The sequence below is a fragment of the Lissotriton helveticus genome, chromosome 5_1 (genome assembly GCF_964261635.1).
Source record: "Lissotriton helveticus chromosome 5_1, aLisHel1.1, whole genome shotgun sequence".
Classification (NCBI taxonomy): Eukaryota; Metazoa; Chordata; class Amphibia; order Caudata; family Salamandridae; genus Lissotriton; species Lissotriton helveticus.
Genome location: NC_136065.1, coordinates 2,019,825,759 through 2,020,094,887, shown reverse-complemented (window position 1 = coordinate 2,020,094,887; position 269,129 = coordinate 2,019,825,759). Strand labels below are relative to the sequence as shown.

The 269,129-nt window shown below is 46.4% G+C and overlaps 1 protein-coding gene across 1 annotated transcript; it reads right to left on the bottom strand.

The window, feature by feature from the left end:
- Positions 1 to 25,574: 25,574 nt before the first annotated feature.
- On the bottom strand, positions 25,575 to 185,577 carry LOC144753953 (E3 ubiquitin-protein ligase TRIM39-like). The gene is made up of 7 exons (XM_078641477.1): positions 185,106 to 185,577; positions 162,075 to 162,170; positions 133,250 to 133,480; positions 130,400 to 130,422; positions 119,293 to 119,408; positions 110,578 to 110,604; positions 25,575 to 26,216 (listed from the first exon to the last, which is right to left on the bottom strand). The coding sequence occupies exons 1-7, from the start codon at positions 185,517 to 185,519 to the stop codon at positions 25,669 to 25,671; spliced, it is 1,455 nt and encodes a 484-aa protein (XP_078497603.1). The 5' UTR covers positions 185,520 to 185,577; the 3' UTR covers positions 25,575 to 25,668.
- Between the last annotated feature and the right edge of the window lie 83,552 nt (positions 185,578 to 269,129).

Below are 269,129 nucleotides of genomic sequence, written 5' to 3'. Positions count from 1 at the left end.
CATAGGTGTTCCATTTTCGTGAGAGGCCACCAGCCATCAGGGGGACGGGGAGCTGACCGGCGACTGTAATGGTGGTATCCACTAGATAGTGGTCGGACCAGACACAGGGGAGTATGTCTGGTGGGGACAGGGCCAGATTACAAGTCCAAATCTGGTCCAGTATGTGTCCCTTGGTGTGAGTGGGTTGGGTGACCTGTTGAATGAGGTTCAAACTGTTGAGAGTCTCGAAGAGCTCAGTAGCATGGGGGCCGGCATTAGTATCGCTGAACCAGTAATTTAGATCACCAAAAATGGCAAAACTGGAAAACAGCGTTAGCAGAGTGGACAATTGTTCACTCAGAGTGGAGGAAAAGGATGGCATAGAGTAGGGAGGTCAGTATAGAAGGAGGAAGGTGAAGGTGCCGGTGTCAGTTTGCACACTGATAAGTAAGTTCTCCACCCCGGGGAGGGGAAGAGAGTAAGAGGAGACAGTGTTCAAACGTTTAGACATAATGGCAGCCACCCCGCCCCCGGGTCGATCACCGGGGCGATCGGCGTGAAGAATATAATAATCAGGGGGGAGGGCCGCCAAGATGTCTGGAAGGGACTCTGTTGTTAGCCAGGTTTCCGTGAGTAGGAGCATGTCTGGGTTATTGTTAGATAACAAAATGAAAATGTCCTCGGAGTGAACTGGTGTTCAGGTACAGCACCCTGATGGACGTGGTGACCCTAGTGGGCATAGCTGGAGGTATGTGACCACATAAAAGGGGTTGATCAGGGCGCGCGAGGCCAGTAGTTAGTATGCGGCGAATAACCGTAGGAGATGGTTTGGTCGCAGAGTATCGTAGGTCTCTGAGTGATTGAGGAGAGTACGTGATGAGATGGTCAGCGTGGCGTGCCCTAGGGCCCGGTCTGGCGCAGACGGGCGCAGACGGGCTTGCCTTAGGCGCTCCCGTTGCGCTCGTCCGCTGCGCGTCCTGAAATGGCACATAATTTATAGAGGAAGGACTGAGTGAGGGAAGGGCGTGGCCTCGCTAGGGGGCGTGGCCTCGGCGAGCGCCGGTGATGGCGACCAAGAGAATCCCGGGTCCGCAGCAGCGCTGGATCTGCTGCGCGGCGTGCTCGGGAGATTAGTTTAGGTAAGAGGAGCTTAGAGGGAGCAGAGTAAGTGGTTTAAAAACAGCAAAAGTGACACTCAAATTACTTTAAAACTAGCACAAAACACGCTCCCGGCTTTCCGCCTCAGGAGGTAAAAACTATCTGCCTGGCGCTAGTAATCAGCGCTTTTAAAGGGGTTTGAAGGGGGCGTGGCCTCGCTAGGGGGCGTGGCCTCGGCGAGCGCCAGTGATGGCGACCAAGAGAATCCCGGGTCCGCAGCAGCGCTGGATCCGCTGCGCGGCGTGCTCGGGAGATGAGTTTAGGTAAGAGGAGCTTAGAGGGAGCAGAGTAAGTGGTTTAAAAACAGCAAAGTGACACTCAAAATACTTTAAAACTAGCACAAAACACGCTCCCGGCTTTCCGCCTCAGGAGGTACAAACTATCTGCCTGGCGCTAGTAATCAGCGCTTTTAAAGGGATTTGAAGGGGGCGTGGCCTCGCTAGGGGGCGTGGCCTCGGCGAGCGCCGGTGATGGCGACCAAGAGATTCCCGGGTCCGCAGCAGCGCTGGATCCGCTGCGCGGCGTGCTCGGGAGATGAGTTTAGGTAAGAGGAGCTTAGAGGGAGCAGAGTAAGTGGTTTAAAAACAGCAAAAGTGACACTCAAATTACTTTAAAACTAGCACAAAACACGCTCCCGGCTTTCCGCCTCAGGAGGTACAAACTATCTGCCTGGCGCTAGTAATCAGCGCTTTTAAAGGGGTTTGAAGGGGGCGTGGCCTCGCAAGGGGGCGTGGCCTTGTCGAGCGCCGGTGATGGCGACCAAGAGAATCCCGGGTCCGCAGCAGCGCTGGATCCGCTGCGCGGCGTGCTCGGGAGATGAGTTTAGGTAAGAGGAGCTTAGAGGGAGCAGAGTAAGTGGTTTAAAAACAGCAAAAGTGACACTCAAATTACTTTAAAACTAGCACAAAACACGCTCCCGGCTTTCCGCCTCAGGAGGTACAAACTATCTGTTGATGGTACTCCAAGTTGATGGTAATTTTCAAATCCTTAGAAAAATGCACAAAATCTAATTTTTCTAAGTGCCATGTGGCACATCCATGCCCTTAGGGCATATGTGTGCGCCAAATGTACACACTTACCTGTTTTGGGGGTGTATCAGGGTAGCCTTAGGCCCCCTAGCACCCTTGTAATTGCATTTGCAATTTGAGATTACCTATTTGGTTATCGTAAATTAATAATGCTTTCCCATTCATTCCTATGGGCCTCTAGGCCTAAAAGCGAATCACAATTTGCAATACTATATTAGGGAATGTGTAGGAATCACTATTATTTTTGCAAAACCTACATGCTTAAGGAAATGCGACTCCTAAATAGCAATTCCTTAAAAATCGCTATTAAAGAATCTCAATTCCTTATCCTGATGCATGTTTCCCATAGACTTTTAGAGAGATATGTTTCTTCCTTCTGAGAATCTTTGCAATATCTTTTATGGGAAAGAAGCAAGGATCTGCAATCGATTTTGATAAATGATTTTTGGGATTTCTAACAAAATTTGCAGTGCAGAAGAAGATTGCTCAGCTCTAGTAGTTCATAGCTACTATCATGGCTGGTGTATTAGGTTCTGTTGGTCTTCATTTGGCTCACAGATCTTAAGTTTCATGACCAGCAACAAATAGTGGTTCTTACTCTCTTTCTTTTTAGGCAATTCATTTTAAATGCACTCCTTGAAAGCAGAAGTAGACATGCTTAAAGCAGCTGGGTGGGGTGTGGGGGATGTATGGGAGGGTTAGAAAGTAGACTTTAGAAAGTACCATTTCATGAATTGTAAGGATCTTTCAGCAGACGAGTGTTCACACATCTTAGCACAGCAACAAAAGACTTAATTTTGCCCATACAGAATAACGTTCATACTACAAAGTGCCAAGAAGAGGTGGTATTTTCTTTACTTGTTTTATTATTATTATTATATAAAATGTATACCGCGCTCAGTTACCCAGGGGCATCCCGGCGCTGTAAGGAACGAGAAGGGAAAGCTCAAACTCAGTCACTACACCGGAAACAGATGAGTCTTCAGGAGTTTCCTAAAGTGCAGAATATTGGGCTCTGAACGAATCTTAAAGGGCAGGGAGTTCCACAGTGCCGCCACTTGCACTGAAAAACGCCAGCCCCCAGAGCGAGCTCTTTTTACTCTGGCTGACTGCAGAAGATGTCTTTGGTCCGAACGCAGAGGGCGTGTGGGCTTTTAGGGGCGTGCCATAATGGACAGGATAGAGGGGCCCCTACCATGCAAGATTTTATGAGCCGTGCATAACGCTTTGAATTTCACCCGCTCTTTAACAGGGAGCCAGTGAAGCGTTTTCAGGGCCGGGGCAGCTGAGTGTCTTCTAGGAACCTCCATCAGCACTCTAGCGGCTGCATTCTGCACCTGTTGAAGGGTTTTAAAAGTCACTTCGGGAGCACCGAGAAACAGCGCATTCCCGTAGTCAAGCCTCGACAAGATTAAACCACGAATCAAGAGCTTCCTAGATGGATTAGGGAGCAGTGGTAGCACCTTGCGAGCTGACCGCAACAGACCAAAACACACCCCCGCGGTCTTCCTGGCGTGCGTCCTGAAGGACAGATCTTCCCTCAACCAAACTCCCAAGCTCTTGATCTCCTTCTTGGGAGATGGTGGGTCACCCAGAGACCGAGGCCAACAGCTAGCGATGAGTGAGGGACTAGATTTGCCCAGCAGCATAAGCTCAGTTTTCTCTCCGTTGAGCTTAAGGGCAGAGTGGGACATCCAACATAGCTGATGATCTTCACTCCTGAAGGGGAGACCACTCTTTCAAGAGGAGTCATATAAATATTAAATAAGGTAGGGCTCAAAGATGAGCCCTGAGGGACTCCACATTGAAGAGGGAACAAGGTCGACTGCTCTGCCCCTTCCCAGACTTGATAGAAGCGGTTGGAGAGGAAGGTTTCGAGCCATTTCAAGGCCATCCCTGTCACACCCACCTCTGACAGACATTGGAGGAGCACCTGGTGACTTACGGTGTCAAAGGCAGCACTCAAGTCCAGGAGGATCACTGCCACTGACCCCCCTGAATCAAGAATGCTCCTTGCTTCCTCCACCACTGCCAATAAGGCTGTGTCCGTCCCCTGACCAGGGCGAAAGCCCGTCTGGGAGTCTACCAGCAGATGATGGGATTCTAGATGATAAGAGAGCTGGCGGTTAACCATCTTTTCTGCGACTTTTGAGAAGTCGGGCAAAAGTGAAATAGGCCTGAAATTGGCCAAATTTGAGGAGTCTAATCCTGTTTTTTTCAGTAGTGCTTTGACAACTGCCTTTTTCCATCTCTGAGGCACCGTGCCCTGGGAGAGTGAAAGGTTAATGAGGTCAGTAAGCGGAGTGGACAGAGTGTTTGCCACTTGTTTGAGATATTTCATAGGCACTGGGTCACTAGGAGACCCACTCTTCATCCCTTTCAGGACTTTTACTTTTATCTGGTTAACTTTGGGATGCAGGATTTCCCAATCATGATATACTTTCTAGCCTTTCTTCAAAGTGCCTGTTATTAAGGAATTATTAAGGAATTCCTAGAAGTTAAGGTTTCCCTCCCATCATTAGACCTCTTCCATGGCAGTTAAACATATTTCTATCAAAGCTTTTGTTTTCACACTTTAAACCTATCCATAGAGCTCCATGCAGCCTTTGACTTTGAAGGCTAGCTTGTTGGTGACTGTGACTTCTACCCCTAGCAGCATGGTAACTGAAGCATTGTGTTCTCAATAGCCTTACATGTTGTTATATAAGAACAAGGTAAATCTGGTAACACAGTCTAGTTTTCCTTTTACTTAAGAAAAATGAGCTAAACTTTTTTATGTAAACCAGACATCCATTATCCTTGCCTATGCGTTCTTATTTCTAAATATTTTGTTTCACGCGAAGTTCTATCTAGACTAAAAAAAAGTAAGGTATAGGCTTTAGCTGCATCAAGTCTATCTCCAACTTCAGAATCACTGTTCAAGAAGACCAGGCATCCTTGTGTAACCACTTTAACCGTTGTCTGTATGATCATACTTTACCACCTCCTTTTTGATGGATTCTGTGTTCCTGATGAAAAAATCTCTTGAAGGAGGGAGGAAAGTTACTTGTAATCATAGTTCTTTTTCAAGGAGATTTCCATAGAAGAAAACAGATCCTGTCCTTCTCCTCCTCAGTAGAAATGTTAGACCAGTAGAGAGGGCAGTTCACAAAATCATTTGTGGTTATGTGTAGCAGTAATCATGGATTCATAAATGCACTTCACAAAGGTACAGGTATAAATCAAGGCAATCCTATCTCATGTGCATAGTTCTCTGGCGAGAGCACGTAGACCTACACATATTTAAGCCTTAGGGAGTAAAGGAGGAATCAAGTAATAGTACATGCAAATACCACAAACACATCTATAAAAGGGTAAGTTAGTTGTCACTTACAAAGATTCTCCCCATATCTAATTAAGTAGTTTTACAGCCTGGACAGGCTCAAATCTACTCTGGCCAAGCTTTGAAGTAAGTCTTATACCACATTGCTACTCACAGGTACTGCAAGGGAATCGCATAGAAGCCAGTGGTAACAAGTATTAAGATCACAACCACTAAGGCAGGCAACAAAAAAAGTATTAACTTTACACATTGCACACATTCATACACATGCACATTGAAATGAAATGAAATGAAATGAAATGAAATGAAATGAAATTTATAACGCGCAACTAAGCCCGTGGGCATCAAGGCGCCTAACAAAGAAAATCAAAAAGGCAGAACCAAAGCTAAGGATAGGCTATGGCAAATAGCCATGTCTTAAGGGCCTTTCTAAAGGCTTGCTTTGAGGGAAGAGTTTTAATATCAGACGGCAGAGAGTTCCACAACCTTGGGGCCAAAGTTGAGAAGGCTCTGCCACCCCACCTAGCTCTACGGACACGGGGGATTGATAGCAAGGCTTTATTGGCCGAGCGCAGGGATCTGGAGGGGGTATAAGGATTTAACAGATCCCTTAGGCCTCCTGACTTGTTCGTGGCCAGGGCCCCATAGATCAGACAGAGGGACTTGAATGAAATCCTGGCCTCAATTGGAAGCCAATGCAATGCTTTCCTGGCAGCCGTAGCAGAGGCCCGCCTAGGAAGATCTAACACAAACTGCGCAGCGGCATTCTGCACCATTTGGAGTCGCATTATAAGACTCTTGTTAATGCCAAGGTATAAGGCGTTGCAATAATCTAGTCTTGAGCCTATTAATGCTACTACTATTTGCTTTCTTGCTTGAGGGGACAGGTAATGTTTTATTTTCCTCAGGATGTTTATTATGCCCCAGCAGGTGGAAATAGTCCTACTTACTTGCTGGCTCAGCCCCAAAAAAGGGTCAATCATGACTCCTAGGTTCCTAGCTAAAACAGTGGGTGTAGGGCACACTCCCAGAGATGAAGTCCACCATTCCGCCGACCAAATATCCTCCTTGCCTCCGAACACCAGAATTTCTGTCTTCTCGCCGTTGAGCTTCAATGAATTGCAAATCATCCATTGAGCCACTGCCTCCATGCAGTGTCTAAAATTGGAGGCAGCCGAGATGACAGGTTGGGCGAGAGACATCAATATCTGCGTGTCGTCGGCATAGGAGACTACCTCCATCCCGTAAGATCTAATAAGCCTGGCAAGTGGGGTCACATAGATGTTAAAAAGGGTCGGACTTAATGCCGACCCCTGAGGGACCCCACACTGCACAGGAAGGGATGGAGATAGGAACTCCCCCAGCTTGACTCTCTGTTCCCTCTGGCCAAGGAAGGAGGATAGCAAACTAAGTGCAGGCCCCTCCACCCCTATCTCCCTCAGGCGAGATGTTAAGACTGAGGGAAACAGGGTATCGAACGCAGCCGTAAGATCTAATAGGATAAGGAGAGTGGTCTGGCCCTTATCCACTCTAGTACAGATGTTATCAAGCACCGTGGTAAGGGCCGACTCCGTACTGTGCTCTCTCCGAAATCCATGCTGCGAGTGATCTAAAAGGCCAGAGGTTTCCAGGAAGGCAGCAAGATGCTGGTTGAGATGAGTTTCCAACATCTTTGCTGGGGCTGGGAGCAGCGAAATGGGGCGGAAGTTTTTGAGAACGCCCGGGTCCAAAGTAGGCTTTTTTAACAGTGGTTTAACCACCGCTCTTTTCCATTGTAGCGGGAAAGACCCATCTCTCATTGCCCTGTTCATGATCTCTAGTAGCAGGGGCAAGAGAGTCTCCTTGCATTGTTTAAGAAGTTTTAGAGGGCACGGGTCTAAAGGAGACCCCGACCTGGTCTTCAAAAGGAGAACTTCAAGTTCCTGCAGGGAGAGGGGTGGGAAGCTGGAAAAACACCCTAACGGTACCACCTCCGAGGATGTTAGTGGAGGGACAGGAACGCTCGGAGAGGAAGATAATGCCGACCTCTGAGATTCTAAGGCCGAATAAATGTCCACAATTTTAGATTGGAAAAATTGTGCAACATCGTCACAGAGCCGCTGTGAACTAACCACAGGGTCCGGCACCTTCAATGAGGTGAGCGTGTCTACGATCTTAAACAGCTCTTTCGGCGAGGAGAGTGAGGAGGTCAACGAGGTGAAGTACTCTTGTTTAATCCTTATCACCTCCGTTTTGTACTCCTTTAAGAGGGATTTGTGACTATCCCTCTCTCGCAAATCCCAGCTAGTCCTCCAAAGACGTTCCTGTCTTCGAACTCCCTGTCTAAGGAGTCTTAATGATTCCGAAAACCACGGTGCCGATGGGCTTTTCCTCGCGGAATAACGGAGTGAGGCAGGGGCCAGGTCAACAATGGCAGTTATGATAGCAGTATCAAATCTGTCTACTGCATTCCCTACGTCCTCCTCAGAGGTAATCAGCCGACTGGGCAGTCTAGGGGCAAGCATATCATTGGTAATGCTTTTGAGGTTACGCCTCAATTCCATTTTACTTGGCTCATTCCCCCTACTCTTGACAGTCGGGATTGATAATTCTAAGGGAATCGCAAAATGATCCGACCAAGAGAGAGGGATGGGAGTCCCGATGGTTAGCCGGGGGTCGTTAGAGAAGACCCCATCAAGCAAATGGCCTGCTTGATGGGTGGGATCATTAACTAGCTGTTTCATCCCACATCCGGAAAAAATATCCAATAGGGAAAGAGTATCCTTTGACTCCAGATTTTCCAAATGGAAATTCATGTCCCCCAGGACAGTAAAATGCTCACAGCCAAAGTGTGGCTCTAAAATGTTGAGCATATGTTGACCAAAGTCTGTCCTGGTCCCCGGTGGCCTATAAATGAGGAGGCCCGTGAACGGAACTGCATAAGGTCCGTTGATAGAAAACTGGAGGGCCTGAAAGGAAATTTGCGGTGTGGAGAGAGGGATGGTGTGGCAGGAAAAGCAGTCTCTGTAAAGGATGCCGAGCCCTCCCCCAACACGTCCCACTCTGTCCTCTCTCACCAGCAAATAACCATCCGGTACTGCCTCAACCAAGTCAGGTCCCGAAGAATCCTTGGCCCACGTTTCTGTAATGAAGACCCAGGCGGGTTGTCTGGACAAAACGAAATCCTTAAATGCGAGATTATTCTTAATCAAGGACCTCGCATTTATGAGAAACCCCTGATCGTTCCTCATCAAGATTCCTGATTTCGGATTTGAAACTACCGGTATGACAACCGCAGATGGAGCCGGCACCGTATAGGTAGGCCGGAAGCAGTGACAGCCTGGGGGGGTCAGAAGCGACTCCGGGGCGTACCTATGATGGCAAGGCAGTACAGGTGGCTTGAGAATCAGCAGTTCCTGCCAGGAATAGCTGATCTCAGTAAATTCACAGTCAGCAAGTCCAGTCTCCCAGCCGTCCAGCCCGTCCTTAGCACGGACGGGCGCAGACGGGCTGGACTCTGGCGTGACTCCGGCGTTACTGCGGCACACACGCCGCGCGCACACGCCGCGCGCTTGCATGACTCGTCTATATAGGGCTCTAGCCAGTCAGCCTGACTGCTAGAGCGCTCCCTGGACTGGCGATCCTACCTACCCCCAAGATGGCGCCTATGATAGTAGAGAGCGCGAAAACTCGCTTGGATAGACCCGCTGAAGCCGCGGTGGATGGCCCAATTATGGTGCAAGTGAGTGGAATGAGTTAAAAGCAGGGGCAAAGTGCTTTAAAATTAAATTAAATAAAGAGACAAAAACGGCAAATTTTAAAATTACAATGCGCCTGAATGCCACAGCGCAGCGCGTAGCAAGGTGAGCCTTAACAGCATTTTTATAGGTTCATAAAAATATACACAACCTATCTGACATTACTCAAAATGTTACACTTGCTCAAAGACACATCATGACACAAAAACAAACAAGCAAGCAACATCATGATAATAATTTTTTCTTCCCTCAATACTTTCAGAAAATAAAAATGAAACAGTGAAACCCCTATAATTACTTGCCAAATATTTCCCATCGCCATACCCAGAATGGCCTCCATTAGTTTTTTTGGGAGAAAGACACCACATAAGTGTAAAAAACATGCACCCACTTTCACGTACGTTCCATAAAATTACACTGCTAACAGAAAACAGTGTTCCAGTGGAACATGAGACCTGCCTGTGATGCCTGGCACCACTAGGGAGCCACACATTATCCCAGACATGTTTCCTTCTTGGAAGACCCTGCCCATTCATCACATAGGTTACATCCTAATATTTGGTGCTGACAGGGGAAGCAGTGGTGAAAGTGAGCCTTACTCCTTGCATCTCTGATACCCCCCCTACGTGTGTGAGTTGGTCACAATCCAAGAGGACATCAACTGGTTAGAGGCTGGGTAATTAACAATTATGCAGGTCCTTCAGAGAGAAATTGGGATGACTGATAAAGGGATTAAGGATCTGTGTGATGCTAAGGCTGTCCACTAGCGGGTGATGATATGCTTGTCTCTTTGACTCTTGCCATGTCGCCTCTCCCAACCATCCATTCACTCCCCACCCAATGTTTTCATCAGTATGTTCAAAAAATCAGGAGGCGTTTGCCCCGCTTGTTCATAGGCCTGCGCCAGAAGAGGTGCTTTGGTCATTCTGACATCTGACCAGGAGGATGAACAGGAACATGTGCCCCCAATTAAGTACACTGATAATAATGAGTTTTGATAACCAGTTTTACAGGTCAGGGATTAGATTTTTATTAGAATTTTTAAACTTCTGTAAGCCTCTGTAACACTTTGATTTGGAACATTTGAACTTCTGTTTGGGCATTTGACTTTGTTTTATTATAGTCTCGCCTTTAGATGTTGTGTTTGGACTTTTCCTTGATATGTCTGTTTATCTTCTTTGTTCGCCCCTTCCAAGTCTAGTTTCCTTGTCTGGACTCAGGAACCATATAGTTGGATATCTTTCCTCCTCGGCATTTGTTTCCCAAGCCCTACAACAGATTACTACATCCTATGCCTGTTAACTGCCCTCCCTTTTCTTACCTAGATAAATATTTTTACACAATCCTATTTGAGTAGGTTTTTATTTTTGTGAGTTTCTATGTGAGTATGCCTACTGAAGGCTGTGTGTTCATGTGATGTATAGTGAGGATATATAACAAAGATTGCTCCACACATTTCATGGCAAATGTTGAATATTCCAAACTATAAGCTTAGATATTTATGAGATGAGGTAGAGCATAATAATACAGGCTGACCTGGATGCCGATATAGTAAGCTCATACATGTGGTGCATTGCTCACCTATATACTGTGAGCCCATGTGGAGCAGGCATAGCAAAACAGGTTTTGGTGGGGCAGGTGACTGTCATCAGGTTCAGGAAGGTCACAGTTAAATGATGTTAATTCACTTTTATAAAGCCATTTCATTGTCACTTATACTTTTTTCCCTTGTGAATGTAATACTCTAAACCAGGGGTACTCATAGTACGGCCCGCGGGCCAGTGGCGGCCCGGCAAGCCTTCCCTGGCGGCCCGCGGACCTTGGAGACATCCTACCAGTGTTATTAAGAAAAATGTAAGAGTGTCCTGTGTCCGCAAACACTGCCGGTTGCAGCAGCGCTCTATGGGGCCGGGCGATTCCAGCAAAGGTCAGAGTGGAGCTGCAGGGGCTCTAAGAAGGGGCTAAGGAACAACAAAGCCTCATTAACAAGTAAGTGGTCTTTTAAAGACCTGTTAAGTACTCGGGTGCGGTGGGAAGCTGTCTCAGCCCCGGCTGACACACACGCACGCCAGGCGAGGTGGCAGAGGGAGGGAGAGGGGGGGAGAGGGAAGGGGGTGAGAGAGGCAGACAGGTGGGAGGGAGACAGAGAGTGACAGAGTGCTTTCCTCCAGTATTTAACTATCGTTTTTTTTCAAACTCGGGGCTCCACTTCTATGCATTTTAATTACTGATTGTGTCCAGAAGGCAAGGTTAGAATGGAGGAAGCAGCATATTAAGTAATAGTGAAGTCTGTGTTTGTGCAACGTCCTGGAAGCGTGGCCACAAAACTGTCACACAGAAGCAGGAATTATAAGTAGCTAGTGAAGTTGGGTGTTTGAATATGTGTCGGGAGCAGCTAAGGAAGACATATATCTAGATTTAAATAAACATGAAAAAGCAGCAGCAGTCTCCTCGGAGGCCCAAAATCATGTGAGGCACTTGAATGATAGAGAGCTCGTTCACTGGAGGAGCCCGAGACCCTCACATGATGAACTGCGCCGAGAACATATCAAGAGGGGGAGGGATCTGAGGTCAAGACAGCCACCCGAGGTGAGCCGGAGAGACCACCCCTGTGGAGGGAGCGGGGGTTCTCGTCACAACCTTAATGGTGAATACAAGTGGGGGGGAGAGGATGGGCAGTGAGGGAAGGGGAGTGAGGGAAGGGGAGTGAGGGAAGGGGAGTGATGGAAGGGGAATGAGGGAAGGGGAGTGATGGAAGGGGAGTGAGGGAAGGGGAGTGATGGAAGGGGAGTGAGGGAAGGGGAGTGAGGGAAGGGGAGTGAGGGAAGGGGAGTGAGGGAAGGGGAGGGAGTGAGGGAAGGGGAGTGATGGAAGGGGAGTGAGGGAAGGGGAGTGATGGAAGGGGAGTGAGGGAAAGGGAGTGAGGGAAAGGGAGTGAGGGATGTTATGGATTTTTTGGTTTTTTTTTGAACCAGGCAGTACTGTGGCATTCATGTGGGAACATATATTGATGATGTCTTTTGCTCAGATGTCTATATATATTTTTTTTAATGTGTACATTTTCTTTTGCAGAACTTATTCTGTTTGCAATAGAGTAAGGATTCAAAGTTGCTGTCTTACCTTTGGTGTCAGTGCAGTGCTTGCTTGGTCATGCTACAACATCTAGTGGCTCTCCTTACAAATAAGCATTAAAGCTATTGGATGCTAAAAGAAAATGTTTTTTTGGCAATTTTATAATCCATTTCCTTAGTGACAGTTTCTAAAATGACATGCATTACTTATTTTTTTATAGGAAATTTTAAAGAAATGTATTAACGATATGTGCAACTTTGATGTACCTTTTTTTCTTAAAAAGAATAATACTGTTGCAAGTGATAAAAAAAAGACAATGTAGTGGTTAATTACGCAGGTAGAGCAGGGCCATGTAGTGATAAGTGATGTAGTTCAAGTGATGTAATCTTAGCTAAATGTCATTGTTGGCTTTTAGACCTGGCATCCTTGCTGTGGTTTCACTGTCGTTTTGCCTTCTGATCTCCTGTTTTGTTGACTTAATTTTTGCTGGCTTTAGGACTCTGGGCACCTTATCACTGCTAACCAGTGCTAAAGTGCATGTGCTCTGTACTTAAGGCACGGTGACATTGGCTTATCCACAATTGGCATGTTTGATTTACTTCTAAGTCCCTAGTAAAATGCACTATATGTACCCACGGCCTGTAAATTAAATGCTACTAGTGGGCCTGCAGCACTGATTGTGCCAACCACTTTAGTAGCCCTTACAACATGGCTCAGTCATGCAACTCCAGAGCCTGTGTGTGCAGTCTTAAACTGTGTTGTCGACCTGGCAAATTAAAACTCTTGCTAGGCCCAAACATTCCTTTTTGATACATATAAGTCACCCCTAAGCTAGGACTTACACAGCTCTAAGAGTAGGGTGCATTGTGTTTGAAATGTTGGACATGTACTTTTAAATTTTACATGTCCAGGTAGTGAAAAACTCCTAAATGTGTTTTTCAATACTGCAAGGTCTATCTTTCCCATAGGTTAACATTGAGATTACCTTATTATATGTTATAAGTGTAATTTCCAACTGGGGAAAGATGAACATTTCAAGTTTGATGTCTCTGGACTCACAATCTAAAACCACAACTTATGGTAAAGTTAGTTTTTAAGTTGCATGTCTGAAAATGCACTTATAGAAAGTTGACATTTTCTTACTCTGTGCTGTCGTTCCAGAAAGCCACACACAAAGGGAGCTTAGGTGTGACTGATGAGCCATCAACATCCAGATGGTTCTTCCTGGGCAGCGTGAGAGGGAGGAGCTGACACTTACACCTGAAGGGATGTGCTCATCCCCACACAAAGAGCTGCACACCCTCCAGTAGTGAGCTTGGAGCCAGTGCAGGAAGGTGAGAGACTTTGTGCCCTTCAAAGGCCTCCGTTTGAAGTCTCCTCCTCTTCAAAGCCACAACTGGGTATAATTTCTGGAGCTCAACACCACCACTTCAGTACACTTCTGGGCCTAAGGCCATTCTGCTAGGAAGAAGGACTACCTTGCTGCTGAAAGGACTGTGACTCTGCTGGACTTTGCTAGAATACCACTTTGTTATGCCTGCTGTGCTGCCTATATTGCCTGGAAGTGAGAAGGGCTGGACCTGCATCTTTGCATCCCCATAACAGAAGCTACTCCAAGGACTTGCTAAAGTCTCAGGGACATCAAAGACTTCCAACAACCCTTGCACAAGTTCTAGACTCTGCCAACTGTGAGTCCTACCCTGCTAAGTAGTGCCAGTCTAGTCCTCAACCCTCACAGGTGTTTTTACACTGTTTTCCTGCAAAATCCATGCATCACAGGCATTACCCATGTTGGAACCGACGCATCACCGCTCAAGGCCGATGCATCGCCACTGCAGTTAAAGATGAGAACATTGCATTACCTTCAGTGGAAAGGGGTCATCAATGACACCTCTCTAACTGCGCAGGTTAGAACGACCCATCACCTATAGCTGAAGGGATCAACACAGACTCCCCTCATTGGGCATTTGACGTTGACGCATCCTCCATCCAAAGATACTTTTTCAGCAGTTAACTGTTGGTCCCTGTATCTGACCTTTGCTCCATCATGGTCGCCCTGACCTTTCTGATTTGACCCATTCAAGTGTGACCAGATAACCCTGGTTTTGTTTCTAAGAACTATATTTTTCTATAAATAGAATATATATTATTCTTAAAAAATCATAACGCTGGTTCTACTCTTTAGATTTTTGTCACTATGGTCTTGTTTTGTTAATTAAGTTAAGCTCTCTAGTTCTAAAATGGTGTGGATGAATATGACTCATTACATAGTGAGTCATTACATTGGGTGGCATCACAACGGGGTCGTCACAACGACCGCTTTGTTACCACCCAATACCATTACTACGCAAGTGATTACATCGACTTGCAGTAGATGGCGGGCTGACATTATAAATGTATAGTTTACTATTCCAACTCCAGCCTATGTAACAGTAGGGAAGGTGTTGGAATAGTAAACGATGCTATTCCTAATATTAGCGTGCCATCTACTGCAAGTCGATGTAAAGACTTACGTAGTAATGGCTTTGTGTGGTAACAATGTGGTAGTTGTAACAACCGCGTTGTAATGGCATTGCGGTGTGATGACCGCGATGTAAAGGTCGTCTCCCGGTGTGGATTATATTTGGTTGATGTTGTACACTGTTTTACTGATTTAAATGTTGCACAAATACTTTACACAATGCCTCTCAAGTTAAGCCTGCCTGCTCTGTGCTAAGCTACCAGGGAGTGAGAATAGGTTAATTTAGGGTGTGTATTTGACCTATCCGGACTAAGATTTTTGTTCCTGCTTGTGCAGGGTGCCAGCCTCTTCCAACCAGAAACCCAATTTCTAACATTGTCTATATTGTAACATACATTCCAAACAATCTCAACATTGATGACAATCCCTTAAATTAATCAGAACTATGGTTTGTGGTCCACAGCTATGACAACTACTCTGTCCGGTGCCATACCCAAAGCACTCAAAATATCAAAGAATTATGAACAAGTATGGAAAATTAGGCCTTCGCATTAGTTAACATTGGGCTTTTAAAATTAAAAGCACTTGAGAATTGTTGGTCGATAACAGCAAGATACCTTTTAACCTTAGAATTAAAGTTCTGCGAGGAGTATTCAGAAATGGAATGGCGCACTACAGGTAGTGGTTGAGTCAAAAAGAATGTTAGTTGTGGTTGGTGCAACTGGGTCAGAGAGAACCCTAAACTCTGAAAACAAGGGTGGAACAATTCCTGCCTTGTGGTTAATTGTAAGCAAAGTCCGATGCACACAACAAGTAAGTGTGATATGATTGATCACATACAAGTAGCAAGGATGGAGTCGCACAAATGTGTTCTTTTTGTGTCATTTTATGGGAATGCATTTAGTTGGAACATGAAACCAGCCGACACGTGTTTCGTCAAGAAGGGTGATAACCCGTGACTCTTCATGGCTGTTGACGGGTCGTGAAGGGAGGGGTCGGGGGACCGGTGATAATTCCAACCCGGTCATGGTTCGGGTTTGTCACAAACAAGTGATCGCACTACAAGGTGCGTTTTGAGTTGACATACAAGTACCCGGCGAAAACCGCTACCGACAATACCGTCATCTTCTACTAACCAAGTTCTACCAACACCGCTGCGTGCAGAGACGGCATTACACCTGCGCAGCCCTTTGGATCATTTTGACTAACTTGTATGTCAACACAAAAAAGAACACAATTGTGCGACTCCATCCTTGCTACTTGTATGTGATCAATCATAATACACACTTACTTGTTGTGTGCATCGGACTTTGCTTACAACCTTTTAACCTTGGTTGCCAAGAATGTTTCCCTGCATTAACTCCTTCCCAAATAATTGCAAAAACAGAATGGTACTAAATGCCTAACCATGGATGTCACTCATTGATAACTTTCAATATTTTTTGTTAGAGTTAAAAATTAGCTATCAATTCTGAAACATGAAATACTCAACAGTTGTGATCAGTCATTCACTGTACAATCAGCATCTAAAAAATAAACACTTTACAGTACACTGAGGTCAGCAAACCGTGTTTCTCTTGAGTTATCTAAACTAAGGCCGAACCTGTGCGATGTGGGTCTATCTTCTTCAAGAACTGATAGGGATGAAAGTTTCTCATGCCAGGAGTCTGAGAATCAATCAATCAATCAATCAGGCTTTATAAAGCACAGCAAATCACCTGTAAGGGTCTAGAGGCGCTGAAGTTGATAGCTGCTTCGCGGTGCTCTGATTATTCAAACAACCAGTGCTGCAGCATTCCTAAGGAGCATGGGAAGGTTTTTGCAGGCTTTGGCCCCCATGTGAGAGAAGGAGCGCTCTCTCCTGTTGGATCGGCGGATACGGGGGTGTCTGAGAGGAAAAGGGAGGTGTATCACTGTTGTCTGGTTGGTTGTTGGAAGGCCATTAATTTTTTGATGTATGCTTGTCCTTCGTCGTACAGGGCTTTGTATGCATGAGACAGCATCTTGAACTAGCATCTCTTCTAGATCGGGAGCCACTGTAGCTTCTTGAGGTGTGCGGTGATGTGAGTCCGTGTGGGGAGGTCAAGGATATGTCTTATTGCTGCCTTTTTTATTGTCTTTTGTATCTTCAGGAGGTGTGCAATAATTCCTACATAAAGAGTGTTACTGTAGTCCTGCCTGCTAGTTAAAAAAGCTTCAGTGACGGTCCTTCTGGTTTCAATTGGGAGTCACCTGAAGATCTTATGGAGTATGCATAGGGTGAGGAAACAGACAGACAAGAATTCGTTTACTTGTTTCTGCATAGATAATTTGCTGTTCAAGATGGTGGTGCTGAGGTTGTGGCCGTGGGCTGTCGGGGTTAGGGGAAAGGCCCAATTTAGCGAGGTACTGTTCCCAAAGATGAGTACTTCCGTCTTGTTTAAGTTGAACATATGACAGTTGTCCTTCATCTAGTCGGTGACGTTCATCATATATCTGTGAATGTTGGTTCTGGTGATGGAGGGGTCTTGTGACAGCTAGAGGATGAGCTGGGTGTCGTCGGCTTAGGACATGATGTTGAGTCAGTGTGATCTGATGATGTTGGCCGGGGATCTTGTACGCCTAGAAGAGGGTGGGGCGGAGGGGCTATCATTTTGGGACACCGCAGATGGTCTCCTAGGGTACCAAGATGAATGGTGGGAGATGGATTCTCTGTGTTTTTCAGCTGAGGTATAAGTCGATTTGAGGGCATCTCCTCAGATTCCGATTTGGTGTTTTCTGTTGATCAAGATACGGTTGGAGATGGTGTCAAAGGCGTATGGCAGGCCCAGGAGGATGAGGGCTACTGATTTGCCACATTCTAGGAGGGCTCTGATGTCGTCCGTGACTGCTATCTGAAATGTTTTGGTGCTGTGGTTGGCTTGGAATCCGGAAGTTGTGGGGTCCAGGACATTGTGGTGTTCCCAGTGTTTGGTAAGTTGCGGTTGAACGCCATTTTGAGAACCTTCACCGGAAAGAGGAGCAGTGAGATGAGCAAGTAATTCTTCAGACTTGCTGGGTGAGTGGGTGGTTTCTTCAGCAGGGGCCTCACTTCAGTGTGGTTCCTGTCCTCAAGGAAGGAAGTCGGGTGATGGAGGTGTTAAGGACTTTCTTGAGCTCATTGCCTATTGTCTAGCTACTGTGGTTGAAGATCTGGTGGGGACATGGGTCTGTTGGTGCTCCCCAGTGTAAGGAGATCATGAGAGAGATTGTGGATCCGCCGCCGCCGCCGCCGCCAGAGCCAACCTACACGAAGGGATGAAAGAGGTAGCCGAGTGGATGACGACCAGCCGCCTGAAACTGAACTCGGACAAGACGGAGGTCCTCATCCTGGGCTCCTCACCCTCCGCCTGGGACGACTCCTGGTGGCCTCCCGCCCTGGGCACCGCACCCAAACCGACAGACCAGGCACGCAACCTGGGCTTCATCCTGGACCCCTCCCTCTCCATGACCAGGCAAGTCAACAACGTCTCCTCGGCGTGCTTCAACATCCTACGCATGCTACGGAAGATCTTCTGGTGGATCCCCACCGAGACCAGGAAGACCGTCACCCAGGCCCTCGTCACCAGCCGACTGGACTACGGCAACGCCCTCTACGCCGGTACCACCGCAAAGCTCCAGAAGAGACTCCAGCGGATCCAGAACGCCTCAGCCAGACTCATCCTCGACATCCCGCGAACCAGCCTCATCTCCGGACATCTGAGAGACCTTCACTGGCTCCCCGTCAACAAAAGAATCACCTTCCGCCTCCTCACCCACGCACACAAAGCCCTACATGACCAAGGCCCGAGCTACCTCAACAGCCGAGTCAACTTCTACGCTCCCAAACGCCACCTCCGATCAGCCAACCACGCCCTCGCCGCCGTCCCCCGCATCCGAAGAGCGACTACAGGAGGAAGGTCCTTCTCCTACCTGGCCGCCAAGACCTGGAACTCCCTCTCGACCGACCTGCGCCTGACCCAAGACCACCTCTCCTTCAGGAAGAAGCTGAAGACCTGGCTGTTCGAGCAGTAGCGCCCCCCCCCCCCCCCCCCCCCCCCCCAGCGCCTTGAGACCCTACGGGTATGTAGCGCGCTTTATAAGTGTCACTGATTGATTGATTGATTGGCTTTAGTTGTGAGGGGCCCCAATGGATGAGCAGGTGTTCAGGGTTTGTGTTTGTGGGTGTGAGTAGGCTGATGCTGTCAGTGGTGGGGGGTTAATGATTAAAGTTCATGGAGATGGCTGAGATCTTGTTGTGGATGAAGTCTGCTAGGGTGTCACACAATCCTTGGGACGGGTGATGTCATTCCTGGTGGCTGTGGGATTGGAGAACTCCTTCACAATGGTGTAGAGCTCCTTACTGTGTTTTGTACTGGCTTCTATGCGGTCTGCTAGAGCGTGCTTTGTTTCTCTCAGGAGGCGGTGGTACTGGTTGAGTGCTGTTTTGAAGGTGGTATGGTCTTCTTTCTTTTAGCTAGTATGCCCTTCATTTCTAGTTGCCGAAAGTCGCGTTTGGAGGATTTCAGCTTGGCAGAGAACCAGCTGGCTCTTCTGGCTGATACTTTGGGTTTGGCTGGCTTGACGGGGACAATTGTGGCAGCGCTCTCTTCTGGTGAGAAATGGCCACCATCAAATAAATTGACATTCTAGAGTCTTCGTTCTTATCGACTTTGAAAATGTGTCTCTCATCGGCTAATCTGCCTGGATGTTTTGCTTTTTGATCACCTGTTTTTTTATGGGAAACCAGTTCAGGGCAGCCTGGGATGGGCTCCAGAGACTGTCCTGCTACTGTGGAGTGCAGCTCGGTGCCTGGGTGGGACTGGGCACCCCAAGACAAAAAAGCCCAGTTTGCAGCCACTTAAGAAAACACAGGAAAAAAGTAAGAGAGGCTCTCCCGAACGCAGCTGGAAAGCCACTGCTAGGGTATGCAATGAAAGTGCAGGAGGAGTGCTATATACTGCCCTGCATGGCCAGCCTGCAATCCATCACAAAAATCACTTGTTTACCCCAGGAAGATGGGGCCACTACCAAATTATTTCTAAAGTGAAGGGGTCGCATCAGGAGCTGTGCAGCCTTGCCCCCAAAAGAAGTACCAGGGTCCCCACCCTACGTTGGGTGGTAACCTGCAATGATGACTCATCAAAGGGTTTTCTAGTGTTTAAGCATTCCTCAGGCTGGAACATATGGTCTACAGCTTGGAGTGCTGCTCCCTCTAGGGAGAAAGACTGTAGCTGCAGTTCTTGTGGTCTAAAGTGGTACAATAGGAGTTTTTATATTGGCAGCCTGTAGGGCTCAAAGGTGGTATTGCACATATGTGTGTTTGCACAAGTGATGTCCTTTAGGGGCTATTTAAAAAGTGCAGTTTTTTATTCTGAATGGGATTCAAAGAATATGTTGCAAACACCCACTAGGGGAGTAAGTCTATAATTGAATATGATGCCATTCAGGGGCTACGTATGAATTGTTGGGGTCCCTCAAACCTTTTGCACCGGTTACATCGCCCAGGAAACAGTCCGAGGGGACTGCAACGCTGCTTCCTGCACTGCCAATCCCCCGCTAAGTTCTCGCTGCCAGTGAGTACTACAGGGCAAAGACTCCAGCTCCCAGTGTCCTTCCTGTGGTGCCAGTCAATGCGTCGCAGGGAAAGCACCAGGAGGCGCTTAAAGACGCTCAAGGTCTCCCGAGGCACTGGAGGCGCCCGGGCGAAGTCAAGGGCGGGCCCGTCCTTGCCCGTCAAGGACCGACCGAGATTGGACTGGGCTACCCCCCTGATAACTGGTCATTGATAGTCTATGTGGTAAGCTGAAATCATTTGTACTGACTGTGTATTTCTCAAGAGGGGTCGAGAACACTTGAGTTAGTGCTCCCTCATTCTTTACGTTGCTTTGAGCTACAGGGAAACATGAGGAAATGCAAGGGCCCTGCTGCCACATTGGATGCTTTTATCATCAGGGTAGAATCTCTATTAAACCATGAGATTCAAATTGCAGAAAGGCGTCTATCTTTAGAACCGGCACATATCCCTATATACAGGCATTTGGGCGCGTCCAAATTTGTTAGATAATCCGCAACCATCTCCCTTAATGCCCACAGTAATGGTTTCAAATGAAGAATCTCTACTATATTGCTCTACTGCTTTCCTACTCCCAGAGTAAGATGAAAAGAGCAGTACAACTATGGACCCAGATTAAGGAAGCAAAACTTGACAGCAGGGAAAAAGGGGGATGACCAGCGAGTAAAAAAGAAAGCCATTCCCGATGCAAGAAAAACCAGGGCTAAGAAAGTAGGGGGGGTAGCCCAAGAATTAAGATCTAATTCCAGCGCAGAAGTACGAATGGTAACGGAAAGAACCGTAAGTACCCAGATAGAGGTCAATCGCGACCAAAATGATTTTGAAATAGGGAATACTACTGGGGTTTTGGAACAAATTGTTAAAATGTCCCTTGAATCAGCCAAGGTGGCTATACTAACACAGATAGTGGAGCGCATGAGTGAGAACTTTAAGGCCTTGGCGGGGAAAATAGAACAACTGTATACTGCTATATGCCTTAAGCAAGATAGCAATAATCGTATTAGTCATACTCTGCAGGAGGCTGGGTCCCAATTAATAGTAGACCATCTACCGATAAAATCTCTAGGCCAAGAAGATGGTCGGATTACATTGGATAAAGATAATGTATGTTGTAAGTGTGACATGCCTAGGGACTTAACTGGCTCACATTTGAACCGTACAGCAAACAATGGGGTGGATATAATTGATGGTGGGACGCGGGCCATTGTTGGGAACTAAGAGAACCCAGTTGGCAATCAACATGTACAAACAGCCAGTGACAGAGAGTGTATCCCAACTGAACAGCAAGTAATGCACAGCCCAAAGGGCACAGACCTAATACCAAACAGTGATGTTTTACGACTACCCCCCGCCTCATGCCCCTATGTGATAATCTTAGCTGAGTCCCAGTTTTAAGGCGAAACCAGAGGGAGTCCTGGCACAATCTAAGGAATAAGACAGTTTACTGGCTAACAAAATTTAAGCATTTTAACTTATTGAGAACTGAAGATATCATAATGGTGCGCAGGGTAGGGTGGGTGGGAGAATCAAGGAAAAAAATAAATGGTGACTGCGTAGTGATAAACTTCGGACGTCCCCAGATGATCAGAGATATATTAGATATCAAAGAGGAAACCTCATATAGGAATAATCAGGTCTGTGCGCTCCCATTGGGGTACTTTTATAGACCGATGATTATGAAAAAACATCAAAGGCACAGATCCTTTGGTTCCACTTTATTATAGATTTGAGGGCCTATCATCTCTTGAGGATCTAGATTGACAACAAAAGTTCTCCTATCATAGAGCTGATGTCTCGGCAATACCCAAGATGAATGATTCTATGGCCCGGCCACTGGTAAAAGAAGTGATTAGAGTGGAAGCTTTGCAATGTGCCCCACCGACGGAGGAGAGCAACGAATCTCAAATCAAGTGAGAGTGGGAATTAAACAGAGTTTGCAAGCTTCTTGTATAGAGGGGAAAATGCAGGTGCCAGTAGGAAGCTACCACTCTAATCCAGTGATTGGGAACACTGGGAAAGGGCTAATTTCGAGTTTAGAGCTGACCAAGCATTCTGAATTATATGCCTCGTTTCATGGAACATAGCAGGATTAAAAAGAAATGTAATTGATGTAATTTGGAATGAATACATAGAGCATAGTGACATTACTCTTTTGCAGGAAACGTGGTTGTTGGAAATACCCCATAGAGTGGGTTTCAAAACATTCAGTGTGGATGCTAGTCCGTCAGTGAAAGGAAGGCCTTCTGGGGGCCTGGTGATATGGTTAAGGATTTCTTTGGAAATTGACATCGTACAACTAAATATACCATCACAAGACATAATGGGTCTAAAATTGATCTCACGGGATGGAGATGTTTTATATGTATTCAACATCTATAATAGGCCTAGTCCTGCTAACAAGGAATCATTAGTAGTAGAGCAGCTTGAATGTCTTTTGGATACATTAGGGCCCAATCCCAGGGTAATAATTGGAGGCGACTTTAATCGCAACTTCGCACCTGTACTGGGCTTTGGTAACCTACTTGAGGCCGAAGACTGGCAAATAATATTCCCACATTAGAAAGCGACAAGGATGTAAAGTGTACCGTAGCAGCGGTTCAAATTTTGAAACTCACAATGGGACATAGTCTGAGAGCATGCAATGGTCGCCTGCCTTCTGACAGACCAAATGCATACACCTTCTGCAGAGGCAGTTCCCGGAGCAATATAGTTTATATATTGGTGACAACAGAGTTTTGGCCCCATGTGCTCGACTTAAAAATTGATCCACGAATGGAGAGTGACCATCGCCCTCTATGGCTGACAATATTGTCAAAGTTCTTTTTCTGCACCCAAGAGGGCAAGAGGGAAATTGGCCTATTGAAGATGAAATATTATTGAGTAACAATCGACGTGCTCTGAAGTGGGCATACATTCTAGGGAACATCCAATCCATGACTAATAATTATACAATTTTTGCAGACACTATCACATTATTTCTAGCTCAACCTGTAGATGAGATTTCGATGGTTGATCTACATGCCACATTGGTTGATGCCTTAAGTTTGGTTCTAGACAATATACCAAAAGAGGGGAATGCAGGAACCAACCATAGAAATAACTTTGGAAACCCTTGGTACGACAAAAACTGTCGGGCAGCAAAGAAAGAGCTCATCCAGGCAGTTAAAAGTAACAATTTAACTGCAATAAGAGAAAAAAAGGTATAATTACAAACAATCCCTGGAAAGGGCAAGGAAATTATGGGATGACGATATTTGGTCGGGTCTAATTAGTGCGGCCAAATCCAAGGACCAAGCAGGGTTTTGGAATCAGATAGCCAAAGGAAATAACACAGGAAGATCCCCAAAAGGTTAATTCCTTGATTTTGAACCTTTTCTAAATGAGGTATGGCCCCAATTAGCAAAATCCCTGTTTTTTAAATTCAGATATGGGATCCTACAGACAAATTCCAATAAATCCAGATGGGGGAGCAATTATGAGGACAAAAGTAGTGAACGGTGCATGTCATGCACAAATGTGGTCAAGGAATATGACCTCCACATATTATTTTTCTTTCCTCCATACAATATCGTTAGGAAAAGATGGATTAAACCTCTCTGCAAGATTTTAAATGTTAGCCATTGCAGAGAGGTGGAACGTATATTGAGGACCGACACGGCTCTATTGGTTGTCTTTATTGTAAGTAGATTTTTGTTTAATGTGAATATCATAAGAGCAAAATTTGGATTGAAACTGTAACACCTGGGACTATATTATTACAGTAAACATTTTCATATATCTTTTCACTTTATCAATATGTGGTAACCCTCTGATGAACTTTGATGTGACAAAAGGTCCACTTGTAGTGATGATACTAATCAAATGTTGATAAGAATTGAATATTAAGGTTGGCGAATGAAGGATTTTAAAAATCGTGGTATTCTTTTTTAAAAAAAAAGCCTAACTTATATATGTTCTTAAATATTTTATTATATTTATTGAAGTTATTTAATTCTCTTAACTTTATATTTGGAATGGATCATGCAGATGTACCAGATTGTCCCACCATGTGCACTAAAATCAATTGGCTGAAAATGAGATAAATGGTAACAAGTTTTAACATGTTTTTTTATGTACCTTTTATGGTTGGAATCGACCGAAAATAAAGTTTGAATTTCAATTTGAATTGTTATTTATGCTGAATACACAAATGACTCCAACATGCATATACATTATTCTTGCAAAGGCTTTATCTAAATAATGAGACTGACTGCCAATCCTGATCAAAGTTTGTCTGCTTTAATGCCAGAATTAAGTGACCTATGCCATGGTTATATGTAGTTATTGCAACTGTTCCTAGGATGAAATGTTTGTTGAGATAATGAGGTTGTCAGTATTAAGTGCTCTTACTCCAAGTTAAGTTTAATTGTCACATTTAGGGAAAAGATCATGTTTTTGATATGTTATTTCGAGATTTAAATCTCCCTTTGTGAGGGACAAGAATGATTACGCAATGTAAGTATTTCCATCAGCTCGTTGTATATTGGTAAATTGCTGCATAGTATTGAGTAGTGTGTGTGTGTGTGTGTAATACATGTACTTTTTCTTTCTCAAAAGAAAAATCACAGACTGGATAAACATTTATTGAGCGTTATTATTGAGCATCTGTGAATGGTGATTACTAGCTCACACCACATCCTTGAGTAAGACTTGGACTGCTCTGCAAAGCTACACTATGAGAGTTAAGCGCTGGAATAGGGTGTTAGGTTCCAAGTGGAGGACAAATGAAGACCCATTACTTGTGCAGGCCACACAACTAATGACTCACTTTCCAAAAGTGATGAAGGATCGGATAAAGAGCAACAGACCTTTTCAAACAAAGGACATTTTTGAATCTTCATTCTTGGTGGCATAGGATGAGCAAATAGTAATAGATATCATCAGACAAAAAAGACATTCTGGAATCCCGATTATCAGAAGCAGTCTGTAATTGAGGATTTTATTCTGACTTCCCTTCTTTGCACCGGTATTTTCTGTATACTACTTGATTTTTGCTAATATCTCATAGCCTTTGACAGAGGAAAAGGAGAAGAAATATTTATTTGTGACTTGAGCAGATATACACCCTAGATATACTACATAAACATCCACACAGATGATCCAAAGTGAGACGAGTAAGAATTGTGAGAATCATGAGTTAGCATCATTCGCACTCATCTGACCTCGGTTTTAATGACCTTCTGAAAGAAACTCACTTAGACAAACATGAGATTTGTCAAACAGACATTTTAATGCTTGATTGCAAGGGAAGATGAGTAGACATTTTTGAGTGGTACAATTGTTCAGGTTGTTGGTTTTGTTCACTCCCATCCGGTCACTGGATTGATTCTCAAGATGCCAGCATTTCTCCCTTTTTCAAAGGAACCAGGATAGAAATATGGTAGAAGAATTTGACTGAAATTGCATCTGAATCTGAACAACAATGACTTTCCATTCACACTATAAAATGAAACTTTCCCCTCCTCATACTCCAGAAAGACACCAATAACCCTAGGCTTTTCTTTGGGAGTAATCTGGATATCTGGGGCACAGCCGGCCCAGTACTGATTATCATCTCTCAGGTAGACCCTCCAGCAGCCTTCCTCAGGCGAGAGGTTGATATCTTTGGCCTTCCTGCTGATGGACTTTTCACAGACCCCTACATCCCATGCTGGCATATCTCCAACATCCACCTCCCAGTAGTGTTTTCCTGTGTTGAAGCCTTCACACCCTAGGATTAGGGGATAATAGATGAATCGTTTCAGACTGTTGTCCAGGTTCCTTCTCTTGTCTCCAATCCTCACGCTCTTCTGGTCTGTGGCAATCACCAGATTAGGATGAGCTGTGTCTGGATCAAGATGGATTTCCACTGGAAGAAAACAAAAAAATTATAATTTGTCAAGTTGATGGGGGAGGAAATTTTTCTTTTTATTACCATTATCAATTGAAAATAAATGGGTCATTTAGAGTGAACAATTTGATGGAAAGGAAAACTAAAAAGTAGGAATGCTGGTATTTGTAGGAGGAATGTATTCTAAATTCTCCCTTAGAGATTTAATATTGGCACAGAATATAGTATATGTGTAGATATATGTAGCCAGCACTCATTTAGAAGCTGGTCTTAGTCTTCTGTAGGAATACTAAAATAATGTATTTGTTTAGGTATAGAAGATGTTGCAGTTTGTCAACCCCTACCTCTGCAATGTCAGGCCTTTTGAGACAGGGAGGCAGACACATTAATGTTCCCAAACATTGTTATATTCCATATAAGTACCCTAATATAGTCTCAGGTAACATCATAACCCTTCACCTATATTCTCCCCTACATTACATACATAATGGTTCTTAGGGAATGACCTTTTACCTAGATACGACACTGTACTCAGAATGCAGGATTTTCCCTGGTAAAAGCCTCATACATTATGCATGAGGATTCTTGGAAGCACAGCAGGACTGCCATCTCCTGTATAATATCTATGTACAAAGTTAATTCCTGACATCATCCTAAGACCGACAAAGTAATACTGCAAGGTAGAACCCCTGCGGAGACCTATGGGTTTATATACATCACATCTTGCTAAGACATCCAGAGGAGACCAGGATTTCCTGACCGACACACTGGCCAAAGACGCTGAAGTTCCTGCATACAGACACTCCAGCTTGCAGTGGCCTAACATTCCTTGCGAGGTGTCCAACCTGAGAACAGGACACACAGTCTCTCAAACCAAGTAATGCGGTTGACTTTACCCTAGAGGGAATCTTGGCTTAATACCTACACATGTGCTAGGTACATTTAGATACATATAGTTAGGGAGGCATCGTAGGAGTACGCACTTTTATTATCATCTATTTTATATACTCATATGTATTCATGATCATTGCAAGGTGGTAGAACTCTAACATCCTTTTACTTTCATAGTGGTTCTAATCATGTATATCTGTTACTGACTAGTAGTGGTTGCAGCTCATATTTTACACTAGAATAACGACTGTTCAATAAATTGTTATTGAAAAAATGTCCAGACCGTTTATTCTGTGTATCTCTCTGAAACAAAGTGAGCACGAGTGACTGAGAGAAAGGTAGTATACTGTTTCCACAGTCCTGAGGGGTTGTCATGTTCGATGGTTGCCAGGAACTATTCTCTCCTTGGTAAGAGGAGATTCTAGTGGCACTGTGAGCTAGCTGATACAGAAGGTCAACATATCCAGCGGGGATGTTCAGAATCAGTCTAACACCAATCCTACAGTGTATGTCGTCCGAACGCGCACATTCTGTATAGGTTTTTATAGGAACTACATGACAACGTTTAAGACAGATAGTACGGCTCATCAATGCAGAACAAGTTGTGCATTACTACTTTCTCTGCAAAATACAGAGAATACTTTGAACAATTAGAATAATGTACTGGTTTACATTATGGAGAAATGTAAAGTACAAGGTAATGTGCATTATTAATCATGCCGGGCAGTTTCATACAGGTATTAGCATGAAAGACATATTTGATCGCACAATTTATATCTTTTAAACAGTTACATGGAGCTTATCCATGCATAGGATACTCGTAAAATACCAACGTATCCAAGCTGCAGTAATAATTATTTCATTGTGTCCCTATAAATCATTCCAAGGGTATTTGACCATACTATTATCTAGAGCCAAGCAGGAATGAATTTGAACTTTTTCAAAAAGGAGAATACTAATAATACTATTTAGGCAATCAGAGTATTTGTTCCTAGATTCAACAAGAAATCTATTCTCTCTAATTAAACTATTTTTTATTTTCAACGCATCAGGATATTTTCTTGTGGTACACAGCAGTGGGCACAGATTTGTCACTGTAAACCTTTACAGTCTGCTATGTTTTTCCATTATATTCTTCTAGCCAGGTTCTTCATATACCTGACTCCTAAACAAGAAGCTGCTGCCTTCTCCACCTTCTTGTCTCTTATCTCAAACATATTTTAAGAAACCTAGAAATCCAACAACAGTTGTTTTTGTTAGATCAAACATTTATTCCGATACCTTTCTGTTTGGCGGTATTAGGAAAAGGTGCCTAGCAGACAGTGCACTGATGTCTTAGTAAGGCTGAGAAGTACAGCATAATTCACAAATACCAGGAGTTGCACTAGTTTCTACTTAAGACCTTTTCAACATGTGAGACATAGGAGGGCATATTGATAAAGTTAACCTTCCCAATATTTGAGTCTTGCAGGAGGATATATTGCAAGAATATGCCTACAAACGTTTCAGACCTATAGCAGGGAAGGCAGCCATCTACAGTATGTGAACAGAGCATAGGACCGACTAAGAGATTGTGAGAAAAATTGACTGATAGACAAAAAGGCTCATTGAAGGAGTTGCCTTCCAATTGCTAAGACTGGTGTAAGGGCCCATCGATATGCTAGCTGGTTGATATTTTCCAGATGGGATGGATGAGACAGATTTGCAACGCATGCTAAGACATCAATGCTTGAAATACACAGGAGGATCTTATCCATCTGCTAGATATGATTATCATAATTTTAAAATTACATTGTGAGCACGCCCATCTCAAATTCAGTAAGGATCACAGCCCTATGCTATTCGGGAACTGGCACTTCCAGTCCTAAAAAACCAACTCATTTATTCACTTTAAAAGCACTCCTAAGACAAACAGTAGGTTCATTATTTGACTTGAAAATTATTAATTCCAGCTGGTCTTTTCCCTTTCTGGCTGAGGATGGACCCATCCTACGGGGAAGAAGTCTACCCTTGAATTCAGTTTCACCTCAAGCTTGCCTCTGTACTTTGTACAACATTTTTTAACAAAAGAGATGCACAAGGGTGCAGCCAACATCCAACAATAAAGGAAGTACTGCCACTGTTGGAACTCTAATTTAGGGGCATATTTACAAGAAAATAGTGTAGTGCAGCAATAAGCCAAAATTGCAAATGCTGCTCTTCGCCATTCTGAAAATGCAGGGATGCACCGTATTTACAAGAATTTGGTGTACCCCTACTTTTCTCCTAGCGCTGGTGCTAAATTTAGCTGCCTAGCACCAACTCAGACACCCTTGCATCATAGTGCAAGGGTGCCTGCCTTGCGGGGAATGATCGTTCATGTGCAGGAAGGTGCCCTTTTCTGCGCATAAACTTTGTAACTCGTCTTTCTTTAATGATTGTTTTTAGGCAGGAAGAGACACCTTTCTGCACATGAACAATAACTTGTGACAATTTGCTGTTTCTATGTGTGCTGCAGGATGCATACGGGTGAACCAATGGTAAGTAGCAGGTGGGAATAAAGTGGTTTTGTTGACTACAACAGGTCTTGCAGACAGAGCATGTGCACTGCCTAGGCTCGACCAAAAAAGAAGGAAGCCAGAACAAACAGGGCAAAACAGAAGAAAGGGAAAGAAAAAGAAAAATAAAGGGTATGGGAAAAGAAGAGATTAAATACAAGTAAGACAAATAAAAAGGATTACGATAACAGAAGAGTACATATAGGAAGCTCAATTTGAAGTTACTAAAAAAAAGTGATGAAAACAGTAGTAAAAAAAGATGAAAAGTAAATAAGTCAAAGCAATTTCACTTAAAAATAATACATTTTAATTAATGAGGTACTTGTTACATGGTCACACTAAATCACAGCAACCCCTTGCCATTCCCTGCCAAGAGCTGTAAATTAATTTGGGTGATTTAATTTTCTTGTGAAACAATAGAGAAGACATTTTAAAGGACAGCATATTTTTCAAGGTACAAGTGACTGATGCCCATTTAAAATATAAACATTAGCATTCCTACAGTGATTTGTGACATAACCAACCCCTTCCTTTTGCCCCCAGAGTAATTCTTTTGTGTAGGGAGTGACCAAACTGAATATGAACTTAATAGTTGATCAAGGTCTTGTGTATACTTACCTCCAAAACTCAAGCAAAACTTAGGGCCTAATACATATCTGGGCAGCATGTACACTCCATTTCAACAAAAATGGAGTATGCATACTACAAGATAATGGTCCAGCCACCTGATGTAGCTGGGGATGAACCACAGCGGAGACTACTCCATCTCTAAAGTGATTATTCTGCTCTGATGGCCATGTGGATTAAGGACCATCAGAGGTAGACTTTACATTTTCTTTTTTTTATTTCCGGTGCAGGGCTGCGTTATGTTGGTGGTTCCTCGCAATGCTTTAGGAAACGACCGTCTGCTTTTCTAAATTTGGTGGATTGTTCCTCCATCAGCGTGTCAGAGTAAAATACTCCATTCTCCTGGCGGAGAAACATGCTATCTGCCAGATTATAAATCTGGCCCTTAGTCGTTATAAAAATGGTGGGCACAAACAGATAGGATGGAGCTTCTGAAAATATATGTAGCACAATGCAACATTTGCCAAAGTGTGTAACTTCCAGCTTATCATATTAGTTGGTAGGGTGGGAAAAACTGCTAAAACATATCTAGAAACCCAGCAACAGCATTAATTTGATGGATAGGGATCTCTAGATTTGCAGAAAAAGATTGTCTTCTCCTACTAAAATTATGTTCACATGTCTTACAATCTGTTTATCTTCCCAAGCAATCGCAGATGACAAACTCTCCCAACACTCTGCAAAGCCTGCATCTGTGAATGTCTATCATCCAAACACAACCTTTCTGACTGCTGAGATTTGTGGGGTAGGGTTTCCAAGGTTGCCAGGAGCTGATCTGCAAAGTCCTTTCATGACTGTGGTAGATTATTAAAATATTGGAAGTGTTCCTGTAAGCTCTGGACAACCGAGGTTACAAGATGGAAGAGCATTTGTGTGGATGCATATGGTTATTGGAAGATAGAGAATTCCAGTAAGCAAGAAGACCTTGAGGTCAAGCCAGCCTAACACATGTTTGTGTACATTTACTTGACCCTCATGGGGAAGAACTTGGCCATAAACATTGTACACAAAGTGATCTCTGTATCTATGCTAACCACAAGAGCATAGACAGCAGACCCTGTTTATACTGCTCTCTGTGCCACCTGGCATCTTTAATGCCCAGCAGCCATGGGTAGGAGGACCATGAAGGAGAGTTACACTCCTTCTACCATTCCGACATGCCATGCGTTGTCTCACTTATACCATTGACATCCACACCTTTCAGCATCTTAACCACCAATCATTTCTGCACTTTACTTTGACATTACCTGAGCCTAAATAAATCTCAAACTGGAAATCCGAACACGGGTACCTCTGTTTTTTCCCCGAGCACCAATTGCATTACACAAGGACACATTCATTTTTGTTAGGCACAGAGAGATTAAGTGATTTGCCCAGAATCACAGGATGTTGACCGACATTGCCGAGACTCAAACCCAGTTCCCCAGATTTGAGGTTGCTGCCCTAGCCGTTAAACCACATCCTCTACCAAATTAATCTTGGACTCCACCTCCAAAGGTGTGGATAGGGTCAAGAAAGAAAATGACGTCACGCAGGGGTGGCACTTACATGCAGATCTATTGTCAGTTCAGGGGAAGAACGAAGGAGATGTGGACTCACACAGTGTGTGGAATCTATTTTGTTTAAATCTTCCAGGTCTAGTATGATGCCTGTGGATACTCTAAAGGTATAGAACCTGCAGTTAGCTACAATAGCAACGAAAAATAGCATTACATAAGGTAAGTAACTTGTTCATCTAAACCAGAAATACCCACACCCACAGATTAAAAGAACTGTTATCCTCTGATAGTTTGTTTCCAGTAATTTGGGGTATCTCCAACAACAAAGCCAGAAGTGAGAAACATGCAAGTGATCTTGTATTCTAGTCTTTGTCTGATTCCTCAATTCAACTAAGTCATAAAAAGTGCCTTTTACATGAATAAGAACCTACAATTATTTTTTCTCATCTACGATTGCAAAAGAAACTTAAGGTGGCAACATGCCTTGGCTGATCAATTATTGACTTTGCAAACAGACTCTTTCAGAGTTTCATTTTCTTTACTGAGAAGTCTACAAAGAATTTAAAATATTATGTAATTCGTGTGTTCAGGTACACATCAGATGTTTCAGATCTTTTTCACGGATACACATATATATATATATGAAGAGACATTGCAGTGGGTGCATATTAAGCCTTATCACCTGTATCCTGGTTGCACCTTTGCCTCCTTGTCATTGCCTTTTATATGTAAGTTAATCTTTCATTTTATATTTACCATTATGTGGTCCTGCAAGCTACCTCTTGTATGTTAATTAGAGTGACGTTTTTTTCATATACTCATAAGTTGACACACTCTTACCCTTCAAAATGCAGTTTGAACCACCTCAGAAGTTCCTGCAAAATAAAGGTGGACCTCCATTAGAATCGAAACAGGGAAAGAAGATTTTTTTTAAATATATAGTCTATTGATGGTGATAAAATGCCAGTGGGAAGAAGAAAGAACATTTGTTTACATTTACTGGGATCAGAAGGGCAAGGAATGTTTAGATAATTTCCCAAAGTCAAAGCACCAGAAGGGGAAGATGACTTTGAAGTGGCTATGATGAGGCTGGAGGAACATTTCAAGATTACAATTAGTAAGACCTTGAGCACTATCATTTTTATACATGTCAACATAGAGAAAATTAGAGCCTCAATGACTTTCTCACTTCTTTGAAAAGTTTATTTAAAAAAACTGTTTTGGAACTACAACTGATTTACTGATCAGAGATGGTCAGTAGTAACAATGCGTGTATTAAATAAACACCTTGGGGATTAGGGGATCCCTCTTTGAAAGATGTAATTAAATCCCCAAATCCAATGGAATAATCCATTCCTTGGATCAAGGAGGTCAAAGATAACAATTTGAAAAGGAGTATGAAGTTTGCTACACTAGTGCCAGACCCAACAAAATTATCTTTTGCAAGTCTTACAGAAATGATTCAAAGTTGAGCTGCTACAGATATGGCAGCAACACTGATTAAGCTAATTACAATGGGTTCCCATCCTTCATTAAAGAATGTGGTTAATTTAAACACCAAAAACATTTCCAAGAGTATGCTGTGAAGACGGCAGGAGTAAGAAAGCAAAAATGGTAAATTGTTAGAGGATGTGACCTCAGAAAGAGGTGATGAAGGACACACAGTCTATTAAGGGATGGTACTGATCGAGCAGGACTCTGATGACACCCATAAGGAGAGGCCCTCTATCCCTCCCATATCCACATTTACACTTTTAAGATTTGACTTGACATTTAACGGTGTACTATGGCTCACCATTTAATATTATATCAATAGAAACCTTTGATTCCTTGTTCTCCACAAAAGTACAGGAGCATCTGGAGCCCAACGTCAGAGCTGAGACTTAAGATGGATATAGGACTAACTTTCTGGGGTACTTTGTAACCCCAGCTAAATTCAAAGCGATGATAGCATAAATAAAGTTTTATGTGGCAAAAAGAAGCATATGCATCCTACAATTGAGAGATCAAAGGCACCTCAAAATGTCCATGAATCTATGTGCTTTGGACCCCAGGATAGAGGTCACAGAAGAGGAGTTGGGTTCTCAGATTATTCACTTGTTTACTGCAGTCTTCAACGCAAAGATTTGCAAATTAAAGGCATTTGCCAACGTATAAAACTCAGGAGGGCTGCCACTCGATGAAGCAGAAATTAGGGAATTTGTCTTTAAGTGTTTGGAAGGACTTATTAAACTTTTTGAAGAAGCTACAAAAATTAGACATTATAGAGGAAACAGAGTTCTCAGATTGGATATTACCAGTAGTATTGATAAAGGAAGCTAATGCAATAAAAGGGACTGTGCGTGAATCTCAGGGCCCTGAACACCATCATCATAGTGGACAGTCACCCTCTACTCAAAATAAAAGTACTGTTATCTATGCTGAATGGAGCCACTGTACTTTCAACTCCTGATCTTCGCAGTGCCTACTATTGAATTGAACTAGTAGAAACTTTTACTGCATTTGTGACTCCATTTGGGGTCTTCAAGCATAAACATATTCTGTTTGGTCTTGCATCCATGTTTCAGCGCGTGATGTTTCAAACGTGAAATGCTTTCATGATGTGTTAGTCTTCACAAGGAGTACAAATGAACAAATACAAATTTTACAGGAAAACTGCACCAAACTGTCAGAAGAAGATCTTGTTTTGAGAGCAGAAAAGTGCAAGCTCTGAAAACCAAGGTCGAGCCTCGGGGTCGCGTCCACATTCTGTGAGTCTGGGCAAATCACTTAATCTCCCTGCGGCTGAAAGTGTCCTTGTGTAACGTAACCGGTGCTCATGTAAAGCGCTTTGGCTTGAGTTTGTGCTATATAAATCGACATTAAATAAAAAATGATGAGGCATGGCTCGCGCATAAGCCTTATTAAAGATGCCCACTTATTGTCATCCAGTTGTGCCATGGTATAAAACACATCATGACTGTGTTATATGATCGCAGTGTAATGGGAATCAATTTACGCAGAATAAAAGGTTTTCTTGGTAAATGGTGAGTTCTTTATCAGTAAAACCTTATTTTTCCTGGAGCACCGACCATCCTCACACTCCATCTACAGACATGTAAATTCTAATCAGACTCACATAGCTGTGAAAGTAAAAGAAAACATTCTTTGGAGTCGAATGGGCAGAATATTTTAGAGAGTAAGTGACTGACCAGGTCCTGGCTAGTGATCCCTGTAAGTTTATTGAAAGATCCTGATTTCCTTATTGCCATTACAAACTTAGAATGTGGTCCCATAGTTTTTTATGTAGCATATGCCTAATGTCACTGCTTAAATTTTTTAACAGTTCTTAGGCTACACGTTTACTTTGAAAAAGTAATTGTATATTAATCAATTGTGAAATTAAATAAGCTACCATGGGAGGCGGAGCTACGCGGGCACCCAAGATGGCCGCGTAGGCCAGTGGCTCCCTCTGACACGCGCCTCGCCCCCCATCATCCTGCTAACATCCTGTGGCGCTTTTAAGTGGCCGACCGGGCGGAGGACAAGCTGTGTGCGGTGGTGTTGCTCCGGGCCCGTGACGTCGCCCTGGGAGGGAGAACCGCGCCAGAGGAACTTGGGCCTCCTCTGCCTTAGAAGCCGGGGACTCGAGTGGTAGAGGCGGCCGGCGCCGAGTCTATCAACATTGGCGGCGCCGACCGAAATTTCCCTGCCACTTTACATCCGGCATTAGAAACTCGACCGGAGACCCCTGGACAGTGGCGGCGGGGCTCCGGTCGGTGTGCGGAAGTCTCGCGAGGGTCAGGCGGCGGCCCGGTGGTGTGGGTCCCCCCCCCCCCCTGCTGGGAACGACTGCTGTGGTGTAATCCGGGGACCCGGGTGATCACAGGTCCCCTCGGCCGTCGCTGTGTCTGCGGAGGGTCTCGGGGCTGGATTTGGCCCCCTGCCTTGCTGTCCGAGAGCCCATGGCCAGACTGTGCTTGCCTGGAGGGCCCTGCTCAGGATTGTACCCGGCTGTCTGAGGCGGTGAGCCATATTGTAAGAGGCACTGGGCTGAACTGTATATTGCCACAGACACTGCCCATATTAACTAACAGAGGGCCCCTTTGCTGCTTTTGCCGCCCATTCGCTTGGCCTGAGGGGTCTGGACTTTCACGGGGGCGCAGCGAATGGGCTGTGGGGACCCGAGTCGCTGATTAAGTACGAGACCTCCCAGAAGACCTGGGGTGCTGGCGGTCACCATCCTGTGGCCTTCCCTGGATTGTGGTTGGTTGGGGACGTATTCTTTGGGTGTCCCTGTTTGGCCTGGTGAAACCGGTGACGGGCTGAGCGCTATGATGTTGGGAGACCCCTCGGGCTGCTGAGCCATCGGTGGACGCTGTCCTTCAGGCAACGTGGGTCTCCATCTCGCGTCCATGGCTCCGGTGCTGCCGCTTGAGGAGGAGACGGTCCTGTGGTTCCGCGCGGTGGCCTGAACAACCTGCAGCGCCCACCTGACGAGGCTGATGAGCAATTCTTGGAGGGGAAGCTGATATCTCCGGTGAGAGGCTGGTGTGCTAGACACTGTGGTCGACGGGGGTGTTTCTGGGCCGACTATCGTTGCACATTTACTGGCCGTGGGTAGGTGATCCCCCGCATATTGACTCCGGATGGCGGCGCGATCAGAGAGCGAAAAGCCGCAGCCCAGGTCAACTAAGGGATCCTGCTCCATCCAATCCAACAACCTGGATCAATATACATTGCCCAAGGGCTCGCCTTCCGGACCGGGGCAGATGTTGGCAGGAAGTAAAGAATCTGCTCATTCAGTGGCGGAACCTACGCTGGAGGATGTGATGGGCTCTATCTCAAGTGTTAAGGCCTCTCTGGGGCAGGAGATGGCGTCATTAGATCATAAGCTGGACACTGTGTCCATTGAAGTCAACCTGTTCCGCGCTGATCTCACCAAAACTAGTGAGAAGGTCAAATCGATCGACATCAAAATTGCAAGCTTGACTGATGATGTGTCAGAGTTACAGCGGGAGGTCCGTGCGCTCAAGGAGGCCAGCGACTCGACGAGCTGCAAGCTGGATGATTATGAAGGGCGAGCTCGGAGGAATAATATGCGGATAATTGGCGTTCCGGAGAAGGCTGAAGGTTTGACCCCCAGATCTCTTTGTTGAAGACATTGTTCTTAAACATCTGCAGCCGAAAGGACTGAGTAACTTTTTTACGATTGAGCGTGCCCATAGAATTCCGGGAGGGCGACCCAAGCCGGGGGCTCCACCACGTCCGATGATCGCGAGGGCGCTCAATTTCAGAGATAGAGACGCTATCCTGCAGGCTTCTAGATCCGGTGGTCCCTTGAATTATGAGAACTCCACCCTCACCTTCTTTCCGGACTTTACTCAGGCGGTCCAGAGGCGGCGACAGAGTTTCATGGGAGTCAAGAAGCGGATCAGAGACAAGGGTTTCAAATATGCCATGTACCCGGCCAAATTACGAGTTGAAGTGGGGGGGAGGCCTGGTTCTTTGATAACCCAGAGATTGCCTCAGATTGGTTGGAGAGTCTCTCCCCTCAAGGGGACTCCCTGGAGGGGGGCGGCGGAGATAGACATGGTGCTCTGGAACAGGAATGATAAGTACCACTGTAGCTGGAGTAGCGTGGGCTGGTGAAGGTGGGTACTGCTTGTTAGTTAACCGCATGCGTGCGGGCGGAATTCCGCTCGTACGCTGACTTTTTCAAAAGCGCACTTTACGTGACGAGCTGGGCTCGTCATGAGCGTGCGAGGAGGCTACCTCATGATGAGCCCAGCTCGTCATCAGCGTCGAAGGGGTTAATCCTGTGTAGTTGTTTCCTTCCGCGGGGTATGGCTCCAGGCGTAAGACATGTTTCCTACGGGCGGGGGCGGTGATGCGGGGCTCGGGCTTCTGCCTCTGATCTATATTTAGATAGTTATTAGTTTAAGTATGGGGCGACAGGCACACTGCGAGTTGGGGGTAGGCAAATGCCGTGAGCAGGGGTGCAGGGTGGGGGGAGGTGGGATGGGTATGTTTTTTTCTGATTGTTGTGTTTCTTTTGGTTTTCTTTTTCCTTTCCCTTTTGCCTCAGGTGACATCAATGTAGAGAGACGTTTTACACGTGGGTTGAATGGGGCAGAGAAGTCGAGGTTCAGGGATGAGAGTTCTGAGCTGGAATGTGAATGGCTTGGGTGACGAGATCAAGAGAGGGATGGTCAGCCAACTTATCAGACTACACTCCCCGGATGTGGTATTACTGCAGGAGACACACTTAGTCGGTAATAGATGCATGGCCCTCCATAAAGGGGGGTATAGGTTGGAGGTGCATGCTGGGTTTACCACTGGCTCTCGGGGAGTCGGTGTACTGGTCAAGAACTTCTTTCCTCTGTCGGTGAAAGCACTTGGGTGGATCAAAGGGGCAGATATGCGGGAGTCTCGGGGCGGGTGGGGGGTAGGACGGTCACCTTTTTGTCTGTATATGTGCCACAGGGCCTCCAGGCCGGGACTTTCCGGGACTTGGCTGCGGTTTTTCCCGCATTGCCAGTTGGTGATCTAGTCTTGGGGGGTGACTTCAATGCGGCCTTAGACGGAGAGATGGACCACAGCCCCCCGCGTGTGCTTAGATCAACAGCGTGTACTTAGATCAACACAAAGGTGGCTCCCAGAATTTCTAGACACGTTGGGGCTGGTTGACAGCTGGCGCTTGCGCAACCCAACATTGACACACTACACCCACGTATCTGCAGCTCACGGTAGTTTATCTAGGATAGATTATGTTTTGTTGCCTGCGGCAATGGCGACTATGATCCAAGAGGTGAAGTTTCTTGGGAGGGGCATTTCTGACCACTCTCCATTATGGGTGTGGCTGGAGGATAACTCCCATTAGCGCCTGGCAGTTGAAAGACCCAGCCATTAAGAGAGAGGTGCTGTAGATGTCAGACCGTTATTTCCTGGAAAATCTGGGGTCTGTTGACTCGCCGCAATCCCTCTGGGAGGCATACAAAACGGTGGCGAGAGGCGAGGTATTGTCCATGGTGTCAGGCAAGAAGAAGAAAAGCCAAGCAGATGTGGCCCAGAAAGAGACGGAGGTCATTCTTTTGGAAGAGAAGGTGACCAAGTCACCTACCCCTGAAGGGCTCCACTTGCTAAGGCTCCGACAGGAGGAATACAAAGATCTTGTTAGGGATAGAGCGGTGGCCTATAATAATGCCGTCCAGAGCCGTATATATGAGCACGGCGATAAAGCCGGTTAACTGATTGCATGGCTTGAGCATGGGGGGAGGGCATGTAGGCTGGTACCCGAATTGGAAGGGCGGGAGTCATGTGAGTTTTCGGAATACTATAGGAAAGTTTATACGACCGGTAATGCTTTTACAGAAGCCGACAATAGCGAAATGATTAGAGATGTCGTAATGCCGAGTTTGTAAGAGGAAGACAGAAGTCATCCCGACTCCGCGTTTTCGGACGACGAAGTTGTGCAAGCCATCAGGCTGATAAAATCCTGCAAAGCGACAGACCCTAACGGGATACCGATAGGGTTGTATAAACTGAATGCTGGTAGACTCGCCCCACACGTTCGAGCCATGTTCTGGGAAAGCAAGGAGAATGGTGAGCTCCCATATGACCAATGAGTGGCCAATATTGTGGTCATACACAAAGCCGGTAAATCCAAGACACAATACTCATCTTATAGGCCCATATCGCTTCTTAACGCAGAACCCAAAATCTTAGCGAATATCCTGTCCACTAGGCTGGTCAAGGTGATCACATCCCTCATCCACCCGGATCAATCCGGTTTCATGCCTCGTCGTAACACGGCACTGAACTTGCGTAGACTGCATGGCGTCCTTGGCGGCTCCCCGAAGATCCACGAGCCGGCAGTGTTAGTATCCTTAGACGCCACAATGGCTTTTGATAGAGTAGAGTGCCAATATTTGTTTGCGGGGTTGGCAAAGTTGGGCTTTGGAAAAGAGTTTATCGGTTGGGTTCGCTTGCTGTACGCAAAACCCCTAGCCAGAGTGGTGGTTAATAATTGCAAGTCTGGTGACTTCTCATTGGGTAGAGGCATGAGACAATGATGTCCGTTGTCTCCTCTGCTTTTTGCACTTGCGATGGAGCCCCTGGCAGCCTGGGTCAGATGGGACAGATCGATACAGGGCTTACGATGGTCGCCTGACTGGGAAGACAAGATCTCGCTTTATGCGGATGATGTCTTGCTTTACCTCACTACCCCTAGAGACTCCTTTCGCAACTTTCTGGACGTGCTTGCCATTTTTGGTAGATACTCCGGACTGGCCATAAACTGGACAAAGTCGGTGCTATTTGTTCTGGTGGGCGGCCCTCCGGTCGCGGACATGTCCTATTCAAATTGGGACCGTTGGATTCAAGTACTTGGGTGTATTTATCACGCTCAATCCATAGTTACGATACACAAATAATCTAGCCTCCCCATTGAATAGGTGTAAGAAACATGTGGAGCGCTGGAAAACCATTTGTTTCACACTCTCCCCTGAGGCGGAAAGCCGGGGGCTCCTTGCTTTACTCTTTGGTGTAATTCTACGCGCTACTGAATAATATTAGCGTTTTTAAAACTTTGCATATATTTTAACCAGCCCGATTTTACTAGCACAGCCCTCACCTCGGTGCGAGATCAGCGTCGCCCCGAGGCTGCAGACAGGCTTCACAGGTCTACAGCGCTCGCTCTCACGCGCTGACACATCACCCCACCCACCTCAGTAGACATCTTGAGTGAGGGAAGGGTGGCGGTGCAGTGCTTGGAAACCTCCCGCCCCCTAGATTACTTAAGGGTCGGAGATTACCCCCGCAGGTAAAATCATTTGTTTCACACTCTCCCCTGAGGCGGAAAGCCGGGGGCTCCTTGCTTTACTCTTTGGTGTAATTCTACGCGCTACTGAATAATATTAGCGTTTTTAAAACTTTGCATATATTTTAACCAGCCCGATTTTACTAGCACAGCCCTCACCTCGGTGCGAGATCAGCGTCGCCCCGAGGCTGCAGACAGGCTTCACAGGTCTACAGCGCTCGCTCTCACGCGCTGACACATCACCCCACCCACCTCAGTAGACATCTTGAGTGAGGGAAGGGTGGCGGTGCAGTGCTTGGAAACCTCCCGCCCCCTAGATTACTTAAGGGTCGGAGATTACCCCCGCAGGTAAAATCATTTGTTTCACACTCTCCCCTGAGGCGGAAAGCCGGGGGCTCCTTGCTTTACTCTTTGGTGTAATTCTACGCGCTACTGAATAATATTAGCGTTTTTAAAACTTTGCATATATTTTAACCAGCCCGATTTTACTAGCACAGCCCTCACCTCGGTGCGAGATCAGCGTCGCCCCGAGGCTGCAGACAGGCTTCACAGGTCTACAGCGCTCGCTCTCACGCGCTGACACATCACCCCACCCACCTCAGTAGACATCTTGAGTGAGGGAAGGGTGGCGGTGCAGTGCTTGGAAAACTCCCGCCCTCCTCTCTCTCCCCATGCATAAATACATCATACCTTCCCGTCCGCGCCGGCGCGCCGGCGGCGCACCGTCCGCGCCGCGACCGGGCCCAGGGCCATAACCCCTGCCCAAAAACTGTCAGGAGCCTATAAAGAGTACTCCAGCCAAAGCCTACTTGCGCTTCGGCCATCTATCATGGCCAATTGCTTAAACATCAAACCCTCAGAGATCCACAAGGATTCCGCCACCTCGTGCTCCCATTGTAATGACACTATTCCACTTATACTCCCTAATATTAGTGGCACTATTACAAAACAGGATGTGGGAGCTGCCATTTCCATAGCCCTTATAAATGCGCGCTCACTTGGTAAGCACAGGCAGGAAATCTTTGATCTTATTACTGATTTTAAATTAGATGTACTGTTTATCACCGAAACTTGGACTGATGATACTTCACAGCCAGACCTAGTCATCGCAGTTCCAGAGGGATTTAAGGCTTACTGTCAGGATAGGCCCAAACAAAGAGGAGGCGGGCTGGCCATAATTGCCAGAGACTCGTATCCCGTAAGAACAAACTCCATTCCATCAACTTCCTGTGAGGCCATGCAATTTGCCATCAACGTTTCCCCTTTGTTTAATTTCAAGGGAATACTAATATATCGCCCTCCAGGATCTAAGACGGCCTTCTTATCAAGCATTAACACCATGATGGAATCCGTAGCCACGGAAAGTACCTTTACGGTTCTAGGTGACCTAAACTTTCACATAGATCTAGGTCACCTTACTGACACTGCTGCCCTCATCTCTGATCTAGAAACCTTAGGGCTAAAACAACTCGTTACGTCCTCCACTCATCAAGCAGGCCACATCCTGGACCCCATCTTTTCTAACCTAGAAGGCCTGCAAATTACCAACATTTTGCCTATGACTTGGACTGACCATTTTGCAATTTTTGCAAATATAGCCATTAATAATCATTGCAGCACCAATCCACCTCCCATGCCCAAACAATCTTTTAAAGACTGGAAAAATATAAATCATGATGATCTGCAACTTATACTGGAACAAACCCGTCCTACGTTCGCCTCAGATCCCAACCTAGCGCTACAGCAATTCCACGACTGGCTGGGCCAGGCTACAAACCAATCAGCCCCTTCCAAGGAACATTCCAGAAATAGATCTAAACCTACTGCCCCCTGGTACAATGAAAAACTAAGGGCACAAAAACAGACTAATCGTAGCAAGGAAAGAATTTGGCGAAAAGACTATGACACAGCCAGTAAAGTAGTCTACAAGGAAGCCCTGGCACTCTACAAAGCCATGATAGCGAAAGCAAAAAAAGAGTACTATAGTGATCAAATTGAGAAAGCTAAGAACTCGAGAAAACAACTATTCCAAATCACTAAAGCACTATCAGGTCATTCCCCCGACCTCACTCCCCCTCCGTCGCAATTTTTGTGTGATTCTCTCGCCTCCTTTTTTTTCACCAAAGTAGACGATATCTACCAGGCTTTCTCCACCAAATCACCTCTAAATACAATCACATCTACTACCTCTTTCCCAGCCAATATGTTCCTCAGCTTCCAACCGGTCACCCCTGACCAAATAAAAAATATACTATCCACTATTAAATCAGGATCACTTCTGGATCCCTGCCCTCTCTCCGTACTCCGACCGGTAATGGATTCTATCCTACCGGCACTCACGCAGGTTTGCAACTCAATTCTCTTGTCAGGCAACTACCCGGATCCCCTCAAAAACACCTTATTAAAACCCTTGTTAAAAAAACCCTCCCTGGATAAAAGTGAGCTAAAAAACTATCGCCCCATCGCTAGCCTCCCCTTCATGGCGAAGGTGACTGAAAAAATCATGAACACCCAGATTTCCGAGTTTATAGAAAAACATCAGCTCCTTGACAACACCCAGTTTGGGTTCAGGAAACACCATGGGACTGAGACAGCCCTGATCAAAGCCACCGATGATATCAGGGTAATCAGGGACCAGGGTGGCACTGCCATCCTGGTTCTGCTACATTTATCGGCGGCCTTCGACACGGTCGACCACAACACCTTGGTCGTGTCCAGGGATTTGGCATTTGTCACACTGCCAAAGACTTAATTGCGTCCTTCCTTGCCAAAAGAACGCAGGCTGTCATTCTAGGACCCTTTCAATCGGCCCAACTCTCTGCTCCTTGTGGAGTTCCTCAAGGCTCATCCCTGAGTCCGACACTTTTCAACATTTATGTGTCGGACCTTGCTAAGACCATCAAAGCACATGGGATGAGCCTAACCTCCTACGCCGACGACACCCAACTAGTGTTGGCAATCAAAGGGGATGGAGGTCAAGTAGCCGAAAAATTTAAGAAAGGGCTCCTAGATATAGGAGAATGGATGGCTACCAACTGCCTAAAGCTAAATTCAGAAAAAACCGAGGTACTCATTTTCGGATCACTCCTACCAGCCTGGCCAACTAGTTGGTGGCCAGAGACCTTCAATACCCCTCCCACTCCTACCACGAAGGTTAGGAACCTCGGAGTCACCTTCGACGATGGTCTAATCTTCATGGACCACGCCAATAAAACAGTGTCTACGGCACACCTGAAATTAAAAATGATCAGGAAAATTCGTCCTTTTCTCCCTGACTCTGCCATCAAGACACTTGTCACTGCCCTTGTCCTTTCATCTTTGGACTATTGCAACGGGCTATTCCTTAATGCTCAAACTAGAGTAATTACAAAACTCCAATCGGTACAAAACGCGGCGGCTCGTCTGCTCTCCGGCAAGACAAAGTTTGAATCCATCTCCAAAAATATAAAGGATTTTCATTTGCTCACTGTACAAAAAAGAATTCACTTCAAATCCCTCTGCATTGTGTTCAAAGCAGTTAACAATCAAGGACCACATTTCCTAATACATCAACTACAACACTACAAACCCACCAGAGCTTTACGATCGGCCACTCTCAATCAACTGGTCGTCCCCCGCACCAAAACAGTCACCTGGGGTGACCGACGCTTTCTGGTGGCGGCCCCCAGACTCTGGAACACCCTGCCTCTTAACATCAGACAAAGTGCCACGCTCCTCCAGTTCCGTAAACTCCTGAAAACTTGGCTGTTCACTCAATAATCATCTCTTCCTTACAGTCCGTTTTAACTAACTGGTTCCTAACCTCACATTTTGTACTTAAATAAATGGTTTATCAGCGCCAAGACGCCGATGGGTAAATGCAGCGCTCTATAAATATTAAAAATAAATAAATAAATAAAATAAAACCCTTCCGCTCTTCTTGCTTGGGAGAGCTACGCTCTTCAAGATGATGGCTTTGCCTGGGTTTTGTATGTTTTACAGAACTCGATGGACCCGGTCCCGGCGGCATATTTAAGGGAAATAGAGACTCTTCAGAGGCAGCTCCTGTGGGACAGTATGGCCCGTATAGCGTTCGGTAAATTGACACTCTCTTGGTATGACGGCGGGATCGGGATTCCAGATCGGTGGAAGTACTATTGGGCATCACAGCTGGCCGCGGTGAATCACATTGTCTACGGACTCCCCGGAGATCCAGGCTATGCTATGGACCGGGGTCAGGCCCCGGGGGGGGGATGATAGAGAGAGCCCTGTATTCCAGGCCCGGGAGGTTTCCATTGACTGGCCCAACCGCACACGCGATCCAGGTGTGGCACGCAGCTAATAAAGGTGTAGTGTGTTTATCTAGGTACCTGAATCAATATTCCTATTCTCTGCCCTTGTCCGGTTATAAATCAATAATATCCCTACAACGGCATAGAAACCCATTTCATAATTCAGTCATAGCGCATGCTGTCACATTAAGCAAGAACTATTCCTCCAGCCCCCTAGAAAGCACACCGAGTTCTTAAACAAATCCAAGCCTCTAGCAACCTGGGAAATCCCCGCCTGCTATTGTTTTGATTTTGTCCGAGAACTCCTGTAAAGCACTGTAAGAACGACCAGTTCTTAGTGACATCTTTATTGACGTCTTATGTCCATCCTTACGTCAAACCCGGCACCTTTCAGGTATAAATATACCAACGCTGCCTTAAGCAAACACACAGTGGTGGTGAATCTGGAGCAGCGACTACTTGCCCGAGAGCCCAGCTGATGCGAGAGCCCACGGATGCTGCCCCTCCCTTTTGACGCGCTGAGAAAGACGCTGTCTTTTCTCTTGCCGAGAAATCCAGCCTCCGGCGTTTCCAGCTTACCCTTGCGGGTGACTGGGATACCGAGTCCTGAGAGAGAGATACCAGCCCTCCTGCCTTCTATTACCCAGGTACTGAACTGACTAAACCCTTACAGAGAATTCTTGAGTCAGATTCTTGGCAAAACAAACCTAACTTAAACTGCTACTTACTTACTACCTCCCACGTATTAGGCTTAGGTCAGGTACACCGGGGTAGGCGTAGTTAGAAGCACCAGTTGAGTACGATTAGTCAATGTATATATGTATGTATCTATTTTATCCATTTTAAAGTATCATATGGCTAAGAAACCATATCAATGCTTTTACAGTATTATTTCATAATCCTGCTTTTACTGTATGCACTTTACTTTACTACAAGTATTGCAATTGTAGCAATTCATTTCTCTTGTATGAGGAAAGAGACTGCTCAATAAATAACATCTTTTATTGAAAACGCCCGTCTCTCTTTTTCTCTGCAATCTGGTGAAACTAAGTACGCACTTACTGACTGAGTGAAATAGCTGCCTTTTGTTTTCACACGACTCTAGAGATACACTCTTATTCAGGGAGAGCAAAGTTGTCATGTTTTATGGTTGTCAGAAACGAAATCCCTTCTTGTCTATCCAGGGAGGTTAAACTCCTCCTCGCTTATTCGAGAAAGGGTCAAGTGAACTCTGAGCTAGCTGGCAAAAACTTAAGTCTAATATAGTCAGTAGAGACCTAGATAACCTCAGTCCTACGTCTACACTACTGAAGATATTATTCCAATGCGCAGAGCCTATTGGGACTATAGGAACTACACTACATGGCGCCCAAACGTTTGGTAAGGCGATAAATCTAACGCAAGACATTAGAGTAACTCAGTCGTGCTTTTTCACACAGACCCTTTCTCTCGTAAATACTCCAAAGACGTCTGGAGTGGGTCAAAGGTTAAAATCCGCCGGAACTTAGTAGGAGGAGACTTCTATGTATAGTTGTTGGTTTATTCAACGTTGAAGGATACAGTGTTCCAAAATATTGTGCACCTAATCTTTGTTTCCTTGAAACTTGATCTGCAACAAAAACACTTCTGTCAGTAAAAATGTCAGAAACTGAAGAAGAGAGGGAGGCAGCTAGAATAGCAGCTCGACTCCTAGAGGATGACAATAGTCTCCTGCAGACCGACCCGGATGCAATACTCATCCCGGTCAACATAAGAAAAACTATAACTCTTGAACTCATAGAAAATGGACATCGAGAGGTGGTACAGTCATATTCGTAATTGAGGCACATGAATATCGGCAGACAGAGGTATTCTATTCATGGATAAACTTTCCAGCAGCAAACGCTGTCACACACAAGTTCCACTAATACAAAATAGAGGAACCTCCGGATGACTACACTCTTTTCGAGGAGGTGGAAATCCCATTAAAATACCAAGCACACCTGCTCTGGTTTAAAGGCGCCCTAAAACATAATAATCACATCACCAGGCTCGGTCCTCTAGGAAGACCAGGAGCAACGTGGCCGGTTCTAGCCAGCTACACACCACATCCAGACATCGAAAAAATGTCAATACCAGAACTTTTAGCACAGTTAAAACAACTGATTAAAATACATAGACAATTAGTCCAATAAGTAATGCGGACTTCAACAGTCCAACCAGCTATTAACATTCCACAGCTGACCCCTCATCAGGGGAACACAAATAAAATTACACCACAGAACATACAGTCATGTCTGGGTAAAGTACCCATAAAACGGGAACAAATTCAATTCTGGTTAGCACAAAAAATCACTCAAATAGAGGCAGTATTTCCAGATACTACCCCTGTTGAGAAACACAGAATTCTGACTATCTGTCTTTCAATGGGGATCGCACCACATGTGGAGGACTGTGACACTTGGGGCACAGTCTTTGCTTCCATTTACACAAAAACACATGGTGTTCCGTCCATGGCGGTAATACCGGATGTACTAAGACAAATTCAAAATGAATACGGTCCAGAACCTGCTTTAACTCTGGGTATGAAATTACTGAAAGACTTCAAGCAGGTCTCAGCTTTATTATTATCCAACATAAAAGGAGAAGCAGTATCTGTGGCGATCCGCCAGAAATTGAAAGAAACAGATATAGCAGAACAACCATTTGAACTTGCCAGAATCATAGAAAAATCCTATGAAGAACTAGGAAGAGATAGTTTGGGTGGGAAACCAGTAAAACCCCAACTAACTGAAAATCCTGAGAAAATATTTATTAAAAATAATTTGAACACTCCAAAAAAGAGCTGGGATGGAAATGAACAATCCACTCCCAAAGAAAAAAGATTCCAGTCCAGAGGAAAGTCTCCTCAGCGGAGAGAAAGATCTCCGGACCAAGGACACAAGTCTCCCCAGAGGGAGCCCTCTGAGAAAAGATACAACCTTAGAAATAGGGATAATCTAAAGAAACCTGATAGATATCAAGATATTGATACACGTCCCTCTCGATCTTTTCAGACTTCCTCGCAGAAATCGGAAAGAAGAGGACAGTCAGAACAAAAGGAAGAGCACGTTAAGTCCAAAGACAAGGAACCTGCTCATCAAAGTAAAAAATTACAATTTCCAAAAAAGAAGGTAGCCAGTACTAAAGTAATCAAACATGCCGAGGATCCTGAGGACATAGCTGAAAAACGGAGAGTGTGCTCAGACAATGCTAGACAGCGCAGCAGAAGTGAGCATAGCTCGCAAGATCCTGATGAATCATCTGGAGACAGTGGACACAAATGAATACATTCAGGTGGAAACTGCAGACACCAGAGTTAGCAAACCTCATAAGATATACGAAATAACATTACGTATAGAGGGAGATAAGACTAGGAAAATAAGGGGTCTATTTTGGGATAACCTCTCCAAAGGCTATGACATCCTTTTAGCTGAAAAAGACTGGCCACCGGAGTTTGTCAGGGAGTGCCCTCATGGCGAAGAAATGATTATGCCTGCCTTCTCAAATCACATTCCAATGCATAAAAAATATACACTTGAAAGAAAGTGGGCAGTAGCCCAAGCTCCTGCATTATATAAAAACCATGTAGGATGGGATGAGGACTCTCCTCCTCACAAAATCCAGTTAAAATCTCAACCAACTGCACAGAGGCAGTACCCAATTAAGCAAGAAGCAAAAAAACAGGTCAGGGAGATCTTAGATCAACTTGAATACCAGGGGGTGATTGAAACATGCACCTCACAAATGAACAATCCTTTGTTTCCTGTCTCTAAACCAGACGAGTCATATCGTCTAGTTTTGGACTACAGACACCTTAACTCATGTTCCAAGACATTTGCAGTACAAAACTCACATAGTGCAGCACAAATGAATAACATCGTGCGCAAAAAATACAAAACAACATTAGACATCTCTAATGGATTCTTTTGTCAAAACATAGCACCTGAAAGCAGGTATTTGACAGCTTTCTCAATAATGGGCTCGCAGAAAAATTCTGTCGACTCCCACAGGGGTTCAAGAACAGCCCAGGATTATTCTCAGCAAGAGTAACGGAGTTACTATAAATGTATGATTATGAGGCATTATCTTATGTCGATGACATCTTTCTAACAGATGATGACTTGGATACTCACTTGAAAAGAGTGAACACCATAATACTTGGGTTCGCAGCAGAGGGTTACAAATTCAACTTTAAAAAGTCTCGAATTGCCCATCTAACCGTCCTGTTTTTAGGATATGAATTATCAAGTGAAGGAAAAAGCCTGGCAGACAATTTCTTAGAGAAATGCGCTGTAATCCAAGCACCAAGAACGCTGAAAAACTTACAATCAATTCTAGGTTTCCTGAATTTTGGAAGAACTTACATTCTAAATTATGCAGAGAGGGTCAAACCTCTCTATGAACTAATAAAACCAGATTTTAAAATAATCAATTGGACTCAAAAACACACAGAAATTTTGAGATCATTGCAAACAGACATGTTAGCTAAAACAAAATTGCAAACCGTGATAACACACGCAGCTTTGTGATCCGAGTCATCCCAGGAAGATGTGGATTCACATACCTAACCTCTAATAAGGGGGAAACGGTACCAATAGCATATTATTATATATTATATTATATTATATTAAAATGGTTTTTATAGAGCGCACGGCTACTCAAAAAGAGTGTCCCGGCGCTTTTATTTGAGGTAGGCTGCAGTAAACTAACATAACACATTAAGAGAAAAAGTGTCATAGACAGAAAGAAAACAACAAACTAAAAAAGACCTACTGGGTAAACAACCAGGTTTTGAGGTCCTTTCTAAAAGCTAGTAGGCTAGTGGCTCCCCGAAGAATAAGAGGCAGAGAGTTCCACAATTGTGGCGCCAGTAGTCCAAAGGAGCGACCTCCCAAGCGCGCTCTCTTCACTCGCGGAGCAGTCGCCAAAAATAAAGATTCTGACCTCAGAGAACGAGCCGGTCGGTAGAAGGCAAGTCTCCTTTGGAGGTACTTTGCTCCCGTCGCGTGGAGGGCCTTGTATGTCAGGGTCAAAGCCTTAAAGGCGATCCGCTTGCGGATTGGGAGCCAGTGCAAGGTCTGGAGCAAGCCCGCAGCACTGGCGCGTCTGTTCAATCCATAAATCGCTCTCGCCGCAGCATTCTGCACAACTTGCATACAAATCACATTTGTATACAGAAGCTGAAAAAACATTCAGTATTAAGGAAAACATTGTACATGCGGTTCAAACAGCTGTAGCAAAAGAAAAAGCCCAAGCTGAAGGCAGACGGATTACTGTTATAACAGCAGAATCAGCCTTTGAGGCATTAACAAGCCCATGTAATTTAACTACCGTGGCATTAAATCCAAAATGGATACAATGGGAAAATTCTCTTGCTACAGACAAAGTGAAATACTATTTTGGTCCAAACTTGAAAAGATTAAAAAATCTAGAATATGAAAGAGAATATCCTCTGCCAATCGACATTCTGCCCATACGACAGTATGCCTGTGTAATATATACAGACGGATATGCACAACCCTCAGTTTGGGGAGAACAAGCCTATAACGCCACATGCGAAATTTTTAAAAACGTGTGGCGCGGAGGTAAATTGAGACCTCTGGTAACAATATCACACTCTGTAGAGAACAATTCAGAGCAACAAACTGAAATATTAGCGTTAAAAATGGCGCTAGATAATGCCGATCGCGAATTCCCAACACTAATAGTGTACGATTCGTATTACTGCGTCAAATCATACAATAACGACTTGCAGAAATGGGTTCAAAACGGTTACAAAGATGACACAGGTGCCACAATAAAGCAAAAATCGCTTTGGGAACAAGTAGTTCTCTCACAGAAAGAACTACCAAAGACTCACGTGATACATTCATTGAGTCATGAACGTGATGGCGTTCACGTTTCAGGGAATTCATTGGCTGAGACAGCCACAGCGGAAGCAACTAAACCGGCTTCCGTAGCTACAAAAAAGCGTTCAGAAAAATACATAGACGGGGAAACAATGCTGGCAGTAAAAACGTCATCAAAAGGCGACTGTGCAGCGCTACCCGTCAACTATCCACTCAATTATACATACATAATCGATGCAAACTCTGTTCCTTTTGGTCAAATCCCTGGAGTGGGGGATAGGGTAATTCCAAACACGAACAGGAGAATCTTCTTAATACAAGAAGCACACATGGGATTAGGTTTAAGGCATCAGATGATCAAAGAATCTCTGAGAGAATTACAATCAAAATACTGGTGGCCGGAAATGAGCGTGGATAATCACAAATTTCAAAAAATTGTGAAAACTGCAACAGAGATCGCAGTGGCGAACCGGCCGAAGTAGTGCCAGAACACATAATAGAAAGCATAAAGTGATCTATTCGCATGATTAAACAGGAAACATGCGTCCCAATGTATATTATTTAAGACTAGATTCACTTAAAATGTAGACCCCAGCCCTCGGCTGACGCCAGAACTGGTATAAAAAGATTTGTGAGTCTATATCAGCACATACGCAATTGGCTTGCTACACTCTGACCAGGGTCCTGCTTTTAGCTCTCGAGCTTATAAGGAAGCCATGAGCAGAATGGGCATTGCATTGCGGTAATCTTGTCACTTCCTTCCTAAGGGAAACGAGATGGTGGAAAGAAAAAACTGAGACATATAGCAATCTATAATGGCAAAGGTATTAGGTTCGGGGGTTGGGTGGGTCAAACATTTAACAAGTGTCCAACGTAGTCTTAATAATCTGCCAAGAAATTCTCTAAAAGGTTTCAGTCCGTACGAACTATTGTTCGGGACTAGAATGCATATCCAGGATCTCGATAGTCAAACTTCAGTGGTAGAAGGGAAATGCTTTGATATCAAAGATCGTTTGGCTATTTTACAGGACTTAAATAAGAAAAGACCTGAGCAACATAAAGTTGAAACAACAGCCAACAGCCACTGAAGAGAAACCACCTGTCCCAGCAATGCCTGTCTGGATTCCAAAAATTGGGGATCTGGTCAGAGAGAAAATCGCGGTGAAGAAGGAATTTGGGCCTTCTTACAGAAAAGCAGTACCTGTCTTAGCTGTCAACGGAACAAGATCAGTTGTACTACCGCCCCTTGCTGGTAAAAAGGGGAACCGAGTTGTATCCATCGACCTGGTTAAACCACAATCATGTGGCCAATAATAAGTAGTAGGCCAAGTGGACTCCCAAGAAATAGCAGAACACCAAAGTTTGCTACAAATCAAGAGGTTCGAACTGAGAGACTAATCACATTTGATAAACCTACAGTGATTCAACAAGGACTATGCAACAAAGCCATGGCACTTATGCCTCTTGAAACCCAAATTACAACAATTCGTCAAGAAACACCTGTCTACAACGATGTAGCCACAGAATATGCTAATGAAACAAAAAAAATTCCAAAAACAAAGAAAAATCCAGAAGCAATTCCAACAATTGACAGAACTGCATCAGGCTACTTCATCAATTTCGATGACTTTTCTGAGGATCCGAGCGAACCTGAAGAACAGCCAACAACAACAACTTTTAAAGACAAAGCTAAAGAACTCTTTCATCAACTACAAGAAACCTATCTGATTTCCCCATGGATTGAATTTTGGGTGGTGCTAGGTGTACTTTTCCTCCTGCTTTGGCTCATCGTGGTACTATGCTTGGGACACTTCATTGAAGGAAAATATGTTACAATGGACACAGCAAGTCAGAATATCAACTTGGTCCTAAAGCCACACAAGTCTTCACACGTCGAGAAAAGAGAACTTTCGTCAGTAAATTTCACAGCCAATCCGATACCCGGTGGGGTAGCTTGGGTCAAAATAGATTACAATATATATGGCCCGGTCGAGCTCTTGAAGTATCCTCACCAATTTAAGGTTTCATTAAGTGACTTTGTAAAACCGAGTTCATTCTCTGATGATTGGGACTTTGAAAGTATTAATGATATGATGTCAGACTTAGTTATGTCAGCAGAATTTAAAGAACATGATTATTTACAGGGTTCATCAAATTATGGACAGATGTATTGCTACAACCATTATGCTAACCATTATTTGCATAAATCTGCTCAACCTAGAAATGTTTTAAATTATAATCAATGGGAACATTGTGCAACCCCGCCAAAAGGTAGTTCAAAAACATTTTATGAGAAATTCCCATACTTCTCAGGGTTTAACACAAGTGATGCAGAAACATTTTATTTCAAAATGTTAAATAAGACAGGATTGAAAACCATGCTGACAAATACAAGATTAATCTATTCAGAATTTTTTTTTGAAAACATGAACACATTTGGTTTTGATTTTTGGAATAAAAACATTGAAACGAAAACGATCTGGGGTACCAGAGACTGGCAGGTCCAAGGTATAGAATCATTATTCAGAGCCTGCATGATCCCAGAACAAATTATATTTTTGAATGACACAATTCAACAAACATCCTGTTTTGGCCTAGCCAAAATTAAAGGCTTAAACAAACCGTCTATTCCAAAGCCAACACCTGACAGTAATAGCACTACAGAGGTTGAGATAGACGTATCCCATATTTTAAACCAAAACAGAACACATCCTGATTGGAAGAAATGGTTGATCTGGCCCACAGACACAAATAACTGTCAAGACAGATTCCTGAACAAAATACAGGGGTTCAAATTGACCAGGCCAGACCCTAGATACTCCCAGAGACAACATACAGGGATAGTAACAACATACAGTGTAGGAAAACTCTGCCTCGAATGGCTACATACATCCACACTGGCAGAAATTAAGCAACACTTGACTTTACTTAAAGAAGGTGCTGACTTGCGTGATTTCATTATGGGACCACGCAAACAGCGTCAAAAACGTTTCGTAGCGGCCTCTATATATGCAGCTTATAACGAAGCTTGGAAAGTAACTCAAATTGAAACAGCAGAGAAAATACGGGAAATTGACCGTATTAATTTGGAAAAATCACTTTCTGTTGTGGACAATGGGTTAATGACTCTGTCTTCCAGAATATATTCACTAGACAGTATTGTATCATCTGCAATCGATATAATAGAGCAGGACTTACGGATGTTACAACATGGTCAGTCCCAATTGCGTTCTATTGTACAGCTTGGCTGGACGTTACAAAATCTACGTTCAGGCTACGTGCCTTGGCGTTTAATCAACACAACGTCAGTATTCTCTATCTTTAACCTTACTGATATACAAATCAGCTTGGCACAAAAAGGAGCAGAATATACAATTCTGAGCATTGAAAAACTTGAGAGATTACCATTGACAATGTCAGAACGACCTCTCATTGAATGGATAATACACGGAATCATAACTATTCCGATAACAACTTTCCAATTTCGATACTGCCAAAAGTATATACAGGCAGGCCAGTATGAAGGGTTGGGTAAAGGATACATTAAGTCATCATGGCAATTACCTTACACACACACACATGTTATAGTGAAAAGGGACAGAATATATTTCTTAGTGGTGATAATTGTGAAAAATCACTAAGTGGTATACTTCTGTGTCAGGGTATAAATTTGCATGGGGCCTGTGAGAGGACTTCAAATAACCTTTCATGTCACCAGCTTGGCACACCTGCAACTCGAATAGAGCCATTCTTTAGACGGCTTTCTAACGGGAGCTACATTCTAATTGTGGACCACAGATGTTGTGGCCTGGTGCCAGGGAAAGCTTATCTCGTAAGCGTTACGTCCATGGTCACTTGTTGTATGCAAGTATTGTATCCGAACGACGCTCCAAACAGGGAGGGTAGAATTTGGCCCAGTCTGAAAATATCTTCCATTCGAATTGATACTTTAAGCAGAATGAAGTCTGTTCTTCTACAGACGCCTGTGCCCTTGACGTCATCGAAAGAAATGTATGATCTCCAAGTTGCAAGGACAACGACAGAGATACATGCATTATTATCAACAAATTACCCCCTACACTTCGCAGAAATGCTAAACAAAATCTTAAACATTTCTGATATGAATGGTATCGCGAGTGTATTTAAGTCAATTTTTTCGGGACTGTTGACACCCTTCAAAGCAGTCCTGGGCATTTTTCCTAACTTTGTCCATTCGATCTTTGGTGGCCTTCCACTCCTGTTAGGTCTCGTAGCAGGCATTTTATTTTTGATTCTCCTGCTTCGTTATGGCAAGCCAAAGCGCAGACAAGACTCCAGCAACAATGGAAGAAACGATCCTAGCTATACGCTATCGGGACCGCATAACTAAAGTCCTTGGATTAGCCCGGCTAAGAGATCTGAATATGAACTGGTTTCTTTCATTCAGACCCATCTGGCAGAATTGTATCTTACCTGTGTTAAGATGTATGCTGTGCGGAGAACAATGCGTGTTAGACGTCTGTCTTACACTACAATCAGAAGTACCAATGGATACAGATACTTTGCTCAGTCCAGTAACGGCTCATGCATCGTGTTGTCCCCAGCGGTTACCCATCCTGATGACGGCATTCGTGGAAACTTCACCACTGCGATTAAAGGGTAGTGAAGTACAAGATGAGAGCAGCATCAACCAGGTACGACCTTTTGTGAGCAATGCTGATCAGTACATCGATGATAGCAATCATTCTCATGACTGCACAGTTGCGGCATTTTCCAACTTGGTCGAACTTTCACCTGAAGCAGTAAACTGCTTTTTTGAAAGTCTGTCTGAAATGATGTTTTCCCCCGAACTAAAAGAATAACTTTAAGCATACGATCACACAGTGTTCCCTGAACTCTGCATTTGGCCTTCAGCTTTGAAAAACAAAAGCTACTGGAAATATTTGGAACTGTTTTTTCTTCTTCCCCTGAAAAACGAATTTTTTTTTTTTCCCAGATTCCAAAATATTTACTTTTTTTTGGCACTCATCCTCTGCATGAAGTAGAACTATTCTTAGAGAACAGAGCTTCTAATTTTAGGAACTCTAGAGACAATATATTACTTCAGCCTCTAGCATACTTACAAACAACTGTTTTTATATGTGATGGAATGATCTCGCACTTTTCTTTTCTGTATTAAGAGACATTTCATGTGTAATTTTCGGAAATCATTCATGCTGATATATATGTGCATCCTTTTAATGAATGATTACACTGCTTGAAAGCATACAGTACCTATACTCATTTTTCGTGTATTTCGCATATGCCATTTCAGATGCAAAAAATGTATTTTGGGGTGGATCGGTATACACATGCTCTGTTAGATATGTTTACTATTGCTTAGTTTAGTAATTATGGACATGAATTTGTTGAGTGGGTGTAGTGTGTTTATCTAGGTACCTGAATCAATATTCCTATTCTCTGCCCTTGTCCGGTTATAAATCAATAATATCCCTACAACGGCATAGAAACCCATTTCATAATTTAGTCATAGCGCATGCTGTCACATTAAGCAAGCACTATTCCTCCAGCCCCCTAGAAAGCACACCGAGTTCTTAAACAAATCCAAGCCTCTAGCAACCTGGGAAATCCCCGCCTGCTATTGTTTTGATTTCGTCCGAGAACTCCTGTAAAGCACTGTAAGAACGACCAGTTCTTAGTGACATCTTTATTGACGTCTTATGTCCATCCTTACGTCAAACCCGGCACCTTTCAGGTATAAATATACCAACACTGCCTTAAGCAAACACACGGTGGTGTTGAATGTGGAGCAGCGACTACTTGCCCGAGAGCCCAGCTGATGCGAGAGCCCACGGACGCTGCCCCTCCCTTTTGACGCGCTGAGAAAGACGCTGTCTTTTCTCTTGCCGAGAAATCCAGCCTCCGGCGTTTCCAGCTTACCCTTGCGGGTGACTGGGATACCGAGTCCTGAGAGAGAGATACCAGCCCTCCTGCCTTCTATTACCCAGGTACTGAACTGACTAAACCCTTACAGAGAATTCTTGAGTCAGATTCTTGGCAAAACAAACTTAACTTAAACTGCTACTTACTTACTCCCTCCCACGTATTAGGCTTAGGTCAGGTACACCGGGGTAGGCGTAGTTAGAAGCACCAGTTGAGTACGATTAGTCAATGTATATATGTATGTATCTATTTTATCCATTTTAAAGTATCATATGGCTAAGAAACCATATCAATGCTTTTACAGTATTATTTCATAATCCTGCTTTTACTGCATGCACTTTACTTTACTACAAGTATTGCAATTGTAGCAATTTATTTCTCTTGTATGAGGAAAGAGACTGCTCAATAAATAACATCTTTTATTGAAAACGCTTGTCTCTCTTTTTCTCTGCAATCTGGTGAAACTAAGTACGCACTTATTGATGGAGTGAAAAAGCTGCCTTTTGTTTTCACACGACTCTAGAGATACACTCTTATTCTGGGAGAGCAAAGTTGTCATGTTTTATGGTTGTCAGAAACTAAATCCCTTCTTGTCTATCCAGGGAGGTTAAACTCCTCCTCGCTTATTCGAGAAAGTTTCTAGTGAACTCTGAGCTAGCTGGCAAAAACTTAAGTCTAATATAGTCAGTAGAGACCTAGATAACCTCAGTCCTACGTCTACACTACTGAAGATATTATTCCAATGCGCAGAGCCTATTGGGACTATAGGAACTACACTACAAAGGTCTGGGGTGGGAAGGCAAATTGACACTAGCCACTCCCCTGCTAAACTCCGAGAAGCTGGGCAGTCTGTGGAAATCGAAGGGGTTCGACAGATGGGATCTTATCGGAATCGCCCAAACAAAAGATGTTTGGGAGAAAGGCATGGTGCACACCTTTGAGTCCCTCAAAAAGCAATATAATTTGCACGATAATGAATATTATCGATATCGACAAGTGAGACATGCCCTCGCCACTCACATCCCTAAAGGCGCGGTGCTCCTGGAGGCATCGCCCCTGGAGGACTGAGTACTGGATGGATTTATCCCCCAAAAAACCATCTCCCTGATATACAGGAAGCGGATCAATAACATGGAGAACCCACTGGTGCGGATTAGAGCCCAATGGAGTGCGGATGGGTTAGAACTAGATGATGAGGACTGGACCGAGGCGGCCTCCTCCCCAAAGGTAGTTGCCATCTAGATGCGGCTTCGACTGGTGCAACTGAAGATACTTCATAGATCCTATATAACTGGACCCCGTTTGGTACGAATTCAGGTCTTTCCAATAGTTAGCTATACATATCCGTAAAATAGTCATTGCAACAAAGATTAATGTGCAGCTGGCTTTCAGGTCGACTTGGCCACATATCCCTAGCAAGATCGTACAAGGTGTAAGTTGAATATCTAGCAAGAGAATCTTGCTCAGACGCTTTTGTACATCTTGGTTTAATGGTTGGAGTTTAGGACAGGTGGCAAACATGTGTACAACGTCCGCACTGTACATAGCACAGCGCGGGCAGTTTGCCCCAGAGCCAGATGTCCATTTAGCAACCCTACTGGGTGTTATATACAAGAAAAATGCGGTTTTATAGAATTGCGCTTGTAATTTCGAGGATAGTAGGTATATTTGTGCTAGGCTTAAAGCAGAGAGGAAAGCATTTGGCGGGGCATTTACCTTAAGTTGCCATTTAAAGTCAATTTTATTCAAGTCATCTGGTCGTTGTTCATTCAGAGTGAAATAGATGCTTCCTACCCTTGGCAAGTTAGGATTTATTAACTTGTCAATGAGTCCGACCGCGATGAAGCCGGAAGATCCGCGTTTTTATGTTTGAGATAGTTTGTAATGGCCTGGTATTGTAAAATCTGGTTATTACCCAGTTTAAAACGGGTTTGCAGGTCTTGAAATGCTCGAATATGGCCGGAGCTAAAGAAATCCCCTGATTTGCTGATCCCTGCTAAGTACCATTGTTGCAGGTATGTGCTTTGAAATATCTGTGGCAGATTATCATTGTTTCTAACCGGGGTGTAGTGGTTTTTGATTTAGAGATTACAAAGATCTTACGGACATTATTAAAGACCTGGCAAGTGCTGAGCAAAGTCTTGAATTGGACTCGTTTGTAGTAGCCGAGTTCCAATTGACGCCATAGGCAGCCCTTTACATTTTCCCCCAGGAGTGAAAAATAAAGAGAGGGCAGCCCTGAAGGACTTAGTGAGCAGTCTTCATGTAATAAGTCGCTGGAATACTGCAGTACTGAGGCCCAATTATATAGTTTTAGATTAGGGAGAACCCAGCCTCCCCTTTCCCTTGGAAGGGAGCGGAAATTGAATGTTCTCCTTGGCTGCGCGTATGCCCAGATAAACCGAGTGAATATTCTTTCAAATATGGCCAATGAGTGGTTGTTGAAATCGAGTGGAATGGTCCGAAAAAAATACAGCAGCTTTGGAAAGAATGTCATCTTTAAAACATTACATCTTCCTACTAAGATTAGGTGCACGTTATCAATTTTCCGAAGAGATTTTTTCATTGTATTAGCAAGAGGAGTCAGGTTTTCGGAAACTACCTTGTCCAAATCAGAGATTATGCAAACTCCTAAATATTTTGCCTTTTCCGTTATCCTACTATCTGCCCAACTTATCTTACTATTTACCACTATCTGTGTTTTTGTTTTATTCAGGGCATAGCCTGAGATTACTCCAAACTCCTGTGCTTCTAGTTCTAATGCCCTAATGGCAGTCTCAGGCTCAGGGGTTATTATAGCAAGGTTGTCTGCATAGGCCATGATTGTTGTGTCCATGCCAAACCTGCTGACTGGTAAGATATTAGGGTTTAGCTCTATTTTTTTTATCAATGGGTCAATATACATTGCGAATAACGGGTGAACAAGGGCACCCCTGTCTTGTCCCTCTTGTAATCTTAATTTGTTCTGTCAACTGACCATTGATAAGGTTTTTAGCAGTAGGATTTAGAGAGCGTGCCTGAACTGCCTGGATTATTCTAGGACCAAAACCGATCCGCCGCATGGCATCCCATAGGAATTACCAGGAGACCCGATCAAATGCCTTTTCTGCATCTAGAAGAATTAGCGAGATCGGGTCCCCTGACACCTCTTCGGTATCGAATAAGGTGATCGTGCGCCGGACGTGCTCAGTGGTGCCTTTTTTGGGTATAAACCCATGTTGCCATTTTGAGACTAAAGACTCGATCTTAGTAGCAAGTCTGGTAGCAATAATTTTTGAAAATATTTTTGAGTCAGTATTGATTAGGGTTATGGGTCGGTATGATGACATTTCTAGCGGTGATTTGTCTTTTTTGGTAAAAATTATTATTTTAGCTGATGACCAGGAATCTGGAGGTTTGGCACCTTATAAGATGGATCTCACCATCTCAGTGAATATTTCTTTTATTTGCTGCGAAAAGATCTTATAAAATTCTACAGGTATATTGTCCATCCCTGCGGCTTTCCCGTCCGGGAGGGAAGAAATTGCTGTTAAGATCTCACTCCATGTTGGAGGTATTTCTATTGCCTCGCATTCGTTCAAGCTAAGTACACTATTGTGGATACTGGCTAGATACTCTTTAATTTTTTCCTGTATATCTAAATTAGTTCTGTCATTTTTTTCCCAATAATGTTCAGCCTAATATCTCTTAAAGGCTTCTTCAATTTTCCTAGGGTGGGATGTTCCTTCATTATCTATATTGATTGTGGTGATAGCATTGGCGGATATCTGTTGTCTGGTAGCGATGGCGAGTTGGTGGCCAGTACACTCTCCCAGCTCGTAGCATTTTTCCTTGGTCGCTGCCCATTTAGTGGCTATTTTCTCCGCCAGCACAGCACCCACCTCTGATTTAGCCACTGAGACCGCTAATTGTGCCTCCTCAGTCCCTGTGCGAATCTGGACTGCAGATATTAATTTTTTCTCCGCTTCTATCATCCGCCCCTGTTCCAGGCTAATTTGAAGCTTCTCTTTTTTGTTCCTCGGGATGGAAAAGCGCAGCGTCTCGCCCCTTATACCCGCCTTAAGAGTATCCCACACTATCATAGAGGAAGCTGACCCATTGTTTATTCTCAAGAATTCCTGTATCCAGTTAACCATATGTTCACGGTAATCGTTATTACACAACAAAGCTTTTTCAAAGGTCCATTGTGAGGCTGGTTCTAGGTTTCCCCACCCTTCTAAAGTTAAAATTAGAGGATTATGGTCAGAAAGAAATCTAGGAGCAACATCGATAGAGCTGTCATGAATTAAGGAGGATGAGACTAAAAAATAATATAATCTGGCAAGTGACAGATGCGGAGCGGAGAAAAAAGTAAAGCCATGCTGATTTGGTTTAGAGTGGGCCCAGTATAAAGAAAAACAATGGTCCTTAACTATTGATCAACGAGAATTCTTTGTCTGGAATTATTTTCTAAATAAAAATGCCATTAACTCTGCATGTTTAGACTCAAACAAGTGGGAGATATATTCAATTTCACACTGGTTTCATACACATTAAATGCAAAACATAAAGTAGTACCCAAAGTTAAAGAAAAGTAGTTACCACACTTCAAATTTTTGTACTTAACCAAATTTACACATTTATTTACAATTTTATAAAAGAGTGGGCCCAGACATCTTTTAGGCCGTGGTTACTCATTAGGTCGACTAGTGCCCGATACACTTTAGGTTTCCTGCCCTGGTAGCCCCATGCCCCGTTGGATCCCAATTACTAGGCAGATTTAGATTCAGATCAACACATAGTATTATCGGAAGCAACCAATGAGCAAGTTCCTCATTTACCTGCTGTATAACCCCCGGATCATCTAGATTACTGGCATAGATAGAGCAGATCGTAAAAATGGATTTAGAGAATAAAGTGCATCTTGCAATAACCCATCTCCCTAATACGTCAACTTTAACTTGATTAGCCACTAGCGGTAGGTTTCACCTAGCCAATATCCCAACCCCTTTCACCCTAGCCCCTTAAGACGTTGCCCCGATGACTATAAACCCAAGGGAGTTTAGTAAAAATCTCTGGGCACCTTCAGTATGTGTTTCCTGAAGACATATTATGTCTGCCCCCATTAAGCGTAGTGTTTGTGCGGTTTTCTGTCGCTTTGATGTATCATTCAGGCCACAAATGTTTAATGACACCACCTTAAGTTTATTTAGCGAACAGCAGATCGCGCTAGTGTGAGTGTTCTCCTTCTTGACCTACATGCCATTCACAACCGCGAGGCTGGGCTGAACAGACCTGAATAGTCTTGATCGCTCCTCACCTTGGATCGGCAGCCTGACGGCTCGGTATATCGCCCTGGGTGAGCTGCTCAGGAGCGGATGACCAGGACCGAGCTACTGGGCAACAACGAGCTACGGCCTCCACGAGCATCAGCATATGCTTGGCGCGGCTGCAGGAATACCGGCATATCCATCTGGATTAAAGCGAGCTGGTGCTCGCAGAAGTACACTGATGTGCCTGCAAAATTTGAATGCTCAACTGTTTCCCTCGGCAACATCCTTTGTAAGACGCTGCGGGAGCTGTGGGATAGTGCAATATGGCAAACATCCTTTACAACGCAACTTTTACCACGCAGTGCCTTTACGACGCAACTTTTACAACGCAAACCATTACAATGCATTGCGCTGGGGGGCGCTCTAGGATAGGGAATACGTTTAATTTACTGTCCAACACCTTCCCTAGTGTCCACGGGGACTGGAGTTGGAATAGTAAATTAAACTATTCACTATCCAGCGCCCCAAAGCACTATGCGTTGTAATGGTATTCGTTGTAAATACCGCGTTGTAAAGGCATGCGATGTAAAAGTGTGCGTTGTAACATCATACATCCGTGCAATATACCCGGATGGAAAGAATGGAAAGAATATTGACAGACCTCCTGAGGCTGAAGCCGGGAGTGCGTGCTATTGCTGCTTTTATCCATTTGTGTACTTCTGTGTTTTAAAATCATTTACTTGCCGCCACTTCCTGATCACTCGCGGAGGCCACGCCCCCTTACGAGGCCACGCCCACCCCGAATTCACTATTTAAAGCGCTGACCACGAGCGCTGGAGTTAATTGACAGACCTCCTGAGGCTGAAGCCGGGAGTGCGTGCTATTGCTGCTTTTATCCATTTGTGTACTTCTGTGTTTTAAAATCATTTACTTGCCGCCACTTCCTGATCTCTCGCGGAGGCCACGCCCCCTTACGAGGCCACGCCCACCCCGAATTCACTATTTAAAGCGCTGACCACGAGCGCTGGAGTTAATTGACAGACCTCCTGAGGCTGAAGCCGGGAGTGCGTGCTATTGCTGCTTTTATCCATTTGTGTACTTCTGTGTTTTAAAATCATTTACTTGCCGCCACTTCCTGATCACTCGCGGATTCAAGCAAGCCGGGCCGAAGACGCCTGAAATGGCAGAAACCGGTCCCCGGAAGCTTGTTTCCTTCCCAGTGTAAGAATTGGCTTTTGTAGTCTGGTCTGCCCTGTTCCCATGATGCACTGGGCCAGGGACAGACTAATTTGCATACAGCCAGGTTCTGAAACTGGGATGGTGCAATGAGCTAAAAAACGGTGTTGGATCTAGCCCTGATCTCTTGACTGGGTGAGAGTACTCTGCTTAATTCAGAGACTCTGTCCATCACCACCCCTTGTTGTAAATTATTTTGTCCACCCTAAGCGTGGAAGGGTATACTCAGATGTGAGTCCCTTGCTCATTGCACCATCAGGATTCAAGCAAGCCGGGCCGAAGACGCCTGAAATGGCAGAAACCGGTCCCCGGAAGCTTGTTTCCTTCCCAGTGTAAGAATTGGCTTTTGTAGTCTGGTCTGCCCTGTTCCCATGATGCACTGGGCCAGGGACAGACTAATTTGCATACAGCCAGGTTCTGAAACTGGGATGGTGCAATGAGCTAAAAAACGGTGTTGGATCTAGCCCTGATCTCTTGACTGGGTGAGAGTACTCTGCTTAATTCAGAGACTCTGTCCATCACCACCCCTTGTTGTAAATTATTTTGTCCACCCTAAGCGTGGAAGGGTATACTCAGATGTGAGTCCCTTGCTCATTGCACCATCAGGATTCAAGCAAGCCGGGCCGAAGACGCCTGAAATGGCAGAAACCGGTCCCCGGAAGCTTGTTTCCTTCCCAGTGTAAGAATTGGCTTTTGTAGTCTGGTCTGCCCTGTTCCCATGATGCACTGGGCCAGGGACAGACTAATTTGCATACAGCCAGGTTCTGAAACTGGGATGGTGCAATGAGCTAAAAAACGGTGTTGGATCTAGCCCTGATCTCTTGACTGGGTGAGAGTACTCTGCTTAATTCAGAGACTCTGTCCATCACCACCCCTTGTTGTAAATTAGTTAATTGACAGACCTCCTGAGGCTGAAGCCGGGAGTGCGTGCTATTGCTGCTTTTATCCATTTGTGTACTTCTGTGTTTTAAAATCATTTACTTGCCGCCACTTCCTGATCACTCGCGGAGGCCACGCCCCCTTACGAGGCCACGCCCACCCCGAATTCACTATTTAAAGCGCTGACCACGAGCGCTGGAGTTAATTGACAGACCTCCTGAGGCTGAAGCCGGGAGTGCGTGCTATTGCTGCTTTTATCCATTTGTGTACTTCTGTGTTTTAAAATCATTTACTTGCCGCCACTTCCTGATCACTCGCGGAGGCCACGCCCCCTTACGAGGCCACGCCCACCCCGAATTCACTATTTAAAGCGCTGACCACGAGCGCTGGAGTTAATTGACAGACCTCCTGAGGCTGAAGCCGGGAGTGCGTGCTATTGCTGCTTTTATCCATTTGTGTACTTCTGTGTTTTAAAATCATTTACTTGCCGCCACTTCCTGATCACTCGCGGAGGCCACGCCCCCTTACGAGGCCACGCCCACCCCGAATTCACTATTTAAAGCGCTGACCACGAGCGCTGGAGTTAATTGACAGACCTCCTGAGGCTGAAGCCGGGAGTGCGTGCTATTGCTGCTTTTATCCATTTGTGTACTTCTGTGTTTTAAAATCATTTACTTGCCGCCACTTCCTGATCACTCGCGGAGGCCACGCCCCCTTACGAGGCCACGCCCACCCCGAATTCACTATTTAAAGCGCTGACCACGAGCGCTGGAGTTAATTGACAGACCTCCTGAGGCTGAAGCCGGGAGTGCGTGCTATTGCTGCTTTTATCCATTTGTGTACTTCTGTGTTTTAAAATCATTTACTTGCCGCCACTTCCTGATCACTCGTGGAGGCCACGCCCCCTTACGAGGCCACGCCCACCCCGAATTCACTATTTAAAGCGCTGACCACGAGCGCTGGAGTTAATTGACAGACCTCCTGAGGCTGAAGCCGGGAGTGCGTGCTATTGCTGCTTTTATCCATTTGTGTACTTCTGTGTTTTAAAATCATTTACTTGCCGCCACTTCCTGATCACTCGCGGAGGCCACGCCCCCTTACGAGGCCACGCCCACCCCGTGGGCCGGTTACCAGTGGTATAAAAATGTGCTTTCCCAGGAAGCGCAGCGGACGAGCGCAGCGGGCGCGACGATTGCGCGCCGAAGGCGCGCTTAAGGCAAGCTCGTCTGCGCTCGTCCGCGACCGGCCGGGGCTAGGGGCTAGTCACTCTGCCCCGCGTATCATCTATTCCCCCGACCAACTTCGCTGCTGCCAGGGCCCCTGGCCCATCTCGGACTCTATCTGCTCTCGCATCTCCTCCCTTGGTCTTTCTTCTGCTTCTTCCTCTTTCTGTCCTTCCCCTACAGTCAACACCCCTTCCGGGTCTCGTAGCACCTCCCCATCAACCCCCAAAGCCTTCACAGCCTTTTATCTCAACACCCGGTCTGCCGTTGCCCATGCACATGAACTTTCAGTCTTACTGGATCTCCATGCTCCAGACCTTCTCTTTTTGACTGAGACATGGTTCTGCGATGACTCCCTCCCTGCCCTACTATCCACCCTACCGGCCACCTACTATGCCCTCAGGGCGGATCGCCCTAAGGGCAGGGCCGGGGGTGGCGTGGCGGTCATCGCACGCACCAGTCTCCCCTTTCAAATGCTATCTTTACCCGACATCGCGACAACAGAATTCCTGGTGATCCGCACGGTTTCCACCTCCCCCCCCCTGACCTGCTTTCTCACCTATCGTCCCCCTCAGTCCCCCTCACAGTTTCTTCCCGACTTCTTGGAGGTCTTGGCCACCATCACAATCAACAACTCTTCCATTCTGCTCCTTGGCGATTTTAATTTCTGGCCCTCCGATCCCACGGAGTGCTCATCCTCCAAGGAATTCTCCGAAACGCTTCACTCCCTCAACTTCACTCCCCACGTCTCCTCCCCCACCCACATCAAAGGTCATATACTCGATCAGATCTGGTCCCTGAACTGCCCTGTGGATTCACTCTCTATTACCCCTTGCTCCTGGTCGGACCACCACCTAATCTCATTCTTTCTTCCTATCCACCCTCCAGCTAAGCCCCCCCGGCCTAAAAACACCTGGGTCCGATCATGGGGTTCGTGTTAACCTGGAGAATCTCTCTTCCCTCCTTACCTTGTCCCTCCCCCCCTTACAGGGTCTTCCCACTCTTTCCCAGGTCGACGCCATAGATCAGTGGCTCTCCAACGGACGTGACGTTTTTGCCCCGCTCAAGCGCATTACCTCCAAACGCGACAAGGACGCCAATCGGTGGTTCACCGAAGAGCTTAAGACCACCAAATTAACAGTTCGCCGCGCGGAGCGGGCATGGAGAAGGAATTACTGCCCCACCCTGAAACTGGTCTACACTAACATCATGAGCCAGTATAAAAAAGACATCTTGGAGGCAAAAACATCTTACTTCTCCTCCAAAATCCTAGCCGCGGAAAACCAGTCCAAGGAGATATTCACCATCGTCCAAAACCTAGCGTTCTCGGACAGAACTACTCTTAAGCCGGCCCCTTCCGAAGCACTCTGTTCTTCCCTCAACAACTATTTCATTCACAAAATCATCACCATCAAGGCTAACATCCCGCCACCCTCCCCCTCTTTTGTCGACCCCCAATGCCCCCCCCCTAAGGGCGAGCTTTTCTCACTCCCCCCTATCACTAGGGAGAGCCTGATCACCTTGGTTCCCCTGGTCAAATCCGGCTCTCCTCTTGACCCTTGTCCCGCTCACATTCTCCGTCATATTTTTGTTTCCTGTCCTGACCCTCCCCTTCATCTTCTTAACAGCTCTCTCGCTCAAGGCATCGTCCCTAAACCCTTGAAATCCGCGGTAATTGTGCCCATTTTAAAAAAACCCGGGGCAGATCCCTCTGTCCCCGCCAATTTCCGGCCTATCTCCCTCCTACCATTCCTGGCCAAGGTGCTCGAGCGCCACGTCACCTGCGCTCTGAGCTCCTTTGTGGAGAATCATGATGCCCTTGCCCCCCGTCAAGCCGGTTTCCGCCCCGCACACTCTACGGAGTCCGTTGTCCTGTCGGTCCTGGACACCCTCAGGGAGGGTATGGACACCAATCAGCACCAGGCTCTTGTGCTCCTCGATCTCTCAGCCGCCTTCGATACGGTCGACCATACCATCCTCCTCTCCCGTATCGGAGCGGCGGGGATCGGGGGGACCGCCCTGGTCTGGTTGTCCTCATTCCTGAGCGACCGCACCCAGGCTGTTCGACTGGGTGACTTCACGGGGGACGTCCGGAAAGTTCAGTGCGGGGTTCCCCAAGGTTCCTCCCTCTCTCCTCTCTTGTTTAACCTGTACATTGCTCCCCTAATCTTCTCTCTTCAACAGATGGAGGTCGGCGTATTTAATTATGCGGACGACCTCCAGCTTGTCTTCAATCTGTCTTCTCCTTCCTCTATTCTAAACTTTCAATCTGTTATGCTTCACATCAGGGACTGGATGAACCACAACCACCTTAAACTCAACCCCAACAAAACCGAGTTGGTGTTGACGGGTGGTTCATCCAGCCCCTGGTCCCCTCTTTTTTGGCCCCCTGCTCTTGGCCCTCCTCCTACCCCTGCTTCCTCAGTTAAAACACTTGGCATAAAACTTAATTCTCAACTCACCCTTCACTCCCAGGTTAGCTCTGTGGTATCTTCTTCCTTTCTTTCACTGCGCACTATACGTAGGGTGTCCCGTTTCTTCACTTTCACTGCCCTAAAGCTCATCATCTTGGCCATGGTGGTATCCCGCCTGGACTACGGCAACGCCCTGTATGCCGGCATCCCCGCCTACAGTCTGCGTCGCCTGCAACAGATCCAAAACCAGGCGGCCCGTCTGGTTCTTAAACTCCCCAAATTTCATCACTCTACTCCGCTTCTGAAATCACTTCACTGGCTCCCTGTGCGAGCCAGAATTGAATTCAAGCTTGCTTCCATCACTTTCCGGGCCCGACACGGACTCGCACCTGAATTCATTTCCTCCGAGATTGTCTCCTACGTCCCCACCAGGGAACTTCGCTCGTCCTCCCAGTCCCTCCTCACCATCCCACGCTACCGGAGAAAGAAGTGGGGAGGCTCTAAATTTGCCACCCTCGCCCCTACCCTCTGGAACTCCCTTCCCCTCGGACTCCGCACCATCTCTCTTTACCCACATTTCCGTAAACAACTTAAGACCTACCTATTCACGAAATCTTTCGAATAATAACTCTCCGGTTCCCCCAGCTTTTTAACTAGGATCCTGTCAGTAATAGCGCCAAGAAACCGCAGGTATATGAGCGCTCTATAAGAAATTTTAAATTCAAATTCAAATTCAAATTCAAATGAATGCCCCTCAGTGAAACAGATTAGCGCGAAGATCAGCGCGAACAAAGGAATTTCATTTTTCAAACGGAATTGCACGAATCGCTGGAGGATGACTATACAAGGACTGGAAACCAGCAAAATTAAAGCAAACTCGAGCCAGGAGTAGCATGGAGAAAGAGACAAAGCTGTGAAGATCACAGAGAAAGCAGACTCTCTTAAAAAAGGTAACAGGAAAGACGGGGGGTAAAGAAAACAAGCAAAACTGGTGGAGTGGGTAACTTAAAAGAAAACCTTGCTGCAAACACCTCTATAGCGGGAAAAACTTTATCAATTGCCAGACACTTTCCCATTGCTGCTAAAAAAAACTACTCTTACCCCTCCTACTGCCATTTCCACTGCCTCCACTCCTACTCTAGCTCCTGATAAGGTAACCAATCTACCTGACGCTGTCCTGACTTTAGGCCACGACTCTACATTACTACCATCGCAATGTGTACAGTCAGCCATGGATGAAGCCAGCGCCAAACTGGCGGCGAATAAAGAAATAACTCCACCAGCCTCAAGTCATGGTGATCAAACCGGCATGGCTGATAATGCTATCCCAGATATAAACTCCTTAGTTTCTATGGTAACTTCAGCAGCCTCTAATGTCATAGGAGACATACATAACAAAGGAGCAGGGAGCATGGAAAGCCTGGAAATAGAAAACCTCACAGACCAAAAGGCAGATGATCCACAGTACCCGGATCTAGCAAATGAAAACGTTTACTCTGTATCAGATGGCTCCCTGACAGGGTCAGATGCCGAGGTAGTAAGCTCCTTTGAAAGTAGCAATTCAGAAGAAGGGCTGAGTGAACAGGCCATGAACACAGTAAAAAAGAAAAAAAAAACGAAGCAGAAAAGGCAGCCAGCTTAAATGGGACCACTCAGACCTACAAGAGACACCATACTCTGAGCCTCCTAGGTCTCAGCAAAGGGCAAGCGAACAGCTAGTCACTACAAACGTTTGTGAGGCCTCTCTGTTTTCAATCCTGGAGTCTATCAACCAATTTCGGGACGAGGCTAAAACAGAAAGCTTAGCGGCAAGAGGGGCTTCTAAAAAGCTGCAAGGTGGCATTCGGAAATTAAACAAAATATGTACGGACATTGGAGACAGACTTGCCATGGTAGAGGGAAGAACAGAGATCCTTGAGACGGAAGTGGTAGAAGTAAAAGAACAATCAGCATCCCACTAGGCACGCATTACGGACATGATGATTAAACTGGAGGAACAAGAAAATCGAATGCGAAGGAACAACCTTAGACTACTAGTTATTCCAGTAGGAGTCGAAGGAGAAGATCCTAGAGCGTTCATTGCGAAACTCCTCCAGGCCGCCTTCCCCTCACAGACCAGCTGGAACTGGGATCAACTGGGATCAAGAGATCCAGGGAGCCCACCGCTTTCCCTTTAACTTGAGGCAAAGGCAAAGGCAAGATGGTATCAACTCTAACAATGATAAACCAAGAGTCTTCCTAGTTTTCATTGGAAATTTTCTGTTGAGGCAATTAGTCTATGACCAGGCCAGGCCTAACTCTCCTAAAGTAATTGACGGGATAAAGTTCTTTTCTAAACCTGACTTTGGGCATGCAACTGTGGAGTGGAGGTGGCGGCTCCGCCAATTGATAACACCACTACAACAGTTAGGGGCTCAAGTATACCTGATGAACCCGGCTAGACTGAAAATCAACTTTGAAGGAACAACCCGGGTATTCCTATATGAGATTAAAGCTGGAGTGTACCTGAAGGAACTAACCAAAAGGAAGAAACCCTAAATTGTAGAAAAAAAATCAGTCTTTAAGATTCTTTTTGGACTTTCTCTTGGACTCTGGCCAAGACTGCCCTATGTGTAGTATGATAAACTTAAGCAAGGGCTAAAGACATGGACAATTGACACTTTTTAGCCGCACATCCTTATGCATTGATCACCCTTCCTTTTTTTTTTTTTTCCCCTTTTCTTTTTTTGATAATAGTATTTTTATGGACCGAATTGTCTGGTTTTTTTAGATATATTTTCTTTAGTACATTGCTGATCAGCTTATTAACTAGAGAAGTCACAAATGGGGTGGAGGTCGGGACCTCACATGTGCTCACCATCATTCAGGTTTTCCCTGACTGTCCAAAGCCGGGGTGGGCTTGGGGGGAGGGTAACTGGGTCCGGGGAACACACAGGGTTAATAGTTAACGGGTCGTACTTGACTGTTTATAAGGTTCAAGGTTTCTTTGCACTGTAATTCAGGAAGGTCATATGAGCGGGCTGCAGGACGGCCTAAGGGACTGGGGGGGAGGAAATGGGGTGGGGGGCGATCGGAGGGTGTGGGAGGACCCTCGGGCGGAGAAGAGCTGGTAGGACACTTCTAAAATTAAAACAAAGGATGCATCCTGTTGGAAGGTGGTTTATTAGTAGGGCTAAGTAGGTACCTACCATTAGTAATAAGGCCACAATCACAATAGAAGGACCATTCGAAGTCTAAATAAATTATTCCCTTGCTCAACCCTTGGTAGCTGGCTGCGAGCAGGCAGACTACAGGTGTGTAAAGCATTTAAGAACACCAATATATTTAATAAGTAAAACTAGGAAATATTTTTATGATTAAAATGACAAAAATCCAATTTAGGAACTGGAGTTCTGAATTTTTAAAGAATAACCACTTTCTAGTGCCTAAAACCAGAAAGCAGGTCAGATACAATGAGCGGTAGGCCCCGGTCAAGTTTTTACCTTCAGACTGTTTTCTCTGGTTGTTGAGCGAAGCTCCTCTTCAGGCAGGGTTTCGAGTCTACATTGGCAGCTTGCCTCTGCACAAGGCCTCCTTGAAGTCCTAGAAGTCTTGAGATCCAGAGCTTTCAACAGGACGAACCTGAAATCCAGATCGGGTTTAAGCATGGGCGTAAAATCCGTTACGCTCGCGGATTTTGCGGATTTTCGGCAAATTCGCAATCCGCGAACTCTCGCGAACTTTCCGAAAATCCGTGAATCCGTGCGAAGCCGATTTTTTGCTTGGTCGCACTTGCCAACTAGAATGCTATATACAATTTCGCGGGAGTAAACACTTGCGAACACGTAGATGCGGCGGGCAGCGACAAGCTCGCAGTTGCGAGATTGCAAAATTTGCAATTTCGCACAGGAAATCCACCAGCAGGCAGCATAAACCTTTAAAATTATGATTTTTATCAGAATACCTCCTCAGGTTGACATTTGCCTGCACTTTTTATTTGCAAGGAGTCCATTTTGGGGGTGGGGTGGGAGGAAGGAAGTGCCCCACAGTCTCCAACTTCCTGATCCTGTCCAGCAGGCTCCTCCCAGTGCTTTCTTCATGTGCTGGTCACTTTGATTTGGATCTTGACCTGGAAGGATTACTTTTTGTGGATGCTGCTGGATATTTGGAATTTTACAAAACTGAAAGCACTCAGCAGGTGCAAAAGTTCAATCTTATCATTAGTAACCATTCCCTGTAGTGCTTCCTGAGGGGCCCCTCCAGAGTTCAGTTGCCTACTTGCAACTATTCTATGACCCTGCTCTGACCCTCACAGCAGGCTCAGAGAATAGCTACAAGTATACAACAAAGGTCCTGTTAAACAAATTATACTGCAACAGAAAGCAATTACAGACAAAACTGAAAGCACTCAGCAGGTGCAAAAGTTCAATCTTATCATTAGTAACCATTCCCTGTAGTGCTTCCTGAGGGGCCCCTTCAGAGTTCAGTTGCCTACTTGCAACTATTCTATGACCCTGCTCTGACCCTCAACAGAAAGCAATTACAGATAAGGAAGCAGGCGCCAGCCTGGCAGTTCAAATTCAGTGACACATTAATCAGCCCCTAATTCATTCATGTCAGTTGAGGCAGGGCAGGTGTGCTTTTCCCCCCATAAACACAGTGATGAACTAGAGGGTGTCATGGGTGAGACCAGTGGGTGGCATGGGTGAGCCAGAGGGTGGCAGTGGTGAAACAGAGGGTGGCAGTGGTAAAACAGAGGGTGCTGTGATGAACCAGACGTAGAAACAACATGGTTGCGACCGTTGCTACCCGACAAGTAAGTTTGCGTTTGCGAACTGGTAAAAAACCCTTGCGAAATGGCAGAAACACTTGCGAACACAAAAAAAAGAGGAATCCGCAAAATTCACGATAGTTTGCGGATTTTGCGGATTGCGAATCCGTAAATACGCAATTTCGCGGATTGCCAATTCGCAAAATCCACCCATGTTAATCGGGTTGTGGTTCGATGTTGGCTGCTTGACTCTTGACAACGGGGCGATCAACTTATGAACCTATTTACCAAAAGTACTCCTATCTTTCTCAAACTTCTGCATCTTGTTCCCGAAGGCCATTTTGAGATTCCGAAGTGCCCATAAACACCAATCCAATAGTCTAGAAGCTCTGAGATGGTCGTTCAGATGTTGGGACTAAGTCCAGCTGGGTTCTTCTTAGTGCAGATGATGCAGGGGGAGCTCTTTTAACCTGTGTTTTCAGGGAGTACACTCCTTCTCTTTTGCAAAGTCCCTAGGACTGTAGCCCCAAAATGAGCAGCAGGTGCATTAATTCAGAGTGCAATAATTTGTGGAACTGGCCAGGGTTCCAGCAGGGCAGTCCTTCTTCTTCTTCTAGTTTGGCAGGGATCTGAGTTGCGGTGCAGCTGTCTCAAATGTATCCAATGGGTACAGGGTGCCAACCTCCGGTCTGACGGCTCCCTCCAAAGTGAGGGATATTCTTGTCCCAGTAAACACTATATCTTTAAAAATCAAAAATTAAGAAACTCTTTCCTGAAGGTTAAGATCTGACTAAGCCAACCCAATGGCGTCATTAAGTTTTCCTAATGCTCCACTTCCAGCCCTTCTGCTAATTCAATAGTGAGCCTGTCTTAGCTGCCATTCCCTCTTTGAAAACCAGTTTCATGACCCACCCCTTTTTCTGCCTTTTATTCTGCAACTTACAGATCTCATCCCACCAGGTGTTCTTTGTCTCTATGAAGGCCAATTCACACCTCTTCAGAGCAGTATGGCTCAGCCTTCCAAATCCAGGCTGTAGGAAAGTAGGATCTCCTTCTTATGGGTACCCACACTTTTTGCTGAATGCAATGCTGTTTTGACTACTCTGAATGGGATCCTGCTAATCAGGACCCCAGTCTATCTGCTTTATCTGTAAACTATTATGTAGGTACTTGGGTACACCCCAGATTGGATACTAGGGTACCCTTGTCAGTCCAAAGTATGTGGTACACATGTACCGAGGGCATAGGAGACCATTCAAAATGGACCTACAGACCTGCCAGTGCAGCTTGTGTAAGTTGGTGCATGCACTACTTACTTAAGATATAGGTTTACCATATCTAAGGGTCACTACACTTAAAACCTATATGTCATCCCAATGGCATGCCTTTATAATACTGAGGGCAGGGTGCTTGGTTCTAAGTGAGAGGGTGTCCCTGTATGAAAAGGACACCCCTGCAGCCTACGGAGTCCAATCTCCCGGGTTGTCGGTGAAGCAGCCATATACTATACATAGAGGGGCATTACGCGACCGCTTGATGACCATCTCGAAATGGCTGCAACCAACCCTATTGTGTTTGATGTCAAACATGTTGGAATCATACCTCCACACTGGTAGCCGGTGTGGAAGGTATGATTCCACCCACCAGGAAGGCCCTTCGTGGGGCCATCGATGTTCCCGGTACCAGACTTCTCGCTCCAGACAGCACAAAATGGTTGCTGTTGAACAGAGACACATTTCTGCCCTCCTGCTGCTGAGCCAAGATCGAGCAGGGGAAGGCCGAACAATAGGCATCCTGTCACAGGGAGGTGTGACCACCTCCCAGACAGGATTTAGTGTATTAGGACTGGGTGGGTGTGCTTGCAAAGCACCTGAAAGTCTGCATGAGGGGCACAGTTGAAGTCCCTCAGCAGAGTCCAGTTCAAATCAGTCCTGGGAACTGTTGGCTCCCACTCTGATGCAAAACTGGACAAAGGGCATGGGAGTACCCTCACCCCTGTCCAGACTCTCCCTCCAGGCAAGATGAAACAATGGCTGGCAGGATGGCCGCCAAGGAACCTTTTACCCCTCCCATGTTGGAAAAGGAAAGAACACCCGGGCCGTGGACAACAACTCCAAAGGATACAATGGTAAGCTCTATTCTGTTAACACCCCTACGGTTGGGGGGGAGGATACATTTGTTTTTTTTGAAAGGTGGACAGAGGGATCACCTAAGACCCTTGGGAGCTGGAGACCGTCAAAGGGTACTACATAGAGTTCTACGGAAATCCAGTTCAAGTAGTCAAACCCCGGCTGTTTGTTTATTCCTCTCAGGAAAAATCTCTCATAGATGTGGAGGTTCAAGACCTTCTAACCAAGGGGGCAATTTGCCATTCAGAGCTGCATCCCAGGGGATTCTTAAGCAACCTGTTTTTAGTGGAAAAGAAGGAAAAAAGCTTTCGCCCGTCATCAACCTCAGATTCTTCAATGAGTGGCTGATGTACCGCCACTTCAAAATGGCTGGCGCATCTTGACTTCAAAGACGCCTATCAGTCTGTCAATTATCTTTATTCGATTATTAAAAATCATAAAAGAGCGAGTAATGATACATAACAACATTTCATTTCATCAAAACACATATTTTGTTTAAAAAACCCTAAAATCCTATTATACAGAATAAATTATACATTAATATTAAAAAGAGTAAAATCGGTACAATATAAAAAGTAAACATTAACCTGGGACAAGGTGCCTGGATTTAGAACGGTGCTTATTTGTACGAGCACCTGCAACCAAAAAGCTAGCAACATGAAATGCTACTTTTAAGTTCGGGAGAAGTTGCAGGAACAAAAAAGCTGGTTTTACCTGTGTAAAACCCAAATTGCACAGTATTGGCAGCAAATATTTTTTCCTATTGACTTGATAATGGCCGCAGAAGAAGATAAAGTGAGTCGTGTCCTGGATGGAAAAATTATCGCAATCGCATGGTTCAGCATTTTCAGGTCTAGACCACTTTTTAAAATTACCCAGAATGTGATGGATCAAACCCAGGCGGAATCTTGTTAAAAGAAAACGATGGTATGGTTTATTTACCAATAAAAGGTATGGTTCCATTCCTAGGACTGTTATTAGCATACAATGTTTCCTGACCGTAGGTTTAATTAGGTCTGTAGCTTCCCTCTCCGAAGTATAGTAATTTGTCAGGAGATTTTTAACTACTTTTAAGTCTTCCTGACTTATCAGATGAGGAGAAGAGAAAAGTTCAGGTCGGCCAACTAATGTCAACTGAGTCTGAACGTATTTTAGCCATGGAATATTGTGTGCTCTATCCAGGGCTAAACAATCTTTAAGGATTGAGTGGTTTAAAGTAAGCTCCTGGTTTAACCAGACTTTCAACCATCCGATAACTGGGGCTAATTTCAAAAGGTCGGTAATATAGCCCAAACTGAGCTCTGAATGTATAATATATGTGGAGGTTGATTGAGGAACAGAAAGCAGAGTTCTCAGAAATTTGTTTTCTACTTTCTGAATTTTATCAAACTCATGATTTGTATACCCCCAAATGACAGAGCCATATTGAGCAACCGACAAACATTTAGCTTTGTAAACCTTTATAATGCTTTCATGGGACGGGCTCCAAGTTTTCTGGCGAAACCAAGCAACCCAGCAGCCGCTCTTGCTACAGCGTTGCTTTTAGCCAAAAGCTGGGGACCCCACGTGCCCTTTTCATCAAATATTACTCCTAAATAGGGAAAGGACGGAACTCTCCTAACCTCTTTCCCAGCACAGAAAAAGGATTTTGTCTTTCTTTTCCTGCCTGCGGCTCCTGCTATCATGACATGGGATTTTTCTACGTTAGTTTTCATGTCCAATGAAGACATAAATTCCCCAAATGATGAAAGGAGTTTGTTTAATGCCACTCCAGAGCGTGCTAAGAGGACAGCATCATCCGGGTACAAGAGGACAGGTATCTTTATCTCTCCTGCACGTGGGATGTCAGTATGGGAGTCTACCAGAACTGCCTCAAGCTCATTTATGTAAAGGGTAAAGAGGAGGGGGGCAAGGATACATCCTTGCCTAACCCCCCTCTCTGACTTAAAGTGACAGGTGCATCTTCCTTCACTCGTCACCCTAACCGAGGTTTTGAGGTCTCTGTGTAGCTCCGCTAAATACCTCACCAGGGGGGCATCAATGCCCATGGACAGAAGGACCCCCCACAGCTTAGCCCTGTTGACCAGGTCGAAAGCTGAGGAGAGGTCCATAAAGGCCATGTACAGAGAGCCCCCCTTAGCAGTAACATATTTATTTAGGATCAGTTCTAGATTTAAACACTGATCTAGAGTTCCTCTTTTGGCTCTAAAGCCATATTGTGCATTTGACAAGGCACCCTTCCCTTCTAAAAGCTGATTCAGTCTTCCTAAAAGGACTCTCCCCAGGATTTTAACACTAGAATCAATAAGGGAGATTGGCCTGTAACAGGCCGGGTCTGTCCTTTGTCCCTTTTTAAAAATCGGTATTATGGTAGACTTAGACCAGCTAGTAGGGAAAATAAAATTTCTTGTAGCATTAAAAATATTAGTGAGGATTTTACTGCTTAGTTCGGGGGCACTCTTAAAAAAATCTGCGGGAACCCCATCGGGGCCCGGTGCCTTTTTCGAGTGTGTGTCACTGATAGCTTTTTTTACCTCATCAGTGCTAAAAGGTGGGATAATAGCTTCTACTTGTGTAGACTGTATTGCACAACCTGAAATATTATCAGGGCAGCTATAGATGTTACTGAAATGTGTAACCCACTGTTCATCGGGTATGGTGCAATCTGCTCTCTTCTTCTCTATACCCACAAAAAAAGGGTGGTTTATTATCGCCCAAAATCTAGAGCTATCCCTCTGTATGTCTGGCGACAATAAATCGTTCCATGCCTCATTTTTTATTTCGGATTTCCTCATCCTGATAGCGTTATTATATTTTTTCCTCAGTGATGCTATCAGTTCTTTTTCTCTTGGTTTGTTTTTTAGAGCTTTTAGGAGGATCGAATGAGCCTTGGAACAATTTGAATCGAACCACTTTGGGCCCCTGTTTGTATTAGGCCTATTTTTTACAGTCAGGTCTAAATTGACCTGATGGCAAATGACACTAAAAGCTTCTAACAAAGTGGTAACAGAGTTATTATTATCCAGACAGATTGCAACCTCCTTCTCTACTTTGGCCAGAGAATCCTGTATGAAGGTAATTGGGGTTACTTGGTCCCATTTCAGTCTGCGATTCTGATCTCCCAGCACTAGGTCAGTCACACATAAAGCTTCAAATTCTCTTTTCTCTAAAACTCCCTGAGATACAATCTCTAAAATTACTGGGTTGTGATAACTAAAAGCTGAGATTTCTACCTTGTAATTAGACACTTCGGGCAAAATACCGGACGATAAAAAAATATAGTCCACAATTGTGCCGGTATTATTACCCACATATGTTGGTAGCTTCAGACATGTGTTGCTACTATGAAATTCATAAAGATTAAAAGTTGCTAAGAGTGATTCCAAGGCCTCTCCACGTGGTGAGTGTTCAAAGTGCGGGATTGGGAGGTAGGGGGGAAAATCCTCATATTCCACGCGGCAATCCATATTACATGGGTGAATATTACAGTCTCCCAAGAGAATGACATCAAAACCATGAACACTGTTCTCACTGTGGGTGGACAAGAAATCCTCTAAAGCTACCAAGGGCTCATTCAAGATTTGACTGACAGGAGAATTATAAAAATTTACAAATAATATAGGCTGTGAGTTTTGTAAGGTTAATTCAACCGCTAAGATATTTGTTGAATTTGTTTTAACCTGTCTTGGTTTCCCTTTTAAATCTAGGGAAATATATATGGCCAAGCCCCCCTTTGCCCTTCCAGAGCTGCTAGGTACCGCGGGTACAAGGAAATGAGAGAAGCCGTCTAAAACAAGTTTGTCGGACCTCTCCCAAGTTTCTTGGAAGGCAAGAACGTCGCTGGTTCTGACCGTCTCCAACCAGTTCTTATCGTCGAATTTAGATCTGATTCCAGCGACGTTCCAACTCAAAATTCTGCAGGCACTGGCAGCTATGGGTTTTGGATCTAAATGCCCAGAGGCATGCAAAAGACTCTCATCGTTTATATCTTTTCTAAGAGAGAGTCAGTCGTTCTGATCCATAAAGGACAATGGGGCATAGCGATTGAATAATTGAAGGGGTTCTACGAAAGCATTTTGCTGTGGTAGAAGGGGGCAATAAACCATAGCATTATGTCTTGAGTCTTGCACCCTTCTAGAATTAAAGTCCCACGATCTATCCCACCCTGGTGCAGGGGTCCTTGGATGAGTGACATTCTGTTGCTCCCCATAAAAGAACTTCAGGGTCAGGGGAACGACAGTACCTTGTCTGCGTTGGGGAGGGAATAAGTTAGCAAGTATGTTAGGCAATGCATCTTGATTTGTGAGGCTCACTGTCACACAGTCCCCTTTAAACTTTTTCGGCCGATTACCCAGCCAGGGGACCCTGGTTGCTGACTGAATTACGTTTGCCAATTGTTGTTTTCCCCCTGGGGCAAACCGCATGTTACTAGTTAGCCAATGCAGAGCCTTACTTGTAAGGGAGGTAGAGCTTTCCACTGTTCCCCCTTCCAAGGGAGGAACATTTGCTAACACAAGGACCACTGGTGTAGCCTCAACTAAAAATTGTAGGGGGTCCGTGGGGTGGGCAGTTCGGGGGGTAAACTTACTGGGGGACTAATGTCTGTTGGGATGTTGATTAAAAGAGAGCCCTCAATAGTAGTGGCTGATGATGTTGAAGGTTGGGGCAATAAATCTTCAACAGGCAATTGAGTCCCTACACCATCATTTACAGTCTCAGTAACCACATTATCCCCTGTATTATTACTAAGATTAGTGATTATGGTGGTAATGTTTTCTACCCCTCCTGCCATCGTAGTGTGGAGACCACCTAATCTTTTGATCTCCGCTTGCAGTTTATCAATTTTAGAAATTAAAGGCTTTACAATGGTATTAATTTTTAACTCAAATAAGTTAGCAATCCTTTCATAAAGTGTGTCCTCCAGAGTATGATTTTGTATAACCTCCACTAAGTTAACTTGCTTTTTCTTTGGAGTGATATCCTTCTTCTTTCTTATCCCTGGGCGTAGTCCACCCTGCTTGGGAAGATTCTTTGTGCATAATCGTCTTGGCCTTATTGTACGCCCTTTAGGTGTCTGCTCATCAGATGTAACTCGAGCATGTCTCTCCTGGCCAGAGTCATTGTCAGAATCACTTTCAGCCTGTGCGTTATGGGCCTCAGAAACTAGGGGTACAATATCAAGTGCACTGTTTAATCCTTGGAAAATAGGGCCACTGATTATGCTGTCCTGATTGGTTTCCTGCAAAATAGTATCGTCAATCAGGATAGATGCAGTCGGGGACAAACAACGAAGGTCTGGAGATTGGCTTAACCCAAGAGAAGTTCTCCTCTGCGTATTTATTTTCTTCACAGTCTGAACAAGGTAGTTGTCAAGAGTATTTTGTGGGGCTTCCTTCGGTTTCGTAGCCATGTTTACAATTAACTCACAGTCTAAATTTTAAATAATACAGAAACTGGTAGGAAGCTCAATAAAGTTTGAGTCTTACTTGCATGTATGTCCAGCAGCGTTTCTGGCCCTGCCCCTGCCTCTTCCTGCCGATGAGGGCCGTAGAGGGCCCGCCCTTTGCCCGGGCTTAGCCCCGGGCGTCCCGCTCGCGTCCCGCGAAGCTGGTCCTGCGGCGCTTTTGTGCGCCTCCCTGGCGCCCTCGCGGTGTCACAACGCGCGCCACCGCGTATGCTGCCGGGATTCGTGGTCCCGGAGCGGCGGCGCGTCCAGTCTGCAATGAAGGTGACTCTCGGCGGTGGCGGCGTGGACTAAAGTGCCTGGTGAGCTGCGGCGTGTAGCGGCGTGTAGCAGGTAAGTTTTCGTCGTTTCCCCCTGCTCCGCCGGTCCTGCGGTGCTTTTGTGCGCCTCCCTGGTGCACTCGCGGTGTCACAACGCGCGCCGCTGCGTAGGCTGCCGGGATTCGTGGTCCCGGAGCGGCGGCGCGTCCAGTCTGCAATGAAGGTGACTCTCGGCGGTGGCGGCGTGGACTAAAGTGCCTGGTGAGCTGCGGCGTGTAGCGGCGTGTAGCAGGTAAGTTTTCGTCGTTTCCCCCTGCTCCGCCGGTCCTGCGGCGCTTTTGTGCGCCTCCCTGGCGCCCTCGTGGTGTCACAACGCGCGCCGCCGCGTAGGCTGCCGGGATTCGTGGTCCCGGAGCGGCGGCGCGTCCAGTCTGCAATGAAGGTGACTCTCGGCGGTGGCGGCGTGGACTAAAGTGCCTGGTGAGCTGCGGCGTGTAGCGGCGTGTAGCAGGTAAGTTTTCGTCGTTTCCCCCTGCTCCGCCGGTCCTGCGGCGCTTTTGTGCGCCTCCCTGGCGCCCTCGCGTTGTCACAACGCGCGCCGCCGCGTAGGCTGCCGGGATTCGTGGTCCCGGAGCGGCGGCGCGTCCAGTCTGCAATGAAGGTGACTCTCGGCGGTGGCGGCGTGGACTAAAGTGCCTGGTGAGCTGCGGCGTGTAGCGGCGTGTAGCAGGTAAGTTTTCGTCGTTTCCGCCTATCTGTCGGTTCCCATTTTGCCCCCACACTGCAGGTTCCTCAAATTCAAGGAGAGGGTGCAGGTCTTCAAATTCCGGAACCTCCCATTCGGCCTCTTGTCAGCACCATGGTGCTTTACCAAGCTCCTCAAACCAGTGGTGGCGCACCTACGGACCATGGGCATCAAACTGATCATTTACCTGGATGACATCCTGTTGATGGATCAGTGCTGAGTACTACTGATCACTCACTTGAAGATCACCATAAATCTACTCCAGAGCCTGAGGTTCACCATCAACCAGCAGAAGTCGGAGCTGGCCCCACAGCAGAGCATGATATTTTTGGGCTTAAGGATAGATTCCATCTAAGCGACTCTGAATCTTCTAGAGCAAAAGATTGTCAAGATCAAGAAAGAACGGAGGAAGGTCCTCAGGCGGGACAGAATCGCCTTGCATCAGCTGGCCAGGATTGAGGTTTGTTATCTTCTTCGATACTAGCCATATTCCCGGGACCGCTACACTACAGAGACTGAAGGCATCCCATCTTCGGAGGGACTCACTTACTCCAAACTAGTCTCTCTGACGCAGGAAGCCAGGATGGATCTCCAGTGGTGGATCAACCACATGGAAGCTTGGAATGGATGTCGATCTTTGGCTCTCAACCGTATCTGGTGATAGAGTCAGACGCAAGTCGCCTGGGCTGGGGAGCCAGATGCGGATCGACCTCCATGGGATGTAGGTGGACGGAAGAGGAGCTTGCACTCCATATAAATTGTCTAGAGCTACCGGCGGGCTCTTATGCTATTTGGTCTTTCACAAAGGACATAGTGTCATGCTGCGTGCTCCTGCAGATGGACAACACGACAGCGGTGCAATACATCAATCGCCTAGGTGGCACCCGATCCAGAGCCCTAACGGAGCTAGCCAAGTACTTTTGACATTACTGCCTCCACTGACAAATCTCAGTGACGGTTGAGTATCTCCCCGGATCACAGAACTCTGTAGCGGACTGGAATTCCAGACACTTCAGAGACACCATCGACTGGAGACTCGACCCATCGGGCTTCCAGGCACTGATGAACAGGTGGTCCTTTTCGTGTCCAGAAGGAACACCCAGCTACCCCAATACTTCAGCTGGAGACCAGACCCTGGCGGAGGCAGTGGATGCCTTCATTTAGGACTGGTCGACGTACCTAGCCTACGCCTTCCTGTCTTTCCTATTCATCCAGAGAGTGGCAGCTCAAGCTCATCGACAGAGAGCCTCAATACTTCTGATCACCCCGATCTGGCGATCGGTGTGGTTCCCTTCTCTCCTAGAGCTGGCTTGGGATGCCCCAAAACGACTTCCCTCATATGAAGGAATCCTGTCGGACCCCCTGGGCCATCCTCATCCTTTGGTTCAGCAGGGCCATCTCCATCTTATGGTGTGGAGGATGTCAGGGGATGTGGAACGGACGTTAAGCTTTTGCAGGGGGCTGAGTTCCTTATCCAGCAGGCATGGTCCCCAGGGACCATCAAAAGGTATAGATCGGCTTGGAGATGATAGGTACGTTGGTGTGTGAAGCAACACCTGGATCCCGTGGGCAACAACGTTGCAGATATAGTCAACTTTCTAGCAGAGATTTTCCAAGAAGGCCTGGTCTATTGTACCATCAACTCCTTCAGGTCAGCCATTTCAGCAGGTCATACCCTGGTGAATAATGTTCCGGTGGGGGAACATCCCTGGGTGAGTAAACTACATAAGGGCATCAGGATCTCTCACCCCCGAGCCTCGGTATGCGGGCCTTTGGGACGTCAACCTGGGCCTCCGCTTGCTGTCATCTTGGCAGGACAATAAGTATCTGTCCAGAAAAGATATATCAGCTAAACTGGCAATGTTGCACTGCCTTATCTTGTGGAACAGATCTTCTGATGTGAGGCCTTGGATATATCTGCCAGGATTTTTATCCTGGAAGGGGTCACGTTCAACATCTCGAGGAGAACGAAAATGAGTACCATGTCGGTATCCTATCCAGCATTTCCTGAATCTCCGAAATTGTGTGTGGTTAGATGCCTAAAAGCCTACGAGGATATGACATTGGAGGTACGGCCTCCAGGTGAACGACAACTGCTGATTGCTATTAAAAAACATTCAAGGTGGTGTCATCCCCGACCATTGCCAATTGGGTGAGATGGCATCGATGCTAGTGAGTTTGGGGCACATTCCACTCGGGTGGCTATGGCTTCCAAGGTTATCCAGGTAGGGCGTAGGTTAGAAGATATTATGAATTCGGCAGATTGGTCTTCTGATTCAACTTTCAAAACGTTTTATATTAAACCAATCAATGATGTAGCCGCAGTGATCATAAGTAAGCTTTAAAAATGCATAATCCTCGCCTCCGGCCCTAACATAGAATGAAAAATTTCCTAATTAACATAAAGTTTCAACGCTATTAAGGACGCAGAGGCAAGGATTATCCCCCCTGGCATTCTTCACCTATGCCTCCCTCCCTCGGAGAGCTGATGAAACGACATTCATGAGACTTCAGTGGACTCAAGTAACGGCGAATACCAGGAAAGTAATGCTTCTTGTTCTCAGGTGGTAAAAAAGGGGGTGGTGATGGACGGAGCATCTGAATCAATCAAACACTCACACCCAGTCAAAAGATCTGGGTTTAATCCATCACCGTTCTTTAGCCCACTCTGCCACCCCAGTTCAGACATGGCTATATGCAAATCAGTCTGACCCTGTGCCTCATGGGAACAGTCCAGCCCGAACTGCCAAGCCATGCCTTCCCTGGACCGGAAACAAGCTTCCGAGGACCGGTTTCTGACATTCCAGCCGTCTTTAGCCCGGCTTGCTTGAATCCAGTGGCAAAGTGAGCAAGGGACTCACGTCTGAGCATACCCTGCCACACTTATGGCGGCCAAAAGCGGTACAAAAGGGGGTGGGGATGGACGGAGCATCTGAATCAATCAAACACTCACACCCAGTCAAAAGATCTTGTTCTCAGGTGACTTATAAATATGACTGTATATCATGTATTGACATTGCTGACTTTGGTTCACAGTTTCTCTGTTATTCTCTAATGTTTACAGTGAGATTGCAGCATTCATTGCACTATAGTGTTATTAAGGACATGTTTATCTTATGATGCTAGTCGTTGATGCGTTTTTACTTTGCTTTGTCTCTGCATTACGCTGATTTAAGGTTAAAGGAGAGTGCTTAATACCTTACTCATATCTTCCTAGGTTCAGATTCTAAAACGGAATAAGATGCAACAGACTTAACTTCCTCCAGCAAAGAAAGAGGAAGTACATCAACAATGGCTTTATTATATGAACTGTCGGAATGTAATATGGTTGGACTGTTGGTGGCCATGATAACTCCTAATGTTCATGGGAGTTGTAGTTCAGCTACATGTTGTTTTTTACTTTATCTTTAAACGTGCAGTTAATAAAGGTGAAGAAAGAAATGCATGATCCTCGCCTCCACGTCCTTAATAGAATTGAAACTTTCCTTTATGTTAACTAGGAAATGTTTTATTTACTGCTGTCACTTCAGTAGGAAATGCTTAAAGTTTTTTACATTGAGTCCATCAAGAAGACATTCAGATGTGTCACACATTTGCCATAAATTCTGAATGTTAGCACTCTAGTTGCTCATTACATTACTGCAGTAAAGCTACTGCTCAAATCAAATGTGAAAGAGAGTACCCTCTGGGCCCAAAGGAACTGGGTAGAGTCAAGAGTTAAAATATTAGGTGTTCCCTGGGTTAGTTTACAGAAGACACAGACGTGTGTTATATCCACACACACTGCTGTCAGTCACACATTCATTCTGAATTCCCCGGGTATGTATTGTCCCATTCAGTAGTAGAACCACAAGGCATTAATGATTATGTATACACAGTGGATTAAAAGTTCCCTAATCTTTTATTCTAAAAAGGAAAAGTTCCATCAATAAAAAGAATCAATTCTTAATACAGTGCCTAGTGCGCAAACACATTGTATTCATAAAGTACACAGTTTTAGACAAAATTAAAAAACATTTATCATAAGGAAAAAACAATTTTCTATTAAAAACAGTGTTTAATGATGTCGACGCGTTTCGGTGGATGTGGCTATATGCCCCACCTTCTTCAGGACAGTTATTGTGACGTGAGTCTGCGTTATATATCAGCAGTATCCTAACAGATGATATGGATACAGCGATCGTCAGATCTCCTCTTGGTTATTAAAAGGTCGAGTTAATCAATTACAACCTGTATTATCATGATGCTTAGTATTAGACCGGTGTGCTGTTCTTCCCTATTATTTTTAGGAAAGTTCCTATTTATTTATGCCTTGCATATGTCGAGATATATATTACTCATGTTGCGACTTCTTTCATCCTATCACTCCCCTTATTGGTGCGATATTTGGTGTTTGTATTACCAGTCGCTTTCAAAGTATATCACAGACCGCACCTTCGTTGTTCAATTCAACTCCGTGGGCGGGATTCTTTTCCTTATCCTCAACCCGATACCCTTATGGTAGTTATGTGCCGTGCTTCCACCGGTCTCGATACAAATAAAAAGCTACTGCTCACCAGAGTAACTGGAAGTCTGCTGCTGTTATTTACATTGCATGTTTCAGTTTGCATGTCAGAATTCTTTTATGAAATAGAAGAGGATTTGAGAAGTCACTCAAAATGTGCCCTAATTTTTCTTCCTGCAGCACTAATCATAATTTCTATGGCAAAATGAACCCCCTCATGTTGTTCCCTTTTAAATTAAATGTTTTAAGTGTTACCAGTTTATTTCAATCAAGATGGCTTCAGGTGTGCCATACTTTTGTAAGACTGTTAGTGCTCTAGCTGTTCTTTAGAGCACTCTGGGAAGCTGCAGTAGAACACAAAGGATTCAACTGACAGTCGCTGCCCTTGTTTGATGTACGTGTTTTACTGAGAATGTCAGAGTTCATTCTCACATGACTGAGAACGATAATGCAAATTTATAGAAACTATGCTCTCATTTTAGCTTCTAGAGCACCTTCCAAACCTCTATGGAAAAAGCATGAGAAAACAGTTTTCTCTCAAACATGATTCCTGATATCCAGCAGAAGGCTTTTCCACATTGTAAAAATCACCTTAGAACACACCACAATTCCTAAAATTAGTATGGTACCATCAACAAATGATTTATAATGTAACTAAAGTCTGTTATCACCCTTAATACGTTCTCCTTTTGGTGACCCTCAAAACCTTACATTCACTGCAATGCATTTTAATGGGGCGCTATCATGTATATTGGTCCCAAGATGGCTGACAACACTTCTTGGATGAAGTGCTGACAGCCAATAAGATCTCACGATGAGATGTGTGGTTAGGCTCTGCCCAGATATATACATTTCTTTTTCCTTTAATATTTAAAAAAACTACTGAGCCGATTTACACCATTTAAAGCAAAGAGTGCATTCTGGACCAAGAGCTACATTTCTGCCACATTTGGTGTTATCCCGTTCAGCAGTTCAAGCTGTAGCTGCGACAAAGATTCCCTATGGAAATTAACATGGAGAAAACATGTTTTGTAACCACCCTTTTTTCTCGGCCCCCGGTTGACAAGTCACCCCGAATCTTTCAAGACAGGAGCTGACCCAAGCCCCCATTAGTTTTGAAGATTTCATGAAGATTCGTCAAACGGCACCAAAGATATTAACAAAAGAAAAAACTTGTATTGAACAGAAAAAAGGTCCTAACTATAACTACCTACTGGTGACCGCCAGTAGGTAATATATATATGGAGGTGGGTGGACCCCAAGCAAACATTTTAAAAACAAAATGACGATCTGTAAATGTGCTTGTGAACAAGGGCTCGTGAAGCCCGAAACGCGTCGTGCATGGGTTTAAGATTTTAAAGAAATAAAACATCTCGCTGGAAAACTGCGGGGTCTGTGTCTCCTTCTTTGCCGCCTGGAGGCTGGAGGTTGCAGGAGTTTAAGTGTATATATATATATATATATATATATATATATATATATATATATATATATATATAACAACACAAATGCCCGAAAGCAGATTTCGAAGGCACTCGCAGCTTGCCAGCCCTCCGGCGTACCTCCATTCGTAACTTGCTCCCAATCCCAGAATTCATTGGGGCCAACGCGTTTCAAAGCTTTTCGCTCCTTCTTCGGGGCCAGACATCACAGGCAACACAGACTCATTGCACGAGTGAAACAACCATTTTTATTCACTCTATGGCCCCCTAGTGGGTGTTACCATATTAAACCCAAGCATTATGGGATGCGTAGTCCTGCAATGAGTTTCAATCTTCCCTAAGTGGGCGTATAGTCTGTGAATAAGTAAGTCAATTATTCTCCTTAAGTAGGACCCAGTCTTGGGGGGCAAGTGTTCATTTTGATGGCTTGCTGTGCTGTAATCGGCTCGACGCAGTTCCAGCCCGTGTGAGCAAGACACAAGTTAGTGTCTAAACGCGTAGCGTTATTTGGGAATAAAGAAACATTCTTGAGCAACCTGCTTCTGAGTGCGTATTGCTTACGATCGCTGGATGAAATTTGGATTTAATTGGAACGGCATTTGGGTTCGCCGTCTTTATGCGCCACCTGACTTGGGAGAGGACCTCAGCAGGACCCTGTGTGATTTGGGAAATATATATATATATATGACAAGAACCCCCTCAACAAAGAAAGGCGGAGGCCACGTTAGGGGAGCACTTCGGAGTCTTTTTATTTCAAAATCGGCACAGAGGGGCGAATGCATTTCGGCTGTGTAGCCTCTTCAGCGCCCAGAATATATCAGGAGGTGAGTCTGTTGCCACGAAATGAATAGTCCTGCCCCACCTAAAGTAAAGGTAGTTCGCAACGCCCCTGATGATGATCTGTATCACCTGCTGCAGTTCCTGGATGGTTAGCGGACTGCATATCCCAGCATGCAGTGATTTGCCGGGATAGGGCTGCCAAGTAGTAGCGCGAACAGCAGGGAGTCATGTCACATTCCACCAATGTCCCGTATTGCCGCCAGAAACATCGAGGCTCCTTGGGTCGCCAGACTGCACCACCTCCGCTTGCAGGTATGTGATCCACGGGGGCAAGTGCGGCATCGCTCCTCGCCCAAGGCAGAGTTCCATGACTCTTGCACCGCTTCCATTCCGCCCGCAAACAGTGGTGGGCCTGGTCCTTCCGAAACCTCGGAAACAAAAGTACTTTCGCCAAAGCAAAATATGCTAGAGACGACCAGGCCACTTATGTGCAGGGGCCTCCGTAGCACGCCGCTGGCTGGCGTGACAAAATGCGACAAGAACCCCCTCAACAAAGAAAGGCGGAGTCCACGTTAGGGGAGCACTTTGGAGTCTTTTTATTTCAAAATCGGCACAGAGAGGTGAATGCATTTCGGCTGTGTAGCCTCTTCAGCGCCCAGAATATTTCAGGAGGTGAGTCTGTTGCCACGAAATGAATAGTCCTGCCCCACCTAAAGTAAAGGTAGTTCGCTCCCCCCTGATGATGATCTGTATCACCTGCTGCAGTTCCTGGATTGTTAGCGGACTGCAGATCGCAGCATGCAGTGATTTGCCGGGATAGGGCCACCAAGTAGTAGCGCGAACAGCAGGGAGTCGGGTCACATTCCACCAATGTCCCCTATTGCTGGCATGTATGTATGTATATATATATATATATATATATATATATATATATATATATATATGTCCGTACACCCAGTCCAGCACCACGAGCTCCCAATCAGCTTGGAGCTCAAACACGGTAAGGAAAGAGGAGCCGACCCAGATTGCAGTGAGCCCGCCAGCATAACGTTTCGGCCTGCCCAGAGGCCTTGGTCACATGACGCCAGCTTGGGTGGGAGTTCTATTTAAAGTGCAAGTGCTCTTAAAGCAGGGATTGCCATAGGTCAATTTACAATTGAAACATCAATGCCACAAAGAGAGGACTATAAAATACATAAATGTATTAAATGTAAAAAACATCCCCGTAATAACAGCCAAAATAATGATTTGCAAAGACATCATGTAAACATAGGAATTGCTACTAAAAAAGGAAAGTCTGTTTGTTTAAAATACAGTCAGATTCCTCAAAATCAATTATGCATACCTGATATTGCCTTACAACAAATATTGAAATGTCTCAATTTATCAAGCTTAAATGCGACTTCAATATTGTGCAAATACTGAGCGTTAATAAAGTGCTAGTGCAAATCGTTTTTTTGTGTACTACCAAGTGCTATGCTGCCAACTAACATTTGGAATAAATCTATAGTACAGATGTACATTGGCTTAACCTTACAGATGGAATAATGCCGCAATAGGCTCGTCTCTTCTGTAAATCCTTTTACAATTACCTTGCCGGTGCAGCAAACGTGTGTAGTGAATGTGATACTTTTAAAAAAGCATATACCATTTTTTTCCCATTTTTTGTTTTTTATATAAAAAGACAGAATTAAATACAGGACTGCGGCAGAACAAAAATGGCAAAAAGTAAACCCCATTGTGGTCAATAGGCCAAAAACCCAACTAACAAACTTGATGTACCACCTGTCTCGACTGCCTGACAGCAGGCAAAGCTGTGTTATTTCATAAAGTCGAGACAATTCCAACCCATATTAGTCATTTAAAGGCAAGTGTAAAAATCTTCTGTAGCATTAAGGCCGACAGGGGTCTTACTATCTAATTTCAAGATGTACTTTGTCTCTGTCGAACGCAGGAGTGCCTCTCTATTACCACCTCTCCTCAACGGGCCAATCGCATCAATTACATAATATCGAAGAAGATCACTCTTGTAATCGTGAACTTCTTTAAAATGTCGTGCGACTGGGTATGAAACATCACTGGAATTAATGGCCCTTATGTGCTGGAGTATCCGCTTGTGAACCTGCAGTTTGGTACTCCCAACATATCGCAGGCCACAGGGACACTCCAGCACATAGATCGCAAACTCGGTCTTACATGTGAGTTGCTTGGTGATTTTGAGAGGGGTCTCAGAGAAAGGAGTAACCACTTCAGTTTTGCTGATTCCATGTCTACAGGCTTTGCAACTTGAGCATTTTCTAAAGCCTCTGCTGGTAGTTAGCCAATTGACAGGGGTGATGATCTCAGGGCTAGACTTCACCAAAGCATCGCTCATTGAGCGAGCTTTCCTAAAGGAGATCTGTGGTTTCATTGGCATATTCTCCCCAATAGTTGGATCATTGCGAATGAGGCTCCAATGTTTGTTAACAATTTTCCTCAGCGTCCCATGTTGTTTGTTAAAAGACCAGATTAATCTGGTTGGCTGATGAGGCTCACCTTGAACCTTAGTCTTGTCCTTTTTGTGAGTAAGCACCTCCTGTCTAGTTAATGCATTGGCCTTACAAATTGCAGTTTGGATGTCTTTTTCTTTATAGCCTCTTGCCAGGAATCTAATCTGACTGGCTTTCTGAGCAGCAGCGCACTCCTGTCCTGTGCTGCAGATACGCCTAATCCACAGCATTTCCCCGTAGGGAATGCTGCGTATGAGGTGTGGTGGGTGGTGGCTCGAGGCGTGCAACAAAGTGTTGCTAGCCGTGGGTTTTCTGTACAGCTTTGTGTGAATCTGGCCATCTACAATCAGGATTTCTACGTCTAGAAAATAAGCTACAGTGCGACTGATGTTTGCCGTAAAAGCCAAATTGTAAGCATTGATGTTGATACTTTCTACAAATGACTCAGCCTCTTCCTGGGAACCCCGCCAGATTAAAAATATATCATCGATATATCGATACCACTGTAAAATGTTATTGCAGCAAATGTCCCGGTAGTCACCACGGAGGACCTGCCTCTCCCAGTAGCCTATGTGCAGACAGGCATAACTGGGAGTGAAGCAGACCCCCATAGCAACCCCCCTGACCTGTTGGTAATATTGCTTATTAAACATAAAAAAGTTGTTCAAACAGTGGTTGATCATGGCTAGTAACATCTTATTGTGAGTGGACATAACAGCCGGTCTGAAATCAAGGAAATGCTGGATCGCTCTTATACCGTCCTGATGGTGAATGCTGGTATATAATGATGTCACGTCCAGCGTTATTAACCAGCACTCAGGGTCCCAGCTTATATATATATATACTCCAACTGTCGCTTTGCTGGTGTGCTTCCTGATCACCAGTGGTGCAAATAAGAGGTGGAAACCTAACACACCTCTAAATATTCAAAAACACCAATCTCCTAATTCAGAGGCAGCTTGGATCCAAGAGGTTATCACTATTTTCTGGCAGCACATGATGGTAGGAACGCGTTTCGGCTGTCCCAGCAGCCTTTGTCAACCTTAAAGTGCACCATTCTCACACTCGTTTAAATATGCTTTAATGGTGAATACTTATTTCATCAACATAGAGAAGTTACTACAATCTATGTGATGTTCCCAATTAGAAGACATTAAATTGTCATACAGCGTCCTGTATTCAAGTGTGGAAGGATCATTTGTATAGAGCTCAGCAGTTAAAATAAAAATGAAATGAAAGACATATAAAGCATGTGGCACTCATTCTTCAATGCAAATTGCTATATATAATACATATTTAAATAACGAAGCAAACCACATTCACTGGATGATGTCATCAGCGATGTCATCTGAGATGTCATCAGTGATGTCACTGACCATGTCATGAATGATGTAATATGTGACATCATCAGCAGTGGATTGCGGGTGCGCGAGATATAGTTAGCACAACTAACTATATCGGAGGAATTTCAATGGTTTTGTATGAGTGAAATGTCCAGCTAACTATAACACCCCTAAAACCTATATTTTTTTCAGTGAATTTCTAAGGTTTTTTAAATGCTAATTCCTAACTATATCAGGCCTGAAACCTATGTTTTTTAGTGAATTTCGAAGGTTTTGTAAATAACAATTTTTTAAATGCATTAATTGTTATTATTTCTTTTATTATTATTATTATTATTATTATTATTAAATGAAATTTGTAGAGCGCACTGACACCATGGGTTTCCTGGCGCTATAGAACAGAGGTGATACACAGGCTGAGGGTTTGCAGAGATTAGCAGGACGGCGGAAAGAGGAAGGTTTTGAGCTGCCTCCTAAAGTGGAGGAGGGAACTGCTGGTTTTAATGGTCAAGGGAATAGAGTTCCAGAACTTCGGAGCCACGAGAGCAAACCTTCGTCCGCCGAATTTGTTGGTTCTGGTTTTGGGTACAACAAGCGAATGAAGATGGGCAGAGCGAAGATTGCGATTTGGGCGGTAGGGGTTGATGAGTGAGGTAAGGAAGGCAGGGATGGTGTAGTGGAGAGCCTTGAACGTGAGGCAGCCCACTTTGAAGGCTACCCTCTGTTCTATAGGCAGCCAGTGCAATTTGTGCAGAAGGGGTTTGGCGGATTGCCATTTGGGAGATTTAAAAATGAGACGGGCTGCCTGATTCTGGACTACCTGGAGGCGGTAAAGAAGAGATTTAAGAAGTCCGTGATAGACAGAGTTGGAGAAATCCAATCGGGAGAGCACAAGAGAAATGATTACTTGAATCAGGGCAGGTGGGGCAAGCAAATAGCTGACCTTCCGGATCTTCCGGAGTTGGAAGGAACAAGATGAGATCACGGAGCTGACTTGGGGTCGGAGGGAGAGTTCAGCGTCGATGGTCACGCCGAGGCTCTTTACAGAATTTGCAGGGGTCGGTGGAAGGCCCAGTTCGGTGGGCCAGAACTGGGTTCCCCAAAAGGAGGGACTGGAACCCGGGAGGAGAAGCTCGGTTTTTCCAGGGTTCAATTTCAGTTGGTTGGAGTTCATCCAGTCCTGGATATGGAGCATGACAGAATGGAAATTGTCTACCGCGTTGGGGGAGTTGAGAGGAAAGATGATCTGCAGATCATCCGCATAATTATAAACTGTAATGTCCCAGTTGCGGAGCGAGTGGAGAAGGGGGCGGAGGTATAGGTTGAACAATAAAGGTGACAGAGAGGAGCCCTGGGGAACTCCACATGACGTGGGGGTTTTAGGTGCAGTGTAGGGACCCAGCCGGACTATTTATCTTTAGATATTTTATTTTTTAAATTACATTACATATTTTTAACATAAATTGAAAAAAATGGTTTTTAAAAATATTGAAATTGTAATATTTGTTTTTTTAAATTGTATATATTTTTAAATTTATATATATTTTATATCGCAGGCAATGATATCCTATGGAAGGAAATTCAAGTTACTGTAACTACGAACATAATTACTTTTCAGGATCAGTAGTGGGCTAAAAGATGCAGCACTGAGGTCTCTCCTGATAACAGGTGAGTAAATCAGAATTCGTAGTTCAGCTGATTTTAGAGGAATTTTTTAAAATTCCAAAACTCCACACTTAAAAGAATTTCCAACTGAAACCAGTCAATGTTAGCCTATAGAAGGAAATTCAAGTTACTGTAAGTATGGTTAGAATTCCTTTTCAGGATCAGTAGGGGGCGGAAAGATGCAGCACCAAGGTCTCTCCTGATAACAGGTGATTAAACCAGAATTCGTAGTTTGGCTGATTTTTGAGGAATTTTTTAAAGTTCCAAAACTCCACACTTAGAAAAATTTCCAAGTGAAACCAGTCAATGTTAGCCTGTGGAAGGAAATTCAAGTTACTGTAAGTATGGTTACATTTACTTTTCAAGGTCCGTACTGGGCTCAAAGATGCAGCACTGACGTCTCTCGTGATAACAGGTGAGTAAATTGGAATTCGTAGTTCGGTTGATTTTAGAGGAATATTTCGCTCAATAGTGAAGGAGGGGGGCGGGGCCTGAGGTGACGTGTGCAAACACGCCCTGTGGCGCGTTTTAGGTTGGGGAATTAATTCCTCTTCAATCCTGAGGTCACGTGTGAGCAACTAGCCCACCAGGTACCTCCAGTATGCGCCAGGGAGCTGCGGTGCAGAGAGGTGTTCAGAGGGCACGACCCCTTTTTACAACAGTCTGCAACGCAGCTCCGTGGTGCTTACTAGAGGTACCTGTTGGACTAGTTGGCCCCTAGGGAACCTCTGGATTGAAGAGGAAACGCACCACAGGGCATGTTTGCACACATATCCCCTCAAGCCCCGCCCCGACCTTCACCACTGTGCAAACATGCCCCGTAGCACGTTCTAAATTGGGGGATTACGTCCCCTTGCATACTGGGGGTCCCTGGGGGCCAACACGCCCACCAGGAACCTCCAGTATGCGCCAGGGGGCTGCGTTGCAGAGAGGTGTAAAAAGGGGCGTGGTCTCATAACACCTCTCTGCAACGCAGCCCCCTGGCGCATACTGAAGGTTCCTGGTGGGCTAGTTGGCCCCCAGGGACCCCCAGTATGCAAGGGGAATTAGTTCCCCCTCTGCAAACGCGCCAGGGGACTGCGTTGCAGAGAGGTGTAAAAAGGGGCGTGGCCTTAGAACACCTCTCTGCAACGCAGACCCCTGGCACGTTTGCAGAGGGGGAACTAATTCCCCTTGCATACTGAGGGTCCCTGGGGTCCAACTAGCCCACCAGGAACCTCCGTTTGCAGAGAGGTGCAGGGAGGGGGCGTGGCCTCCTCCCGATCCCGTTTTTCTTTTAAATCTGCTTTGAAGAAGGGGGACTGTGTAGCCCCCCTATTTTTTGGGGGGGCCCTGGGAACCCCATCCTCCAGGGCTTGCCCCAAAATCTTTTTTTTTCTTTTTTACGGGAAGGGGCCACGTGGTCCCCCTCCCGTGGCCAATTCCGCCCCGGGGACCCCATCCCCCGGGGCATGGCCAACTTTTATATATTTTTTTTTTGTGGAGGGGGCTGCATAGCCCCCCTCCTATGCCCCTTTACGGCCCCGGGACCCCATCCCCCCATGCCCCAAGTTTGGCTGGGGCATGAAAGCACAACGCTCCATAGAAGAGAGATGGGGTTGTATTTTTGCTGAGCAGGTCCATGGTAACTTCCAATGTGGACATTTGAACTGTGCATGCCTGCCTGGCCAGAGCAAAAATACAGGCCAATCTGACATGCACAGCTGGTTCTGCCTCAGCTGCTCATCTCACCCACCTACGGCTTTTGTTAGAGTACCAACCATGCCCCTTAAGCAAGAAAATAAAGAATGAGTCTGGGAGGTAGTGGCTTGCAGCAGTAAGGTTTCAATCCCCCCGCGCCCCTATGAATGAGCCACCGCTGCCTAGATCCCTCTTGTCGGAGTTCAGACAACTAGTTGGAGAACAGGTATCCTCCTTTCCAAAAGCATGGTGCGACATTAATCCAGACTCATGGGGCATACAGCTTGTAGAAAGGGGTTATGCTTTACTAACCCCTTACCCCTATCTTTGTATCCTTACAAAGCACCCGCATACCTTACAACAGGGAGTACATTTCTTACATCAAAAAGGCACAATGGAGTTTGTTCCAGACCAACAACAAAGCCAGGAGCCTGATACTCATGACACTTCTTGGTTGACAAGAAAGATCTGAGACCCCACGATTGAACTGGTTTCTCAAAAATGAAAAAATCTGAATGCTGTCCTTAGCTCAGCTTCTGCTTGCATTGGACGTGGGAGACTGGATAGGGTTTGTTGACCTGTTTGGTCTAACTTCTTCACCTCTCGTCTTCACAAAAGTGATGGTGGTCGTAGCAGCCTATCTCAGATGAGCTGGAATGCCAGTTTTCTCTCACCTGGACGACTGGCTCATCAAAGGCTGTATGTTTTATTGACATCACAAACAGCTTAGGCCTAACACAGCAGGTAACAGGGGGCATGCACTCAGGGGAACACCTGCTTGATGGACTAGTTACAAACAATAAATCCTTGCATTGTCTCCCATCATTACCGCTCTTATGGTCAGATCACAAAGCGGTTATATTTTCAATCTCTGTCCTAAACCCTCATGGGGAGAAATTGAAATACAATCAGGTGAAAAAGGTTCGGCCTTGGAACAAGATTGCAATTGATGACCTTGAAAGCTCCCTGTCCCAGAATCCCCCTAAATCTTTTAGAGAATCTAGGTGAGGCAGCTGTTGCGTTTGAGGATTGGCTTAGGAGCTCTATTGATCAGGTGCTACCGGTCAAATCCGTCATTGGCCATAGGACAAGACATATGGAACGTTGGTATTCTGAACATCTTAGCTTGCAAAAATATGTGTTGAAGCCTGGAAAGGAAGTGGAGATCTTCCTATGAAATTAATAACAGAACGGTATACAAACAAGTGTTACTTGATTATAAAAAATCTGTGTATAAGGAGAAAACCTGTTACTTTACCACAGCTATAATAACTGCAAAAAATTCCTTGAAGGAACTTTTTTCTACAGTGAAAAAATTGGGGAAAGGTCCAGAGGTAACTGATTCACCGATAAATCAGAACTTCTGCAACTCCCTGGCCACGTTCTTTCAAAACAAAGTTAATGCAGTTTATAGCAGTTTTTCCCGTTGTCCTTCTCAAGGGGCATCACCATCTCCAGGGACTTCAGCGATCTCCAGGGTGGAAATTGAAATTTTCTCAGCCACCTCTGACTCTAGCAACCCTCCTGAACTATCTTCCTCTGCAACATTAACTATGGACGAAGTTTTTAAGTTCCTGCTGTCCACCAAATCGGGCTCCCCATTAGATTCTTGTCCCCCTAAAATTGTCCACCTTTTGCCAGAAGTATTTGCTTCACATCTGTCTTCTATTTTTAATCAAATGTTTTTTTCTGGGATATTTCCCACTAATCAGAATTTGGCGTCTGTTCTCCCCCTTCTAAAGAAAGTAAACCTAGATAGGGCAGATCCAAATAACTATCACCCTATCCATAGACTCCCCCCGCCTGCAAAAGTGGTGGGAAAAGCCATGAATAGCACCTTATGGGACTATATTGAAAAGCATGCCTTTCTGGACCTTTCTCAGTTTGGTTTTAGAAAGCAACACAGTACTGAATTGGCTCTAATTACAGCATCAGAACTGATTAGGCAAACAGTTGATGCAGGAGGCAATGCAGCACTTGTGCTGCTTGACCTCTCCGCTACATTTGATACGGTGAATCACTCAAACCTGTTGGAAGTACTGGATGGGATTGGCATTAAGGGTGAAGTGTATGCCTCTCTGCAATCATTCTTGTCTGGCCAAGAACAGTTTGTGGCTCTTGCCGAATTTAAGTCGCCGAACTTCACACTGCCATGCGGGATACCACAGGGTGCTTCATTGGGCCCGACCCTTTTTAAAATCTATGTTGCCCTTCTGGCAAGGTTAATTAGATCCCTGTGTTTCTCTGCTATCTCTTACCCAGATTGTGATTTCAGTGACAGGTTCTCCAGTAGACATGGCAGCACAATTGCAGACCTGTCTCTGCCAGGTCGTCGACTGGATGGCCACCAAATGTCTGAAACAGAACTCCAGTAAGACAGAAGTCTTACTTTTTGGCAGCCATGCAAATTCCTGGACCTCTGCTTTTTGGCCCTTGAAGTTGGGCTTGCTACCTAATCCCACGAACAAGGTAAAGAACTTGGGTGTCATGTTTGACTTCATGCTTTCCTTTGAAGGCCATGTAAATCAGGTCACATCCACTTATTTTTATACACTAAAACTGTTGAGAAGAATTCTTCCATTTATTCTGGCAGATTTGAGGAAGTTCGTGGTTGTGGCTCTTGTCTTTGCTAGAGCCGACTACTGTAACGGTTTATTTTTGAACCTTCACAAGAAATGTTTGATCAAATTGCAGATTGTGCAAAACGCTGCAGCACATCTATTACTGAACATTGCAAAATATAAATCTGCTGCCATGGGGCTTAAGGAATTACACTGGCTACCAGTGAAGAGACGGATAGAGATTAAGGCTCTTTGTATAGCATTTAAACCTATTTATGATACGGGACCAGCTTTTTTCAAACAGAATTTGCAGCCATATGTTCCAGCCTGTCATCTTCGCTCAGCGCACTCTCACAATTTGGTAGTACCCAGGTTCAAGAAATGTTCTCGGGGTGGCAGGAGTTTTCTGGTCGGCACAACCAGACTTTGGAACTCACTTCCGCTGCGGCTTAAGTAAGAAAATTGCTGTTTGCCTTTCAGGAAGACATTAAAGACATGGCTTTTTAATCTCTGAGGCGATCTCAAAAAGGTGTCCGTTATGTCTTGTGCTGAGCTAGCGCCTGGACACCCCAGGGTGAATGTTTCGCGCTTTATACATTTCTTTTTCATTTAATTTCCCAGAGTTGGTGGCATGCTACCTGCAGTAGATGGCCATGGTGCTGTGTGATCTGGGCTTTTACAGCAACAATTCCAAGTTCCCAATGGTGCCCTCTCTGTGAATCCTGTTTATAGGTGATGTATTGGACACTGCATTGAGTAAAAGCTTTCCCCTTAAGAGGGTTTATGACATTCAGGCTATTATTCCACTGTTTTGGTATGCCAGTCCTGCCCGTATTTATGGCTGCTGGGTCTACTAGCCTGCAGTCTGTTGGTCACTCACACATACTGACATACAAGAGCCATCCAATGATCTGTCCACTTACAGTTGTTCTAGCACGATGGAGACTTTTAAAGCTTTATCAGAATCTCCAGAAACACTGCAGCCGATCTCCAATGGTGGTGAATGGAAGACAACATGTCCAAAAGGAAGCTATGTTAACCTCCTCAACCAGTGACAACAGTTATCATGGACGCCTCCATCCTCGGAGACCTTTGAAAAACTCATAGGCCCAGCACAGATGTTTCACATCACTCTGTTGAAATTATGGGTGATTTGGCTGGCTCTCAAAACCTTACTCCCTTACCTTTCTGGCCAATCTGTCCAGCTCTGACGGCAATATGGCACATCAGCAAGCATTGGGGAGTTGGGTTGCATCTTCTCTGACAAGAAGCCCTGCGGATCTTGTTCTGGGCTCAGGACAGTCAGAGCTGGTTGATATCCAATCATCTAGCCCTAGTACTCAATGTTCTAGCAAACAGTCTCAGTCAATGTCATTTTGCCATCACCCAGAGATGGCCCAATACATGTTCTCTCTCTGGCGCACTCCTTCAGTGGACCTCCTTGCCACTTGACCGTTCACTGACCTAAATTATGTGCTCACCAGTATCCTCTGTAGGAAGCACTGGGGAGGTGTTTCACTTGAAGTGGAACTTTCAGCTTCAACACTCGTTTCCTCCCATACCCTTGGTTCCTGGTGTCTTGAGTAACATACACTTCGGCTGGACCCAAGTCATTCTAATAGGTCCATACTGGCCACAAAGGAGGTGGTATACAGACCTCATACACCACTCCCTGTGCCCTCTGTTCTGCCTCCCTAACGGGGTAGACCGCCTCTCCCAATCGCATGGGAAGGCTCTGCACCTCGACCATCAGACCCTCCACCTTCATGCCTGGAGATTGAGTGTGGTAGCCTGAATTTATTTTCCATGTTCTTAATGTGTTCTCTGATTGAGCCATTGAACAGGTTCCCCTTCCAACAGCTCTCTTTTAAAACAGTCTGTTTAACCACTATTATGTCATCTAGACAGTGGCGTAACGAACCTTGAGGGGGCCCCCCTGCAGGGGAAGTGAGCCCCCTGCAGGGTAAGTGAAGGGTCCCCTCCGGACTCAATCTACAGCTCCCCAGCAGAAGTGCGGTGCTGACGAGGCCCCCTGGAGGGTGAGGGCCCCCCGCACCGCGGGGGCTGCAGGGGCCTGTGTTACGCCCCTGCATCTAGATGGGTAAGCGAGTTGCAAGCTTTGAGTGCAAACCCCATTCATCTATTTCTTTTTAGACAAGCTTGTGCTAAGAACGAGGGCTGCCTTCCCGCCGAAGGTGGTTACCCCTTTCCACTTAGACCAATTATTTACCCTACCAACCTTCTTTCCTCCGCCCCTTCTCACGGAGGAGCAATAGAGTATCCACAGACTGGAAACCAAGACAAAATTTAAACAGAAGTCCTCCGTGCTACATCTCATTTTTATAGAACCCTGTTGCCTTTTAATAAGGCCCTTACTGAGACCATTCTTAATGTATGGGAAAATCCATGCCTTCTACTTCTGTCATAGCGTGATAGTGCACAGATTCAGACTGACTGTGGGCAACCCAGCCTCTTTGTCATCACATGTTTCACTAAAGAACCATGTCTAGCCAGGACATTCTGCTCTTCCAGTCTCTTGCTTGGCACTTTTCTTTCCATTTCATCGGATAGACAGTAAAAAAACTATTGAACCATTTCCTTTTTTATTTATTTATTTTTTTAAGTTTTGTAAAGGTTGGCATTTAATAATTGGTCATCAATGAAGTCATGCAATTACAAAGTTAGTAGTAGAAAAGCAACCCAAAAAAAGACACAGGAGCTTCTGTACGTATGCATTTTTAAAAAGGTTCGTGTTTTATACATAAATAAGATATCTGGCACCTGGGACTACTCTGATAAAGGTCTCGAAGAAAAAAAAAATTAACATCTTGAATCATTTGCACGCGGTTTGGTTTAGGCTTTGCAAGACCTTGGATAGGTACAAAAAGTAACCAAAATATTAGCTTCATTTGATTTGTTTTTGCAAAACAAACATTAAGTACTAAATCTAGAATGGGGCGTGGCTTGCGCGCCGCTGCAGCATGGCGTGTCGCGATTGAGCTCCGAGGCGAGAGTGCCCCGTCGGATTATTTCCTCCGCTTCCTGACTGCCCCTTCACGAACAAACAGCATTCTTCTGCGGCGGAACATGCAGGGAGTTGTTTGAAGGCATTTTCAGCGACTTCTGCCAACAGCTGAATGTCTTCTCTGTCAGGCTCCTGTGACGCTCGATTCCTTCGCGGGTGGCCGCCATTTTCCCGCCTCTGACGGAGCTGGCATTTCTCTTCAGAAGTGCCGCCTTGAATACAATATTGCCGGCTATGGTTGATGTCCAGGTTATTTTTTTCTACGGTGCCTGAAGTTGGTAACATTTCTTTCTTTTTTCTGCTATTTTTTTGCTGCTTGGCTAGATATTATGTTGCATACGCTCTGATTTTCTCAGTACAGCTGTCTCTTGCTGCTGGGGCTCTTTTTTTTACGATGTCTTTGCTGTGACTTCCTGCTATATATGAACCTTTATCATTCAATTTGGTGTCTGCCCTGCATATAAGCCTGCCGCTATTATTTACTTGGCGCCCAGTACGCTCAGTGTGCTGTATTTCACTTTTTGGGTGCAGTCTACGCAGTTTTTACTCTCCTCTTTTCCTCAAGGGGCTGTGTATTTTTTCTTGAGGACTGTTCCTTCATGGCTGCAAATATGGGCCGTTCCTCGAATAACAAAGACTCAAAGGATGTTGGCGCTTCGCTTAAGAGACTTAAGTCATTGTCCCCTACGCCGGAGTCCGCTCAGTCAGACACTAAATCCACTCTGGACACAATATTAACACGCCTTAATGAAGTGCATGATATTGCGCAGTCAACAAAAACTAATACAGATTTACTGCAAGTGGAGGTGTCTGCTATTAGAAATGACTTCAAAGCCCTCTCTCTTCGTGTATCGGCCACTGAGTCACGTATCAGTTGTGCAGAGGATGGTATGCAGAAACAATCCAGGTCCCTCAGCCACTTGGAGCGCTCAATGGCGGCATTGCGGAGAGATCTCACTGAGCAGGAGGACCGTAATCGTAGATCTAACCTACGCATTTTTGGTCTTCCGGAGGATGCGGAGAAATCATCTTCGTCTATGATTGAGTTCTTATATCATTGGCTTCCTGACACCTTACAAATCTCATTCCAGAGAGAATTTGAGATAGAAAGAGCACATCGTGTTCCGACGTTTCGTTCTAAAGAGGCAACCCAGCCAAGAGCAATAATTTTTAAGCCACTGCGACATCAACATACAGAACAGATTCTTTCTCATATGCGGAAGGCTAAACATGTCGTCTGGGAAGGTCATCGTATTTCAATCTCTCAGGACTTTGCCAGAGATACGGTCATAAGAAGAAAGGGCTTCCTTAATCTTCGGAAACGTCTTTCTGAGATGAACATTCCCTTTTCGTTTTCTGGTCCGTCGAAGTTCCGCATTACTTACAAAGGACGTTCCAGAATTTTCGATGAGCCGGCTGACTTAGCTACATTCCTGGACAACCAGTTGGAGATAGAAATGGAGATTCAAAGAGCGACATCGCAGGATCCTGGTGCCTCGGGCACTTGAACTGTCTCCTTGTGTCTCCTTGATGATGGTTTTCTGTATGCCTATTTTTTTCTCATCTCTTTACTGTTGATCCTATATTTCGTTATTACTCTCTAACTCCGTTGCTGGCGTTTTTCCGTTCTCCTTATGTCCGCACTGTCCTCTCTTTGTATCCTTTTTCCTTGGATTGCTCCTTTTTAGATTTCTTATCTGTTTCTCTTTCCACTATTGTTGATATTTATTTTTCTATAGGTTTCTTGGTCTTCAATTTCACTCCTCTCCTTAATATGTCTCCTTTCTATATTCTCTTTTTCTTTCAGAGTCATGATGTTTACTCTACTTATCTATTTCATCTTCTCCTCTTGGTATTCTTTCTAATCTATTTCTTTTGCTGGATTTTTAGTCGGCCATTCTTTCAACTTCATTATCTCGTCTTCAGCCCTAGTAGTCTATACTCCATCTCAATACTCATTTCAGGTCAGTTTTTCCTTCCTTGATTCTTATCTATTACTAATAGTTACCTGTTTCTATTCTCCTATTTTCTTCCTTTCTTTTCTTATATGTTTATATGTTCCTGCAGTTTCAATTTCAATTTTAATTTCATATTGTTAACCTTATGCAGTTAAGGATTGCTCATTAATTGAATATTTATTTTTAGGATATACATAATTATCTTTATGTTTATCTATTTCTCATGCTTTACCACATTGCTTTGTTTCATTATCCGATTGTCTGATATTATTACATAGTATAGGTATAACTCTTGCTATTAGATTATTAACTTAGTGTGATTGTACAGATTTACTGATTACAGTGTGCTTATTTATAATATTAGGCTGATATTCGTTGCTAGTTTGATTGTTCACAGTTTCTACGTTGATGCCATCAGTTGGCTATATTCTTTGGGCTATTGATATCAATTACTATTCCTCCTTGTACGGGTCCCTTGCTCGCCTTTCCACGTTCTCCCTAGTATGACTTTGGTCTTTTTTAGGCCTCCCCTACTGGTTCTTCTCTCTCTTCTCTCTTTCCTTCTTTTCTATCTTTTTTTCTATTTCGGATTCCCCACGTGGATACTCCCTTTTCGTTCCTTATGTGTGCTGGTTGGTTCCTTGTCTCTGTGAGATTGGTTGTTTCTCTGTCATCCATGGCGTCTTTTTTCTTTTTTTATGTATTTCCATGCCGGGTTTGAATGAACCATCCGGTGAAGCGGTCAAAAATCTTAGATTATTGTAAATCTCTTTCTTCAGATCTGGTCCTTTTTCAGGAGACCAAGGTCTCTACCAGAGAGGCGTTGTTTTTGAAGAAGGAATGGGTTTCGGATGTTTGCTGCTCTGATGCCTCTGGCAAACGAAATGGAGTCGTTACCTTAATTTCGAAGAATTCAGGGTTATCTATCATTTCTTCTGATCATGATTCTGAGGGTCGTTGGTTGTTAACTAAATTGTCGGATGGACATAATGATCTTTATGTGATGAATATCTATGCTCCTAACATTGACGATTCGACCTTTTGGAAATCGATTACCAAGAAATTAAATGATACCCCGCATTCTGGGAATCTTATTGTTGGCGGCGATTTTAATTTACCGATGGACCCTATTTTGGATAGGAATTCCGCGTTTCAGTTTCGCCCTCCAAAATCCCACAAACAAATGCTTAACATGTGTTCCTTCACTCAGCTTCAAGATATATGGCGTCTTCACAATCCCACTGGTAGTGACTTTTCTTTCTTTTCTTCACCTCATTCTTCCTTTTCTCGTATTGACTATCTCCATTATTAACTTCGTTTCATCCATGCTTCCGGTTAAGTTGTCGGATTCCTTTTTTCATGAAATTGATGTTCTGACATCTAAATTTCTGTGGAATGACAAACGTGCTAGACTTGCATATAAATTCTTGCGACGTCCTTGTGATATGGGAGGTTGCAATTTTCCTGATTGGGAAAAGTACCAAATTGCCTTTTTGGCCTCTCAAGGTGCTTTATGGTTCTCTCCTCCGCCTCTTCATGTTCCTTCTTGGTTACTAATAGAACAAGATTTAGCATCTCCTTTGCCTACTGCCTCTTTTTGCACCACATCTACTTCGCATATCCTGTTTTCTCATTCTATAATTCTTGATACAATTGCTGCGGTCAAGAGAATAGATAAGAAAGTGGCAATCCCATTACATAAAACTAGGTGGTCGTCTATTTGGCGGAATTCTAAAATTAAACTCAACATTACTCCCACCCTCATGTCCTATTGGGCGGCTCAAGGGATTTCTCTTGTTAAACATCTTTATGGTGCTTCTGATGAGCCATTACCCTTTTCCACCTTGGCTCACAAGCATTCTTTATCAAACCTTGATTTTTATACTTTTCTTAAAATTAAAGTGGCCCTTGCTAAGGTACGTCTTCATCCTACCTCTTCTACCATTTCTCTTTTTCATATTTGGGCTAAATATGGTCACGTTGCCTCCAAGATTTATACGTTTTTATCATCTGCCTCACTACCCGAACATACGGTTGCTCAACAAAAATGGTTACACCATTTTGATCATGACGTTACGGATCATATTTCTTCTGATACTTGGCAATTGATTGGTAAACTCTCTCTTCGCAATAAAATCGCACCATCTTTAATGCAGTCTAAATTCTTTTCTGTCAACCTCCTTCATTGGACGCCTGTTCGTCTACATTCGCTCAATCTTAAGGATGACAATTTATGTTGGAGTTGTGGATTGTTGGCGGGTGATTTTCAGCATATGTTTTTTGAATGTTCCCTGTTTCAGCCTTTTTGGAACCTCATTCATAAACATCTCTCTCTCATCTTTGATATTGAGTTCCAACTCTCTTTTCCTTTAATTTTATTGGGTCCATTGGCTGCCCCTACTCCTCTCCCCTTAGATCCAATGGAATTACAATTGATGGATCTCCTTTTGACTGTTGCGGTGAAAGTCATACTTATGGAGTGGAAATCCTTTTCTTCGGTTTCTTATCATACATGGTGGGCTTGGGTCTCCTTTTTGCGCAGCGCTCACACTTCGGTTGATCAAGCTCATCTCTCTCCGTCTATCTCTAGTGGGGCTTGGAAAGCGTTGGATGTTTATATGGATTTGTCGTCAAAAGGGTTGGTTGCTCAGTTTCCTTTTAATCTGTCTGTCTAATTGGAGTCTTATGTTTTTACGTGTTGGGTTCGTCCGGTGGGAATCCTTCTTCTTTTTTCTTCTTCTTTTTTCTCTTTCCTGTCCTCTGTCCCTTTCCTTTTTTCTATCGCTCTTTCTTTCTTTCTTCTTTCTTTTATTCTATTTCCTCCCCTGTCCCCGATTATAAAATTTGATAGTGATACTTTTGTTTATTGCTTTGACAGTAGCCTTACCCTAATTAGTTCCTTTATTTATAACAGGCCATTTTTATTTTTGAATGCATTAACTTTGTTTACACCTCAATTTTAGCCTCTGATTGTATGGTTATGTTCACTTAATTGTGTCACTTTTATTATATTATGTACCTTTTATTCTTTGTCACTTCTTTATTAATAAAATACTTTGAAATCAAAAAAAAAAAGTACTAAATCTAGAATTAATTTTGGGAGAACGTACTTACAAGAACAAAACTTGTGAGCTATAAAAGTGGTTTGTATTAGAATAACATTTGTCAATAGAACAGCCCCACTTCACAGAGCTGGTAAGGGACAGGCAAGAAATAGCCAAGCAAGTCATCCAGTATGGGCTAGACATTGCGGGCTCTGTTGCCCAGGCCATGGGAACATCTCTCTCCCCTCATCGCAATGTGTGGCTGAGGAAGTCAAGATTCTCCCATGCTGTACAGTCGACTCTTAGGGCCTCCCTTTCCATTGTTCACATTTATTTGGAGCAAAGGCTGACACTGCCATCGGCAATTCAGCAAGGCAACAGTAAGAAATATCAGCCTCCAAACTCAACAGAGGGATTGCCACCAATTAGAAATGTATGTTGCTTCACCTGAGTTTAACCTTTTGAGGCAGACAACATCACACTTCTCAATACAACATCAAGAACAGGCAAACCACTTTACCGGTAATACCAAGGCTGGGGAAACATCCTTTACAATGCAACTTTTACCATGCAGTGCCTTTACGACGTAACTTTTACAACGCAAACCATTACAACGCATTGCGCTGGGGGGCGCTCTAGGATAGGGAATAGATTTAATTTACTATCCAACACCTTCCCTACTATCCACGGGGACTGGATTTGGAATAGTGAATTAAACTATTCACTATCCAGCGCCCCAAAGCACTATGCGTTGTAAAGGTATTTGTTGTAAATACCGCGTTGTAAAGGCATGCGTGGTAAAAGCATGCGTTGTAATGTCATACATCCCCAAGGCTGTATCAAAAAATGCTCCCTTAACACTCGTCCTTTTCTTCCTTCCTAGCCATGGCAGGGAGGCAGTCCAAATTCCCTCTTGATGGAACACACTGTGCTATTTGAAGGAAGGGTGTCCTCCTTTTCACAGGCCTGGAATGCCATCTCTTGAGACCAATAGGTCTTTTAAATTGTGGAAAGGGGGTATACCCTAACCTTTCATGAGGACGCGCCACCAACTGACCCCTTCTTCTGCACTTCCAACCGATCATTTTCAGATCCTTCGGGGGTAGGTAGACAACGTTTTGCTTCAGAAAAGGGCGGTGGAGTTTATGCCAGAGCAGGAACGGGGCCAGGTGTACTACCCCCAGTACTTACAGGTCCTGAAGAAAAACAGCGGTCTTAGACACAGATTCATGAAGGTAAAATCCACTCGCAAAGGGGCAGATTCTCAGAATCTGTCCCTTTGCGACCAGTATTTTTGCATTTGGGATGCATCATCCCAAATGCAAAAATCGCAAAATAAGAAATCGCAAATTTGCGATTACTTGCATTTGAGGAATCTCAAATTGAGATTCCTTAAATGCAATGCATTAAAGTTTAAAAAATAGCGATTTCGCTAATAGGGCCCCCAAATTACCATGAAGTTGTACTTCATGGTAATTTGCAAAAACTTTGAAAAATGCACTAAAGTGCATTTTTCAAAGTTTCATGTTGTGCACACACAACATATGTGCACAGATCAGTTTCAGGGGTGCAACAGGGTGTCCTTTGGACACCACTGCACCCTTGAAATCGCATTCTCAATTTGCGATTCCCTAATTGCGATTCGCAAATTGAGAATGTCTTCCCATTCATTCCTATGGGCCTCTAGGCCCATAGGAATGAATGGAGAGGTATTCCTTAATTGCGACTCACAATTTGCGAGTCGCAATTAAGGAATATTAAGACATCGCTATTTTTTAAGCGATTTCTTCTTGCATAGCATTTTGCTATTCCTTATTAGCGATTCCTTATTTTTCGCTAATAAGGAATCGCAAAATGGATGCTTGATGCATCTGGGGGTTAGTTTGATCCCAGATGTCAGGGTTATGAACTGGTCCTGGCTCAGGTGTTGGGAGCGCTGGAAGCCAAGGACTGGATGGTATCCTTCGATCTGCAGGGCGCATATTTTCATATTCTGAGTCTACTGTTACCCAGAAATGTAATGGTAGGATCCACCTACTACCAGTTTGTAGTTTTTCTGTTAGACCAAACTTCAGCACCACGAGTTTTCAAAAAGGTGACGTCAGTGGTCGCAGCACAACTCAGACAATGAGGGATGCCTGCATTCTCTTATTTGGATGACTCCCTCCTCAAGGCCAGCTCTCCAGAGATGGTCACCTGCAAGTCACAGCCACATTGTTGTTTGACCTGAGTTTTTCTATGAAGAAGCCCAAATCCCACCTGCTGCCCTCTCGACGCATACTATTTATAGGAGGAATCCTGGACACCACATCGAGTAGAGCCTGTCCACCTCCTCTGGGTTTTCAGGACATTCAGGCTATGAGTCCAATGTTTGAGAGCAGATCTCAAGCCCTCCAGTCTTGATGGTCTTATCCCGTCTTTATGTTGGTCATTCACAAACGCTGGCACATGAGGGCCCTCCAGTAGTGTCTCTGCAGGCAGCGGTTCCAACATGGTCATTCAGATCTCAAGGAACAAAGCAGCGGATTAGAGGTGATGTAGTGTGGAAAAGAATATGATTCAAGGGAAGCCACTCACACCTTCACTTGGCAGTCACAACAGTCATCACAGATCCTTCCACTCTAGGTTGGGGAACTCACTTGGAGAATCTGGAGATCAGACGTCTCTGGTCTCCCGAAGGGACCTTCCCTTAGTGGTCAGTATTTCCAGATCTTGATGGGCAATACCACTGTGATGTGGCACATAAACAAGCGGGAGTGTAGAGTCACATCTTCTCTCAAGGGAAGATCTGCGGCTCTGGCCATGGGAGCAGGAGCATCACATTTTGTTTGTAGCCAATCACATTGCCGGTGTACTGAATGTTCGAGCAGACAGTCTTGGTGGGACTCATCATGCTGACCATAAGTGGCGTCTTCACCCAGTGGTGGTGCAACATGTCTTCAGCCTATGGGGCACTCCTCTGATAAATACCTTTGCACTCCTTGCACTGCTCCAAATTCTGTTCCCTCCATGATCCACTGCAGGGAACACAGGGGGACGCATTTCACTTGAAGTGGAACTTTAGCTTCACTATGCATACCTCCCACAACCTTGATTCTTTGAGTCCTGAGGAAGATCCACCTCTGCCAGGCCCAGGCTATTGTGATAACCCTTGACTGGCTACAAAGGATTTGGTATGTGGACCTGATGCACCTCTCCCTGTGCCCCCGCCCTGTCTCCCCATCCCTCACAGGGTAGACCTCCTCTTGCTGTTGCAGAGCCTGTCCTTCATGCCTGAAGATTGAGGGGGGTATCCTGGATGTCCGGAAGTGTTGGATGTTATCTTATGTGCCTGAGGATGCTCCACCAAAAAGGTATACTCTAGGAGATGTTATAGGGTTATTTAGAGGTGCACAGCCTACTCAGAAGGCCCCCTGCATACCCACTTATCTGATATCTTTTCGCTCTATCACTAACGGGTGAGCAGTAGATGCAGTCAAGAGCTACTTGTTGGCCTTTCTCTAACTCCCTGAACAACCGTTCCTCTTCAAAACTCCTACAGTTATTTGGTTTTTGAAGGGTCTTACCTACAACTTTTCTCCAATACCATTCATAATGCCACTATGGGACCTGAATCTCATTCTTACATTTTGAATGTGCCCCATGTTAGAGTGTGCACACAGTTGCCACTTGTGACTGCTTACTTTAAAAAAACAGTTTGATATTGCCATCACATTAACAAGCTGTGTGAGCATGAATGGGTTGCAGGCATCAAGTGTTAAGGCTCAATTCATTACTTTATTTCCTGATAAGCTGGTTTTCAGACCCAAGGCTGTGTTCCGGCCTAAGGTGGTTATGTCCTTTCACCTAGTCTAATGCCAGTGGCGAAACAAAACTTGAGGGGTCCCCCCTGCAATGTACATGGAGGCCCCCCCTCAAGTTCAGGACCCAGTCAGGAGCTCTCCGGCCAGAGCCAGGGGGGTCCCCAGGAGCTCAGCAGAACCCCCACACCGCAGGGGGTGCAGGGGCTAAAGTTACGCCACTGGCCAATCCATCACCCTGCCAACCTTATTTCCTCCCTCACATCCTACAATAGATAAGGATAGGCTTCACACAATAGACCCAGCTTCTACATCGACAGAATCAAGGAGTTCTGGATTGATGACCAACTGTTTATCAGGGATGTAGGCAAGAAGAAGGATAAGGAAGTCCTGAAGTGAACTTTATCACAATGGATCATCTTATTTGCTACTCCTTGGCTCATAAGGAACGACTTGGCGGCATTAGGGCTCACTCCACCAGAATGTCATCTTGCACCTCATCCTGGGCAAGGGAAGTCATGCTTGCTGAAATCTGCAAGGTGGTAACCTGGTCCTTTCTACACACTTTTGCAAAGCATTACTTGGACTTGGAAGTGCTAAGGGATTTCTTGGTATAACCACCATGCGCCCAGTTCCCAGATGCCTACTCCTTGTGGGATTTATTTAAAAGTGAGAAATCTGCAGGTAGAAGTATCAATCAGAAGAAAGTTATGTACCTTTGCTAACTACCTTTCTTGTGGAAACTCTATCTACCTGAACGTTCCTCACCGACTCATCCTCCTTTTAGTGTTCATGACTAGTTAAATAAACTCTTTAAGAAGCTGTCAATTCTATAAATGTAACTGCACCTAACTCAACTGATGTAATTACCACCCTGTTCACCTTTAAGCCACTTAAAATCTGGAAGGGAAACCGACATCAGTGTGCCGGTGCCGAAGTGGAACCGGCATCCCCTGCCGGCGTGGAGAGTGTTGAAAAATATCTGGATTCAGTCTGACACATGGGATATGCAAAAGGTGAGTAATCTGCAGGTATCCACCAGAAAAACGTTAGCGAAGATAAGTAACTTTTTCTTTTGGATAGTTTGCTTCCATCCCTGCCTCTCAGACAGTGCTGACTACATATCTGGCCTTTGATCATTTAGTTAATTATATCTCTATAAAACACCTCTAAGGCACTTATTGCCTCACAACGGGTAAGGTACACTACATAAATGTCAATGCATTTCAATACATCCAGTGAATGTTCATAAAGTCTGTTCAACATTTCGAGCAGAGCAATGTACCTCTGTGAAGTCAAGATTGAGACAACGTAGTTACCTGCATATCTTCGCGCATCTTTCCATTCTGGAATAAATTGAGAAAATTGAGATAGTTAGCCTAAAGTAATCAATGAATGAAGTGCTAACAGTCATTTAAACATGTGTCTCAAAGGGATTTACTTTTTCATGTTGTCTATCCTTGAAATGGCAAAACAATGTTAAAAATGTTTTGGGACAGAAAATACAAATTTTGAACATCGCAGTAAAAACAGAACAGAAATAGGAGGAAGACACAGAGATCAAATATGGATACAAGATTTAATAAATTCTGTGTTTTGTGAGTATAGCATTAAAACCCTTTAGCTACTGAGGCTTTTCCAGCCTCAGCGCTGAGCCCTTTTGTGATGTTTGACGCACATCAACAAAAGGCTTGGTATGCTCAGTTCACCACCTTCCCAGCATGAGTGAGCAGGGTTGTAAAAAAAAATATTCCACAGTTGTAAGTGGTGCTCTATTTATTTTTATGTTTTCTACCTAGGTTCAGTTGGTGGTAGAAACAGGTGTGAAACCCAATGTTAAACCCGAAAACTACAAATTTCTGCCCCAACCGTTCTTTAAAAAAAATTATATTTCAAGGGGTTGTCTTGTGGGCCACCTTCTCCCTCAGGGGTGATTCGCGGTAACCCTCAAATCTCTCCCACAGGGCAAACATATTGTTTAGGTAGGCTGACAGGCGGGGTGGGAGAGGGGTTTACTCCTTCCACAGTTGCCTTCCCTGGTGTCTTGTGGGTGGAATCCTGCTTTGAAATCATGACCCTGGTGCCAAACGCCCAACCAGGGATACACTTGGGAGAATGGTGCTGATTGGTTTCTCTTTTCGTTTCACTTTCGCCAGAGTGATGTTACTTGGGAAGCAAGGGGAAACTTTTTTTTTTTTTTAAACTATCCTTGTAGTGCAAGTAAGATATTATGGTGGAGTATGGCCCTGACATTTTGAAAAAACAAGTGTGGGTTGAAAACACACAAAAAACCAACAGGATGAAGACTGCAGCATTAAAGAACATTTCTTTCAACCATAGGTGAAAGTACAGCTATGACAGCAAGTATCAGCAAAAAATACTAAAGAGAGGTATAATTGCTTTAGGGAATGTACACACTATCCTCACACAATTCTGTTTCTTGCACATGAGTTTGAAATCGAGACAAGTCACGAACTGAAATCAAGAACAAATGTGAAGACCAGGAAATGACAACATTGTCAATGGTTGATTTGCCAAATTAAATGCATTTCCAGACTATACTTTGCAAGAACAGAGTGCGCAGGCCTCATTAAAAGCAACTGCACCTGCTTATCCATCATCATTTGCCTACCTTCCTGCATCAAAGTTTCTAAGACTGTGCAGTATGAAAACAAAGGCCTAACTGGTAGTGATATTTGTATAGACTTATGGCAAATTGAAAAAATCATAGAAAAAGACAACAATTGATGAAACTGGAACAATTAAAAAGAAACTATCTGAAGAGTGAGCACTGATTGTAGCAAGTACAAGGATGAGTGCTTTCTATTTACAATGACATGGGATGTTTCAGCCTCAACCAATAAAAGTTTTTTTACTAGACTAAGTTCTCATTTTTAGCCCTACGCGCGCGGCCATCAAAGTCATTAAAGGCCCTCACCTTCCTTTCCCTGACAGAAGGCAACGCACGGGATTTCCTCATGCATTTTGGGGCCATCATTTGGTTTCCCTGCCATGGCCTCATTGTCCTGCTTGTCACCCGTGTGTGTATCCAGGCCAGCGACGTCACTAGGGTTGGTGTCACCCAGTGTTGTAACTCATGGTGACTTGCGGTCCGCACCCCGCACCCCTCTGGTGACGGCACTGATCGCTCTGTTGCAAACAGCACACTTCTCGTTAGGACATGGAATGGTTGCTAGGGAGTTTCGCAATTACCGATCACCGGGACTACTTAACTGATACTTTTCCACATTCCCTCTTGAGGAGTTCCGAGAGCCTGACGTTGTTGTCGTGGTGTTACCTAAGAGCGTGGCTCCGGGTGATTTGCATAACTCTTCGCACGTGTAAACACATTCAGCGCCATTTAATGCATAGCTGCTAACTCTTGTAACTAGTTACTTTACTTATGATTAAAAAAAAAAGGTGCCGAGAGCGCGCGCACTGAAACGTGCCAGTATATCTTATGCAAAGAGGTCAACTGTTGCCTGCCAGCATCTGCCTCTCATGGAGGCACTGAGCACCTGTTGTTCCACTTTGCAGTGCCACCATCCATCTTTGCGCTTTAATGCTCAAATTGGACTAGTCACTGAAGTTTCGGTCACTTAAGCTACTTAAACGCTAATGTATTTTTTACAAAGTAAGGCAGCCTTTTTTCGTTTATTTTTTTCAACATATATGTGCACACCGATCAGGGAAACACCTTTAGTTTTCCAATTTTTTTTGCAGCGGTTAAGATATGTTCACTTTTTGTTAGACATCGCAGTTAGGTGACTATTTATATATGAGTATCTGGAAAATGGCAAAACGCTATGCAGAATCGAACCTCTGTCTTGCAGATCTGCGCTCAGCCACTAGTGACCCTGACACTTGGACACCAGCAGTTCAGCTCGTCAGGCCAGCTCTGGCTGCCGAGTATATACTGTGTCAAACAACAAATGCCTCTACGCGCATGACCCATCCCACTTACGATATGTGCCCTGGCACTGGTGAGGCGTTGAGGAACCACCTTCCTGCGCGCAAGGTGCTGGGAGCCACTGAAACAGGAACATGGCACAACTTCAACGGATAATGGCCCCGCTGGGCTCTTACAGACTATAGCTCAGCTCAGACGTAATTATCAACAGTTTCCCCACGCGCCAAACCAACCTAAGTCCCCATTCCACGACAGGCTGAAGCGTCATTACAATTACCGTCTGAGGTGCTATCGTGCGCGCTGCCCGGAAACCAAAATATTTCAAGGGGCAGGGCAGCGCGAGGGCGGGCGTACAACTTTAGGTTTATTAACTGTTGCGCTACTACGCACTCCCCCGTGGCTGTGCCCTGACCTCCGCACCCCCCTGTACCCTGCCTCTTTAAAAGTCCCCTATGGGTGCCATGCTGTCCCTGCCTGGGCTCCGGGCACGGGGCTCCCCCGTGCTGGCTTGTCGGCGGGCAGGGCTGGGGTCCCATTATTTTGCATTTTGGTGGCGTCACGGTGTCACCCCATGTGATGGTGTCATCCAGTGCCGTCCGCACCCCCCTAGTGACGCCACTGATCCAAATGATGATGTAGGTGCTAGTCAGGGCCAATCAGCATTGTTTTTCCAAGCTAACATGGGTGGGGCGACCATCCCTGTGACTCATCAGTCCAATATCAGTCGGGCCATAGGCATGAGTTTCCACCGGAGGAAATTCAGTGGCTCTCCCACCCAGGGCCGGACTGGGAACCAAAACCGGCCCTGGCAAAGTGCTTGGCCGGCCCCCCCTCCCCCTCCCTAGGGAGTGGGGGGTGGGTGTCCGGGGGTCCGGCTGAGCTCGTTGCCAGGGCCGGTTGTCGGCCGATTTTGTTACAGGGCCGATTTTGCAGCTATGCTGCAATTACGGTCCTGTAACAAAAACTGACCCCAGGGCCCAAAACCGGCCCCCACCCATGCGGCGCACCGGGGGATTGCCTGGTGCCCGCAACGGCCAGTCGGGGCCTGCTCCCACCTCTGCACGGGAGCAGCGAACCCACAGCACCCACCAAACTCTGGATGCATCCCTCATCCGAAATGATAATCTCATACACTGAGGGGTCGATTTACAAATGTTTTGCGCTGGGTTAGTGTCACAGAAGTGAAGCAAACCAGCACACAATATTTCTTTCCTAATTTACTTTCCAGTGCAAAATTTGTTTTGAGCTAGAAAGTACCCTGAAAGTAACACAAAACAGCGCGGAGCACTGCTTTGCGTTACTTAGCGCCAAGGGGGTATTACCTGGCCGTTCGCATGTTACCACCCATTCCTTTTGATGCAAAACACTATCTACAAACAATTGTAGACAGGGTTTAGCGCCAAAATTTAACGCCACTTCAAAGGAGGCGTTAACAGGAGAAATGTTTTGATTTTTCTTTCTTTTCCGACTTTGCATGTGTGCTGCACTGTGCAGCACACTTACAAAGTGGGAAACGTTTTTGATACTTGTCTAGGCAAAGTATTTTGTACAGAAAGGGTACCGTTCCTGTACAAAAACTATGATAGACAGGCACGCACCCTAGCACTATGGCATCAAGGTGTGTGCTTGACACACAGCAACTGAAATCAGCACCAGCATTAGGTGAGATGGGAGGAGAGAGCCATAGCTCTGAGAACATGGCACTCTCCTCTTCCCTCCTTGTCACACGACGAAACGCAGCGCAGGCTCTTTGGGGGCTGCATTGAGTTGTGTGCCTTTTTTGGAAATCTGGCCCTATTACAGCAAAAGTCTGATAGCTCTGCACACAAATAGACACGGGTGAACATTACAAAAAAAAGAAAAATTAGTAGTGTTCGATTGAACAAACTCGACTTGGCGGGTGTTGGAGTACTTAACAAGGCCAACGACCAGGCCACATTGGTAAAAGAAAGATTACATATGATATGGGTGCACACCCGGTAAAATATGAGAAAGAATTTCATTAGGGGAGAAGAGTTGGCCAAACGGCTTAGGCGGTCGACCTCGAATCTGGGGAACAGGGTTCTAATCTCGGCAAGGACAATGAACATCCTGTGATTCTGGGCAAATCACTTAATCTCCCCATGCCTAACAAAAATGAATGTGTCCTCATGTAATGTAACTGGTGCTATGTAAAGCGCTCTGATACTCGATTCGGGTCAAGTTAGCCTATATGAGCAACAAAAAAAAAGAGAACAAATTTCCTGTGTGGCCCATATGTATAATATGAATACTTACATGCTTAGAGAACAAAGTGACAAAACAATAAACACCGTAGTCTAAAATGTATCTGCCTTCAACTACAGAATGCAGATTTTCCAGGATCGAAATTCGTTGGGACCAATACAGAGCATTCAGGTTGTGGAGAAGGGTTAAAAATTACATTTTAATTCTGTTTTAATTGTTTCAGGAGAGGATAATAATATCTTTATAACGAGAGAGGTGGAGTTCCAAAAAGTGAAGACACTTCTGGTTAAGGATATTTTTTTATATCTTTTTCATTTTGAATGAATGGATTTCGAGACGTCGTGAGGCTGCTGTGTGAAGTGTATTGTGGGTAATGCTGACTCATTTATGAAGATATCTTGTTTCAATGATAAGCCACCTCAGAGTAATTAGGGCTGGTGGGATTTGGTAAAACTTGTGTCCAGACTAGCTGTTGCACATAAAGCTGCTTTTGGAATTGCCAATGCACCTCCTGACAGCTTCTTTGCATCAGCGTCTGTAATAAGGCGCGGGCGCAGAGGCAAAGGGATTCTCCCATTTGCATGGTGCCTCGTCCCCTCGCAAATGAGGGAACACCCTCTGAATATGGCCCTAGCGCTTTATGTGCGCCAGCACAATTGGTATTACAGAAGGGGACGAGCAAGCGTCTGCTGGCCCTTCTGTAATACCAAAGTGCCCCGGGGACACGCAAAGCGGCCGCAAACAACCGTTGCACCCCGGGGCACTTCGGTAATACAGCCCAGGAGTAGTTCTGAAGTGCAACATGTAGTGAGTTTCCATAATCCATATTTGATAATACAAAAACTTGTAGCGCTTGTTTAAAACCACGTTTTGGTATGAATGGTTTAATACTTTGTAAGGCTTTGCTGATTTTGTGTCTATATCTAAAGAGCTGACATGTTCTTGGAAGTTCAATTTCTTGTCCAGGTAGAAGTCAAATGATTTGGCACATTCCACTGTTATGGGCAGATTAGAAGGAATTCGATGTTAAGACAATTGAGTTTTAGGTGGTGTATCATCATCCAGGATTGGATGTCAACTAGAACTTCAGCTGCTCTTTCAAGTATGTATGCTAGAAAAGTGAGGGGCATATGTACAACGCCAGTGCAGCACTTTTAAACCACTGGATGGTCGCTTTTGGGATGCTCCGGAGTCGCAGTGTGACGGCCCATATATACAAGGCCACGCAAAGGCACCCTACATGGCTTTCCATGCCTTGTAAATATGGAGCGGTACAAAAGGGGGTGGTGATGGATGGAACATCTGAATCAATCAAACACTCACACCCAGTCAAAAGATCTGGGTTTAATCCATCACCATTCTTTAGCCCACTCTGCCACCCCAGTTCAGAGCTGCTTGAATCTAGTGGCAAAGTGAGCAAGGGACTCACGTCTGAGCATACCCTGCCACACTTGTAAATATGGAGTACGGCAATGCCTTACTTTGGTTGGGTGTTCCCAAGCAACATCCATGGTTTTTGACACTGCCCCGGATTTACACACATACAACGAGGACAACACGTCCTTTGATTGTTTTTGTGCAGGATGGTGTCCCTCCTCCACAAAAAACAATCATGCTGACAACACAGATACCGTTGCACCATGGTGCCTACGTTGGCGCTCAGCTGCAGTTTGTGCGCTGGCGCTTGTAGCAAGGACAGAAATGCACCATATCTTGTAAATGCCCTACACCAAAATATTGCACATATGCCTCTCAATGTCATCAGCATATAATGGTATGTTTGAAGACGGTAGCAGGAAATAGAATAGACCCTTGCAGGTTGGGTTGACCGTTGGACTTGGCCCTTTTATAGAATGCAGGTTGGTTCAAGAGTGAGTTAGATTCATGTGTTGAAAACTGGTTTCAACCTATGAATAGATCCACCTGAGAGCTGTTGCCCTCAACCTCATTCTGTCCTTAAGAACTGAGTGAAGAGTGGAGTGAACCATTGCTGCATCAATTGCTACCCACATGTCCACAAAATATCTAGAGAATACAATTTGGAGTACAATTTGGAGCAAAGCAACAGAATCAGTCCCGGTCGGTGTAGGCATAGCAGGAATAATCAAGAAAAACTGGAGGACACCTTAAATAGTCTGCCCATAGAAATGACGACATCACCAAGACAGAGAGTAGGCTTATCTATCACACTTCACACTCACTGGTGTATCTGAAATCTACCACTTTCCTTATCACCTTTTTCTGTGCTCATCTCACAATGGTTTTGGATCAAGAAAGGTTTCATTTCCGTCAAGCCGTCCGCACGGCTTATCCGGGTTTCCCAGAGGAGCCCACCACTCTACGGGCGTTGCGGGCAATGCTTTAGGGAGAGGGGCACAAAGGCTTAATTACTAAACTCTACAATGCCTCCTTGCATGAAAGGGACCAGGAAAATCATCCCTCTTGTCTGCGCTGGCAAGCAGCGTTGGTTATATCTATTGCTCCGGAGGTGTGGACGGCGCGCTGCCAACTCATTGGTTGGCTCACGGCTAACTGTAATCTTAGAATTATTCATTTTAAATTCTTCATCAAGTATACTACTCCCCCCATCAGCTACACAAGTATGGTCTACGCGAGACTGCTAATTGTGTGAGGTGTGGTGCAGCGGATGCAGACTTTTTACATGTCGCCTGTCTGTGTGTGGGCGTGTTTGCGTTCTGGACCGCTGTGGCGAACATGCATACATATATAGTGTCGAGGCATGTGTGCTGCTCTCCTGAGATATGCTTGCTAGGCTATGTTAAACATCTTAAGTCCTGCAACATGCGCATTGTAGCAGTTTTCACTCTCTTTGCAAAACGGGCAGTTGCGCAATGCTGGGGTGCCAAGACAACGCCCACTGTCAAAAGATGGCTTTGTGACCTGATCTATTGTATCGATCAACTACAGATATATGAGGAAGAGCTCCTTGAGGCGTCCCGCCCTAAGGATTTCTAGGCTCCCCTTACGGGATATTTGTTGTCTCACCCAGACCTATTGTGAATTTCATGTGCTGCACTCCCCCATAATTGTCTTCAGCTCAACAATCATGAGGAGGTCCTTGGCTACTACCCTGGCCTTCGTTACTCTCGAATGATATTCTGCAATTGGTGTGTTCCTTGTTGCCGGCCTAAACTAGTGGACTGCACGAAAAGACTTCTATTTCGCCCTTGTCTTAGTACTGCCTTACATAAGATGCTTTATTGCTGTATCCGAAATGTGCTGAAATTCTACTATTGTTCTGCCTGGGAGGGGGGGACGGACCTATAGGGCTTGTATGGTTCTCTCATTCTGTCCATCTTTATATTCATGTCTGTTTTCATCTTATTGAAATTGATAAATGAACTTTTTAAAAAAAGAAAAAAATAGAAAGGTTTAATTTGGCAAAGTCTGTCCATGGACACCAGTACAATTGCTGTAATAACACTGACAATTTAGATGTCTCACACCAAAAGCAGATCAGCCTTTTGTAAACTTAAATGACAGGTGAACGCTGTGCACAATAATAACTGACTCTGATTTCCATATATTCCATAATATGGACCATAACAAGGTTCTGCTACGATTTCTAACCTCTCTCCATTGTGCTCTGACCTGCAATCCTGTTGCTTGTCACCCTCCTTGCGTTGAGGCTCAAACAAGTGTCGAACCAGTGTAGGAAACCTAAACAGACATATTTGATGACTTGGAAGAACATGCTGTCCATGACCAGCAGCAAGGATCCTGTTAGACCTAACACTAGCTTCAAGGTCCATCAGAAAGTACTCTCTCTTGTCTTTACCTCTACTCTTATGCTCGTATGCTTAGCATAATACAAAAGGCTTACTGTTTTATGATATGGTGTAGATTTTTATAAATGCATGGAATTCACTTGATTTACCCATATAGTCCATCACCAGTTTTTTCAAGTCGACGCGCTGCTCCAGGAGCTGATACATTCTGGCTTCTTGCTGAGAAGAGTCTGCCTCTGGTTTCTGAACATTAACATTTTCACACCTAAGAAGATAATCACTGATGGGTGTTTCATACTATAATGGAGTAAACATTTATTATTTGCATGAATAGAAAACGTTTATTGAGAGCATTTTTCATGCACTGTATTTTTCTAGCTAATCTTGCACAGAGTAATTCAAGGCCAAGTATTGACAGCATCTGGAAAATCATTGTGAGGTGTTCATTAAAAGGGGAAATATATGGTATTCACTCAGACAATCACACAGCTGAGCAAACTGTGGACCCCTTTTAGAGTCATGCTTTCAAGTGGAAAAATCACTGTGGGCTTTTCACCTTGCTCTGCACCAGTTTGTTACTGACTTTTCACATGAGAAGGACATGTATAAGGATTTTAAACGAATGTGCACAGCTCAGTGCACAGTAAGGGCTTGATTACAATGTCAGTTGGAGTTGACTCCGACAGACACAGTCACGGTCTTGGACCGACCCACCCCATGGTACAGTCGCATACTCCCACTCTCAATGGGAGCTTGTGCTGCGGCCGTAAACTGACCATAGCACAAGCTCCCATTGAGAAATGGGATATTCAGTTAATCCCTGCACCGTGTGGCAGGCACCTCAAGGTGCCTGCCACGTGGTGCAGGGATTAACAGGTGCAGTGCCACCTCGGCCCCCAACCGGAGGGCACAGGGAGAAGGGGGTCTTGCTAGCCCTCAAACTCGCTTTCCAACAGGCTTTCCATTTCAGAAAGCCCAGTATGGAAAGACTGTCGGAAACCGAACATCGTAATCCCAACGGCGGAAACACCGTACCTTGGGATTACATTCCGGTCTCCGACTGGCCAACGGGCTCCTTGAGCCCATCGAAAGCCAGCCAGAATGACCGACCGGTTTCAGTTTCGACCAAACGCATTGTAATGCCGTGGTCGAAACAGAAACCGCAATGAGGCTTGGAAAGCCTCTGACCAAAGCTCGGAAAGCCTCCGACCGAGCCTCATCGTAATGAGGCCCTAAGTGAAAATGTCCATTACAGTTATAGTACACTCTTTCTACCTGGCATCACCCACCACAAAACTACCATGTAATGGGGAATATCTGTGAAACAATTGGCTTGAAGCAAGAGGATCCAAGAAAGGCACCTTATTCTTTCTTGAGCTCCTTGCATTCCTTGTTGAGATCCAGATTATCAAGTGCCTTGCCTTCCATTCCGAGCTGGTCACTTACAACAGCTATTATGATTATTGGTTCTTGATTAGAGGACATTCCTTTTCCAGGGTGATACTAAATTCTGGAACTTCTTGTATTTCAAAAGGGGATTATCTGTCTGACATTTAGAAAAGATCATCATGTTTCTTCACATTTTTGTTGCACTGGCTTATTTCGCATGTCTATATCACTGTTAGTAAACCCTTTGGGGTAGCAATGCTTTCGTCAAAAAATATCATAAATAAATGCCTTTACTCATCTATTCTAGCCAACGAGATGTCATTTACCACCGAGCCATGGTATGGGATACTTTAGTGTGCCATGCATCATATTGATAGAAAATGTTAGAAAAGACAAATGACATTTTGAAAAATTATCTTTTCATTTTAATTGAGGCAGTGAAGATAAAGCCAGAATAATTAGATCTCTAAACTGAGCCCTACCAGGCACGCTAGAGCTAATGGGCATGATCCAATGGAAAGAGAATATGGAAATGGAGCGATCCTTGACCCCGTTCTGGGTATGTGCTCCCCATGCCGCACAGCGCCACCTGTGTACTTGTGTCCCCCTGCCTGCCGCTGCTGCAAGCTCGCATTTCTTGTTGGCACTGTTGTTACTGTATTTGCAGTTTCTTCGTGACCTGTAATTGCCTGTTATTTCACTTTCTGCTCCCTCCACTGTATTTTGTGCTTAGCCCCTGTTCTCTCTTGATTATATTTGCTTGGCACCTGTCCTCATTTCCACCGCCTTTTTCCCCATTGTTACCCATTGAGCCGTTTCTGCCGCTGACTCCCCTGCGCCCCCGCCCCCTCCGTGCCCATTCGTTGCTCCACTCCCGCCTCCCAGCTTCTCCTCCCTCCCACCTCCCCTTATATGGTGGGCGTGCCGCAGGCAAGCCCGTCTGCACCCGTTCGTGCCTGGACCGTGCCCAGCGCCAGAACCCCTGGCCCCTCGACCGCTACAATGCCAGAATCCACTACTACACCAACACCTCCACGCACTCAAGAACGGACAACAACACACCTGCTTCCAGGCCGCCCCAAAGCACACCCAAGGACCCTTCACCTGCCGGACCTGCAGCTTCACCAGCATCTGCCCCACCAAACCACCGCCAAGGAATGAACCAAACCACCTCAGATGCATCCTCCTCAACACCCGCTCCACCGGCAAACATGCCGTTGAACTCTGGGACCTACTCGACTCTACCTCTCCAGACGTCGCCTTCCTGACGGAGACCTTGCTGAACCTTACCTCAGCACCCGACATCGCCATAGCCATCCCGGAAGGCTACAAGATCACCTGCAGGGACCGCACCACCAGAGTAGGAGGCGGAATCGTCATCGTCCACAGGAACACCCTCAGACTCTCAACCAACACCGACGACACCCTCAGCACCGCCGAACACCTGCACTTCCTGATCCACACCGACCCCAACACTATGCCTCAGAGGAACCCTCGACTACAGACCCCCCAGGCCCGACCACAGTTCAGCGACTCCATCGCCAACTGCATCAGCACACACACCCTCGCCTCCACAGACTACATCCTCCTTGGGGACCTGAACTTCCACCTCGAGAACAACAACAACACCAACTCCATCAGCCTGATTGACAACCTCACCAACCTCGGACTCAAACAACTCGTCACAACACCCACCCATGGCGCGGGCCACACGCTCGATCCCATCTTCTCCGCAAGTCCCCACTTCTCCTTCAGCCACACCACCGAACACCATTGGACCGACTGTTGCTGCATCCACTTGACCTTCAGGAAGCCCACCACGCACCACTGCACCCAACAGATGCCTCGCCGCGGCTGGAGCAAAGTCACAGATGACCAGCTAGCCACCACCCTCGTCCAGAGCCCACCTACCGACCCCACCGACCCCGACACCGCTGTCGGCAACCTCAGACAATGGATCCACGACTGCGCCAACACCCTCGCCCCGCTCATGAAACCCTCCTATAGTCACACCAGCAAGAAAGCCTGCTTGTTCACCAAAGACCTCCAGGCCTCCAAACGGACATGCCGAAAACTGGAGAAGAATTGGTTCCGCGAACAAACACCGGATAGCTACACAGCCCACAAGAACGCCACCCGCAGACACCATCACCTCATCAGAGCCGCCAAAAGGGCCTCATTCAAAGACAGCCTAGACAACAATGCACACAACAGCAAAGAGCTCTTCAACATTGTGAAGGAACTCTTGAACCCCAGCTCCAACACCAACGACATCCCACCCCCGCAAGACCTGTGCGACTCGTTGGCCACCTTCTCCCACTGCAAGATCGCCGACATCCACAACAGCTTCAATGCCACGAGCACCCCGACAACCACCGAAACCTCCACCCTTCCACCCCTCTACCACCAAACGAACCAACCGCATGCTCTCCTCACCATCAAACCTATGCCCACACCAAATCTTCAGCAAAGCCAGCATAACCATCGCACCCCATCTCTGGAAAGTAATCAACATCTCCTTCGAGACAGCAACAGCTGGAAGCACGCCGAGATCAACGCCTTACTCAAGAAACCCAAGGCGGACCCCAAGAACCTCAAGAACTTCTGACCCATCTCCCTGCTCCCGTTTCCAGCGAAGGTCATCGAGAAAACCGTCAAAAAGCAACTGACCCGCTACCACAAGGAGAACGGTATCCTGGACCCGTCCCAGTCCGGGTTTTGCAGCAACCACAGCACCGAAACCGCCCCCATCGCCGCCACCGATGACATCAGGACCCTGCTGGATAACAGAGAAACAGTGGCCCTCATCCCCCTAGACCTGTCAGCCGCCTTCGACATGGTCTGCCACCGCACACTCCGAACATGCCTCCACGACGCCGGAAACCAAGAGAAGGCCCTGTACTGGACCACCTCCTTCCTCTTTGGCAGAACACAGAGCGTCCGCCTTCCCCCCTACCGAGGCCACCGAGATCATCTGTGGCGTACCCCAGGGCCCTTCCCTCAGCCCAACACTGTTTAACATCTACATGACACCTCTACCCCAAAAAGGGGAAGAAAGAAAAAAAAAAAAGAAAGAGGAGGGAGGAGAGAGGGAAAAGGGGGGGGGGGGGAAGAAGAGAGAAGAAGAAAAAAAAATTTTTTTTTTTTTTTAACACCATGGCTTATCTGAAAATAAGAGATAGATTAGATAGATTACATTACATTTACAATCTTCAAATTACTGATTTCTCCACTTTTCCATACTTCTCTCTATCCTTTTTCTTCTCTATCGCAATCTAATTCATAATCTTCTTCCTTTTCTTCCTTTTCTCTGGCAGCTTCTAGTTTTGTACACTTAAGAATGCATGCTTCACTAGTCCTGATTGGAGCATGCTAAACCATCACTGCAGACTCTGATGGAGTCTCAATGCCTTTTTTGGGTGGTCAAGGGGAGGGGGGGTTGGAGGGGAGAGAGGAGGGAGGGGGGTGGAAACCAGGGTGCACTGGGTGCACGTGGTGTAGGTGGGTGGGGGGGGAAATATAAAATGAGCAAAATTGATATTATTGATGGAACGTTGGCTGATGCATACTGCTCCGAAACTAATACAATCAAATGGGTAGGTTGAAGATAGGATGTTGGAATGTGGCAGGTCTAAACGACAGAGGAAAGAGGGCCCAATTTTGCCAAATAATAGCTCATAGTTCGTGGGATATCATTTGTATACAAGAAACCCATATCCCAATAGGAGAGATTAACCATTTAAAAGTACCAGGATACCATATATTAATCACAACAACTCAAACTACAAGAACTAGGGGAGTCACAATCTTAGCAAGAACAAGATTAGGTAGTCCGGTACGCAAAAAAGCTGACTACCAAGGACGATGGGCCATTGTTCAATTAGATCTGGGTGTTACTATATGTTCCATCTATGGCCCTAATCTTGACGACCCCACACTATATATTGATTTGGAATCGGAATTAGCATCATGGCAAGTACTCTGATTCTCTGTGGCGATTTTAATCTAACATTTAATCAAACCCAGTCCCTCCAGAATCAATATACATACTCCGGGCGGAAGCCCAGAGTGTGTGTTCAGAGCTGTTCTAAATCTAATTCAGACCCATAATCTTCAAGATATATGGTTGTTAAAAAATAGTAAAGATCCAGGATACACTTATTTTTCCTATCCACATAGGAAATATGTTCGTATAGATTACATTTTTGCAACCCCAGATATCGCTCTGAATACCCTGACCTTCAAAGACCCAAAGACAATCTCTGATCACAATTCTATACACACTACATTGGAAGTACCTGGATACAATCGGGTCCACACACAATGGACATTCGACAGGAAATTGTTAGTCAGTCAGGAATATATAACATACATAGCCCAATGGACCAAAGACTTTTTTGATGTAAATCAATATAGTGCATCACGCTTCAGCGTATGGGACAGTTTTAAGGCTGCGTTAAGGGGGGAAACTGCTGCATTTGTCGCCACTCGCAAGAAAGAACGAATGAAAACTCATAATCAGTTGATAAACAAATTAGTACATTTAGAATACAAACATGCCAATCAAATACATCATGGTGAACCGGCTGAGGATACCTTAAGAAAGATCCTTGTACTTAAGGCAGAGATAAATAACGAGTTAGCTGTTAAAGCCGCCGAAACTGTCCAAGCTTACCGAAATAAGTCATACGAGATAGGGGAAAATGTTGGGAGACATCTTGCCTTAAAAACACGACAGACCCAATCCTTTAACACTATACAAAGTATTGACTATGGCGGACACAAATATACCACCCAGGAAGAAATTGCTAACTGCTTCAAGGAATATTACCAAAATTTGTATCAGAACGAAGATGAACAAACATCTGACGAAACTAAGGAGTTCTTAGTTAGCTGGCTTAGTGAGACTAACATGCCACAAACTTTTGACAACAATACAAGGAAAGAACTGGAGAAAGAAATTACTAGAACAGAGGTTGAGCTGGCAATAGCAGAACTAGCCGCAGGGAAAGCAGCAGGACCCGATAGGATACCACTAGACTTATATAAAATATTAGCTAAGATAATAATTCCATTCCTCCATGATCTATTCTTAGGTATCCAATGGCATGGGAAACCTCCAGAGTCATGGAAACAAACAAACATAGCAGTTTTTAAGAAAAAGGAAAAAAAACCCTGAATTAACAACATCATACAGACCGATCTCGCTGATTAATGCAGACTCTAAAACCTATGCAAATATTTTCGCTAACCGGCTTGGCAAGCATATAGAACAACTAGTGTCTCCCTGGCAACACGGGTTTATACCAGGCAAAAGCACCACTGACCATATTCGTCGAGTAATAACGCTCTTTGATATAACGAAAATAGAGAAAGGGCAAATGTCCCTGATTTTATTAGATGCCGAAAAGGCTTTTGACCGGGTCTCCTGGCAGTTTCTCTGGGAGCTACTAGCCCTTAATAACATCGGCCCGGGGTTTATAAAGTCAGTAAAAGCCTTATATGTAGAACCTAAAGCCAAAATATTGACAGGGGGTAGCGAGTCCGAAAGTATAAATATTCAAAGAGGCACAAGACAAGGATGTCCGTGTTCACCACTTTTATTTGCACTATATATTAACCCCTTAATCATCAAATTATTAACATCACCAGCGATAATACCAATAAAAACTAGCATATACAATACTAAAATCCTTGCCTACGCCGATGACGTAGCGATCCTAACAACCAATCCTACTGAGGCCTTAGATGAAATAGAAGTAGTCACTAAAATATTTGGTCGTTATTCAGGCTATTCACTAAATCAAGACAAAACGATGGTAGTATGTACCGACAACACATCATATACAAGCCAATATAGAGTGGAAAACGCGAAATATTTAGGAATTAACATCTCACCTAATACTAATGACATCATCACGCTAAATTATGACCCCTTAATTACAAAAATAAAAAAAGATCTTCTCAGAGTTAATAACCTTCAACTATCTATAATTGGCAGAACCAATTACATAAAAATGACAATATTTCCAAAACTATTATACTTATTTCGTGCAATTCCTATTCTAATTGACAATACTTATATGAAGAAGATAGACCAAGCAATAACATTGTTTATTTGGAGCTATGGGAAGACTAGAAGGGCCATAACTAAGTTAGCATTACCGATAGCCCGAGGGGGACTAGCAGTGCCAAATCTAACCTACTATATGTGGGCTGCTATTCTACAACAAATGTCCTTTTTAATTACACCTAAAGGCCCAGATCAAAATAGATCCCTACATAGTATTCCTTCTATCTACGAACTGACATTAGGAAATACAGCTCGAGGATTATTATTAAGACAAATTGAGCCTTCATTCTACAAAAAGATTAAATTTAAAATAGTTGTAGATGCTTTTAAAATTTGTACTAGGGTCACTAAAATACTATCAATACCAAAATACACAAAATATACACCCCTATGGCATAGTTCGATAATCCCCCAATATCTTAATGATAATATCACTAAACGATGGGAAAACTTAGGCATTATCACTATCGGCGATTTTCTAAAATCAGATTGCAGAATAACCTTCGATGAGCTACGCCTCAAATATCAGATCCACTCCGCAGATTATCTAAAATTCATCCAAATTTCCACAACACTAAGACAATACATTACAGATATCAAGCTACAGTCGATACCACTTCTAGACCTGATGCAAAAATTATCAATCAGAATTAGTGATATATACGGGATCTTCTTAAACAATCACCCGGATGATCTAGAAAAAATAGAAAAAAGTTGGGCTAACAAATTAAACAATTCTAATGTTGATATAGATATGGTGTTACAACTATCTGCTAAAGTCTTACTAGCAAGTAATTTAAAAGCCCAAATCTATAAAACGGTGTGTAATCTATATTATACACCTTTCAAACTATTCTCATGGGGTAAGATTAGTCATGATAACTGCCCTAGATGTGCACTTGGCCCCGCAAATTTAATACACATGTTGTACGACTGCCCCAAACTGGAACAACTAAAGGAAAGCATAGTTAAATACTGAACCGAGATCTTTGGCCGCGAGATCCAAACTTCATCAACATTGTTTTTACTAGGCTTTGATAGCTCCCTAGAACTCAACAACTCAGAAATCTACACAATTTATATATGTACCGCCATATACAGAATTATTTTAGCAGCCCGCTGGAAGGATACAGATGCCCCTACATTTCAGGGATGGATTAATAGACTTTTAGCAACATATAAACAAGAAACAGCTATATATAAAACTAGAGGGAAAAAATCTAGAGCTAAAGGGGATTTGGTTTGGTCTGCAGTGGCTAATTGGTATGAACAGCAAAGGGTCTGAGTATAAAATTATTTAATTAGCTTGAAATAGATGTCACTATTATACATAAGTGTGAAGTGGAAAAATGAGGTTATACTATGTAATGACTGTTCGTTTTGTAGCTATTTCCTTTTTTTTGGTTATCATCATATTTGTCACATTGTAAAAGGAAATTTGTACCAGCATTCGTATTCAATTTTTATCTTCAAATTACATGTGTTCCTACATAATGAAAAAATGTTTTCTTTTTCTTTGTATTATAACATCTATAATATAACATATGATTAATTTTGTACATTTTGAATTTGCTCAATAAAAAAAAAAAAAAAAAAAAAAAGAGACAGCAACAGCTGGAAGCACGCCGAGATCAACGCCTTACTCAAGAAACCCAAGGCGGACCCCAAGAACCTCAAGAACTTCTGACCCATCTCCCTGCTCCCGTTTCCAGCGAAGGTCATCGAGAAAACCGTCAAAAAGCAACTGACCCGCTACCACAAGGAGAACGGTATCCTGGACCCGTCCCAGTCCGGGTTTTGCAGCAACCACAGCACCGAAACCGCCCCCATCGCCGCCACCGATGACATCAGGACCCTGCTGGATAACAGAGAAACAGTGGCCCTCATCCCCCTAGACCTGTCAGCCGCCTTCGACATGGTCTGCCACCGCACACTCCGAACATGCCTCCACGACGCCGGAAACCAAGAGAAGGCCCTGTACTGGACCACCTCCTTCCTCTTTGGCAGAACACAGAGCGTCCGCCTTCCCCCCTACCGAGGCCACCGAGATCATCTGTGGCGTACCCCAGGGCCCTTCCCTCAGCCCAACACTGTTTAACATCTACATGGCACCTCTAGCCCACATCGCCCGACCTCAACATTATCTCCTACGCCGATGACACCCAGCTGATCCTCTCGCTCACCAAAGACCCCCACACCGCCAAAACCAACCTACATGAAGGAATGAAGGCCATCGCTGAATGGATGAGGAACAGCCGGTTGATGCTGAACTCTGACATAAACTTCTTCTGCCTGGGACGACTCCTGGTGGCTGACCGCACTGGGAGCAGCTCCAACACCCACCAACCACGCACACAACTTAGGGGTCATCCTCAACTCCACCCTCTCTTTGACTAAGCAGGTCAACGCCGTCTCCTCCTCCTGCTTCAACACCCTCTGCATGCTCCGCAGGATCTACATGTGGATCCCCACCGTGACAAGAAGAATGGTCACCCAGGCCCACGTCAGCAGCAGGTTGGACTACGAAAACGCACACTACGCAGGAGCCTCGGCTAAACTCCTGAGACGGCTGCAACACATCCAGAACGCCTCCGCATGTCTGATCCTCAACATCCCCCGCTGCAGCCACATCACACCCCACCTGAGAGACCTGCACTGGCTCCCCTTTAACAAGAGGATAACCTTCAAGCTCCTCACCCACGCACACAAAACACTCCACAATACCGGACCAGCGTACCTCAACAGACGACTCAGTTTCTACACCCCCACCTGCCAGCTCCGCTCCGCCGTCCTAGCCCTCGCTGCAGTCCTCTGCATCCAAAGAGCGACCCCCGGCAGCAGATCTTACTCCCACCTCGCCGCCCAGACCTGGAACACCCTCCCCACCCACCTACGGCAGACCCACAACCTGCTGAACTTCAGAAGACTCTCAAGACCTGGCTCTTCGAACAGTAGCAGCACCCCCCACCCCCAGTGCCTTGAGACCCTCACGGGTAAGTAGTGCGCTTTAAAAATGCTATGATTGATTGATTGATTGATAGCGGAGATAAAAGTAAGCCGGAAGAAGCAGAGAGGAGGCAAAGAGGAATAAGCAGGGGTCTTAAAAGCGGGGGCAGACATAGAGAAAAGAGGTAGGAAGCCAGGGTAGACACAGAGACAAAGGAAACAAATATAGGTCAGAGAGGGTAGGTGGAGGCAAAGAGAAAAAATAGATATAGCAAACTGTAGGCAAAGTAGAGGCTAAAAGAGACTGTAAGAAGAAGAGAGGGGGATAGGAGATAGAATAAATAGACAAAAGCAGGAAAATCCATGGAAGAGACAAATAGATGGAGGCTATATGTATACATCCAAGAAAGGAAAGAGGAGACAAATAGAAATAGACAAAGTTGAGACAGTAGGGAAAGGTCACAAAGAAAAAAGGAAAAAGAAATAAGATAAAAATAGGAAAGGGGAAACAAAGAGTGGCTACAGTTTTAATCCAAGGGATACAGAAATGGGAAGGATGTAGACAAAACTGCAATACAAAGTGTCAGACAGCTCATCCCTACGCCCATTTAAAATCTTTCACAGACATTAAACATTCTAACACAAATGTTCTTTGTACATCGTATGTCTTTAATCGTGTTTCACAACGTGACAAAAACTAACTGCATTAATGGAACACCCATTACCCTATCCGTATAGTAGCAGTGCACATCTACTTTAGGTATGTACATTTCCATCATAAGGTATCATAGGCACTTGTTGGCATAGCATAGTACATGATATACCGCAAAATCAGATAAAATTCATACCTTGTCAAGACGCTTTTCACATCCTGTTATGAAGAAAAATATAATTAACGTATTAAAGTCCTATTCATGTTTTATTGGTTGTCATTTTTATTTAAAATAGATGTATCACAGTGATTGCGAGTAAAGATGTATTTAAGTATATGCAATAAAAAATCTCATATGGTCAAATGGAGGTTACTTTTTTTTATACGTAGTTATCATCATTGGGTCTTGCCCTTATATAATCACAATGTTGAGGCAAAACAAAAAACGAAAGTGGTGAGAGAGAAACAAAGCCCGATGCAACAAACAGACTGTATGTATTGTGGGCCTCGTTTATGGGAAATTGGCACAGAGCGGTACCACAAGTCCGGGATGTATGTGTATGTATGTATGTATACTTGTAAAGCGCACTATCACCTTTCAGGCATCCTGGCGCTGTATACCGCTATGGAAGCCTTCCTGGTTTTCCCTGTGAGATGCCCCCTACTGGGCACCCCCAAGGTGAAGCCAGGCATCCCAGGGCTTTCGGGGCCGTTGCCAATGTGAAAGGTCAGGAATGCACTATATTTCTGAAACAGTTTACATTTCTGTCCTTTCTCCTTGCACCAGCGCACAATTTGCTGCCTAGTGCCAACTTAGACACCGTTGCATCATGGTGCAAAGGTCCCCATGTTGCTGGCAGGATTGTTTTTGTGTAAGAAGGAACAAGTGAGGTGTTTTCCTCATTCTCTGTCTGCTGCAGAATGCAGGACATATGGAAAGAGGAAAAAATGAGGAGAAATACAAATATTTCTCCTCATTAAGCCTGCTCTCAGGAGGTGTAACGTTTTGGCACTGCCCCAGGTTTACGTAATTAAGTAAATCTGTGGCAGCAACCAAATTCATGGGTGCTGCGTGGGAAAACTCAACACACTACTCATGGAACGCCTCCTTGACGCAGAGTAAGGCTCTTTGCGCCCTTTTGTCTTGCTCCATATCTATGAGGCCAAGCAAAGCCGCGCAGGGTGACTTTCTGTCGCCTCATAGATATGACTGAGAGGCATGCGCTACCGGAGCGTCGAGACAAGTGATACTCCAGCAGCGCAAGCCTCTCATAAATTAGCCCCCAGTATGCAAGTATTGTATGAAACGATCACAACTGAACACTTATGGCTCGGAGGGGAGTAAGACGGGTTGTTGCCTTGTAAATTAATAACAATGAAGCCACTTGCTATAGAAGATCCTCCCCTTTCTAGCTTCCGGGAGTTGGAAAAGATACTAAATAGAAAATCTTAAGCTGAAACCTCATGCACTAAAAATGATCTCTTTCGATCCTCAGGTACAACGTTTACGTTTACCGAGCGGAGTGATTTTCTTCAGCGTCTCCGCTCCGCTCCCGCTCCCGCTCTGCTCCTCTGCATGACTGCTTCTGGCTCCAGTCCCTCCGAAAAGCTGGACTGGAATCGCATTGTCCTCTCGAAAGGCTGTTTGTCACTGTGCCTAACTGTCCTAAGGCATCCAGTACTTAATTTCCCCAACCCTTCCTCAGGTACAAGAAACAAATCAGTAGGTCCAAATTCCATTATTTATCAAATTAATGTGCATAATTCAAACAAAGGGAGAAAGACTAAGCTCTTTTTCATCTACATATAAAACAATACTTGTGGGGGTAGAGAGGTCACCGTCAGTAGTGGATGGAAGATGTGGTAGGTGGTCAAGCAAAGATCTTCTGGTACGATGGCCCACAGCTAATATTTTAGATATATATGGGACCTGCAATCATCATAAGAAAACAAAATGGCACCTGACCCATCTTTGTGTCCTGTCACAGAACCTTTGCCTCTGCCTTCTGGTGCAGTTAGTAGCACTGGGGCATATTATCAAGGGGGTTTATCTCCGCTTTTTTGGCTTTAAAAGCCAAGAAAGCGGAGATAAAATTATCTCCCTATTACCTAGCTGTCGCTAACACCAGTTAGCGACAGCTAGTAGGAGATAGCGACCATCTTGGGCCCCACTTTGCATGTCAGTGATATTTATCACTAATGACATGAAAAGTGGGCGTGCCAAGATGTTAGCGACTGGAAACAGTCGCTAACATCGCTATCTCCTATTACCAACTTTTGGAGATATTCGCGCTAAGCGCGAATATCTCCAAAAGCTAACACCTGCCCCTGAGCAGTTCTTAGCCATGTTATCCAATGGGAGGTGGATAACATGGCTAAGAGCATTAGCTCGGTAATGCATGAATATCGCTGACTTTTCAGCGATATTCATGCATTGCGGCCGTTGGAAATCAGGAGTATGTTCTACTAAGCAGTTGCAAATGTGGTAACCTGAGTTACCTTCTTGACCCCCCAAGCAAACCTTGTAGACATTGTCCCCACTTGGCTCCTGACAGCAGTCAGTTTAATCGTCATGCCATCAATCTCCTTTCGAAGACTATCCAGTGATGCTGTTGGTGTCCTTTTTACTCTTAGAAAAGCTTAGCGTAGTCACCTTCAGAAGCCTGCTGTAGCCCAAGTGCCTCTCTACTCATGTGAGTTCACGAGTAAAAGAATCTTCCATCAGCATTGGGTAGTTTTATCTACTTGTAGACACAGCCACGTCACCTGAGGAGAACTAAACTCCCCCCATCTTGACCATCAATTTTATTTCAGGAGCACAGTCCTGTAGTTCCCCTCTTTTGTTGGTACTATGGTCACCTTTGTCCCTCGGTCACAGGCGGACAGTAGAGTGAGGGCAGTAGTGGGAGGGAAAAGCACATGCAAGAAAGAAACTAACGGCCAAATTTTTCAAAAAGTGATACAGTGCAGCAAGTAAACTTGCTGCGCAGCGTTACAGGGAAAGGGCAGGTATGTGTTGTAATTATCACACCAAGCCATAACTCACCTGTATCAGCTCCAGGTCCCGCTGCTGGATGGTCCCTTCTAGATCTGTAACGAGGTTTTTCAGGTAGGACATCTGTCCTTCTTGCTGAGTCACACTCCCCTTGATTCTCTTCAGTATTTCATTATGCTCTTTTTCTAGTCTGGTCAGGTGGAGACGTTGTTCTTCTTTCAGGAACTGTTGCAGTTCCTCGAACACACCCACAATCTTCTGCTTTTGGCTCTTGAAGGTATCCTGGACAAAATTTGACAATATAATGAAGGTTAGAAAAACTGAAATAGTGTGTAAGATCTTTGGGAAGACATGACCCACATAATATGTATGGTCCCACTTAGCTTCCACGAGGTCATATCAAGTTCTGACCTCACTTTCCAGTGCCCTACATCACAATGTACCTCTCAGTTTCAGATTATGACACTGTTAGAAATTAATTCCTGGTTGGTGCAGGTATGCAAGCAGGTACTACCTCTCTAGCCAGGGTAAGCAAGATACACATTAAAAGATGACCTGTGCTCATCCTCTGGTAGCTTCGCACAGAGCATCCAGGCTTATCTAAAGAGGCAGGTGTAAAGTTTTTGAGAAACACACACACAGTAACAAAATGAATACACCACAAAAGACTCCAAACATGTTTAGAACACTAGAAAATATTTATCTGTGCAAAATAAGACTCAAACAGCAAAAATTCCAAGCAGTAGAAGTCGAAATATACATTTTTAAAGATCAAATGCAAAAACAGTGCCTAAAAGGCAATAGCGGTCAAAAGGTTACATTAAGTCACAAGGGACCGATGAAATCAAAGTTCAGGCCAACCACAATTGAGGACAGGCCAGGTACAGGACTCACGCAGGGCCCACTTAGAAAACACTTTGGATGGGGCAAAGAGTTGACGCTGAGGGCTTGATGTGTTGATCTTTTCCTTGCAGTCGGGTTGCTGTATTGTCATCGAGCTTCCCTGAAGTGAAGGCAATGTGTTGTTGTTGAGCCGCGCAGAGCACCGCTGTCGTGCCGTTGAGGCTGTGGAACTGCTGTCATCGGAAAGCCTCTGCATTGGTATCAAAGGGCAATGTGTCGGTTCTGACCGGTGCAGTGGTGATGAGGTGTCAGTTTTGTAGAAAATAGCTGCAGAACCCACTTCTGAGGGCCAGAACTTGGAGAGAGCACTTCATAAAAGAGTAGGACTCAGAGAAAGCAGAGTCCAGCAGCACCAGCAGAATTGCAAGAAGACTGTAGTGTCCCTGAGACTTCACAAAACAGGAGGCAAGCCAGCAACCCCTTGGAGATCACTTGGGGCAAAGGCAGAGTCCAGCCCTCCTTCAGCAGAGTCAGGGAGCAGCAGCAGCAGGGCGGCAAGCAGAAAAGTAGTCCTTACAGGAACAAAAGTCTAGATGAGTACTTTAAGCAGCACAGGAGTCCTTCTACCAAAGATTCAGGTCAAGATCCAGAAGTGTCTGATTTTTAGGGGTCAGAGACCCAGTACTTTTACCCCAAAATGCCTTTGAAGTAGGGTGTGACTTCAAAGCAGCTTGCTGAAGTGCAAAAGGATGCCTTTCAAGCCAGTCCTGTCTGCCAGGCTGTCTGTGGGGGGTAAATCAGTCCGATGTGTTTGGAAAGGACACTACCTATTAAAGTGTAAGTGTATCCCATTCCTCCCTGCCCGGGAAAACCCATCAATATGCAGATGAATGCAGATGAGCATCACCGTCCTGTGTTTGTGGTTGTCTAGCGGGAATGCACAAAGTGTAGCTATAGTGAAAAACAAAATAGGCTGTTTGTCAATACCAGGACATGCAAAACATACAAGTACATGCACCAAATTTTACTTATGTGGCTCCCTGCCCTTAAGGTCACTTAGGGCCTAACTCAAAGTTGACTTTTCATGCAATAGATGGGGAGTTTAAGGCCTGGAATTAAGAGGTGCTCCTCCGGGAGTAGTGTATATTTTTGAACAGCAGCTCTCCCACTATGCTGGGAGAGCAACAAAGCTTACTCTTCATGTTTTTTCTTCTTGTTTTATTTATGGGGGGCGGTGCCATTCGGGGAACTGCCATGCCTTCATTCGTTGGGGCCATTTAGGGAGACCACCTCTTGCTTCCCTGCTGGCACCCGCACTGCCCGCACCCCCAAATGTGCCCATGGGATCCGGCAACTTTCATCTCCCTACCTGTTCTTGAGGTAAGGGTACAGTCTTCCACTATGGTCGCCCCGTTCCGCTCAGACATGGGCACAGGGAGCAATGATGCTCCCCCATCCTCCCTTTATCCGAGGAGTGGGCACCATGCATGCCCCCTTCATGAGCAAATCATTAAATAAATCCTGCGCCGACCTCTGGGCCTTGACCCACCCTGGGTGTAAGGTAAGGAATGGCGGCAGAGCCTCATGTGCTTCATCGAAAAGAAAAGGTCAAATGTCACCAAACTTAAAATTACCATCACATGTGCCCCGTTGGGTTGATTTGTATGATCTTGGGCTCCTTCTATTTATGATGGCAAGCTCTAGCCACCCGGGGCATTTGCAGCAGAACTCCTCACCTCCAAAGCAGTGTAATCCTCAGGGAGCTGGCTCTCCTGGCTCTTTGTGCCAGCCTTCCTCCTGGTCTCTGTCTCTGGAATTAGAAGTCCATGTCTTTCCTTCAACTGGTCCTCAGGGAGTGTTAGAAGACCAGCCTCACTGGCCCTTGTGGAGACCCACTGGTCCTGGGTGGTCAAATGGGGCGTCAGGGTTCTTACTTCCAGTTGTCCATGGTGTCCCCAGGATCCAACAGCGAAGCATAGAGAAATCATCAAACAAGAGAGAGTCTCTCTCTTGTGTAAGAGTTTGTAAAGGGGAAAGGAAGGCTCCAGAAGCCAGGTACACCTGACTAATTCTAGGATGCCATGTCACCTCTCCACTCCTGTCCTATCCTTCTTGCACAGTTCAAAATAGCAACATCCAAGAGTCACTTTTCATATATCCTCTGAGGCCTTCTGCTCTGCCACTCACTGACATCACAGGCAGGGCCTTTTCTTCTAAATCTTCAAAGGTAGGACCCTTCCTGTATTGGCTGCCGAGGTTTGGGATCCATCCTTTGTTTAGTGGGCTTGGGGAAGGCTTGGGCAGGTCTGAGAGAGCACAAGTTTGAAAAAAATGTATAAGTACGCCATATTTACAAGCACGTAGTTAGTTTAAACATGTTTTGCACACGAGTGTTTTATATCCAGGAGTGAAATATACAGAGTGGTTTATATTCAGTAGTGAAATGTATAGAATGTTAAGTAGAGTAACTATAATTATAACGGTGTGAGATTAAGGTAGAAATGTTGGAATATATGTGAAAACCTCATGTTCTCATGTTAAAAGAATCATGTCCGAATTAAATGTAACTTTGAAAATCCAGTATTATGTGTAGGCCTTAGGGCAATTCACAGCAAACCTGAACGTGCTGCTAAATTAATGTGAGATAAGGTTGACATGGTTCTTCCAAATGTACTATTGAACTTAGGGTTAAAAGTATATGCTTTATAGATGTGTTATTTTAGAAACGTATGCTAGTTAAGAATGTTTGCTGTTTAAATCAAGTTAACGTTTTAAGAGTGCAGGGACCTGCTGCATGTAAATCAAGTAGGCCAGAGCCGATAATGTCATGTAGTTTAAATTGTCATGTGCTCGTTAGGGAAGAGGTCGAGAGGTGTCCAGCACAGAGCTTTGAGAGTGTTTTATGACTAAAGATATGGTGGAGTCTGGAATTTGAGGCCCACTGCAGGATGAGCTGTATGCAGGTGCGAGGGTCCTAATCAGCTCGAATGAAAGGGACTTTGTTCAGTGGCGCCTTGCGCAGGCCTGTAGGAGTTTCCAGGAATTTCAGGGGGTATCAGCGCACTGAAGAAGAAGCCTGGGAACCAAGGTCAACTATAACGAGGGTCTTCAAGAGTACCATCATGGAGTTTACCGCGCAAAGATGTACCACGTGAGGGGCGTCCCAAGGGGCGTTCCTATCAGAAATGTGATTTGGTATTAGGGAAAGAGACCCGGGAGGAGAGCAGAGCAGATGATTTTGGGAGCCTAAGGAAGCGGATGGGTAGGCAGATAGGCTGATCAGGAGAGACCCATTATCAGAGAAGAGACAAAGAGAAGTGCGTGATCTTCTTAGGAAGTCACCACGGCTGACACCTAGAGGGGTAAAGATCTTGCTAAGTAGGGATGTCACTTAGGATAGTGTAGGGACAGACTAACCTTAATTTTCTTTTCTGTAATGACTTTGAGATTGCAACTTATATCTATTTTGACAACCCTTATGGTTTTTGAGCTTGTACTTATTATCTTGTTCTTCAGACTTAGATTATTCAAGAAGTTCATGTTTATAGTGATACCGATTTACCTTCTTAATCTCATTTTGAGAAGTTTGTATCTTCAGTTATCTTTGACTTTATATTAAATCTTTGAAACTTAAAAATTGGTCAGTGGTCATTTAGAGTGGCGTAAGTTCTTAAATTGATTGACTTATTGCGAAATTACCTTTTACTCAAAGACAGGTACCAACGATTCAGTCGACATAGTTTGGGATTTGGTAAAATAATTAGTAACCAGTAATCCCGCGTTAGCAGTTGGTAGCAGAGTGAGGATGGTTATCTTCTTGAGGAAGGTAATCTAGAGAGGTTAGTTTACCCCAAGGCCCGAGACGCCGAGAGACGAGCAGCGGAAGAATCGTGTGCCGAAAGGTGCAGACGGTGCGAGAAAAGCAGCAGTATCGGAGAGTGAGTATAAAAAGGGTCATGCGTGAACAGATTGCAGTGTTTTGTGTTGTATTTGTATTGTAATGTCTTGCGGAGTTGAATGCCTGTAGTGTGAATGAGAGAAGGTTGTGAGCGCGCGCAACCTGGTAAGCTGGTAACCTGGTAAACGGGTGAACTGGTGAAATCTTAAGTTCAGGCCAGAGCTTAAGTGGTTTTGGGTGTATCGAACATCCAGGGTAGTTGTCGACCATAGTACGGAGGTCACGAGGTACCATTGACCGCCGTGGATCCAAGATAGGGGGAGTGTAAGAGTGAATGTATGAGTAACGGACGCTGGTCGAAAGTTACTGCGTGTGAGTAACCTATCGGAGAAGGCGATTGTCTGGAAGTAAACGGAAAGACATCTTGCCAAGTTAAGGTGACAACTACAGAAAGACTGTGGGCGTACAGTCAAAGAAAGGTGATCGCTTGGACGGAAGTAATCATTTTTCAGAGTATGAATGGGACGCGTGCATGACCGAGGAGACGAGCTGAGAAAGCAGGGGAACTGCTGCGAAGGGGGACGGGTGACGTCGGCTAGAGCCGCGCTGTGATTGAGCGGTTGGTGTGACGTTAGCTAGAGCCGCGCTCTGGTTGGGCGGCTAGCGTGACGTCGGAGGAAAGTCGCGTACGGATAGGCCAGTTAGTGAGAACGGCGCTGAGATTGGTGGAGTGTCATCAGGAAGTAAACGAACGCGGAGAAAAGAGAAATCATGAAGTGTTTTAAGTGTTTGAAAGGGATTTTTAAACGTAAACGAAGTGAACATTATTACGGGGAAGAGGCTCCGCCGGAGGGTACGCCAGCTCATTATATGGCAACGAATGTGGGGCTGCATACGATATTGTGGATTGGGGCTTGGAATAAGCTTACGGAAGGGAATGAGGAAATGCAGTTCCCGAGGTACGGGACGTTTAAATTAGAGGTGTTACATCGGCTAAAAGCAACCATGTCCTCATTGAAACCCTCGCCCAGACCAACACAGTTTGAGGCTCTTAATGCATGGATTAAGGCTGCACACGACCGAAATTTGAACAGGCGTCAACAAAGACTGACGCGATCGGTAAGGGCAGTGCGAGATTCCAAATGGGATGAGGAGGAAAAGCGTTGGAGAGTACAGACTATCGAGGTGGAGAAAATGTATCCGATGAGGGAGGTGTCAGGAGGAGGAAACCTCATGGAAGAAGACGAGGAAAGCGAGTCGGAGGACAATCTGATAAACAGATTGTTGATGGATAGACCACCTCCGAGAGTGGGGTTAATAGAAGATAGAGGGCTCGCAAGGGAAGATGGAAATGACATAGAGGGATATACACCACTCCCTATATCGGAATGGACACCTAACAAAGGCGGAGAAACACCTCCAAACAACACTGTACAGAGTGTAGTGGGAAGGTTTGTGGTGCAGAAAACGCCAACCACAGAAAGGGTTGAGTCTGTGGGATTGCCAGACGCTCTTCAAGTGCCTGTTACCATAGGACCCATAGTTTCGATCTATAATTCTGAGAGAGATAGAGGGGAACAACAAAGGCAATTGGATAGGGAAAGGATTGAGATGGAAAGGAGGAATAATGTGACAAATGCATGGAAACAATTGCCAGGTTCGGTAACATGGAACACCCCATTAGACACAACTGTTGGTCCCAATTCAGAACAGGGAGGTCCGAGAGGACCAATGGATCTAAGGGGACCACGGCCAAGATCTTTTTCAGAGTTAAGAGCTGATTTGAGGGAATGGGACGGGTCCGTAGTATCTCCAAGTAACAGGACAAGAACAGAACCAGAGTGGGAAAGCAGGGGTAACGGGACTGTATCTCATTGTGGGGCCAGCGAAAGCAGTCAGGGCCGGGAAGGCCAAAGTCAAGAGAATAGAGGTGATGCATGTCCTACAAATCAGAGAGAACAACCGGAACAAAATACTAGGATTGTAGAATGTGAGGAAATGTCCCGTCTCTGGGGGAAAGGAGGAGATGAGGCGGTACGGGCTTTTCAGAATAGGTTTAGGTGCCTTCATCATACACTTGGGGAAGACGTTCAACATTGGAGAAAGGAGAACAGCGATAGGTCCCGCCACGCCTCGAATAATCAGGAATCACAGGGAAGTAGGGAGGAAAGAGGGAGTAATGGAACATCTTACCCTGCATCCCGTGAAACTAGCCAGGATGGGGAGAGAGAGGCTAGGAGGCATGAAGGAGTGTTTCACCACCCACCCCGAGAAGATGGAAAGGCATGGGATCTAGAGAGATGGGAACAGGGGAGGACTCCCTATAATTCACCAATACCTAAACGTAGATCTCGGAGCTGGGATGGGAGAGATGCGGATGGAGGAGCTAAATTGAGTGTCTTAAAAGCTGAAATTAAGGCAAAAAGGCTTGATGTTACTAGTTTAAAATCAGATGTTGATGAGATAATAGATGGAACATTGCCTTTGGAAAGGATAGAATTGTATGAACAGGATGAGTTATTGTTCATGGCAAAGGATATTACTAGGAAAGCTAGAGCGTTTCATGAGAAATTGACTGATTTGGCAGACAGGTATGCCGTGGATTTGTCTAGGACAAGGGCATTACAGAGTAACCACAGATTACAGTACGCAGACCAAGATCTAGATGAGAAGAGAACTACTGGATTAAAAACACACATAAGAGAGCTGGTAACAGGGATAAGAGTGTGGAGGGAACTGGATAAATGGGAAGAAAGGTGGTCGAAAAAGGGCACAGTTAGGCGAAGTACAAATGTGATGACCCCTGAGGGAAGGGTAATGCAGATGGAGGCATTCCCTTTGCGAGAAATATCAAATGGAAATTATGTACATGTGCCCTGGAGTAGAGGAGATTTAGCTGCATTTACCAACTCATTTCCGAAGTTGCGGGACAATCCAGTCGAATGGTATAAACAGGTAGAGAGGTTTGTCAAAATCTCGAAAGTACTGTGGATAGATTTGAACACGTTGTTTGACATCGTGGTCCCATCTGATTTGTGGACCCCGTGCAAGACTAGTGTTGAATGGCCAAATACTGAACCAGTGAGGGATGCTCGGACTAATGGACCGTCCGAGATTGTCATGCAAAAGTATGAAAGGGTAATAGCATGGCTGAAAGATAAGGTACCACCACAGGACATAGATTGGGTAAAAATAGACCGAACAAGGCAGGAACCCAAGGAGACAGTTCACGAGTTTTATGAAAGGTTATTGAAAACATTCAAGCAATACAGTGGACTGGATGTAATGGATCCCAAAGATATAGGGCAGTTTGTGTCAAAGTTTGTCTTGGGGTTGAGACCTGATATTTGTTTGATGATACAGCAACATTTAATCTGTTGGCAGAACAAACCACTAGATGAGATTTTACGTTATGCGAGGTACTGCAGTGACGAGATAGATTCTAAAGCCAAGAATCTAAAGGAGAAATTGATGGTGGTGCAAATGCAGTCCGCTGGGAAGGGTGGCCAGCAGAAGCAGGGGATGGGACGAAAACCAAACGGTCAGAATAAGGACAATGAGGAAGGGCAGAGACCTAGGATAGACTTTGCCACTTTAAAGAAAACGACAAAGTGTCATCAGTGTCACCAGGTGGGGCATTGGCGACGCGAGTGTCCCTTTAACCCTGAAAATGGAGAGTTGGAAGTAGAAGAGCAGGTCCAAGAAGTCCCAGTGCAAAAGGTGACAGTCCCAAGTAATAAGGTGGCCAAAGGGGGGACTTCGGCTCCACGGGCCCAATTCCCACAGCCACCGAAGATAGCAGCTGGGGGAAAGGTCTTTAAACAGATGCCTCTGTTTATCGAGGAAGAAAAATGTTATTACATTGATCCATTGACAGGACAACGGGTGAGCAGTGAAGAGGACTGTACCCTCGGGGCAGTTCTAGAAGTGGATCAGAGAGGGCCATTTGTTGAGGCAGAAGTGGCAGGGTGTCCCACTACATTCTTAGTGGACACTGGGGCTACTCGTTCGACTCTGAGATCAGCGGTGGTTCCAGACTTGCCAATGTCAGGGGAAACAATTCAGGTGGTAGGAGTCGCAAATAAAAGAATGACTAGTCCCTTGACAGAACCAGTGTCTGTGAAAATTGGAAACCACATGAACGAACATCAGTTTGTGGTTTGTGACTCGAGTCCGGTATGTCTGTTAGGAAGGGATTTGTTGTGCAAATTGAACTGCACCATATACTGCACCCCGCAAGGAGTGGAGGTACAGACTACCGACGAAGATGCTACTTTTAAGGTGGCCAATTCCAAATCTTGTGTAGAACTATATCCTACTCTGACAATAGAAGATCTTCCCCAAGACCTACGAGATGCAGTGGCGTCAGAGGTATGGGATTTCACAGGAGAAGAAATAGGATTGATTAAGGGGGTAGAACCGGTAAAAATATTGGTAAAACCAAATGTTGAGTTTCCAAGAACGCCTCAATACAAATTGTCCCAGGAAACGATTGCGGGAATAAAACCTGTGATCGAGTCAATGATACAGCAGGGAATACTGAAAGAAATCGTGGGTAGTCCTTGTAACTCCCCGATTATGGGTTTGCAGAAACCTAGTGGGAAATTCAGGATAGTACAGGATTTACGAAAGATTAACAACATAGTCGTTTCATGTTGTCCCGTGGTACCGAATCCATCAGTGATATTGTTTCAAATACCATGTCAAGCAGAATGGTTCACAGTGATAGATCTTTGTCAGGCTTTCTTTTCAATCCCATTGGATGAAGAGAGCAGGTATCTTTTTGCTTTTAAAATGGAAGATCGCGTTTTAACATGGTGTCGAATCCCACAAGGATTCACAGATAGCCCATCCATCTTTAATCAGTTGCTGAAGAAGAATCTTGAGAATCTGGTACTGCCACAGAACTCGGTTCTGGTACAGTACATAGATGACCTACTTGTTGCGTCAGAAACAGAGGAAGCTTGTAAAGCAGATTCAATTGCCTTACTGAATCATTTAGCTGAAAATGGACATAAGGTATCTCCGAGCAAGTTGCAGTATTGTTTGACAGAAGTACAGTATCTAGGGCACAGGTTAGAGAAAGGGAAACGTAAGGTGTCCCCGGAGAGGATTGAGGCGATAATGAAAATGAATGCGCCTACAACACAGAGAGAAGTTAGAATGTTCCTAGGAATGGTGGGTTACTGCCGACAGTGGATAGTTAACTTTTCACTGAAAGCAAAGCCCTTACAGAAACTGACGCACAAGGAGGTGAGTGATCCGGTACCATGGGATGAAGAATGTCTGGTGGCGTTTTTACAGCTGAGAGACGATTTATGTCGTGCTCCGGCTCTGGGAATGCCAGATTACGAAAAGTCATTTTCACTCTATTGCTGTGAGAGAGAGGGATGTGCTTTGTCAGTCTTGGCACAGACCCACGGTAATGCCCGTAGACCAGTTGCATACTTTTCGGCTACATTAGATCCAGTAGCCGCAGCGTTGCCCGGATGTCTCAAATCCGTTGCTGCAACGGGTGTCAGCATTGAAAGGAGCGAGAGTATTGTGATGGGACATCCAGTGGTGGTGTATGTACCACATTCAGTTGAATTGCTAATGACCAGGACGAAGACGCAGCATCTGACCAATAGTAGGCTCACGCGCTACGAGCAAGTTATACTTGCCGCAGAGAACGTGACTCTCAGGAGATGCTCTGTCTTGAATCCTGCTACTTTGATGCCATTACCTACGGTAATAGAAGGCGAAGGATGTGAAGACCACGATTGCCTTGATGTGACTGAACTATGCACGAAACCCAGACCAGATATTGTGGATGAGCCATTGTCTGACCCCGATGAAATTTATTTTGTTGATGGCTCATGTTTAAGAGACGATACTGGTCGGTTGAGAGCAGCTTATGCTGTTTGTACCATTACTGGAGTTGTGGAAGCCGCTTGCCTGGAAGGAGTACATTCCGCACAGGTAGCAGAAATTATTGCCCTAACTCGTGCCTGCATAGCAGGAAATGGAAAGAGAGTCACCATCTACACGGACAGCCAATATGGTTTCGGTGTGGTTCATGATTTCGGGCAGTTGTGGTCTCAGAGGGGTTACATGACCTCCTCTGGTTCGCCCATTCGAAATGGAGAATTTGTGCGATTGCTGATAGAAGCATTACAAGGTCCTGTTGACATCGCGGTAGTGAAGTGTGTAGCTCATACTAAGAATACAGATTTTGTGTCACAAGGTAATAGATATGCTGATGAAGTCGCACGCTATTGTGCGGAACAAAGTTATTCTTTCTCAAAGGTGGAAATAGAAGGTGCAGAAGAAAAGACTGAATTAAGTATGATGTTAGAAACTGTAGACACTTGGGAGGATTTAAGAATAATGCAGGAGAACGCACCTGAAACAGAGAAAAAGGCATGGGAAATAGCAGGTTGTGTGCGAAGTGAAATGGATTTTTGGGTTTCAGCAGATGGGAGAGCTGTGTTACCTGAAGAATTAGCTAATCCCATGGCGAGAGAAATACATGGTCCAGTACATCTAGGAAGGGATGCTATGATGAGAGTTTTTAGGCAGACTTGGTATTGCCCGAAATTCAGAATAGCAGCAGAATCAGTATGTAAGCGATGTGTTACCTGCCAACAACTGAACGTAGGCAAACGAACACCAGTCACACTGAGTCACATTGGGAGGTCGGGGGGGCCTTTCAATAGAATGCAACTAGATTTCATCGAAATGCCAAGAGTCAATCGCCTTCGGTATGTGTTGGTGATTGTATGCGTATTTTCCAGATGGGTTGAAGCGTACCCTACACGTAGGTGCGATACACTCACAGTGGCTAAATTGTTGCTCAGGGAGTTGATACCGCGCTTCGGGGTGCCTGCCTCTTTGGAATCTGACAGAGGAAAACATTTTAACAGCGAAATAGTGAAGATGTTGTGCTCCACACTGAATATCGATCAAAAGCTGCATTGTAGTTATCGACCAGAAGCTTCAGGAATTGTGGAACAAGTGAATGGCACTTTGAAGAATAGATTGGCTAAAGTAGTGGCATCCACATCCTTGAGTTGGCCAGATGCTCTTCCTTTAGTGCTCATGAGCATGCGCAGCACACCTGATAGGAGGACAGGTCTCTCTCCCCACGAGATCCTGATGGGGAGGGCCATGAGACTTCCTACAGTTCCAACTACTGCTCTATTGAATATTACAGATGATCTGATCTTGGATTATTGTAAAGGACTGTCTGACGCCATCCATTCTGTGTCCCTTCAGGTGCATGCAGTTGAAGTTCCAGCAGCGAGGAACCTGTGTCATGACCTGAACCCAGGGGACTGGGTCTTAGTTAAAAAACACGTCCGGAAGAACTGCCTAGATGTTCGCTGGCGTGGGCCCTTTCAGGTAATCCTGATAACGAACACCGCGGTGAAGTGCGGGGGGCTGCCAAATTGGATCCATGCTTCCCATACTCGCAGAGTTCCAGCACCTCTAGAAGGAACAGCTCCCATCCCAGACGAAAGCCCGGAAGTGGAAGAAGAGTCGCAAGAAGGGATAGAGGCGGCTGAGGGGGTGTCAGAAGAAGTTGGGAACGCAACGGATTCAGAAGAAGAGCAAAGGCAGGACGGCAGTGAGACAGAAGACGCAACTGAAGGAGAGAGCAGAAGTGAATACGACTCAGACTCAGATCCGTATCGGAGCGACCAAGAACCAAGTGGGAGGACAAGGAATAGGAGAATAAGGCTTGGAGCTGCCACTTGGCCAACTAGGAGAAGAAGGCTAAGTTTGAGGTCGGCCCAGGAAGAAACGCTTACTCCTATATCCGAAGACTCAGATCCAGAAGAAGATATCCAGGATCAAGCCGAGGAGGGTCTTAGAAGATCAAGGAGGGTGCGAGTGCCTAGTAGAAGATACTCTACTCCCGACTGGACCTACCTCGTTGCAGATGTCTGGGAGACACAGAACAGGGAGGATCAGGGAAGTGGAACTGATCAGAACTGACCCGATCATCACAGTGCAAATAAGGTTTCTACTGCCAGGAGCGGAGACCGAAAGGTTGCTGACACTCAACATCGTTCATCCTGCTCTCCTGAGTGGAATAAGAAAATTGATTTTAGAGACAGTTGAGTTTCCAGTTTGCTGTTCACGATATCCAATATTGGAGGGAACTCTTCTTCGTTTGGAAATGCTTGAGCGAGTAGTAGAAATGCTAGGAGCGCTTATTGTTGTGGATTAATACCATATTGTGAATGTCTTCAAAGGGGCGCAGAACTGGAAAGGTGAAGAAAGTGATCTTGATTAGAACGGACCCCTTTGTAATTGTGGATGTAGAACTGATAGTACCAGGAGTGGAAATTGAAAAAACGCTAACTCTCAATTTTGTCCGTCCACTTGTCTTGAGCGAAATAAGGAGAATAATCCTAGAAAAAGTTGACTTTCCATGTTGTGGTACGAACTGTCCAGAACCTGAGGGAATGATACTTCGGATGGACATTTATGAAGACGTAGTGTCACTCCTTGAGTCATACATAACTTCAGACGAAAATAAGACTGTTGAAAAGAAATTGTAAAAACTTGTTGCAAGATAACCTAGCGCCGAGTGGAAGAAGAAAAGTGATAGGGGTTTCATTTTAGTGGATGGGGAAGGGCTAGGGTTGTCTATTTTCTACTGGACTTTGAACTGTTTTGCGGAAACAAATTGTCAAGCTTCCAAGTGTTCAAAGAAAGACATTGCAAGAGAGAAAGACTTTGTTTGAAAAGAAGAGGAAGTGAATGCTGGAAGAAAGTCAAAAACTACACTGTTTGAGAACATGGAGGCTGGCAACCCGAACCGCAGGGAAAAATGTATAGCTGTTACACTTTTAGGAGTAGTGGTTTCTCTTATAATTTTAGTGGTAACTGTTTCATTCCTAGCGGGACACGAAGGGGATGAAACCGCAGTTAAGGAGGATAAGGGAGTATCAACACCGAAAACTACCATTATTAAAGAGAAGGGAAACATCAATGAGAAAGACAAAGCATTGTTAGATGCAGAAATAAAAAGGCTTCACACCGACGAGTCACAGGGAAATTACAAGTCAAATGCTTATGCTAAATTGCTTTATGAATATGTTGATGCCATGGAAGTAAAGGATTGTTACGTTTGTATGCAATTACCAGCTTCAGTGGAGGAGGGTATCAGATACCATCATCTTCCGTTGACATATGGAATAACGTGCAGTTTATTGTTGAGCATGTTTTATGGACGAGAAGGATTCGAGTATTATTTCTCGAATTTCGACTCGACATTGCCAGAGGTTCCGAATTTCAAGCATTTGAACAAATGGGACTACTACAAAAGCGAAGACAGATTACACAAATGGTTTATTCCATGGAAAACGTTAGATACTTCACATGCTCGAAGAAACAATCTGACTTGTCAAATATCAGAGGTTGAGAAAAAGTTTATAGCACAGGTAGATACTAGATACAGGAGGCAGAAGATTTTGAAAGCATCAGGACAATGGGAAACAGATTGGACCAAGGAGGAGAGGGCACATCAAAGAAAGGGTAGTATTGGTCCAATTGCTTTGGATAAGGATAAACGGGGAAAACTGTGCATACACAGGAGTTACTCATATTATGAAAACTTTTATGTAGGTCAAGTCCATTGTGAACATGCCTTTCAATTGGAGTATTACTCTAAGAACTTTTTGAAAGGAATGCAAGCAATACCAAATGTATATTTTGTATGTGGAAGAAGTGCCTATGTGAAGTTACCAGATAATTGGTACGGATCATGCTATCTGGCTGTTGTCTTCCCTAAAATATATCATGTTGAGAATTTAGACACGCCTAAGAAAGAAATATCAACTAGATGGAAGCGAGGGCTGGGTGCAGCAGAAGTAGTTGGAGATGTACTCGGTGCTGCATTCCCTTTCTTAGGATTGATAATGAATGACATTAAGATCAGGAGGTTAGCTACAGTCGTAGATAGGCTATCTGCTAGTACTGCAAGATCATTGATGCTGATAGAAGGTGAGATGCAATCGATTAGGGCAATGGTTCTTCAGAACCGACTTGCTCTAGATGTTCTGTTAGCAAAAGAGGGAGGAGTCTGTAAGGCCTTGAAGGTCCAGGAATGCTGTACTTACATTCCAGACAATTCAAAGCCTCTAGAGAAATATATACAAAACATCACTGCCATACACTACGAAATTGAGGACCTGGCAAAGGTAAATGTGTGGGAAAAAGTAGGCCATGGAATGGGTAAAGTTGGAAGTTGGTTTGCCAACTTAGGAAAGGGTATCGTTTGGTACATACTGAAACCCATCATCATAATAGTGATTTGTGTAATCACTTTGTGGGGATTGGTGCGTTTGTATCAATGTTATAAAGCAAATAGGTTGCAGAGAACTATGAGGAAACAGGAGGAAGAGTTGACAGCAATGCAGGATTCTCAATACAAGAGTCTGAAAGCATTGGAGAGTATGAAAAGAGGTGGCACAACCATGACTTCACTTTGAAGGGTTCTACATTTTTAGTGTCTTGGTGATGATGACCCCTGAAGGTCATCAAAGGGGGGACTGAGAGAGCACAAGTTTGAAAAAAATGTATAAGTACGCCATATTTACAAGCACGTAGTTAGTTTAAACATGTTTTGCACACGAGTGTTTTATATCCAGGAGTGAAATATACAGAGTGGTTTATATTCAGTAGTGAAATGTATAGAATGTTAAGTAGAGTAACTATAATTATAACGGTGTGAGATTAAGGTAGAAATGTTGGAATATATGTGAAAACCTCATGTTCTCATGTTAAAAGAATCATGTCCGAATTAAATGTAACTTTGAAAATCCAGTATTATGTGTAGGCCTTAGGGCAATTCACAGCAAACCTGAACGTGCTGCTAAATTAATGTGAGATAAGGTTGACATGGTTCTTCCAAATGTACTATTGAACTTAGGGTTAAAAGTATATGCTTTATAGATGTGTTATTTTAGAAACGTATGCTAGTTAAGAATGTTTGCTGTTTAAATCAAGTTAACGTTTTAAGAGTGCAGGGACCTGCTGCATGTAAATCAAGTAGGCCAGAGCCGATAATGTCATGTAGTTTAAATTGTCATGTGCTCGTTAGGGAAGAGGTCGAGAGGTGTCCAGCACAGAGCTTTGAGAGTGTTTTATGACTAAAGATATGGTGGAGTCTGGAATTTGAGGCCCACTGCAGGATGAGCTGTATGCAGGTGCGAGGGTCCTAATCAGCTCGAATGAAAGGGACTTTGTTCAGTGGCGCCTTGCGCAGGCCTGTAGGAGTTTCCAGGAATTTCAGGGTGTATCAGCGCACTGAAGAAGAAGCCTGGGAACCAAGGTCAACTATAACGAGGGTCTTCAAGAGTACCATCATGGAGTTTACCGCGCAAAGATGTACCACGTGAGGGGCGTCCCAAGGGGCGTTCCTATCAGAAATGTGATTTGGTATTAGGGAAAGAGACCCGGGAGGAGAGCAGAGCAGATGATTTTGGGAGCCTAAGGAAGCGGATGGGTAGGCAGATAGGCTGATCAGGAGAGACCCATTATCAGAGAAGAGACAAAGAGAAGTGCGTGATCTTCTTAGGAAGTCACCACGGCTGACACCTAGAGGGGTAAAGATCTTGCTAAGTAGGGATGTCACTTAGGATAGTGTAGGGACAGACTAACCTTAATTTTCTTTTCTGTAATGACTTTGAGATTGCAACTTATATCTATTTTGACAACCCTTATGGTTTTTGAGCTTGTACTTATTATCTTGTTCTTCAGACTTAGATTATTCAAGAAGTTCATGTTTATAGTGATACCGATTTACCTTCTTAATCTCATTTTGAGAAGTTTGTATCTTCAGTTATCTTTGACTTTATATTAAATCTTTGAAACTTAAAAATTGGTCAGTGGTCATTTAGAGTGGTGTAAGTTCTTAAATTGATTGACTTATTGCGAAATTACCTTTTACTCAAAGACAGGTACCAACGATTCAGTCGACATAGTTTGGGATTTGGTAAGATAATTAGTAACCAGTAATCCCGCGTTAGCAGGTCCATCCCTGGTACAGAGTGACAGCTGATTGATTGATGCAGATCATTCAGCCCCACTCCTTTCCTCCTCAGGAGCTGGATAAAGCACTGTTAATTGCACCCTTTGTGTGATCAGGCATGTGTTCTTGGGCTGGAGAGAAATTAAATTAACCTGGCACAGGAGGGTGACAAAGGGCCTGGGCTCTGATCCTGAGTTGAGACTGAGAAATCTGAAAATTCCCAGATGACCCATAAATGGTACAGATATCTTGTTGGAGCTTGCAGAATTGATTTTCCCGCACAGGTCACACCCTAATACGATACGTCACAGGTCTCGGTAGGCCAAAGGGAAGTGAAACTGCACTCTATGGCAGTTATCTCCCTATGTGTATAGCAAAGTGTAACCACAGATAAAAATAGTAAAGTACACTAACAGTAGTATCCCACATGCAGCCTATGCATGTGTGCTTACGTGTGTATACAGATGTTCACATGCACCCCGCCAAGTGCGTCTTACTGTTGCTGCATCACAGAGGCCGCATCTTAAAAGGTGGATACTGGTGGAAAACATACTCAGTCCATTGGCCATGTGATTATCGTGGGTGAGACTCATGTAGTGAGACTCACCCACAGTGAAATGTCCTCAACTGACAAGCTGACTGCGAGCGGCGGACCTTAATTTTAATTTTAATCGTATTTTATGATTTGCCCTGATGAGTACTAGCAGCGCTTTTAATCTCCTACCTTGTATTCTGCATTCAGTCCATCCGCTGAGGTGAGACGCTTGCCGGTGCTTCTCAGCGCTCGTGGGCGCCATCTTGGGCAGGGTTGGACGGCGATCCTCTCCACACCCCCTTGTCGTCTCCTCCCTATTTAGGATTCTCCTCCCCTTGCTTTCTGTGATCGCCGGCAGCCCAGTGGCAGTGGGCTTGCAAGCGACTGCTGGAGTAGGACTAAGTTACTTCAGTGGGAAATATCTTTCTTCCTTGCATTACCGCTGATTACTAGCAGTGCTAACCGCTTCCCTGATTGGCCCCGCTGACTGCGAGCGGCGGACCTTAATTTTAATTTTAATCGTATTTTATGATTTGCCCTGCTGAGTACTAGCAGCGCTTTTAATCTCCTACCTTGTATTCTGCATTCAGTCCATCCGCTGAGGTGAGACGCTTGCCGGTGCTTCTCAGCGCTCGTGGGCGCCATCTTGGGCAGGGTTGGACGGCGATCCTCGCCACACCCCCTTGTCGTCTCCTCCCTATTTAAACGGCCATTATGTGTCAGCGCAGCGGACGAGCGCAGCGGGCGCGACGGAGGCGCGCCGGAGTGGTGCCAGAGTCCTGCCCGTCTGCGCCCGTCCGCGGCCGGAAGGGGCCAGGGGCAGGGCCTGCTAGTCATACTGTCTCATTCACCGCTAGGCAGTTGAGACATTATAATTTACCTGGTCTGGTCCCCCACCCCGTCACCATGGGGAGACTCACCACACTTGGTATTCTTTGCAACCCCCATTTTCCATCGGGCCTCCCGGCTCCCCGGTCGGTTCCCGCACTGACTCATACTCCCATGCGGGTTCTACTTTTAAATACCCGTTCAATGGTTAAACACCAGACTGACATTTTTACCCTGCTGTTACAGGAAAGCCCTGACCTCCTTTTGCTCACTGAGTCCTGGCTCACGGAGAATTCTCTCCCTGACATCTTGGCAGCCCTCCCCCCGGATTATTTTATTCTTCACGCTGATCGCATTGCCGATCACCCGGGTGGCGGGGTGGCGGCTATTATTTCGAAACGTTTTCACCTTATCTCTTCTTTTTCCCTGGCACTTCCACAAATAGAGAATTTAGTTGTTAACTTGGAGACGCCAGTTGGGGCTTTTTCTTTTGCCCTTTTATATCGTCCGCCCCGTTCTATGCCAGACTTTGCGGAGAAACTCTGTGAACACCTGACTGCCCTTTTGCCCTCATTATCCAGTTTTGCCCTATTCGGGGATTTCAATTACTGGTTTGATGACGCCAACGCGGGGGCGCATGCCTCAGCATTATCTGAGATTTTGACAAGTTTGAACTTGAGTCAGCAAGTCACCTCACCGACGCATGAAAAAGGCCATATATTAGATCAGATTTGGACCTCGAATGTAACCCTCTCTACCCCCTCTACACTTCCCTGCGTATGGTCAGACCATTTCATAGTCGATACGACCATCACACTTAGCGGGCGAACTAAGGCCCCGCTAATGGCAGGTGGCTCTGCACGTAAATGGAAGAACTATGACTCTAAGGGTTTCATGGACACTCTGGCTTCCACTTGTCCGAACACCCTCTCTTCTGAGGATGTTAATAGGATTGATGCTAATATCTGTAGTTGGTTGAAGGAGGCTAGCGACCAATTTGCCCCAGTAGTTGAGTTCCCCTGCACCAGACACCCGAATGCCAACCGGTGGTTCTCTGACAACCTCAAGAAAATAAAACTTGAGGTACGCCAATCAGAACGCATCTGGAGGCGGGACTATTCCTTGACATCTAGACAGAGATATGTTACCGCTCGGAGGGAATACAAATTGGCTATTCTATTAGCCAAATCGGAGCATATCTCTGATAGAATCTCCTCCGCCCCTAACAAATCCCGTGAGGTGTTCAGGATCATGAATGAACTTACCACGGATGACAGGACCCTCCCAGCTCAAACCCCGTCCAAAGAGACTTGTGATGCCCTCAATCGTTTTTTTATTGAAAAAATCAGCAAAATAAAAAATTCCATTCCCTTTACTCCTTCATCGTCACTATCTTTGGACACTCTTCCCGGCAATCTATGTTTTTTTACTTCTTTTCCTATTCTGGATCCTCCTTCCCTGGTGAAGTTAGCCAATCGCGTAAAATCAGGTTCACCGGAGGACTGCTGCCCGCCCACGGTATTGCGGGAGGTCTGTCTTAAACTACCGGAGTGTATACTTCCCTTCCTGAACGCTTCCCTCATCTCTGGCACGGTCCCTGGAACCTTCAAGGAGGCCATTCTTTTGCCTCTCTTGAAGAAGCCAGGGGCTGACGCGGCCGAACTTTCCAACTATCGCCCAATATCTCTGTTGCCTTACCTGTCAAAACTCCTCGAAGCCCATGTCACCTGGTGCCTCTCCAATTTCATCGAGGGCTCGTGCTTCCTTGAGTCTAACCAGGCCGGCTTTAGGCCGGCCCACTCTACGGAGGCAGTCATCTTGGCAGTTATGGACACCCTGAGAAAGAACGCAGATGCCAGGAGACCACAGGCTCTGGTTCTTTTGGATCTGTCCGCCGCGTTCGACACGGTGGATCATAACATTCTGCTCCGCCGTGTCGAACAGGCTGGCATTCGGGGCACAGCCCTCAAGTGGGTGGAGTCGTTCCTGACGGGAAGATCTCAAGCCGTGCGTCTTGGCCCCTTCACTGCATCTAAATCCCCTATCACCTGTGGTGTTCCCCAGGGTTCGTCACTCTCCCCGTTATTATTTAATCTTTATTTGCGCCCTTTAATTCTTTCCCTTCACAACTGGGACGTCAGCGTTTTTAACTATGCTGACGATCTGCAGCTCGTATTTCCGCTTGATTCTCCTCAGGCAACCAACAACTTTCACGCCGTTCTGACCTATATCCATCATTGGATGAATCAGAATCAATTAAAACTTAATCCCGGAAAGACCGAGCTACTTCTTCCTGGCTCCAGCGCTGCCTCTTGGGGCCCGCAGTTCTGGCCTCCCGATCTGGGTTCCCCCCCAATACCACTCAAGGCCGTTAGGAGTCTGGGGGTGACGATCGACGCTGATTTGTCACTTAAGGCCCAAGTGGGTGCCACGATTTCTTCGTGCATGTTTCAGCTCCGAAAAATCCGGAAGATCAGGCACCTACTTCCACATGCGGCCTTGTGTCAGGTCGTCATGTCCCTGGTCATTTCGCACCTTGATTTTTCTAACTCTCTCTACTATGCACTTCCGCGATTTCTCTCACACCGCCTTCAGGTTGTACAAAATCAGGCAGCCCGCCTCATATACAAGATCCCTAAGTGGCAATCGGCTAGGCCCCTGCTCCGCAGGCTTCATTGGCTACCAGTGAAGGAGAGAGCAGCTTTTAAGATGGGATGTTTGGTATTCAAATCCCTTCACTGCTCCTGCCCTGCCTTTTTGAAATCTTTGATTACTTTGTACCAACCTGTCCGCTCTCTTCGCTCAGCCTCCCAACATCTGATTGTAACCCCCAAGTTTAAACTTCATAAACTTGGCGGCTGGCGTTTTGCTTCCCTTGCCCCCAAATTTTGGAATCCCCTTCCTCTGACTATTAAATCTAGCAAATCTCTTCTTCAGTTTAGAAAACTCCTTAAAACTTTTTTATTTTCCCTCTCTGAATAAACTGTTTTTTTCTGCTCATTAACACGTCCCTCCAGCCAGCGCCATGAAACCTCCGGGTGTTAGAGCGCTTAACAAGATTCATTTAACATAACATAACATAACAACTAGGTGATCCAGAAAGCAACAAAAAATAATCTAGATGTAGTGAATGCGCCTAACTCAGCTGCAACAGTTTTCAATGCAGTGTATAGTTTTAGTACTACATACACTATTTCAGTACTGAATAACAGGTTATCAATGCGGACTGTTTCTTTCAGTGATTAGTCAATGGTTTTCATTTTGATTTATGGACTCCTCTTTGTTGAGAGTATAGTTTTGATGATTAGTACGTGGCCATAACTGTGAAAGCATAGTTTGAGTGCTGAGGTTTCACAGAAAAAGGAGCCCAGATTTTTCAGAAGGTGACTAGATTGTTAAGACTTACATACAAGTCTTTCAGACGGATTGCTAGATTAACCATCAGAGAAACTAAAACTGATGCTACAGCACAAGTATTTCCTATAATCAATCAGAGACCAAAAATGGAGAAGGTTGTGCCCTTTCGAAGCCCCCATTACCCTTGTATTTGCTTATACGAAGCCGATGACGCATTTCGAAGAAAGATAACTACTTGTTCCCTACAGTTCTGACTTTCAGCTGAAGTGGGCGATTTGCACATGACTTGCCTCCATGAATTTACAAATGAACTGAGACAGTGCAATGGAGCTGCCCAGTTCTGCTTCTTACCATTGTCTCTCACTGAGACGGACATTTCCATCATTCACGGTCCTATTTTCTTCACAGCAAACACTTTCAAATGCTTCAAAACCCAGCAACACAACCAGAAAGCATGCTTCTTATCTTGCAAGAGTTGACCTCTCTCGAGTGCCTGCCATAAAGTAATGTCCAAAGTGCAACAGGATCTACGTCATTGGGGACTTAGAATAGCTCCGCGGCTAAGTGTTTTATGAGGCCCATTTGTGGTGAGATGTCCCCGTCATTTGAATGACTAATCTGCACTAATTTAATGGCCTATGAAAAGGGTGAAGCAGGCGAGGACCGAAAGGCCAACTTGATCAGGAAGCAACTGGAACAGAGTCGCAGTGGCATCTTTTCCGGGACTTATGGCACATATGGAGCGCTGGCACTACTGTAGGATTTCTCTTAGACTGCCTCCCATGAGGCAATGATAATGCTGATTTGCTTTACAACGCGGCAACTACCACGCAATGCCTTTAACATGCATCCTCATACAGTGGATTTACCACACAATGCATTTACTGCACATTGCCTTTACCATGCAGGACTTTACCATACATATGTCTTTATTAAGCATGCAAGATTCGTTTGAGCGCCCCTCAGGCATTGGCAGGACTATGCTGTTTCTTATATTTTTTAGATGGATATTCTAGTGAGTTTCCTGACCCCTATGCCAAGGTTGTTGGTGCCACCACCAAGCCCTGTGGGGTGGGGATCCGGTTGCTTTTATCCTGAGATGACAATGTTCCTGTGCCTCTGCTTCCGCATGGGTCAGGCAGTGACTCTCTTTTGTCCCTGGTTTTGATACCTTCTGGGGGCTTTCGCCCCTTCATTGACCTGAATAAAGAGAATATCTTCCTCCCGTGCATTACCTTCAACATGATCACCTTCCACTTGCGGGATGCCCGGCTTGCAAGATGCTTACATTCATGTCCCAGACCACCTGAACAGTCAGTACCTGCTGAGGTTTGGGAGGGGTCCTGCAAATGTCAGTTCCGAATACTGACCTTTCCAACTCAAGTAGACTAGTTTTTGCTACACGTTTTTTTTTTTTAAACAGACTGACACCAAGAAGTTTGCACTCACTTGGAGGGGCAATGTTCTTGTTGAAGCTGTAGAAATTCAGTATAATCTTTGTTCAAGAGAGGCTTTGTTCACAGGGGCAGCTTCTCTGCTATAGCAGAAGAGCATCACCCCACTGCTTTTAAGCATTGCAAAGTAAAGGAAAATAAAATGATAATAACTTTGAGATTCCTGCTGCTTTGCGGGCGGATGGACGGGGCTGCTCTGCTCTCGGAGTAGGGCAGGGGAGGAGTGGATTGCCCACTCCAAAGTGCACATGACTGTCTGACCTGCCCTCTCGGGCCGCCTAAAACAGTCATGCGCACTTTACCTGTTCTCCATGCAGTCTGTAATACAGCCTACGTGGAGAATATGCTCAGGTCCCCATTCTCTGGCTGTGTGTTGAACCAGGACGCTCAGACCAATTGCAATGCTGCATTGCAGCATTATGATTAGCCAGGGGAAGCCTGGTTGTGCTTCCTGTGCCTCAAGTCTGATGGAGAGGCAGGAGCAGAGACACGGGAACCGGCGCAGCTAGATAAGTGTTCAATTGTTTATTTTTTACATCATGCACTGTTTCCCTCCCCTAACCCCCTCACGTCCCCCCACGCATCAACATCCGCCCTGCCACCCACGAGCCAATGCCGGCTGCCACTGCCTTTTCTAAACAGACTTGGGACTATCTTCTTTCTATCAGAAGAGTGGAGACGCAGTCCGCAAGAGAGTCTAATGTTGATGTTTATAGCAGCTTCTGCCTCAGCCAGGGAGTGGCTCTGAATTCAGGGCTTCAAGGTAGCTACCATGTTAATGGGTACCTGGGCTTGGTTTCACCTCAGGCTATTTGTATTACACTTCTCGTCTCGTTACTGGAAACCTTAAAGCCTGGATTAAAAGATCCATGCGTTTGCGGGCTCCCATTTCAAGGTTTGTCTCGGAACGCCTTGCACATAGTCAGAGTTCTTCTGTCGCCTCTTCTACTGGGTGACTATGGCCATCAACATCTAGGGTGGGGGTGTTTCAATGAAGATCTGTTGCAGGGCCATTGGTCAAATGTAACAGCTAATCAATTCTTTTACTTGTGGGATCTTTTAGTCATTCTTTAGTACTTTTGGGTGTTTGCAACTCACTTGCAGGCGCCTACTGATTTTCACTGTGTGACAATCTGTTTGTTTTCCTGATGGACCGCATATGTCCTGGAGCAGATCAACTCTTGGGAGAAGGTTTCAGTTCCCACACATACACCCACTCCCAGGTGGTGCTTCAGGAGCATTCAGCCTACTTTGGCCTTCCATAGATGGATCTTTTGTCATCTACAGACAGTGTCCTCCTTCCCCAGTTTTGCACAGAGAGGTAAGAGAGGTAGGGTCTGAAAAACTGTGGGTGGATGCATTGTCTTTTCCTTGGCTTCCATGCCTTCCCCCTATCTCCCTTCACATTCTCCTCTTCCGAATGCCGCTGGAGAATACTTAGGCTGAGGTAGTGATATTGATTGTCATGGCTTCTTTTTGGCCTCACCACTGCCGGTCCTTTGTGGTCCTCTAACTGGCGTTTGGTGTCCCATTCCTCCTCCCAACTTGGAGTCAGGTAATAAAGGTGGTGATGTTCCAGAGATACTGCAGTCCATTAAGGGTTCTTTCCCTTCATAGAATCGTCCCAAGGTATGTACAAATCCTAAGGGTCCTTATTTTGAGCCACTAGTTTTGCCCCCCTCTGCCTTGCAACGTAGGCAAAGACTGCTTTTCAGTTTGGTGAATTGGAGTTGTTGGTGATTGCAGCCAGAATAAACATGGACTCACTGATAGAACTCCTCACGGTCAGCCACTCTTCTCTTGATAATCAAAGCCTCTAAAATAAAGCCTTTGTAGCTTTTTTGTGTGATGGGACAATATGCAATGACTCTCCTATATCACTGGACCTTCAGTTTTCCTGCAGACAGTGGAACCCCATGACATTATACCTCATCTTATAAGCCATTAAGTTCTAAAATTCAGCATCACCAGGTCACTTGGATGCACCCTGGACACCATACTCACACTCAAGTAACACATTGCCATAAAAATAAAAGACGGCCTCTTACCAAGACTCTTTACTAATAAAAAAGTTTAACTGTTTCTCTCAAAAAGGGAGTTTCGAACTGCGTCTAAGCCCTTTTACCTTCGTATCTGGATGGTGGCAACATCCCACACATGGGTTCCTGGGTGAAACTCTGGCCCTCTGTAGGGGCTTCCAGCATGCTGTAGCATGTTCCATCAGAGTACCTAAAGAATTATGATCACATCACTGCCATTCTGATTCTACTCCAGTGGCTCCCCTTGCCAGTCAGGGCCATCTTCAGAATCAGCTAAATCATTTACACCCATCACAACCTGAACCCCCACCAATCTGCCTGGCAAGTGTGGTGTCTGGTCCCAAACAAACGTGACACAAGCTCACCAAAAAAAGGCAGCAGGCCCTTTCAATCTAGGTACCCAGGATTGGAGCATCCCAGTATTGAGCAGGACCTTCCTAAGTCTCTTCAATCTGATGAAGAGTTGAAGACGCACATGTTAGACCTCGCACCATTGGCGCGGGTCTCCCTTCCATTTTTTGCTGTTGCCTCATGTGTTTTTGCTGGTGTTAGATGCTTTGGGCACTGTGCCACTGCTGTCAATTGCCACAGTGCAAGTGCTCCCTATTGTAAATTGATGTATGAATTTGTGATTCCATAATTGACTGATTTGGTTTACTTGGCAGACCCTAGTATAGTGTACTACGTGTGCCCAGGGCTTGCAAATCCAAATGCTGCTGGTTGGCTTGCAACACTGGTTGTGCCACCCACAGAAGCAGCCTTGTAAAATGTGCCCTTTGCAGAGCCTGTGTACAGTCTGGTACTGTCATGCTGACTGGGCAAGTGCACCCACTTGCCAGTCCCTAAACCTTCCCTTTTCTTCATATCAGACACCCCTATGGTAGGCCCAAGGGCAGGGTGCATTGTAAGTATAAGATAGGACAAGCCCTGATGTGTGTGGCATGTCCTAATAGTGAATTACAGCCATTTTCATTGTTCACTATTGCAAGGCTATCTGTTCTCCATAGGCCAGAATGGGCAGTTAGATTATTACATTTTATAATCCTAACTGACTCAGGGAACACAGTAGAAATTCGAGTTTAGTGTGCCTGAACGTAGAATGATAAAATACATCTTTTAGTGAAGTTGGTTTTAACATTCTGTGTTTGAAAATACCACTTTTAGAAAGTAGGTATTTTCTTGTCTGACTATCCAAAGCCTGCCTCTGCTAGGTTGTGTATTCCTTGTCTGCTGTTTTTGAGTGACAGGGCTGGGGGATTCAAAGAGACAGAACGAGTCAGCCCAGTGGTGGATAGAGAGATCTGCATCTATATGGGTGGGAGGAGTTGCACCTGGGACCTGAATAGGGCTGTGCCTGCCTTCCACAAAGCTGGCGTCACCCCCTGTGGTGCGGCTGATGTCTCTGCCCTGCACTGTGAAAGAAGAGAAGGAATCATGTCAACAAAGTGCTCCAGGGCTGTGCTTTCCCTCCACAATGCTGGCTCACCTCCTGTGGGGTGTCTGATGTTTCTGCCCTGCACTGTGAACGGAAAGAATGAGTCTTTATTGTCAACAGAGTGCTCCAGAACTGGTTTGGACTGGGCAAAGGCCCCTCTGCCCCCAGAGGGCAAAGGATTTTGGGGTATAAATATTGAGACCCTGATCCCAAGAAATTAGATCATTTTTGGACTACAAGAAGAAACCTTTACTGAGGAGAGGAACCTGAAGAAACTAAGGAGAGACTATCCCTTAGCTGAAGGGCTGCTTGGGGGATAGGCCTGCAGTGGTTGTCTGACTGCCAAAGGAAGGAGAAAGGAACTTTGTGTACTTTGCTTTCAACTTGTGAAGGATCTCCAAGGGCTTGGAATAGAGCTTGCCTCCTGCTGAAGTCTCAGGGACAACAGACTTCAACCCCCAGGTCCCCAGAGTTCTTTGGAAGTGCCTGCTGCTGTTTTGGGCCTTCTGAGGGACTGCGTGTCGCAAGGAGCTGGAAGCACGACTCAACGAGGAAGAAGCGTGTCGCCGTCGCTGCTGCTACCGTCGCATCGTGCATGTCGGCGCTGTAGCTGTCGTATTGCACTGCATCGAGAGAAGCATCTCGCAATGAAGAGGAAGCTTGTTGCTGTCGCTGCTGCTGCCGTCGCAATTCTGAAGGAGGGTGTCGCCGCTGTAGCTGTCGTATTGCACCGCATTGAGAGAAGTGTCTCGCAACGAGGAAGAAGCGTGTCGCCGTCGCTGTTGCTGCCGTCGCATCTTGAATGTTGGCGCTGTAGCTGTCGTATTGCACCGCATCGAGGAAAGCGCCTCGTATCCCCCAGACAAGTGTGCCACCGTCAAAGCTGCTGCCGTCGCATCTTGGATGTCGCTGCTGTAGTTGCGCATTGGGTGGAAGCTTCTCCCAAACGCCGAAGAAGAGTGTCGCAGCTGAAGCAGTTGCAGTCGCATCACGGAACAAGGGTGACTTCTCGCATCATCGTAGAAGCGTGCCGCATCTGGGAGATCTTCACATTTTTATTTCTTTGCACCGGAACTTTGCCGCATTGCCATCGCTGCAACATTGCTTGTTGTGGAAGCGCAACACATCGTAAAGTACATTGACGCAAAGTGTTGCATCTTAAGAACTGAACTGAACTAAGCTAAAACTACCATCTTAAGTATAGTATTGTGTATTTTTGTTTTTTATGGTCTTGTGTTAAATCTATATAAAGAATACTTATTTTTAATATACAACTTTGTGGTGTCCATCTGTAGTGTTGTCACTGGGTTACTGTATGTGGTCACAAATGCTTTACACACTGCCTCTGAGATAAGCCTGTCTGCTCGTGCCAAGCTACCAATGGGGTGAGCAGGGGTTATTTTAGGAGTGTACCCCCTCACCCTGACTAGAGGCAAGGCTCCCTATTTGTCACAAGTACCTGCCTGTACCAACTAGAGACCCCCAAATCTAACAGCACCGCTTTAAAGAACACTGCATCTTCATGCAGTAACAGACAACAAACCACCTACCTCTCGAATCACTGGTCAACTGTATCCTTTCCTTTGACCATGTACATCCTTCTGCATTTGGGATAGGTTGTGTTATATAAATACCACATCCATGCAAACATTGTTAGCAGGGGCATCTGGCAATAAATAAAATAACACTTACCTTGCCGCTGCCAGATCCAGCATCTCTGCTCCTGCACTCCTGTGTCTGATTCCAGGTCGGAACAGGAGGCAGGGAGGCAGGTTCCCACCGCTAAGCCAATCACAATGCATCAATGCAGCATTGTGATTGATATGAGCACGGGAGGGGTGGGCATGTTATCCATTCAGGCTGCAATGTAGCCTGCAAGGAGAACAGGGAAGTGCGCATGACTGTTTTTGGCAGCTCGAGAGGGCCGACCAACCAGTCATTGCGCACATAGGAGGGTTGTACTCTCCTCCCCTGCTTTTCAGCTCTTCCCCATCAAGCTGCTGCAGCAGGAAAACAATTATAATAACATTATGTTATTACCATTTTATGTTTTCCTTTCTTTTCCTGCTTGAAGGCAGTGGGGTGTTCCTCCTTAGCGTAGGAGCTGCCACTGATTGTTAGCAAGTTTATATAAGTGTGTTAGTGGATTTGAGTCTAAATGATAGACATGAAAGAATCCAAATGATGAATTGCCACAAGCATTAGGAGATAACATTTGAAAGTATAGGAGGATTAAAGTAGAGGGTTTGAAGCACACATAAAGTCTAACAACACTCATACTGCTTCATAGTAAAATAATTCTGCAAATTGTTGCTTCCATTTTTGTGACTACCCTTTTGAATCAGCTAGTCAATTTCGATTAACCTTATCAACGTTATTACTGTTTTGTCTCTTGCTTTTCAAAAACCATATAAATAGCAAAATCAATGAAAACCACTCTTGCCAAAACAGCAGTCACTTGCCTCCATCCTAGCTGCTTTCTTTCGTTGATTTGATGTAAACAGTTTGAGTTCGTCCAACTCTTTGTCCAAAAATTTTTGCCAGCTCTGCAGGGTTCTCTGTTAGACAAAAAAGATAGCACTTAAGGGTAACGCTTTTTAGGGCTCTCGCTCAGAATACATATTTGTCATTGAGTAACACAACACTTTAAAAACTCAGTGGATATAAAGGTGTTTGCAAATTGAGATGGGTGAAGATAGTTATAGGACATAGTCTGCTTACTGGCAGCAAGACTGGGCATCATTATCCATAGAGGTCTGTGTGCTGGAGGTGGAAGTATGCAGTGATCTCACTGAGCAGATATGGACCATTGTACAGAGCAACAATGGTAAAGTCCACATTTGTAAAGCGCACAATCACCCGTAAGGGTCTCTAGGCGCTGGGGGCCGTCGGGAAGATTAAGCGAGCTATTGCCCAGAGTCACATAGTGCTGGGCTAACCTGCCGCCGGAGCCGGGGATCGAACCGTGGTCCCCAGATTCTGGAGTCAGTCGCCCTGGCCGCGGCGCCACACCTCTTCCAACATCTCATTGTTCCAAGGAGGTCACCTATGGATGAAATGAACAAGGGTTCATGTTCTTTCAGCAATCTCCCATGTTGTCCTGGCTGGTGTACCCACTTGCCAAGCCTGACCCTTCCCATTTATTACACATTGGACACCCCTATGGTGAGCCCATGGGACCCCCCTGAGCAGGGTGCAGTGTATGTGAAAGGTGGGACATGTACTAGTATGGGTTACATGTCCTGATAGTGAAATACTGCCAATTTCGTTTTTCACTATTGAAAGGCCATCTCGCCCATAGAACAGCATGGGGAATGCTGTGTCCCATGTGTACCTGCATATCTACCCATAGGAGCAAGATGGGGAGCTGAAGTCTGGTATCCCTGAAGTCAGAATTCGATAAAGCATCTTTTAGGAAAGATGGTTTTTAAATTCAGTGTTTGAAAATAGCACTTTTAGAAAGTGGCTATTTTCCTGTTCAACCTTTCTGTGTGCCTCTGCCTGTTTGTGTATTGACTGTCTGGTTTGTGAGTGACAGAGGCTGGGGGTGGCTGCAGGAGGCTGGGAGTCAGCACTAGCCAGAATAGACCTATCTGCATTCGGAGTGGTAGGAGGAGTTGCACCTAGGTCTGAATAGGGTTGTGCCTGCCTTTCACAATGCTGTCTCTACCTCCAGCGGCATGTCTGATGGCCCTGGCCTCCCCTCACAAAGAGAGAAGACAAGCTTTGGCAGAGGGCACCTAGAACTGGTTTGGACTGGATCCTGGACCCTTCACACATTTAAGAACAAAGACTCTTGGGGTATAAGTAGCTGTGCTGAAACCCCAGTAAAATTAGACTACGTTTGCCAACAAGAGGAATCCCTGCCAAAGAAGATCAGCTGAAGAGACTGGAAAGGAAGACTGCCCTTGCTGTGTGTTTTGGGACGGACCTACAGTTTGCTGTTACTACTAAGGAAGAGGACAGGGGACTTTGCTGTGTGCTGTGTTCCCCCACCTGCTTAAAAGAAGGACTTTGATGTGTGCTGTGTCCAGGAATAAGTGTCTCCAAGGGCCTGAGAAGAGCTGTCCTCCTGTTATCGGAAACACAGGGACATCAAAGTTTCCAGGATCAACTGCAATGTTGCGTGCTTGTGTCTGTACGCAATCCTACACAATCCTATTTCCTTTCATTATGAGGCAACCAGTACACATGTGTGAATCATAAACAGTAAAGTCATTGGTTACTGTTGACAATATCCACATCCGATAACTTATTTGCGTAGTATGAGTCACCACTATAGGGTCAGAGTAAGTGTAGAATCCCCCTCTCCTTTTTTGCTTCTATTCCATAATAAATAGTTGGGGATCATTGATTTTCTCCCCCTATTTGTAGTCCATAGTAACTAAACCATGGGCCCCCGATCTTGGAGAATATCTTTAGACATCCTCTCACCTTCTAGGTCACCTTTTCTTCTCCCATGTACAGGTCCATCCCAGTTCTCTATTCCGTCACTGTTGGGGAGTTTGGGGCACCTCAGTATTTAGCTATGTCTTTTTTAGCTACCACCTGCCCAAGATTACAAAGCATAAGAGTGTGTCTGGGTACGTCGACCTCTGAGGGTTTGCCCAGCATGGCGTATTTAGCATCTTTTGGGAGCAACATCCCCACTATCTCCTCTAATATTATTCCCCAATACGATCGTATGTGCGGGCATTCCCATAATGTATGTATATATGTTCCCAATGCTACGACACAGCATAGACATTCAAGAGATACCGCCCTTCCGATTTTGAGGAGGTGGGACCTATCGAAGTAGACCATATGCAGGGTCTTGAATCGTATTAATCATAGTCTTAGTTTAATTGCCACCTCTCTTGGGTGCATGAGGGCGGCCTCGAAGTCCACATCCTCTAGTTCTTCCAGGGTTTTTTCCCATTGAGTTCTAAGAACTGTTAAGTTATCAGGGATGTTATTTAAAAGGGTGTTATAGGTCCATGAGACTGTTTTCTCTGGAATTTCTCCCATGAGGAGCCTTGACTTCAGTGGGAATATTCATGTATAGTAGCTGTGTACACCATCTCCACCCTCCACACGTGTTGGAATTGTAAGTATATATAATTTTGGTATTCCGTTTGCAAGGATCTCGGACAGGCGTGTGCCTTCCCATATTGGGGTTTCCCTCGTGAGTTTCTTGTCCCATCCAAGCAAGTATCTATGGCCCTGCCAAGATTCTATCATTCTCTGGGTTGCCTGTAGTAGCTTCCTAATCTCTGCACCCCTGTGGTGGTAAGTGAGTGATTCGAATTGGCCTGTTCCTAAGGCATATATATGTTGGGTGGTCACTAGGAAGGTGCCCCCATTTACTGATTGCGACCAGATGTGACGTACGGTAGTGGATCTAATGTCTGGGAGAGTGATCCCGCCATTATATTGGTTACGTTGAAGTGTCTGGAGTGCCACCCTCAGGTGTTCCCCATCTCATAGTAATGTGTGTACGTCAGTGTCAATTGCCCTAAAGACTTCCTCTGGTATCCTATGGTGTATGTTTTGGCGGTCATATAATAGTTTTGGGAGTGTGATCATTTTGTAATAGGCTCTGCCTGATAGTGTCAAGGGCAACCGTCTCCCTTGTTCTACGTCGCTATGATGCTATTACCCTCTGAATATTATGGGCCACACTCTGAGAGGTATTAGTAGCTACGTAGAGGCCTAGGTATTTTAAGCCTTCATTCTCAGCGAGAAGTTGTTGTGGGAGTTCTCTTGTGTCTATGGGTCCTCCCCGTAAGGTATAGACTGGACTTGCTCAATTAATGTTACATCCTGCGGTTCGTCCGTATTCTTCAAATGCATGTAAGACGGTTGGGAGAGTGATTATGGAATTGGTTAAATATAAAAGGATGTAATCTGCATAAAACAAGATCCTTTCATCTCGACTCGCCGCTCCATCTGCTGCAAACCTTCTTGAGTTTGGATGGGCTCTGACCAGGCACGCTAGTGGTTCCAGTGTGAGTGCAAACATCAATGGGGACAGTGGGCAACCCTGTCTAGTCCCCCTTTCCACTGGGAACTCAGCAGACACTGCTCCATCAACCTGCATCCTTGCCCTCTGTGAGTTGTATAGCAGGTCAATCCATGTCAGAAATACGGGGCCAAATCCACACCTCTTCATCAAATGCCTTCTCAGCATCAAGGGCTAGGAGTATATGTGGGTCGGTTCTGTCTTCGATCCTGTCAAGGCTGTTAGATAATCAGCGAAGGTTAAACCGTGGCAATATTTTCGGCAAGAAACCTGATTGGTCTGCATGGACAAGGGAAGTGATAACTGGTATCAGTCTCATCCCTAGGATAGTGGCCAAGACTTTGGGTTCTATATTTAACAGTTAAATTGGTCGGTGTGATCCACACTCTGTTGTGGGCTTCCCAGCTTTCTGAATGACTACCTCCGTGGCCGTGCAGAGATCAGAGGGAGTGTGCCTCCCATTTTGGCTTCCTGGTACATCCTCATTAGGTATGGGCTTAGCAGGCCGGAGTTCGCTTTGTAGAACTCTGCCGATATTCTGTTGGGTCCGGGGGTCTTCCCTACTGCCTGTCTAGCAATTGCCATTGTGACTTCTTCTAGTTAACTCTGTTTCAAGTGCCTCCCTATCCTCTGGTGACAGTGTGGGGAGATTAATGGCGTGGAGGTAGCTTCGAATCTGTGCATAGGATGCCACAATCATGCAAACAAACTAAAGCAGGACAGCTGATTCTGGAGGAACTGGAACATCTCCACCTAAGAGCAGCCAACGGCAGATGAGCCAAAGATAACCCTCCAGTAACAACTCACAGCTCTTCAAGAATGAGTGCAATATTGGACTACACCTTTGTCTCCCTAGATCTGTTCCATCAAGTTACATCATTCCAGCTGGGTGACAAAAGTGAAAGTGACCATCGGCCCCATGAAATAGAGCTCAGAACAACTGTGTCTATGATTGCACGCTGCCGGGTACTTCAAGGATCAGAACTCCCCATCAATCTTAAAAGAATCAAGTTCAAGGTAGCAGCAGAAAGCAACATGCTGGAAATTGCAACACAAAACTTTGACCTGAGCAGCGGACAAGGAGAAGTCGAGAAATTTGAAAGCTTCACCACAACCATAGAAGCATTCGCAACTAAGATTAAACCATCAAATCAGCAGAGATTCAGTTACGTGAAGCCCATACTACAAACTGCGAAGCAAGAAATCAAGCTCATTAAAATTCCATCTATGGCCTACTGAGACAACTCCGCCACCAGCCCAATGACAAATCACAATTGCAACTACTACAGAAGCAAAAGAGGCAATTGAAAAAACTAAAAAGGGTCCCAATCAGAAATACGGAGAACGACCTTTGGGCAAACTGACATGCCGACATTAAGCACAATAACAGTGCCAGATTCTGGAGCACCATAAATCAATTTATCCACCCCAACCATGACGAAATCTCTTCGAACATCTCAGAGGAAGAATGGGTAAAATAATTGAGGTCCCACTTCCATCAAGACATCGAACAAAGCTCTCATGATCCAGAACTACAAAACATGTTGTCAGACGTCCAAACTACCACCAAGGGCTGAGCTGTAAAAAACCTCATGGCGTCTTGAAAACTAGGAGGAGACTTACCAACAGAGGACCTGCAAACAAACCATACTAACAACATCAAATGGCAAATAGGAAAGGGAAGGAGAGAAGCCACCGCCGCCCAAATGGTATACCTACAGTTCTCTATAAACAAGAGCCAAGTTTTTGGGCAGAAGCACTGGAACCACTATTTGGAGAAATAAGAGAGCTGAACACCCTGCCATCCTCTTGGAGAGGATCAATTATCTCACCAATTCACAAAGCTGGAGAAAAGTCAAAACCACAAAACTATCGATTAGTGGCCTTAATAAATAATGAGGCTAAATTATTTGCTGGAATGCTACTTGAGGAGCTCCAGGCATGGGCCAAAGAAAAATACGTAATCCCATTACATCAGACTGGATTTGCAAAATCAGTTGAGACAACCACAAATATACTCAGTATGGCAATGCTTATGGATAAGGCAGAATCTGCAAGGATGCCCCTTTTCCTATGTTTCATTGATTACAAGGCCGCTTTCGACCATGTCAACCACAACAGACTCTGGCTCAAACTGCAAAGCTGGGGGCTGCCACAGCCTCTACTAATTTTGCTCATAAATCTGCACACCGACACATGGGTACAGATAAAGTTGGGTAATGGGTCTTTCCTGTCAAGACGTATACCGAACTGAAAAAGGTCTGAAACAAGGATGCGTACTGGCACCCACACTTTTCAACCTCTTTATAGTTGACCTAGTCCCGCAATTAATTACTTCCAACTCACATGCCGCAAAATTAGGAGACATACTGCTACCCTGTCTCCTATACACGGACGATATAGTCCTGATCAGCTGTTAAAACCTGTGTCGGGTCGGGGACAATCGATATTTGCCCGGCGGTATTGCCTCTGTGACCCTCTAGTTATTTAATAAATGAAGAGGCAGGCGCTGGAGACTGGAAAGCAGGAAACAAGGTTTTATTCTCTCCGGAGGAGAACACAGCAAAACGGACAGCAGGTATCGTTCTGAGGTGCTCTAACTACATTTCTGAGGCCTGGCCTCTTATACACTGTTTTATGACTTTATTGCAGATTACATATTCATGACAGTGCTTTGATGTACGGAAAGACATTCTCGGAATCTCCCCTTTGGGCCCGTTCCCACACACATTTACAGTTGAAGTCCCCACCCTAGTCACAACAGGTGATGAGTATCGCGCAGCTGGATATTCCGCCGATTCACGGAATGTGGGGGGTTTGATCGGATCTCATGGGGTGGGGGCTTTGATCAACCCGGGGATCCTTTGATGGGGGGAAGCTTCCTACTGTACGGGGAGGGGCAATAAACGGTATCGGCAGAGCTGGGTGTCGGCCTGGGAACGGGGAAGACAGACGGGCACACGGGGAAAAAGGGGGTTTGCATCAAAGGGCCGGGGATCATGAAAGGGAAGAAGGGAGGTGTCGCGCTGGGAACAGGATGAGGGCCTGAGGCAGAGCAGCGCCGAAGAGGGGTTTATGATTCAAGGCAGGTGCAAGCAGGGGGTTGGTCAGCGTGCAGGCTTGGTGAGGGCGAAGGGCTATGTCAGGGGCCAGCGGCATGCAAAGGGTTGGTTCTGTTCAGGGCATCTTAAAATGGCGGGTGCGCACGACAAAAGTGTGGCATCAGGGGAAGAGGCAAGATGGCGCAGATAATGTTCACCAAACAGCACTAATTTTCAACAGTCCTCCCTTTAACATATTCAAGACATCTTGCTGGTTCATTTTCTACTCGGTTCTATTGTGGTGGGCATGAGAAAGAAAGCAGTAGGAACCCTAGATGAAAGAGTTGTAAACAATACATTTTAAGATTTCTAGTTTTAGGAGGCGGACCTATTGATAAACTTTGATAAACTTGTTTAGCAGGAAAGTCATAGAAATGCAATACAAAAACAATTCTGTAGCGAGAGCAGCGAGTACATTTCATAATGTGAACTGATAGGTTATTACATATATCAGATTCGGATTGGAGCATACAATGGCGGCTGGGAGAGAAACGAGACGTGGCAGAAATGATCGGGAATGTTCGAGGTTTAGTAAGCTTTCAGCAATTCTTCGTCTTCCGTTGGCACTGTGGAGCACCGGCGGTGGAGCTACGAGTCCAGCTCTATTCTAAGTTCCGTGTTGCAGGGCACGACCTTTTCCTCGCGTTTCTGGTCAAAAAAAGGTCTTTCTCGCCCGGTGTCCTTTGGGATCAATAGTCAAAAGTTCAGGTGGAAGAAGAGTGTACAAAATAGTCCATAGGGTAGGTCGGAGAAAAAGGGGGATGGAGCAAGGCCAAATCAGGAACAAACTAGGGGAACGAGAGATTTCAGATAGGCGGGCTCATGACCGAGTCTAGAGAGCGGGGACCTTTCGGCACACATTCGAACATGGAACAGGGGCATCAGGTTAGCCCTTTCTTCTCATTTTGTTGGAGACAGTGCCTCGTCCTGTAGCTCTGTTCTGTCGCGGTCTCGCCTTGGCCCATGTCGCAGACGTTCCATAGTCCGTAGTCAGGCCACGTGCTCCCACATCCGGTCCTTCTTTCTTCCGACAGCCGTACCCTTGAAGGAGTTTGAAAAGACAGTCTTTAGAGAATTTGCAGAGGAAGGTAATCACAAAAGTCTATTTCTCTCCCAGCTCCAGACAGAAATGAAAACGTCCGTTATTTTAGGGTTCACAACTAACATATAAATGACCGATGACGGGCCTGTTGGATGTACTATGACTTTCCTTCACAATTATTTATTACAGTTTCGACAGTTTATCTGATGGAGACCCACCTTCGTAAGACGAGCTTGACAAAGATATGCCGTTCTCTAGGGTTTTATATTTACCGAGGGTACTGTGTGCTATCGACATGGTACTAAACAGGTATTTTGCTGAGGGACGAACACAGGCTAAACATTTCTTTTTATCAATGCGTCCTGTTTTTCAACTAAACATTTTTCACTTTCGGCAGGGTTCATTTCAACGATTTCTTCACTTTGGCCTAGTCCTTTAACCTTGTAAAACATCATTCTGGTTCCTACGTAGCTTCCTACGGCCTGATTACTTAATCAGAAAAGACAGGGGTTTTATGGGAAACAACTAGGGACATAGAAAACTTATGGTAAGGGCGTAAATCGACCCATCTCTCACAACCGGGAATGAGGGGTAGTTTCATAACTCCAGTTTGGAGCGGCTGATACGGGGACAGGGGTGATCATTTTTACTGTTTGGGTATTGCGACAATTCGGGGCGGGGAAGGTCGCGTATTCTGAGGCCCTTTATTATAACACAGGAGCCGCTGACTTGTAGTTCCCTTATTGCGGGTCAGATTAGGGAACCTCAGTCGTCTTACCTGTCCTTTCCCTTACGGCCCAACCTCGGTTTCATCGACTTTTAGCAGGAAAGGAGAGGTAATGACATGGTCTCGGGGGGGTGGTACTAAAGACAAGTTTTTGTGCAAATACTGACGGTATTTGGAGCCAATTAGGTGGTGTGCTAGGGGTGGCAGTCTGTCAATTTCGGGGCTAATCGCTCGGAAGAGCGGGAGTGTGAAAGAGAGAGAGAGAGAGAGAGAGAGAGAGAGAGAGAGAGAGAGAGAGAGAGAGAGAGGGTGCAACAGCAGGCTAAATAGTACACGTGCGACAGAGAGTGGCAGTGTATTTACGAAAGGCTATTTAGTGCATTACACAGCAAAAGGACATTCGCGGGTCTGCGTTAGTATCTTGAAATCATGCAGTCCGAGCATTAGACAGGGCAGAGGGGACATGCTTCGAGAAAAAGGAAAAAGAAAAGAGAGGTACCATTTTGTCGCACTTCCTTGCATTCTCGGTCCTTCGACCAGTTGAGTCAATGCCTCAGTCACACACACACATTCTCTCGTAGTTTCGCATCGTACGCGACATGGGTTCATTCGTGCGGTCTGGTTTAAGGGTGATCACTTTTTATCAGGTCATGCTAATTTTTCGGGTTTGTTCGATACGTGAGTAGTTTGTAGGCGTGTTTAGGCACCACCTTGCAGCACTAGTCTGCTTCGTGTATTAGACATGGCAAGGCTTCAGATCTTCGCCATACCTCGGCTGTAATCTCTGATGTAACCTGCAGAGGGAGGAAAAAGGGGGAGGGGAGGGGAACAGCATTCGCGCATATTCAAATACATGGATTCAAGAGTCCTTTACTTACCTCTTACTCGTCTTTCCTCCTCGGGGCAGAGTCCCCGGGGATATGGTTTCTGGAGTCGGGGGGGGCAGTGTGTCCATATAGGTCGTGTGCGGGGAAACGTAAAAAGGAAACCAGAGGTGCCTAGTGCGAGGTATCTAGTCGAAAGATGTATCTCACTATCGGGATCCTTAAACCTCCTTCAACGCTGTGGCGTTCTAAGGTTCCTCGGTTCTTGGGTCAACTCCGTTCCCTAATACCTTGGAACGTCGTACTTTATAACATTTACATCATTTTATTTCACCTTTCTTTTACATTCCCTCATTTACACCGTTCGTTTTACCCATCCTTGGAAGTCGAGGTCTTCCTCCATGCGAGAGTTCATGAGTCAGTCGCGTACTTTGAAGGCAGAGTGTCGTGTTGTCGATCCGATCCGACCTCCAGGGCTGGGCAACCATCTTCTTTCAACCTTAAAGAGAGAGCAGAGTAGGGTGCACAGAAAAGAACTCTCCCACCGATCCCACATTTTTAAAATAAAGCATGCAATACCCGTCCATAGTTTCGAAAACCTTTATTGTGTAAAATCATTTCAGCACGTGGATTATGGGGGTGCGGTCGCATTTGGCCGGACGTGGCAATGGCTAAAGTGCGTACAGTGGGGGGGGTGTCATTTTGCAGCAATAAAAACATTAGAAAGTTTTATTCATTCATTTGTAAGAAACTAAAACGTCTATTAATTGGCTGGGGGTTCGGGGGCATTTATTTCATAATTTAGAAGCATAATCAGAATAGTTGCAATCAGATTTCCTATATGCATACCGTATGTGTGCGTCATAAATGGGGTTATACATCAGCTACAAAAATATAATACACCGCACATTTGTAATCAACATTTTTAACGGGATCCTTTCACAATGTTCGTCGAGTGAGCTCTCCTTGTCTTTTCTAGCCAAGTGTACGAAGGATCATATAAGTCTCAGAACATCAAGTTTGTATTAGTGCGAAGGAACACCACGAGGTGTTCGCAAGTTCCTATTGATACCAGCGCCATTTTGGGCGGGGCCGGCTCAGTCCGGAAGTAGCATCAGGGGGAAATGTTTCCCATAACTGGCAGTTGGACCAGAGTCCTTTTCGGCAGTTCTAGAATTCATGCTAACAGAAGGAGTGGCAATGTCATGTTTATTTCGTTAGTGATCAAGGCAGCCGTCCCTTACCGGAAGCCTGCAGGGGCCGAAGGCTCCGCCGGGGACTTTTGTAGAATCTTCAAGGCTGTGGAGATGCTGTCGGAGATGGGGGCTCGTGCTCCGGTGGGCGAGCGACCGAGTTACATTGCTGTTCAAAGTTACTCTAGCGGCCGAGGCCCGCCTTCCAGCGGACTCAGACGCCATTTTGAGGCCCTACAGGGGCCACTCTCGTCGAGTTTGCAAGAGTGGAAGAGATCCTTCGAAGTGAAAGGAAGAGGGCTCTGTTTTGTGAAAGCGGGACGTTCGGCTGGGGTGCAGCTGTGATGCCCCCACCTGGGGGGGCGAGGGAGACTCGTTCGCGCCGTCTCCTTCTCCCGGTGCACTCCAGGCTGCTCTTTTCATCGGCCCGCATGAAGGTCTCTCCACATCCGGTGTTCCCCAAGTCTTGTGCTCAGTGCTGTGGGAGTATGGCCATCTGTGGCGCACACTCGGTGCTGCGCAAGTATCGGTGCAGTCATTGCATATTCGGTGCTCCAAAAATATGGGCACCATTGCACGTTCGGTGCTGCGCAAGTATTGGGGCACCATCGCCTGACTGGGGGTGTTCGGCGTTGGGCCGGGGGCTGGGAGACCTCCTATCCATGGAGGTGGGGGAGGCTCGTCCGCGTCGCCTCTCCCTCCCAGCCCGACCTGGACGCATTCCTGCAGAGGTGTGGACAGGGCATCCCGCCGCCCAGAGCTGCTGCGACTGTTACGGAAGGGAAAAGGAAGAGGTGTCTCGTTCTTCTCTGGACATGTGGCGGGACTACTTAAGACTATCCAGGCCCGTTGCGGCTGGGCCGAGGAGGCATGTGGCGGGACTACCGGCAACTACCTAGGGCCGTTGCGGCTGGACTCCGCTGGCCCCTGCCTCTCCTCCGGCTCCCCCATACGTTAAGATTTCCTGACCAAGTGTTGGCAGCAGGGCCCGCCTTATATGGGTTGCCGCCGGTTGGGCGTAGCCGTAACCCAGCCCTACTTTGGAAGGTTCCAGAATGTGGGGGGGGCGAATGTTCTGTTGACTTTCCTGTTCTATAGTTTACCGTTCTTGTTTTTCTAGCGTTATTGTGTTTTTCTTTGCTTGTTATGTTAAAATAAAAGTTCGTGTTTATCAGTGGCTTACTGATTTCGTTTCCCATTTCTTTCTTTCCAGGTTGTTTCATGCTAAAAATTTCTATTAACATAGTTTGTGTAACATGGAAGCACGTGCAGGGGGATGACGCAGATTCATATATTACGTACACACAAACTCAGACGGGGGGACAGTAAAAGCATGACACACAAGATCCAAAGACAAACATAAAACAGTGATTATTTGGCCAAAATGATCTTTTTCCGTCTGTTAATTTAGAACTAGGCCGGGTTCCCGTTTTTATATTGTCCGACCTAGGAAAACTCGAACATGTCGCTGAAATCGTTCTGGCGGAACCTGTGCCATCGGGCATAATCAAACGTGGTGGTTCTATCTGATCTGTCCGTGCGAGTCGGATTTTTCTTTGTCTCGCGCTTTTTCTCATTCTGCTGGCCTGTCATTCCTGTCGGCCCTTTGCCCTTACTCACGCTCAGTAGAGTCGGGCATTGGGCTTTCCAGTGTCCGACATATCTACAAAAAGCGCATTGGTCTGGCCCTAAGTCTGGCCGTCTTTTGCGTAGTGTCGGGGGATAACTTTTGGGCCGAGGTGGCCCGGGGTTGTCCTGTCGGTATATTTCTCTACCTGGTTTGTCCTCGTCTTTTCTCTGTCGTTGCATAGCCTCTCTGCGCCACATACCGAGACTGTCGAGCATAATAGGCGTTGTCTTATTATTGCGAAGGGCTATTTCCAACGTTTCTATTTTATCAAGGTCAAAGGATCCTGCCAGTGGCCACTGTTTGTCTTGACTTTCTTTGGTATACCTGTGCCACAATTTATTATAGGCTATGGTAACTAATCCATAGTTTATGAACATGTCCTTATTAGGGGTGCCTTCTAGTGGAGCTATATGGTCCACCTCTAATACACGGTCCGGGCTGAACCAATTATCAATCAGTGGGGAGAAGACAGACATGACGGCTCGTAACGAGGGACTAAAAAGTCAGCACTGCCTATCTTATCACTAGGTGCAAAGACTAGACAGAATATTCCTATTCTACGTTGTTTGCAGGCAGTGAATACCTCATGAACAAAAATAAAAAAGAGTAACCAATAACGAGGAACAATCAAACAATCAATAAATAAATAAGATAGAGTAAGGTCAATGGGGAGAGTAAGTAGGGCGCAAAAGTCTGCGTCCTCTACCCTTTCACTATCCGCAAAGAGGAATCTGTTGTTTCCGGTTTGCAGACAGAGAATCTCCAGAAGACAATCTGCGAACAGTAGTTCGGGGTTAAAGAACCCAGTTAATCAGTGAGGGAGAGGGAGTCTCCCAAAAACTGTTAGGAAATAATAGAGTCAGTGGGGGAGAAAGATAGGCGCGACGTTTACGTTACCTATCCTTCGCTGTTTGCAAAAGAGAAGGCGCCTACTGTTTCTCCGTGAGCAGACAGTGAATCTCCAAATAGGTCAAACAAAGAGTAATACTAGTATATTTTTTGTAAACAATCAAGCAATCAATTATTTTCGCAATCCGTCGTGTTTACACGACCTTACCCGGACCGTGTGGACAGTTTCTTGTCTTCCGAATCCAGCGCCCGTTCGTCCTCTTTTTCTCGTATTTCTCACGGCACTCCTAATGGTCCCCAGTCAGGACCGTAGATCACTCGAGAGAGGTCTGTTCGGAACTAGTGAAGTCCGGATGATCGGCTGCCAGACGAGGGTCTATTGGGCAAGAGCTCTCCCGATCGTTGCAGTCGTTCACTCTGTCGTCGGGACCTCTCCCACTGGATCCACGAGTCGCTGATGGGCCCCACGCTTGGGACGCCAATTGTTAAAACCTGTGTCGGGTCGGGGACAATCGATATTTGCCCGGCGGTATTGCCTCTGTGACCCTCTAGTTATTTAATAAATGAAGAGGCAGGCGCTGGAGACTGGAAAGCAGGAAACAAGGTTTTATTCTCTCCGGAGGAGAACACAGCAAAACGGACAGCAGGTATCGTTCTGAGGTGCTCTAACTACATTTCTGAGGCCTGGCCTCTTATACACTGTTTTATGACTTTATTGCAGATTACATATTCATGACAGTGCTTTGATGTACGGAAAGACATTCTCGGAATCTCCCCTTTGGGCCCGTTCCCACACACATTTACAGTTGAAGTCCCCACCCTAGTCACAACAGGTGATGAGTATCGCGCAGCTGGATATTCCGCCGATTCACGGAATGTGGGGGGTTTGATCGGATCTCATGGGGTGGGGGCTTTGATCAACCCGGGGATCCTTTGATGGGGGGAAGCTTCCTACTGTACGGGGAGGGGCAATAAACGGTATCGGCAGAGCTGGGTGTCGGCCTGGGAACGGGGAAGACAGACGGGCACACGGGGAAAAAGGGGGTTTGCATCAAAGGGCCGGGGATCATGAAAGGGAAGAAGGGAGGTGTCGCGCTGGGAACAGGATGAGGGCCTGAGGCAGAGCAGCGCCGAAGAGGGTTTATGATTCAAGGCAGGTGCAAGCAGGGGGTTGGTCAGCGTGCAGGCTTGGTGAGGGCGAAGGGCTATGTCAGGGGCCAGCGGCATGCAAAGGGTTGGTTCTGTTCAGGGCATCTTAAAATGGCGGGTGCGCACGACAAAAGTGTGGCATCAGGGGAAGAGGCAAGATGGCGCAGATAATGTTCACCAAACAGCACTAATTTTCAACACAGCCAAACAAAAGTAGGGCTCCAACACCTTTTAAATGCTACACATGATTTCTCCAAAGCAAATAATTTATTGATAAATCTGGATAAAACAAGAACCATGAGGGTCGGCAAAAAAAGGAGACAACCAGCCGCTTGGTTCTGCGGAGGGAACAGAATTGAGGCCCCAAGGGAATACATGTACCTGGGAGTGAAGCTAGACAAAGGTGGCGATTTTTGGCTCAGAAGCACAGCATTAGGCACAAAGGCCTAGCGCTGGCTAGCTCCTTAAAAACTTCAAACATCAAGCTAAACAGACCATCGATTCTGCCCTTTGTACAGGTGGCCCACGCAAAGTTACTACCAACAATCACCTAAGGCAGCGAGGCACAGAAAGGAAGAGATGCCAAAATACTTTATGCCACAGTAACAACTGCATACAGGGTCATCTTCGGGCTACCTAAATACACCTTGCCTGCACAAATCAGACTCGAGTTTGGAATACAGAAACAATCAATTGCAAGACAAGGGGCTTACACCATCACCTGGGACAAAGTGCAGAAAGCCCCCCAGGGAACTCTGCATGAACAGTTATGGAAGGAGATACAACTACAAACTGCAACCCCTGCCACGGAGTATCTCAATAGCAGCTTACACAATATGGGGCAAAACCAGCTTTGGGAAACACCTACAACAACCACCACCTTTAGAAAACTGGTGTGGGAGACAGTGAAACATCTTTCATGGCTGGAGGACAAGGCTTCTTTATCAAAACGGTTCCATGCATGGATGACTTTGAACACCTATGTAAAGCCTACAGTGCAAAACTACTTCAACCTGGGCTGTGCAAAAAACATAAAAAATCAGTTTCATGAAATATAGGCTTAGTCTGTTACCCTGCATACAGCACTTACCACCCTGGCTAAGGGAGAAAGTGGGCTCTCCGTACCGCTTATGCGGATCAGCAACAGAAGACCTGTTGAATATACTATACTCCTGTAAAGAACTTTTAAAATAACGGAAGCAACTACTAAAACAACAATTCAATTTACGAGGGGTTCTCAACAGGCGGCAAGCAGCACTGGCATGCTTCGCATCTACCGATCCACAGCTGAACTGTCGTCTAGTAAAGTACCTGAGGTTATGCGAGCAGAAAGTGCCAGTAATGCAGCTATAAAAGAAGCTAGCTGCATGAAAGATAAGCAAGATCGCAAGGAGGAGGTGAGAAGAACGCCTCTATATTCATCGTTTTCACATGCACAGCTGAACTCTGTTTCCGGAGTCAAACTTCTCCTTACCAAACTAGGGCATAACCAGAGAAAGGAAGAAATAACTGGAATAAGGATTACCCCCTAGCGAACTAGAACTGACTTGCGGGACATTATAGATGTCGCAGTTATTGCCCCAAGCAGTGGACAGCATATTTAGTCAAAAACTACCTAGCTGGGGAAAAAAAGTGCACACATAGCCAGACGCTTTACTTGCTGAAGTAGTGCAATGTTTTTAGAAATCTATACTACTATTATAAAGGAAGAACTTTGAACCTTTGAGGCGGGTAAACTCGGGAACCACAGCGCCAATCCACACACCTGATACATCGTTGTAATCGAGCAGGGTGTGCAGATGGACATAGGCTATATAAACGTAATAAATATATGTTATTTAAAAAATTTACCGAAAAAAAGTAGTCCCTTGGAAGAAGCGCCGGCCGCGACGTCGGTGCCCGACGTGAGGAGCGCAGGGAGGAGCGGCGTCCAGGAGCGCGAGGAGGACCGGCGGACATGGCGCGGGGAGGAGCGGTGAGGAGCGGCGGACAGGCGGTGAGGAGCGACGGAGAGGCGGGGAGGAGCAGTGAGCGGCGGATGAGGTAGGTTATTTATTTATTTATTTAGGAGTGGTGAGCGGCGGAAAAATTCAACAAAAATTAAAATCGTGAGCAAGAGGAAGCAAACGGAGCATTACAAAAGTGAGCCAAACGGTGCATTACTGGAGGAAAAAGTTACGTGTGCAGGTTACAAAAGCGTACATCGTGAGCAAGAGGAAGCAAACGGAGCATTACAAAAGTGAGCCAAATGGCGCATTACAGGAGGAAAAAGTTACGTGTGCAGGTTACAAAAGCGTAGAAAGTAAACATAGACGTATAGGAGAAAAAAGTGACGTGTGTAGGTAGCAAGAGGAAGTAAACGGAGCATTAAAAAAGTGAGCCAAACGGTGCATTACAGGAGGAAAAAGTTACGTGTGCAGGTTACAAAAGCTTACAAAGTAAACATAGAGGTATAATACTGCAATATATGGAGGAAGGCTCCGGGGGACCCACGAACAACGTCGGGGCGGGCGGGGGCCCTGAAGCCTAATTGCTCCCGGACAACGTCGGGACGGGCTGCTACAAAAGCGTACAAAGTAAACATAGAGATATAATACTGCAGTATATGGAGGACGGCTGCGGGGGACCCACGGACAACGTCGGGGCGGGCGGGGGCCCTGAACTCTAATTGCTCCCGGACAATGTCGGGACGGGCTGCTAGTAATTTATAAATACAAGTAATGTGATGAAAGTAGTTTTATGTACGTACATTTCTGCTTTTAACCGAAATTCGTTTGTATTGCAATGGTTTTAATTAACTATGCAAAATAAATGGAAAATGTCTGAGACGTTTGCCAAACCCCTCGCCTTGGGATGGGTATGCTCAAACGTGAATCCCATGCTCTCCACACCACTGGAATCAAGCTATCCTGGCTGAAGACGGCTGATAGCCAGAAACCGGTCCTAAGATGCTTGATTCCGGTCCAGGAAAAACATGGCTTGGCAGTTCAGGCTGGGCTGTTCCCATGAGGCACAGGGTCAAGGCTGATTTGCATATGGCCATGTATGAACTGGGGTGGTGTGGAGTGCAAAAAAACGATGGATTTAGACCCAGATCTCTGTACTGGGGTGAATGTATGACATTGTTCTGCATTCTGTCCATCAACTGTTGTTTTGCATTTGTCACACCGAGTGGGATGGGTATGCTCAGACATGAGTCCCATGCTCTCCACACCACTGGAGTCAAGCTATCCTGGCTGAAGACGGCTGATAGCCAGAAACCGGTCCTAAGATACTTGATTCCGGTCCTGGAAAGACATGGCTTGGCAGTTCGGGCTGGACTGTTCCCATGAGGCACAGGGTCAAGGCTGATTTGCATATGGACATGTCTGAACTGGGGTGGTGTGGAGTGCAAAAAACGATGGATTTAGGCCCAATCAATCAATCAATCAAGGCATTTATAGAGCGCACTACTCACCCAGAGGGTCTCAAGGCGCTTGGGGGGGGGGGTGCTGCTACTGCTCGAACAGCCAGGTCTTGAGCTTCTTCCTGAAGAAGAGGTGGTCTTGGGTCAGGCGGAGGTCGGTAGGGAGGGTGTTCCAGGTCTTGGCGGCCAGGTAGGAGGACCTTCCTCCTGTTGTCGCTCTTCGGATGCGGGGGACGGCGGCGAGGGTGTGGTTGGTCGATCGGAGGTGGCATTTGGGAGCGTAGAATTTGAGGCGGTTGTTGAGGTAGCTCGGGCCTTGGTCGTGTAAGGCTTTGTGTGCGTGGGTGAGGAGACGGAAGGTGATTCTCTTGTTGACGGGGAGCCAGTGCAGGTCTCTCAGGTGTCCGGAGATGTGGCTGCGTCGGGGGATGTCGAGGATGAGTCTGGCTGAGGCGTTCTGGATCCGCTGGAGTCTCTTCTGGAGCTTGGCGGTGGTTCCGGCGTAGAGGGCGTTGCCGTAGTCTAGTCGGCTGGTGACGAGGGCCTGGGTGACCGTCTTCCTGGTCTCGGTGGGGATCCACCTGAAGATCTTCCGTAGCATGCGCAGGATGTTGAAACAGGACGCGGAGACGGCATTGACTTGTCTGGTCATGGAGAGGGAGGAGTCCAGGATGAAGCCCAGGTTGCGTGCGTGGTCTGTCGGTTTGGGTGCGGTGCCCAGGGCGGGGGGCCACCAGGGTCGTCCCAGGCGGAGGGCGAGGAGCCCAGGATGAGGACTTCCGTCTTGTCTGAGTTCAGTTTCAGGCGGCTGGTCATCATCCACTCGGCTACGTCTTTCATCCCTTCGTGGAGGTTGGTTCTGGTGGCGGCGGGGTCGTTGGTCAGGGAGAGGATCAGCTGGGTGTCGTCGGCGTAGGAGATGATGTTGAGGTTGTGCTGGCGTGCGATGGCCGCCAGGGGGCTCATGTAGACGTTGAAGAGGGTGGGGCTGAGCAAGGAGCCCTGAGGAACGCCGCAGATGACTTCCGTGGCTGCAGATCTGAACGGTGGTAGGCGGACTCTCTGTGTCCTTCCAGCGAGGAAGGAGATGATCCACTCCAGTGCCTTCTCCTGGATTCCGATGTTGCTGAGGCGCTGCACTCGGGTGCGGTGGCAAACAGTGTCGAACGCCGCGGAGAGGTCTAGGAGGATGAGGGCCACTGTTTCACCGTTGTCCAGCAGGGCTTGGATGTCATCGGTGGCAGCGATGAGGGCGGTCTCGGTGCTGTGCTTGGCTCGGAAGCCAGACTGTGAGGGGTCGAGGGATCCATTCGTCTCGAGGAAGGCGGCCAGCTGCTTGTTGACGGTCTTCTCGATGACTTTGGCTGGGAACGGGAGGAGCGAGATGGGGCGGTAATTCTTGAGTTCGGTGGGGTCCGCTGTTGGTTTCTTTAGTAGAGCGCTGAGTTCGGCGTGCTTCCAGCTCTCAGGGAAGGTGGCTGTGTCGAAGGAGGTGTTGATGATGTCCCGCAGGTGGGGTGCGATGACAGCGTCGGCCTTGTTGAAGACGTGGTGGGGGCAGGGGTCGGTCGGAGATCCAGAGTGGATAGAGTTCATCGTGCAGATGGTGTCTTCTGTGTTGATCTGGGTCCAGGCCCTGAGGGTGGTGGTGGGGGGCGTTGGTGCGGTCGTAGGGAGCGTTGTTTGTGGGCTGAAGCTGTTGTGTATGTCAGCGATCTTGTTGTGGAAGTAGGAGGCGAGGGAGTTGCAGAGGTCTTGCGAAGGGGTGATGTCGTTGTTTCCGGCGTTGGGGTTGGAGAGCTCTTTCACGATGTTGAAGAGTTCCTTGCAGTTGTGTGCGTTGTTGTCCAGCCGGTCCTTGAATGCTGTTTTCTTGGTTGCGTGGATCAGTTGATGGTGCTTCCGGGTGGCGAGCTTGAGGGTGGTCATGTTGTCCGGTGTTGGCTCCCTTCTCCAAGCTTTCTCGAGGGCTCGGCAGTTCTTCTTGGAGCTCTTGAGTTCGTCGGTGAACCATGGGGCCTTCTTGCTGCCGGGTCTGCTAGGCGGGGTCCTCAGTGGGGCGAGGTCGTCTGCGCAGTTGCTGATCCACTTCGTGAGGTTGTCGGCGGCCTGGCTGGGGTTCGCTGAGCTGGCGGGAGGGTGATGGCTCAGGGAAGCGGCGAGCTGGCCTGCCGGGATCTTGTTCCAGTTTCTTCGAGCAACCTGTTGCTGGTGGTGGTGGATCGTAGTCCTTCTGAAGCTGAAGTGGACACAGCTGTGGTCCGTCCAGTGGAGTCCGGTGGCGTGGCTGAAGGTGATGTCCTTGCTGGATGAGAAAACAGCGTCGAGTGTGTGTCCGGCGAGGTGGGTGGGGGTGGTCACCAGCTGCTTGAGTCCGAGGTTGGCGAGGTTGTCAAGCAGGGTGGTGGTGTTGCGGTCGTTGTTGTTCTCCAGGTGGAAGTTGATGTCCCCCAGGAGGATGTAGTCAGCGGAGGGGAGGGCATGCGGACAGATGAAGTCGACGATGTCTTCGCTGAATTGTGTGCGTGGTCCCGGGGGTCGGTAGATGAGGGTGCCTCTGAGGGTGGTTTTTGGGTCCGTGTGGATCTGGAAGTGCAGGTGTTCGGCGGTTTTCAGGGTGTCGTCGGTGTCGGTCGTGATGCGGATGGTGTCCCTGTAGATGATGGCGATGCCTCCTCCAGTCTGGTTGCCGCGGTCTCTTCGGGTGATCTTGTAGCCCTCTGGGATGGCGATGGCGATGTCGGGCGCTGAGGAGTTGTTCATCCAGGTTTCCGTGAGGAAGGCGACGTCAGGAGCCGTGGTGTCGAGGAGGTTCCAGAGTTCGATGGTGTGTTTGTCGACGGAGCGGGTGTTGAGTAGGATGCACTTGAGGTGGTTGCTGCAGGTGTTCGGCTTGGCGGGTGCTGGAGCGGGGCAGGTTCGGTTGCAGGAGAACTTGCAGGCGCGACAGCTGAAGGGACCGTGGGTTCGTCTCGGTTTGGCTCGGTAGCATCCCGGGAGTCGGCCGCTGTTGAGTGCGTTGAGGGTGGCGGCGTCGTACGTCCGGCGGGTGGGCTGGGGTCTGCGGGAGCCAGGGGTCCTGGCGCTGGGCGCGGTCCGGTCGCGGACGGGCGCAGACGGGCTTACCTTTCGCGCGCCTTCGGCGCACAATCGGCGCGCCCGCAGCGCGTTACCGCTGCGCGTTACCGCTGCGCGTGCGCACGGTCGCCATTTATGGCGAAGTGCAGGGAGGGAGGGGCAGCTGGGAGGCGGGAGCGGGGAGGAAGGGGGCGTGGCTACACTCCCCGGCGGCGGGAAGTCGGCAGCGGGTGCAGGGGACGGCAGCACAATGGGGGGGAAACCAGGGGCAGCCCGGGGACAAAAGCAAAGAATCAGGGCACAGTGAAAAATAAACAGCAAAATAATACAGTAGGCAGGCAAGGAGCACAACGCGGAGGGAGCAGCTGGCGGGGGGCGTGGCCAGAGGGCGGACCCGAGGGCGGGAAGGCACTGCGAGGCAGGCAGAATCAGCAGGCGGGGGCACACGCAGCAGCTGGTGGCCGTGCGGCGCGGGGGTATCTCTGTACTGGGGTGAATGAATGACATTGTTCTGCATTCTGTCCATCAACTGTTGTTTTGCATTTCAAGATTCTCAAGCAGCCTGCATGAACCATCAACTGAACGTCCACCTGCCTGCAAGTCATCTAAACTCTGCCGCACTTGCACACAAACTCTGCATCCATCGCAGGCGCATCGGGGTGGCTCCTTCTCCTACATCGCCATCAAGATCTGGAATACCCTACCCCTCCACCTCCGTTCAGTCCTGTCCATGGTGGAGGCTCAAGACCTGGCTTTTCGACAGAGACGGCACCTCAGCGCCCATATATTCTTAGGGGTGGCAGTGTGTACTCTACAAATACTGAGTGATTGGTTCCAAGAGACAGTTGACAACACCTGATTCCCTCTGAAGGAGCCAAAAGGTGGAATGGGACAGCTATGTCCGAACTGGGCATGCAGGCCATCTTGGCATGTTGGTTTCCATATGGTGGGATCCTGGCTCTGAAGACTACTTTCAGACCTGAATGGACCGCTATGACCCAACCATGCCTGATGGTCCCATTGCAGTAGAAGCCTCTTTCTGTGTGGGGCTGGTTTGAAAATGTGTGCCTGGGCGGATTGTGATTTCCAGTATGGCAATGGTGACAGCTGTCACTTTCACCCACTCAGTAGTAGGGGCAATGGGGTCAAATAACTCAACATCTTCATGTTGCTGTTAACTCTGAAGTCATGAAAAACTTGAGTAATTCTACCCGCGTTGAAGCCTGCATCAAATTCAAGACGCAGTGTATTTATATAAAGTCTTATACAAGTAGGAGCATCAACTGATGGAAGCAATGTTAGACAGGCATATTCCTGGCAGAGCCCTCAAGATTATCAGAGGTCCCCTTGAAGATTGTTCTGCAAATTAAACACATTCGTGTGTGGAAGATCTGTGGGTCCCAAATGTTGAAATGCTCTGTCCCTTTCTTTGCATCCAGACTCAAATCATCTGAATTTTAAAAAAAACATCAGAAAACCTGGCTATTTGTTTAGTGTTGTCCCTGGTTTCCCTTTTGGATGTTGCGATAACTGTTATTAGTTTTATAAATATCGAAACTCCGATCATGGCTCATAGCTGACACAAAAAATATACCCTCAAATCCACTAACTGGAGTATAGTAGTTGGGTTTACCCGTGCACATCACAAAACAAATCCCATAGCTGGACTTCAGTGAATGAAATCAGAAGTGTTTAAACAACTTCGTGCAACAAAATGGCTTAAAAGATGGGTTCAGTGGGTGTAATCCCAATTTGTGGCTGGAACATTTGCTCGGGTCCTCATTTCCTAGGCAATGGTCCCAGAAAGGTTTATTGGCCAGTGTCGCTTTACATTGGGATGATGGACGTAAAGAAAGTGCTCGCCAGCGCTTGCTAGTGTTTGCTAGGGCTTCCTAGCTCTTGCTAGTGTTTGCTTTCAGACAGAAGTAGCTAGGGATAGCACGAGCCCAACCAACTACTTGGGACGTGTCCCCTTCATAAAGCCAGCGGTCCTGAGCCACCATGCCTCTCAAAGCCTCGTGGAACGGTTCCAACAGCTGGGACTGAAAGCGGCAGGTACCAGCGATGTTACAATGTACAATGGGAAGCTATTACTTCAAGCGTCACTCGCTACAGGAATGCAGGGCAGCAGATGACTCACGTGAAAGTACACTTACCAGAAGGTGTGTTCGCCGGTAAACATGGTGATAAGAACAGCACTACACAAAGACTGCGACCGAGAAAGAGACATTTTACTCTGCCTGCAGCCGGCTGCAGGTTAGCCCGTGAATTGCTGGAAAAATGTATATATATAAATTAAAATTGAATGTTAGGAATGCAAGACCCTAACACATGCTAGGTTAAGTAATACAGCAGCTTTGCCCTGCATCTCAACCAAAGTATAAATGACTACTTTTTTAAAAATCTAAATGTGTAAACGAAGTGTCTATGGCAAGCTGGGTGAGCATATTCATTTTGTCAACAACAGCAGCACGCGTGCAAGCTGCGGTGTACCTTGAACTCCTGCGCCGCTTCCTCCACGGGCACCGCCGTGTGGGAGCTGTGCTCGCGGGACAGGCTGCACACCACGCAGATCGCCCGCTGGTCGTCCCTGCAGAAGACCTTCAGCCGCTCGTCGTGCTTGTGGCAGCGGAAGTGGCCGCCCTCGGGGCCCCGCTGCAGGCTGAGGCGCTTCAGCCGGTCCGCCATGGTGCCCAGCTGCACGTTGGCCCTCAGCGTCGCCTGGCCGGAGGTCCGCTTGCACTGCGGGCACGAGAAGTTCGCAGACGGGTCCGCCACGTTCTTTGAGATACATGGATGGCAGAAGTTGTGGCCGCATCCCGTGGTCACCGGCTCCGTGAAGAAATCCAAGCAGATGGAGCATGTGGCGCCTTCATGGACGATCTCCTCCAGGTGCGCGGCCGCCATGGTGCTGCCCTGTGCGCGGGTGACTTCAGTTCACCTCGCTCTGTTTGCTGAGCCTGTCAAGGGTGCGGGAGTGGCACTGTTATAAACATGATGTCTTATCTCAGTACTTTAACCTGCGCATTATTCAGAATGATTTAAATTCAGCTAGATAGCAGTGCAGTTTCAAATAGTGAAGAATTGCATTGCATCAATTTTAATTCCCTGTTCGCTCAGGATCAGCTAAATTTGCTCAAGAACTTAGCTAAAAACAATGCACAACCATTCAGTTTTTCTAATTTACCATGTTTATCGCTGTTAGACCTGGAATCCTTGTCGCGGGTCCCTCAGACTTTTTCTCTCCCACCCTCCTGTTTCTGCTGGCCTTAGGATTTTGCACATTACACTGGCTGCTGATCCTGCGGAAGTACTGGTGCTCTTTCCTTAAACGCGGTAACCAGGGTTCTAATGGGGCCATAATTCGGCCCAAGCAGTCCACCAAAAGTGACCAACATTCACAGTTTGCAACCCTACGCAAAACGTTGCGTGTTTAAAATCATAGCGCTAATGTTTGTAAACATTTGCAGTAATAAAGGTATTTTAAAGTTTATAGGCTGAGTAACCCTTGTCAAAACTGTAAACAAAATGATTCCACCGCAACACACCCACAGATATTTCTGGCGCTCAGCTTCAGGGCTATACAGCTCGTTCTCACCCTGAGGGCCACGAATTTGCATCTCAACCTTAGACCACACTACCCAAGCTCAGCCTCAGCTCCCTGAATGTACTGTCTGCCACCAGTCCATCAGGCTTCCTTTCAGCCTTAAAGGTCCTTCCATACAATAGACCCGCAGGTCTCCAAAGAACCATACTCACTCTTAGGTCTTGAGACTTCTCTACACCCTCAGGGACCAGTTTGGGATAGCGAGCAAAATATAAAAGCTGTCACTCACTAACCCCTCAAGGTTCTCGGTTATATCAGTTTGTTCCCAAAGCACACAGTTACCCTTGAAATCCTTAAGCTCATTTCCGCTGATGGTTCCAATTAGGCTTTTACTCACACTCGGATTCGTGATGCTCCTGCCGACAGAGAGGTCCCCGGAGGTTACTGCTCTCTCAGGTGCTCGGGGAATATTTCTCACCCTAAGGTCCAGTGATAGCCCTCTTCATTCTTTAGCCCTTTACACTCCCTGTTGGCTTTTTAGATATTCAAAGTATTTTTACAGTACTTAGGAGAGGCCCTCCAGTTCTCAGAGACTGGTGAAAGGTGGATTCCTATTTTTGTTTTACTTGCTGCTAGCATAACAGGTACGTTCTGACAAATGTAATGATGCTAGTGTGTAAATACAAAAGAAAAAAATGGTGTCACTTTCCTTACATACATACAGTTTTGTACAGCACATACTAAAGGTGTTGGAGCACTTTACATGAGCAACAGACAACATCACAGTAGGTCAGATTCATTTCTTTCTAAGCTCAGGTGCATTAAGTGGTTAGCCCAGAGTCACAGGATGTTAAGCTGATACTGGGATTCGAACATGGTTTCGCTCTTTCAAAGTCTCCCTGTTGGATGCATGAATTGATATCTGGCAGGCAAAGGAGAAAAGCGGAGACTTTTAGCCCCCCAGTTCCATGGAGGAAAGAGGGCCAATAATAAACTGCCTGTCTCTTCCCAACCCCCCACCATCCTGATCCTCCAGTCCTTTTCCCTGCTCCAGTCTTTTGCAAAGCAACTACTAACGGATTCCCATTAGAAGGGACAGTTATGTTAAAAAAAATGCATTAAGTATAGTCTCGGCATCACTTAAATCTATATTTTGGAAGCACCATTTCAACGTAAGACATTTTGCGCATTTTGTAGCAATCTATCTTACTGTGTGTAATGCAATTTTAAAATAATGACTTGCATATTCACTGTGCTTTCTGTCACAGGCTGTGACTTCATACCACTCAAAATACAGAAGTTAATATTCTGCACTGCACCAACCCAAATTATTTCTGTGTCTATCTGGTTATACACATACCTCTGCAGTGTGTTAACAGACTCTCATAATGTACTATAGTGTGTTTGCCGTGGAGTACTAACTTTTAAAGTTAATTTAGTTAAAGTTAAGTTCCTTGGTATTTTATAGGTAGCTACTTGCTGGGGAAACGTACAGAATATATATATTTTTTTTTTAGCCACACCTTTTGTACAACTGATATTTTGAACTCACACATTTAAAAGTGCTTTCATTTGTCATAATGAAGGAAATTGAGTTTTGGTGAAATACATTATTCGCCTAAGATCACAAAATGTTAGTGGGATAGCTGTGATTTAGCAATATTTTCTGGCTCAACTTTGTACAAATCAGCCACTAAATGGGTATATATGTGTCTTTCATTATGTTAAGGCTTTGTTTTTAACCTCTTTGTACAGTTTTTATATGGTGCAAAGTTGACTCGCAATAATTTTACTCTTTCATGGGCAGCAATTACATTACACAAAGTCTCATTCATTAATGATTTTTTATGGGCAGATGTGAGATTAAGTGATTTGCCCAGAATCGCAGGATATTCACACTGAGAATTAAGCCTGGTTCCCCAGTTCCTAAGTCTCCAGCCCTGGCTGCAACACCACATCCTGACTAAAGGGAGGGAGGCAGGCTGATGCCAGTATTAGAATTCGAAGTTTTTTGTCCACTTATCGCAGAAATATTGCAGAAACTTGCACCAAAATACAACAATTTTCAAAACTTTCCTCGGGGGAGATCCCCTCCCTCCCCCTCCCCTATAAACATGAGCAAACATAAACACAAGCATACTTATATAATTTAGCACTGATGTGAACATTAGCACATATTTTCTGCTCAATTAGGCTTTGATGTAAGGCGTGGCTGGGACCCTGGAGACAAAGCAGTCCCCAATAAGCAGTGCTCGACAAACACCAGTGAACCTAAACGGCTTACACAACATAAACTGACTTGATGCAGATTAGCACAGAGGAGAACATATATATTTGAAATGCTGCGAGTCCCAGTGGCCTGTTCTTGGAGTTTTCCATTCGTCACCATACTGTACTCATACTGTACTTGCACCAAATGGTATGCCACTCTTAGATCTAGTTTGGTAAAGATGTTGGCATGTTTTTCTTGATAAAACAGGGTCTAAATAAATGGCAAAGGGTATCTGTTTTTTATAGTAATGACATTAACCCCTTCCATGCTCATGACGAGGTCAGCTTGTCATGCAGCACAGTGCTCCTGTGCTTATGACGAGGTGAGCTCGTCATGACCACCCCCGTTTTTATTGCTGTCCAGCACAGCAGGGGAAACTCTCAAGCAGCAATGAGGTTAATGGATCTATAGTCAACGTAGCACCAAAGACGCCCTCCCTTTTTGGGATAAAGAAAGAGGAGAGGAAGCTTAAGAGCAAGAGGATCTAATAAACCCAATTTGAAGCATTTCATCCAAGTATTCCCAAAGGTAAATGTTTTCTTTTTTGTTCAGCTCATAGATCCTACTCCAGGGAATATGTGCCCCAGTATCTAAATCAATACGACAATCATATGGTTAATGGGGAGGAAGAGTAGAAGTTTTTTTTTACCTTCTGCCAAATCCTGCTATTACTTATGTTGAATGCTCACGCCATGTGACGTGGGTGCTCACAAAGAAATTGTGATGATGAGAGAATGATGTGTCTTATTCTATGGTTTGTGAGTCTATTATTCCAGAACTACCAGAAGAGCTTGTTTCAACAGGTCTCAGGCGCTTTAGTTTTCTGAGTCTCCTCTTTTCTTAGGTTTCAAAATACAATCCCGTAGAAAATGTCCCTGTTTTCCACAATATAATCATAGCTTCATATCTTTGCTTCTCTGATCTTCTTTTTCACTAAAATGACCTCAAACACTACCAGTTTGCATTTGTTCGGACTCTTCTGTAGTTTTTTATGCTCTGTTCTTTTCTCTTTATATGGCAATACCCTATTACCTGGACACCCTTTCTCTCTATGTCTCTCACTTAATCAATGGTCCAATTTTATTACTAGGTCAATGAGAGCACTACAGGATTCTGGTGGGTCTATGACCTGAGCTAATAAATTGTTTAGGACGTCTTTTAGTCCTCTACAGAATAAAGCACCGTTTTTGCTTCTGGCAAAGACAAGTCTGTTGAAACTGGATATATAAGACATGAGGTATTTACCTTGCTTCAGGTTCAATAATTCTGTGTCTACAGATTGCATATAAGAATGTCAGTCAAAAGGTCTTCTCACCTCATTTTTAAAGGCAGGGTAATCATATAACAAAGGGTCTTTATGTCCAACCAGAGGAATAGACCATGTAGCTACAGTTCCATATAAGGACTACAGGATAAATGCTACCTCAGCCTGTTCCATGGGAAAGCCCCAAGGCCTTGGACATAAAGTGAAACTGGCACTGATTAATGAAGTAGCAAATTTTGTGGATCTCTTGTAAACCGCTCAGGAGGTGGCAATTGAATGGCAGGAAGGGTAGTAACGTGAATAACTGCAGTGCCTGTCCCAGAGGAAGAGGCCGGATAAAACAGGTTTCCAGAAGCCCCGCGACTTGTCCCGGTCGTTGGATCAGAAATACTACTCTGCTGCATAGTTTCTACTATAAGAGTAAGGGCTTGAGTTTCCTTCTGTAAGATCCCTATCATGCAAACTCTGCAAGGGTAATCTGGTGTTTTTCCGTATCGATCAATCGGAAATTATACGTGAGCTTCTCGTTCTGTCAGTTCTCACCTGTTTTTCCGCTGGAGCGATAAGAAGATAGTGAAGTAAGGTCCCAACGTCCTCTGTCCACCAAGACTGTCTAACAATGCTAAAGCTAGTTGAGCTGAAATGAGGAAGAGGGGAAGGGAAGAGAAAAAACACAGGTCCCACGGAGTCAGTGCAGGGAGGTGTGTCGTGCCCCAAAAGTCTCATATTGTCTCCTGTATACAAAGAAGAGAATAGGGACAACAGTGTGTGTCGGGTCAATCAGGTATCATACAACAGAGCCATATATATATATACCCATAAAAGTAACCTTATTTAAATGACTGCATACACAGGAGTGGTATGCAATCTATGGAATAGAAAGAGAAGGCATATGTTTAAGGAGCACAACAGAGTATCTAGAGAGACTGGTAAGAGAAAAGCATACCTAAATGTATTTACAGATGCTACCCACTGCTCAGGTCACTTTTACTGCTTTGTCTTTTTTACGGCTGTCTGGGTATCAAGGGAACCGAGACCTGATTAACTGTTCAATGTGTTCCCTGTTTCTCATAAAGCAATAGTATTATTTGTTTGTTTCTACTGTTTGTATTCATATGAACTTGATTTTATGGTTATTTTATTTACCGCATAAAGGAAATATTGATTGACTGAAATGCTTTCTGTGACAAGTGTTAATGTAAGGCCCGACAATGCAGTAAATCCAAATTCTGGAAGAGTATGCACAGTGCCTTCTTGTATTTTCTCTCTAGGCACATAAACAAGAACTAACACAAAAATGAGGAGGGTTCTTTCTGGACTTTAAAATACATGATTCTTAATACTGCGGAAACTGAGACCTCAAACGATATCTGTCTTTCTCATATACCATCAGAATCAAAGTACTAGAAAAAGAACGGGCTCTCCGACAGCCAAAAGCACCTATCATATAAGTATAATCATATGTAACATAGCATTCAGTGTAATGGCACCAAGTGCATTACCGCCTATGTTAACTGAAGACGTGTGAGTTTTAAAATGGTTTTTGTCCTTATTTTGCATGTGGTTCTAGAAATAGTATCAGGAACGGAGTAGATGTCGAGAAGGACCCTTAGCAAGATCCCAGAATATCCGCTGCACTGCAGCCCGCTGGAGTTGACGAACGCATCATAAGGTGAACCTGGAAGGTAAGTGAATGAGGGCGGAAGATTGCCAGCGTGTCAACTAGAGTGTGTTGCTTTATGCTGGCAGTGCTGTACCCCTGCTGCAAGCCTAGACAGGAGTGGAAGAAGCCCGACAGCTATATTATTCATAGACTTTAGGATGAATATTGTGTGAATTAAGACACTATGAATACATTGAGACTTTTTATTTCCTTTATTCTTGTGTTTTTCTGAGCTATTATTTTATGTTTTATTCTCACTTTCCAGAAAGGGGAAGTGGATTCAGGACTGTTTTGGGATGTTCTCTTCCAGAGGTTATTTTCTAACTGAAGCTCAGACATTGCCTTGTGCAAGGTGATGACTCTCACAGCAGGAAGTAGTGATGCTAGCTTCAAGCAGTAGTATCCAAAACAAGGGCTCAATGAAGTATGCTATCTCGGCGCCTGACTATAATCAGCCTTCTTGAAACAGTAATCACGGAGAGCCAGAAAGACAGGCAAATCTTAGAAACCTCCTTTTACAAAAGAAACTGCCCACACACTCATCACTCTCAATCCCACTACAATGCAGTGCTCAGGAGGAACTAATCAGCATCCCTTTGCTAATGAGGACTGCATTGCATTTCTAAGGGTAGCCATGTCTCCACCTCCCCTCACTTCTGTGTCTGGGCTTCCACCCTGCTGCCACAGTGATGCAGTATCTAGGATTTAATTGTCTGGGGAACCTGTATTCACCCTCCATCTTGTGACATGCTAAACCTGGGGCCATCCATAATGCATTCCATTGGTCCCAGCACTCAGACTCTCGTCACACTTGGAGTCTTACTACTGCACATGCACTACAGATGCACCACAGATAAATACATTTGACACACATGCATGGAATATCAGTGCAAGAGTCTGGGAGTGTGGCTAAAGCAGAACTTTATGCAACTAAGATTGTCTGACTTTCTGCAGGTATTGAGTTTACTTCTGTCACCCTCATCGCAAAGAACCCATATTCTTCTCTTTGTGAATGCTGTTTATACTATTGGCAAAATATGTCAGCACCACACCCTTTCACCTTACCCTAAAAAAACAAGGTCCCCACTTTTTATTGGCACTCAGAGGCTATATAAAAGTGCTTAGAATATCCCCATACTTATATTTCAGTGCCACCTCTTTTGGCCCAATGAGCCCCTCAGCTCACTCTCTGAAGCTATCACTTTGGCCTATCCTTAGCTGCCCCATATAGCCACTTGACATAGATCCTCTTTGCTAATCTTGGCAGACAGTCTTCCTTCCAGTACCCTATCATCTATTATATTGCCCTTTCACACTGACATTTGCAAATTTTCACCTCCCACTGTCTCCCATTACCCAACCCTTGCTGTCCCTCAAAAGTCCAATTACCACTTCCCAAGAACACAAAGAGTATTCTGTTGCTCCTCGATGACCACAGAAGACCTATTATGGCTCTCACACACTCATATTTGCCTTCAGAATGCTTTGTTTGGGATTCTGATTTCTCTATTGACACTAAGTGCCTATCTGTCAACCCCTAGACACTCCTGCATGATCTGCGCTGACAACACCACACTTCCAACCCTTTCTTTAGCCTTAAACCCCACTGCTTAGCTTCAAATTACAGATCAGAGTTTGAGGCTTTGCGTTTTTAGCCCATATTTACCATCAGCTATTTAAATAGGTTCAAAAGATTAAGCGCCAAGAGAATGATACTATAAGAAGTATGCCTAACACCCATTTACAATAGGTGTATGTTACCATAAATGGCCAAGAAACTAACAGACCTCCTTCACATCCTTCTATGCCTCCCAGTCTTGGATCTCAGCAAAGTGTTATTCCAAATTATAATTTTCCCACTGTCACCCTGGTACTGTTTCCTGTTCCTAGTCCTTCTTGACCCTGCTCCTTCCTGGTGGCCTACTGATCTCGGACCCATACCCAACTAAACCACTGATGCAAAAAACCTCAGAATAAAAGTAAACAACCAGCTCGCTATTACAGGCCAAGTGAACCAAGTGTTCACCTCCTGTTTCCACACACTTAAGATGCTCTAGAGATTTTTAAGTAGCTTCCTTGCAATACCTGCAGAACCATCACCCAGGCCCTCATTTTCAGGAAGTTGGACTACAGCAACAGACTCTACGTAGGAATCAACACAGACCTGACCAGAAGCCTCCAGACCATACCAAATTCAGCTGCCAGACTGACACTCAGAACCCTCCTCACCCACATCACCCTGCACCTCAATGACCTTCAGAGGCTCGCCATCCTCAAATAGGCAGTCTTCATAATCCTCACCACACGTACAAAGCCTTACACAATATCTGTCCCAAATACATCAACACTGACATTATTATCAACATACCAACATGACACCTCGAATCAGCTGGACTCCTAATTGCACACATCTCCTGCATACGCAGTCACAGATCCGCTGATTGGTCCTTCTCCTAGCGTGCTCCTAACCTTGAAACAACCTACCTCTCACATCAGACACACCTTCTCAGTTCTTGAATTTCACTAGAAACTGAAGACCTTGCCCTTCACCAACTCTAGATCCTCGCTGGGCTCATGCCACATCTGCTTTTCAGCACCTAGATGCTCTTCTGGGTTGGTCGTTCTTTCTATAAATATAGAAAAGGAAGCAAACCACCCATGTTTTTGCCCCTTCTGGTTCCTGCTGACCCTTTTGCCCGTTGTCATGATCAAACTCATTTTCTCGTACTGATCTTCCTTGGTCTGTCACTCCTAGTCCTCATGTTCTAGGTCATCCTGATAATTGTGGCCCTATTCCCTGACCTCCTGGTCAACCAGGTGGTGCATCCAGTGCTTCTAGTCCTTCTTATTTGGAGCTCTTGGGTCTAATCATCTTGGTTATATTCTGGTCCCTTTAGTCCTCATATCTGGAGTTGCCTTGTTCTTCTTCATCTTCCTCACCCTGGTCTTGATACCCTCAGATTTTTGTCCTCCGGTTTTAGTTGGTAGTCCTGCTACTGGCTCCAAGTCCTCCTATCCCTGTGCCTACTGTAATTCACCTAATCCTCTTCACTCCGGTGTGTGGTCCTAATGGCCTTGGTCTACCTACTCCTGATCTCCCAATCTTTCTGGTCCTCCTCCATCCAATCATGATTCTCCTGGTATTGGTATTCAACGGCCTCCGGCTCTTTATTGTTGTGTTTCTGTATTAACTCATCTTTTAAGTCCTGATCCTCCCTTTTCTGGTCATCCTGTTCCTCCTCTCACTCCTGGTATGACAGATCTTTATCCTCCTGTGACTCTGGGACTTGATCATTCTTGTCTCCTTGATTGGACCCATTGGTCATCTTAGTTCTTATACTTCTGGCACTGGTTGCTTGTTCTCCGCTCGTGATCCTTCAGGTCCTGTTCTCCTAGTCTTGCTCACTCTGGTGCTGGTCTACTTACCTGTAGTCTCCCTAATACTGGTCCTCACAATCCTTACTCATCTCCTTGTGCTCACTGGACTTAATCCTCTTGACCTGGCTTGGCAGTTCGGGCCGGACTGTTCCCATGAGGCACAGGGTCAAGACTGATTTGTATAAGGCCAGGTCCAAGCTGGGGTGGCATGGTGAGCAAAAGATGATGGATTTAACCCAGATCTCTTGACTGGGGGTTAATGTTTTGATTTGTTCTGCATTCCGTCCATCAATTGTGTGTCTTTTGCTTTCTCGCCCTAAGTGTGCCAGGTATGCCCAGACGTGGGTCCTGGGCTCACTGTGCCACTGGAATCAAGCTATCGTGGCTGAAGAGGGGTGAAACCCCGAAACTGGTCCTAGGATGCTTGTTTCCAGTCCATGGAGGACCTGGCTTGGCAGTTTGGGCTGGACTGTTCCCATGAGGCACAGGGTCAAGACTGATTTGCACGTGGCCAGGTCTAAACTGGGTTGGCATGGTGAACAAAAGAATGATGGATTTAACCCAGATCTCTTGATTTGGGGTTAATGTTTTGATTTGTTCTGCTTTCCGTCCATCAATTGTGTGTCTTTTGCTTTCTCGCCCTAAGTGTGCCAGATATGCCCAGACATGGGTCCTGGGCTCACTGTGCCACTGTAATCAAGCTATCCTGGCTGAAGAGAGGTGAAACCCCGAAACTGGTGATAGGGTGCTTGTTTCCAGTCCATGGAGGACCTGCTTTGGCAGTTCGGGCTGGACTGTTCCCATGAGGCACAGGGTCAAGACTGATTTGCATGTGGCCAGGTCTAAACTGGGGTGGCATGGTGAGCAAAAGAATGATGGATTTAACCCAGATCTATTGACTGGGGGTGAATGTTTTGATTTGTTCTGCATTCCGTCCATCAATTGTGTGTCTTTTGCTTTCTCGCCCTAAGTGCGCCAGGTATGGCCTTACGTGGGTCCTGGGCTCACTGTGCCAGTGTAATCAAGCTATCCTGGCTGAAGAGGGGTGAAACTCTGAAACCGGTCCTAAGATGCTTGTTTTCGGTCCAGAGAGGACCTAGCTTTGAAGTTTGGGCTGGACTGTTTCCATGATGCACGGGGTCAAGACTTATTTGCATATGGCCAGGTCTTAACTGAGGTGGCATGGCGAGCAAAAGAATGATGGATTTAACCCAGATCTCTTGACTGGGGGTGAATGTTTTGATTTGTTCTGCATTCCGTCCATCAATTGTATGTCTTTTATTTTAAACTATAGGCAGCAGCTAGTCAGACATTTTGCACTTTTAGCTTTTCAGGTGTTTTTGATTTTTTACCGGTATTTTCTAATCAATTTGTATAGGATCTCCCCTCCAAACATTCCAACCCCATTAAATGCCACACCATCTATCACTACACAGGTGAAAAGCATGAAGGATTCTACTTACATCATACCAGGAGACCTAAACTTGCACTTGAATGATGCCAACAACATAACAGTACAAGTCCTATCCACCCTCCTTGAATCAAAAGGTCTCACTTAACACTGCAAAGAACAAACCTACAATAAAGTATCTACCCTTGATGCAACCATCACCTACTATAATGGCACAGCCCTTTACTCCATCATTCCCATCGACTGGTCCGAGTACCACCTAATTCTTATCAATCTCAACCAGCCCCACCTCCCCAAACAAACCCATCACACGAAGCACTGAAAGAGAAACATACACCAAATCCAGCAACCAGAGCTAGAATCCCTAATCAGCTGCCAAATTCTCCCCCCTCCTGAATTTACCACCACCGATGACCTCACCTCCCACTTTAACACAATGACAGAACTACTTGACACCATTGCCTACTTGAAACTAAAAAAATCAAGAAGTAACCCTTCCAGATTCTGGTTCAACACAGACCTTAACAAGGAAAGACGACAACTCAGGCTGAAAGAAACTGAAGAAAAATACCCTTACTCGCTTATCTCTATCTCCTCTGAGTGGAACACACAAAATACAAAAAACACCCCTACAGAGAAAAATTATAATTTTTACGAACTGGATAATTCAAGAAACAAATCTAAAGACCTCTTCAATATCATCAAACACCATACCTCCTCTATCCCACAGCATCCTATTTATACCTCCACCAAGAACAATGAAGAGTTTGCTAAATTCATCATAGATAAAATAACAAACATTGAACTTTCACAGGACCCTCATACCCTTTTTCCATCTACTACAGTTGACCCCTCTTTCAAAGACCACCCGCCTCATCACCAGCTGATAATAGTCCTCCCAAATCCACCCCTTCAGAGATCCAGAACACCATCACCAATCACTTACACCAAATAACAACACAATATGGTCCTAGTTTGAAAACATCTCTAAAAAGGAAGTCATCGAAACACTATCATTCTTGAAGTCGACCTCACATCTTTCCGGCTCTTTCCCCTCCTCCCTTGTCAAAAATCTCAGACACATCATCTCACCAACTTGGACTGAAATCATCAACTCCTCCCTATTCATGGGCTCATGCTGGCTTCGCTTAAACTCGCCAAATAACCCCATCCTCTAAAGGTCAGGCACCAACCCCAATGGCCTCAACAACTACAGACTGATAAGCAGCCTCCCTCTCCCTGCGAAAACCATGGAAAAATGTGTGCTCTCCCAGCTAAATAACCACACTGAAAAATGTAACTTACATGATACTTTTAAATCCAGATTCAGGAAAGGCTTGAGTAAAGAGACTGAAATCCTGAACGTCACAGATGATTTACATGGATCCCTTGATAATGCAACGCCTGCCTCCTAATCCTCCTGGACCTCAAGATGGCCATTAATGCCATTAACCACATCATTCTTCTAAACACCCTCTCACAAAATGCTGGCATCAGCGGCACTGTCCTGCAGTGGTTTGCATAATAGCTGAGCGAAAGATTCCACCTAAACAAAATAGAAAATTCACATCACCAGCAGCACCAGTCAAACAAGGATTTCCCCAAGGGTCAGGCCTATCCCCTGCCTTGTTCAACTTCTACATAGTACCCCTTGCTTTGATCCTAAAACAAGCCAGGATGCTTACCATATTTACGCCGATGACAAATCTACATCAAAATCTCATCACCTAAAGACATCCAACACTTAAACAACACTCTCCCGGATACAAAATTGGCTGACCAAAAACCACTTAAAGCTCACCCCAACGAAACTGAGCTTCTGCTCATCTAGCCAAACACTAGCCCATACCCTATCCATAATTGGCTTGACAACTTAACTGTACTAATCTGTAAACTATCCATCTACAATTCTGTTAAATCTCTTGAGATCACTTTCGACAAACACCTGAACATGAAAGACCACATCAGCGCCTCAGCAAAAAGCACACTAAAACATGTTAAAAACAATTAAGCCATGGATCCCCATTGAAGACCTGAAGACTGTGACACAATCCCTAGTCCTCACCAAATTGGACTATAGCAACGCAACGATCACCAGCACCCCAAAATTCCACCTCTAACCAATATAGTCCACACTCAATGCAGCGGTCAGTTTTCTCTTAGGAGAAAAACAATATGACTACATCTCTCCCACACTTAAGAAACTCAATTGGCTACCAATTGAAGCCAGAAGTATATTCTAAACAGCTTGCATAACCCACAAAGCCTTCTACTCTGGAAAACTTACCTACCTCGCTAGCAAACTCTCAAAAGAGGGCCAGAATCGACCTCTTCAAACCTCTAACTCTCTTCTCTTGATTCCACCCAAATTCAAGACTAATACATATTCCACCTGTTCCTTCTCAGGGAATGCTCCCAGATCTTGAAACGCCCTTCCCAAAAAAATATGGGACAACCAATCTTACCTACACTTCAGGAAAAAACTCAAGCTATCTCCTCTCAACAAATGCCTTAACCCCCCCTCCTAAATACATTCTTCCCACCCCGGTACACTGTTAACAAGCATTGGCATAGCCAATAGGTCTCGCCTTTGGGACCTTATAAGTGTTTAGTTATCCAGCACAATATCCTTGGTGCAACAACATCCAGTGTTGCATGGCTAAACACTTATAAGGTCCCAAAGGTGAGACCTATTGGCTATGCCAATACTTGTTGCCTTTGTAGTGGAAGAGGTCATTGAATCTCATAGATAAAAGAAAAGCTTACTATGCTGTGTAACTTTTGTCTATCTGAGATACTTGCAGGCAGTAGGGACAAGTTTGTGATTTTCAGTAACTTGGAAGTTTCTGATGCAGTTTATTAGAGGTTAACATGGCACAAGAACAGAGTTTCCGAAACTGTGAGTAAACACCCACTGGTCGTTCGGGACCCGATTTGTGGTAGGTTGCAAAATTATGAGCAATAAACAAAGATGCCTTTAAATTCTGTGTTTATCTTTCACATTTGGTGCTTCAAAGACAGAGGTCTTGAGACAGGCTACATGTCTTCTGCCAAATTGCTGTTTATGGGATTGGTGTTTACTTTTCCTTCTCCCACTGCAAAGCGAGAGGAGTTTTTAAAGTGAATTATGTGACAATCTTGCTGGAGTAAAGGAAAGTATGAGGATGTTTCTTTGCAACACACAACTAAATGTAGTCCTTCAAATTAGCTATATTTTTTGAGCAGTTTGGAAAGCAAACACAAAGTAGTTTTTTTTTTAAATTCTGAAGTGTGCGGGAAACAGAGATTTTAATAGGAACAAAACAAATCAAGCCACTTTACTGGATGATGCACAAACGATAAATATTCACAGAATCCCAATTTCTACACATTATTTGTGCGCTATATAATTTTATCAGTAAAACTGTTTGTCTGTGCAAAGTTAGTGGCCACTAAATGTACTGTCTGTAAATGCCAGTGTGCAACCACATGATGCTGTGGTGACATTAACAAATCCTCCTTCTCCATGTCAATTACAGTCAGGTTGGGTGAGAAAGTTTGATTTTCTAAACAGTGGTTGTGGTACCAAAACGTTTGGGAACCAGTGCACTAGAATGTATAAAACACTGAATTAATTTCTATTCCAAAAATAAGCCATAAGACACCGCATGCGCAAAACGAGTGGAAAGTATACTCAGAGTACCCCATTTCTTTTGGTGGTGCGGATCAGCTGGTGGTGTGTGCGGGTTGAGTTCTTGAGGGCTGTCATGTTTTCTGTAGTCTGGTCGTGGCGCCAGGCTTTTTCTAGGGTGCAGCAGTTTTTCTTGGATGTTTTGAGTTCGTTGGTGAACCACAAGGCTTTCTTGCTGCCGGGTCTGCTGGGTGGGTTCTTCAGAGGTGCGAGGTCGTCGGCGCAGTTGGTGAGCCACTGTGTGAAGTTGCGGGCTGCTTCGTTGGGGTCCGTTGCACTGACGGGAGGGTTCTGGGTGAGGGAGGTGGTGAGCTGGTCGGCAGTGATCTTGTTCCAGCTCCTGCGGGGAGCCTGTTGCGGGTGGTGGTGGGTCGTGGTTCTCCTGAAGTTGAAGTGGACGCAGCTATGATCAGTCCAATGAAGTCCGGTGGAGTGGCTGAAGGAGATGTGCTTGCTGGAGGAGAAGACGGGGTCAAGCGTGTGGCCGGTGTAGTGGGTGGGGGTGTTCACCAGTTGCTTGAGTCCGAGGTTGGCGAGGTTGTCCAGCAGGGTGGTGGTGTTGCTGTCATTGTTGTTTTCCAAGTTGAAGTTGAGGTCCCCTAGGAGGATGTAGTCAGAGGAGGTGAGGGCGTGCGGGCTGATTGAGTCTGCGATGGCTTCGCTGAATTGTGTGCGTGGTCCCGGGGGTCTGTAGATGAGAGTGCCTCTGAGGGTGGTCTTGGGGTCGGTGTGTATCTGGAAGTGGAGGTGCTCGGCGGCGGTGAGGGCGTCGTCGGAGTTGTTCGTGATGCGGATGGTGTTCCTGTAGACAATGGCGATGCCTCCTCCGGTCTGGTTGACGCGATCCCTCCGGGTGATCTTGTATCCGTCCGGGATGGCTATGGCGATGTTGGGGGCTGAAGAGGTGTTCATCCAGGTTTCCGTGAGGAAGGCGAGGTCTAGTGATGTTATGTCAAGCAGGTTCCAGAGTTCGACGGCGTGTCTGTGGACGGAGCGGTTGTTGAGCAGGATGCACTTGAGGTGGTTGTTGCTGGTGCCTGGCCTTTCAGGTGCGGTGCAGGTCCGGAGGCAGGTGAAATTGCAGGCTTGGCAGGTGAAGGGTCCGTTGGTGCGTTTGGGGGTGGCTTGGTAGCAGGCGGGGTTCCGGCCGGGTTTGAGTGCGTTGAGGGTGGCGGCATCGTAAGTCCGTCATGTGGGCTGGCATCGTCGGGGGCCAGGCGCAGGCTGGCTTGCCTCTGGCGCGCCTCCAGCACGCCAGCGGCGCACCCGTGCCTGCATTAAGAAGGGTGGAGGGAGGGAGGAGCAGCAGCTGGGAGGCGGGTGGCGAATGGGAAAGGATGGGGTGGGGCGGCAGGGAAGGCAGCGGCGGGAAAGGAGAGCGGGGGGCGGGCAGGGGGAGAAAGGCACTGAAAAAGAACCAACAGCAGTGAACAACAGAGAGTGAGAGGAAAAACAGGCAGGCTAAAGGCAGAAAGGCTTATGAAAAATAAACCGAGCAGAGGCTAAAGGCAGAATACAATTAAGGGCAGCAGACAAGCAGGAGGAGGGAAATCGGGAGAGAGAAAGACGGACAGAGGAAGAGGTCAGACTTGATACTTACCGCCCACCACTGGGCCAACAGGGATGAGGCGCAGGCGGGAGCCTGCGGGTGGAGGAGGGCCTCGAACTTCCAACAGCAGCAGCGTCGAGGGCAGCAGGCAGAGCACCAGCAGGGAACGCTGGCGCGGTGGGGGAGCGGACCTGGCCTGAGAACAGGTCAAGGGACTCCTAGCCCATTGGAGTGCATAGGAAGTTATTCCTTAATTGTGAATTTCAATTTGCAAGCCGTAAATAAGGAATACGTAGGATTCGCAACATTTTTAGCAAATCCTACATACATAACATTTTGCAATTCTATAATTGCGACTCAATAAAACTCGAAATTTGAGAATCGCAACACTCTTTTTTATACATATGGCCCTGAGTCTTCTAAAGGGCCCCAAAAACCTACACTGGGGGTTGAGTCCCAAAATCTTCCATATTTTCTAAAACCATATAGGGAAAAGAACTTTGATCCTGCAAAGGCCTGGTGTAACCACAGTAAGAAGTTGGGACACGTAACTGGAGACAATGCTTGCCCTAGCAAAAACGTCCCTAGTTCTACAGCTGGGATCAACAGTGTGCCCAGAGCAAATTCAGGTTGCACTCTGAGCAGTTCTAGTTTCAGAAGGGGGAGTTGAGTTTGCCACTGTTGCTGTATGGCCACCCAACTTAAAGAAATACTTTCAATACCCTTGGAATAATGGAACTAGGATAGAGGCTCTGAGGGATACAGGTGCCAGTGTCACTATGGTGAGAGACACACTGGTTTCCCCAGAGCAATATTTGATTGGGTATACTTACCCAGTCACCAATGTTGACAGTGTTACCACTAACTATGCAATGGCTATGGTTACATTAGACTGGGGGAGGGGTACTGGCCTGAAACAGTTAGTGGTCTTTCCAAAGCTACCAGCTGCATGTCTGCTTGGCAATGACCTGGAAACCTCACCCTGGGCTGAGGTTGAGCTAAAAACCCATGCAGCAATGCTGGATATCCCTGGATTGGTGTGTGTAAAAACAATGGCACAGAGCAAAAGCAGGGTGAAAAAGTGTTGGAGCCTTAAAGTATGGCTCAACCTTCCAAGAGAAAAGGTAAGAAGACTCGGGAACCAGCTTCTGTTCAGCAAAAGGATCAGGACCCCTCTCCTCAGGGAGAGGACTTGGACACCCCAGAGGGAACTGAGCCTATGGAGCTTGACCCTTACCAGGTTCAACTCTTGGGCCCTGGGGGACCCTATAGGGAAGAGCTGTGCCGGGGGCAGCAGGACTATCCCTCTCTTGAAAGCCCGAGGCAGCAAAATGTTTCAGATGCAAAGGGAGCTGTCAGTGGTACCCACAGAGTTTATTGAGAAGAGGGATTACTGTACACTGAGGCATGAGACCCCAATCCTGGAGCCACCAGGAGAGTGGTAGTGCCACAGAGGTACAGGGAGTTCCTCTTAACTTTAGCTCATGACATCCCCACAGCTGGGCATCTGGGCCAAACCAAGACTTGGGAAAGGCTAGTTAGCCACTTTTACTGGACCCAGATGCACCAAAAGGTGAAGGAGTTTGTCAGCTCCTGTGTTTCCTGTCAATCCAGTGGCAAGAAAGGAGGCCACCCATAGTTCCCCCTGATACAACTGCCTGTGGTTGGGGTTCCCTTTGAAAGGGTAACTGTGGACATAGTGGGTCCACTTGAACCTCCCACAGCATCAGGGAACAATTTCATTCTAGTGGTAGTGGATCATGCCACTAGGTGCCCTGAAGCAATTCCCATTAGGACTACTACAGCTCCTGCAGTAGCAAAGGCCCTCATTGGTGTCTTTACCAGAGTAGAGTCAAGCGAAGTCTAGGATCAATAACACTTGACAATAATATTGATATTGATAGAAAGCAGAAGAAGAAAAATACTGTTCCAAATGCCATAATTTCTAAAGTACAAACAGTGTTAAATGTTAAAAAATAGCCGGGATGTCCGTAAGCCTATAATTATTGATGTTATTAGACGTTGCCCCTTGATCCAGGATAAACATTCTGTCCATTCTAAGACAAACCTGCTACTTTACAATACCAACATGTCTTAGCTTAAATAAATAACAAGAAAAGGCCGAGTGTTATAATTTCTACAGTCGCAGTTTCAATAAAGTGCTAACAATCCAAAGTGCTTTAATATTGCAGGTATAAACAGCCTTATTATTGTAATTTACCTAGCCCACCCAATGAAGATTTATTTTCTTTATTTAGTAGACATTCTATTTAGGCAGAAAACCCTGCAGCACTAAAGTGTGCATGTGCCTGTCCTAAACTTTTATATATGAAAAAAGGTGCAGAGTGCTTGATAGCGGTCATGGATTAATCAAAGAATTTCCGGTTATTAGTGAACTTTTTTATTGCCCCAACTCTTTTGGCATAAGCCTCTTAAAACCTTCTTGTCCTTCGCATTTTATTCACCCATTTTGAATAGGATGGTATTTCCTCCGACCTCCAATTTTGAAGGATTAGGGAACGGGCTACTAAAGAGAAAATCGCTGTGTATGTCTCTTCAGCTTTGGACAAGTCAGGTCTTTTTATAGAAATACCAAAAAGAGCCACCTCGGCTTCCAGATCGAGCGTCTTATCGATGGCCTGACTAATTGAGGAGAAGATCTTATGCCAAAATATTTCGAGCATCAGGCATGTAAAAAAATATGAAGCCAATCGCCCCATCTCGAAGCTGGCAACGAAAGAATTTATTTTCTACCTCCCGGAAGCGTTTATTAAGAGCTTTTGGAGTGTAGTAGGCCAGCCAATGGGATAGAAACGACATCCTTTTAAAATTGGCTGCTCTAAGGGCCTTACTTCCGAACTGGGCAATCTGCTCCCACTCCTGCTCCGAGAAGGAAAAATTAGTTTCATGGGTCATTTTGACCAGAATTGTTTCAGCAAAAGGAGACTCTTCACCGTTTCTCAGTAAGGTATACCAATTTTCCACTCCTTTTAATTTGGCTTTATAAAGAGCGTTAGCCTGAGCTGGTGGTATCCCACATGTCAACAGGGTATATTTATTTATAAAGTTTATAATCTGCAGATATTCCAAAAAAACAGTTTTTAATTGATTATCTGATCTATCTAAGACCTCTTGCCAGGTGATAAGTTTCCGAGAGGAAAAAAAAGAACCCAATTCGCCTAGACCATAGTCTTTCCATTTTTTGAATTTTCTAGAATGGATTTGAAGTGCAAAGATCTTACATTCCTCTAATTTCAAATAATGAAAACCAACAAACCCTTCCTGTTTAAAAAAGGACTGTAGTCTATCGGAAAAATCCTGGTTAGTCTTGTATCTAGTCTTTTGGGGTAATTTAGCTGTTTTAAAAAAAGTAGGAACTTGCGAACCTGAATCCTGTATCATTCTATCATAAAAGAACATATCTAGCAGCCCATTGGGATCCAAAACACGTGCTGAGAGATCCAGGATTGCTGCCATGTAATATTTGCGAATATTTGATAGTGCTAGACCCCCTTGAGTGGTTCCCAACTGTAATATAGGCAGTTTAACCCTGAACGCTTTCTTATTTCAAACAAAATCCCTGAACATTGACTCAATCTCTTTAAAGAAATGTGAATTAATCTTTAGCGGTACATTTATAAAAAGAAAAACCAATAAAGGAAGTATAGACATTTTAATAGGTGCTACGCGGCCAATCAGAGTTAATGGTAAAATAATCCATCTGTTAAGCAAAATTCTAATTTTACTACGCATTGCTAAATAATTCAAACTGAATAATTGCTCAAATTTATTGGAGACATAGATACCCAAGTATCTAATAGGTTCTACTTTTAAGGCTTGAGATTTTAAGTTTAAGGGTAGAAAATTGTAATCCACATTCAGTGCTAAAACCTCAGTTCTATTTTGATTAATTCTATATCCACCAATCAGTTCAAATTGACTGAATTTGTGTACAGAGTGGTTGAGATTACATTTTTTGGGTCGCAGATATAATAAAATTTCGTTGGCGAATAATTTTATTTTGCCATTCCTTCTATTGATGGTTTAATTTCAGGATTTCCACGAATTCTTATTGCAAGTGGTTTGATAAAAAAGGTAAATAGGATGGGGGACATCAGACACCCTAGTCTGGTACCTTGATTTATATTAATTGCCCCTATTGTATTTTAATTAACACCTTGACTGCTAAGGCAATTCCCGCTGGGTGCTGATATTTTTTTAAACCCCATTTATCATGACGAGCTCACCTTGTCATGAGCACAGCTCCAGTGTGCCTCATGACGAGCTGAGCTCGTCATGAGCATGGAAGGGGTTAACTACCACTCTGGCTTGAGCACCTTGATAGATGTTATTCAGCATATTGATTATCTGGGCAGGGAAGCCAAATTTTTGCATACCAAGGAAAAGAGCATCCCAATTCACCAGGTTCAATGCCTTTTCGGCATCGACCATTGTAACTAAAGTTGGAATTTTATTATTTGTAGCAAATTCGAGGGCCTGGATTAAAAACCCTGTATTTGAGGACATAGACCTCCCTGCCACAAAACTGGACTGATCGGGGTAGATTAAAGGCTGGGCAATCGGGGTAAAGCGTTGGGCCCATATTTTCATTAAAATCTTGAAATCAGCATTAAGAAGGCTAATCGGCCTATAAGAATTAACATCCTGGTTCTTTCCTTTTTTGGCAAAACTAATAAGGATAGACTGCTTGAAGCTAGGAGGAGCAAGGCTTCCCAATCTAACTGCATTAAATAATTTCTTCAAAAAAGGAGTCAATGCTTTATAAAATTAAATTGGGACCCCATCTGCTCCACAGGCCCTCGCCCCTGCTATTGATTTCACAGTGTCTGAGATTTCTGTGACCAAAATATCGCTCTTAAGTTGATCAGCTAGCGGGCCGGGTATGATAGGAAGATTTACTTCATCAAAATATTTATGAATAAGGTCTAACCCTACCTCGTATTTTGTAGAATATAGCTGTGAATAGTGCTCCATAAATACTTGAGCTTTATCATCTTTATCTTTCACAATGTTTTGGGTCTTTGGATCAATAATCTCTGTAAATAAGGCTTGCTCCTGTTTGGTTTTTGTTTGCCCTGCAAGCATTTTTCCCACCATTTGACTCTCCTTGTATACTTGCTGTTGGAAGGTTTTGGAGCTATTCATTTTTTCAATCAAAAACATTCTTTTAAAGCTACCTTTGCCCTTCCTAGCTGAGAGGCAGCATCTCCACTCCCCTGGGGCAGAGTATCTCTCAAGCTCATAGCGTTATTTACCGCCTGTTGGAGTTGGGTAATCTTATCCCGCCTTTCTCTCGTCTGGGCGGCTGAGCGCGCGATCATCTGACCTCAAATGGCTGCCTTAAACCCACCCCAGGCCGAACAAATTTCTGCTGTGTCTTCATTTATATTAAGAAACTCCAATATCCACTCCTTGGTTTGAGCCACCCAGTTAAAATCTTGCAGGAGTAGACGATCCATCTGCGACCTGGATTGAGTCTTGGCTCCCCCTTCGATTTCGAACTCAATTGTAATAAGGGAGTGATCTGAAAATGGATTTGCTCCTATAGTGGTGTCTAAAACCTTAAGAGATCGTGATATAAGGAAAAAATCGATCTGAGAGGCCGTGTGAAATCGATTAGAATGGCAGGTAAATTTTGCAGCGGTGGGGTTAGATTTACACCATTGATCAACCTGTAGATGTTCCTGCTTTAAGGCCTCCAGGACTTTCTTTGTTTGGGGTTTCAGTTCTTTTTTATTTTTATTCGAAGTGTCTTTTTTCAGATCCTGAATAAAGTTGAAATCCCCACCCCAAAATTATTTTTCCCATGGCCCCCCTAAGTAGCTCACTGATCTTTAGTAGTGCTTTGGTATCGTCGACTGTCGGGCCGTAGTAGTTTATAAAATTTAAGATCATCCCATTTAATTTGGCCTCAACCCAGAGCCATCGCCCCAGGGGATCTCTCTGAATTTGACCAAATTCTCAAGGAAGACTACGGCAAAACTACATAGCAACCCCTCTTCTGGGCAGCCCAGCCGAGGCAAAGCAAGCGTGTGAGAAAAACCTGAGAAGATATAACTTAGGAAAGTTCGTTTTTAAATGGGTTTCCTGGAAAAATAATACCTGGGGCGCGGAGGACACTAACCACCTTATTAAAGCTCCTTATTTTAATTTGTTTAATATCCCATTAACATTAACAAAAATAGTGCGACACGTATTACTCATTTTTGTCCTAATTCCAATTGAGTAAAAATCAACAAAAACATACTGAATTAGAAACACTTAAAAATCCCATTTTCTTAAAAGCTTTTTCTCTAATGTCCCTGCTCTTTTTATTGATATTCTCTTTTGACCCCACTACCCCTCCCCATCCTCTCTACCCACCCCTCGGGAGAGGTGTACCAACATGCTAACCACCTCTCGCTCCCCTCTACTACTTTTGAGGGTGCCATGAATCTGCACCCAAGGTGACCATCCCCCTCCCCGGCACAGGGATGCTATAAACAACCGGCTAACAAATAAACAACACAATAATAAGATCATTCTAAGCCCTAGATTTCCTTCAGATGGTCCTAGACCTCTTCTAAGTTTTAAAAGAAAAAAACTCATCAAAATGTCAATAAGAAGAAGAAACATTCATAAATCTATTGATTGATTGTGGACTGAAAATTTCCTTGAGAAGATCCTGTGCATCTTGCAGATAGTACCTCATGCCACTCATGTGAAAGGACATCTTCTTGACCCTGTCTTTTCAAATATGCAGGAGCTGAACTGCTTGAAGCCTACACCTATCCCCTGGTCTGACCACTATATGGTCTCTCTTTTTTGGTCCCCTAAGGTAGCTATCCCCTTTGCTCCGCCTGTAAAGAAAACTACCCGCTGTTGGCGGAAACTGCCTTTAGAAGAATGAGCCCTTTCTTTAGATAGTAGCATACCTTCGATGAACACAGATCCGGAAGTAGCTAATGACCAATTTAATGATTGGATGGAAGATACTGTAGACCTAGTTCTCCCAAAAAAGACCTATAAAGTGAATGTAGGCCCCAATAAATCCGCTTGGCATACCCCTTTGCTATGTAAATTAAAGCAGATTTGTAAAAAAGCTGAGAGAGCGTGGAGGAAAGATTTCCCCCCCTCTAAGAAAAAAGAATATAGATACACTGTCAAAGCCTACAAAATTGAAATTAAAAAAAGCCCAAGCCTGCTACAACAGCGATAAAATCTCTTGTGCAGCCAGCTCATCTAATGAAACCTTCCATATTGTAAAAGAACTCTTGCAAGCTACAGCTGCCCCTTATATCCCCGAGCTAACCGACGATCGTTGCAACGAGCTTGCGGATTACTTCTATAACAAAATTCAATCTATACGAATGCTGTTTACTGAACCTGGCTTAAACTCCTTTCCTGAAGTAACAACTTTCAGGAGGGAGGCTCACTTGCTGAAGTATTCCCTCCTCTGGACAAAGAGACATTTCTTACAATCTCTACTTTGGTTAAGAGTAGATCCCCAGTGGATCTGGTTCCCCCTAAAATTTTGAGATCCGTAGCCGGCTTAGGGAGTCCTTTCCTCACGGACTTGATGCCTCATTGTCCTCTGGAATGGTTCCCTCCGCATTGAAGAAGGCGCTGGTAAAGGCCTTGCTGAAGAAGCCCGGCCTAGACTCTGATTGTCTTGCAAACCTCCGTCCCATTTCGATTTTACCTTGGGTCAGCAAAATTGCTGAGAATTTTGTTAATATGGCTCTCTCTAAGCACCTTGAAGTTGGTAAACTCCTACACCCATCCCAAACTGGGTTTCGCCCCTCGCAAGGGACGGGGACAGCCCTATTGTCTGTTGTAGAGGACTCAAGACGAATTCTTGAAGCAGGGGGCCCTTTAGCCGTGATAGTGTTAGATCTCAGAGCGGCATTTGATACGGTGAATCGCTGTATCTTAATTCACCGACTTAAGGAGTTGGGTATGACAGGAATAGCCCTGGATAATCCTACCAGGTTTTCGGGGGTGAGGCATCTCAAGTCCCAGGCCTCTGTGTTGTGGAGTGCCTCAGGAGTCATGCCTGCGTCCCACCCTTTTTAATGTTTATATGTACCCTCTCGCAGAGACTGTTCTATCCTTTGGGGTGCATATAATTACGTATGCTGATGACATTCAATCAGTGGTACCATTTAATCATAAAAGCGGCCCCACAACCTGTCTGGGCCCTTGCCTCGAGGAGGTGATGAGATGGATGTGCCATTCCCATCTCAATTTGAATGGTGACAAGACCGAACTTTTGTTGCTTGGTAATCCATTCCCCCTCGAGATTGCTTCCATCTGGCCAGCGTGTATGGGCCCCCCCCCCGGGCTCCCAAACAAGAAATAAAGAGTCTGGGTTTCTGGCTTGACTCTGAACTTAGCCTTTGTAGTGTAGTTCCTATATTCCCAATAGGCTCTGCGCATTGGAATAATATATCCTATAGATGTGACGTAGGACTTAGGTGGGCTAGGTCTCTATTGAATATATTAGACTTAATTGTGAGTGCCAGCTAGCTCAGAGGTCACTAGAAACTTTCTCGAATAAACACGAAGGGATTAGTTTCTGACCACCGCATAAACATGACAACTTTGTTTCCCCAAGAAAAAATGTATCTTCAGAGTCGTGGAAACAATAGATAGATATTTCACTCAGTCAATCGTGCATGCTTCATTTCATCAGAGGTACAGAGAAATAGAGAGGGGAGTTTTCAATAAAAGTATTTATTGAACAGTCTTCTTTCTCATGCAGAAGAAATTAACTGCTACAATCGTAATAGTGGCTGCAAAGTATAATACGTACGGCAAGAGGAGTATTATGAAATAATACTGTAAAAGCATGGTATGGTTTTTAAGCCATAGAATCCATACATAAATAAATAAATACTAAACGTACTCAACTGGTGCTTCTAAAATACGCCTTCCCCGATGTACCTAACCTAAGTCTAGTACAAGGGAAGAAGTAAGTGAGGTGTAGCATAAGTTTAGTATTCTTTGCCAAGAATCTATCCAATATTTCTCTTAGGGTCTAATCGTCTCTGTACCTTGGTTTAGAATGAAGGCTGTCTGGTATCTCTCTGTCTCGGGACTCGATTTCCCAATACCCCGCAAGGGGAGCTTGGAAACACTGGAGCTGGATTTCTCGTCAAGAGAAAAGACAGCGTCTCTCTCAGTGCGTCAGCTTGAGGGTCGGCCTCCTTCGGCACTTGCTGTAGAAAGCTGTGTCGGGAAAGTAGATCGTCGAACTGCTCCAAACCACTGTGTGTTTTCTAGGGCAAGTGTGGGCATATTTATACCTTGAAGGTGCCGAGTTTGACTTAAAGTTGGACATAATAATGTCATCAAAGAATCGCAGTTCTTTGAAAACTCCATGAGTTCTTGGACAAATCAATATTTAAGTAAGGGGAAGTCCCTGACTGCTGAAGCCGAGTTTTTCAAGAAATCGTTGTGTGGAAAATGACAAAATGTATATGTACATAAGCGGCGTTCATTTGTGTTCACCCTCGCCACTGTTGAAGGTAAAGAAAGTCACGAAACAGTGGCCCCGCCATCTTGTTCCCTTTTAGGCTCCATCTTGAACATAGATAGTAGCCATCTTTGTGTCATGACCTCCCTGCCCATTGCCAATAGCCATCATCTCTCTCTCACTCTCTCTCTCTCTCTCTCTCCAGCCCCGCAAACACCCCGCGCCCCGACCGCCCCCGGTCTCTCCTGTTCGGGCCATAAACGCACCACTAAACACGACCTTGTCTCCGTGCTGAACCCCTGCCCCCTCCCTCTTTCATCCTACTCATAGAACGGGCCCTTTTGGTAACCTCTTCCTCCCTGCCCGATTGCCCGACCTGATCCCAGGCCATCACCTAGCCCAACAGATGCAGTTTATTGCTTCCTACAGTAGGACCTCGCCTCACATCAGAGGCGCGGTGATTAATCAAGGCCTTCACACCCCTAGACCTGACCGACACCCCCGCATCCCTCCCAGGAACACCCTTCCTCTCTTCTGATGGCCCCCTCCCCCGGCTACACCTGGCCTCTCGACCCAGTCCCACATCATAAAACTAGGTCTCGTGGATGTACCCCTCCGGCCCCGCATAGCGAAACATGATCTTATCGCCCGCCCAACCTTAGATCTGACCACCCCCTCTTGCCCTCGTGCCCTGTTGGAATGTCCGGCTGCAGATTACAATCACATGTCACATTTGGGACGGGAAAACAACATCAGAGCGGTCAGTATGGGAATGGGCCTGGAGCTGGGGTCCAAAACATGCCCTTTTTGTACTTCAAAGTGTCTTTATTGCAATAAGGAATGTTTGTACATCATAAACCTGTGTATAAAAGACTGAGCCGTAGAGAAACTTGTTAGAGCACCTCGAGAAGATACCCTGTTGTCTGATTTGACGTGTTCTGTTCCGTCGGAAATAAACTCCTGTTTCCTGCCTTCCAGTCTCCAGCGCCTGCCTCTTTATTTGGGTAATCGTGAGTTGGGTGAGAAGCGGCTAACGCCGGGCAAACCTAGAAAAGGGGTAAACGACCTGATCTGCCTGAACCCTTTTTCCACAATTGGCGTCCCAAACGTGGGGCCCATCAGCGACACGTGGATCCAGTGAGAGAGGTCCCAACGACAGAGTGAACGACTGCAACGATCGGGAAGAGCTCCTGCCCAATAGACCCTTGTCTGGCAGCCGATCATCCGAACTTCACCGGTTCCGAACAGACCTCTCTCGAGTGATCTACGGTCCTGACTGGGAACCATAAGGAGTGCCACAGCAATTACGGAGAATAGAGGACGATCGGGCGCTGGAAGCGGAAGACGAGAAACCGTCCATACGGTCCGGGTAAGGTCGTGGAAACACGACAAATTGCGAATTGATTGTTTGGTTGTCATTGGAAAATACTAGTATTACGCATTTTGATTGTTTTGTCCTGAGAGATTCTCTGTCTACAAACGGGGAAGGATAGGAGTATTCTCCCTTTGCAGATAGTGATAGGTGGGTAGCGCAGGCTTTTGCCCCCGTTGTAACCCGTCGCGCCTACTTCCCTCTCCATTTGATTGATTGTTATCCAAGCATTTATTGTTTTGGAATTGGTTCTTTTTGGATCATTCTCTATTTGCAAACAAGCACAGGGCCGCCATACTCTGTTTAGTCTTTGCAGATAGTGAAGGATAGGTAACGCAGGCTTTTGCCCCCGTTGTAATCCGTCGTGCCTATTTTTATCCCCCACTGATTGATTGTTTGACCGGACCTTGATCGTTCGGAATTGGTTCTTGGAAAGGATCTTCTCTGCCTACAAACAGAGAGGAACAGGAAGATCTCTCTCTTTGCAGATAGTGAAGGGTAGGTAGCGCAGGCTTTTGCCCCCGTTGTAACCCGTCGCGCCTATTTTATTCCTCATTTGATTGATTGATTGTTTGTCCGAACTTGACTGTTTGGAATTGGTTCTCTCTTTGGGTATTCCCTATTTGCGAATACTGTAGAATAGAAATATTCTACCTAGTCTCCGCAAAGTAGTGAAGGATAGGTAGTGCTGACTTTTGTCCCCGTTGTAACCCGTCATGCCTATCTCCCCCCCATTGCTCAGTAGTTGGTTCAGCCTGGACCATATATTAAAGGTAGACCATCTGGCTCCACCGGAGGACACCCCTAATAAAAAGGACATATATAAAGAAAATGCGGATTAGCCGCGGTATCGTGCTAGCAAATAAAAGAACATAAGAATCATTAGGAAAAATAAAAGGAATCGAGTAAAGTCAGTAGGCCACTGATGAGATCTCTTTTCAACTTTACTGAAATGGAAACATTAGGAACGACCCCTCAGGAAGTATGAAACTAGTGAGGAAAGCTGAACTCAACGCCATGATGACTGCGAGACAGCTCGGCTCCACCGACCACCCCGCCCAATTAACGACAAACCCTAGGCAAATATTAGAAATATACAACACTATAGCAAAGTAACAGGTTAAAACGTTTTTATTTTTGAACAAAAATATATTAAACAACTATTTACACGGCAAACGGCTGCAACAACAAACCCACAATGCATTTCGCCGTCTGCTTGACGCCGTTCCTGTCCCTCCTTCCCCAAAGTAGCAATGTCGGGCTACTTTGGGCTACTTTCTAGTAGGTTTTTGGGCGTCAGAAAGTCTACAAAAGCCGTCAGAGGCGGCGTGGGGTGGAGAACCATTACGCGAATAGTCCGGAGGTGACACCACGCGCCAAGGCCTGTCCCCGGGATGAACCAAGGGACCCGTTCCTGGGGCCGTGGCATGGAACGGCCGGCCGCCGAAGGCATGGGCCCGAACCGGAATGAACTGGTCCTCCCATTCCCTTCTTCTCCCGGCGCCTTGCAGGCCACGGGGGGGGGGGGATGTCTTGCATATGCCTCCGACCCCCCCCTCTTCTTCATCGCCTGGCCCGGCCATAACAAATGTCAGCGAGACGCCGTGGGGTGCACTGGGAGGGAGAGGTGGCGCGGACGAGCCTCTCCCGCCTCCCCAGATGGAGGCCCCTCAGCTGCACCCCCAACGCTCCACGCACCCGGCAAAGGGTTCGTCCACTCTTGCGGTGCAGGGACGCTCCACGCACCCGGCAAAGGGTTCGTCCACTCTTGCAGTATAGGGACGCTCCACGCACCCGGCAAAGGGTTCCTCCACTCTTGCAGTATAGGGACGCTCCACACACCCAGCAGGGTCTCGTCCACTATGGCGGTGCTACGATGCCTCACCCAACAGGCTGGAGTCCGTCTGCTCATTTGACCCAGTGACTGCCGGTAGCTGCAGAACTCCTAAAAATGGCGGTCGACCTTGCAGGAACGAACCTGGCGTGCAAGGATGGCCTGGTAGCTGGCCAACTAGAAAAACGAGTCCTCCGTTCAGAAACGTTCTCCTCAGCTTTGAAGATTCTACGAGAGTTGCGGAGGGCCCTCGACCTCCGCGGGCCCCCAACCGCCACCGATGGGAAGTGACTGCCATGATCACCCGCAGAACGACCAAGACGTAATCACGAGACGTCGGCGCCCTAATGCTGGCGCCAGCCTCAGTTTTGAATGACCCAAGATACTGCAGACTACCGATTTGATCAGTTCCGGTGGAACACCAGTACGACCCGGTAGGAAAGATTGTTGCCCCTCCCTTTTCTTTGATTGATGGTTCATGTCACCGGTCCCTTCTGTTGCCCCCTTAACGAAACTTCTGGACTGCCGAAAAGAAGTTCTGGTCCAACCACGAGTTGGTGGAGACAGTTTGACTATACCCGGACCCGCCTGACCCCACCCAAAATGGCGCCGGTACAAACGAAACTCACGATTCCCCGTTGTGTCCCGGATGCTCAGACTTGATATCGTGAGATATGTATGCAGTTTTGAAGCACATGGCGGGAGGGGATGAGTATTGCTCGAACATTCGAACAGTGAATTTGATATTAAGTTCTTACGCATCATTGATTACAGTATTATTGAAAGTTCGAATCTTTTTGACACTGATGGTACTTACCCACAATGAATTTTCGATATGATTTTATTGCACTTATCGTACCTTGATGAAATAAAACAACCGCTGACTCAGTTATGTTTTCCGCAGATAAATATGCCCTCATGTACAGTTCCAGTCTACTCCGTGGCTGGCCCACGTGGTTGTAGGCCTGCATTTGTACGTCAAGATTTTTAAATAAAGATTCTGTGACAACAAATACAGTCGTAATTTTTGGATTGGTAAGTTTTTTGAATACATAGCCCTTGTTTCCGATCTACGTAAAATATAGGCGAAATAAAGCAAGTCGATTACTGAAAGGTTAAAAAGCAAAGTACCTAGGAATATTGAAAATGTGAACGATCCAAGTTGTTGCGTGTGTTTTTTTACTTTTGTGCAACCTAAGGCAATCGATAAAGGTCCCGATGTTCCGTTTTACTTTGTATGCCACATATCTCAGGGAAATTGTTTCAGATACCCCTAAACCAGACCCGATACCACTGTAGACCACCTCGACTCCTCGAAGAAGAACACGAGTTCACCCACTTTACCCTTATTGCCCTTTTGTTTCAACCCCCCCCACAAGATCCGCAATACCACACGTGGGCAATCTATGCAATATGCAGTCCATAAATGATTATGCCTCCCGCACCACCAGTCCCACGGGGCTTAAAACGCCGAGATGGAAGGGACTGCACCCCGCGGAGATAGGTCGAAATACATAGTAAGTAAAAAGCCTTTTGGGTTTATGCGCGCGAATGTGTCTTTAAACGCCGCCCCCACCCCTTCTTCTTCCCCTTCTTTCTGCAGGTCGCATCAGAACATCGACTAAAGTATGGAGAAGACCTAAGCAACGCGGATTTGGGTGATATGAATGCATGTGTGTATGACCGAATGTGTGTAACTCGACTGGATATACGTTGCACGCGTTGACCTGATACGAGAGATGTCTTTGTACGACTTGAGTGATGATCGGACGGCCGATGGAATGGGGAAAAAGGGGGTCTGGACATAGCACCTATACACGATGAACAGTCATAGATATAACGCGCCCTTACTTAGAAACGACTATCTCTCTAATAATGCAACCAAGAATGACGTGCACCTACGAGTAGATTCTTACGCCATGAAACTCGAAGTTGCCCATTGTTCCCCCAACTAACACCCTCCGTTACCTTGGCCTGGATACCCGTCCGCTAAAAATGATTCAAAGATCCCACCATAAGTACTAGCCCAACCAGGATAGTTCCCGAACAATTGACGAAAGTATAAGTATTTGCAACAGAGACGAACAGCAAAAAACAGCCAGGCGAATTAAATAGGAAACTAAGGATGCGCAGCATGCAGGAGGAAATGTCTATGGCCAAGTACCGTTCTATGTTTTGTCTTGAATTCTGTATGTAAATACATGTACCCCCCCTCGTCTGAATTCATGTGTACGTAGTATATGGATTTACTTTGTACCTCAGTCTGTGTTTCTATATAATATGACCCCTACTGTTTTGTGTTTTGTGTGCATCAAAATGGCCTATTATTGTACACGTTTCCCTCTCTCATCCTTTCCCTTCATGTTGTACGTGTACCGAATAGTTCATTTAAAATGCGAACGACCCCTGCTCCCTCTTCCTCTGTGTGGTAATGTTGTACCCCGCCGGCACGAGCCTAATTGGTTTTTCGAACACAAAGGTGATCGACAAAATTGCCAGAAACTAAACAATTGCAATTTGCCATGTTACTACCTCTCCTTTTCTGCAAAAATGATAGAACTCGAATTGGCTATAAGGAAAGGACAGGTAAGACGACTGATGTCCCCCTAATCTGGCCCTTTTTATAGGAGGTTTATACGTCAGTGGCCTTCTGCTCTCAGCTCGTTAGAAACACAATCTCCTAGGCCCAGATTGCCCCACCCCTCCGCACCCAAGTACGGATGTCCAAAACGTCCCCGTTCCTCCCGCTCGACCCCAGCTCCATAAACTCGAAGTATAACTGATGATCCTGATTAACTGTTGCTCCCCGAGAAAAGAGTGTTTAGCCCCTACCCCTCTCTCATGATGATAAAAGACTGCCAGGGCTAGGGTCAGAAAGCCACATGCGACATGAATGAACGCCAAATAGACCTAGTTCAAAATCAGTAGACACGCCTGTATACATACTCCACAGTGATAACTTCTGACCGTGACCGATGAAACGTACCCCCAGCTACCTAGATCTGGGACGGAATTGAAATGTATAAATGCCTTCTCTTGCCAGTTTGCTAAAAACTGTTTTATACCCATTCAAGGATACACAGCCACCGGAGGAGAGGGGCTGGACGTGACGCACAGCCTGACCACAGATCGTGAGGCGCGTGTGACCTCGACCTAAGATGGAGCCGCAGAGCAACGGGACGCGGGACGATGCACCACTCTCAAACGCAGAAAACGAAGGAATGGGGGGCTGCCTTGAAGCCCTCTACTTGTTGACCCACGCGTGCCAGAAGTCCCCGCCCCTTTGAGCCCGATTGATGGACCTGCCTGCGCATCACCCTTTTGCTCCCCTGGTCCGTCTCTAAGATCCGGTCCCACTCCGCCCTCTCCTCCCCCGATTATCCGACAAAACCCCTTCTATCCTTTCCACGTGGATTTTGACCCCGAGACAGAAATGCAGGTGCCCAGCATAAGGCACCCTTAAGAGAGATTAGCTAGGAAACAGGACTGTGGCCTAGCGGCAAAGGACAGATCACACCCTGCGACGTGTAAAGAAGGACCCGAGCTGGACCTATAGCTCCACCGCCGGTGCTCAACAGCGCCAACGGAAGAAAACGAACTACCAGAACCTACCAGTGATGACTCGATACTAATAAAAACACTGTGGCGAAGCCCCCCCCCTTTTTTTCTGAACTTTCTACACCCCTTGACTAATTGCTTGTATTGGACTAAATTCCTCCCTCAATCACTTTTGCCTGTAAAATGTTTCATCGGTCACTTTTAAGTACGACAAATGTAAATTTATATGTATTCCACTTCGTATGTTGCATCAACTACACACAGTTATATGTAAGTCTACCAATATTGACAAACGCTATTTCTTTGACTAAACACGACGATATGTATGATAAACACGGAAATGATCTAGCTTATGTAAAAAGCGGCGACTGTGGAAAATGACAAAATGTATATGTACATAAGCGGCGTTCATTTGTGTTCACCCTCGCCACTGTTGAAGGTAAAGAAAGTCACGAAACAGTGGCCCCGCCATCTTGTTCCCTTTTAGGCTCCATCTTGAACATAGATAGTAGCCCTCTTTATGTCATGACCTCCCTGCCCATTGGCAATAGCCATCATCTCTCTCTCACTCTCTCTCTCTCTCTCTCTCTCCAGCCCCGCAAACACCCCGCGCCCCGACCGCCCCCGGTCTCTCCTGTTCGGGCCATAAACGCACCACTAAACATGACCTTGTCTCCGTGCTGAACGCCTGCCCCCTCGCTCTTTCATCCTACTCATAGAACGGGCCCTTTTGGTAACCTCTTCCTCCCTGCCCGATTGCCCGACCTGATCCCAGGCCATCACCTAGCCCAACACATGCAGTTTATTGCTTCCTACAGTAGGACCTCGCCTCACATCCGAGGCGCGGTGATTAATCAAGGCCTTCACACCCCTAGACATGACCGACACCCCGCATCCCTCCCAGGAACACCCTTCCTCTCTTCTGATGGCCCCCCCCCCGGCTACACCTGGCCTCTCGACCCAGTCCCACATCATAAAACTAGCTCTCGTGGATGTACCCCTCCGGCCCCGCATAGCGAAACATGATCTTATCGCCCGCCCAACCTTAGATCTGACCACCTCCTCCTGCCCTCGTGCCCTGTTGGAATGTCCGGCTGCAGATTACAATCACATGTCACATTTGGGAGGGGAAAACAACATCAGAGCGGTCAGTATGGGAATGGGCCTGGAGCTGGGGTCCCAAACATGCCCTTTTTGTACTTCAAAGTGTCTTTATTGCAATAAGGAATGTTTGTACATCATAAACCTGTGTATAAAAGACTGAGCCGTAGAGAAACTTGTTAGAGCACCTCGAGAAGATACCCTGTTGTCTGATTTGATGTGTTCTGTTCCGTCGGAAATAAACTCCTGTTTCCTGCCTTCCAGTCTCCAGCGCCTGCCTCTTTATTTGGGTAATCGTGAGTTGGGTGAGAAGCGGCTAACGCCGGGCAAACCTAGAAAAGGGGTAAACGACCTGATCTGCCTGAACCCTTTTTCCACAGTTGTGGCTTTTCGGAACTAGTGGAAGTATCAATGCCTGTATTTGGACTGCATGGGCTATGCCTAAATATGGTTATGATTTCTATGCCTATATAACTACAAGGTGATTTATACCTATATAAGGGCATCAATCGGGAAAATTACACTAGGGTTCTAAAATGTTATACAAACCCACTCCACTTTATTATGATCGACATTACTAAATTCTAAGCATTTAAAACATATCTGAAGCATGTGTTTACAATCCCACCCAAAAATACATAAAATGCATTTGAAATGGTTGCACACGAAAATGAGCATTTATACTGTACGTATTTGAAAGCAATGATTTCATTTAAAGCATATAGTATGATATTGGCGATGCTTAAGATAGGACCTAACATTTCTGCAAAATGTATGAGGCAGTACGTTGATAATAGGGCATGTATCTCTGCAGAGGACCTTGCAACTTGCAAATCATACGTCTCTTTGGACGAGGTCAGTGGCACTGTTTTTTGTAATAGAATGGCTTTCATTCTGCTTAAAGTATCAATTCGTATAGAAGAGATGTTCAGTGAAGGCCATAGCAGCGACTCCCCGTCTGTCTTAGTTTTAGGAAACAATACTTGCATACAACAAGTGACCCTGGCTGACACACTAACAAGATAGCCTATTCCTGGCATCATTCCACAACAGCTGTGATCATTCAACATTATGTAGCTCCCATTGGAAAGCTGCCTAAAAATTGGAGAACCTTGCAGGTGGCAGGATAAGTTGGTCGAAGAACTATCGCAGGCTCCATGCAAATTAATACCCTGACATAAAAGTGTAGCGCTCAGTTTGCTTTTGCAATTTTTAACACTAAGAAATACCTCCTTTTCCCCACTCTAACATTTGTATGTGTATGGTAAATCCCAGGTCGATTTTATGTATTCTTTACCCAACCTTTCATAAGGCCTGTTGGTATGTGTTTCAAGCAATACTGAAACTAGAAAATCGTCACTGGCAACGTGATGGTGCCATGTATTATCCATTCTACGGCTGGTTTCTCAGATACGGTTAATGGTAATCTTTCCAGTTTTTCTATGCACAGCACCGTATAGTCTGCTCCCCTCTGTGCCAAAGAGATTTGTTTACCTGTAAGGTTAAATCCAGTAAACAATGACGTGGTATTGATTAGATGCCAAGGCACATAGCCTGAACGAAGATTTTGTAACGTCCAGCCTAGCAGCATTATAGAACACAATTGAGACTGTCCATGTTGTAACATGAGCAAGTCCTGTTCTATTATATCTATGGCAGAGGATACAATGCTGTCCAAAGAATACATTTGTTTGTTACAGAAACATGGCTGGATACCTTCTCCAACCCAATTGTGGCCCTTTCCACTCCAGCTGGCTTTAAAGTTCACAGGGTTGACCGCCCTACTGGGAGAGGCGGCGGCCTAGCTATTTGGTATAGGGATGAGTGGTCTCTGCTCTCCGAACCATCTGCCCTTTGGGGCGATTGTGAATGCTTGAATTTTAGCCTGCAACTCTCTGCCCATTTCACACTTGGGGGTTCTTTGCTCTATCGCCCGTCTGGCCCGGCTAGGGGGTTTTTAGACTCCTGTCAGGACGCCCTGGCAGATCAAGCATTACGTTATTCGAAACTTTTGATCCTGGGTGATGTGAACTTACACCTTGATCTTCCAGAGGCCTCTGATGCTTTAGACTTCGTTGACGCTCTTCATTTGGCCATTCTTTCTCAAAGAGTGGTGTTTCCCACCCATTCGAGTGGGCACACCCTAGATATCATTGGCGCTAACTTTGACCTGGCAGTTGAAAAACTGACGCCGGTCTCTTGGACAGACCACTTTCCCCTATTCTTTTCTTGGGAGGTGGGGAATCCATCTTGGCCTCTTGTTTGCCAGCGGCCCCCCGTCTCTAGGAAACTGGACGCAAGCCTGCTGTGTGCCGCTTTGAATTCTTCCCGTCCCTCTCTCGCAGGGAATTTGGAAGACAATATCTTACACTTTTCTGAGTGGATCTCGACCACGGTGGCTTCGCTTTTGGCTCCGTGTAATCCGAAATTGAGGAGGGACTCCCCCTCTAAGCCTTGGTTTTCTCCAGACTTTAGGATTCTGAAACACGCGTGTAAAATAGCTGAACGGGCTTGGCGGTCCAGGGGCTATCTTCATGAGGATAAAATTATTCTCAGAGCTAAACAAAAACTCTACTATGGAGCCATCAAAGAGGCTAAAGGCCTCCACTATGCGCTTCGCATTGAAAATGCTAATAACAACTCGAAAGAAATTTTCGCCATAGTCCAGAGCTTTTTGGCTCCAAGTGCGCAGGTGGCTGTGACCCCTGTCTCGGACTCCTGGTGTAATACTCTTGCCTCCTTTTTCAGGGACAAGATACTTCGCATTCAGGAATCCCTCGGGTTGGTCCTTAGGAATACCAGGGTGATTTGCTCTGAATCTCTTCCCAGTATTAACCCTACATCCAACTTTTCTGATTTTAATCTGGTCACTCTGGCCGAATCTCTTAAAATTCTCAAGGCCCTCAGATCTGGCTCACCGAACGATCCTTGTGCAGTCAGACTGTTGGCTGATGTGGGGGACTCAGTTAATGGGGAGGTGAATCTTATGATTAACAAAGCATTGTACCATGCGTGGGTTCCTAAATCTTAGAAATATGCCCTAATTCTCCCTCCCCTCAAGAAGCCCTCTTTGGATCCAGCTAGTCCTGAGAACTTCAGGCCGATCTCGCTGTTGCCTGGTCTGGCAAAGATTTGCGAGAAGGTAGTCACCGCTCAACTTACTCGTTATGTTGAGGGGGCCAACCTCATCCACCCAGCCCAATCGGCTTCCGCTCCTCTCACAGCACTGAATCGGCATTGCTGGAGGTCTCGGAGTCGATTCGTGAGAGTCTGGATGCCGGGGGGAGAGCAGCATTGATTATGCTGGATCTCTCTGCGGCATTCGATAATGTGCCCCATGCAATGCTCCTCAAGCGCCTCAGCGAGATCGGTATCGGCCTGGAAATGGATATGCTCGTTTCTGGAAGATCGTCAACAGCAGATCTGGCTTCCCCCGTGTGCGTCTGATCCTCTGCCGTTGCTGACTGGGTTCCCGCAGGGGTCATCACTTAGCCCTCTTTTGTTCAATATATATATGACTCCGCTCGTCTTCCTGGCGGAGTCTTTGGGGGCGAAGGTGATGGCCTATGCGGATGATAATCAGCTGCTGTTCTCCTTGCCTAAGGACGTCAACTCGGTTGAGTCTGTCCAGCATTGTCTATCCTCTGTTTTTCTTTGGCTCGCAGGTGCACAGTTAAAATGTAATGAAGGAAAATCGGAGGTGTTACTGTACGGCTCTTTCCCAGTGAACTTTAGGGAGAAGCTGTGGCCCTCTGACTTCCCTTATCCTTTGGAGAATAAAGGTGTGGCTAAAAACCTTGGTGTTTGGTTTGATGAAGATCTCAACTTTACTACGCATGTCAAGAAATTGGCTGGCACCTGTTTCGGCGTATTAAAAAACTTGAGGAAATTTCTGCCCTATCTGCTGGGTTGTGCCAGGAAAACGGTAGTTCGCGCCCTGATCTTGTGCCGATTGGACTACGCGAACGCTCTGCTGATTGGATGTCCGGGCTACTTAGTGAGGAAATTGCAGGTGGTCCAGGACTCGGCCGCTAGACTTTTAAAGGGACTATCCACCAGGCAGTCAGTCCGGATGCACCTGCATGCTCTTCACTGGCTTCCTGTGGATTTACGTATAAAATTTAAAATGCTTACAATCGTACATAGAGCCCTCTATGGGTTAGGACCGGTCTACCTGCAGGCCAGAGTAGCCTTTTACAAACCAGGGAGACAATTACGCTCTTCCAACCAGCTTTTGCTACAGACCCCCTGTTTCAAGCATCAGCATCTGGGTGGCAATTCTTTTTTGCGCCGCACAGGGCTGCTTGGAATAACTTGCCTCTCTCCTTACGTAACATTCAAGAACCTCTAATGTTTAAAAAAAAACTCAAAACCTTGCTTTTTTAAGTTCTGTTCCTTTGTTGATTTATTTTGATTTCAGATGCAAGCGCTGGGATACTCCTGAGTAGCTGAGCGCTTTACAAATGTAGCATAACATAACATAACATACCATTCTGGATGACAGAGTCGTTAACCCATTGTCAACTACAGAGAGAGCTTTCTCTAAATTAATACGATCAATTTCTCGTATTAGTTCTGCAGTTTCCATTTGCGTGATTTTCCATGCTTCATTATAAGCAGCATATATACCGGCGTATATGAAATGTTTATGACGTGGTTTACGAGGTCCTTGTAAGAAGTCTCTCAAATCAGCGCCATCTTTACGTAAACTTAAGTCGTGTTTTATATCTGGGAGTGCGGCTTTCTGTAGCCACTCAAGGCACAGTTTTCCTACACTGTATGTTGTTTTTATCCCTGGATATTGACTCTGGACATATCTTGGATCTGGCCTAGTTACTGTAAACCCTTGTGTCTTGTTCAGGAATCTGTCTTGACAGTTATTCGTGTCTGTGGGCCAGATTAACCATTTTTTCCAATCAGGATTAGTTCTGTTTTGTTGTAAAATATATTTCACGTCTACCTCCTCATCTGTAGTTCCATTACTATCAGGTGTGGGTTTAGGTATGGACGGTTTGTTTAAGTCTTTTATCTTAGCCAGGCCAAGACAAGATGTCTGTTGAACAGTGTCATTTAAAAATATTTTTTGTTCTGGGATGATGCAGGCTCTGAATAAGGCTTCTAAACCTTGCACCTGCCAGTCTTTTGTGCCCCAGACAGTTTTTGTCTCAATGTTGTCTTTCCAAAAGTCAAAACCTAATGTGGACAATTGAGCATAAAAGGCCGCAGAATAAATTTGCTTTATATTAGTCAACATACTTTGCATTCCTGTCTTCCTAACATTTTTAAAGTAAAATGTTTCTGGATTTGTGACATTAAAACCTGAGAAGTATGGACATTTTTCATAAAATGTTTTTGAGCTACCCTTTGGTGGCGTTGGACAATGTTCCCATTGATTATAAGTAAAAACATTTCTAGGGTTTGCAGATTTGTGCAAATAATGATGACCATAATGATTAAAACAATACATTTATTCATAATCTGATGAACCTTCTAAGTATTCATGTTTAGTAAATTCTGCTGACATTTCTAAGTCTGCCATCATGTTATTAGCAGTCTCAAAGTCCCAATCATCAGAAAATGTGCTGGGTGAAACAAAGTCACTCAAGGAAACTTTAAATTGATGTAGAATCTTCAACAGCCCTACCGGACGATAAATGTCATAATCAGTTCTGTCCCATGCCATACCACCAGGTAGAGGAACGGCTGTGATATTTACTGATGACAAGTCTCTTTGTTCACGATGGGATGATTTGTGTGGTTTCAGGAGCAAGTTGATGTTCTTACTTGCCATGTCCATTTTACTATATTTTCCATCTATCAGATTTCCCAAACTTAAAACAAGAATGAGCCAAAGTAGGAGAAAAAGTACACCTAACACAATCCAAAATTCAACCCATGGTAAAACCAGATAAGTCTTTGCTAGTTGCTGAAAAAGTGCTGTTATTTTGTCTTTAAAAGTTTTGTTTGCTTGCATTGTTTCGGGCTCACTGGGATCCTCAGAAAATGTATCAAAGTTGTTGAAATAGCCAGAGGCAGTTCTGTCAATTGTTGGTATTGCATCCGGATTACTTGAAATCGCTGGAGCTACTTGATCCCTTGTCATATTAGTATAGTCAGATGCTATATCATTGTAGACAGGAGTGTCTTGATGAACTGTTATTTGGGTCTCAAGAGGCAAAAGTTCCATGGCTTTGTTGCATAGTCCTTCTTTTCTTACTGCAGATTCTTCAAAGGTGATGAGTCTCTCAGTTTGAACCTCTTGGATAGTAACAAGATTTGATCGTCTGCTACATCTTTGGAGTCCACTGGGCCTACTACTTATTATCGACCACATGATGTGGTTTCACCAGGTTGATCAATACGAACCGGTTCTCCTTTCTTCCAGCAAGGGCCGGCAGTAACACTGTTCTTGATCTGTGGATTGCTAGGAGAGGTACTGGTTTTCTGTAAAAAGGCCCAAATTCCTTCTTATCCACTATTTTTTCTCAGACTAGATCCCCAATCTTTGGAATCCAGACAGGACTTGCTGGGACAGGTGGTTTTTCTTCAGTGGTTGTTGGCTTCTGTAATGCCAAGCGGTCTTTTGATATCAAAGGGTTTTTGTTCTACCACTGTATGACAATCGAGGTCTTCGACAATCATTCTAGTACCAAAAAGGATTTCATATGGAGTGATCCCACCCAGAGAATTTCTTGGCAGATTATTAAAACTACGTTGGACACTTATTAAATGTTTGACCCACCCGTCACCCGAGCCTAATACCCTAGCTGTTATAGATTGCTTTATGTCCCGGAATTTCCCTCTGGATGGGATGGACTTGAGTACCGCATTGCAACGCCCAGATTGGCCATGGCATCCTTGTGAGCTCGAGAGCTAAACGTAGGACCCTGGTCAGAATGTAGCGTGCCAATTGCGTATGTGCCGATAAAGACTCGCAAATCTTTTATAACAGTTTGGGTGTCAGCCGAGCGCTGATGCCACATCCAAATGAATCTTATCCTAATAGTTGTTGGGACCGCATTTGTCCATAGTGACGTCTGCGTGTAGAAAGTCTAGTGCTGTCTAACAATGGTGTCTGTACTGGGCTGGCTATACTGTAGTCAGGTATCTGGCGGCATTATATGCTGAGATCTCTGTAGCAGACATCGCAATTAATTGCAAATTCGTAAATGTGGGCATTCATCCCTGGCCACCAGTACGTCACTTTTAATTCTAGTAGAGACTTTGAGATCCCTTGATGTATCAGACCCTCTCCCATATGTGCTTCTTGTATCAAAGCACTTCTACGTTTCCTGTTTGGAATCACCCTATCCCCCACTCCAGGGATTCGAGCAAAAGGAACGGAGTTTGCATCAATTATGTTTGAATATTCGAGTAGATAGTTTAGAGGTAACTCTGCACCGCTGCCTTTGCTTGTGGCATTGACAGCTAGCATTGTTTCGCCGTCTATTTTTGTTTTTGAACGAGTGATTGCAGCTATGGAAGCCGTTTGCACAGCTGCCTTCGCTGCTTCACCAGCCAATGAATTCCCTGCAAAGTGAACGCCATCACGCTGATGAGTGTATGGATCACGTGAGTCTTTTGTAGTTCTTTCTGTAATAGAACTACTTGTTTCCAAAGCAATTTATGCTTGATTGTGCTTCCTTTTGCATCTTTGAAACCGTTTTGAACTCAGTTCTGCAAGTATTCGTTGTAAGATTGAACGCAGTAATATGAATCGCACACTATGAGTGTGGGGAATTCGTGATCGTATTTTCAAGCGCCATCTTGAAAGCCTGTAGTTCAGCTCGCTGAGCTGTACAATCTCCTAGAGATTGAGTTTTTGTGACCATAGGTCGGAATTTACCATCGCACCAGTGACTTTTAACAATCGCGCAAACAGCACCATAAGTTTACCCCCAATTGCGGTATGTGCTGATCCATCTGTATAAATTATGGTAAACAACCTTTACAACAAAACGTTTACAACGCACTACCATTACAACGCGGTCATTACAATGCAAACTATTACAACGCATTGCGCTGGGGGGCGCTCTAGGATAGGGAATAGGTTCATTTACTATCCAATAACCTTCCCTAGTGTCCACGGAGACTGGAGTTGGAATAGTAAATTAAACTATTCACTATCCAACACCCAAAAGCACTATGCGTTGTAATGGATTGCGATGTAAAAACCGCGTTGTAAAGGCAGGCGTTGTAATAGCCTGCGTTGTAACGTTATACATCCATAAATTATACATCCGTAATGTTCTAGAAGCAGAATCTCAGTGGGCAGAGGACATTCTTGTTCGTATTGTAGAAATTCTTGAGTTTTCAAGTAAGGGTCAAAAACTTATTCAACGTCTGTTGCAGCAAGATAATTAACCCATTGTATCCACCTTGGATGTAAAGCTTTTGCATTCGGAATGCTTGCTTTTGTCACTGCCTCTAAGGCAGGTACAGGCGTAATGACCATTATGCGTTTTTCCTGTGCAAGGGCTCTCTCTTTTGCTACTGCAGTTTGAACCACTGTCAGAATTTTTTCGGTTGAAGTGAATTTCATTTCAGCTTGTGTGTACAAGTGTGATTTATAAGCTATTGGTACCTTTTCACCTTCATTAAAGGTTAAGTACGTGAATTCGCATCTTCCTGAGATGATTATGATTACAAGGTTGCGTACGTTTACCCGTGTCTGTAAATGTGTCGTTGCTAACATGTCTGTTTGTACTGAACGCAACATTTCTGTGTGTTTTTGAGTCCAATTACTGGATTTAAAATCAGGTTTGATTAATTCACAGAGAGGTTTAACCCTTTCTGCGTAGTTTAGAATGTAAGTTCTTCCAAAGTTCAGGAAACCTAGATTTGACTGTAAGTTTTTTCAGCGTTTTTGGAGGTTGGAGCAGCGCACACATTTCTAGAAAGTTTGCTGCCAGGCTTTTCCCTTCACTTGACAACTCGTATCCCAAAAATAGGACGTTGAGGTGGGCAATTCTTGATTCTTTAAAGTTGAATTTGTACCCTTCAGATGCGAAACCAAGTATTATGGTGTTCACCCTGTTCAAGTCATCGTCTCTAAGATAGATGTCTTCAACATAAGATCATAAGTTTGTAGTATGTTACTCTGGCTGAAAATGACGCTGGACTATTCTTGAATCCCTGGGGGAGATGACAGAACTGACGCTGTGTCCCCATAATTGAAAAAGCAATCAAGTACCTGCTTTCAGGTGCAATGTTTTGACATAAGAAACCGTTAGAAGTATCTAATGTGGTTTTATATTTTTTGCGCCCGATGTTATTCATCAGTGCTGCGCTGTGTGCATTTTGTACTGCAAAGGTTTTGCAACAGGAGGTTAAATGTCTGTAGTCCAAAACTAGGCGATTTGTATTGTCTGGTTTGGAGACAGGAAACAAAGAATTGACGAGGTGCATGTTTCAATCTAAGATCTGCTTGCTTAACTGGATACTGCCTCATCCCATCCCACATGATTTTTATTTAATGCTGGAGCCTGGGCTCAACCCATTTTCTCGCATAGGTGTATTTTTTATGAATAGGAATATGATTTGAGAAGGCTGGCAAAATGATTTCTTCGCCATATGGGCACTCCCTGATAAATTCAGGTGGCCAGTCTTGTTCAGCCAGAAGAATGGCATAACCCTTAGAGATTTTCTCCCAAAAGAGTGCTCTTACTTTTCTAGTTATGGCCCCCTCTATCCTGAGCGTTACTTCATATAACTTATGGGGTACACTAACCCTAGTTTCTGCAGTTTCAACTTGAATGTATTTATTCAAGTCCACTGTCTCCAGATGATCCTTCAGGATCTTGTGAGCTATGGTAACTTCTGCTGCGCTGTCCAGCATTGTCTGAGCCCACTCCCCGTTCTTGAGTTATGTCATCAAGATCCTCGGCATGTCTGATTTTTAGACCTGCTACCTTCTTTTTGGTGAATTGGGTTTTCCTATTTTTTGTAACATGTTGATCGTCTTTGGACTTCACGCATTCTTCCTTGTGTTCTTATCGTCCTCTTCTTTCCGATTTCTGTGAGGTAGTCTGAAAGGTACGAGAGGAACGTGTATCAGTATCTTGATATCTATCAGTTTTTCTCAAATTATCCCTGTTTCTGAGGTTATACCTCTTTTCAGAGGGCTCCTTTTGAGGAGACCTACCTCTGCATTGAGAACGCTTCTCTTTAGGAAGTGTCTGTTTATTTTTTTCCCACTTCTTTTTAGGAGTAGTGAGAGTGTTTTTAATAAAAACCTTTTCAGGATTTTCTGTTAGTTGGGGTTTTACTGGTTTTCCACCCAAACTATCTCTACTTAGAATTTTTCTATTATTCTGGTCAGTTCATATGGTTGCTCAGTTACATCAAGTTCTTTTAGTTTTGGCGGATCGCCACAGATGCTGCTTCACCTTTAATATTAGCTAATATGATAGCTGAGACCTGTTTGAAATCTTTCAGTAATTTCATACTCAGATTTAAAGCAGGCTCCACCCTGTATTCATTTTTAATCTGTTTCAGGACGTCTGGTATTACCACCATAGACGGAACACTTTGTGTTTTTGTGTATATTGCAGCAAATACTGTACCCCAAGTGTCACAGTCCTCCAGGTGTGATGCGATCCCCATTGATAAACAGATTGTTAGAATCCTGTGTTTCTCATTAGGTGTACTATCGGGAAATGCTGCCTCGATTCGAGTAATTTTTTGAGCTAACCAGAATGGATTTTGTCCCTTTTTGCGGGTAATTTACCAATGACCGATTGCATAGTCTGTGGTGTAATTTTGTTTGTGTTCCCCTGATGAGGGGTGTGCTGTGGAATCCTTATAGCAGGTTGGACTTTTAGAGTCCGCATGACATATTGAACCAATTGTCTATGTATTTTAATTAATTGTTTTAGCTGAGCTAATAGTTTTACATCTGTCATTCGTTCAATGTCAGGATGTGGTGTATAGCTGGCTAGTATCGGCCATGTTGCTCCTGGTCTACCTAGTGGACCGAGCCTGGTAATGTGATTTTGATGTTGTAGGGCGCCTTTAAACCAGAGCGCATGCTCTTGGTATGTTATTGGAATTTCAATATCCTGGAAAGGAGTGTATTCCGCTGGAGGTTCCTCTATCTTGTGGAAGTGGAACACATGTGTTGTTGGAGTTGCTTCTGGAAAGATAATCCATGAATAGAATATCTTTGTCTGCCGATATTCATGTGCCTCTATAACAAATATCACCCTACCACCTCTTGATGATAGGCCATTTGTTATTAGCTTTATAGTGATGGTTTTCCTTAGATTTTCCGGGATGATTATAGCATCCGCGTCTTCTTCATTAAAACCTGTAATCTCAAAGCCTGGTCGGGCTGCTGCTGCAGCTCCACCTGTCTCGTTTTTAGTCATTTTGTTGACTGAAAGTTTGCAGAGTAAGTTTCAAGGAAACAAAGATAAGGTGCACAATATTTTGGAACACTGTATCCTTCAACGTTGAATCAAACCAAAAACTAAATTGTTGTGGCTTTTCGGAACTAGTGGAAGTATCCATGCCTGTATTTGGACTGCATGGGCTATGTCTAAATATGGTTATGATTTCTATGCCTATATAAGGACAAGGTGATTTATACCTATATAAGGGCATGAATCGGGAAAATTACACTAGGGTCCTAAAATGCCATACAACACTTTAAAACCCAAGATAGGAAGGCAGTTGCTTCTTGCTTTGGCATCCTACAATTGTTGCGTATGGTATTGCCTCTGCTTCCCCCTTCAGCAAGGAAGCTCGTAGTCCAGGCGCTGCCTCTATCGCACCTGGACTATGGCAATGCCCTTTATCTTGGTGCCCCCGTTGCGGTTTTTAAGAAACTGCAAGTTATGCAAAATTGCGCCTCCCGGATTCTCAAGGGTGTTCCTAGACGTCAATCAGCTAAACCCGCCCTCAGGTCTCTACATTGGCTCCCTATCCAAGAAAGGGTGTATTTTAAAGCCCTGTGTACCACCCATAAGATGCTTGGGGGGAGGGACCGGATATCATTTCATCTTTTGTCCGGTCCTATAAAAATCATAGACAGTTACGCTCAAATGACCTTCATTTGGCGTCTGTTCCTAGAATTAGGAGGTCTAGATGCGGCGGGCGGCTTTCATTTTTATTTATTTATTTAGATCATTTGTAAAGCGCCTGAATCACCCCAGATGGGGTATCTCCGCGCTGAGGACGTGTAGAGGTGAGGCTTGCAGTGTTTAGAAAAGTAGGGTTTTGAATTTTTTCCTAAAGCCTAGGTAGTTAGTGCAAAGGTGGATGTCCATGGGGTAATTGGTTCCAGAGTTGGGGAGCTAGGTAAGAGAACGATTTGCCTCCCAATCTGGTTTGCTTGATGCGATGGATGACAAGAAGGCCTTTCCCTTTGGAACAAAGGGTACGAGATAGATTATTTTGCGTATGGGTAGCCAGTGGAGTTTGAGTAGCAGGGGAAGTGAGGAAGCACGGTAGGGTGCACTGGTTACCAAATGGGCTGCTGTGTTCTGCACCATCTGAAGACTGTTCAGGGTGGATTCCTTGGCAGAGATCAGTAAAGCATTGCTGAAATCCAGGTGGCTAAGTACTATGGAATGTACCAGCGTTTTGCATGTGGAAACAGGTAGGAAATGGAAGACCTTGCAGAGCAGGCTGAGGGCATGGAAGCAGGCGCGTTTGGTTGCAGCTATGTGCTCATCAAGATTAAGGGGCCGATTATGATGGCGGACGGACCTGAGTCCGTCCGCCACCATAGAGTAGGAGGGACCATCAGCAGGGGCAGCGGCGGTCCCTCCATGCAAAAATTAGGATGTGACCGCCACCCTGTATTGCGGCGGGTGCTGCTTGAAGCAGCACCCGCCGCAATGTTAAAAATGAAAGTTGTGCATTTGCATGCACAAAGCGGCAGGCACCACGCGGTGCCTGCTGCTTTGTTCAGGCAAATGCAGGGGGGTACCATAGGTACGCCCCATGTGCATCCTCCACCCTCTTCACCCAGGGGGCCCGCAACGGGCCCCCGAAGTGGAGGTCCGTATGCTTTTCCAAGGCGGAAAAGCCGCTGTGGAAAAGCATAGATTCTAAGCCATCCTAATATGGCTGGCGGTGTCTGATAGACACCGCCAGCCATGTTAAAGCTTTTCCGCCGCGGTCGGAAGGCGACCGCGGCGGAAAAGCTGCAGACAGATTGCAAGACCCACCAGCCATCCTAATTTGGCGTGGGTCTTTCAAGGCTCCGCTGCGGGTTTCCCGCATCCACCGGGCCGACGGGGATCCGGGAAAACCGCTATCGTAATAGGCCCCTAAGTTTGTTGTCTATTAGGACCCCTAGGTTTTTAACTACTGGCTTAGGAGATGGTGCCGGACATAGTTCCTCTGGCCACCAGCTAGGGGACCAGCTGGTGACTGCATCTTTGAAGAGCATTATTTCAGTTTTTCCTGCGTTTAACTGCAGAAAATTGCTGCTCATCCATGATGTTATAGCTTTCATGCCTTCCGCGAAAAGGTTTTGAATGTTAGGGGTGTCTTTATTGTAGGAAAGAGGGAGTTGGGTGTCGTCTGCATAGGAGATCGGGGTGAACCCGATATTCCTAAGGAGTGCTGCAAGAGGGGGGACGTACACATTGAATAGGGAGGGGCTGAGACAGGAGCCCTGAGGTACCCCTTTAGTTGCTGCGGTGGTCTTGGATTTGAAGGGTCCAAGGTTCACCGTTTGGGTTTAATGCTGTGTCCTTAATGCCTATAGAACGCAGTCTATCTAGTAGAATCTGGGGTGAAATGGTGTCGAATGCGGCGGACAGGTCGAGCAGTATGAGAATTACTGCTCAGCCGGCGTCGGCCTGCATTTGGATGTCATCTGTTACATTAACCAGGGCCAATTCAGTGCTATGCCTGGGACGAAATCCTGACTGAGAGTGATCAAGACAGTTGGAGGATTCGATAAATGCAGATAGATGTGTGTTAATGTGCTTTTCCAACAGTTTACTGTGTAGAGGAACCAGTGAAATAGGTCTATAGTTAGTTATTTTGGGCAGATTTCAATACTTTGAGAAGTTTATCTTCTTTAATTGAGCTATTAAGAATGGAGCAGAGAGGCTCAGCCAGTTCTACTGTGAGTTTTTGGGCAGTTTCAGCTGGAATTGGGTCTTTGGGAGAGCCCGATTTGGCAGATTTTAATAAGGATTCTGTATCATGGATAGTGAGCAGAGGGAATTCTTTTAAAGTGAGCCATCTGAGTGGGGCAGCAACTGAATCAACAATCAGGTTGTGACTGGTGTTGATATTGGAGGTGGTTATCTTGTTGTAAATTTCAGTAATGTTTTGTGAGAAGTGGTCGGCTATGTTGTCGCATAGTAATTGGGTTGGCTCTTCATCAGGGCTGCAGGCTTTGGTATTTATAAGGGTGTTAAGGATGTGAAAAAGAGTCTTAGATGTGTTATTCGTTTGCTCAAGTTGGGTGGCTTTGTGATTTTTCCGAGTGATTTTTAGATTTATACTTTCCCTTGTCCAGGGGGTCTTTGGTTTGGCGCCATTGGCGTTCGAGCTTTTTACATTTGTTTTTCTCTGATAGAAGATCCGAAGAATACCAGGGGGTCTGGATGCGGGTGGGGGCAACAGATGATTTTTTCAAGGGGATCAAAGCATCTATGGTGGATTTGATTGTGTCCTGGATATCCATCAGGCATTTATCAACCGTGTCCAAGGCTGACGGACAGGGAGGGATGGATTGTTAGGGGTGCTACCGGTCGTCTTGTCTAAATTCAGATTTAAACAGGTTTAGAATATTTATCCTGTGAATCTTAAAGGTCAAATTAAGGTTTGTAAGAAAATCTAGATTAGTGTTTGAAGTGTTAATTTACAGTTTAAATTAATATAGTTGTGGTCTTTAGAAAATTGCTTTGGACAATGCTTGTTTGTTGTCAATCCAAGAGAAAGGTTCGCTTCGTGAAACTGACAAGAATGTGAGATCTTCATGAGAGAGGCTCGCACCAGCTCTCGTGACTGGAGTCTTCTCTTTAAAGGGGCACGCGCTGGCTCTCGTGACAGAACCTATAAATAGTTACCTCTGTCAACGGCTCGACGCTTTGTCTCTCGTTGAGCCTGATGAGAGCTTCTGTTCCTGCGTTGGTGATTTCTTCGACTCCCTGGATTTCCGGCTTCCCTGTCAAAATAGAAAATCTCCTTTCAAAACCTTAATTATTTCAAGCCCCTAGTCGTGCCCCCAGAAACTTCAGCTGACAGATTCAACTGATTAATGTACTTCGCCGAAGACGAAGAACCGAGTCTCTCTCTCTTCCGTGACAGCCGCGAGGTTTGTTTACTTAACTCCTCTCTGCAGGCTGTTCGAGTCTCCTGTTCGTCGTGAAGCGGCTCGATAAGGACAGTAAGACTTAAAAGCATTTTTCAACAGCAAATGAACTAACTTGCAATAGCGCTTCAAGTTAAATAACATTTAAATCGAACTAAGAGCCTTCGAAGCTAAAGGATTAAGGCTTATTGACTTGACAGAGTGAGATATAACAAGCCTTGGTAAAGGCAAATGACTTTTGGGTGAAATTCTCACTCTGTATATTATCTGTGTAAACAGGAAACTCGAATTGAGTTTAGAAAAGAAGGTTTATTTACAAGGAAGTTAGTTGGGAATGTATATATGCAAATAGTAAATGTTATTTAGATATAGGCTGCAATCTTTTGTCTTCCAACTGCAGAATTCCTTGAATTGAAGAATTACTGAAGTCTCAGGTATGCTTTTTGCATGGAGTATTCAAGTTAAATTCTAACTAACCTAATTAACCTTTTAACCAGTTAACTCAGCTTAATGTTTAAGTGTAACTGACTTGTAATATTTATTTGAAGGTGTCAAGAGACAGAGTCAGTGCAAAAACAGCTTCTGTTTAAGTGTGAACAAGGGCCAACAAAGCTTATGGTCAGTAAGCGGAAATGTTTAATTATATTCTGTGATTAAGAAGTAAACAGCTGGATAATTATTCAATTAATATTGTACTACAGAATTGCGTGGAACCAGTGTTGCGCATTTAATAAGAAAAGGTCAACGGCCTGGAACACTTCCTAGAGAGAGACAACAACTGAAGATCTTGTTTGTTTACATGTTGTTAGTTTCTCTATCCACTTCCCCTTTCCCTTAGGGAGAAGTTAGCTCAGTCAGTGTTGAATTCCTGATTGGGTTGGTTGATCCTTGAGGGTGTTGGGAGTTTGCAGCTTTGAGAGGAAACGTCAGAAGAGTCTCACAGGACTTCTCAAAAGTAGACGAAGCCTGTTTTATAAAAATCGTTTCCTCTTGAGCTTGTAAACTCACCCTCATGGATGTTTCTCAGTTGACACAGTTGGTACAGAAAATGAATGTGGAGATGGAGAATTTGCGATTGGAGAATCAATCGCTTCGTCAAGAGTTAGACGAAACTAGGGCGGGGTTTTCAGTTTGGAGGGATCCTACTAAGGAAAGAAAACCAGTTTTAGCGCCAACTAGATTTGGTACTGATGCACATTTATCGCATTCTTCTGGAGAACAGCCTGGAACTCAACCAGTCCAAGTCACGGTAGTTACCCCAGCTCCTGTCCATTTGGCACATCCTGAAAGATTTTCCGGAGAAAGTAGTAGATATGCCACTTTTCTCAGTCAATGCCAGTTGCATTTCATGTGTAAACCTCAAATTTTTTCTTCTGATACTGCTAAAGTAGCTTTTATAATTTCTTATCTAGGAGGGGTGGCTGCAAACTGGGCAATGCCTTTAGTTGATAATAATGACCCCTTGCTTCATAACCTGCAAAATTTTAAATTAGCCATGTCAAAACTATTTGCGAAACATACTTTAGTTCAGGCTTCGGATAATGAATTATTGAATCTTCGTCAGGGATCTAAAGATCTTATTTCATACATGACAACCTTTAACAGACTTTTGGCCGAGACACATTGGCCTGAAGAGAAAAGAATTTCTTTGTTTTATAGAGGTCTTAAGGATGACTTGAAAGATTCTCTTGCACACATTGTTAATCTGCCTGAGGATTTTAAGGAATTTCAGGATCTAGTGGTTAAACTTGAGCATAGGTTAGGTGAACGTAGAAATGAGAAAACAAGGAGTGACCTTAGAAGTTCGCAATTTAAAGTTGAGAAAAAGGAGTCTGATGTTAAGAATTCTATGGTTGAGCCAGTTCAGTTGGGAGGGTTTAAGGGACATTTGACTCCTGAGGAAAAGGAACGAAGACGTAAGGGTAACTTGTGTTTATATTGTGGCAAGCCAGGGCACTTTGCTAAGGATTGTACAGTTAAACCTACTAAAAAGAAAGTCTTGGTGGTTGAGACTCCTTCATCAACTCAGTCGTAAAACTAGGAATCTCGAGGAAAGTTGAGATTGTTTCTTCGAGTAAATCTTCTTCTAAGATCTCTCAGTTTGTCACTAATGTAACTACACATATTCCCAAACATTTCACAATACGGATGGTTTTTATTTTAACCACACTACAAAGGCATAGTATTCCTGTACTCTTGGATTCAGGGGCCACAGGGAATTTTTTCGATATTGAGTTTGCTCATGAATTAAATTTGAAATTTGTTGCAAGAGGGAACCTGAGCCAGTGAGAGCAGTGGATGGTTCAGTATTGTCTTCCGGAATGATTCGTTTTAACACGGAGCCCTTGACCTTAGTGGCTGACAATGGGCATACTGAAAAGGTGGTTTTTGATTTGATTGATGCTCCAACTTTTGGAGTAATCTTGGGTATTCCTTGGTTGGAGTTACATAATTCTAGAATAGATTGGATTAAAAGAACTGTTACCTTAGAATCTTCTTTTTGTAAATTGCATTGCTATCAAGAGACTAGAGATCCAGTAATGCCTCTTTTTTGCGCTACTTTGAACTCAGAAGTAAATAGACTTCCTGTTGAGTATCAGAATTTTTCGAAATTTTTGATCCGGTTGAAGCAACTAAACTACCACCTCATAGAGTTTATGATTGTAGAATTGATTTGGTTCCTGGAGCTGTTCTACCTTGCAGCAGAATTTATGCCTTAACGGAACCTGAAAATGATTATTTGAGGAAATATTTGGATGAACTTTTGGAACTTGGATTCATCCATCACTCCACTTCTCCAGTCTCGTCTCCACTTTTCTTTGTTGCGAAGAAGTCTGGAGACTTGAGAGCTTGTATTGATTATAGAGCTGTAAACAAAGCAACAATTAAAAACAGATATCCGTTACCATTAATTCCTGTACTTCTTAATCAAATTAAGGGCTCCAGTATCTATACCAAACTGGATCTTAGAGGAGCATATCATTTGATTCGAGTTAAGGAAGGTGATGAGTGGAAGACCGCTTTTCGTACGAAATTTGGTCTTTTTGAATATACTGTTATGCCGTTTGGTCTTTGTAATGCTCCGGCAGCTTTTCAATATTTTATCAACGAGGTCTTGCATGATTTGTTAGATGTCTGTTGTATAGTCTATATTGATGACATCTTGATTTATTCTAAAAATTCAGAGGAGCATATACAGCATGTTCAAGCGGTTTTACAGAGGTTAAGAGATCATTCATTATTTGCAAAATTAGAAAAATGTGTATTTAATGCCTCTAAGGTGGAATTTCTTGGCTATTGCTTATCACTTGAGGGAATTCATATGTATCCTAAAAAGGTAGAAGCAATTTTAACCTGGCCAATTCCTGTTTCTATTAAGGACACGCAGAGAATTTTAGGATTTGCCAATTTTTATAGGCGGTTCATTTCCAAATTTTCTAAAATTGTTACTCCCATTAATCAGTTGCTAAAGAAGGGAAAAGTCTTTTCTTGGACTGAAGAAGCAGATCAAGCTTTTTCTTTATTAAAGAAGGCTTTTACTTCTGCTCCAATTTTAGTCCATCCTGATCCTGATAGGCCATTTTTTGTAGAGGCAGATGCTACACAGACAGCTATTGGTGGTGTGTTGCTTCAAAAGGATTCAAATTCTGGTCATTTACACCCAATTGCTTTCTTTTCTAGGAAGCTTTTGTTAGCAGAGCAGAATTATACTATTGCTGAACGGGAACTCTTAGCTATTAAAGATGTGTTTCAGAAATGGCGACACCATCTTTTGGGGGCTAAACATACTATCACAGTATTTTCTGATCATAAAAATGTACCATTTTATTCCACAGTAAAGGCTTTTACTCCCAGACAGATGAGATGGTTACAGTTTTTTAGTGAATTCGATTTCTTAATTACGTATCGGCCTGGAAATAAGCAATTGTAATCTGATACACTTTCACGATTAGTTTGTGAAAAAGATTTAATTTCAGTAAAAGAGCCACCTAGTGTTTTGCCTAGGGAGAAAATAGCTGCAGAGATTCATTCTGAAAATTTCTTGGATTCTATTAAGGAAGAATTAAAAAATTATAACATTCATGAGTGGATATCCAAGAAAGGGAATTCAGTCAGAGAGGGTCTGTTTTATCGCAATAGTAAGTTGTTTATTCCCACAAAAAGTTTACAAGATAAGGTAATGCATTGGAATCATGATTTGGCTATTGCTGCTCATCCTGGCATTAATAAAACTTTGGATTTGTGTCAACGTCATTTTTGGTGGGAAAAAATGATTCCTGCAATTCAGCAATTTGTGAAAGCTTGTCCAGTTTGTTCACGACAAAAGGCCTTACATGCAGTTCCAATGGGTTTACTTCGTCCGATGACTATTCCTCCTCAACCTTGGCACACAATTAGTCTAGATATCATTACAAATCTTCCTAATTCTAATGGTTACACTAAGGTTCTTGTAGTGGTTGATTTACTATCCAAGATGGGACATTTTATTCCTTTACACAAAATTCCAACTGCAGCAGAATTTAGTACTGTGTTTTTATCAAATATTGTTAAACTTCATGGTCTTCCCTCAAAGATAATTTCAGATAGAGGTCCTCAATTTATATCAAAATTCTGGTCTTCTTCTTTTCATCCTCAGACCGATGGGCAAACTGAAAGGGTTAATCAGCATGTAGAACAGGGTTTACGATATTTGTTAACTACTTCTTTGGGTCATTGGGATGAAGTTCTGCCCTGGGCGGAGTTTACTTATAATAACACCACGCATTCAGCCTTAGGTTGTTCTCCTTTTTACTTCCTCACTGGTCAATATCCTAGATCACTTCCCATTCTCTTACCTGAAGAACAACAGTTCATGTCTGCAGTTACAGATAGGCTGACATCATTGATGGATATTCAGGAACGGGCTAGGAAGCAGTGGATTAAAAGTAAGATAACTATGAAAAGAACTGCTGATTCTCATCGTAAATCTTCCCCTCTGTACAAGGAAGGTCAATTAGTTTGGTTGTCTACTAGAAACATTCAATTAGAGGGTCAAAGGAAGTTGAAACCTAGGTATTTGGGTCCTTTTCAAATTGAGAAAATTTTGAATCCTGTGTCTGTAAGGTTAGTTTTGCCTGATGAGTATAACATTCATCCTGTTTTTCATGTATCCCTTTTGAAACCTTTTGAACCTACTACTCGACCTGATAATCCTTCACCGCCTGTGTTTATTGGGGATCATGTTGAATATGAGGTTAAATCTATTTTAGATTCATAGAGAGTTCGGGGTACCTTGTTCTATTTGGTTGATTGGAAGGGTTATGATCCTTCTGAGCGATCTTGGGAACCTGAAAGGAATGTTCATGCCCCTAGACTTGTTAGGTCTTTTCATGCCTTACATCCTGACAAACCTCGACCTGTAAGACGACCTTTGGGGGAGGAACTGTTAGGGGTGCTACCGGTCGTCTTGTCTAAATTCAGATTTAAACAGGTTTAGAATATTTATCCTGTGAATCTTAAAGGTCAAATTAAGGTTTGTAAGAAAATCTAGATTAGTGTTTGAAGTGTTAATTTACAGTTTAAATTAATATAGTTGTGGTCTTTAGAAAATTGCTTTGGACAATGCTTGTTTGTTGTCAATCCAAGAGAAAGGTTCGCTTTGTGAAACTGACAAGAATGTCAGCTCTTCATGAGGGAGGCTCGCACCAGCTCTCGTGACTGGAGTCTTCTCTTTAAAGGGGCACGCTCTGGCTCTCGTGACAGAAGCTATACATAGTTGCCTCTGTCAACGGCTCGACGCTTCGCCTCTCGTTGAGCCTGATGAGAGCTTCTGTTCCTGCGTTGGTGATTTCTTCGACTCCCTGGATTTCCGGCTTCCCTGTCAAAATAGAAAATCTCCTTTCAAAACCTTAATTATTTCAAGCCCCTAGTCGTGCCCCCAGAAACTTCAGCTGACAGATTCAACTGATTAATGTACTTCGCCGAAGACGAAGAACCGAGTCTCTCTCTCTTCCGTGACAGCCGGGAGGTTTGTTTACTTAACTCCTCTCTGCAGGCTGTTCGAGTCTCCTGTTCGTCGTGAAGCGGCTCGATAAGGACAGTAAGACTTAAAGGCATTTTTCAACAGCAAATGAACTAACGTGCAATAGCGCTTCAAGTTAAATAACATTTAAATCGAACTAAGAGCCTTCGAAGCTAAAGGATTAAGGCTTATTGACTTGACAGAGTGAGATATAACAAGCCTTGGTAAAGGCAAATGACTTTTGGGTGAAATTCTCGCTCTGTATATTATCTGTGTAAATAGGAAACTCGAATTGAGTTTAGAAAAGAAGGTTTATTTACAAGGAAGTTAGTTGGGAATGTATATATGCAAATAGTAAATGTTATTTAGATATAGGCTGCAATCTTTTGTCTTCCAACTGCAGAATTCCTTGAATTGAAGAATTACTGAAGTCTCAGGTATGCTTTTTGCATGGATTTTTCAAGTTAAGTTCTAACTAACCTAATTAACCTTTTAACCAGTTAACTCAGTTTAATGTTTAAGCGTAACTGACTTGTAATATTTATTTGAAGGTGTCAAGAGACAGAGTCAGTGCAAAAACAGTTTCTGTTTAAGTGTGAACAAGGGCCAACAAAGCTTATGGTCAGTAAGCGGAAATGTTTAATTATATTCTGTGATTAAGAAGTAAACAGCTGGGTAATTATTCAATTAATATTGTACTACAGAATTGCGTGGAACCAGTGTTGCGCATTTAATAAGAAAAGGTCAACGGCCTGGAACACTTCCTAGAGAGAGACAACAACTGAAGATCTTGTTTGTTTCCATGCTGTTAGTTTCTCTATCCACTTCCCCTTTCCCTTAGGGAGAAGTTAGCTCAGTCAGTGTTGAATTCCTGATTGGGTTGGTTGATCCTTGAGGGAGTTGGGAGTTTGCAGCTTTGAGAGGAAACGTCAGAAGAGTCTCACAGGATTTCTCAACATGGATGCTTCACGAAAGAGAGTGGGTGTTAATTTTTGCCACTGTCTGTAGGTATGAGTTACTGGGACTTTTTTAACTACGTGTTCGCGGGGGCCTACAAGGTCAAATGTGATTATGGAATGGTCTGACCATGTCAATGGGTTAGTTGATTTGTAAACTGTGTCAGATGAGTTGGAGAGGACCTGATCCAAAGTATAGCCTGCGATGTGTGTAGGAGCATCATTCGTTTTGGTAAGGCCTTGGGCTGACATTTCCCTCAGAAAAATAGCGTTCTCTGAGTCCAAGGCATTTTCACTATGGACATTGAGGTCGCCCAGGAGAAGAAATTTGTTGGAGCATATCACATAGGGAGAAATCATGTCTAGAAGATGAGAGATGGAATTGGAGAGAGGCCCGGGTGGACGATAGACGAGGGCTCCCTTCCAGCTCAGCTGTGAGTGGAGGTCTATTCTAAATATAAGAATTTCAATTTTGTCACTGCTATTTCTCCTATAATGCTGCTAAACTATGGAATTCCTTGCTGCTGTAGTTGTCAGACAACTCCATCTTCCGTAAGAAGCTTAAGACCTGGCTATTCCCACATTGATTGCTACAGTCTATTGTGGTTCGGCCTAACGCTGGGATGCCTTCGGGTAACCATGCGCTTTATAAATGCTATTTCATTTCATTTCACAGTCCCCAGTGCTGTGGGCAGAAGAGCTTGAAGTCTTTGGGGTTCCTGAGACTTCGTGAACAGGGGGCAAGCTCTACCTCAATCCCTTGGAGAGACTCATGAATTAGGTTGCAGAAAGTCCAGTCCAGGCCTTTCATTGCTCAAGACAGAAGCAAAGCAGCCGTTCCTTTTCGCAGCTTCTCCGGCTCTTCTTCTTGGCAGTCTTCTTGTTCCAGATGAGTTCTTAAGTTCAGGCATCTGGGCCCCAGTATTTGTACACAAATATCCTTTGATCTTTAGACAGAGGGTGTCTGTGTTGGACCAGAACCAGTCCAGCCTACTCTGGTGTGATTTCCTGGCAGGAGGTGGAGACTGCATTGTCAGAGGCAGACCAGGCCCTTTGAGGTGTAAGGATATTTCCCCCCTCTTCCCCCATTGCAGCCCAGGTCGATTCAGCCCCTTCCTGACCTACCTAGACTATTTGGAACCACTCCCGCTCCCCATCCTTCTGTCATCCAAAACCCAGACAGGCAATCCACGTTCCAGCAGAGGCACACAGGACGGCCAAGCAAAATAATACCCACTTTCTAAAAGTGGCCTTTATGAACTCAGAATGAAAAGGGCACCCTCGCTAAAAGCTGGGTCTTTAGATTCTGAGTTCAGGCATACTAAACTTAATTTCCTAATCTCCGTCCCCGGGCCCGTTGGGTTTATAAGTTGTTATAAACGAACGGCGTGATCAATCCTACGGGGGAAGGGGTGACCTTAGAATAGTGATGAGCGCATTTTGCTGTCTTCACTATCAGGGCACGCCACACACACACACACACAGACATGTCCTGCCTTTCTCATACAATCTCTTCCAATAGAGGTACCTTGGGCCTACCTTAGGGGCGTCTGAAATGTAGGAAAAGGGAAGGTTCCATGACAGTCCAGTGTGGGCACGGGCTGCGTCAACATGGCAGTCGCAACTGCGCGCAGACTCTGCGATGGCAGGTCTGAGATACCTTTTTACGTGCTACGTGCGTGGGTGGCACAATCCGTGCTGCAGGCTCACAAGTAGCATTTGATTCTCAAGCCCTGGCACTTTACTAGGGACTGACATGCAAATCAAATATCCAATCGGGAAAACATCAATCCATAACATACTTTACCACAGGAGCACCTGTACTTTACCACTGATCATCAGTGCGAAAAGTGTGCAAAAACGTTACGCCAGCAAAAACAGAGTCAAAACTGGGAGGTCAGAAAGCAAAAACTCAGGGGAAACACGCCAAAAGATGCCAAGTTTAACAGTGCAGAACAAAGTGAAGAGTCGACATGGCACACATCTCTGTGTGCCATGCCCACAAACCACTGCCCTGGCATAGATCAGTCACCCGTCTGGCAGGTTGCACTATGCCAGTGGTGAGGGTACAGGTGCATGCGCCCTACACCCCTACAGTGCCCAAGTCCATTCTTGGGCATTGTAAGTGCAGTGCTACCATTAAGAGTATATGGTGCTGGGAGTTTGTCATTACGAACTCCACAACACCATAATAACTACACTGAAGCCTGGGAAGTTTGGTATCAAACTTCTCAGCACAGTAAACCCACACTGATGCCAGTGTGGGATTTAGTGTAAAATGCACATCAGAGGGCATCTTAGAGATGCCCCCTGAAACTCGACCAACTGCTAGTGACCTGACTGAGTGGCTGCTTAGGATGCCACCAGCAGACATGTTTCTGGTCCCCTGGGTCGAGAGCTTGCTGCTCTCGGTGGCCTGAAACAATGCACATCCTAGGACGAGGTGCCAAGCCTCCTCCCCCAGGATGGACAGGGTTCACGAAGGGGAAGCTTGAAAGGTATGCTGCCTTTGTGAGCCTCCCCAGACCATTTACTGCTTTCAGCAACTAGTCCCCACTGATTATACCCACCACTTTGGGCGGGGGAGATGGCGGGAAAAACAAGTGAGGGACAGAGGTGTGCTCACCTCTGCCAACTCCACCCCTCAGGTGGGAGAGGCGAGGTGAAGCACAAATCTGAGCCCCTGCCATCTTGAGGATAAGGGGACTAAACCAACCAGGGACAGGCTCCTGCCCCCCTCCCATGGGAGGGTGGCACGATAGCGGGTGTACCCACCCCAGGGAAGGGACCCATTGGTTCCTGCCCTTACCTACCTGTAACACCCCTAAATCTAGTATTTAGGGAGCACCCTGAACCTTGCTTCGAAACGACACGAAGAAAAGAAGAAGAAGGACCGAACAGCCGTGCAGCCAGCTGACAAGAGGAAGATGCCCACTGACGTGGCCCCAGCCTTACTGGCCTGTCTCCCCTCAAACCTGCTCCTGCGAAATCCCGGTGTGTCCTGCAGCGAGCAACCTAAAAAAAGGGGCCAGACTGACTTCCCTTCCAAAGACTGCTTCTCCCGTGAACACCGAATTTGTTCTACTGCAACCTCTGGCAGCAGCCGGAGACCGCAAATCCAGCCACTCTGCTCCCGCTGAACCCGGCCCGAGCGGAAAAATACCACGAGGAGGTCAACCCGGCAATCATGACCTGAGATCGGGCGACCCCTCGCCTGCAGCCTAAATCCAGAAGGCCCCCCTGACCATGACCCATAGCTGGTAAGAAGATCCGACCCCAAAGGGCACCCCTGCTCTGCCCCGCGGCCCTGTGTGCCCAAACCAATGGTGCCTAACCAACCCGTAACTTCCTAACTTACCTCTCAAAGTGCTGGTCCCACCCAGAAGTCCTTTGCCTCCCTGCCTGCAGTGCTTTTGCAAACCGGAGGTTCTTCATAAACAACAACAGGGTGCCCGACGTCGAAACAGCAATCTGCATCCGGTCGCCCCAGTGCCGCTGAGGGTGCACCTTTTGTGCTACATTGTGTCCCCAATTGCCCTGCTCTAAACCCGTGGAGCTTTGCTCCCACAAACCAGTGGCCTGCTTGCCAGCAGCCACCACCCAGAGACCCCCTATCCCCATTGGATAACATTGGGCCTCAACACTCTCCACCCAGCCGCCCTAGTGCTGCTGAGGGTGCAACAATAAGGCATCACTGACCCTGTGGGACTCCTGAGTCTAACCCAAGAACATTAACTCCCACAGTCGATTCCTTAACTGTGAACCGGTAACATGTTTTTCCTCCGTAGGATAACATTGACAATTTTCTTCCAAAAAGTTTCTTAGTGTGGAGTTTTGAAATCTAAAAATATTCTTTAAAAATCGCACAAATATGGGTAAAGGTTTTGACCAAGTGGATTGTGGGAGCTGAAGTCCCAAACTTTCAAGGACCATCCTGGAGCTTCCAGACCCTTGGAATTAGTGTGGGTACTCTGGGAACCTCAGAAGAACTTCAGGAAAAGGTTCCAGAAGTTTGGAAAACTTGGAGTAACTTTAGAAAAAAGCTCCATAAGTGGACCGACTCTACCTGGCCAGACAAGCCAGTGACCCTCAACTGCGAGCCGGCCTGCTGTCCAGGTTCATCCCACTGCTCCAGATGCCCGACTTCCAGAGTTTGACTGGGTGTAAGCTGAAACCAAAGCCGGCGAATCCTCACCGAATCCGGCCTGGTGAAGAGCAGTGAGCGACCAGAGTCAAGTCACCCTGCTTCAACTGTGAGCCGCCTGGATCCCTGGTTCATCCTTGTGGATAGCTCTGGAGGTCGGACTTCCACAAGTTTAACCGGGAGCTCATCACAAGGCAAACTAGCGCACTGTCAGTGAATTCGGACTGGCTGAGAGCTTGGACGGAACCGGGAGCTCATCACAAGGGAAACTAGCGCACCTTCAGTGAATTCGGACTGGCTGAGAACTTGGACGGACCCCGGGAAGAAAAGGTCCAGAAAAGGTTCTAAGTATAAAGGTAAAAACTTTGACCGAGACCTACTGCCAGTGGTAGCCACCAGGGCTCCATAAGCTGTTGGCCTGAAACTTTGACTTTGTCCCGGTCTAGCACGACCAGATGTCCCAATAGGCACTATTGGTTTCTATGTGCCAAATCTTCAAAACTTCATATCTCCAGTTCTCTACATTGTTTCGTTTTAATGTAATTTTAAAGATAAAAATATTTATGTTTATAAATTGAGGTTAGGTTTTTATTGTGTGTAGTTTCTTAATTATTTACTGATTTGGCGTTTTTATATTCTTTACATACCTGTCTTTGAAGTTAAGCCTGCCTGCTCGCAGGCAAGCTACCAAGGGTTGAGCATGGGAATAATTTTCTAAGATCTGTACAGAGCACTATGTTGGTTTAGTGGCCTTTTTGCCAGTGGTAGATATATATTAATCACTATTATTAACCCAATTTCCAACAAGGGACATATGCCAATGTTGTCAAATGTTAAGCTTTGTAGGTTATCTGGGGTGGATTGAAAAGATGCCCTTTGTACTTCTTGTTATGTTGTGTTATGTTTTGTTGATTTAAGTATCGACCAATCCTTTCCTGAAAGTGCGCTTCTGCACCCAGGGCAAACTTACTATCTGTTATCATAAGTGATAATACTTGTTTACATTTGCTAGTTTCATATCACCACAGTATCACACTTTCTTCTTATGTTTCATTATGCATCTCAGTACATGAGTTTTAATTAGGTTTATAAGGCATTAGTTTCTCTCTGCATTGTACTGTGAACCAGTAAAATCCAATGGGAGTGTGATCACAGAGGACAATATCATCTGCTTAATTTGGAGAAGGAGCTCGAGAAGCAGCACCCAGTATAGCCAGGAACAAATACAACTTGGGAAACGTTTCCATCAAATAGACTGCCTTTGACGTTTCTTTCCTTTTCTCTATTTAGTTTCACTTGGTACATGCTCCATGTATAAGCTGAGCATGTGCAGTGTTTTAGTGTGTACATTAAAGCTAAACCACATAGCAAAGGGATTTTGGAGATAATTTGTTTTTAAGTGAATACTAACTGAAATTCCTGCCTTTTACTTAAGAATCTGTGGCATTCTTTGGTTTGCGGTTTCATCCCCTCCAATTTAACCAATCAGATTGACGTGCCATTAGAATGGTTTGTTAAATAAATTTCCTGGACATTTCGTAATGTGAAAGGAACACATGCATTTTCCTGGATGTTATGCAGGGCGAATCAATATCGTCAAACTTACATAGTGCTTTGAATATAGGCGCACCCAAGCACTTTGTGTACTGGGAAAGGAGGGTGGAATTCATATTCAACAGCCGCGTCTTGAGTGTGGTCATGAAAGGCATTAATTGCTCAGTTAGTCATAACTGGTCTAGGAAGATATTCCCTAGGGAGCTTGTTTGCTTGTGTGCGTGTTTGTTTGTATATGATTGAGCCTCTGGTGTGTGTTTGTGTGCATGTTTCGGTGTGTGTGTGTGTGCATGTAGGTGTCTGTATGTGTGAATGTTTTGTCTGTTTGTGCACACCCCTGTATCTTTGTGTGTATATATATATTTTTTTGTATCTGCGTGTGACTCGAAAGCTACAGATCATCTGCACTCAGAATGACGCCATCCTTTGGCACCTGAAACGTGCAGCTAACTATGTGCCTTGCTTGACCTTTCAATTTTTTTTTTAGAAGTTGCTTTGGGCAAGAGAAGCCTGGGATTTGGCAGCAGGCAGGGGCCACTGGCCCCTTCTGCTCATTTTTGGCTTCACTTTAAAGCACAAGGTTAACAGCTTCACCCCTGCTGCCCTGCGCTCTTGTGTAAACTCATTACCTCCTCGTTAGTCTTCCTCGCCACATGAGCAACAAAGTGAGCTTCAGCTCCACACCAGAACCCTCCAAAGCAAAAAAAGGTCAGCCTCCCATGCCTCCCATCCCTTCCCAATATGGCCGACCCATTACACCTTTGACCTCTATAAGAAGCGAGCTGGCCCAATCCTTCAGCCTGTTTTTTTAGTTCTGCGCTGCAGATTCTCCTGAGCGTCTTACAGGTAAGTTGGGGCGAGGTCCTGCTCTAGTAGGTCCCACAGCCCGGGGGAAGAGGCCCTGCTTGAGTGGGCTCCTGTTCTAGGTTCTCCCCGCCTTGTCCCTCACAACCCCCTTGCCTTTGCTGCCCTGCTATAGCGGGCTGTGTTTGTGGGCTCTGGCAGCCCTGCGCTAGGGGGCTCACCTGTTTCGTCTTCTCTGGCCTGGTGGTTGTGTGGGCGGCTCCTGGATCACCCTGGACTCGAGTCCATTCTGTCTGCTAGGTCCGGGTGTGGGTGCGCTGCTGTGCTGGGGTCCTGGAGGTTTGGGTACTGCCTACGAGAGATATCGCATCTTGCAGCAGGTGGCCTGGGCAGCGCTGGCAGCGCACTTTCTATCTTTGACAGCTTCTGGTCTAGCTGCTCCTTTGGGCTCCTACCTCTTTGGTCTCCCTGCTGTGTGGGGACTCTGCGGCCTGTGTTTTTCATCCTCATGGTCGGAGTGGGCGTTTCCGTTACCGGGTGCCGCGCACGTTGTAGCGTGCACGGGGTGCCCCACGCTGCTGCCTCCGGCCGATACCACATTCTGCATTCCCCGGCAGCACTGCGCTGGCAGGGCTCGCCTCGAAATTGCCTTCCCATGTTGGCGCCATGTAAATGTGCTACGTTTCGCCGACACTCCTGATGCCCCGAATCCCTCCTGGAGTGGACGTTGGTGTGCTTGCAATGTTGATAGGTTGACGTGTGTCCGCTGGTGGTGGGGAAGTCGGATGCGGAGTGGCTGACTCCTCTCCTGTTGATGCGGCCTATGGGTGATCATCGGTAGGTGCCCGAAACACTGTTTTGAGCGCTGCTCGCGGTGCCTGCTATTATTGTTGTGCAACCTGCTTCTGTACACTGTTGTGTTCTTCACGTTGCGGTGTCTTACTCTTGCACATGCGCTCTTCGTTGGCTTCCGTCTGTATTGATGTACCGGTAGTGTTGGCCTGCTTCACTGAGACCCGCTGGTGGGGTTGCTGACTCTTACGTTCCTTGTTCGCCGGGGGCAAGTTGGTTTTGTGCTCTGGTTTGTTTCTCGGAGTCTCCTGGAGTTGCCGGGGGTTGGCCCCATGGCCTCCTACAACTTACGCTCTGCTGTCGCGTTTTCTGTTTTCTGGGCTCCAATTGCTGCATGAGGTATGTGTGTGCCTTTGATTTTCCTTTGTTGGATGTGGCGCTACTCCTCGGGTCCTGGTTTGGTGGCCGCCTCGCATCTTCCTGTGGCCTGCTTCTTGGCGCGTTATGTGAATTGGCTTATGTGTTTTTTGACTCTGGTCTCGCGAGGGCTAGGTGTTAACCTCCTGCTTGTGCTCCGCTTTGTGGGTGCTATGTCATGGAAGGTCCTCTGCTTCCTCCCTTGATTTCGTTGGTTCCCTGGTTGTTTGCCTGGATGTGGCACTGTGTCCTGGCGGTTGTGGTGGCTACTCTTCCTCAAGTTGTTGTTTGCCACTCCTGCTTTCTCACTAATTGTGAGTTCTTGGTCGGGGATGGGGTCATTGTTCCTTTTTTTATGCAGCTGGTCGCTGCATTGGGACCTTCCCGGTGTTTGTTCCTTTTTTTGCCAGCTTTGGTTTCTTTGGGGAGTGCTTCTCGCATTCCATTGGAGCTGTGTGCTGGTGGCTCAGTGATCCAATGCTTCCACTGCAGGGGCCTGTGTTTGACCACATGGTCACAGATTCAGATCCCGGCGGGTCCTCTCAGCCTTTCATCCGTCTGAGGTCGATAAAATGAGTGCCATTGAGTTGGATGTCGAGACACATCTGTTATTCAACGCCAGGATACCTCCTGGTGTAGGTGCGCTTTTCAAATACACATGATATGTTATGTTGCTCATGGGTGGCCTTGCCCTTTGCTGATTCACTTTGTGGTACTACGCACTTTGTAGGGGTGCATCTTGGTTGCCTTTCATGTACGTGCTGGTGGTGATCCGTGCTTCGACTGTGTGGTTGTTGCGGGGCCACAGCTTCATTGTTTGCTGTGTAGTCCCTGTCTCCTTTGTCCCTTCCGGGCTTTGGGCCTGCGGTCCTTACATTGTGTGGACTCCTGTTCCTGCCTGCTCTCCATTGTTGTGCGGGGTCTGTCCCGTTGTTTCCTTGTTGGACGTCCTCCGGGGGCTGTGGGCTGCGGCCTGTCTCATAGTCTACGGCCAGTTCACCCTGACCGCACCTGTTCTCGTCTGTTTCACAAGTTGAGCATTAGGTCGGGCTTGGTTAGTACCTGCAAGGGAGACTGCCTGGGTCTACCTGAAATTGGTCGCCTGGTGGTCTCTTGCTTCTGCTTCTGCTCCCGGAGGGCTCGCTGTCTTGTCCAGGGCCGTGGCTTTGCTGCTACCTCCTCCTCTTGCTCCCTGTCTCGGCAGGCGGCTCCTGCACCCCTTCCTGACGGCTTCCTGCTGTCACCTTGTTGCTGTTGCCTCTCCTCTCATCCTGGATTCCTGGATGGTATGGTTCCTTGGGTCCTGCCCTCTGCGAGACTGCTCCGGTTGTCGGTTATTGGGCTCCCCTGCTCCTGTCCTTGGTGCTGTGGCTCTTTGGTTGCTCTGCTACCTTTGGGTGGTGCTTGCTTGGTCGGGCTGGGGGTTCAGTGCCCGCCTCTGCTGGGGTGTGCCTGCTGAGCTTTTGTTGCAGGGTCACTTTTTGACGGTCTCGCTCGTTCTTCTTTGGCGGGTCCTGTTCATCGGGTTTCGTTTGGCCCCGGTTGGGGTTGTCTGCCTTGGTTGGGGTCTTCCTCGGGACAGGTTTTGTGTCTTGTTGACTGGCGGTGTTTCCCAGTCTGTCCTTGCCCGTTCTCCCCTTCCTGTTGGTCTTGGTGCCTCTGGCCCTTCCTTGGTTCCTTTCTATTGCCCGGTGACTCCCTTCCCACCCGGTCTCCTGGTGCGGCCGGTGGTCTTTCTATTCTGGTGCCTCCTTCCCGAGTTTTGGTGGCATTTGCCATACTGGGGGGCATGCTTGGGTTCCCGATCTGTTCTGGGTTGGTGGGTTCCCCTGTTGGCAGGGGTCTCCTGTCTGGCTTCTGTTTGCCGTTCCTTGGCTTCTCTGGGGTTTTCCCCTGCCTTGCTGGGGATTATTTGTTGCTATTCTGGTAGGTTTGTCCCCTGCATCGTGCTCCGGGGTGTTTGCGGGGTTAGCCCCTTTTGTCTTTTTGGCGCTGTAGTGCTGTCCTGCCTGGGTCGCTTTTGGCTCCAGCCGTTCCTCCCTGAATGCTCATGTTCTCATCGGCTCTCATGAAGTGGTTTGTGGGTTGTGCCTCTTTAGTGCCTGGATGGGAGTTCTCCTGGGAGCGTCTGGTGCTGTCTGCTTCCTTTGGGTCCCCGGTGTTGGCTTCTCGGCCTTCTCGCCTGAGCTCCCGCCTCTGAGCTTTCCAGGGGTCCTTTTTTCTTCCAGGGGTTCTGGGCTTGTTTGGCCTGGCCTGGGCTTTTATCCTGTTGGTGCTCGCCTGGGTGCGTCTCCATTGGCGTCTGCTGCTGCAGTGGTTGACTTGGGATCCGTTGCTCATTGGTCCGTGTTATACCTAGGTGGGCGTGGGTTTTGTGTCCTGCCCCTCTTTCTGGCTTTCCCTTGCTGGGTTTTGTTTCCAGTGGTGCTGTTGGGTGTCCGGGGGTGCTGGGACTCCCGGTTCTCGTCTCCCTGGTGGAGCCCTGCACTTCCGGTGTGGATTGGTGTTCTCATCTTTTGTTCCTGGTTTTGGGGTCCCGGGGCCTGTTGGCTCAGGTGGCTTCCTGGGCGTATTGACGTGGCTCGGGCTTGTTTTGCCCTGCCCTTCTGTCCTTCTCGTCTTTGGTTTTTCCTGCTTTTGGCTTTTTCTCCCTGTACGCTCCTGTTCCTGGCAGTTCTTCATCGTTCGACTGGTCTGGTTGCTGACTGGCTGTGTGGCCGCCTGGGGGCTCGCTTCGGCTGTTCGCTTCCTTCTTTTGGGGCGTTCCTGGGTGGGGTTGCAGCCCTCTGGGTTTTCCTCTTTTCGCTGTTGGCTGGTTGGGTTCCCTTGGTGGCTTGGTCCATTCAATGTCTTTCCGGCGCCTTCCTGGGTCTGTTCTGCCCTGGGCCTGCCTGGGCTCTCTCATTGGTGTCACATTCCCCTCCGGGGGTTTCTTGCGTGACTGGGGTCCGTGTCCACCTCTTTCTCTTCTTGCAGGTGTGGTTGTGGTGTCCCTCATTTTTTTGGTTGTTCGGCGGGCATGCTGGTTTTCTTTTGCACCCTTTCCATTTTTGTTGTTCTTGGCAGTTGTTAGACGGGGACCCAGAGGGTCGGCCGAATACTGGGGGAGAGGCCTCCGATGAGGGCCGTCTCCGGCGATCGTACAGACAAGTCACTTCCCTCCCCACAGATAGACACCACACAAGGATGAGATCAACACTCTTTATATAGGGTTCTGGCGGCAAGGTTGTCAGCGGTACAGGAGATTCAGTACTCGAGGGTCCTCTCAATTCTAGTCTCTGTAGGGGAAGGGGGTAGCGGGACAGTCTTGGTACCGGATCGGTACAGGAGGTGGCAGGAGGGAAGCTCACAATCCTCGAGCTTAGGAGTCTGCGGGGTCGGGCCGCGGCAGCGCCAGCAGGCCAAGGCGATGGTTCAAATGGCAGAGGGCCGCGGCAGCGCCAGCAGGCCAAGACGATGGTTCAAATGGCAGAGGGCCGCGGCAGCGCCAGCAGGCCAAGACGGTGGTTCAAGTTGCAGAGGGCCGCGGCAGCGCCAGCAGGCCAAGGCGATGGTTCAAATGGCAGAGGGCCGCGGCAGCGCCAGCAGGCCAAGACGATGGTTCAAGTTGCAGAGGGTCGCGGCAGCGCCAGCAGGCCAAGAGGTTGGTTCAAGTTGCAGAGGGCCGCGGCAGCGCCAGCGGGCCAAGACGAAGGGTTCACAGAGCAGGGCTGCGGCAGCGCCAGCAGTCCGCCAAGGATGAGTTCTTCTCGGTGTCTCTCGACTCCAGGATACAACTGCCCTCCTGGTCTGGGGCTGCCCCAGTTATAGGTCTGGTTCCCTTTGATGTCCGGACCCTCGCGCCTTGAGGTCGGGAGGTCCGGGATGAGGGAGTCCCGACACCCAGCAGGGGGTTGGAGCCAGCGCCCAGGGAGGCCGGGGGTGATCGACACCCGGCGGAGGAGAGCCGTTGACGCCTTCTTCTTTCATTGCCCTGCCAAGTGGTCTCTTTCCCTCCTGGGTGGAGGTTGGTGCCTCGATGTCGGGGCCGGGCCAGGCCCAGGGTTGGGGTCGAGTCGAGGCCACTTGGCCTCGTGTTGTAGTGTCCAAAGATGGCTGCCAGGCCGGGGCCATGGTGCTGACGGGGACCCGGCCAGCCGGTACGGGAGGGTTCAGGAGCTGGGGTCCCGGTGTGGACGGGTTGTGGATTACCTCGGGGGGTTGCCGGGGTGGCTCTTGCTGGGGATTCAGGTAGAGCCGGGGTCCGGGCCCTGTTGTGCGTAGGGGGGGGACGGCCCGGCTACGAGGCCTGTCCAACATGCGTCCCCCCCAGCTGAAGGCAGGGAGAGTCAGCCATCCTCTTGGGGACTCTCCTCGCCGAGGCGGAAAAAGCGTGACAGGCCGTCTGCGTTGGCGTGGTCCTGGCCTGGACGATGCTCCACAGTGAAGTCCATCCCCTGTAAGGAGATGGACCAGCGCAACAGTTTCGGGTTCTCCCCCCGCATCTGCATCAGCCATTGCAGGGGGCGGTGGTCTGTCTGCACCCGAAAGGGGGCGCCGAAGAGGTAGGGCCGGAGCTTCTTGAGGGCCCATACTTCGGCGAAGGCCTCCCTCTCGATGGTGCTCCAGCGCTGTTCCCGGGCCAGCAGGCGTCGGCTGATGAATGCCACTGGCTGATCGACTCCCTCGGTGTTGAGTTGGGAGAGGACGGCCCCCACGCCGTGATCGGAGGCGTCCGTCTGTACGATGAATTCCCGGCCGTAGTCGGGAGCCTGGAGCACGGGGGCAGTGCACATGGCGGCCTTCAGCTTCTCGAAGGCCGATTGGCAGTCCGGAGTCCAGTTGATCGTTTTGGGGTTCTTCTTGGATGTGAGCTCCGTGAGGGGCCCCACGATGCTGCCATAGTCCTTCACAAACCGCCGGTAGTACCCGGTGAGCCCCAGGAAGGCCCGGACCTCGGTTTGGGTCGTAGGGGGTTGCCAGCCCTGGATGGCAGCGATCTTGAGCTGGAGGGGGGCCACCAGACCGCTTCCCACTTGGTGTCCTAGGTAGGTCACGGACCCTTGGCCCACCTGACATTTGCTGGCCTTGAGGGTGAGCCCGGCCTGCTGGAGGGCGTGTAGAACTTCCCGCAGGTGGCGGAGGTGGTCGGTCCAGTGGTGACTGTACACAGCGATGTCGTCCAGGTAGGCGGCGCTGAATCCTTCGAGGCCCGCCAGTACCTGGTTCACGAGTCGTTGAAATGTTGCCGGAGCGTTTTTCATGCCGAATGGCATCACCCTGAAGTGGTAGTGACCGTCCGGGGTAGAGAAGGCGGATCGTTCTTGGGCCCTGGGGGTGAGGCCGATTTGCCAGTAGCCCGCTGTTAAATCGAAGATGCTCAGGTAGCGGGCGGCCCCCATACGGTCAATTAGCTCATCTGCCCGGGGGTATAGGGTGAGCGTCGGTCCTGGTAACGGCATTCAGTCCCCGGTAGTCCACACAGAACCGGAGCTCAGGGGCAACGCCCGGGGCGGCGGCCTTGGGGACCAGGACGACAGGGCTGGCCCAGGGGCTGTCCGAGGGTTCGATCACTCCCAGTGTCAGCATCTTGGACACCTCGGTCTGGATGCAGGCGCGCACCCGATCTGGTACGCGGTACGCCCTGTGGCGAATAGGGGGGCTGTCCCCGGTGTCCACATCGTGAAGGCACCAGGGGGTGACCCCAGGGGTGAGAGAGAACAAGGATGCGAATCGTGTCAGGAGAGCCTGACAGTCTTGGCGTTGCTCCGGGGACAAGGCCTCGGAGAGTCTGACCCCTTCCACGGAGCCATCCTGCTCGAGGGTCCTCAGCAGGTCCGGAAGGGGCTCGGAGTCTTCTTCCGTCCCATTATCCGTAGCCATCAGGAGACTGAGTTCTAAGCGTACAAAATGGGGCTTGAGTCTGTTGGCGTGGAGGACCCGTAGGGGTTTCCGGGAAGTTTCCATGTCGATTAAGTAGGTGACGGGCCCCTTGCGTTCGATCACCTTGAAGGGTCCGGACCATTTGTCCTGTAGGGCACAGGGTTCAACCGGGGACATCACCCAGACCTGCTGTCCCGGCTCGAACTCGAGGGAGGAGGCGTGCTGATCATACCATTTCTTCATGTCTTCCTGACTGGCTTCCAGGTTGACTTTGGCGATCTCCCTGAATCGCCGGGTCTGGTTGCGAAGGGCCAAGAGGTATTTGTATACATCCGGGGGAGTTTTCAGGGGGGGCCTCTCCCAACCTTCTTTGACTAGGCTGAGGGGACCCCGGACGGGGTGCCCGTACAGGAGTTCAAATGGGCTGAAGCCTAGGGATTTTTGAGGGACCTCTCGGTAGGCGAACAGGAGGCACGGGAGTAGCACGTCCCACTGGCGACGGAGGGGCTCTTCTAGGCCCATGATCATTCCTTTGAGAGTGCGGTTAAACCGCTCGACCAATCCATTTCCTTGTGGGTGATAGGGGGTCGTGAATTTGTAGGTGACCCCGCACTGTTGCCAGAGAGACTTCATGTATTTCGAGATGAAGTTCGTGCCCCTGTCGCTGACGACCTCCCGGGGAAAGCCCATCCGGGAGAAGATCCCCATCAGGGCTCGGCCTACCACAGGCGCCGTCACGGTTCGGAGAGGGATAGCCTCGGGATAGCGGGTGGCGTGGTCCACTAGGACCAGGATGAACCGGTGTCCTTGGGCGGTTCGGGGGTCCAGGGGCCCCACAATGTCTATTCCCACCCGTTCGAACGGGGTGGTGACGACGGGAAAAGGCTGCAAGGGTGCTTTGGTTTTTCGGCCACTTTTTCCGCTGGCCTGGCAGGTGGGGCAGGCCTTGCAGTGGTTGGTGACATCTTTTCGCATTCGGGGCCAGTAAAAGTGGGTCACCAGGCGGTCGTACGTTTTGTCCTGTCCCAGGTGTCCGGCAAGGGGTATATCGTGGGCTAAGTTCAAGAGGAAATCTCTGAAGCGGAGGGGCACCACCAGCACCCGACTGGCCCCCAGCTCTGCAATCCTTTGCTCACTGTAGAGCAGGTCATTGTCCCAGTAGATCCAGTGGGCCCCCGAGGTGTCCCCTGCGCTCTGGGCAAGGGCTTGCTGCCGGAGTCCCTCGAGGGAGGGACAGGTTCTCTGTTCTTGTTGGAATTGTTCCTGGGTGGGACCCCCCTCTTGACGCCACTGGGCCAGGTTGGGGAGGTCCGGGAACCGACCGGGTCCTTCTTCGGTTTGGGCCGGGGGGCTTGCTTCCGGGGTGGCCTCCTCTGGGACCATCGCGGGAGGAGGCTCCGGCCACTCGGGTTCTTCTGGACTGGGGACGGCACGGGCGGTCATGGACCGGGTCGTGGCACAGACCCATTCGGGGAGGCCCAGCATCCCCAGGTGCTCTCTTCGTTCGACTGCTGCCCAGGGAGAACTTTCAAGATCGTTCCCCAGGAGGCAATCCACGGGGGCATCATCGCGGACAGTCACTTTCAGCATCCCCGATACTCCTCCCCATTCGAAGGGGACGTAGGCCATTTGACATAGACTTTCTGAGTTGTCGGCCGACCGGACAGGGCAAAGAATGTTCGGCAAGATCTGGTCCGGGGCCACCAGATGACAGCGGACCGCGGTCATACTGGCCCCGGTGTCGCGGAGGGCTTCAGCCCGGCGGCCATTAATGTTGACCCACTGGCTGTACTTCTGCGTGTTGGCGAGAAGGGGGGCCCGAGGGATCAGGTCTCGTTCCCCTAAGCAAACCAGGGACATGGCGGCCGGTTCCCACTCAGGCTGGTCGGTTTCGTACTCTTCTGGGTCTTCTGGGGTTTTCTCTTCCCCCAGGGCTGCAGCAGCGACCTGGCGGGGTAAAGGGTTCGTGTTCTTTGGGCAATTGGGGTCATTTGCGTAGTGGCCGGGTCGCTGGCATCGGTGGCAAGTGATGTTGGCTCGGAAGCCGGGTCGCATCGGGGGGTTTCCCCTGCCGGCCGGGGGCGGGGGGTTGCTGGCGGGAGTCACCGGGCCGGTGTCCCTACCCCGACCCTGGCCTCCTCCTCCACGGGGGCGATGGGGCCCTTGGGCAGTTCTGTGCGCTTCGCTGGGTCCGTTTCGGCCAACTCGGGTGCTTTCCCATCGGTCAGCTTCGGCGGCGAGTTGCCGAGGTTCCGTTAGTTTACTGTCCAGGAGGTGCTGCCTGAGTTCGATGAAGCAGTTGTTAGAAAGGTGCTCCCACACAATAGGGTCAAAGAGTTGCTCGTAGGTGGTCACTTTGCTGCCCTTGATCCACCCCTCGAAGGCCCGGCTAAAGAAGTTCACGTACTCCACCCAAGTTGTACCCGGGATCCGTTTGCAGTCGCGGAACCGCTGGCGGTATATCTCGGGTGTGAGTCCGTATCGAGTGAGGAGGGCGGCCTTCATGTGGTCGTAGGATGTCATCAGATGGTCCGGGAGTTGCAGCAGGGCGTCTCGCCCTTCGTTGACAAACCTCCCCCATAACCCGGCTCCCCAGTCGCTCCAGGGAATCCGGTGGGAGGTCATGGCTACCTCGTACGCTTTGAACCATTGCTGGATGTCATCGTTCTTGTAGTACTCTCTGACGACATCTTTGGGTATGTGGACCTTGGGGTCTGTAGGGGCAGGAGTGTTCGTGCGCTCGGGGACCCCGAGTTCCTTGTTCTGCTTCCGAATCTCTAGTTCTTTGAGGTTGCGCTCATGTTCGTAGGTTAGTTTCTTCTCTTCTAGCTCTCTCTGCCTTTGTTTCTCTTCTCGCTCCTCTCGGAGTCGTAAGTGTTCCAACGTTATTTTCTGTTCCGCCAATTTGAGCTCTCCATCTAAGCGAAGTCGTGCCAGCTCCAATTCATGGAGCCTGCTTTTTTCCCGTTCCCGGAACTCTTCTGGGGAGAGACCCGATCTTCTTTCTTCCGTCGGCGTGGGGCTTGTCTCGGGTGTCTCGTGGCTTCGTGTTTGGGGTACGGTCGTACCCGTCTCCGCCCAAGATTCCAGGGCTCGTTTGAAGTCCTCTTTCGTGCTCAGTCCTGTGGTTGAAATGCCTAATTCTATGCAAAATTGTTTCAGTTCTCTGTGGTTGTATTCTTCCAGCTTTTCCATCTGGAATTTTTCTGTTGCTCCGCTCTCTTTTGTTGTCATGGTGGTTGTGTGTCGTGGGGCGAGTGACCCTCTGTACGATTATGCGTAGGTTCGGATCGCGCCGCTGGCCACCAATGTTAGACGGGGACCCAGAGGGTCGGCCGAATACTGGGGGAGAGGCCTCCGATGAGGGCCGTCTCCGGCGATCGTACAGACAAGTCACTTCCCTCCCCACAGATAGACACCACACAAGGATGAGATCAACACTCTTTATATAGGGTTCTGGCGGCAAGGTTGTCAGCGGTACAGCAGATTCAGGACTCGAGGGTCCTCTCAATTCTAGTCTCTGTAGGGGAAGGGGGTAGCGGGACAGTCTTGGTACCGGATCGGTACAGGAGGTGGCAGGAGGGAAGCTCACAATCCTCGAGCTTAGGAGTCTGCGGGGTCGGGCCGCGGCAGCGCCAGCAGGCCAAGGCGATGGGTCAAATGGCAGAGGGCCGCGGCAGCGCCAGCAGGCCAAGACGATGGTTGAAATGGCAGAGGGCCGCGGCAGCGCCAGCAGGCCAAGACGATGGTTCAAGTTGCAGGGGGCCGCGGCAGCGCCAGCAGGCCAAGGCGATGGTTCAAATGGCAGAGGGCCACGGCAGCGCCAGCAGGCCAAGACGATGGTTCAAGTTGCAGAGGGCCGCGGCAGCGCCAGCAGGCCAAGAGGTTGGCTCAAGTTGCAGAGGGCCGCGGCAGCGCCAGCAGGCCAAGACGAAGGGTTCACAGAGCAGGGCTGCGGCAGCGCCAGCAGTCCGCCAAGGATGAGTTCTTCTCGGTGTCTCTCGACTCCAGGATACAACTGCCCTCCTGGTCTGGGGCTGCCCCAGTTATAGGTCTGGTTCCCTTTGATGTCCGGACCCTCGCGCCTTGAGGTCGGGAGGTCCGGGATGAGGGAGTCCCGCACCCAGCAGGGGGTTGGAGCCAGCGCCCAGGGAGGCCGGGGGTGATCGACACCCGGCAGAGGAGAGCCGTTGACGCCTTCTTCTTTCATTGCCCTGCCAAGTGGTCTCTTTCCCTCCTGGGTGGAGGTTGGTGCCTCGATGTCGGGGCCGGGCCAGGCCCAGGGTTGGGGTCGAGTCGAGGCCACTTGGCCTCGTGTTGTAGTGTCCAAAGATGGCTGCCGGGCCGGGGCCATGGTGCTGACGGGGACCCGGCCAGCCGGTACGGGAGGGTTCAGGAGCTGGGGTCCCGGTGTGGACGGGTTGTGGATTACCTCGGGGGGTTGCCGGGGTGGCTCTTGCTGGGTATTCAGGGAGAGCCGGGGTCCGGTCCCTGTTGTGCGTAGGGGGGGACGGCCCGGCTACGAGGCCTGTCCAACAGCAGTCTGTTTGATTGCGTCTGCTCCCGCTGCCCCGTTCCTCTGGTGCTTTCGGCTCTCTTGCGGGTGGTGGTCTACCTTGCGGTGTTGCTGTGTTTGTCGGACTGCGTCTCTCTCTCTGCTGTGGCTTTTTTTCTAGGTCACTGTGGTGGGGATGCCTTCTGTTTCTTCAGTGCCTCTCTCTGGGCTTTTTGCTCCCCTCTCCCCTTTTGGCTGTCCGTTGGGCAGTCTTGGTCTGTTTGGCCCAGCTTGCTGCTTTCTGTTCTGGGGCCTGTTTGCTGTTGCTTTTGGCTCCGTGCCATCTGGTTCCGTGCTTTCTCTGTCCTTCTTTGACCTTTGATTATGGCGGTTTTCTGGCGGCACTTCGTGTCTCGGGGGTCCGAGTTTTCGGCCTACCCGGTACTTTTTTTGGCCCGGGCTGGTTCTTCCTGCTCGTGTTTGCCTCTCTCTTGGGTGGTCCTTCCACTCGTCTGCTCTGCTGGGTTTGCCCTCTTTCTTGTGAGTTTCTATGAAGCCGCTTGGCTTTGGTATGTGCTCACTTTGTTAGTCATGTGGCGAGGAAGACTAACGAGGAGGTAATGCCCCGGTTACTTACCGATAATCTTCATTACTCCGAGTATAGACTTCCTCGCCACATGAGTTCCCATCCCTCCCTCCCTTTCTAGCTATCGGCTTCTTGTTTCTGCTTTGTAGTTTCGTGCTGAAGGGTTGGGCCGGCCCGCCTCTTATAGAGGTCAAAGGTGTAATGGGTCGGCCATATTGGGAAGGGATGGGAGGCATGGGAGGCTGACCTTTTTTTTGCTTTGGAGGGTTCTGGTGTGGAGCTGAAGCTCACTTTGTTACTCATGTGGCGAGGAAGACTATACTCGGAGTAATGAAGATTACCGGTAAGTAACCGGGCACTAACGGAGCGTGCCTCCACCATGTCTGCTGGAAGAGTGACCCATGTGCTCACTCTGTTTTGGGTGAATAAATATTTCCCTCTCCCCCACACTGCTCCTTCAGTCTCGGACTTCTTTTTGTAGAGAGGTCTCTTTCACTAAAAGAGGTAGCCTCATGCACACTCTTCTGTTCTGTTAAAGATGTTGAATGTCTATCAAAAATTTCTCCACACGGAGAAGCGCCTTAAAGTCTAATGCGCTAGCGCTGCGTTGCTCTAATGAGCTGGGCCTTGAGGCCTTACATGTTCACATATGTAGAGGGTTTGCCAGCCTAGTCTCCCTGCTCTTATCTCTGCCTGATGCAACAACAGTGCTCACGTGGGTCCGAGCTCTGTCTTTGATTTTGTGCTATAACTTGTACAAGAAGAAAGTTAAATGCACTTACCCTTCCTTTGTGACTTGCTTGTGCAAACTGCCTTCCAGCAGGGCCGGCTTTAATCTCCACAATTTCAAGCAACTTAAAGATGACCAATCAACCTTTGCTAAAAGTGAACTGGTGTGCAGGAGTCCGAGTCGCCTTATGTTTTTTAAACTTTTGATCCGATTCAGCTAGAATTTTTTCTTTAAATCTGCAGATTATGCCGAAGATTATAGATTTCATGGCGAATCCACAATTATACAAAAATCATCATGGCCGCCAAATCTCATAATTCCAGTGGCCCTCATCTTGAGCAGTGGGCTTTAATATAGTGAATCATTTTTCAACTCATATCCAAAAATAAAAAAGCAAAAAGAGAGCACCAGCATACAATGTTTTATTCTTCTGCCGTCGTTGATGCAGCTTGCTTGAAGTTGCGTGCTCCTGTGTAGTTTATGCATTCCCAGTGCCCCCTTGCGTCCTTGCTTGCCCGTCCTCCTCGCACCTCCTTCCTTGCCTGTTCTTGGTGCTTGCCTTATGCCCCCTCTCTGTCATGTTGTTACTTGCCCCTTACCCTCCCTTTGTTTCTTACCTCTCTCCCATCGCTCCCCATCCCCAAGTAAGCGCTAGAGGAGGAGTTGTGGCACAGCGGCCAGGGCAACTGACTCATGAGCACGGGACCCACGGTTCGAACCCCAGCGGCACGTCAGCCCAGCACCGTGTGACTCTGGGCAATAGCTCGCTTAAGCTTCCCGATGGCCCCCAGCGCCTTGAGACCCTTAGGGGTGATTAGTTTGCGCTTTACGAATACAAATGTTTTTGTCCATAACGTTGCCTGACATATCGTTACAATTGGTCTAATAAAGATGTTTATTCAATATGCAGCTCTACTCACGGGTGCATTTCACACTATTTTCGTACTATTTTTCAGGAGAGAGCACTTGAATAACACAAGGTACTTATGTGAATTTATTTTAGATAGGATAAACCACATCAAAAGCTTGTCGCAAGTGACCACGAGTTTGTATACAATGCTACTTTTTTATGACCGTGATCCCCAATAATATTTGATATATGAAATGATGTACTAAAGGATGTTCCTATTGTCTAACTGTATTTTTGTTACTCATTGGATGAGTAACAAAAATTTCACGGCCATTGCTTGTATTTTTTTGCCACACGATCTTCAGGGGCTTCCCCCAGCGCAGGTTCCCCCCCCCGCAGGCACTCCCCTGCTTTCACATTCCTGTGGTGATGTCCTCTCGGGATGGCCTTATGAGATCCCTCCTGGCTCACCTTTCCTCTTCCCAGGGCCTCAAATATTCCCTTCGACCTCTATGTGGTGCCAGCAGACCGGAGTTTTTTGACTTAGCATGGCTCTCTTTGTGGGCCTTACTCGGCTTCTCACGGGTCGTCCCCGCCTTCCGCAGTGTCAGTCAGCTGAGGGAGTTACACGCAGCTTCTCTCACCGCCACCCTGCTCACTCCCTGATACCTCGCTGGGCTACAGTGAAGTGACTCCATTCGCATTCACACAGTGCATCAATCGCCCTACTTATGTTTTCTTGACAGTGTCAGGGGAACCACCACATTTTCAGGTTTGTTCAAAGGGCTGCAGTAAAAGTGAAATAACTTTCTCACAGTCAGCAAGTGGGGTGTTGTTTGGCTACCAGATCTGGTATGGCATTTGCCTAAGGACAAAATGTGGACATTTTGTAACTTTGGCAGAATGAGTCTTTGGCTTTAGGCGTTTGGCTTAATTAGACTGCGTAGAATCTTGGGAGAGGAGGCCTTGCTACCTAAGTGAAGTCTGTATACTAGAACCTACCGTGGACTGCTGTTGCTGTCGTGTCCCGCTGGGGCATTCCTGTCGACTTGTGTTCGGATCCCTGCTGGGGGCTGGATTGAAGGAGAACGCCAGCCTGCTCCGCGACCCCCCTGCCTGCCGCGAGGGATTCCAGGACTACGAGTCCCATCAAGCCCAGCGCTCGACACAGTCCTGGGAACACCTGAGGATTGTTAGCCTCACAGTACTTAACATATTGCAGCACCCGCTGTCGCGGGTGCCGCTTCGCTAAAGGAATCTACCGTGGATTGCTGTTGCTGTCGTGTCCCGCTGGGGCATTCCTGTCGACTTGTGAGGGGATCCCCACGGGGGCTGGATTTAAGGAGAACGCCAGCTTGCTCCGCGCCCCCCTGCCTGCTGCGAGGGATTCCAGGACTAAGAGTCCCAGCAAGCCCAGCGCTCGACACAGCACCGGGAACACCTGAAGATTGTTAGTAGGGCTGGGCGTAGTTTGCGTAGTGCCACTACGAACACTATGCAGAATTTAGGAGAAAAAAAAATCGTGGAAAACGGGGCGCGTCCTGAGGGTCCGTGTGCCGGGACAGGGGTCCCTCGTGCCTGGGCAGCCTCCCTCATCTCCCCGGCCTGGTTGGAGCCCAGGAGCCCTGCAGCCCTGGAGCCCTGCAGCCCCGGAGCCCCGGAGCCCTGCAGCCCCAGAGCCCTGCAGTCCCCGAGCCCTGGATCCCCAGGGCCCTGCAGCCCCAGAGCCCTGCAGTCCCCGAGCCCTGGATCCCCAGGGCCCTGCAGCTACGGAGCCCTGCAGCCCCCGGGGCCCTGCAGCTCCCGAGCCCTAGAGCCCTGGAGCCCCGGAGCCCTGCAGCCCCGGAGCCCTGCAAGGGCTGGCTGGAGCCCTCCCTCGGAGGCTCAGGGCAGGCAGATTGGCGTCATTTCGGTCCCGGCCATCTGGTCGCCCCTCTCGCCTCGGCCATCTGGTCGCGCCCAATGCTTTCCTATGGGGCGACCAGATGGCCGGGCTTCCCTGGAAGTCCCGATGAGGTGCCATTCGCCTCCCAGATCCCAGGCAGGGCTCCAGGAGGTCGGGCACGTTTGCGCCCTGAGTCCCCTCTGTCACCACGTGTGCATGGATTACATGAAAAGGGGGTAATTTTCTTCTGGATTACTAGGGGCAAGGGTATGCCCGGACACCCTCCCAGGTGGGCGGTTCCCTGCCGGGGACCAGATGGGCTTTGTTCCCGGGCAACACCTCCCAGGCGTCCGGGGCTCCCTCCACCGGCCCGCGGCGTGGCAAAGTACCCGGGACGGGCTCCATGGGTCCCGGGCCCTGCAACCCCGGAGCCCTGCAGCCCTGGAGCCCTGCAGCCCCGGAGCCCTGCAGCCCGGAGCCCCGGAGCCCTGGAGCCCCGGAGCCCTGGAGCCCTGCAGCCCGGGAGCCCTGGAGCCTCGGAGCCCTGGTGCCCTGGTGCCCTGGAGCCCTGGAGCCCTGGAGACCTGGAGCCCTGGAGCCTCAGAGCCCTCCGGCCCCGGAGCCCTGGAGGGGCAGGCCGGAGCCCTCCCGCGGTGGCTCAGGGCAGGCAGATTGGTGTCATTTCGGTTCCGGCCATCTGGTCGCCCCTCTCGCCTCTGCCATGTGGTCGCACCCAAGGCTTCCCAATAGGGCGACCAGATGGCCGGGTTTCCCTGGAAGTCCCGATGAGGTGCTATTTGCCTCCCGGATCCCAGGCAGGGCTCCAGGAGGTCGGGCACGTTCGCGCCTAGGGTCCCCTGAGCCATGCGGTGCGCACTTGTTCCCAGAAAGAGGGGTAGCCTTCCTCCGGATTACTAGGGACAAGGTACTCTGGGACCCCTCCCGGGCCGGCGGTTCTCTGCCGGGGACCAGATGGGCTGTGTGCCCGGGCAACACCTCCCAGGCGTCCGGGGCTCCCTCCTCCGGCCCGCGGTGTGGCAAAGTACCCGGGATGGGCTCCATGGGTCCCAGGCCTTGCAACCTGGGAGCCCTGCAGCCCCTGGAGCCCTGCAGCCCTGCAGCCCCGGAGCCCTGCAGCCCGGGAGCCCCGGAGCCTTGGAGCCGTGCAGCCCGGGAGCACCGGAGCCCCGGAGCCCTGGAGCCTCGGAGCCCTGGAGCCCTGGAGCCCTGGAGCCTCAGAGCCCTGCGGCCCTGGAGCCCTGGAAGGGCTGGCGGGAGCCCTCCCGCGGAGGCTCGGGGCAGGCAGATTGGTGTCATTCCGGTCCCGGCCATCTGGTCGCCCCTCTCACCTCGGCCATCTGGTTGCATCCAATGCTTCCCAATGGGGCGACCAGATGGCCGGGTTTCCCTGGAAGTCCCGATGAGGTGCCATTCGCCTCCCGGATCCCAGGCAGGGCTCCAGGAGGTCGGGCACGTTCGCGCCTAGCCGTGCGGTGCGCACTTGTTCCCAGAAAGAGGGGTAGCCTTCCTCCAGGTTACTAGGGACAAGGTACTCTGGGACCCCTCCCGGGCCGGCGGTTCCGACCAGATGGGCTGTGTTCCCGTGCAACACCTCCCAGGCACCTGGGGCTCCCTCCTCCGGCCCGTGGCGTGGCAAAGTACCCAGGACGGGCTCCATGGGTCCCGGCCCGTGCAACCCCGGAGCCCTGCAGCCCTTGGAGCCCTGCAGCCCGGGAGCCCAGGTGCCCCGGAGCCCTGGAGCCCCGGAGCCCTGCAGCCCGGAGCACCGGAGCCCCGGAGCCCTGGATCCTCGGAGCCCTGGATCCTCGGAGCCCTGGAGCCCTGGAGCCCTGGAGCCGTGTGGTGCGCACTTGTTCCCAGAAAGAGGGGTAGCCTTCCTCCGGATTACTAGGGACAAGGTCCTCTGGGACCCCTCTCGGCCTAGCGGTCATCAGCCGGCAGCTGGGTGGGCCAGGATTCCGCCCCAGACCCGGGTCCGTCCCTGGGACTGCCGCGTAGCAGGGTGCCTGGGACAGGGTCCAGAGGGCCCGGGAAAGGCTTCCCCTGCGCCTCCGGGCCCTGGGAGCCCCGGCTTGGTCCAGTGGCCCCACCGGGCCCCCGGGTCAGGTGCTAGGGCCCTGGGCCCTGTCCCCCGGCCCTCCGCACTGCCAAAGGCCCAGGACGGGGTTCCGTGGTGCCCGGGGAGCCTCCCCGTGCTTGACCGGATTCAGGAGCTCCGTCCAGGGCCCCTGAGGGCCCCGGGAACTGTGGCCTCCCCTCCCGAGGCTCTGTCCTGGGTCCTGCCGCGTGGCAGGGTGCCCGGGACGGTGTCCGCCAGGCCCGGGGAAGGCTTCCCCTGCGGGTCCGGGCCTGGGAGCCCCGGCTGGGTCCAGGGGCCCTGGGCCCTGTCCCCCGGCCTGCTGCACGGGCAAGGGGCCGGATCGGGGTTCCGTTGTGCCGGTGCAGGCCTCCCCTGCTTGTCAAGGTGCCCGGGGGCCCCGGGTCGGAGGGCCTGTCGGGGCCCCTGGGAGCCTCCATGGCTGGGGCCCAGCTGGGGCTCTGGGCCTCCGGTCCTCCATACCGCGGAGCACGCTCACTCCTTCGTTGGGGTACAAAAGGGGGTGGTGATGGACGGAGCATCTGAACCAATCAAACACTCACACCCAGTCAAAAGAACTGGGTTTGATCCATCACCATTCTTTAGCCCACTCTACCACCCCAGTTCAGACATGGCTATATGCAAATCAGTCTGACCCTGTGCCTCATGGGAACTGTCCAGCCCAAATTGCCAAGCCATGCCTTCCTTGGACCGGAAACAAGCTTCCGAGGACCGGTTTCTGGCATTCCAGCCGTCTTCAGCCCAGCTTGCTTGAATCCAGTGGCAAAGTGAGCAAGGGACTCACGTCTGAGCATATCCTGCCACACTTATGGCGGCCAAAGCGGTACAAAAGGGAGTGGTGATGGACGGAGCATCTGAACCAATCAAACACTCACACCCAGTCAAAAGATCTGGGTTTGATCCATCACCGTTCGTTAGCCCACTCTGCCACCCCAGTTCAGACATGGCTATATGCAAATCAGTCTGACCCTGTGCCTCATGGGAACAGTCCAGCCCGAACTGCCAAGCCATGCCTTCCCTGGACCGGAAACAAGCTTCCGAGGACCTGTTTCTGGCATTCCAGCCGTCTTCAGCCCGGCTTGCTTGAATCCAGTGGCAAAGTGAGCAAGGGACTCACGTCTGAGCATACCCTGCCACACTTATGGCAGCCAAAGCGGTACAAAAGGGGGTGGTGATGGAAGGAGCATCTGAACCAATCAAACACTCACACCCAGTCAAAAGATCTGAGTTTGATCCATCACCGTTCTTTAGCCCACTCTGCCACCCCAGTTCAGACATGGCTATATGCAAATCAGTCTGACCCTGTGCCTCATGGGAACAGTCCAGCCCAAACTGCCAAGCCATGCCTTCCCTGGACCGGAAACAAGCTTCCGAGGACCGGTTTCTGGCATTCCAGCCGTCTTCAGCCCGGCTTGCTTGAATCCAGTGGCAAAGTGAGCAAGGGAGTCTGTTGGTAACAAGGACCCCCTGATACGGATCAATATCCTGGGACAGGGTAAACAATGTATGAAAAATAACACTCCCAGGCATACAATACGAGCCCGGCTTGCTTGAATCCAGTGGCAAAGTGAGCAAGGGACTCACGTCTGAGCATATCCTGCCACACTTATGGCGGCCAAAGCAGTACAAAAGGGAGTGGTGATGGACGGAGCATCTGAACCAATCAAACACTCACACCCAGTTAAAAGATCTGGGTTTGATCCATCACCGTTCTTTAGCCCACTCTGCCACCCCAGTTCAGACATGGCTATATGCAAATCAGTCTGACCCTGTGCCTCATGGGAACAGTCCAGCCCGAACTGCCAAGCCATGCCTTCCCTGACGGACCCTGTAAGTCTCTACTATATATTAGGGCAAGGGGAATTCAAACTACCTATAAGTCCCTCATATATAACAGGACAGGGAGGTTTAGAGGCCCAGCAGATTTCCTGCACTTGTATGTGTGCCTATGTGTGCCCACTGCCATTTTAAAGGCAGCCCTACTTTGAAGACTGACTTTGAAAGTAAATTGCATGTAAATTTGAGTTTGGTGATAATCTACCTTATTTTTACATATAAGTCACCGCTACGGTCTCCCCCAGGTGCCTCAAGGGTAGTGTGCCATGTAACTATAAGCAGGAACATTTAAAAGATGTTTTAAATGCCCTGGTGATGGAAAAAAATCCAATTTCGGTTTTCCCCATTGTAGATACTTAGCTTCATAGGCTAACATTGCAAATTGTATTTAAGTATAAATATTGCTAGGAAGGGAGTAAATGTCATTCAAGAACTGAAAGGATTGGTATTGATAAATCCCAAAACTTGCCACTATGGAATTATTCATAACTAGTACAGAAAATAAGTCATAGAGCTTTCTTTTCTGTGAGCCAAAATCCAGCCTTTTAGCAGTTTTCCCTGATAGGTCAGCTTTAACAGGCTTAGCCTGGCCACTTTGCTGAGGTGATACGTGGCCTTTCAGAGCGGAGGTTATCTGATGGGGGGAACTCAGCAGCTGCGTAGGAATTCTTGAGATAGGGCTAGGCAAATCAAACTGACCTTCAAAGGGAGAGCAGGACAGCATGCAATGCCAGACCTAACCCATATTCCAGTACCCCCACAGCCAGATGGCTGACCCAGGAATGGAATTTGCAGGAGGTCTGTAGTGGAAGTAGTAATGGAAATGAGCCACACTAGTAGGCTGGTTAAGCCAGATCTTACCGCTCTGGAGAGAAATTTTCCATGTTAGATTTTGAAGTACAATGCTTTGTGGGACAAGAATATGCCACACTTTGGAGGAAGCTGTCATGCTTTTGGGTGGCACCCTGCACCTCATTGGACAGAGCTACCCCCTGCTTTTGCTCCTAGATCACTGAATAAAGGTGTGAGAGTTGCATAGCCTCTCAGATCTGCTGCCTGAAACTACAAGAAGAAAAAAGACTGTCCTGCTGGAACCATGGCCTGCACCAAAAGAACTGCACTGTGAATGACTGCGCCTGCTGCAAACTAAGGAATTACAGCTCTGAGGACTTTGCCTCGCTTCAAAAAACAGAAGGAGTGGACTCCCTGAAAACAACAGGTTAAAAGAGCTCCACCTGCATCATTTCTAGCTAGTAGAACCCAGCTGACAACCTTCAGCTGGACCTTAAAGAATTTGGCCAGATGCATTGTTGGAACTGTAGTCCCAACTTCTGAAGAGCAACTCAGAGACTCTGGAACATTGGATTGTGTTTGTGAACACATTGAACTCTCCAAAGGAACTTCAGGAAGTACCTCCTGAAGTTTGGAGAACTTTTGTGAAAAAGTTCCATAATATGACTGACCCAAGGTCGATAGTCAAGAGTTGACTTCCTTCAACCAATACCCGCATATCAGGTTTGTCCCTTTGAAAGCTCCATAGCTCCAGACTTCCACGATTTCACTGGGGCCTCACAGAAAGTCAAGCCAACAAACGCACTCCAAATCTGGCGTGGTGGAGAGGTCCGATCGAAGTCAGGAGAAAAAGCTCCAGAAAAGTTTCTAAGTGCAGAGGTAAAGTTTTGACAGAGACCTCCTGCTTAGTGTTTTCAACCACAGCTCTATCGCGGTCAGCCTCAAACTTTGACTTTTTCCCGGTCAAGCGCAACCAGATGTCCCACGTTGGTGTAGTTGTCTTTTAAGCACGAGAAATTATTTATTATTTAAAAATTCATATCTCTGGTTCCCTACATTGGATGTTTGTTGTTTTGGTGTCATTTTAAAGATATACATATGTCCTAATTTTATAAATTGGTGTTGAATTTTTATTGTGTGATGTGTATTACTTCTTTAATATATTGGTGTTTTTAAATGCTTTACACACCTGTCTCCTAAGTTAAGCCTGCCTGCTCATTGCCAACTACCAGGGGTTGGGCAAGGAACTCATTTATTGAGACATTTACTAAACTTTATATTGCATTGGTGGCTTATTGCTAGTGGTAGATGCAT

Bases quoted from the DNA above. Each gene is read 5' to 3' on its own strand.
- LOC144753953 (XM_078641477.1), bottom strand. From the start codon at position 185,519: ATGGCGGCCGCGCACCTGGAGGAGATCGTCCATGAAGGCGCCACATGC. The intron at 162,171-185,105 runs GTACACCGCAGC...TTTGTCTAACAG, and splicing joins AAGCGGCGCAGGAGTTCAAG to AGAACCCTGCAGAGCTGGCA. The intron at 133,481-162,074 runs GCAAGTGACTGC...AATTTTGTCCAG, and splicing joins AGAAAGCAGCTAGGATGGAG to GATACCTTCAAGAGCCAAAA.